This window comes from Lepisosteus oculatus, chromosome 5, assembly GCF_040954835.1.
Source record: "Lepisosteus oculatus isolate fLepOcu1 chromosome 5, fLepOcu1.hap2, whole genome shotgun sequence".
Taxonomy (NCBI): domain Eukaryota; kingdom Metazoa; phylum Chordata; class Actinopteri; order Semionotiformes; family Lepisosteidae; genus Lepisosteus; species Lepisosteus oculatus.
In genome coordinates this window covers 34,371,325-34,643,848 of record NC_090700.1, presented here as the reverse complement: position 1 = coordinate 34,643,848, position 272,524 = coordinate 34,371,325, and the positions used below count along the sequence as shown (strand labels likewise).

Here is a 272,524-nt window from a genome sequence, read left to right as displayed (position 1 = left end):
TTTAACATGTTGATTTATTTGCAGATAATTTGCACTAACAAAGATTGTAAAACGATGTCCAAATAAACAGGATCCAGGATTTAGACACAGGGTAGAGTACAAGGCTTTGTGTAGGTTCACAATTAAAATAACTTTTTGGATGTCTGCCAGGGTTGCCATTTTGTGTCATGTAATTATATTGTTTTCTGCTCTAGACATGTTCATTTCTCAGAGTTGAAAGTTATGTTCCCATCTTTATCTCGGATTCCATAACAAATATATTCATTCAGTGATATTTACAAACTAAAAAAAGGTTTAAATAATCTCTTCAATATCCACACCCTCTCCTGTAAAAACTCAATCCATGTTTATATGACTTTCCTTTGGCCCTGCTATGTGACAGATTTCCATATGTCAGTTCACAATCTTCAGTCTTCAAGAGCTGGCTGCAGCAGCTGTTCATTTACAATAAGACCCAAAATGACAAATTTAAAACCAGATAAATGATAAGCTTTGGTAAGATATGCACTGAAGTGCTTCTTGTGCCACTCAAAGGAAGAAATTCCATTTTAGAGTTAAAGACATGGGTGACAAGGCAGTAGTAATTCTTCTGACAATACACAATTATCAAATTAATGTCATCCGTGTAATACGATTAACCGAGCCTGTTGCTGCTTTCGCAGATCTGTCTTGTAAACAGGAAGAAGACTAACCAACCCAAATTGCATAAATAATTAACAGAATCCTAAAAAAAAACATGGTGTATTATGTAAAGAACCCATGCTGTGCTGTAGTTCTGAAGCATTTTCACTGTGTTCCTTCTCAAACAGAAGAGTAAATCACTAAGCCTTAAGACACATACAGTCTCATGTGCAACATGTTCAGAATCAAACAGTTGTTCTCTCTTTTCATTTCTGACAAAATAAGGAACATAAATACATTGCATCATGTGTCTTTTGCTCATTATTTGTTAATGTAAAAATATTATTATTAACAATAATCCATTGCATTTGAATTACGATCTTTTCACCCTGAAGTATCCCAATTTCCACAAGCATATGAACATGCCATTAGACATACATCTCTTACATATTGAAAGTATACTGAAAGCTTTATCCCCAAGAAATGATCTTCAGAAGAACAGTGAATAACACAAACCAGAAGATTATTATTATTAATTTAGAGAATGTTTCGTTCATTTCATCCTCCTTTTACGTCATAGCATGTAGCATATTAAGTTCTGCTGTTTTATAAGCTTATAAAGTTTCAGAATCTTTTTATCTCAAAAGAAACTATAGACTAATATACTGTATATTTCAGCATGCCAATACTATTTATATAATATATCTCCAGTATGTAGGCTATTTGATACATAGAGTGGCTGCTGAGGGTATACACATGCAACATCTGGAACTCTTGACTGGAGTAGGAGTTTCCCGGGCTACCCTGCTAAATGCCTGTTTAAACAACTGTACCAGATGAAGGCCGATTAAGCCAAGATGAGCATCTGGGTTTCTCTTAAATGTTTTTTTTTTGTAATGGCTAACCATATACACCACCCTATCCCCCCTCCCTTCCCCGGGGCAGCTCACTGTGTATCAGCAGTATTCAACGAAAGCGCCGGAAATCGGTGGTTGAAACACGCCTGTGGAGATCTCGGCCTGTGCCGGGTGACGCGGTGTGCTGCTCATTAAAACAAACCAGGGCTGGGGGAAGACCAAAGGGCCTGTGCACACAGACTGGCACTGGAGGTGGAAGAGAGGCCAGAACTGAAACAGCACACTTTACACATTGAAGTGTTCAAGCCTTCCAACAGACCCTTTCAGCACTTCATCGATGGGTATCAAATACCAGTCCCCAAAGACACAATTGAAACAGAACGTTTCCTGAAGCATTCATCCATCCCTGCTTCTTTCCTTTGCAATTTATTCAAAGTAGGTGACTGGGGGATCCGGGGTAAGGGAACAGACCAAATGCAGAGCTTTTTTTTATTCTGACACTGACTGATTCGTGTATTGTTTTGACCTGCAGTTGATAGCTGTTGGTATGCTAGAGATGGGTGATATTGTTTCAAGGGCTCTGTTGAACAGGCCCAGGCTTGGTCTCTCATAAGGCATTGATGTTATTGAACAGATGTGTTGCGCTGGTGCACTGGCATTGCAGGGACATTCTCTTCCCTTGCAAACAGACATCTGATTTTTTTTCCTGTTGTGTTTGACTACTGTTCGGCGCTTTCTGTCTGGGGCAGGACTGTTGTGTTGATGTGTTGCATTTTGTAATGCTTTAATTTTCTGAAAAGGAAGAAGTAGAAGCCTTGTATGGTGAGTAATGTTTGGGAAAAATTCTGATAAATGCATACTTTTATCAGACAGTGTTAGATAAGCACTGGATAAATCTCTTGTTGAATCTCTAGAATAGTTTCTTTGCAATTCCAAGTGAAGAGAGTCAAATGTCTGAAAAGTGTGGTATGATGCTTGGTGATTACAGGTACCACCAGATCAATTCGTAACAATTGTGGCATTGGAGCTCACTGCTATCCTAAAACCCTCTTTATTTCTGCTATTTCACTGGCTAACCAGGACTGCCATCACAGAAGAGCACATACTGTATCAAGAGTTTTTGTCCATCTTGCATTACTCTTAAAGACCAAATACACCACAGTTTTTTTTTCCAAAGCCTTTTGCAGGATTTCCTAGTAGAGATGCTTCATAGATAAAGAAGTTATATCAAGGAGATTGAGCTCTAGAAGATTTGGACATGCATTTTTCTGCACAAGACTGGTTTGGAAGTGCTTCACAATTCTGATGCATTCAAAAGAGGCATCATTCTTGTTAATTCCAGAGATTAAGCCAGGCCCGGCTCTACAGGACAGATGTGGCCAGTGCAGAGTGAAATGAGTCTCTTCTTGTTGGACAGCAGTGACCCATGGGACAGGTTGGGTACCTGAGAGTTGTTTGAGTGCACGAACATTTTTTTTTCTTCCATTCCCTCTGTGTGCTACAGGGCTTGTGGTGTTTGTATGTAAGCCACGTCAATAATTAATTAGTTAATTTTAAAAAATGGAGGCTGTACAGTATATAACAGAAAAATAACTGTCAATTCCACATGACATCAGAAATTTACTTGTTGCACAAGATTGTATTGAATACTGGATGGGACGCCACTACACCATAGAGCACACACAGAGGGAAAAGGTAGAGATGCCAATTCATCTAGTCAGCATGTCTTCAGAAGGTGGGAAGAAACTGAAGTACCAGATGAAAACGGAGAACATGTATGCTGACTTCCATGCCACTATACCACCCACTTAGCAATTCCAAAAGGGATTTAATTGTATACTTTTACCTGCATATTTGTGATATTTAGTAACATACTATGTAACTAAAATGGGTTTAGTTTTGAAGATCTCGATCAGCAGTAATCTGCACATATTTACGTAAATTAATACTAGTCAGTTAAGCATTAGTGGATTAAAAACAGTCTGGAATGTGCTTTCTATGCTAATGCTTAACAAGCTCAAGAACATAAGAATAGTCACAGATGAGAAGAAGCAATTGATCCATTAAGTAATTATTATCTAATTGGGTGAACAATCTTATTCAGCCATTTCGTGACATACACCACGGGTATTGGGAATCTTTACTCTTTGGGTAAAGAAGTGCTTCCTTTGCTCAGTTTTTAAAACCGCTCCTATTTGTAATCTTGGGTTTGTGTTTCGCTTTTGATCCCTAAACGTTTCACTGAGTTGATCTTTTTTTGAGAATTGTGAATTCTTAAATCAGGTCTTCTCTGCCCCAGATTACAAAGGTTCAACTCAGCTGGCCTGTAAACCTGTCCGTGTAGTTCGCAAGAAATCTAACATTAGAGGTACATTGTAGGCGGCTGGGCGGGGGCTGTGTCCCTGTCAGCCTGGTGCTTTGCAAAGCGGTCAAGATGCACGAAGAGTCTGCCTGCACAGGAAACATCAAGATCATTTTGGCAATTGCAGAAACTAATGTGTCCAATGAGGCGTGACTACAAGGGCGCAGTCACTCAGCGCAGGACATGGGATTGCTCAGCGGGTCACTGATTTGGCTTCTTACTCGTTGAGATACTCCACCCACTCCAAAACTCACTATAGTCCCATACCAGCGCCAGGTTAGATCCAAACTTAATCTTTCTTTTTCTGTTCTTGAACTTCAATTGGAAACAGCAACGACGCCTCACACACACACCTGGTTTTAATTTCCGATGAGAAAAGGATAATGATTTCTTTCTGTTTCTCTGCTCCCATCCCCCCCCCCTTCTTTTTCTACAAGTGGGTTTGGAATTGACTCACTTCAGAGGCGGTCTGTTATGGTTCTACACAAAACTGCACTGTTGAGAAAAAAGGGGGAAAAAAGTTGATTAGCTTGTCTTGACTCTGGACTTTTTTTTTCTGTTGGCTGTGCCTACAACTTTGAATGCTGGCATTCACCACAAAGATACTGTTTATTTATTGTTTGGGCTCTGAAATACATCACATGGGTATGGGGGTGGCAAGGAAGGTCCCCAACCCCCATGACCTTGTTTAGTTTTTGGATTTTCACTGTCACACAGCCAGCTGGCAGGGGGACAGCAGGGCATGACTGACACATGAGTCGCTGGGACGCAAAAATAATCTGTCTATTAATAGAGTAGCTTTTACTTTACTAACTTGCTACACTATATGCAACTCACTTAAGTTTGTTGGCACTCTGTATGAAGCAATGGATTAGAAAGCTTTTTCTTTTTGGTAACTTACAAAAATCAGTTTTTACAAGAGAAAAAACTTTAAGAACATCACAAAGTCTGCAAACGAGAGGAGGTCATCTCACTCATTTGGGTTGTAGGAGATAAGTGATCTGAGGATCTCCTCCAGCTGTTTTTCTGAAAGAGGAGCCAGAGTATCTACTACACTGTTGCTGCTATCATGTGTCTTCTATCCTTTAAATTTATTTTTTTTCCCCCACATAACAAAAAGGTTCACAGAATTTTCACAAAGAATAAAATATCAACCCCATCCCATTCTCTTTACTTGTGAAGACAAATTTTTACTATTAAAGTTTTTATTTATTTCTTCATAGTACTACACATCATTATAAATAAACAAAAATATTCTTTGTTCTCAGCTTTAGGAATCTGTGACTCTGAATACTGGATTGCTTTAGGGTTATCGCCTTCAACTGTGAATGTACAGCATACAATTGCCATACAAGTACAATTAGAAGTTCCCTACAGTCAGGAGACTGTGTGTGTGTTTGTGATCAAACTCTTCTCCTCATTATTTTTTAACTTGTATAGAAGGAACACAGCCTCATGCAATGCTTCTTGTTGACATTATAAATGCTTTCCTTGTTTTGAGAAATGTCAGACTCATTAAAAACATTATGATTTGCTAGATGTTTGCAATGAATGTCTGTAGATTACAACTATAAGGAAAGTACTATTGTTACTGCTATAAGGAAAGTGTCATTGTTGCTGTTCATTTTTAAGGGCAATTTCCATTAGCTACAGTCATTTTTACTATCACTGTGAATTGCTGCTTCTTATTAGTCACCTACCAGGTAAATTAATTTTTTCTCTTTGTTTACAATAGCACTGTTATTGCTCACGTGGCAGGGCAGCAGCAACTGAGATATTATACAGTATATCAAACTTCCTTTGCTCCATTTTAAATTCTAAGCTTTACTGATGTTTCCTGTACAGTGCTATGGTCAACAACCCTGAAAAACCTGGATAGTTGCCTCTCAACTATAAATCACAAAACAGCTACGCAAATAACATTAGTGTAATACAGATACATTAACTCTTTACCAATTCTGAAAGGACCACAGCTTTCAATCAGCAAACAAGCTAGCAAACCAGGACAAATTTACTCATGTGAAGGACTTGTTTAAGTGAAATTTGTTATTTTACTGTTTCTCTAGGATAGGTAACAAGGTGCTGCTGCTGTACTCTTGAGCACAGAGTGTCATCAGACTGGTCGTTAAATGCAATATAAATGGGTGCTAATGTAGGTCACTTTGGACAAGACAAGAAAAGTACAGCTAATTTAGCCTGTAAAACTATGATAACTTTATACTGAAAGCAAAAGTGAAAAGAGAGTTCTTTAAGTGAGTTTAGAAAATGTTGATAGCTGCAGTACTCACATAACAGGTCTTTAAGATAACCAGTGGCTAGACCATTCAGTGCCTTACTCATTAACAGGAGAACCTTAAGGTTCATAAGGAGCAAGGGCAATTCACAGAAGTGAAGATAGGGTGTTGAAGCAGAGCAGTTTTGAGATGCTTTTCAGCAGGAAAATTCTGAAAATAATTACATTTAAGTCTACAGTATCTACAGGAACAAGCATGCAGCTGCAGTAAAACTAAAAACTTATCATTCATTCCGAAAAATAAAATAAAATTACAACAAGCCTAGCATACTCATGTTGTGCAGAACAAAGTTTCTACACAGTGAAGTCATACAAACGCCCTGCAGGTATGTATTTTATGTTTAAAATTTTATGTCAGGCAACAAGGTAGAGAGGACAGGGCGAGATGGAGCCAGTTATCTTCATAAACATATTTATGGAATCTGATGGCTGTTGTGCTATTGGAAGCATTTGCATTGGTAGAGAGGTGCCTGAAATATATACAGGCTGGAGAAACCTGAAACCTAGATTCTACCGTTCCCTGCAAAGCTGCTCTGACTGGGTGTATTGAGATACGGGAGGGACATTAAAAATGAGCTGTATCCTTCCAGGCTGTAATCATGGTGTATTCTCATCATTTCAGACAAGGAGTGATGGATCCACCCTTCTTTGCTCTGGTGTTCATAGCTAGTTGCTGTGTTTATTTATCTCTAATTCAAGAATTCAAAGACTTCAACTGAGTTAAATGCACTTTCGCAATCTAATATATATATTCAGTGTGTGAAAAATGTATTTTATGATCACCCACAGGGTTTGATTTCTCACCAATTAGCACAGCCCTGTTGATTAATGAAAAATTATTAACCTTCCCACCTTAATTTATACAGGCAGTTCCATTCCATTGCAGCACCTACCATTAGCTGTATTTTTGGAATATTTCCACAGGGAAAAATTTTAAAGTACTGAAAAATATGTAAGCACAGTTGTTCAGATGTGGATCTAAAAAAGAATAGTGAAAACCTTCCCTGAACTTTAATCTGTTTTCCTTAAATGTTTACTTTACGTGTAAATCCAGAGGACTCAAAGACTACACTGGCAAAATTTCAAATGGGTAGTCTTGAGTCATTTTCCATTTGTGAGTCACTGAAATAGACTAGCTTTGATTTTCAGTTGTTTCCTGGGAATGGCAATTCCATTGATAAATTGGTCCAATAGGAGTAGGGCGGAGTTGTAAGATTTCCTGGAAGTCACAAACGCACAGGTTTTCCTGCTTTTACATGTGCTATTTCATTCAAGGAATGTGAGGAAGCACTTTAGATTACGCCATCTGTTTCGACATTGCTGATCAGTGAATGGAGTGCAGGTCACCCAGGGCTGGGCACACCGAGCACAGGAAACAATAGAGCAGACCCCAGCCCTCGGTGCTTGACTCCCTCCACAGGCTCTCTGCTTTCCTCTTGCTCTCTCATTCACATTCCCATAGCCTTCCTGCCTATGAGCCTCACATTTCCTGCCATTCTTCTGTCTGCTGCCGCCCCTGTGACACAGCTGAGTGACATGCCATTTCCCGTCCTGCCCCGGCCAAATCCATTGCATGAACCTAAATCTCTTATTGCCCTCGCTGGGGCACTGTCCTTCTCCAGGGAGAGAGATTGTCAATGGGAGGTCTTGGGCATGGAGATAAGATATCAGTCACAAGCCATCATGCATTCCTTCTCTAATGTCATCATTTCCATGTGATTTTCATGCTTTCTGTCGTGTTTGATACAGTATGTTTATTTGTTTTCTTGGTCAAATGTATCTATTAATATTAATCATAAATACTATAATAACCATTAGATATGTAGTCGATACTTGTATTGAAGAAAATTTACGGGGCCACTTCTTCAATTGACTTGGATTTAACATCTTACATAAAAGATCGCTAACAAACAAGAGGAAATCATTGACACTGATTTTGATCATTTGGTTTCTAAGAAGTTTATTGATCCAATAATTTAACAAAGTAATTTCTTTAAGCTTCCTTCAACCAAGTAGCTTAAGGAAATCAAAGATCCTCAGCTGAGATTGAGGTTCCAGTCACCTATAATCCCCTGTGCAAAGACACGTTTCCTGGTTTCTGTCTTTAACACTGACTTGTGTCCTAAGGTACTACTTTCATTACGGATAATTGAAGAAGTCCCCTGAGTTGAGTTGGTCGATGTCTTTCAAAATTCTGATTCACTTGATTCAAGTCTCTACTTAATCTTCTCTGTTTCAGGGCTCAAAAGATTCCACTTCATTTAGAACAGGAAATAGTCTAGTGACTCTATTGTGTGCTGCTTTTAGTAACCTGTCTAGAGTGACACATTTGGAATTAGAAGAAAAGCCAGGCCTCAGAAATCTTCTACCGGTATCCTTAAAAAATAGACCACCAAGCCCTTTTAAGGCTGTATTCAGTGCCTGTTCCAAAGGACTAGGGTTTATTTGCAAAGTGACTCATTTCAATTTCTTTTCCACACTGGAAGCATCAGAAGATATTTAAACATACTGAAGAAAATGCGACTACCAAGTGCCAAATACAAATTCAGCCTCCATTTGGTTCACTTACAAAGATTTGTATCTCCAACTACATGCTAGCATATGCCAATCCAAACTGAATCTGAGCAGGGAAGTCACACCAAGTGTGAACCAGTCCCCACAGGAAGTGTAGTGACTCTATTGTGACGCTCAAAGGCTTCCTGGTTCTTGTTTCAATCTGTCTGGGCTTTGCATGTACAGCACACTTATATACACATACCTACAGTATAAACATCCTCACCCTCCAGATGTGGACTTCCCCCATGAAGAATTGACACTTTTTGTATTTGACTGAAAAAAAAATCCCATAGTTTCATTATTTTTTTTGTTCTCTCTGTTCTGCTGGCTCAAGGCAGGATCTATAAGCTCAGTAACAAACTGTAACTGGCTGTGATTTGTTCGAATTGTGGACATCTTGAAGTGATTTATGGCAGGGATACAAATCTCTCTGAGTTTCTCATCGTTTCGCTCAGAGATGGATTTGAACTAGGGGTGAAATCCTAGAGTGAAGGAGCAGCTCATTAATCTTGGGGGTCGAGCTGTCTGACTGTGTAGTTACACAGCCGGAGAGAGGAGGGAGAGACCAGACTGACAGAGCCGCTTTCCAAGACAGAAACCTGGGAGTCTATCAGAATACTTATCTTCTGCTTTGTAAATTTGGCAGCATATTAAAAACCTTATACAGCTACAGTGCCCTCCCACTCTAAGGTATTAGATCCTTATATCCTGCAGTGCAATCAAGATGCTAGAAGTGAAACATTAATTTTTTTAATTTATTTACACCAATATTGGTTTTTCCTTGTTATGAAAAGTAAAATGTTATGACAAACATTAGGATTTTTAAAATATGTTTAAGAATGCTGCCTCTTATCTTGTTAATATCCTATGATCTATTTTATACGCTCTACTGTTATTATTATAGAGTCTGTATTCTCTGTCTAGTCTGTTCTCATGTACTATATATTTCTTCTTTCCTCCAGATAATTAGGTATAAGGGTGTCCAGACTCCACCCAAACAAAAGGTATCTTGCCTGCAAATTGATTGTAACTGTCGTTATTTGGATGGACCTGTTGAGTGTTCAGCTGCTGAAATCATGTCATTCACATCTAAAAGCACAATAGTTACAGACACCAAAAGCAACTTCTTTTACAGGAGACTCCCAATACTTGTGTATGTACTGTAGGTACTGTACCAGATATAAGTACCCACATACTTTGTGATGAAGAGGCTGAGGATTAGCCTTTACATGGTAGTAAAATGTACATTCTGGTAGTGGTGTGTACATTCTGTGTACACATCTATGGAAATGCTGGTATAGAGATGTGTACATTCTGTGAGAAGGTTTAAAATGGATTAACTGGGAAATGCAAAGCTTTCTGAGCAAGTTGAGTCCCAGACAGTAATGCAGTCAGGACTACCAACCAGCCTGTCAAATTCACTATACACAGATAAGACCTGAAGATTGCAGCTGTATGGAAATAAGGCGTGGCAGGGAAGTAAGATAATCTAAGGCACAAGATCTTGAGTTCGGCCAGTGTATTTCATATCCAGTGAGTCTACCAAAGTTATCAAATGGGTTTAAGTCGTATGGAACTGAGCCAGAAGTATCAGAGAAAAACAGTTGACCACAGAGTGAAATATGATGTTTGGACTCTTGTGTGTCAATGGGAGAAATACTGATATTTTCTCTAACTGCCTGTGCCAACTGCTCAACGAAAAACCCAACAACAATGGTGACATTGGGCAGCCCTGTCAAGCACTTGTGGGGCTTAACACAGGATCTCTGAAACATTCTAGAACAATCCATGAAAGGTTCCTTTCCTGGCAATCAAATGCCTTGTCTTCATTTAAAGGACACACTGCACAAGAGACTAGCCAATGAAGGACCAGGTTCAGAATGAGGAAGAGGTATAATATGTTACTCGAAGTAAATCTGCACCTAAGGATGTGTCTTATATGACCCACACCACTGTCAACAGCTAAGATGACTGCTATCTAAGCCAGGAGATTTCCACTTCTGTATAGACTGAGCAGATGTCTTTAATTCATACAAAATTATAGGAGCATTCATAAGATCTGCCAGGTTATGAGTTAACTGAGGCAATTTAACTGGGTTTAAAATGCATTGATCGAAAATGCATTGGTCACGTCTGTGCTAGCTTCACCAATGCGAATGCGAATAAAAGGGTCAGGGAACATTATTGACTTGCCTGGTGGTGGAAAGTACATTATTAATATCCTTGACTGCCTCACTAGAAACTATTTTTGTTTTAGTAATAGCTATACTGTAACTATAACTATTTAGTAATAGTTGGCATAGCACGGATTCAGCAGGTTCACAAATGGTACTTCAGTGGGATAAAATTATAAAGGCAGATCTGTCTTTATGTTTATTTTAGGAATTCTGCTCTAATGTTGGTGAGGTTTTTAAATTCACTTTTCGGAGTGGCATGTGTCTAGCCTTGCAGTCCAGGAAGTTTCATTTTTGTTCTTTTTCAAGCTGCAGAATTGCAGTTCCTAGATGAGAAATATAGCCATTGTGTCTTTTGATCAGAGACAAGTTTCATAAAATACTCTTGTGGCAGTGGGCATGGCTGTCACTACCTCACATGAGCCCCATAACACTTTTTGCAAGTGCTAATGCATGCAACCAGTAAAATGCAGCTATATAAATAGGTACAAATGTATGGGACTATGCTCATGTAATAAACCCTTAAAATCATTTTGCAGGTAGAGCATTCAGTAAGAAAAAAAAATAACCTTAAAGCCCACTCTAAATATCTGGGAACAAGTGCAGTTTAAGGAAGATGGGAGTTATATGATCTACTGATGCAGAGAAGTTAGTTCAACATGTACGTTGCAGAATTCTGGAGCTACTGAATTCTATTTAGTACCTTAGAAATTCCTTAGTAAGGAAGGTGTTACAGTAGTCTAATCTTGGTGAAATGAAGACATGCATCAATATTTCAACAACAGATTCAGGCAGTGCAAAGGTCTTGACACTGCAATGTTACACAGATGGAGCAAAAATACCCTTTCTGACATTCCTAATATGCACTTTAAATGGAAGCACAAGGTCAGAATTAACACCAAGACTTTTAACTTTCATCAAATGTTCAAATGAGTTCAGTATTGGCATCTACAAAAATGAAGTTACCAACTTTGCAAAGCTATGTTAGGAGCCCATAGAGCATCACTGAGATATGAATGTTTTACACATGGAAATTATCAACACTTTAACTGACTAGACAGCTCTTTTGATCATTGGACTCAAGTTGCACACATTTAAGCAGATAGCATAAATGTAAATTTAAGAGATTAAAGGTTATAGCAGTGAAGGAAAAAAAGAGTAAGAAGTCAGCATGTTCTGCTCTTAGGTCATGCAGAGGAAATATGATCTATTTGAAAATTACAAAAATAAAAAATGTTACATTTCCACACAATAATCTAACAGCAAGCTCAAAAATGTGTAAACACACAGTTGCAAAACACAGTTGAGCAATCTAAAAACATTAACAAATCCAGACCTACAGTACTGTATAGTGACAAGATGAGAGAAATATTGGCTCACAACTATCATGACCCTCCTGTGACTTAAAACAAACAAAAAGAAATGTTCAATTCTGTGAGTTTGAACTGGGATGCAAGTGACACACCCACATCTACAAAGTAATGCACTTCATTTAGGGAGTCCTACAGTAACTGTACTATAATTTACAATTTAAAAACAGCACTCAAGAAAATACAGCATAAGAGAACATAATAGTGCCCTTTCCCACCCAACCAACTCAGGGTTCTTTTTTCTGTCTTGCTCAATCAGATCATCTGCTTTACAAACATATCCAAGCAACAACTGGATTGTCTGGAGAACAAAGTAATAACAGTTGAAAAATACAACTTTTGTGTCAGGTATAGTCCATAAACGATACATTGCTTCTCTGCAACTGCATGACGAATTTCTTTCTGCTAACATATCAAACAGATTGGATTCACTTCCATAGAGGCCTAGCTGGACGAAGCAGGAAGCCCCACACTAAAACAATTTAAATTAAATTTGATTAGCTTTCTTCCAAGAGGGGAACAGTTTTCTAAACCTCCGTGAAGCTGAGGTGGTGCATCTGACTGCCTGAAGGATAAGCTGTCAGTCAGCATAGCAGAAAAGTAAAAAAAGATGCTAGACCTATCACTACAAGCCTGAATAAAAGCACTAGACCTATTGGTGTCTGGTAACTATTTGGATGAAAACAATTGTCATATGTTGATAAGATCATAAGTAAGAACCCCTTACAGAATATTTAATCTATTTATTGTCCATATCAACAAATCACACAGCAGCTGCAGTACTCTCCTCGAACTGCTGAAGTTGAGACTGATTGGTACACAGCAATATACAAACAACTTTAACATCAGCACGAAGATCCCGAACCAGCCCACATTAAAATTCTTCAATTAACAGAAGGGGGCATCAGAGAGACCCATTGAGTCTTCTTAGGAGAATGAGGTATCTACACTTTTGGTCTGTGGGTTAAGAAGCTGTTTTCAGCCTTTTTTGCTGGGTTTAATGAAGAGGATATCCTGCTCCACTGCCAACTAGTTGCACTTTCTGGGAGTATGCTTGGATTACAGTGGTGTGGCTCTCTTTAAACTGAAGGTTAATTTCATAAAACGAGGTAAAAAGGGAAAGTTTTCTAACTATGCTGCTATCTTAGCCAGGGTTTACCAGGAGCATGAATAGACTATGCGTGAATAATAATCGTTAGTGCAACAACTTGTATAAGTCTTTTGCATTGCATGATTAGTGGAACACTATATGAGTTAGTACTGTAGCCTTAGACATTTCTTCAGTCACCTACAGGTACAGTATATTTTAAATGTTCTTCTTCTTCTTTTTCACAGCCTTAGTCCCAGACTGTCCTGGGGTCAGCTGCTTTGGTTGCTCTTCTCCACTTGTCTCTGTCGAGCACATCTTCCTCACTCACTTCACATACTGTACCTCCATATCTTTTCTCACACAATCTATCCATCTCTTTCTAGGCCTGCCTCTTCCTCTGTTACCTTCCACCTCAAATTCCATTACCCTCTTTGTTACTTCCTCAACGTCCCTCCTCATGATATGTCCATACCACCGTAACCTCGCCTCTCGCATCTTCTCAACCACATTCACCACCCTACATCATCTACGGATTTCTTCATTTCTGATCTTATCCTTCATTGAAATCTGCAGAATCCATCTCAACATCCTCATTTCAGTTCTTCTCATCAAGTTCTCTTCCCTCTTTCCAACTGCCAAGCATTCAGCTCCATATCTGCTCCGTAGTACAGGTCTAATCACAGTCTTGTCCATTTTGCACTTTAACTTTCTAGGAATTTTCCTGTCACAGATTATTCCAGTTATTTCTCTCCACTTGTTCCACCCAGCTTTCACTCTTTGTTTTACTGCCTCCAGTGTTTCTCCTCCCTTTACCAGTTTTGATCCAAGGTATTTAAAGCCATCAACTTGTTTCAGTTTTCCTCCATTTGTCTCCTCAACATTGGTCATAGTATCTCCTCTTCTCTCCATTACCATTATTTCAGATTTTTCTGCATTCATTTTCAGTCCACCCTTTTCCAGACTCCTCTGCCATTTGAACACTTTCTCCTGTAGTTCTACTTCTGAATCTGCCTTCAGTGCCACATCATCAGCAAAGATGAGTTCCCAAGGCACTTCTGTTCTTACCTACTCTGTCAGTGTGTCAATAATGTTTATGAAAAGGAAAGGACTTAGTGCTGATCCTTGGTGTACTCCAACTGTGATTTCAAACTCTTTTGTCTCTCCCCGTTGTGTTATCATCTTCGTAGTTGCATCTCTATAGGTTGCTTGAACTAACTTCACCATGCTTTCTGGTCCTTCTTTCTTCCTCAAGCACCAATACACCACCTCTCTGGGCACACGGTCATATGCCTTCTCCAAGTCCAGAAAGGCCACATACAGCTTTTTCCCTTTCTCTAGTGTCTTCTCCTGTAACTGTCTCATCACAAAAATGGCATCTGTTGTGCTTATGTTTAAATGTTGTTGGATTTAAAATGTAAATAGTAGATATTCCTCAAAAGTTTGAAAGTCTAGTCTACCCACTTTCCTTGTAACAATGACTCAGATAAGTTGCATGTTATTGGCAGTGCTGTTGTTTAATTTACATGTATGTGGCACTACAACGTACTGTACAGTAGATGTATATTGAATGCTGTAATAAATATGTTTGCCACTAGATGGTAGCCTCAGACAGTGCTTAATGTTGCAAAACGACAAACTACTGACACAGTAATGCCTCCAAGTGGGGAATATACTGTACACCAAGACAGGACAGATGCCTCCTACACGTTCAGAAAGCTGAATTAATAAACCATTTACTTAAAACCTGAAATGATTAAAACTGTCTGTGGTTCTTTTTAATTAAAACCCCAGCCTTAAATGTTTCTTTTAAAAATAGTTTGCTTCTCATTTTATAAAAATAGACCATTGGCCTGGCAACAAGAAACTGGTGGTTATATCAGGCTCAAGGTGTGGTTTTCTACTGATTTGATGTAATGTAAATGTACTGTAAGAATAGTTACAAATGAGAACTGGCCATTTGGCCTACAGTACATTGCTCTTTTAGTTCATGGTAGCTTACAGTCCCACAAAGGCATTTCTATAAGGATTCCACAGACCAACCTTCAACCGTGTGGTTGGCTAGGATAATTATTTTGGTCTTGATCAATCCCTAAATTGAATTTCCTCTCTTGTCCCAGGCCTTAATTTTGAAGATGTCTCCTGTGGTTAATAATGGTGCTTTTTCTACAGTACAAGCCCAGAACTGAATCATAAATTATGCATCAACCAATCCAGGTACTCATAACTGACTAGACCTTAGGTGATTTAAATCCACAAGTACCGCCATTTTAAACCTCTGCTCTACCAAAGGGCACAAGTCAGATTATAAAGGTAAAAAAACACAGGAGGTAAAGGGCTGAAAATGTTCTGGATAAATGTGACCAGTTTGTAATTGTGCTGCTATTGAATTTCTAAAGGAGAAAATTAGTGACTTACTCTTTCCCAGTATACAACCTACAATATCATGTGTGAATACTCACCAAGTGCTTGTTCATCTGCCTCTTTTATTTTATCCTAGTAAACATAGTAGGCATATTGTAGGGAAAAGTGCATACTCAAAGGATACTGGTCCATAAGAAAATGCGATTTCTTTTTCCATTTCCCCAGCAAACAAACATCTGTCCATGTCATCCCACACAGTCCATGACAACTCTTACCACTAACGTGTAGCAGCGAAAAAAAACCAAGTTGGCAGACCTCAGGGATGTCACCCTCCTTAATGAAACAAGAGAAGCCCTGCCAATGAGAAAGCACCATCTGTAATTAAGGGGCACCAGAGCAATAATTAGAAAAAAGCAACACCCCCCCAGACACACACACTCTTCTACCTCACTCCCTCCACTACACACCCCAGGGGTAATTCTGCATGCTGTCTCTGGGAGAATAGGGGCAAGGTTGCGATCAGGCGTGTAGTGTAGGGAGAGACGTTTCAGCAGTGTCATATCAGTATGTTTTCTGCTAGGAGCTGTCGGGAACCTGGCCACTGCACTGCACAGTGATTTCTCTCCCTTCTCATTTTCCTGGTGGCTGGAAAAGAGGTAGCCAATGGACTGACCTGAACAATGAAGCACCGCTCCGAGCTCTCACCTGGTGAGCGTCAGTTCTAGCACTGGAACAGTCATTTCAGGTCCAAAACTGGAAAGGGAAATCCAGTGAGCAGGACTCCATGGATATTCAGCTCAACGAGGATGAAGGAAGTTATCATTTTGTGATACTTCAGATATTAACATACAACATCACGCCCGCTCTTACCATCGAGTAAAAAGAAAATACTAAGCTTAGTTATTTAGGGTTCCCGAGTGCCTTATATACAGTAGTAAAGGTGGTTGAAATAAGAAGGCTGAACTCTATACTACAGATAATTTAACACTATAGATTTGATGTGATACAGGGATTCCCCAAGAGATAATGCACTGTGTCTACAGAACTGGGTGAGCCTGAGTGTCCCCAGCAAGCTTGGCAGGAGTAATTTATCAGTGGACGAATCCAAATTAAGAAGGTGCAGAACAATAAAAGGCGTGGAAGGAGTGCAAAAATAAAAAGAAGAATGTGTTATCTGTGTCTGTACTGTTTGTGAAAAAATTTTAGACTACTCATACTGTATACTCGATATATGTTCTGTGTCCAGCAGGTGCTTGAACTATACTATAAGCAAGTGGTGAACTAAAGGAAAGTCTTATAGTGGTATACAGTATGTATTGGGGATGTGATATTCTTTATTTCCTTGTTTATTCTTGTTAGTGGGTCTGTATGTATTTTGAAATGGGTCTAATTACATATTTTTTATTACACTATAATTTTGATCATTGAAATGAATGCAAATTCTTGAATGCATTTGGAAAAAAATGAAAAAATCCAGGGTTTGGGCCTAATGAAAGGTGCGGGTTTGTGAGGAGGTGTGGGGGAAAACTCAAAGACTGTCACATTTCTCTAAACTATCTCATTCACATTTTAAAACCCAATTTCAAAAGTCTTATCTGTGGGGATTTAAATCTATATTTGAACTTGAGCTATACATATATTAATGTAGATCTCGACTAGAAACAACAATAAAAATATCCCTTCCCTAGTGCAAGAGATTCATATTTCTGAAGATTAGTGTTTGTAAAAGTTTAATAGGGAATAAATGAGTTGCATTGGCTTGCTTGTGACAGTGGAGCCACAACGTGCTGTCTGAGCTCCCTCTGATCTGTTGCACTGGGGTGAAAGGAGCACCAAGGTCTTCACTATGAAATATTAATTCCACAGGAACACTTCAGCTTTAAATAATTCTCAAAGATCTCGGCTACAACTACAGCCTTGTTACCCCAGGCACGTCGGTAGCTGGACATCTGATTCAAGAGAGCAAGAATTCAGACTGTATTGCAGAGAGAGGGAAATAGAGAAGAAAAGAACAAAAAACCCTTCTGCAGTCTTGGGTTACATTAACAAATGTCAATTTCAGCATACTCGGTTTGTCTTGATATTGAACATTCAGAAATTAACACCACTTAACACCAGATTTTATGCGTCGAAGACTTGGTCTACATCATTCAGACAAACTTGGGAACTAAATGATCTTAATCAAAGGAACTCGAAATATATGGTTATTTTCATTTACAGTTTATACTGTATATGTAGATGTCTATATTAGAGTTGTTCAAAGTCTTCTTTAGATGTTTACCTGTTAAGACTTGGTAAAAATTTGAAAATGGTTTACTTAGGGGAGTTATTACTTCAGTCACCTAATTAGGAACAATGAAGACTTTGTGACTCTCACTTAAAGAAAGCTGATCTATAATATAGATTGTCAGAAATGTGCTCTGGAGCTATGAAGATTCATGCTGACTTGTTGTAAAGGACACCGTTTAGCCAACGTGTTTAGCCAAGTTTCTTTCTAGTGTTTAAATGGTGTGATGACATGTAAAGTGAATGTGTACTCCCCAGGTTCATGCCAGGGTGACCTCTTGTCCATCAGTTATAAAAATAAACCTTATTCTCTTAATTCAGCTTACTTTTATGTGCACATTCTGCACATACAGGTACATTCAACTGCATAATAAAAATAAACATATTTTAATTATAAATGGCCCTTATAAAGATAGTTGGTCGACTGAAACTTGTATATGACTTGTTTGCAAGCGTGAAGTACACCAGTGTGCATTATGCTGATGCAATATGACCTCTATGCCCAATGTGTCGAGTGTCCATCCACAGGACATGAGTAATGTGAGTACCTTTGTATACAGACATTATTTCCATTATCCCATTTTTAGATATACTAATTCAACAATCAACTGGTTTACTGCCACTAAGTGCACAGGTTTAAAATGGTGACTTGAGAAAAGCCTAGAAACCCTAGTTGCAAATCTCTGAAATAATCTTTCTTCCTTTATGAAGTAAAGTACATTCTTTTATCTCTCATGTTTTACAGAGCATAAGAGCACAGCAGGATTCATTTGAGGAGAATGTGTTAGCCTTTTCTTATATTCACAAGAGAATAAAGCATGAAGGAAGTATTAAATGATTATTTCTTATATTAGTGAGAAAAATGATAGAAAAACTGTCATCAGAAGTGGTGCTAATTGTTGCAGAGGCCTGCTGATTGGCAAAATGAGACGCTGAACAATTGACAGCTGGAAATGCAAATTAGTCTACTGAGGCAGACGTGTACAAGGAAATTTGGCAAGTACTTCTCACTTAAGGCTAATCACTATGGGGCGCAGAATGTAAAAAAACACTAGTGTTTTCACATTTCAGAGTTCAGCAGCAGAACTGACAAAGTATACCAACAAATATGGCTGTCTGCATAAACCTAGGAGGTTGCTCTTTGCTTCCAGTAAAAAACAAATCACAGTAGACAAACCAATGCTCTCGTGCACAACTATGATGACTTTGCATCAGTGGGCAAACCTATAGTTTGAAAACACTTATCAGTAAGATCTTTTATTATTATATACACAACCAATTTGAAATGGCTTATTACTTCAGGAGTTCTCAAGCAGTGACCCCTGTAACGTCAGGCCTACCTGCAGAGCCCTTCATCATTTGACATGTTGTGTGCTCTGCAGAGTCTGACAGGAGAGGTAGATCTGAATGGTGGAGAAACATCTCGTGCTGACATCACTGCGAGCTCACAGGCGTCCTGCATGCAACAGAAGTTGCTGTTTATTGGAAAAGCCTCGCAGACCAATCCCGATGCTATCTTTGGCGGCTCTCAGCCAATAGAGTCTTGCGGTATCCTCGTCCTGGGTAGTAAGCAGAACGACAATCTAGATCACCTGCACCTTTGCCATTACTGGCCGAGCCTCTAGGTATTCACCCAGAGAGACCTTTTTCATAAGTGGGAACACACTGAAAATCATTCAGGGGAGAGGAGAGGAGCAAAGAAGGACTTGAAGGAGAGCTTCTTTTTAGCAGCGGCCCCCGGAAGACATGTTCAAACATGCAAGGAGCAGGTTATCATTGATTAAAAACTAGAGTTAACAAAGGAAAAAAGCACACCCCCCCCCCTCTCTCCACACATGCATATACCCATCCATCCCATTTCCCTGAAATGTTAAAATTTCAAAATGGCTCAGTGTTCAGTTCAGGGTAAATTATTCCTCAGAGCTATCTGGTTCTGCATGTGTAGCTCTGAGATGGCATGTAGCAAGGTTACAAGTAGTCAAGCGTGCATGGTGAGAGAGGAGACATGACCTGTAAAATATGCAAAGTGAAGTAGTAGAGCCCACAGAAATGTTCACCGTCTGTTTTTTGTGTTACACACAGCGGTTTTTGAATTAAAGATGCTGGTGGAGAAGGTTGTGGATGGGAAAGTAAGATAGCTTAAGCGTTAAGCATAAAGTAAAGTGGGTGGAAAATGAAGCATCTAAAAATAAATAGCCTCTGATGGATGACTAGGAAATGTTACAGACAGGAGACAGGTCAACATGTAGTGTTCTTAGAAAGCACATCTGTGTTGTGTCTCTAGTCATGGAAACCCAACAAGAGTCCTCAGATTCTACAGAATAAAACAAGCCCTCAGACAGAGGGCCTAAATTTATTTATACCATAAATTAATTCATTCCATGGAGATGTGATGGAATCAAGATGAGTTTCCAGGTAGGTTTTTAAAGGATTTGTTTGTGATTAGTCTTAGGTGAGAAGTATAATCCTGGGTACATCTGCCTCTTCAAAAAACCTTCTTAATTTAACCATAAAAGATGAAAAGCACAAATGAAAATATCAAGTAAAAAACAGAACTAGGAATGGAACTCAAACACAAAAATTAAGTTTAGTGCTGAAGCAGAAATCTTTTAAATCTACCCTTCTACTTTCTTAACACGGTTCCAGCAGTTTGTCAGCCGAATAGCCTGGTACAGCAGTCAAAGCTTAATGGACCTGCTGCACCAGATGTCTCAAGTCTTGAGGGGCACAGCTGAAAGGTTAAGACCATCTCACCCAGAATCTAACATTTCACATCTGCCAATAATAACCTCTATGTTAGATCAAGACTCTGTGGTTCCAGAAATTATTTTCTGGGTGAAGTTTTCTAGGTACTGTGCAGAACAGGATACACATATGAAATCATGCAGTCTTAATGCCCATCATTAGGAAGAACATTTGCACTGCGATCAGAAGTATTTGCCAGATGATATGATATATTTTCTACAGAAATGACAGCAGTAAAAACACTTTCCAGGTAATGTGCAGCACAGGATACACATATGAAATCATGCAGTCTTAATGCCCATCATTAGGAAGAACCTTGAACTGCGATCAGATATATCTGCTAGATAATATGACATACTGTATTTTCTACAGAAATGACAGCAGCAAACACAGTTATAGACCAAAGGATACTGGGTCACTTCTGTACAATATGTGCCTTCAATAAAAGACATGTCAGTGCCCCAGTGCTGCAAGGCAGCAAAGCTAACCACAGCTCCAGCATGTTATTCTGGATATCGGTGTCCTTCAGGCTCTGGACCTTTGCTCTTGAAGAACGATCACAGCATCATAAACCTGCTTTTCACCTGTGTAACTATGAAAGCAAGGTATGGGCCTTATATTTACAGAGGTTTTGTGAATTTTATGTACAGTACACATCATTAAACTTGTTACTTTCCAAAACATTTTCAAGCATTAGCAAATTCAGAATGATAAATTTACACATTTTCTATGTTATTCCAAGTCTATGTGTGATGCTTCTTTTAACGGTTTGTGAATATGGTTTTACATTACATACCCTTGTCTTGGGTTGGACGTGTTTGTAATCACGCTTGAATATTGTGTGAATGAGGCCTCTTGTCTTGAAACGTGTGTACATTTTCAAGCTCGTGCCATAACACTCTTTTAATCTGAAGTGCTGAAAGTACAGTCTTCTTCTCAAGCCACTGCCCATTCTCTTTGAATGGATGGATTTCAGCACAAAAATAATACATTCGCAATCCATGAGTACTTTACACAGATAACTGAAAATGATCTAAATATTAGATATGAATAGATATGTTAGATATGAGTATGCACAGTTGGATAAATTGGCAGATACTGTGGATTAATGTCAATTTGAAAAAAAACCAAATGTCATTGCAGACATTTCTTTAAAAGACAAGGAGCTCGAAGACCGTGGAATTTAATTGTATTACAGTACTTATTTCTCTCATTTAAAAGAGTTATCTGCCACCTAGAATATACACTTACAATCAATGGGTCAAGTATTTGAGTACTAATATCAGAACACACTCTTTCCAGTTTGCAAAAAGTGTAAAAGTTTGAGTAGCATATTCTTTCCTCACATCCTCAGATATCGAAGACTTCTGTACCAGTAAACATATATTGTATTTCCAATACCTGACAGCTCTGTCGTGTATTATTTTGAAGATCAAATTTAAGATCCGTTAATTTGTCACTACTTTTTGTGTCAAGTTACTTTTTAAAATAATAAAAGAAACATGATTGATGTGGATGTCTAACTACATGCATTAATATTTTTTTAATGCCATAGATAAGTTCACAAAGTTCTGCATCATATCATCTGTATGAACATGTTGCTTTTCTCTGTGGTGTATAATTTAGGATTCCAAAAGAATATCAGAGTGATTTTTAAAAAGCTTCTTATTTCAGAAAGCAATAAAGCAAAAAGTACAGGCATACAAAATAAATTACAGTACCTTAATATTTTTAATTTAAGCAGGAGCAAGTTTATTCAGAGTTTTATGGCAATTCTAAACACTAAATAAATTCTGCAACAAAAGATATCCAAAGGTTTCACATGCAGTTATGTGCTATTGATTACCATTTTGTTCCTTGAAAATAAGTGTATGTCTGCTGTTCTTCTGACATTCAAAATTCATGTGTATAATAAGCATAGATATGCCATGCAGTTAAATAACGTTCCAAGCCCAGGGTTATGAAGAAGACTTTATAGAACAACTTATCCCTTGCTATTTTTTTTTTCAAATTAAATGCAGTCTAAAAATGATTTCTTTTTGCCCTTGATCTACAGACATTCTACAAATATTGTCCCTGTCTTTGCCAAAGAATCAAGACCCATCTTTGTATTTTAATAGAGAACCCTGGCCAGCTGACAAAAGCTTGTGTTTTCTATTCCCACTTTACTCACTTCCCTGATTCCCTGCAGACTTTTGTGTGGCCACCTAAAGTAAAGAGCGACATCTAGTGTTCCCTGTTGGGTGTTCATTGTAGCCCTAGTAATTCAACAGCTTATGACAACAATTATTTTTGGAGTAGTTTCACTCCGGAAAAGGATTAGCAATCATTCACTGTGTCTCCTTGCTTCATTGACAGGGAGAAATGACTCTAAGGGCCGAAAATTAAAACATGCAAAGATGCACTGCAGGGTTGCAGGAGTGGAACAAGGTACCCCACCATGGTACTGAAGCCGATATCCTGGGATCTTTCTAGAAAGAGATCTATGCGATCCTAAGATCAATAGAATGCTACTAGAATGTCTTGACTTACATAAGGCACAGTGGACTCTTCCCTAGGCTGCTAGCAGTGAAAGAGTTGGAGCTCATGATGAGGTGATGTCTCACAAGCCTTGGGGTGTGTATTACCCTACACATTACTCTTGCTCTTCTTCCTCTTCCTGGGCACCTAAATGAAAAACAGATACAATAAGTATTATCCTTCAGTTTTGCTGTGATCTTAGTAATAAAAATAAGAAGCTTCTGGTGGGGGAATTTCTCTGGCTCAAGCACGGTCTAATACCTAACTCAAGCAGCGAGCTGGCCATGTGGCAGAGTCCCACTCCATGCCTTAGAGGTGGGAAGCACTTGGCTTCCTGGAGTGCTGCTCCTTGAACGGAGGGGAGGTCTCGAGGCCGAGGCCTTAATTTAAAGCGATCAACACTTCTGTGACCAATGAGCAGGGCTCCTGGGTTAGGTTACCACCAAAACGAGCAGTTCTCCCTCAAGTTCACAGCAAGGTTAAAAATGAAAAACCCCTTGTTGCAAACTAAGCATGTAAATGTGACACTTAATCAGATCAGCTAATTAAATGAATAACATAGAGTACATTTTAGTTGACTGTACAGAATCCTCAATAATGAAAAATCAAGCGAATAACCATCTGCTTGGAAATACAAGTTACTCAGCAGGTCTCGAAATGGTGGAATTTTTAAAAAGAGAGGAAAGAATTCTTAACAATAATTCATGGCATTCGCAAAAATGAGGATTTTTTTATTCATCCGACTATTATAAAACATTTATAATCAGAATCACTTTATTTGCCAAGTACTGTATGTTACATCGGCAAGGAATTTGATCTGGAGTATTGGAGCTAAAACATAGATAGGAACAATTCAATTGTACACTTCACACAGGTCCACAATTATATACTGTACATACAACTTAACATGAGAAGTAATAAGCATGTTTTAATCATGAAGTTAAAAAATTGAGGAAAACTTGAATCTTCAAAAAACGGTATCGCAGCAAAACAGCTCTTATTCAAAAGGGCATCACTGCGTGCAATAGCTGAGTCTACGTATAACATTATGTCATCAGTATAGATTGCTGTGCAACATTGATTTCTTCTCCCTGAAACAGAGGCAGAGCTTGAGCAGGTGATTCCAGAGACAAGCAAACACCAGAGAGAAGACTGGACTGCACATCTCTGATGAGAGTCCCCAGACACCGCAAGCTGAGAAAAAACATTTGTTGTCAGTTAAAACGATTATAAAAGGGTTGGCGCTTAACATTTTAACAATGTTAATGAAACCTGGTCCCAAGCCCATATACTCTAGATCTGACTACAGATATTCCCATCTGAGATAAAGGTGAAGAGCCTTCTTGATCTCCAGTGAAAGAAATGGACAGGGGGAGGCTATGATTATTGCTGTGTGTGTAAGACCTGTGTGTGATAAAACCTCTCTGAAGGCAATGTAGTACTACATTTATCTATATACTATAGGCCTTCCTTTAGACATGATAGCACCCTAGCATACAGCTTGGCATCAGAGAAAAGATTATGGCTTGTGTCAAGGTTGGCATCTTTGTCTTTTTTCGATTAATGGAGTTTACATCCTTATTAACAGATGTAAAATTAGTGAGGATTAGTTTTAATGAAAAATAATGTCATTTGCAGCTTCTATATTTTAAAGTATTTATTACGGACAGCCAAGGTATTTACACCATGCTACTTCTGATATCAAACACTAAAATACAATGAATGATAGAATGGTGGAATTTCTGAATGGCCAAACGTATTATTTAAAGCTGGTGGGGGGAGGTGGGCTAAATGGGGCCAAAATATAGTAATCAATTCTAAAATTCAGGAGGGATCTGGCATCAATGCTAGGAGACATCCTGAACCATATCCCCGCCTTGGCAATAGATACAGAAGTTTCAGGCACAACAGCCTTTTCAGGAGAAACATGATAACTATTACTATCATATTATTATTATTTATTAGATAAGCAGCTGCCCCCCATTAGGGTGATTTATAATATGTAAAAATTACATAAATACAAGGAAAAGGAACCGTGTGTGTAGACACATTATGAATGCAAAAATTTGATTTGTGCCATTTAGTATTTCTAATTCGAACACTAATTCACTAATTTCTAACAAGTATGATTTCCAATCCAAGAGCATGAGAAAAAGCGATTTGTTAAGTTCTAGTTCTAGAATGGCCACCTTGGTTTACAATTCAGTAATTTTACCAAGACTAGATTAATGCGGCAGCAAGGCAAAACCAGTAAAATTATATTTAATAAAGCATCTGACTGTATCCCTGAAAATGTGGAGGTCATTGACTGAGCTGCTGTTAAAATCAAGAACGTACTCCGATTTTCCTTGAAACTGAATCCGAAATGTCTCATTTTGTAAAAGTGTAGTATTACCATGCCAGTGGGAGACATGAAAATATCAGTACAAATCTGCAGAAATTGGCAGTGATCTGATAGCGATGTGGATTGTCTCTCAGCTTTGTGAACCACAGAATAACAGAGTTTAGGAGGCAAGAGTGCAGTCAGTTCTGAAATGTGATTTATGGCTAACCGAAAAACAATACTTTGAGGTTAAATAAATACCTTATATTTACCACACTTAGAACAAATATACAAATTTTCCTAGCTGTTGATGTCAGTCACTGGGTACTTGTCACCATTTCTTTTTGATCTACTGAATATATGATTCATGACAAGATTCAGATCTGCATGCCAAATGATCAAAATCAGTGATTTCCAATGTTGACTTAGACATGAGAAAATCAGGATGAAATATTGTAGGGAAATACTGTACTTTAAAAGAAAAGTACTTTTATTTATTCTTAAAATGTTATCACATATGTCAGTCTCAAGCCGGTTCTTTTCTCCCTGTAGCCAAATACAGAACTTTAATTAAGACATCCTTTGTTTTCTTCTTTCTTGCTGAAGAGGAAGCAGCCACACAGTAATACTTATTCGCAGCTAGGCAAAATGGCCTCCTCATGTCTTATGTTCTTGTGTTCAAATGGTTTCATATGTGAATCTTGTGTCTTATCACCATCCATTGTTATTCTTCATAGCAAATCCAGACAGCTCACACATTTGGTTGAAACACTGAGCCCACGTAAGTTCTAGGACAAAATAGAAACATTAGTCATGGGTATCAGAGACAAGTTCAGCATTCAGGGGGAATAAATTATGTCTTGAATAGATAAAGTCTTCACAGCAAATGCAAAGTGAGAACGAAGAGACAAAACAGCACTGATAGAAATTATACCCTTAACATTACTCCTAAAAATGGTATAGTACGAAAATAGATCTTCCCATCCAGGGAAAGATGGAAGACGCCCAGAACTCAGGTGTTTTAGGTAATTACACATTATTCTGTTGATTGTCACAATCACAAATACAGAACGCTCATTATGTGCAAGTCATTTTAATGCCTTCCTAGTGATTTAAGTATAACCCACTTAATTAGAATTAGAATAATGGTAGTTCAAAGGTTTACTACCTGCCACGGGTTTACTGTCTGAAAATAGTTCAGGCATTTTTAAAAATGTATGTTCACCAATGTGGAATAAGTACTGACCAACAGTACACCCTACTGTATTTCACTGTAATACGTTTTCCAGCAGAGAAAGATTAAGAACCTAATTGATGAGAAAATTCTCAAAGCTTCTTCATCTAATATAAAACTCTCTCATAACTGCTTAAAACTTACGACTTAACAACTGGAAATACAGTATGTGAGTCAAATGATTTAAAAAATCTAGAAGACAGTTTTTGACAGTTTTTGGGATCTTCGCAAAGCAGTATTTGGCAACAGACTATGAAATGTAAAACTTCTCACGGATTTTCTGTAAATGTGCACACCACCCACCATGTTTTACCTTGAAAAAATGGAATATTAACAATGAACTGCAATAATGTACATTGAGATGTGTGTCACTGGGGTGCACAGAGAGATAAGCACAAATGAATTCAGTGTATCTTATTACAACCAATGTATTTATGTAATTTTGAATGCATTTTATTTCACCACTCAAGTTTAAAAAGTTTGACTTATGGGAACCTTCACTCACTCAACCAAACAGTTCAAGCCCATAATTGATTCTGTCTCAGTTATTAATGGAGTTTTTTAAAGGATGTTTCAGGAGGCATGACAGCAGGCATGTGGTGAGGGTTTTCAATATGGTGTCAGTATGATTACAATGCTTGCATGAACAGTCATAGCGCCACCTAGTGGCACACCCAAGTTAGTCCTCCATTCCACACAAACAACAATTTTTTTGTTTGCATATCCATCACCTCTGCTATTCGAACTCATAATCCTCTATGAATTCCCTTCCCGAAAAGCTATAAAATCCACAGTGATCTCTCTCTTCCTTGCATCCCTCTCCTCCAGAACTTCTCCATGGGTATAGCTGCCCCCTGATTAACTGTATGGTGGCTCTAGCCTCCTAATTCTACAGCCAGGTGGTTGCCTCCCAGACAAAACTTTCCCCGCCAAGGTTCACAAAACACTTTCACAATAAACGCATCTTAAGTTGTTGGGTATTGTTAGTGCTTGCGAATGGTGATGTAGAAAATGTTATTGATAGTGCTGGCTGGAGAACTAACTCAGCAGTGCCACTGGAAGGTGTGTGATCACCATCCCAAAAACACAGCGCCACCTAGTGGCACACTGGAGTTACACTTCCCCCAACGCTTCCAACAGCATTTTCTGTTTGCATCATAATATATTGATAGTATATACTGTACCCCCTGTTGCTACAATTTCATTCTGTTTTTTGCTATCTGATAGTCCTAGGCAAGATTAAAAGGTGGAGTCTGCCTGATCAACATTTGGTTAACACATCCTCTCCCCGCCCGTGCCTGACAGGAGGCAGACGTGTGCAATGAAAGGAGAAAAAAGGGTCTTTTCTCCTTGGCTGACTTGCCTTGAACTATTTAGCAGTTTGCTAAGTAATCTGTCACCCAAATCCCACCCAGAACGAATGGGGTGTCAGCTCTATAAAACTTTATAATAAAAGCAGATGGCATTACAGGCCTCCAAATCTGCTGCTTATTTCAATTGGTCTCCAAACCTCGGGATTATCTGTTTGGAAGAGGATTATCCCTCCCAGCCCAGTAGGAGCCAGGGGGCGAAGGGGAGCCATGAGTATGTGTGCCTCATGTTGATCCCTCCTCCCTTCCACACTCTTCTATGCTGGATCCCTGCTTGTTTAACTCCCAGAGCCTTCAGTGGATGTTCGTAATAAAGCTGCTCTGATGAAGTTATCTCTTTTTACAATAGCCAGGCTTTTACAGACCATCAAGATTGCAATACTCAAAAGCACAGTCACTGGTTTTCTGGCAATGAATTTTAATTAAAATCTTTGCCTGTATAAATATTTACAGCTTATTGGTGCTTTAAAAAAATTCCCTCAGCTCATATCAGAATGAATTATTTATGTCATGTGTTGAGCCTTCTGATCACAAGATTCCCATTTGACAAAACACAATCGTTTTCTTTTTGGGGTTGCATGGCGGTCATCTGAAATGTTATGAGGACCTACGGATGCTATGATTAAATTAATTGTTACTGTATATATGTCTTAATGAAATCCATACTTTCTAGTTTGTGTCATGCACGCCCCCTTGTCCACTTCTGACAGGGTAATTGGATGATATAAAGCCTGTCCAGGGAGAAATCTATCAGTTCTTCCGTATCAGGAACCAAATGTTAAAATAAAATGTACAAAGCAATTGAAAAGCCTCATAGAATATCATTTTACCCACTACATTATACTGTATAAGAGATATTGGTGCTCTGGTATCAGTCCAGACAAGAGCAACTAAAGCATCCCAGGGCTTAAGCGAATGTCCGGTACTGAGCAGATGAAGGAATTGAATGACTATGAGTGGATCTGATTCAAGTATTCAAAAACCTCCAAGGCACTGACAAAGTCAACCCAGTGAACCTCAGAAAAAACAGTGAATAACGAATCAGAGGACACAAGTGGAAACTTTGGTAGAGTGAAGAAGAAGCAAAGATCAGAAGCCACCTTTGCCAAAAGGATTGTGGGAGTATGGAGCAAGCTGTATCCACCATGGTATTGAAGCTCATACCCTGACTTCCTTCAAGAAATATCTGGATGAGACCCTAACTACCAAAGAAGGTAGATGGGTCGAACAGTCTCGTTTGTGATCACTCTTACGCTATTATAAATGGCTTGCTCGGTGCAAGCAGTTTATCAATCTGAGAATCTCACTTATCTTAAAGAACCCCAGAGAGTCTGATTTAGATAGATAGATAATATTTTATTAATCCCGTAGGGAAAATAATTATAATTTAAGAGGTTCTGCCTGTTCCTTGTTTTCTTTATTTCCACTGATGTCAACAAGTCCTTTTTTTTTGCTCCTGCTTGTCGGAGTGGACACTGTTAATAGTACACATCTCCTCCATTCTTGGCTTTGCTGCTGACATATTGGCTCTTGATCTGGGATGAAAGTTGCGGTTTGGGAAAGTCTGGGACAAGACTGGAAAGAAGAGAATTGTATTGGCTGTCTTAGCCTAAACAAAAAGCCTCTACAACATGCATTGGTCTCTGCTGTACTTTAGCTGTTGCTTAGGGTTTATTCCTGATACATCCCTAACATTCGCAGCCTAACCTGCCATTGGCAGATATCCAGCCAAGCTTTTACTGGACACCATAGATTTCTATAAAACACACTTTTAAATATTTATAGTACGCCATTACAAGGCAGCCTCTTTAAATATTGATTGTGGAATGTAATAAAGTACAGCAGGCCTAACTGCGCTAGGTTAGCGTTCAATTCTCCTGGCTGGGCAATTCCTCATTAGAAATCACAATGAATGATTTCCAACTGCGGTCTATTGTGTGGGGCTGGCAGAGAGACTGATTTCCACAAGTTAGAAATAAAAAGCTACTTCAAAAACAGAAAATAAAAACTACAGCTTTACAGAGTACATTAATATTTTTCTTTTTTATATATAACAAGCAGTATTGCCTCTCAAGTATATAGTTTATGATTTATTAATGCAGACAGTCCTTTGTCAATACAATAACTACAAAGCCGCTAGTGTCAAACAGGAGTGTTTTCTCCTCAGGAGCAATAAGGGGTCTTCTGAAAGCAGACCCATAATCCACCTGTGTTTACAGCTGCTATTCTTAGATTTGATGCTTATTGCCAACACCTGGCAGAGTGCAAATGGCTTAATAAATATTTATGAAATCTGACTCGTACCACAAATAAAACAGGGACATCATTAAGTCCGTGGGGCTTTGACGTCTAATTTCAGAAAGGCTGTTTTTCAACTATAAATTGAAAACATTTGCAAAAAGAAATCCAAACTGAGAGGGTCAGAAAAACGGTATAATTTACCCGGAGAAGGTTTATGAATATGAAGCATATTAACTTCAAAATATCCATAGCCTGAAACAAAAAAGAAGCATACAGAGTACTGAGTCTGTACAGGGCTTCTACCTAACACTGTATGACAGGGGTCAAAACAGGCTTTCAGGACAGCAGGCACTGCATTGAACTAAAAATGAAAAAACTGTTGCTGGTTGTAACTGCAAAACTGTAGCAGTCTATCTTTCAACTAGCCAGGTTGTTTTATATGGCTGAAAGGTTACAAAAAAAGTGCAAACTACCTCAGTGAACACTGTTGTGTACTGAACTGTGGTTTGATTTGTAAATTTGTTTTTGCTCTAGACATAAGGCATTTATCGAAACAACAGTTTCACTCTTCATGCTATGCAGCTGTAACAAAGCCATACAGTATGTGCCAAAAATGGCTCCTTTGTTTCCATGCTTTTATTATTTTCCTTTTCTTCAGTTCTAGTTCTCAGCAAATGGAAAACAGGAGGTTTTGAACTTTGGACTAAGTCAACCCTCAAAGCGGGGAGAGGGTTCATTCAGAATTGGGGGGCGGAAGGAGAGACAGAAATCCAATGATGAAATGTCAAAAGCAGCAGTGAAACATGTGGAGACGTGTCCAAAAGCAGCTGTGCATTTTACGGGTGATGTCATGAAAGGTTACAGTACCCATTAGGTTGACATCATAATTCAAGTTAATATTGGCCGCGGGATTGATCCCTGGCACTAGAGGAGAGCTATATACAGTACTGTAGACTGAGCTGAGGTGTTGCAGTTGAGTTTTCTGCCTCTTTAATGTGTGATGGGCTTGATGTGTTGCTGTGAGAGTCTAGATGCTGCCTGCCGCAGTTGGTTTCCAGCGCACAGCAACTGCGTTTATTTGAAAGTGTTCAGCCTCTGGAGAGGAACATCCACTCTTTTAGTCTTGGCACCCCCACCTGTTGGAGGAATAAAATATCAGAAGGCACTCAGCTCTTGAAAGGATCCAGACTGGGTAGGTCGGTTTTTGATGTTCAAATATATGTTAACGTGATCAAGTCAAAAGGGAAAAACAACACATGCTTTTGTGTTTGTGATGATGAATGTTTGCATTTAGTCTGTGTGGAGCCCGTCATTTCCCATTGTTTCAATTTCCTTTGAAACTGTATATTTCCGACAGGTTTGGCAGACCTCCTATAACTCAGTCCTTTGATTTATCAACAGATCAATCTTTTATAAATGCTGAAAAATAAACCGCCATGAGTTTTATGTCTCAGTTGTCGGGGAAGGTCGCTGGGCACAAAATAATTAGAAAAAAAGAAAAGGAAGTCTGTGCATTTTACATAAGGTTCAAATGAGGTTTCAGACAAAGTTTTTCTGCTGGTGTTTTAAAAAAAGCTGTAGCCACAATGCAGTAAACTTGTTATTAAAAGCTTCTGTGCATGATGTTGTGATGATGACAGAACAGAATGTCAATTCCGAGAGGTTCCAAGTTCCCAGTATGGAGATCAATTTCCTTTCTTCTTTTTGTCTGGTGAAGAAATGTACACACAGGCGGTGGTCTTCAGCAGTTTGATTGTCCCTACTAAGTCTCTGGCAATTGGAAATGCTGGTATATTACTTTGAATGCTTCTTATACTGTATGTTCCACAAATATACAGGCCTACTGTATGTATCTGTCATAGAAGTGGTTCCTGCCTTTTGGACCCTTACTAAAGAGCAGCTTTTGTAGCACAAAGCCAGAAGATGATTTCTATATTATGCACAAGTCATACTTTTTAAATGCATGAGTTCTTTCTTGTTTCAGATATGCTTTGTTCAGGTATTCCCAGAAAAAGGGAAACTTGTTGACTACCACAGCCACCACTCGGTCCAAAAAGAGCTGGCGCTATCTCCCTGCAAACAGCAGCAGTTGCTCGTGTGAGGTGTAATAATATTAGAAAGATAAAAAGAACCACAACAGTCACTGCATGCTCTTTATCTAACTTTAAAACAGAAAAACTGCAAAGCCTTTAAGTTGCCTTCAGTCACAATACTTCCATTTTTTGTCAACACTGGATTCATTATCATATGAAAAGATACCCAGCACCATATACTTTAGCAGGAGAAACAAAATCTTATGGAAAATCAATGGACTATAAATCGACTAACTGCATTCACTTTTATTACATTTACAATCTGAAAGTCATTCTAGCTATTTTCAAGTCCTCTGCTGACTTTTTAATTACTTACTGTGAGTTCTGTAATTATTCTTTAATATATTCATTGTAAACCATTTATAATGAACCCATACCCTTTAAGCAGTGATCTTAATTTCATTGATATGAAAATTTAATCTGCAGCAGAGTACATGACATCAGTCACATCCACCTTTCCCCGATTAAGCATTTGCTATAACTTAATTGGTTTTTCCTGTCACAAAATACCGTGGAAATTACTCATCCGAGAAAAGAAGTAACATTTTTTACATCAAGAATATTTTTAATTTTTAGGTTTAATATGCACAAAACGAAGAAGACCAAGGGTCAACAACATCAAGCTTGATTTTTAAAGTGGATAGAAAAAATAATTTGTGACACTTAATAGAGAATTAGTATTCTGCAAACCACATAATCAGAATCCTTTTTTTTCTTGCTCTTTGACACCTTTTCCACTCTAAGCAAATTACAGACTTTCACTAGAACCTAGACAAAAAAAATGTTTGGCATCTGTCACTGCAAATGAACAATTTCGAAAACAATTGGTGGAAAATAAGACCCTTCTTATATGAATGTTTAAACTGCCTCTTTACACAATGTAAAAATGAAAGATTATCTGTGAAGTGGAGTAGGTGCTGATCGCATCTCTGTCACATTCCTCCTGAGGTCATAGTTTCCAGCTGAGCTCCACTGCACAGTAATGCAAACAAACAGCGCAGAGTTTTACTACAGATAAGGAAATGGAATGTTTAGCATTAATATTTCAAGTTTTATGACCTAGCACTCAATAGCCCTTTACGTTAAAAAAAAACAGCAGATGTCCTTTCACGCTCAGAAACGAAAGTCCTGCTGTAGGTGATCTGAATGACATTGGTTCCTCCCACTTTTATAAGAATCTGCATCAGATAATCTGACATAGATGCTACGATGTGAGTTCCATCACTTCTGCCACACAAGAACGGGCCCAGGAAGGACGCTGTGCATGTGACAGGGCTAATATATCAAATGTGCGTGGATATTACCCTACTGTAGCTCCGGAAGATTAGATGAGATCATCTATCATGTTCTTAAATTTGGGATTATCAAGAATTGGTGCAAAACTGCAAATGTAAACCTCGAAGGTACCAGTACTTGCAATATACTTACACTTGTTATATACATACCACACTAAATTGTATAGTGACACTAAATGTCACCTTGTGTTTTACATGCACCATATGAATGGCCGAGATATCAGTCGCACCGTTGTAAACCAAAAGCACAGAGCACCGAGGTCAAAGCAGAGTAAAATTAATTGCAGCTTATTCAGTATCACCACATACTGTGTCCGCTATTCAGATCAGTTAGTGCTTTCACTGTGATATTTTCACATGATATCTTTCTGGTTTTAGGACAGTGAATCTATTTGGACACAAAGAGAGAAGATGCGTTATAAGTATTTTAAATTCCTAAACATACTGATGGCGGGAAAGCAGAAGCCTCTTTCAGGATCTACAGTGTAAGAGACAGACTGGAGGCACAGGAAGGAACTGGGAGAAAGTTAGGTCGGAAAAAAGGAAATATTTCTTTAGACAAACTTGCTATGTCGATCCCTGGGATCCTTCAGGGGAAGGATGGATGAAATCATAGGTTACTGGAAGTCAGACAAGCTCAATTGGTTGAATGGCTTACCCTTGTTGGTAACTTTTCTTTTGTGATTAAACTGCAGCTACAGGCAGGTATTAACTGTACATAATAACAGAGTACTTTTTAAAATGCTATATATGGTATGGTAATAATGAAAGGCCTCTTTAAATGACCAATTCATTTCAGGAGTCAGAACAGCAGCCAGTTGTACTCCCCCTATAATACTGCCTGCGGTATCACTTGTATTTCCACTTTTTAAATTTTGTTCCATTCTCTGTGCCACAAAAACACCAGAGCAAACCTCTAGCTACCTCTTCCTCATTATCCTTGATGATGCACAAAGAGATTCAAACGAAAGCATAAGCTACAAAAAAATAATGACTAACAAGTGAACTACAACAAGCTCAAACCTGTTCCTGGACCTACAGTAATGAAAGTCTTTGGGGTTCCAAAGGAAATTATGGAGGTGCATATTAAAAAAAAGTGATTCAGAATATTTTTTTGTGCTATCACCTCTGTCTTTCAACTATACAATACCTGTTGTGTTTTATAAACATTTCGAGGCATTCTTCTATCTTACAAACATTCAGAATATTTGTAATCACTTGTGTTGTACATGTTTTACTTTTAACACAGCTGGTCAGGTAAATACTCCTGAGTCCTTGAAAAGTATGAAAAAACAAACAAAATATTGTAACCTTTATTCAGCTCCAGTAACTCTCTGCTTGCCTGTCCTTGTGTTTCCATAGCAACATCCCATTACCACCTAGCCTAAAATATTTGGTAAGCATTATAAATCCAATGCAATAGATTAAGACGGAACTCCTTTGAAAAATGATTTGGGGGTGCTTAATTCAGATTTATGATTTAGTTGATTTATTCCTCTTGAAGGCATTGCATTTATACATGCACCAAGTTCATTAGATTAAATGCTCTGGTTCGATCAGTGCTTAGCCTGCAAGAAAAAGCGGAATCAGCTGTTTTTCTTATCCCGAGCTCCAGGATTAAGCAAACCAAACAGAACAGACCAATTTTAGAGGACTGTTCAAGGCATCTATAAAATATTGAGTGTTTTACCCTAGTGGAAAACTGTCTTTCTGATTAAACCAACATTTAGAGCTAAGCACACTATGGATTCAGTTTTTGTTCACTTCCACCTGAGAGACTAGTGTCACTGCCAGTAACAACAACAATTCCTACCTTTGCAAACTGCAGAAATACAATTAATGTGCACGGTAGTTTCTCTAGGGCTACATTTACATTGTTTGGGTGCAAGCAACCTTATTTGTAGCTAAAGAAAAGTTGAGTTGATAAAGCAAGGGGACTACAATCAAACCCAGCACCTGAAATGTACAATAAACCCATCAAATTACCTCTATGCATTGACTGAAATTTAGCACTTTGATACATTATGCCTTTAACTAAATGCCTTATAATTAATGTTATTAAATAGCTTGATGTTTAATTGTAGTCATGCATTACTAACTATTGTATTGATAAAAAACTACATTACTAAAGGTAATCAATCAAATAAAAAGAAGATGTTTTACTTTCTCTCATGCACTACAGAATATGACTTTGTGAAATTCCTACCTACTGTATTTATACAGCTGGCTATTTTATGGCAGCAATTTGAGTGCAACGCCTTGCACAAAGTTACAACAGCAGTGCCCCACCAGGCCTTGAACACACAGCCGTTCAGTTGCAAGTCCAATACTGCCTTGAACAGTGAAAGATCAATTTCAGCCTCCTTTACAAGATACAAATCTCCATTTGCTTGTAGCACCTCTCTCCATTACTGGTTTGTACTTGTTTTCTAGTGTGCTGCAGGACCATTTACTTCTGCGTGATTGTGCAACGATGATGCATTGTACCCTTCGGGCCAATTCCAATTCTCGTAACGCAATTTAAATCCTATTAGTAGAGTATTGTGGTAAACTGTAAATTCTGGTCCATGAAGACCGATTAGCATATTTCTCAACAATAGTGAGATTACTTGAGCTGGTGGCAAGTGAGACCCAGAGACTGAAGCCAGGGCTTGGAACCTACTGTATACTAAGGTAAACAACTCAATGAGGAACAATGGCTGTCGCTGGCTCTCATAATGTAAGGGTGTCCAGCCTGAACATGAAGTAAATACCATGTTGATGTTGTTGTCGTCAACTTCATTGACAAGTCACCCATTCATCTGCTTCTCGTTTTTGTTTGAGATAGAACAAACATCGTTTACTAAAAACAAAGCTTCAATTATAAAGCACATAACATGCCACAGTGTTCAAGATGTTTCATAAAGAGTAACAATGGAACCACAAATATTTTCAAAACAATGTCTGAAAATTATGAAAATTAGACTCACTGTTATTCATAAATAAGAAAGCAAAATGGGTTGTAAAGCAGGTTAGGTCAGCATAACAACAGTATGAAATCATAAGGATAAATGATATCCATATATACTGTAGTTAATACTTGATTATGACGCCTACAGTACTTGTACTAAGTGTGTTTTGTTGTAGATAAGAAAAGTAGGATATAAGTTTCTGACATTTGTTTCATATTTGGGATGAATTTATGGCACATCCCATACACTTTGTTTTCCTGTGTTTCTCTGGCAATCCGGCCTGACCTGTGTTCTTTCTCTGAGGTCCTGTCCCTCAGGGACAGTGGTTATCCCACGGCAGAAAACAACCTCCACCCTTGGAAAGGCACTTACCTCCTTCCTTTGGATGTGCATCTGCAGAGCTCTGTCTTATTAAAACAAGGAGTCTTGGCTAAGAAGTAGTACAACTACCAAGCACAGAAAGAAGCAGGAACACAGGCAAAACTGTATCAGGTAGTCTGGCCTTCTGCGTCATGCAGGGCTGACAGATGATTGTGATGATGTGTTTTTCTGAGAATGGAATCACTGCACAATAAAAATGGACCACTATTTGAGGAGATGCTGCAATCAGTTTTTGAATTGAAATTTTGTTCTGCACACTTAAAAACCAGAGCGTTAGAGAGTTCGATGAAAATAAGGGTTCGTCTTGATGGAATAAATATAAGTTTATGATACTTCAATGTTACACTTTTTGGGGAGGAAAGGCAGATAAGATTGCAACAGAGAATGTTTTGCGCTAGAACACGAAAATGTAGAAGGAGAAAGGGAAAAGGATCTACCTTAATAAAGTCTTTGGCATACATACATTTTTGTGCAGTAATGTTTATTTCTTAATCCAATGTATTTAACCAATAAGCATAGAATCCGATTCAAAACAAGTTTAAAATTGCCGCCACCCTAATTTGAATCATGACGTCAGCTCAAGAGTTAAGAAAATCTGTTTTTTCGACCACGTAGGAGCAGAAGGAAGAAGTGTCGCTTACCTTAAATACAAATGCATGTTTTTTTTTTTCACGGCGTGTAACGTGATGGTTAAAAACTGATATACAGTACACTGGTAGAGGTGTTAAGCAAAGAAACTAAAAGACAGTTGAATGTTGAATAAACAAGTACTACGCAGCAGCTTTGCTCGATAAAACAACTTCACTACTACTGCAGCAGTCCGTCCTCTAAATATCGAGGTATTCCTGTTCACAGCGACCATGAAGTGTTGACATGCGCACTTTGGCACACACGAGGGTTTTAAACTATCCATTTACCATGTTGTATATTGACAAAAACGCGTTAGTGATGGCTTTCATTTACAGTATGTCATGCCTGTACAGTATATGGTTGGAGAATCATCGATCATTTTCTTTAAAATCTGTAGATAAACATTTAAATACAAACTGAGAAGCAATTGGATTTTTTTTTGTCATTGAAAGTGCAAAACACCACCACCTACCTGTATTTTTTTAACCAGTAAAGTTTAATATATAACAACAGTACAAAGTGAATTCTTGGCTTGCAAAATAGGTGTGCTTCATATTTACAATAGGTACACAATATATTATCATAACAAAACTAAAACAAAAAAATAAATAAAAACAAGTACAACTGTTTTTAAATACTTTGACTTTCTTACAATTTTCACAACACTTTATAAAACAACAAGAACAGACAGCCATTATCATCATCATCATCATCGTCATATCATCATAATTTGTATTTACTATATTACACAACTCCAGTGTTTATAATGAATGGGTAAGCTGGATATTTATTATACGTGATGTATTTATTAAGAGCTTGAGATAGGAAGCCTCCCCGGTTCTTCATTTTATATGGAAAAAGGAGAAAAAAGAAAGGATTTGACTATAGTTTTTTTCTATTCTGTCCTGTACTGCTTAGCAATAAAACAGAATATAGCCAAACTTATACCCAGAGCAGGAAATTATTGTGAGAGTTTGGAGCAAGATACTCAGCCATGTCGTTTGAAACATATCCTGGCTTCAAGAAATGACTCTTGAAATGAAATCTCTTTTACTGGCAACCAGGTGAGATAAATGTCCTCCTCTTTGTTTGTAACCATTTCCTTGTTCGTAAACCTAAAATAACCACTAGTGACCTGAATCATCCCGAAGTACCATACACATTCCTTGAATATACAGGGTAAAATTTGACCTCGCTAGTATTTTACCTGTTAAAGAGTTAAATGTACCTCCATCAACACATTTACTTGGCTCCAGAATGGTCAGTCCCCATTGTTTCAACAATGAGGAGTAAACAGCACTATCCACTTCCTCAAGGTCGTCACCAGTGATTTAAAAGCCCGGGAAACACTGCTACAATGCTCACATCCTCATTTTCACAAATGACACAAAATATTTTTTTTTAAAAACCAGGAGGAAACCCAGCCAGATCTCATGATTCTGAATTCTGAAGGGTTTCGCGTTATCCGGATAGAACAATGAATACCAGAGATCACTAAGGAAGTTTCTTCCTTCGGTGAGAGTGGCCCATCGCTGACTGAGACAATGCAGTGACTTCTGCCCGACCCTCAGAGATAGAGATGGGAGTGAGGAAGAGGGAAGGGAGGAACAACAAGAAAAAAGAGGAAGAAGCTTTCAACTTTCCCTGGAGCTTTGTCCAGATCAGTGTGGCAGCAGCATGCCCAGTTTCTTGGACTGATAGGGATCAGTGGGTATTAGGAGGAGCTCTGCTGAGCCCGACAACTAGGGAGTTAGTCCTGCTGCAGCCCCTGCAGGTGTAGAGACTAATCACATGTCAAGTTCCGTGCTCCGTGTCTCATGACTTTCTTTTTTTGATGTCGTTTTTTTATCTCCTGATCACACAACACACACGACTTGCAAGATCAAAGTCCCGCTTCAAAGCCAGAGCAGGAAACCAAAGCTAAAGGGTCTTTTTTTTTTTTTGAAATACTCTTCAAACACAACTGACAAGCCAGGGAGCGCAAGAGCCTGAAGGTACAGTACAAGTCTGTATCTACTTCACCTTTTTTTATTTTCTTTCTTTTTCTGCTTAATCAAATACATTTTAAAATGGACTTCCAGGGAAAAAAAAAAGAAGAAAGAAGGGAAAATGTCATACTTAACAAACCAGAGATGAAGGCAACATTTCTAATGCTATCTCCCTTGGTTTGCCTTTGCCCTCCATGAAGACACCATGAGAAGACAGATACGCATATGTCACCACTGCTGTCAGATGCCCAGTAGTGGGTCAAAGTGTCCATAAACTCAGAGGAATGGAAAGCACCTCTTACCTTTAATCTTCTTCTACAGTAACGCTAGCATCATAAAGAAAACTTCAATAAATAGCACAAATCCAGCTTATTAAAAGAATTTCTTTATTGTAAACTCTCTGCTGCGCTCACTGGCTGAAAGATTCGAAATCACATTCTGTCTCTGCAGGAAGCTGGAACAGCACGGGGTATGAATTTCCACAAGGTGTAGAAATGTGGCAACCCATACTTTCAAGCAGGAGCGCCTTCAGACGAGGTTGTGGCGAAGGTTAAGGTGTGTGGGGTGGAACGGCACCAGCCCCACTAGTCTTCAAGAGGATGGACATCTGGGGATTGTTCTGGCTGGAGAAGGCGGTGGAATCCAAAGCTCCTCAGGTTGACCAAAATGGTCTGCCACTAGGAGCCTTTCATTACACTCAGGAGTTTAACATTTGGGGCAGTAAAAATGAAGTTTGGAAGTCATCCGGCAAGACTGAAATATCTCTTTAATCTAGTTCTCTGACAGGAACACAACTCCGGTCTCATTCTAGCTTTCATATTACTGAGAATTTGCGTGACACGTGACTCTGTAGACCGAGCTCTGCCCTCAGTTCATTGGGGGTACCAGAGTCAAATACTCTGCTTAGAAAGGTTTATGTCCAATGTAACTTTGCAAAAAGAAGGGGGGGGGGAACTGAAAACAATTCCATGCAAATGTACAGTAACCCTTTACAGTCACACTTGCTCTGAAAAACACTTTTGCACGTGTACACTGTCATGCGGAGAGGCCTACAGAGAGACACAGTGCAAGTGAATGGCAGTGTTAGCTCCTACTCCATACTGTCTGACCTGGTGACAGGACTGTCTCCACAGTGTCTGCCAGGTGAAATCGAGCATCTATGTGCAAAACAGTGGTGGCCGTGGAAAACATTTAGACTCTAAGGGAATATTATTTGGAGCCTGGGCCTTATATTTCATGGCCCAACTACAAAACAATTCTTGTAAGAAAACCTCCCAGTTTTTACAAAAACTCAAGGCAGCTCTGTGTTCTTGAACTCTGGCATTTAGACATTTCTTTCCATTTTTCTTTTCTTCCTTGAAAAACCTGTGAATAGTCAAGGCACAGAGGGGACACAGAGACAAAAAGGCAGTTCTTTCTGCTGTGGAATCATCCTGTCACATGAGCGCTACGCAGTTACATCCTGGTCAGGCTGTGAGGAGTTTGGTCCATATCCAAAAAGCATTAACCATTTTTTTACATAGTTTATAAACTGTTTTTTTGGCACTAACTCAAAACCTCAGAAGTCTATGTAGGTCCATTGCTAATATATGTACAGTATATAGATTAGGTCATGGCACGACTAGTCCTTGTCCTCACCATACACAGTCTATTGCATTTGAAAGGACTTTTTTAAACCATCAACTTTATTACAACTGAGAAATGGTGTTTAGTTAAACCAAACCAGTAAATACAGACCCCAACATATGCTTCATCTGAGTTAGATGTGTGAAAATTTAAGCACCTGATCTGTCCTTAAAAGACAAGGGTAACCTGGCGATATAGACAAGGCTGTCAAAATTCTGCAAGTGAAAGAGTTTCCTCATTGGTTGTAGTGCCGCAGATCGGGAGCATTTGAGCTAGGAAAATCAGGTAGGTAGACTGAAGTCCTACATTCGTACCCTAGTGCAGGTGATTGCTGGGGGTGAGAATATTTTTCCCTCTGAAATTTAATTATGAAGTCTGTTCATGAGAGAAACCGGGCATTTATAAACTGAGCTAGAACCAAAAACTTGCAGACAGAACAGGCATTCAGAACCAGGATACTGTAGGACATCAATCAATGGTTTAGGTTGGATCAAGTAGGACCAAACTATTATATCACGTTGTGTCTTAGAATGACTATCACCTGATCTGTGGTATCTGTTGACATTAGGGGTAAAATGTAAGAGCCTGGATCTTTGGAAATGTCTTTGCTTTTTCTTCAGTGATTTAGAAAACGTTATCACACACAGTACCATACCAAATCTGGTCTATGATTTGAGGAGTTCCCCTATGTGTTAAGCAGTCACTTTACTGTAGTGTTCTCAGTTAGTCTCGACTGGGAGGATGACGGTTTACATTTAAGGAAAGTGACTGAGAAACACATTGTGTTCCCCAAACAACAAGAGACAGTGATGTCATCTGAGGCATGTGACATCAATTAGCTCCAGAACCATTAAGCTGTATTTTGGTAATGCAAAGTGGGGAATGATGGAAAGAGCTCAGAAATAAAACAAATTGAACAACTTTATCTGAAAACCAAATCACAAATGTGGGTCTCATGACTGCAGCACCCACCCTGCAGAAAGTGAAACTTTGAAGCCCACTGGACCTCTGAGCTCCTTCAAGAGCTCTGCGAAGGAAAAAATAAAGTAGAAACTTTTATATATATTTATATGTATATCTATATACATACTCACACCCACAATAATAATAAAAAAGAAAAGACAAACAGGAAAATGTTGGAAGTCGCACTTCTGAAGAGACAAGTCATTTTTTAAGGAGTCTGTAAAACCAGAAGGTCCCTGGTGTTCCAGCTTTACCCATGAGCACCCAGGACAGCCCTGGAGCAGAGCGTCTGTACAAACACTGTCTGTGAGGAGCTTGTGTGTGTGTGCGTAGAGAAAAGAAGGCATCACCTCCACCTGTCTACGAACATGTTTAATGTTTTGTTTCTACAGCTCTGGTTTTGGATTTTCTCCTCCCTCAAGGAGAAGTTTGGAGTTTGTTGTTTTTTTAAGTGCAAACTTGTGGTAGCAGCTCACAAGACGTCGTGTCCTTCGGAGCAAAACAGGAGAAGTACCAGTCCTTACTTTCCTTTAATAATAAAAGAAACTCACAATAAACCACATGATGAGGACTTAAAAAAATAGAAAAGCTGTCCTTGTCCAAAAGTGAAACCAAAATGTAACAAACACATAAAAAAATAAAGGATGATTCAAGAGCACATCCAGCTTCAGCATATACAACTCTGGGCTTCCATGCAAAACAAGCAGAGGGTGGAATTCCTCTCCTTTGTGCCTCCAGTTTCCTGGGACTCCACTCCTCTTCTAAGTGCCTGCAGATCCTCTCTCCACACAACAGAGTCCCATCATGGCTGCAGCACACTGCTTATCCCAGGTCTGCCATGGGACAACTGTCAATACAACGCAAGCAATCCAGAGAAGATGGGAAGTCATGACACCTCCTGAATTCTCCACTCTTATCCTCATATCTCCGTCCACAACATCCATGGCCCGTGGGAATCCTGGAGCAGTGTGGATTGGCATTTTACTTTCTTATTTTATTAGTAATTTCAAAATAAATTAAAAATTCAAACTGACAAACCAAATAAACAGCACACTTTTCTTTTCTGTGCAGTTCCTCCCAGCAGCGTGTCCCATGACTTCAGCAGTTCTGATCGGTGGGGGGAGAGCCTGGTGTCTTTCTGTCTCAGCTCTCCAGAGACATGGCACCTATCAGCTGCTCCACCTTAAAGGCCAGTCGCTGCTTCCGGGCTTGTTCATCCTGCTCCAGTGCGGCTGTGATCTGGGCAAAGGAAAAACAAAGGGCTAGGTGAGCAACGTTTGACGGTTGGAAACAACAATAACAATACACACCACATTCTCACTGTTTGCTTTTCGGCTCCCGAATAACTGTCCGGCATTGGCGGTTTTCATTTTACAACAGATGAATACGATAAAGCCTGAAAAGATAGATGCTCAAAACGAGAAGTGAGAGAAAAGGCAACAACAAGGCTATAGTGCTAACGGTGACCGTCACTGGCAGGGTGAGGAGATTTAAATGGCGATGGTGTGGAAAATGACTTGGCATCACTGGAGTAAAGGAACAGAATGGGGTCCCATTCATCCATGTGCTGCATCTGTCAGAGCCTATCCCATCAGGCATAGGGAGCAAGGTGGTACTACAAAGTGGATGGATGCCAGTCTATCTAAGGGCACACATGTTTACCCATTGACCCACATATGCATACTATGGGCAATTTAGAGATGAGAATTTGGAGTGTGGGGTACCCATGCTTACCCATTCACTCACACATCCATAAAAATAATAGGCTTCATACTGTACTAAAAATACAGATCTAATTAGGCAATATTCAGCAAAGGATCACCAGAGAACTGTATTTTTGTGTACAGAAAGAAAAACATTAAGTGAAAAGAGTAGAACAATTTGCAAATTGTGTAGTATTTTTGCACAGCAGTTTGGTAATTGTAACCTGTATGAGACATCTTCATGAGGAATAATAATAATTGTCACTTAATCTTGAAAGTTAATTAATCTGCAGTTTGACTGACTGATATGGTGCTTCGCAAGAACAGCTGATGTCTTCGAAGAACAGATGTTTTGCTTTTCTACTTCACAAGAATTTCTCCTTCACAGATGCTTGCGACTGAAAGTGAGTATTAATTATCAACATTTGAGTCACAAGTGGAAATCATTTATTCATATATATGTTTTTAATGCCACATTCGCCCAAACACTAGAAAGATGAACCAGAAAGTCGGGAGAAGGAGGCCGGAAAAAAAATCCAACTCCATTTTAAAGATAAAAATAAACTCTGGAGCAAAACTGTGTCAAAACAGTATTCATTATAAAAACCCCAAATTATGTTTAAATAAAAAACTATAATGTTAGTCTTTGTAACACTTATTTAGTCTCCTTCTTAATTGGTATCTCTGTTCTCTCATAATTACTTAATTATTTGTCTTTTAAGTTAAGAGCAAATTCTGCTGTGGAGCACAAACCTCCCCATAAGAGATTATCTTTGATTCACATTTAAACACGTTCAGCACCCATTATTCTGCAGGGTCTCACAATACCAGTAAGCGACACTGTGTTTTGTGTGCCTTCTGCGCAGCGCTTCTGCCAAAGACGTATCGGAGGATGTATGAGGGGATGTGTGGGAGTCAGGCTGTATTTCCCAGAATGTCATTTGCAGTTCTCTTCCCTTTCATCTGCTAAAGTGCTCTTAGCTACTGGCTGCAGCCAAGCCCCCCGTTTTTATCGTTTGCGCTCTATCTATTATTAATCTCCTCAGCCTATGCAGACACAGGACTTCGTGCCATTTCCAAAATCCGTTTAAGCGCGTTTCCTATATTTGAGTCAACAAGCGGTGTGCCCTCTGCGAAGGGCTGAGAGGGAACATGCAGAATGGAAAGAGGTGAGGCACGGGTTTAACTGCTTTGGTGCTGACTGCATTGAGCAGCCTGCAAAGTAAAAGGGAGCAGAGGAGAATAAAGACTGTCATTCCAGTGCACCCCGGAACGACACAGGAATGTAAGAAAGGTTGAAAAGTAGAGGAGGATACTCAGCTCATGCAGCTTGATTAACCACTGGAAGATGAAAGGTCTGAGAATCTCTTATAGCTATTACTGGGCGATTCAGAGAATCAGCTTCAACAACATGACCAGGTAGCTTCCAGACTTCCACAACCTTTCCAATAGTACTTACTGTAGCACTCTCTTTTACACGCAAAGAAACAGACTGTCTTTAGTCTGCATCTAGCTGCTGCAAAGGATGCATGATAACATGCCAAGACCAGGCATCAGACAGCAAAAACCTTTAAACCCAGCCTTGAGACTGAGCTCCAGACTGAAAGTGATCTGTTTAAGAACATAAGAAAGGTAACAAATGAGAGGAAACTGAAACTGTGTCATCATGGCTGGCATGGTCTGGCCAAGGATGGCCTTCAGTTCTCGTAAAAGGTTGCTCTTGTCTTTTCTTTTATTTGGTCCAATTTAATTTAATAGCAAAGACCTGGGAAGCAACACTGCATTGCATGCAGAACACTACCATTAAAAGTCTTAAACTGCCTGTTGATCTAGATGGGTTTCTCCATATCTTTTCATGATTATCCAGTCATTTGTGTGAATCTCCCTTATAATGCACATCTTTTACAAAGCAGTTTGCATTGACACAATTACAGTACACGTAAGGCCCTTGATGACTTGGGCCCAACACTTACATTTCAGTAAATCTGTACCTTCCATTTCCTACAAACAGCCGTCCCATTAAAATCATTTGGATTATAATTAGCTGAATCACTAATCACCAAGATCCCTAGAACTCTCCCACCAAAGAAATACCCTTTGTTCTTGCAACACTTCCTTGCCCATGGAATAAATCTTGATATTTTGCAGGAATATCATCCTTGTGTCAGCTAACTTTGTGCTTGGTGTTTTGCTTTTTACTCTCTATGTTCTCTCTGTGATAAGGCTGTTTATTTCCATACAGCAGGACTATGCACTCAGATATCAAATCTTTTGCTGCTGCTGGGCTGACCCTACCTCTTCGCTGTATTTGCTGACGTAGGAGTAGATTTCGTTGAGTGCACTTAGCATGTTGAACTCGTTGGAGTGCAGGCGTGCTTGCTCGGCCAGGTAGGCGTTCATGTCCTGATCACTGATGGCAGGGAGCCGGCTTATATCGGCATAGTACCTGAGGGGGAAACACAAAGCAGAGAACAAGAGAGGAAAGTTATGAGTTATGAGTATGAGTGATGTTCATCCATTCCCCATGCAAACTGAAACAATAATAACAGCACTAAAGCACTGTGTTTGCAGATAATCAGTGGCCTGTGCTGAACTATATATTATATTAGTGCTATATAATATATATATATAATAGAATCAAGAATTGCTTCCAGTTAACCCACTGAATCAGGAATCGCCAATTGCTTCCCTAACACCCTGCTGTCTGTGCTGACAAGGAGACTTAGGAGGCACAGACACATTTCCGCAATGTTTAATTTGAACACATCATCCCTTGGTTTAAATTCAGCACTTTTAATCATACAGTATATTCAACTGTTTGTGGGCAGCAGTTTGGAGCCTTGTTTGGAGTCTTGGAAGGCTGTGACTTCACTTTCTGTGAAGGGCACTGCTATTGTACCCTTGAAAAGGTACCGTCCAGATTGCTCCTGTGAAAATGGATGCAAACATTCTATAAAAGTTCAGCCATATTAGTAACAATGTTGTTGGTAATCTGTGTCGCTTCTCTGCACTGTCTAGGAAGTAAATTATGTGCCGAAGTAATCTGTTCTTCTGCTGGTAGAGGAGGTGAGTCAGTAAAGGAGGACAGAGGTAATAGCAACAGCCAGAAAAGGTTTACCTTTCCACCCAGCTTTTGTAGTTGGGGATGTCCTTGGCGTAGAGTAGCTTATTGGAAGGGGAGTCTTTGCCCAGCCGGTGCTCTGACGTGGAACAGGAGTCCATGAAGGTCTGTGCCACGACTGAGAGGCAGGCGTCCGTGATGCTGCTCTTGTGGATGTCGAAGACAAACTGCGGGTTCTTGATCACATTCACCCAGAACCTCAGGGGTAGGCTGTGAGGACAGATGCACAGAGGCAGAGGGAGTGAAGATGGCTTTTCTGTTTTTGAACACACTCATACCACTGAATCAATCTTGGCCTAGGTTGTTTAGTTCAGGTCTTTCATGTCCTACCACATGAATTATCATACAGGAGTGTAAGAAACAAGCCTGAAACAGCAGATAGGTGAGTATCCCCTCAGGATAGCTTAACAGGCGTACAGATATCAAAGTACCTTTATTTTGTCAATAAATGATAAACAATGTAACTCTAAAAAAGAAGAATACCAACAGAAATTGCACAAACCATGTGTGCAAAACACAGATAAACACAGACTCCCCTCACCTCATACCTATCTACCTAATAAATAAAATGTGATCCCATGTCTACAGTTAACATTTCAAAACTGCCAGACTAACCCTTGTAGTATTCTGTTTCTAGATATGCTGTGTTTTTTCCTGCACTTACCAGTTACTCTTCCATGTGTGCCTGACGTCTGTGTCATGAATGCTGTGCTTGTCTGCCTGCTCATCCAGGAAGTCGAACATATATTTGATGGCAAGGGGAAGGGCACTGCCTCGGTGCACTGTGCTGAACAGCGTCTCAAACAGATCGTCCACAAACTTCTGCAGCGTGCCCTGGGAAAAGAGACCACACACATCAGCGGGGCTGTCTGTGAGAACACAGCAAGCAACAGCAGCTATGCCTGTCAAGCGCGAGCCCTGCGTCTAAAAATAGACAGAGGATTATACAGGCAATGTCAATCAAGCGTACTACCGAGAGCAATGAAGGAGGATTTAAAATGAATAGGCCCGTACTATGCCACAGCAGTGAAACGGGAACAACTAGTGATTCCTGGATACAGATTAATGCCACTGTGACTGTGCTGCTCCAAGTCTGCTGTCTTTCCCCATGAAGAATTGGAGGCTGATGGGGAAACCTGCAGTGCTCAGGGGAATTGACGGAGGGATGCCACTACTGGGAGCACAGTCCCTACTGTGAGGTTAGGAGCTTCACAGTGAGAAGCCGAAGCTGTGATCAACCTATTCCTCACCCTCTCTCTCCCCTCTGTGCACCAGTCCCCCACTGCTCCCACTGCCAGAAGGGACTGCTCAATCCCACACACATAAAGGTGATTAATATAACTCAAAAGAATCATTTAGTTCACTTTCTGCTGCCATTAAAAGTGCAAGAATCATGCTCTGCATGATGATTACATTTTAAAATATTGGTCAAATACAGTATATACAGTATGTTGAAATCTGAAAATCAAATCCCTATGCTCATAAGAATTGTATTGCGAACAAGCAAAGAGAGGATTGTTTCTCTGTCACGTGGGAGGAATGTGTATTGATATGGGAGGTGTCTGTTATGCTCTGGTACCTTGGTGGCGAGCAGGCGTGTCAGGTAGATCTCAGAGACCATCTTGCTGCCCCGGTCGCCCTCTTTCTGGTCCCCGTGCTCATGATTCTTCACCAGGTGCCACACCTTCACCCCGCTCTCCAGGTCGGGGGTGATCATGGGTGCTCGGGAGCGCAGGCTGTCAGGGCTGCCCGTGTACCGGAAGGTGGAGTCTGGGAGGCGGGAGACACGCAGTGCAACAGCCAGTCAGACAGCAGGCCAGGGGCACTGACTGACTCAGTGCTGTGGATGGAGGTCTACACAATCACGCAGGCCTTTAGAGGGCAGTTTGTATTTCAAAACCCGAATTTGTCTTTGTGTGCTTCCAGAATAAAAAGGGGGATAATGTTCACAAATGAAAAGCCATATACTTTATGCTGTAAAGCCGATGCTTTAAAGCAGCTGTCAAAAGGATAGTGTTCCTATTTAATAATTCCCACATTAAGGCCTTTTGTGTTGAAGGATGAAAGCTATCCATTGGGTGCTACTGTACCTAGTAATTAAAGCTGGGGACACTCTGGACACCTAGTTGAGCCTTTTAGCATGCCTTCCCCTAGAAGGTACTGCTTTTCTGACCTTGCTTTTATCCAAGACAGAGAACCAGCCTGATGTAACCCACTCCTGAGACAAGAGACTGTTGGCAGTGCCCCAGGCAGCTCCAACAGAGCAGTTAGAGGGACAGCCTATCACTAAGCACAGACACGGGGCGCTTAGTGATTAGGCTAATTTTTCAGAAGCTCATTATAAAGCTAAAATTTCTGCCCTTTTTCTGCTCCGTGCCCTGTTGCAAATGGAATGATTCTAAATTAGTTCCACTACATAGGGAAATTTCAGAACTCAATAATTTGATATTAGGAAAGGAAAAAAACGAAAAAGTCCAATAGGTTTTTGTCGTCAGCTTGACACATGTGGCATGGTGCCCGAGTACTTTTTGAGAGAGAGAGATGAAAGCGACTGATGCAGTTTTCTAATATTTCATTAAGCAAAATTCTGCAGCTGCCAGGATCTTTTGGCTTTTAAGAATTCATATCATCCCTCATACAAAAGGAGCAGTGACGTTCGTGCATTCTCTCATTTTTTTACTGGATTAATAAATGTCTTTTTCCTCTACTACTGTGTGCCTGACACATAAAGTGTTCCTGTCACAAACCCAATCAATACATCAAAAGGTCTGTGATAAGTTAATTTCTTTTTTTTTTATTATTCCTTGAACGTTTAAATCACTTATAATGCCAAAGAGAACAGAACTCCTCTTCATAGTGATCCAATTAGTATTTTTCTCTGTACCCTAACAGCTCAAAGGGAGTGTGGATCACTGAGATGCAATCTCACCTGGCTTCAAAGGGGAGCAAGGAACACAAAGTCAGAAAGTGGCACCAAATTAGAGCTTTAGGTAAAATTTTCAAAGTAGATAGGTTAGAGGTTTAGTGTGTATGCTCCAGAGAAAAGGAGTTAGGGAAGTTACTGGGCTCAAATCCTAGGTAAGCTACCAAGTGGCTCCAATCATCTTAGCTCCTATCACTAACATACCCATTTGGCAGTAAACCGGCTGAACCTTTGATGTCTTTTTTTGTATTAAATCTAATTCTGATGCTTTTATTTCAGACATGCCAAGCATGAGTTCTCCTGTGTGCCCGGGAATAACAAGGCTATGGAGTACTACACTGAATTTATCTCAATTAATCAATTTATCAAAATAAGATGATCACAAGGACTTTTTGCAAAAGCAGACTGTGCCTCTTGTCTAATCCAACTGAATTCTGGGTTTCACCACCACAGCAGTACTGTAATATAATAATCTGCATAAAAACAGAATTCATATTTTTAGGGCTCCACTCAGTATAAGAGCCTTTTAACCATTGAAACTTATATACTGTAGTGTGAATTCTTCACACCCAAAGTTTTTTCCTTTTCACAAAAACACACATATGTGTTTACTTCCTACACACACACACACATATATATACATTCAACGGTGTTATACTTTCGTGAATGAGAATAATTTCTCACCCAGACCTAGAGTATTGTCTCAATATTTGCCAAAGGTATGTGCGAATGTCAGCAGAGCTGGGAACAAATAGGAAGCTTGCTCCAGCACAGACCCATTTGAGTTGTTCTGTTGATAAGACCAGCAGTCGTTTTTTGTTAGACAAAGATGCATTTTGTATTTTGCATAATAATTTACCTTGGTTTATTTTGGGCATTTTAACACTTGAGACAGGCTGCTGTAAAGCAGAGGTAGGCGCGTGCCATCTCTTGCCCCACTCATCTGTTGATGGCGGAGTTTGAAGCCCTGTTGTCATCCAATTTCAGACTTTGTAATTGGCTTTGCTCAGTTTTCAGTTTTCATTTCTATGAAGTATAATTCACGCTGAATAATTTGTAATCAGAGTTGCCTTCAGCGCGGCGTGTTTTATTACTTGGACCACTAGTGGACCAGATGTGAGCCCTGTACAATGTTAACTAAGTAGAGCCTGGGGAATACAGTAATGTGTTCAGTGTGTGTATTAGAGGATTACATCCTGGCTCTGAGCATTCTGTATGAATAATCATTATTATTCTTTAAAATAAAATAAAAAGCATTCCCAGCCTTGTCAATCTCCCTCTAGTCCTGCAGGCTGAAATCAGTGCTAATCACAAATGGAATCCCACTAAGAGAAACAGTCTGGTACCAGAAAAGAAAATAAGAACGAGAAACATTCCCAGACATTCTATGTGCATAAACATATACATGTGAAGTGAGTAGGTCTTGATCCATATACACAAAACACAGATGACTGCCACAAGCATGCATGACCAGAAACAGCAACAATCTCCATCTAAATGTATCAGAGTGGGTAAAGCATTCTTTAATGAAGGGGTCTTCATCAGCTACAAGGAAATGTTAGAGCAATGAGAGCGGTCTGGGAAGGCACTTTGAGAGCTAACTCACCGTATCGGCTGATGGAGGTCCGGGATATGCTTGCTGAGGGGGGGATGTTGTAAGATGATGTCTGTTTGGGGACCAGTGCCACCACGCAGCGGTCCGACACCTGGAGTAGAAAGTGAGACAAAGGTTAAACTGTTCTGTCTTCTGTCAGCCACATCCTGTGACGTCTCCCAAGTAGCCAGGCAGTCACTGCGTGCTGGAATTTCTACGGTTAACATTGACTGTTGTTCCTCCTCCACCACCACCGCCTTTCACTCTCAACCCTTAAGACACAGGAACGTAATAAAGGTTGTAAAGGTGAGGAGGGTACTCAGCTCATGTAGCTTGATTAACCGCTGGAAGATGACAGGTCTGAGAATCTCTTCTAGCTATTACTGGGCGATTCAGAGAATCAGCTTCAACAACATGACGAGGTAGCTTCCAGACTTCCACTACCTTTTCAATAGTACTTACTGTAGCACTCTCTTTTACACGCAAAGAAACAGACTGATCCTACCCAGACCTTGTCTTCAGTCTGCATCTAGCTGCTGCAAAGGATGCATGAAAACATGCCAAGACCAGACATCAGACAGCAACAACTTTTAAACCCAGCCTTCAGACTGAGCTCCAGACTGAAAGTGATCTCTTTAAGAACATTAGAAAAATAACAAATGAGAGGAGGCCATTAAGCCCATCTGGCCTATTTGGTAGCAGCTTATTGATCCTAGCATCTCGTCCCAGAACACTTCGGGTAAAGAAATGCCTTCTGTTCTATTATGTTCCTATTGAAGCATGTCTAGTGGGGTATAGCTAGCCTGAACAGAGGTTTATTTACAGCACTCTTACTAATGACCCGTTGAGGCAACATTTCAAAGCACCTCACCACTGCTCCCTAGTTTGCCTTTGCAAGCAATACTTCAACAAAATGGGTTGCAAGTTAAGTGAGAGGTGATATACTGTTTATCATAAAAGAGGAAGAGAAATGCAGTTGGTACTTTAGGGATGGATGGTTTGTAAATAATAAACCTCACCTTTGTAAATAAATACCACATACTTTTCCACCTAAAGAAACTAGCTTTAAAGGTCCAGCTCTTTGGATCAGCAAACACTCACTAGACCAAAGGGTTACTTTTCTCTATCTGTGACTTGAAGTGTAATCAGCCCATATAAAGCAAGCTGTATTTTTACCTCAGTCTACCAAAATTTATTTTTTTTTAAATACACCTGGTCTTGTTTTAGGGTCAATACAGTATTTTGCATTTGTGATGAACTTAACAGGGTTTGCTTACCTTTAAAATACACTTGGACTCACCCTTCAATTACAACATAAGACTAAACAGCTTGCAAAGTGAGCTGTTGGCAGACTAACATGCACTTAACTTTACACCGTTTTAACTCTAGAATTTTTTATTAACTTTGTGTTCCCAGATCATAACAGGATATACTGTAGCAATAAAGCTGAATCTTTTACTGAAGTCTATGTTTTATTAAAACTTGAGCTGATTGCAAATTAATTTCATTCTTAATTAGGCCTAGTTCTGGCTGTTTTAATGGCAGCGTGTAAAGTGCGACAAGGCAATATTTTATCTTTACATCCCACTGCCAACAGTGCTCTCAGAGCTTTAGCAGCTTTGCCCTTGAAGCAAAAGAAACTTATCTGAAATGCAGACACTCAGCTGTAATAATACTGGAGATGAGGAATGCAAAACGGAACTGCTACAAAAACAGCAGAACTGCCCAGTTTCTCAACTGTACTTCCTTTCCCATAGTATTGATCTCAAACTTCAGACATCTTTGGGAATGTTCTTACTTTTGCACTAATTCTTGTATACTTGTATATTAAATTTAAATGCTAAATATTTAGATTGGAGTTGCTCATTGCAATATGGTGGGGCACCATAACAACAATCACGAGAATGAGAATTAAAATGATTTCTGTCAGCATCCGTGTGGCAAAATACACATACCCCATTGAGGACTAATATATGCTGTACTGTTTGAACAGTATTCACAAAGAATTAGCTTCACAGGGAGAATGATTCAGGAACGCAGAAATATGTTATTGACATCCGGGTCCTCAGAGTTATTGACCCTACACTAATTGGGATGTCTAGTTTTCCCTTAGTGCTCAAAGAAAGCCAAAAGAAAGACTTCTAATAGTTTTTGGACTCATTCTCAATTATAGCTATAAGACTCACCCATTCTTGACAATTTCTGGGTTTTCTGACCTCCCTAATTGATCTTCTTCTCACCAAGAGACCAAATACCCCAACTCCTTCACATAAAACAAGCATCTTGTCCACCCACCTCTCTCCCCTTTGTTGCAGACAATGAGGAACAGTACCACGTGTCCTGGGGTTTCCAAAGTGACACACGAAAGGTATCGTTAATGTTATCAAAGGATTTCTTTTCTCTGTTTGCATTCAAACCCTCATAGCGCAATTGATTTTTCCAAGTGGAAAGAAGGCAGCTGAGGAGGTACAAAGCCCTTCAAATATTTCTTTATTAATACAGCTGCCTGGCATAATGTGCAAATTCTAATCCTACTTCTCTGAGGGGGCATTATCAGCACGGGTGTGAGTGTGCAAATCTGGAACTCCTCTGGAAAAAACAAAAATGACCATGGTATTTTTCCATCTTGCCACAGTTCAACTGACGGAATTACACTTGAGTTCCTCTGTTTGACTCTTATGCATGGACCTGGGGGTAACGCATGTCATGTGGGCATGAGCAAAGGGAGCCCACTTTGGTCCAACAGAGAGTTCAGGCTCATAAAAAAAAAAAATCTTATTTGCTTTATTCCACACCTGTCTTTAATCTCCTTACTTCTTAATCCTTGACACTCCTAATGCGCCCTAATGATTGATAATGCTTTACCCTGACTCCCGCAGCTCCTGCGGTATGATATAATATCGCCCCACTGCTCGTCCTCTCTCAGTCCGCCCCATGGGGGCAATGCTTACCTTTCCTGATAATCTCTCCCAGCCATTATCAAGGGCGCAGCTCGGGCTTGCCTCAGGAGTGTGAGTTTTAATAGCCTGGCTGGGGAGGCACTTCAAAAGGGGCTTGAAGAATCCTTTTTGAAAAGCTGCCACTCTGCTCTGCTCTCGGAGAGAATGGAAATCCATGTGTTTTTCTCCCCCCCCTCCCCAGGCTCGTGCCTATCTTCCTCCTGAACGGGTGGCGAGAGCAAATGGTGGCACAGCCAGACAGCAGGCCTTCTCCTAGCTCCCCACTCAACAGCTGCCTGTTGTTCTGCTTCTTCTTTCCCTAACTTTTTGTTCTAAAAAATAATAGCTTAAAGGGACTCTGCACAAGGGGGGGGGGGTATTCTTTGTAAAAAAAAGCTAAATAATCGCGATCGGTGCATTTGTCCTTCCTAGCACGTTCATGGTGTGGTGAGATGAGTCAGAAAGCCTTTAAGTTTCTGTAAGTTTCTGGTTTCATCAGACATCATAATAATGCACCCTTTAAATGACAGCCTGACCTTCTGCCAATCTTTGTACCTCCTGTTTCAGACTCAAGGTCACTGTCTGGATGGCATTGATATGTCTAATAGAGACTATTTCATCTTACCTTCAATTTATATAAGCAGAATTATCCAATGAAGTAAAATGATATTCAGTCCAGCAGATGTTGCTAATTTGTCTCATCCAAAGTCGTGTATATAACCAACAAAAAAAACAGTACCACTAACAATCCCAGTAAGCACCTAAACTCTCCGTAACAAAACTCTTCTCCTTTTCCTATTTTCCTGCCAAACTTTTTAATTGATATTCGATAGAACTGAGACTCAATCTTCTGTAAGATTTCATGTAGTAATTCTAGGTTTCACCTCCTGCCATCTTAGCTTGTAAAGGACTTTTTTATTCCCTTGCCGAGTGTGAAACTGCGGGCACAATCTGCCAGGCAGCTCCAGAGAGCTCTACAAAAAATGCAGCCTTGTAAAAAAAAAAATCTTTAAAACACCCTGAAATATACTGAAAACAGATACTGTTTAGTTCTTTAAAAACATCCCAGATGTGTACTGTATATCAATGGACATGGCTGATTGTCTTGATTTAAGTCCAACATTCGGGTAGTAGAGGGTGTATCACACATCACCAGCCGCTGCTACAGAGTTATTTGGAATAGAGTGGCAGCTGTACCTCCTATTTGTCTGAAACACATAACACAAGGACTGTGCAACAGCAAAGTCAAATACTTTGTCATATGAAGTGGATCACTTAATCTCTTAAATAAGTATAGTTCACATAACATGGTATTTTTAGCAGAACTACCTATCAAGATATTAGAGAATAACTGACCATTAATAGTCGGTTTCTCTCTCTGCATCTTCAGGTAAAGCTGCTATGCTTTGTGACATTACATGTTGTAATCGCAACAGCTGTCTGGAGAAGTGGGCTCAGCCATGTTCTACTATGGCTGATATCTGGCTCTTTGGTTCAATAGCATCCTGAGGCTTATCTGTAATCTCTACTTACTGTTGGTAATTTTGTATGTGAGCCACTGCCACTGTAAACCTCTAGCCACATTTGCCAGGTGTGCTGTTGTCTTCAGAAATGCACTAGAGGCATGTGAACCAAAATCCATGCCAGTTTTGAGGCCATATACTGTACAAAGCCTACTGAACACCATACTGAGGAAAAGGTCTGGTCTACTCCTACTTGACAGGATAGGTCACTCATATGGAACACAGCATTCTCTTTTGTTTACCTATTGCAATTTAACAGCAAATCATGTACTATAATTGGTGCTAACTACAGTCAGAAGTACTAGTTATTTTTCCTTTCAGCTCGACTGTTCTCTGAGCAACAAGCCAGCATTTCGTACCTTTCCCTTTTCTTTTTTGTGTCACTAAGATGGTACAAATTGCATCGAGTTTGACCTGTACTTCTTTGTCAATTGTATCGCAAGCTAAGTCATTTAAAAATGTACTCCTGTGACCTAACATAAATCTGCCCCTAAATGCATACAAAATCACCACAAAAAGAAACTGCCTTTCACAGAAAGCCCATACAATTTCTTGTGGCACAATACAAATGTTGTAACGCCCTTCACAAAACCCTTTCAGTGACACTGCTCTCAGTTTTCCGGGATGTTAACCGTGTTCCCTATTCAGAGTTATGCCTAGAAATGTACGAGGTCTAAAGACTGTCTAATGTTCTTGAATGCTAGTGACACTATTAAGACACTTATCAAATGTTATTTCTATAATTCACTATTACATCATTTCTTCCTGGCTTCTGAAATTGTGTGTGTAAGTAATACACATAAACAAATTTTGTAAAAATACTATGCTTTAGAAAGGATTCTTTCTAGATTTTTAAAAAGTTAGTCTATTCAGACAATAGCATAATGAAAACTTTGTACCATGGAACAACAATGTGTTTCATACATATACTGTATAAATAGCACCATAGGAAATATTCCCTCTTATATCAACAACATTCTCCAGAGATCTATCAAACACACCAATGGAGTTATAGTTCAGACCCATGTTATGTGCACATTGGCATGGACATTAACTCTGCTACTGTACCTCAAAACTCTAAGTTCAAGTCTTATGAGCAAAGTGTTCTTAAGAGCTCTCAAGAGGGTGTCTGGATTGCATGTTCTCTCCTTGTCTGCGTGTGTCTTCTACAGGTGGTTTCCTCTCACCTCCAAAGACATGCTGGCTGGTTTAATTGGTGTCTCTAGGTTGTCTTTGCATACTTTAATGTGTGTGCATTATAGTCAGTGTGAAGTCCAGCCTCGTCTCTATGATTGCAGGACAGGACAGGCCCTGGGCTGGGATTACCATAACTAGCAAGTAGTTACCTTCAGATAATCTAAGGATTGTAAACTCTGTTTCTGTCCATATGCTCCATCATGCACAGATTTGAATAGGATAGCTAATATTACAGGCAGCCTGAATGTGAAGCTGTTTAAGCAGGGATCTGCATCAGCCTGCATAGCCTGCAAAGGAACCTGAAGACCTGAAAAAGATCTGAAGAAGGTTCCATGGCTGAAATATTGTGTTTCCTTTCTTTACTTTTCAGCATGGAATGAAACTTTACCTGTTCCCAAAATGTGAAGCGGCTTACAATGGAAAGTCTAACTCAATGCAGCTCAAGAGAGCCTCAGTCCTGCAGGTTTAATGGGTATCATTATATCTAAAGACCAACAGGTGCTTTAGACAATGAAGCAAGTAATTGATCCAATAAAATCATTAAGAACTCAGTTGGAACAAAATTCAGAAAACCCTGAGACCCTGCAGTATCAGGTATCAGGACAGACCATTACTGCACTGTGACCAGTAGCTAAAAAATCCTTAAGCTTCTTGTATTGCTCAAAGCAGTTGAACATTTCTAAATCAATGTCTTAGTTAACAGAAACACATCTGTAATAAATACTTCATCTTTTTAATCTTAGGATGGGCAGAATGGCCTTTTCTCATTTGTACCTTTTTAAGGTGTTTTACCCGGTCCCATGACACACTTACTGTAACATATTCTCTCACTGTTCACAACCAGTGTAACACTGAGAGACACTAGACACATCCAGAGCCACAATTATGAGATCTAACACAAACTGCAAAGTTTTCTGTTGTTTATTGAGTGCTATAGGAATCTCCTCTGGGCCTCGCAAATTATTATTCTTAGCCCCCTGTCTGAACCCACCTCCCATCCTCTGTTTCTTTATTTAAATTTTTAATCTCCTTTGCCTATCTCATGCCACTCAAACCTTGAAATTGGAAATTCATTGAATTTAGGCCCCCGTTCTGCAGAAGCCCCATGAGATCTTTCAGATCTCTTTTTACATAATGCCATTCACCAGCTACAAGGTTAACGATTTCACCTCTGGAGAGGAAAAGGAGGGAGAGAGAACTAGATGGAAAAAACAGAATGGAAAAAGGAGACAAATGGTGTAAGGTTCTCTGGTTAGTCTAAGGATCAAAATGCCTAGCAAGATAAAATCAGCATTTGCCCCCTTCTTAATATTTCATTAGACATCCTTGTATAGCTAAGCTGACTTGATCCTTAGAGAGTATGACGCAATCTTAATTTTGTTTTTTTTTCTGAAAGGAGAGTGAATATTTTGTATTTGTGAATATTCAATCAATTATCTTCTCAGATGAGCTTAAACTTATTCTTTGGGGTACACTAATCCATGTTACATTCTCATATTTTGATAAGGTATGACTTATCATCTCCATATAACCCATCTCATCTCACATGTCACGTTCACCCATTTACTACTAATAACTAACATGAAGAGGAGACACGCAAACAGGATGTTTTTGGATTACAGAACCCAGCCAACGTGAAGATCATGAATTTTAATGTGCAATGGATGCTGCTTACCCTGTGCATCAAGCAATATCTGAGAATTAGCAAAGTCACTGAATACCTTTCAACATTTGCTATTAACTCTGCATATTTCACACGCCGATTCTTCCTCCTTTTTTTTTGCTTTCTTTCTGCTTCTTCACTTAATTCACTCATCGAGCAAATTGTCAGCAGGCTGATGTTTAATGAGGTGTGCTGCCAGTCGGTCTGTCACCGCGCTGTGCCAAACGCTGCAGAGTGGCGAGTAATGTCATAGCAGCAGCTGTAACTGCACAGACTTCTCCCTTCCTTAATCCTGCTGACAGGCAGGAAATCCTCAGATTTTTCTTTCACCTCCTCAGTGCTTAAATTGCCTTTCTCCCGGTTGTCTGCATATCGTTTCATGCATACTTTTTAAACCCTCAGAGCCATCCTCTGCAATTGTTACAAAAGAAACCCTTTTTTTTAGTGTAAAACATCACATGCAAATTCTCACGACTGAGATTCAGGGCATTTTAGATCCGTTTTAGATTTGCAGCGGGTATATTAATACTGCTTTATTGCGGATGCCCTCCAGCTTCCCCCTTTGGCTATCTCTGCTTCACATAGAACAACAACATTCGAAGCAACAATAAAAACTGTCACAGATAAACAAGAACACAATTTGTTATCTAGGAAAAATGTTTCTGACAGATTCTAAGATGCTGAAACTGGCGTTTCTTCAGGGTGTTGCTTGTTTTCTCTTTTGAGAGAAGAGGTGGGCATTAGGCGGGACAGGGAATATACACATCCACATGACCCTAAATGCACATGACTGGAGGTAAATTATTAATCCCAAGGAAAACCTTAGTCTGGGAAATTAAAGCAAGGAGAGCAGCACACACAAATCCACTTTCTGCCTCTTTCTTTTGTATCTTACTTCACATGCCACAGACTTGTCATTAACCTCCTTAAAGATGCGGCGATTCTGACACTGTTCTTGTTCCTGTTTACCCTCTTGTCTGCTGATTTCCTTTTCATTCACTGCAGTTCAGTTTTAAAAAGCCTGTCTGTCACCCATTTTCTCTGCACGCAGCTAGCAAGGCAGGCTGCCCTCCTGGTACGCTCAGAGCGAGGGCTCAAGTCCTCGCTCAGCCAGTCTCCCGACCCAGAGCTGGGAGATGGCGACCCTGGACTGGTTAAAAATTCATGCGGCTTGCAAACCGCAGAATCACTGCGGAGTCTCAACTCTTAGAGATGTGGAAATGTGAATAAACTTTCAACCTCTGTTTTTTTTTTTGTTGCTGGCTGTCTTAGGCATTACTTTGAACCAGCAGGATGAAATGCAAGCGTACTGTAGCTAAAAACACATCTTACCTGTGTTCAGATGGGAGTAAAGTGAAATAAAGGACAATTATAATAGATAGAGAGGTAAACTACCACACAGCATATAAGACAGTTGTGAGGAATGGCATACATGGAGACACACAGAGCTTTTTTTCTATAGCTTTAAAAGACATTTTTACCACTTTAAGTTTTATACTTGACAGACTAATTCAAAACTCTCTGAGAGCAGAGTAGTGGTGAAGGTTCTGGATTTATAATTGAAAACTTGTGCATTAAAATCTCAGGTGGGGCTCTGCGTTAATTGCCCCTGTAAAATGGGCAGTATGAAAGCATTCATATGAAGGACGCCAGTGATGTGAGATGAGATTGAGGGGGGGTGACTCCTCCTTACCTGATAGTGCATGAGGGTGTTGAGCCGTTTCCAGTCGTTCTCGATCTTGGTGGTGATATCTTCATCCTGAAGTACCACCCGCGCCATCCTGCCTTGACGCCATTCTGCCAGGGACAAAGCAGCCTATCAGACACTCACACAGACAGAGCCACAGATGCTGAAGATGAATGTGGTGGAGAGGTGTTGGATGGTGTAGCTGGAAGTAGGATTAAACGCTTGGTGTAGAAGCTCCTCAATAACTGGACTTGTTAGCTCTACAGAAAAAGTATGAATCAAAGTATATATTAAATCAGAACAAACCACATTACCAAGTAAGGCATGAAGCATAGTTCATATTATGAATACATAGTTTTTCATAAAGAATTTTGGGTTAGCTACAGTATCTAATTTATTTGTATACACTCATTCTGCCCTGTATTTAGACTGCAATTACATTCCCTGCACATTTTTTGAAGAACTACTGAATTTTAAAGGGTACAGAGTTTTTAAACACCATTAAGTAAATGAACTGCTGTTCATTTATTCACACTTCATATTAGTCTTGTTTCATTTCTCATTAGTATTATTTTCAATAAAAAAAATGTTTATGAGGAAACCTCTTCTGCAAGAGACTGTCGTGAACAAAATTTGAAAAGCTGTATAAATGTTTGGGTCTTTCCAAGAGGTTCAATCACTGCAGGCACTCCCTTGATTGATGTCTACGATCACAGATTCGAGCTTGGCTCTTGTCAATAGCTAACTGTAAGCAGAATTCCACAACAATGAGCAAAGGAGCAAAGAGTGGGGTGGGACTTGTCATCCAGAGCCTGAGCAATCTCTGTGGCCTATCACGCAATTGGAGGCAAGCAGTGAGGTCAGTGAGATACACGCCTCACCATAGTCAGTAATGAACCTCTGTACTGGGTGATGTTGTCCATGACGTGTTAAAATCCACGAGTCCGTACTCTTTTATTCTTCACTTTCTGTACCCACTAGAGTTCATAGTTGAGACATAAGAACCTGAAACCTGTATGATTCTTTTATGCACCTTAGACTCTTTACAATAGAACAAGAAAACTTCATGATGATCTAGAACTCGGTACTTTTGTTAGTTTCCAAAGCAAAAAAAATTCTTATGTCAAATTTCCTTGGTAAGTTCACCACAGGAAATTCATACTTTCTCACGAATTTTCTGTAGCTGCTGGTGGATTTCACTAAGCTTTACTGCATTGGCCTATGGGCATATGGTGTGGCACTATAAACATTCCTTAGCCACATTTATCATGCTGTCTTGAAAATACCATAGTCAAAGTGCAGTACAAATGTGAAAATAAGTGTGTAGTTAAACTATTGTAAAGCACCTGAAATGTGGTAGAGAGGCAGAAGCAACTGTATTAAATTGTCTATCTAAAATGTCTTACATTATATTTGTAATACAAGTTATAGGACAAAGGGAACTGAACTTAATTGTTTTCACAGATTTGGAAAATATGCAGAATTATACTACAATTGTCAGAGATTTGCTGTGACACACCTAAAGCGGCTCCACACAATTTTAACATTCTATTTGTTCCTTTATAGATGTACTGTGTTTTACCATATGCCATCTAATATTCTCATATTTAGCGTGAGCAGTTCTTTAAATACATTTTGCTACCTGTTTTAAGCTGTATAAATGTGGTAGGTCCTGCTTTCTCAAACAACACCTTCTGTGAATTGTTGTTAATGTGATTTTGCTGTATAAAACATTTTCAAATGTATTGTCTTCGAAGCCAGAAGGATGAGTTTGGGAGGAGTAAAGAAACAGTGTAAATCACCTTGAAAGAAAGTCATATTCCATTAAAAAAAAACAGCTGGGCAGCAGAATACCTGACAACTCATCAAATAGTGAAATGGTCTTAATAAAAAAATGGCGTGGGTCCGGTGGCAATCCTGCTGAGTGCAATCATTGATTTTCTCCTGTGTGTCTTCTGTGCTTTATTACCTTCTGTTATTGCTAATCACACAACCCCACACTTTCTGATTTCTGCTCCGGGCATGTGGCTGGGTGGAAATGATTTTTTAAAAAGAATTCTGTATCCAAAGAGTAATTACAGACAAGAATCACCAGTGCTCTTCTCTGGCTGGACGAGCACAAAGAGTTGACTTTTTTAAATTAAAGTGGTTCTTCCAGCACCACCACCTCCCTCCCCCCGTCCTTCTGTCCCTTTTTTCTTTCTTTTCTGAAGCAGACAATGAGAATGTTGGATTATTACACAAGTCTGTAGCACTTCAAATACCCGCCTCTCCATTGTGTGTCTGTTTAGTGCATGAAGTGTCTGTCAAGTTAATACCCTGCATGTCCTTCTGTCAATCTACTACCTTGTTGAGCTTCTACACTAAAAGTCAAGTTTATTTAAGGACTCTATGTGCTTTCTGCAGTTACTGCAATTGTCTTTCAGTGTCAATATGGAAGTGTGCCACATGGTGCCTGTATTTGTTGTCTCTTTCTATTTTCAGTGCTTCCAAGATCAGTTTGCTGGTGAATTAGCCTGGATGTTAGTTTGTGTGTTTTTCTGCAGTACGTTGGTCATTACATCAGTTGGTGATGGCCCATCTTCTCTCTGTTAGCATGTAAGCCAGTCAGTAGAAATTTTCACTATGTTGGTGTGGTGGTCATTTAGTGCATCAATCGAAAAGCATATCAACATGCATGTGTGTCAATCTCTCAGTCTGTTGGCCTGTCCACACTTACCGAGATCCATGTCCACAGCACGGGGCCTCTGTGAGTAAGGCATGTTCTTGTAGACAGCATCCAGGATCTTCTCCTTCACCTGCGTGATGGTATCGCAGTTCAGGACCTTCACTGGGATCTCGGGGCTGTTTTCATTGTCGGGGTTCACACAGTTCAGTATCTGGGAAACAGAGAACAGGAAGTGGTTGAGCCCACAGAGGGGAGTTTCCTGTCTCACTGGCCCGGCCCTGATGTTGGCGCCACTCTCCACAGGTGCCTCTTATTGGAGTTAGGACCCATCTTCACAGGAGCCCTGAAAGGCTATTTCCTTGCACACCGGCTTCAGAAATTTAATTTCACACATACGGTGGGAAACCAATTTCAGGCTCTGGCAGGGTATTAACAAGCCATAGACCAAATTCCCAGTCAGCGCAATCAGAGTGTTTTCATTTTTCCACTATATGATTTTTTGCTTTCGTTAACTCCCCCCAACTTCTTACAAATAGTGCTATGACTGCTACTAAATAAACACAGAAATCTAGTGCACATCCCACAGAGGACACAGCTGACAACACGGAAATTAAAAATTCTGCACAGACTCAGTTATTTTCAAAATTGCTTACTGTTACTCCAGCTCAGAAAACATATATAACTGTGACATACAATAATGTTTGACAGAGAAAGTAAAATATTTTCAGAAGTTTTTCATATATGTCAGGTGAACCTGATATTCTATAACTGGCCTGTTTGTACATTTTCTCTCCAAATACATATTTACAGTGAACTGTTATATTAAGTCCTAAATGTGCTACTAGCATTGTGTTATACTAATGGAAACTATCTGAATTAACAACAAAATGTAAATGAAAGTATTGAGAAGGAAATACAAAATGCGAACCATTATCCCCTCCGTATGCAGATAGCTGAATTAGACAGGGATAATGTAGACAATCAGGAAATGTTTTTTTAAGATGGATCAGGATCAGCTGGTAGCATTCACGCTCCCCTAAGCGAGCATCCTAAAAATGTCCAGTGTAAACATAGCATCAATGAGCTGTGAGGATGATAAGGCTGTACTCATGCCTGATACATAGTATGTACCCCATAAGTGATTAGTTTCAATTGCTGAGTCTGGGAAATATAGCAAACTTACAGTATGAACTGGATTTCCAGGTTACAGAGATAACAGTTTCATTCATAAGAACAAAGGAAAAGTTGCCAACAAAAAAAGCTTAAGCCTAAATCACTTAGCTAGGAAGCCTGCTCTGGATACCCACATTTTTTTTGTATAAAGAAATATTTTCTATTCTCCTTCTTAATTAATTCTATTTCAGTTTTATATTGTGACCCCTTGTCCTTTCATTAATGAGTGTGAAACAATCACCTGGATGGACCCTATCTATAACCTTTAGGATCTTGTATATACATACTCAGTATGTACTGTATATAAAGTTCTTGCAAATACAAATCTCCTCTTAAATCCCCATTGTTCTATACTGAAAAGACTTAGGTCTCTTAACCTGTTTGCTTCTAACCATGAATCACTCTTGTTTGTCTTCTTGGAGGTCTTTCAAAGCCTATATGGCAGAAACTACACTTTTTTGTGTGCTTGCAAGGCCACAGACAGATGGCAATTTGAAATTGCAGATGCTGAAATACATGGGTTACAGAAAGAAAAAAAAGTGATTCCAAATAAAAAAAAGCAAAATGTTTAATGGAAATAATAGATAAGTCCCCTAAAGATTGCTCACTGACCAGGGTCTTGTACTCAATCTGCTGGCGGATGAGCTTGTCCTCACTCAGAGAGTAGCGAGCCTCTCCAGTGATGGCGTCGATCGGCCCTTTCTCCATCTGCTGTTTGATGGCGCAGTACAGCATGAAGAGAGGCTCCCCGGCACACTCCTGGGAGAAACACACACAGGAGAAAGAGGGGTGAGAGGTCTAGAGCCTTTGAGTGTACTGATGGGGAACAAGCATACCAGACACAGAAACACACACACTTCTGTGGCTGCAAACCCAGGAAATTAGTCATACCTCTGCCCAAATGGGCCTGCAAGAGCAAAGAGAGACAGAAAGACATACACGTAGGCAGACTCACACATACAAGACCATTCAGCTCAAAGTACTGTACATGCCAACAAACTGACAATCTAATTCAGGTTTGTGAGGGCGTAGCTTCTTTGTCTACCTACTCTCTATCTCATCGATTCCGACTCTACAAATGAACACCACCTTGACATCTATTTTGAAGGCCTTGTCCATGTCTTGTGGAAAATCTGTCACGTACAAACCAGTCTCTCCACCCCCATTTTCATGCAGCGTGGAAGTTAGGGGTGAGGATGGCAAATGCAGAGGGAGAGATTTGCCGTGGTGACTAGAACTCCCCAGGCAGGTGAACCAGACTGCCAACATCCTGATACTGCGACCTGTCTAACCCCTCTTATACCACCAGGCATGTCTGTCCTCCCATAATGCACTGACAGCTCATTTTCCTTTCTTCCCTCCTTGCAGTAATGCAAAATGGCAACTGAGAAGGCTGTTTTATTCCAGAACAGCCAAGCAGGCTTCAACACTTACTGTACATGAAAATCTTAATTTTGTGTTTTTTAGGTTTTCCCTGGTATGTTGCATGTTATCCAGGATGACAATTAAAGAGTTTTCTGTGACATCGTATAGCTTTGAAATGACAGCTTCCAGCCAAAAGGAGCTCCGACCTTTTCAATTTTATACAGTATAATTTATTAGATATTTTAACAGTAGCAGCTGTTGGCCAAGAATTAATTGGGCTAAATTGTACTATCCCACAGTGGATTTTGGGTGGCATGTATATACTAAAGTACCATGGGGTCTTTAATGACCAAGTTATCAGGTTTCTGAACTAATATCCCATCAACAACACAGCATTATCCAAGGCACAGTGTCCCTGGTTACTGTACTACAGTGTTGGTTTGAAAAATCTGGTCTAAAGACAAAAGAACCATGTAAAGGTCCACAAAGAAAAGCAGGAATCTGGATTTCCTTGGAGATCTCCTATTCTTGTGCTGACCATGATCTCGTTAAAATGTGATAACACTTCTGCTAATATTAAGTGTACTGCAAATACAGTGGACAAACAATAAACACATTATACATTAGAAAGAGCTAAGTTAACAGATCTAACTGGATCAAATGGAAATACCTGATTTATTCTTAAAAATACAGTACTGAGTCAATGTATAGTAGCTATAAAAGTTTTTCAAGCCTGGATAGAAATGTTAACTGAATAAAGGTAATGAGGACTGGACTGACACTGTTTGGAATACCTAATCCAGAGCAATAGAAACAACTGGAAAGAGAAGAGAGACTTCAAATAAACAAGTCAACAAAAATGAGCCCCATGAACAGAGGAAAGGTCAAAAGTCTGAAGAGTTCAGGTTCAAGATTACCTTGAGGAATTTATGAAGCAAGAAGGCAAACCAATTGGTCAGCATCTTCTCAGCTACAGACTCCGTCCTACAACAAACAGATAAAAAAGTACTTAATAAAAGTTGAAAAACTTGGTTGGTTCATTACAAAGGCAAATGTTAGCCTTTTCATGCAAGTCATAATGTACAGTACATTAGCCAGTTTGTTTACATTTGAGGAGTTCTGGAAATTGTACCTGGAGGCTGAATGCATTTTTAAGCAAAATTATATTGTTATACAGTGCAAATTCTGGACTTTGGCTGTTGTTTGAACATTATTTCAGTTTTACAGACCTACATAAGGATATGAATGGCATGACCCAGACACGGCCCTTTTGAACAGGCCAGTTTAAGAAGAACACAGTGAATTTCTTTAGCCTTCACTGTGTAGTACAGTAGACGAGGAAGGATTTCTGCACAGTGAGATATTTTCCTTCACAGGTCAATAGAAACCTTGAACAGTCAATGCAATAATGTTTACACTTGCCAAAATACAGTTCCAAACAACAATAATGTTTTAAGCTGCTCAGCGTGAAATTCGTCGGAGCTCAGTGTGAAATTCACAGGGCTCTTCTTAAACACAGTTTCCACTTGCTTAGAATCACAAACTGTGTCTAGTTTATAGTCCCTAAGTTCACCCCGGAGTCACAGGGGTTTAATAAACACTGTCACTCCCCCCAACCTCACCCAACGGATCTAAAATGTTGAAGTTCACAGTCAGCTCAAGGCAGCCTTTACTAAAAAGCCTTTCTTTCCTTTTCAAGGCCTGTTTTGTCAAGGACAGACATAGCGGCACGTCTAAGAAGGGCTCTATGTTCAGTGAGGACCGTTCCCTCAGAAGACTGACTCAAGTATCTTCAAATACCCCAGAAAAGAAAAGAAGAAAATGTTCCATTTATTTAAGAAAGCGGAGAATTAAAAGCAAAGAAAAAAAGGAAAAATTCTAGACAGACCGGTTCACGAGGATGAAAAGACATGAAAGGGTTATTCTTTTTACTCGAGGACTATACGTGCTCCCAATGAATACAAATGTGCACTCCATTTATCTCATTGCTTCTCGAGCTCCGGAGAACACAGTCTAGCTTCATTCATTCGCTCAAAAAATATATTTTCCTTCTTCTGTCTAATAAACAGGACGTGCAGCTGTTGTAGGTCTGGGAATCTAGGTATTCAGGGGAACAGTTATTCGAATGTAAATTTATGAGGAGGGAGCATTCGCTCATGAGTCTCCATTATTACCACCTTCAGTCTCCCCTCCTGCCAGAGTATAACACATGTAAATTGCACATTTCCTTGAAATCCTACAGAAGCTTACAATACAAAGGCTTTGACACCCCGTCACCTGGACAATCCCCCCCACACTTCTGATTTTCTCCTTTATCCAGTCTCTCCCCATCACAGACACACAGACAACTCACTAAAAGTGCCTGCTGGCAATTCAGCCTCTAACATGTTGTGAAAATTACCCCCTTAATGCAGTAGAAATCACTGGTATTTCACAGCAATCATACAGCTAGCACTGTGATTATGGACCAGAAATTGCAGCCCATGCATTCCATTACCAGTTGCTGGTAATGTATGAAAGGCTATGGGCAGATCTGTAACACACTAATGATTGCAGGTATTAAAACAGCATCTCAGTTGCTCCAGATATTAAGAGTAGGATGCACAAATATTACCATTATTTCTATTAGTTCCACTAGAAGTAAAGCATTTCTGCATGATTATTATTATCAGTTTATGTAATAGTATGGTCTGATTATTATTATCAAGTGAGCTAATAGTAGTGGTGGCAGTATTAGTGGTATCAGTATTAAAATTATTTTTCAACTTGATAGTGACGCCAAGATCTCATTCTAATTGAGTATATTGGGGATGCTGGCCTGCCCTGTCCAGATCTCTGTAGGTTGCCAAGCACTTTGCTGTGACACAAGGCACCACAGTTGAGTCTCTATGTTCAATATAGCTGGGAGGTGGCATCCAAACATCCCTATCGATTTGAATGGACTTGTATTCACCTGACGTTGGGACCCTTTAATTAATTTAGATCAACCTGTACTTCCAGAGCTCTCCTTCCTCCAGAATAAGGGGATGGATTATTCCAGCAGACTTTATGAGCACTGGTTGGTTGCACTAAGATCTTCATTTTCAGCAAGCAGTTATAAAAAACACATTTTAAAACACAAGGGTTCTATTGTTTTGCTTTGATGATGCTGAACAAAAGCATGGTGCAATCTGAATCAATATGTTCCATTCAAACTTCAGTTTAATAAAAATAACAGTAGGCACTGTTTCTCATTATTTCCCATTGTGAGCTGAGAGGGAATGCATTAAAAGTAAATGGAAGCTATTAAACAGTTTAATAAGCTCATGCAAACCCTAAGAAGGGAACAAAATAAATCCTTTTGTATGGAGCTGTGTGGAGTGAATTTAATTTCTCAGTGTTTCAATTGCAGAAAAAATCCTTTCAGTCTGCTATCCCACCCCCGCTCTCCCATGTCCCCCTTCCCTCTGTTGCTTCTAATTGAGTTTCATTAATGAACATCAGGGTTTCATTATCCTATGCTGCATTAGGAAGGAGTTCTCTTAATTCTGGTAAATAGGCTCAAGTGCTTGATTAGAAAAGCTGGAACATCATATGTGAAAATGCATTCTAGTAATAAACCATTGCCTTGTTCTGGATGGATGGCAATCTTATTAGAAACATAAAGAAACAAATGAAATGTTATAAAAAGAGACGGGCATAGCTCAGAGCGATGGAGCTGTTCCTATTTTAGCACTCGTGCTGTGTAATAAAGAGAGAGAGGCTGGGAGAGTTTTTACTGTTCCTCTGCATCAGAATTCTGCACTGACTGCCCAGTTACCCTGCCTCTTTCTGAATGGTCTCCAGGGCCGTTACAGGGCTGGGACTCTCTGGCAGAACCCTATGCCTATGGCTCTCGCGCTGCCCCTCGATCACAGTGCAGGCACAGCTAACGAGAACAACTGCTAGCAGCAGAAGAACGCTGACAGAGCCACAAGAAAAAGAAAGCTTTACAAAACGAAAAGATCGGATTGTGTAACAGCCTCTAAACCACAATGTCTCTGCGGACCATTTATACGAATAAAATGAAAAAAAGTACTCCAAGCCTAGACCTGGTCCTCTATTTGAATAAAAAGCATTTTGGAATATATTATTTAAATGGGAACAGCAGTGTTCTGTTTGAATACGTTCCTGTGAAGGAAAAAAGACGCAACTGCCTGTGTTATAAAAGTACAGCAGCTTTGATGGCGTGTTTAGAAAGAGAAGACTACTGAATTCTGTGGAGAAACAGGCTTTCTGGGACCTACACTTTTTGTGTTTAAACCAAAGCCTAAAAGATGATTTTCAATAAGGGATAAAACCTGACTTCAAACTATAAAGGTCTTCAGGCACACGACATGTATACACAGCAGCCAAATCAAACCGATCACTAGTATTAAGATCCAAGTGTCTTTTTTTCCCTTTCTACACAAGTTTCTACACAATCTCACAGCACCAATCTTACATTTAAAGTAGAAAAATGGTATCTAGTTCTAGGTCTGGGGAGCTGGTGTATCTGCAGGGTTTTTTTAGGTTTCTCCAAAGCATCAGCATGTGCAGACCAAGGAGAAGCTGTTCATTTGGTTCAATTAAGCCAGTAATTAACCGATTTATCTCATGACACGCTGAGTTGGAATGAACACTTGCAGACACTCTGGCTCTCTTGGACCAGAATTGGATAACCCTGGTGCAGAGGAGGAATACTGAAGAAGCCAGCAATGGTAGCATGTAAAGTTAAATACCCCTTTTAGCCTTCATTGTGTTTCAGTATGTATAAAACAGTGTTTCTGGTAAACATCTGTACATAGGAGCCACTGCAATGACAAGTTAAAAACAGAAGAAACCTGTGAAAGAGAGCACAGAGAACAGGTATAACTCTGTTATGTAGGACTGTTATATTGAGCTCTGCACATAAGTAGCACACAGCATGCATGCTTCTATGCACATCACATTATTATTGAGAAACTATAATAACTTTCTCCTGCAAGTCGATCCCTGAAACACAGGCACTGTAATTGAATATGCAGAGACCAAAAGCAATACTGTCATTGCAGACATGCCTAACTTTAACAAAAAGATGGGTGCTTCTGCCTTCACATTTGGGCCCACTGGAGCGATCACAAAGGTAACTCTGCTAACAGTTATGACTGGTGTCACACCTTGAACAGTGCGCATCATACCCTAAATGAAGGCTGTCTTTTTGATAAGAGTTGGCACACAAATATCTACCTCTACACCTTGAGAAAACAGCAGACAAAAAAGGTACATCTTACAAAATGTGAAAATTAATTATAGAGTCTGTGTTCTCTGCTGTTAATAGAAGCTGATATTTATTGTAATAATTGTCCAGGCTGGCATTTTTCCCTTTTTTTCCTTATTTGATCATGCCCGACAGACTCTACTCTCTCTCCTCCCTACTGCTGTGCTGTAGGAATAGAAGTCTGTCCTGGCTGTCTATTGTCTGGGGCTGAATATTTTTTCTTTATCTTCTCTCTTTGCTTTTCAAGGCCCACATACAGTATTAAAGACAAGATGGGTTATATTCAGCTTTACTGCTATGCCTCTCCAAAACTCAGCTAGGGTGCTAATTGCTTGCTCAGTATGCTCGCCAGCACATGCATATTTGCCAGTCATTATTATTATGACTACTGTTAATTTTTTATCCCACAGGAACATTGCTAAAGGAAATTTGGGAAAGGATTTTGAATGCAAGCCCAAAGGTTATTGCATTACCTGCTGTATCAACCAGTCACCATGTAGAAATAACGTCTCACTCTCATCTCTAATTATAAGCAGATAAACGGTCATTGAAAAGGCTTAAGTACATTTCATATTTTGTTGTTGACATTTCACAAAATGTATCCTGCTTTCAAAATGTATTCAAAATCCCTTTCTTATTTTGATATTTGCATATGGCATAAGCCATTTTGATAGTTTGCCTTTTTATTATTGTGTTTTAAACTGAAATGTAATATGTGTCTAGAATCAAATATAAACTCCCCCCCTCTCAAGCCTCTGTCTCACTTCTCCTCTGCCTGTCTGTATTCGTTTTTCAAAAACATCCATAGAAATCTTATAAGAGATTCCTCCTAACTGGAAAATTGACCCTTCTTGTTCCAAGCAGTGGCTCTTCACCTTTATTTAACCGATTTAAATCAATGTCTTTGAATATGGAAGCAAAAGACAGGAGTGTGGAAAAATTGTTAATTACAGTGAGAGTGCCTGGCGCATAGCTAATGCACTGAGAACTGAGGAAAACAGCTAAAATATGCAGCTTCAACTGGCCAGTGTACAGTCCTGCTGTATTAAGGTGTGTAGCTTTGACTATCCTGAACCTAATAGCCTGGTTCATTCAAGTGTGTAGTTTTGACTGGCCAGGCCATTACGCAGTCCTATTGCATAAAAGTGTGTAGCCTTGATTGGTCTGGGCATTACAAATCTCTTTTGAATTAAAGAGCATAATCATGGCTGGTCTGAGTAATATACAGCCCTGCTGTATTACACAGTTTCTTGAAGGACCACAGGGAATTGGCTTCAAATTCATGGCTGGGTGGCTTGCTCCTGATGTCATCATCCCTTTTTGTATAGAAGCGCTTCCTGTTCTCTTCTCTTAAACGCACATTTCTTTACTCCACTCATGTTCATGCGTGTTTCATTCTTGACCCTCAGGAAATCCATTTCATTTTCTTCTCAAGATTTTGAATACTTCTGTAAAGTATCCTCATTAATTTTGCTGCTTATTATGAAAGTTTCTCTGTCTGGAGAATTCCTGAGCTGCTTGTTCTTGTTTGAACCAATTCCAGAGCAGCAACATTCGTCTTTGCAATTCGGCAACACCAAAATTGGACTGTTTCCAAAAGACGTCATACTAATGCAATATACAATTGTTACGTAACTTCCCAGGAATACTTGAAGCATTAATTGATTTAAAATTAAGCAGGTAATAATACTATGGGGTGAAATTCAACCACTTGCAAAAAAGAAAATGAAAATTAAGTTATACAAGGAACTTTCCTACACTGTTCTGATCTGAAGAAATATTGAGTGGTATCAAGCTTTTCACCATAGAATCGGGCTGAACAGTGTAACAAAAGTCATAATTTATAGCAAGCTGCTCGACTTCAATGGGGGTGTTGAGTAAGAAAGGTTTGTCAGATCCCAGGATTCTCTCTCACTTTTACCCGTCTCCTCTACGGACACAGATAATGTGACAGGAATGTCTGTTCACTCACTGTGGAGCTGCATTCCACACCTCTGCTAATTAGGCTCTGACCACTGCTGGGGACTTTGTAATCTTAATTTTGCCTTTTATGTTTATTATCGTTGCTGGGGAACAATCCATACGAACAAATACCAGTGGAATTCTACACAGTGCGGAGACTCTCCGAAGGAGATGCTTCCACAGGGAGAATTCCCGATGGAGACTGTAGAGAATTTCAAAGAGGGGGTAATGATTTTCTTATTTTTCTGCCTTGGCTCTCTCCCTCTCTCTCAGTCCATGAGCATAAGTCAATCAAGGAAATATTCACAGGTGCACTTGGCAGGTGAACAGAATCTGAGCAGTAAAATATACTGCCTTCCATCTGAACAGACCCTCTTGCCTTTTCCACGCCTGCAGTTGCAGAGCATGTTAGCCTGGGTTTGTGTGTGGAGAGGGTGTTGTACTTTCCTTCGCGCAGTCAAACAGAATAAATAAACGCGATGGAACATTTCCTTCCCAGACAGCTGCTTGTACTAGTGCATTACCCAGAAGCCTCAAGGTTACAATGTGGTTTCATTTTAGTTTACATCAAAATCCATCTCTATTAAATTTCTCTGTAAATGAAAGCAAAACAGTTGCTTTATTTCTGATTCAGTGTTCCACATTTTAACCAGCTTTTGGCAGCAAGAGTAATTTAAAAAAGCATTGCAAATCGATAATCCCTAATGCTTAAAAATGAATGTAATCTAAAACTATGGAACACTTAGCCTCAAGCTTCTTCAGGACAAGGCTTGGGAGACCTTGGGAGATTACAGTATTATGTTCCTACTAAAGAAAATAATGAAAAAATACTGGGCTGTAACTGTCCATCTGTCATAGAAGAGTAACAGTGTAATCTAACTTGATACACCTCAGTTGTTAGCTTGGAGACTTATTTATTTATTTACTTTTCCTCTTGGCACCCGGCATTACATTAAATAACACGAGAGGAAATCAGCACCAAGACTGAAATATCTTCCAGGGTGGATTTCTGACATCTCCCAAACATGAAAGAAATTAGCTTTTGTTCTGTCAGGCTAGGTTGAAGCGACAAATTCTAAATGGTGCATTTGAACTGTCAGGTTCTTCTCCAGTGGAGACACATATATTTTTTTTTTCATTTGGGGGTGTCTTTTATTAACAACACTGTTGAAGCAGCAATGGCTTTCGCTTAGCCTGTCCATATATTTAATGAGGCCCTGAACATGTCATCTCCCCCTTCCCCCCTCCTTAAAGATTTAACACACCTGTCTCTTCACACAGTCGCGGAAAAAAAACAAGATCTTAAATTCAAAGGAAAAAATACAAACTGGAGCTGCTATTAAATTTTTCATAGCCTGCACACAGTCTAAGTGAGGCTGACAACACTAATACAGACTCAGTAAGTCTGGGTGGTAGGAGTAAAGTGAAGGGATCTCTCACCCCTCAGAATGTGCTGAATATTACATTGCCTCGTCAAAAAAATATAAAAAATAGATAATTGGTTAAACAGGCCAGAATACATGGCAACAGGGATTTGACACACGCTGTCTCTCCACATCATCGGGGCACTGGGGTTATGAACTTCTCCACCATTTGCACAGGCTGACCCAGACAAAGAACGAATCAGACACCCTGCCTTCCAGCCCAGCGCCTCCCCATCCAGCCTCACAAGGAGACGTCCACAGGCTTCTGTAAATACAGAGGCTTTGTGTCTTACGGCTAAATGTACTGTACAGCCCTTGTTGTTATGTTCGAAACCTCAACCAATAAGAATTGGTGGTTGGTAAAATGACATTTTCCTCTCTTTCTGTTCACAAGACAACTCCAGCAGCAAACAACAGTCAAAGTCCAAGAGCGACATAAAAACAGTTGGGTCTAGAAAAGAAAACCCATTGAGGCTTGGCTCTTGTAGCACCTACAGTTAGATTTGCCACAGCAGTTTTGTGTCACTCTCTCCAGCTTGCAGCCACCATTTTGTTCTCCCTGCTTGGTACCGCTCCTGCCCTAACCCTGCCCTTCTGCCTCCTGTGTTCCCTCATTGCACTCATCCCTCCTCTTTGTGTCTCGGCAACGTGACACTGCGATCCTTCCCTCTCTTGCTTGCCCTGCCCTTCCTCCGACTACTTCTTCACGAAGCTGTCTGCTGCCTGTCCTCGTGTCTCCCTACATTCCTCCCGTGCCTCCCTGCCCCAGCCCAGGCGATGTGGCCCGACCTGCGCAGCAGCAGCTTGGGGTGGTTCTTGCTCTCCAGGTTCTTGTCGATGAGGTCCGAGAGCAGGTGCTTGAGGACGTCTGTGGCGTACTCCAGCTTGCCCTGCAGGGCGGTCATGATGAGCGAGGCCACGTTGCCGCGGTCCCGCATGGAGAAGCTGCGCTGCAACTCCAGCGTGCGGATGAAGGTCAGCAGGAAGACCTTGTTGTTGATGAGCTGGGCGAACATCTTCAGAGCTTTCTCCACGCTCAGCTGCCCATTCCCTGGGACCTGGGGCACCAGCAAGCAGAGGGTTACACGTTTCCACAGTCCTTCCTGGACAATTGTGTTCTGTGGCATTTTAACTGTTCTTCCCAGATGCCATTATTACCCTTTAATATCAAATATTTCTCATCGCTCTTGTTCATCTTGCTCAGTTTGCCACTTTCTAAAGCATGTATTATTTAAATTAAGAATTCATGTTTTTTTCCTCATATAAAAATAGAAACACTCTTAATGTATTCTCCAATCTTTCAGTTACAGCACAATTTAATAGTTTTTCATGTTTCCAGACCTTTTACGACATGCAGGTGTTCTGCAATTAGTACTGGCTTGATGCTGACCTTCACTTTACATAATGAACGCCAGGTTTGGTTACAGGTTAAACATACCAAGGACAGCGTAAGTCAACATTCCTCGGCTGAGCTATCTTTAACAATTCTGACCACATGTCAATGTGATATCATCACAAAGAGATAACTTAAACAAGAGAGGTGCTAAAAAAACACAAAGTGAAGCACACTGGAGCTTTGTAGTATGTTGCTCTGAATGAGCAGCCATTCAGAAAGATGTTAACTTAAATGATGACTGAACTAATACTGGGAAATTTGGACATTTCTACTATTTGTTTGTAAGGAGTTGCTAGTTTTAATTTGGCACGGCTGTGTACTGATGATGTGCCCTCACCTCAAGCTCTCTCAACACAGGGTGGTCTTCGATGCCAGGGAACAGTACACGCATGGCGTAGGTGCGGTAGTCCAGGTAGGGAATGCCTGCTCGGTCTAGGTCACTGGTCAGCTCATTGATGTCTGTCTGCAGCTCAGCAAAGGCTGTGGACAGACAGAGAAGAGGTAGGTGGTTAGGAGATTACACGAGGCACTGTCTAGTGCAGCCACTAGAGCTGGGAGCTTCTGAGACAACCATATGTTGGGAAAAAAAAACACTAACAAGGTAATGGTATTTCATCAAGCCAGTGCTGATATTTCATGAAAGGGATCCATGAACTTCAGCAATAGCTTTATTCCATATAGTACAGTCAGCTTCCATGATATGGCTTGGTAAGCTCTTCCAAACACAATCCAGGAACTACAGGAATGAGTCTGTTGCAAGAACATTTGAGAACCTGAGGAAAGCCTCAAAAACCTATTCAATTTAGTAAGTTCTGTGTGTGTTCATGTGTGTGTATGTGTGCTGGGAAGGAGCAGTACCATATCTTACAGAATTCAGTAATTTAGTAATGTCTTCAGAATGCATTGCAAACTCTTTTCTATCTGATTGGTTTTAAAGCTTTTTTTAAAGAACATTAAAATCTGCTGTACAAAAATAAAACCAAACAGATTAAACATTAAAGTAAATGAGTTTGCTCTTTGAAGTAATGTGGATTTTAAAATTCAATAAAACAAAAAAATGCAACTGAACTCTCCTCACTGCAGCAGAAATGCTCACTTAGCTGTGAGCTGATTCTATAGAAATCAACATCTAAGGGTGCTCTACTCTGACAAAGGTGGTGTAGATCTGCCCACAGGATCACACGATTAGACACACAGAGGGGACAGAATCTAGGTATCTCCCCAAATCCTCCCCACAGGCAACTCACCTGCTCACATCCCATGTTTTAAACATTGCCAGCCTCAAGCAGATACCCATAAGCTCTATCAGTCTCCAGTTTAACCATCGTCAGAAAACAAAAAAGCACAAAGAACAAAAATGAAAAGAAACAGACGCATGAGGCTATACCCATGGCCATACTAACTGGGGAGTGGTTCTGACTGCTCCATGTTTTGCTTGTTGTTGTGTTCCATACATTTGATCACATTCACATTCATTCAAATCTGATTATTATACAAAAGATATCTATCTACTCTATACTATACATTGCTCTGCTTTTTCAAGGTTCTTCTACGTGGTTTTTATTAAGCAGAGAAGCCAAGCAGGAACCTAGGAAGAAGGCCGACACAGTTTGATACATCTGCCAGAGCTCTAACTGAGTCCTAGGGGACCAAACCGGGATTAATATCCTCCTGTAAACACTGGCTGGTCGCTATGGATACCACTTCCAAGGCGCAGCGAAACGAGCTGCTCGGGAATCTGAGCGAAAAAAACCGAGGAGAAGACGGCACGGAAAAAAAAAGTTATTACAGGTGATACAAATAATCTAGCCCCACTTTTTTTTTGCAACGCATTAACATCACAACTCTCGCTTCAGGGGTTTTCTCACATTAACTCCCATCAGCTCTTCCAGGTTTTTTTCTAGTTTTTTTTAACTGGATGCTTCTCTTTGAGATGGGGGAATGCAATAGTGGTATTTGGAGACAAAAGCTCAATGATCAAAATACTGTACATGGGCAAAGGTCAAGATTTACGCAGCAAACATTAGAAAAAGTTATTTAAGCACTTGCACTCAAAAACAAGATCCAATGCACTTAACACGCCTACTGTATGTACTGCAGAACATAAAAAATATAGCAGTGAGGAGGTCTTACTGACCATCATGCTTGGCTAGCTGTGAATTGATGAAGAATATCATCAAGCCAATTCTTTGGATCACAGTGAACCAGTACTGAGAACAGAAAGGTGGAACAGAAAGGCAGGACATGCTAACTATCTATTGTGTCATATGAGGTGAAGCAAAAAGTATGTGCTTTCACAAACTGCAATAAGGGTTTGCAAAATGCATGTTATGAATCGACCCATCTAGACATCATGCAGAGGAGAAAAGAGCCAAATTGAAAACAGTTTAATCAGCGCAAATGAGTCATGTCTAATGATCCAACCACGCTGGTTCATAAGAATTCATAAGAAACAAACGGTCATGTACACCCTGCGCACTCAAGAGAAAACAAAACAAATTCATGCAAGGAAATCTTAATATTGCTAACCAGCACAGATTAACATGACATAATGCAGTCTGTGTGTGACAATAAAATCAAAATAAGATGTTCTGGCCATTGTTGAGCAGAGCTGTCTTAAATATTGCCTTCCTTTGGTGAAGACTTTCCACTGAGATCTCAAATTTTCTTGTTACATAATTCTAGCTCGTTAGCATAAAAATGAACATCTTTGCCTAGTATAAATTTAGCCCGGCGCACAGCATGGTTGTAAATGCTGTATAAAATTGGACCAGATTTCATTTGCATGCTGCAAAAATTATAACAATGATCCTGTGCACTTTTATATAACATTTTTACCTATTATTAAAAGGAAGCATGTTTAAGGAGGATTTTTATTTTGCAGTTTCGTCCTTTTCAGGTTTTAGAATTTCTATACTGTCTCATTTGTAAGCTGTAATTTGTAACCCTGTGATTGATATTTTATCATAATGAAATTTGTACAGACAGACATGGGGTTAAGGTACTATGAAAGTATTTTCTGCTGTTTTTTTTCTGCAAGACACTACAGTTTGTGCAATCTGATATGAATTAAACAACACTGAAGTGGGAGTGATCATCAGTGTACTGAAGATACTGATACGATATGCTTTAATTATTTACACAAAGGGTTATGGTTCTCTGGTACAAGATGGTCAGCCATTTTGTTGAAACAAACTGCCTGGGATTCTTTATGAAAATAAGAATATAACGAGGTTGTAAATAAAAGGAGGCCATTTGACCCATCATTCTTTTTGGGATGTTGGTAGAACATATTCCTCCAAGGATGTCATCTACAGTAAGTTGCTTCTTGGAGGTTCCCACAGAATCAGCTTCATCAACATGACATGTACCATCCGGCAAGTTGTTCCAGACATCTACCACATTTTTACACAAGTTTCTCCAGTTCTCTGTTCTGAGTACATATCTTGTAACATCTAGTTGTGCCTTTAAGTTCAATGCTGAGCAGTAAAGCTAGCCATTAGGCTGACTTTGCCATTTCCTTTCAGGAATAGCATATGGGATCAAGTAAAATCCAATAGCAGAATGGAATAATCATATAGATTATCATTGACAGCTCAATGAATAACTTTCCTAAAGTTAAATAGGTTAGAATGCTTCCTCTCTTGTCTTATGTTTTTATGTACCATGCTCTTGTCTCACCTTCTTTGCACTCCAGGGCCACACGGGACTCCAGGTTGTCCATCTGCATCTGCAGCCTCTTGAGGGTGAGGTCGTTCTCGCGGGACTTGCGTTTGTAGGCGATGAGGACAATGATGACGATGATGAGCAGCAGGCCCCCGCCAGCCGCGATGCTGACGATGGCGGGCAAGGTGAGAAGGCTGTCCGAGAGCACGTGCACGGAGCCGGGGGAGACGTGCAGGCCGCCCACCTGGACCTGCACAAAGACAGAAACAGCCCCCCCTGTAAATACGCTGGGGTCGGACTCCCCTCCACCAACAGCAGGCAACAAACTTTTCCTGTTAAATCAGACCTTGGCACTGCACAGCTCTACAGAACCACTGAACTGCCATTTCCCAGTGCTGCAGGAGTTCCAGAGTACACACAACATCATGAGTCCTGGTGGACCCACAGACCCACACTATCTGTTGGTTTTTGTTCCAGATGAGCCCTTAGTTACATGTTTTTTTGACAATTGTATTGCCATAATAACAATACAATGAATTTAAACTGTGCATTCACAGCTCTTAAGCATGTGAGAGCTTTAAGCTTTGTAGTTTGTAAGTGAAACAAAATCCCATACTTGTGACTCGAAATGAAATGCAAATATTCAATTGAAGCAACGTCTTACTGTACATCAAATAAAGCTTCAATTACCTAAACCAGCAGGTGTGTAGGTCACCTGGACCAGGATTGGGAGTGGAGGATTGGGAAAACAATTGGTAAAGGATCTGTGCTTGCAGAGCAACAGGAGACTAGGGTTGGCACAACGAGGACTGCCGCAGAGGTGGAAAAAATACAAAGGACCATGGAGTAGGTTCTTCAAGGACAGAGAAAAAGACTGAGGAACCAAGATGCCGAGGGAGAGAAGGATAGACAGGCAAATAAACTGACCAGCACTTTGTGCTGCCCCGTGAGGTTCGGCGGCTCACACAGGAGCTGTGTCTCGGAGACGGTGACAGAGCAGGGCGTCTCCCCGATCAGCACTGTGTAGTTCAGCTTGGCACCTCCTGAGGCTGGTGGCACCAGATTCCTGCCCTGGGGGAAGATAAGAATATACACAGAGGGCTGTTACACTGCAGGCATGTTCTGGCTCACCCACAGCACTGTAAAAATAACAAAAACTGGATATGAATACTTGATACTACTCGTATAAAAATTGTAGAGTAACACATTTTTAATCTGCAGTTGGCATCTTGTGTGTCTTGGAGACAGAAATCACATCCTTCAGGGTATTCCCAAAATATAATCAACTATCAATTTTACTAGTGTTAGAGATGTTTTAAAAAAACAACGTCACCCATAAAAGTATTTTTGCACTTAAATCCAAAAAGGACAAATGTGGTTTCACTATTTCCTTTTAATGCCATGGTTGTAACTGTGTTATGACACTTGAGGGCCACAATGTGTTTTTAAATTACTTTACATGATCATTGTGATGAGGGTGATAAAAACCCTATACGGTATATGTAAGCTGCTTTAATTACATATCATAGTGGATCTACATTAACCAACCTGCTTCTATTGTTCCAACAAATTCTAACCCTGTATAACCCAGTTAGGCGTCCTCTATTTACAGAGGCCATTAGGGGTACTGAAATGAACCAAGTACAAGACAGAGCGAAGATGGAGGTTAACAAACTGAAAGGATGCACTATTAAATTACCATTGTTTGGAATGTGAGAAGACAGACAGAAAGCCATGACTTAACCTAAGCAGATGAACCAGCTGTCCAGAAATCACAGGGGATGAACACAGCACAAAAACGTAAGGATGGATGTGCACGGGTTTCAGTGAATATCTCCTACCTTGAGGATGATGGGGGAGCCAGGCTTCTGCTCCAGGATGCCAGTGACACTGAGGGGCTCAAAGGAAGGGTTAGGGTAGTAGATGAAGTTAGTGTTATTGTAGATAAGGAGTGCCTGGACATTGTTGAAGATGAAGCCAAACTCGTCGGCTCGCTCCACTGCATCAAGACCTGGGCGATACTCTGTGGTGAGGGAGGGGGCCAGACAGGTCATGGTGGTGGAGTTCAGGACTTTACACACCTGGAACAGGAGCAGATGGGAGGAAAGAAGAGTGTCAGAAAGGCTACTGCATACTGGATCATAAATATCTTTGTTTTGGAATCACCAGTTGTTTATAACATTGGTTTTAAGCCTCCAACTTCCAAAGGAGGAACTGTGGACACACCCCCTCCGACATTACTAACTGTTACTGCTAACTATCATTTTACCACAGTACAAACTCCACAATGTGAGCAACCACAGCAGACTAAACCCAATTAAGGGTTGTCACAGGGGAATTCTGGTTCCAGTTATGGCCCAGGGATAAGATGTTTTTTATTGACTGTATTATCTTTGTGATCAGTTCCATTCTTTTTAATGTTGCCATTGGGTCAGACACTTTAACAGACAGTTTGTACTCAAATGACACTCAAATGTATGTTTTCAGTTGCCAGTTATCCTGACAACAGTCAGGCACCACTCTCTTGTTACACGGCTCAGATGATGTTAACTATTTTTTATCTTTTTTGGAACATTGATCATATCACCACGCATTTCCCAATGTGATGTAGAGACGCTAATGCCAGTGTTCTTCACAGACTTGATTTTTGTAATGTTGTGCTTGCAGGTGTATCCAAGCATGTTCTTAACAAGTTGCAGCATGTTCGGAACTCATCTGCCATGTTCTCAGTGAAAATTAAAGTGCATAAGAGTATATCACCTGTTTTCAATTCCTTTTACTGGCTCCCTGTAGATTTCAGAATAAAATTGAAAAGGCTGCTGTTCACTCCTAAGGACTTTATTTCTGACAACATCAGTGAACTGTCTTTCTATAAAAATGCCTGTCGTTTGCACTATCTGCCCCTTTTCCAAGAGCAGTGGTTCCCTGTCCCGCTCCTGGTGATCCATGCACCTGTTGGTTTTTGTTCCAGCAGAGTCCTCAGTGACACAATCATGCCCTTCATTGAGTTAATAATAATAAAAAGATTAATTTGAACTGTTCCCAGCTCTTAAGCATTATGGAGCTTTAACATTTGTATTTTGGTAGTGAAATAAAATCAAAAACTAGAAGCAAAATGCAAATATTCAATTGAAGCAACGTCTTAGGTCAAGTAATTGTTCAAATATCTAAAACCAGCAGGTGTGTGTGTCACAAGGGCCAGGATTGGAAACCACTGTCATACAGCCAGAAAATCAAGTCAGTCTCACTTACAAATATGGCCTTAAAAATTAACATTTAGCATGTAAAACGTAAATTTAGTGTAATTTATGGTATCAAATTGTATGTGCATGTGTACTAGATCCTAGATCTGACTTCCCAAGAAAATCATTATATAAAATAAAGTTGACTACATGGAATAATGTATTTGAAACTTGTCTTGTATACAATGAGATGTTGCTCACTTATATGTGAATGGATATACACTGTATTGAGAATTGAAAAGAGACACATTTGGTCATTTATATCTTCAGGTGATTGGTTTAACAGCAGAACCATATTCTTCTTTGTCAGACTTCAACTTAACTTCAGCCTCAATTTCTCACACCGGTCATTTAATCTTGGTAACAAAATAAATCCATTGAAGTTATAGAAAAAAAATACACATTTTGAATTAAGCACAAAATTGTGAACTTTGTGAAAGTACTGTATGATGCTGCATTGTTGCAAACTCGCATTCAAGAACCCATGAATTGCAATGCATTGTGACCCTTTCTGCTCACTAGTTACTGTAATGTCTAACATAATGTGGTGTACTGTAGGAGCGAACAACTTTGTGCAGCAGACATTTCACCTCAGAAATGTTCCAATGTGATCTGTACTGTATGCAGAGTTAACAAGTAAGTAGTGATTGTCGGCAAAACCATCTCAGAATCCAAAAACAATATTTCCATTGGATTAAAAGATATGTTATTTGCAAGACTGCTTGTTTACAATGTATAAGGCCACACTGTGTTACTGGAAGTTTTGTTGTCTCATTCTGAATCGCAGAATGTTGCACTGTGCATACCTGGAAATTAAGTCTATTTTGTGATGTAAATTGGAGGTTTTACAAGTTACTGTGTACATTTAATTTTTTGTGTGATTTCAAATGCACCAATCAGTGCTGATTCTTTCTAAACCCAAAATATAAAAATAGCATTGCAGTTCCCCTTTTAAAGCAGCGGAAAGAGGACAGACATTTTAGATAATCAAAATCAGGCAGGTCAACAGTCAGAGGCTGATGTTGATTATACACAGCCTGAAAGTCAGAAAAGTCATGATCTATAAGAAAAAGATAAATGTTTAAGTCAATGCAGAGTAAAAATTGGAAATCCAAATACTGTACATAAAATTGAAAGAACACCCAACCAAAACACAAAAATGCAAGTTATGCTTGAGCTGTACGTAGTCTTCTTGAATTTGAATCTCATTAACGTCTGTCACACAATGCATGGAGCGTGAAGACTGCTGTGTCCTCATCATTACCACAGCATGTAAATAAACTGTTTTTAATGTATGCAAAGAAAGACTCTTCTGCTTTCCACATGTACTCTAGCCACCCCCTCAGTGAATAAACACTCTTCAGACTATGAAGGAGCTTGACACATTCGAGTGGATCTCTTGCCTTCCACACAATCCTTGATAATCTTTATCCCCAAGTCATTCACTTCCACCCCAAATGGACAGCAATGCTGTGGATCTGACTGCTCAATTGCGAATGTGAAATAGGACATACAGTATACAAGCTTGAGAAGATCTTACAGCCAGAGCTCAGTGATTTTCTAAATAAAACGTTTTATGAATACAAGGCAAAATTTCCCCAAGGACCTCCTGACAGAGCAGTAATATCAGTGTAAAAATGAAATCGATCGCTCTAATGCACTCAAGTGCAGGGAGTTTTCATTTTTCCCCCTTCCCAGTTTCTCTGGGGAAAAACTTAATTAGAGCTAAATATCTTCAAAGCTCAATAGAGCCGACCTCACCCCTCCCTTCCTCCACATTCTGGTGAAGAGAAACAGAGGGAAGACAATCAATATGAACTCATTACACCCCAAAACAATGACAAAATTAAAAAGCACAATCACAATGCAGAAGTCATTCTTTGACAGAGTAATGCTCCTAAAAAACTAGGCACATACATGGAAGTTTAGAATAGAAACTGCAAAACATGTTTCTACTGGATTTATGGAGATGTTTCTCTGTGCTAATTCACTGTGCATAAATTAGGATTTAATTATTAGGAAGCTGTTGCAGCATCTTCCCACAGAGCGTACAGCAAGTTCAGATGAAAGTCATTTCATCCCACAACAAATTTCCATAGAGGTAATACTACAATCAGAGAGTAATTTCTGTGCTGGAAGACTTCAGTGTCAAACACTGGAGTACTAATAGAAAAATGCTAACAATCATGCACTGTAAATGTAGGCTGTAAGAAGTGGAATGGACAAGATGAATAAATGAGAATATGTAATAAATGACATACAATATGGACTTATATTGCAATATGGTAAAGCTTTATAGTCTTAAATTATATTTCCATTCTTATACACTGTTGTTTTTAATCTTTTAACTAGGTACTGTAGGTCATTTGACAGCAAGTTACATTTTACAGCGATGATCTGAAGAGCACTCATTTACTGTATACTGTATAACATTTTTCTGGAGCAATATGAGTGGAGAGCCTTGTTTTAATGTACAACCGCAACATTTCTCACAGGATTTGAATCCATCTGACTCTCCAGAGTCCAGAGCCCTAACCTTCATTGAAAAAACACACCTGTACTACCGTGCATCCTCTCACTCACTGCTGGAAGTTGTTCAACAAGATACTGCAGTGCCCAGGTTGCACTCTGACAGACTGGACTTGGAGACCTCTTCTGCTAGGAGCTTAGCTCTGGGGTTACGCACCTACGACTGTGTAAAAGACCTTACACACAAATAGGAGATAAAATAATTCTACGCAATTTTATTCATTAAACCCAACAGGTAGACACAAAGTTTTAATAAAAACTTGAGAGGTTGGGCTATATGATCCAGGTGTCACGGGTTCGAACCTGGGTTATGTGACTAGGCGACTGTGATTGGGATTCTCTAAGCAGTTGTGTGTAAGGAGCTGAGGGCAGGGTGGGATCAGTCAGCTGGGGATCTCTCGGACCTTGACAAACATGCAGAGCTGTCAGTGAGGAACTGGCTTCTCCTCTTAACAGTGCTAAACCTCCAATATGGGTGTTTGTGTCACTTGTAAGGTCTTGTAAGATGAGTGGCATGAAGGAGGGCAGGTCTACTATTACCACCGCTACTCCTACTACTAATAAAGATTTATTACCTCCCTTACTAGCAGAAATTGAAGAATTTCTATTGGACTAAAGGAGAATTTGAAAACTTTAAACCAGCCAGATTGAACAATGGAGCCGAGCCACGACATCAGGATTAACCCAGTTATTCTGACAAAAAACATCACAGAGGATCTTTAATGAGCAGCTAGTCAGGAACTTGATTTAAATTCCAGTCCAGACGAAAGAGCGCCACCTTCTGGCCAAGCAACAACCTGGCATGGCACACCCTGGAGTTCTCCAATCCCTCTGATCAGATACTGCCCTGCCTTTCTCTCATGTCTCTCCTATTCTCTCCTTCTTGTGGTGTTGGTGTGTCTTCTCTTTGAAGGTCTTTTAGTACTATTAAACTGAATAATAAAATAATATATATATATAACCTTCTCCAAAACAGCTTATTAAACTTTAGCTGTAAGTGTTTTTACTTGACTGAAATACTCCCATTGCCTAGTGTGTTAAAAAGTTCAATGAAGTGAGGAATGGAAGACCAGCACATAGGTTTCAGGTAGTTATTTCCAAAATATGGTATTTGGAATAAGTTCTTTAAAAATCCAAGCACAGATGCTTTCACAGTTATGCACCCTATGTTATTTGAAAACTCAATGCACTCCCAAGTTTTCCTAACCCACTCTACCATCTGCTTCGCCATAATTTGATGCTGTAATTTTTTTTAGCAACACACAGTCTTTGCACCAAGTTTTTCTGAGAGTTGTGCTCTGACAGCAGATGTCGGATCTGGAAGGCACGCTGCCCGCAAGCAAAGTGCGAACTCAACAGCGAAGATTAATGCTACGTATTTAAACCCAAATTTCAGCAAAAGGAAAACAGGTTGCTAAGTCAACAGCACAACTTGTCAGTGCCGAAACATCCTTGGGAGTGAGCACATAATATAGTTATGAATAAACTGACATCAAGGGAAAAGCAGAGAGAAGTAATGCCTAGCAATCAAGGTGTAATTCGGTGTTCATTACCGTGATCTATGTTGCCTGATACACTGGGCTGTGCAGAAAGAGTTCCTTTTATCACAAGGCACAGTCCTTGAACATGAATGTCTGCTGTAAACCTTGCAGACACTCCCCTGTGACGATGTCTTAAGGTTGATGGCAATAAAATGGCCTAATGAGCTTTCCCCTGACCCTCTCTAATTAAAAAAAAAACTCAAATTAACATTTGCATTTCTATCATGTTTTCAGATTTCTACTTGAAGGGAGAAGGGAGAAGAGAGAAATCCCAAACACTGAGCAGAGTTTCGCTGTAACAGAAGAAGACATCAGCACTGAGCTCTCTTTACTTAAAGTTCTTTGTTAGAAGTAACTTTTAAGAAAACATATAGATTAAATTAGAAAAAAAGCTTAGTTCAGCTGATGAACAGAAAGCCGAATGAACAGAAGTCATTTTAACACATTTCCTGCAACCTATAGCTGTTAAGGTATAGTTGTACTTCACTGTGTTATACTGAATAAGAATGGTACTGTGCTATAGTTACTTGGTAATGCACATTAGTAAAACAAAAGGTACTGTCCTGTGTTGCTGCCAATGAATAATGAACCCTACTGTGCTGCAGTCATTACATACTTGTAATAGGACTCTAGCCAAGGGCTGGTGTGAAGAACTACAAGTTAAATGGAGAAATGACAGGGTGAAAAACCACATGCTTTTCTTGAAGGAGTGAAAATAGTGAAAAACTGAGAAAACAAAATAAAAAACAAGGAAACACAACAAAAAAAAGCAAAATCCTTGAGTTAAAAAATGTTTTTGCTGAAGTAAGCAAATGAACTTTATCATGACTTTATCTCAAGCAATTTACAGGGATTACAAATACCTACACACTGGGATACCCAAATTCCTTGTTGTGTGAAGGAGCCTTGCTCAAGGGAGCAGTAACTGCATCCCTGAAATGCCCAGCCTGCAGGTGAAAAGGCCGGAGTTCTAACAATGCCTTTCGGCAGCTTTGAGAGATTGTCTTTATAGCTTTGGAAAATCCTGTTAAAAAAACTGATAATGCTGACACTGTTCACAGAGTTCAGATTATGGTCAGTTTTTCCATCACGCTATTGTTCTGCAGGCTGAGTAGGTAAGTGTATGAAAACACTTGAGGAAAAAAAAAACATGATCTCTTTGCAATCCTGTCTTTATAGCGCTGTCTCTAAGCGTATAATTTCTAAACTGATTGGGCATACATTTCAAGTAAAGTGCTACTGTGGAATAACTGAACTGAAATACAGCCTCATTCATCTCATTCATCCTAGCACTGCACCTCTAAAAATGATCCTACCAATTTCTTGTAGGACAATACAACTGAACAATTTTCCCTGGCAGAAAAAGAAGGCATTATGCTGAGAATTTAGTAATCATGATTAATGTATCATTACAGACATGTAATAAGTGAAGTGCACGTACAGAGGAATTGTCTCAGACTTTCTTTGTAAAACCCAGGGCGGTACATTTAAAAACAGAAATGCAATATATGAAAGGCAAACAATAAAGCCCAAGGATGATGAAAAAAGTCATTCCCAGACAATTGCAAGAGCTTCCATTAAGCAAGAATACTACTTGTCTATTTTCCTTTTATTTCAGGTGAGAAAAGAAAAATCGAATGAAGGGAATTATAATTGGAAGATCCTCTGTAATCAAATTTCCCGTTCTTCCCTCTGTGGCTCAGAGAGCCTCTGATGCTTCTGAGAAAACGGAGACATCTTTTGTCACAGGCTGGAGGAATAGCAGCTTCTTGTGTGGTGTGGCTTCACTAAAGCCCATTTTCTGTGTACTACAGAGCAAAACACCACAAAGAAAGCGGTCACAGTAATAAATTCACTTCCTTTCAAGCAAACCAGGCACAGCATGTGTGCAAATAGTCCCAGCATAACAGAAGAACAAAAACAAACCAGTAAATAACAAATAACAAACGAACAGACTTCTGTATGCTTCTTTTTAGTTCTCCTTTTGCAGAGTATATGAGTGAACTAAAAATAGGACCCTGTTTCAGCACCAAAGTCTAGCAACAGTGACTATTGAAAAAATTCTGGTGAGGGATTTGGGATGTGAATTTGACAAAACAGATCTTTGCACAAAGACTGCTGCAGAACCTCACAAAGACAAGTCAAGCCATTGACCAGGCTAGATTAATTCACAGTCAAACCAGGGACATATTTTAGTCTAGCATTATTGGGTCTTCTGTATTTTTAATGTGGTAACTGATTTGATTTACACAATCTACACTGGATGCAATATTTATATGCAATGCTAATGCAGTGCTAAATAATTTCCACATGTACTGTATATGAGGGTACAGTCCTTTGTGTTGGACTGAGAAGTGAGAGCAATGTGAGTCAAGCAGCACTGTTCTACTCTTTCTCTGGCTTGGCAAGTGAGACCTGACCTCTCAGGATCAACGTCAACCCCTATGATACAGATCAAAAAACTTGCTCATATCGGATTGAGGGGAACTAAACCATAACAGATTAAATAAAGTGGTCTCCTAGGTTTGTGCTCACACTAAGTATTATTAAAAGGACAAAGCAAAGACAGACTGTCTCAGGCATTATTAGTGCATCTGGTGAGTGTACTATATATTTGGTATCCAAAGCAATGAAATTGAATTATATTTGAAGTCGGGGGTAAGCAACTCCAGTCCTGGTGTGCTGCATTTGTTTCTGGTTTTCATTCAGAACGTAATAGCTTAATTGAACGAATTATGTGGATACAAACTCTAATCAGCTGTGTTTTCCAGGTCTTAATGAGGTGCCAATAGAAAGATGGTCTACCCAGTGTACAGGACAGCACTATTTAGAAAAGTGATCAAATTAATGCACACTCTAGGACAACTTTCTAACACAAAATGAAAGCCTCTGTTATCTTGTGGTGGCCCAAAGTTTTAGGTTGTGTTTGTTAGGAGAACTTAGTGACAGTAGAGATTACGGATCTATACTTCGCTTCATGTCATGTTTCTTAAACAACAACCAGAACTGTGCTGACAAACCAAACGATTCAGATCATATTACTGTTAACAACCATAATAATTAATCTTATTACATTAAAACCACAAAGGATCAGATAAAGACTTTGTTAAGCAATTTTTTGTATTTTTAAGCTGTGTTGGGAATCCAAGCACAGTTTGACTTCTCCAGCTATTATTATTATGTGTATGATGTTCTAATTTCAGAATGTTTTTGATCTATAGATTGGACTGTCACGTTGGTTGCTCTTTGCTCCTTTTTTGAGTTGCTCATTCAACTCTCTATTTAACATTTTGTGGTTGTTCATTTTAAATGGGTGCAGGGTTAGTTCTAAGGTCTACATTCTCTCATTTGTGTGCATTTACAGTATGTTTGTGTTTTTCCAAAAACTGTAGTGGTTGAGGGAAAAACATCACAACAAAGCAACATGATTAAGTACTAATATGAATGGCACCAGATTTTGAAGCTCATTTTAGTAGTCTAAACAATATGGAGAACACTGGAGAAGTACTGTACGGGCACAATGCTCCTACTACTTGTTTATGTTCAGCCAATTACTCACATGTTGCTATTTTAACCTGGAGCAGGATGGGGTCTGAAACACCAACTACATGAACACTAACAACATTCACAAACACTTCCGATATCACTGGTGAGAAAACAAAACATCGGCCATTCTACTTACAATATTTACAATGCACTGTTACAACACTTCCAAGTGTTTGTTTAAAATGCCTGCTAGTTTTGATTGCTGATTGTGTTTGCTGCTAATTATGCCCCATCTTCTTTATCCACATGCCTTGTCTGCCTCTGATGAACCAAGTGATGATGAAGAGGGAGTTGGGATTCTGGTTTTCTATGACTGTCTCTGGTGTCACACTAGCCTATGTCTTTTTGTTTATTTTTTTAATGTTTCCTAATAAAGATGTTCTATAGGGGTTCAAGACTTATGTATAGCGTTATGTGCCAAGAGCACATTCATGTTTCAGCCTAAAACTGGATGATGCTGGAGATACTATAATGTTAGCTAAAGTGGGGAAAAAAAAATAGGAAGCAAAGCAACAAGTCTCCTCCAATGTGTCAGTCACGACATCTCACAACAACTACATCATCGGGGCGAGGTGAATTCTCTCCTGCCAAACTAGACAGAATGCCATGCCAGCTACAAGAATAAATGTGAAATCTGGAGCAAATAAAAATTCAATTTGCGGAAGGATTTGTTTCTTGGAAAAAAGACCGTACAGTTCAGTTCAATTAACCGCGGCTTCTCGCCATCAGCAACGACCAGCAGAGGAAACCGGGAAGAATGTCTTTTAGAAAAGCTTTCAGATATTAATCAGTGTTAAAATAGAGGCAGGGTTGCCAGAGCAGCAATGGAGAGTGGCTGTAGGGAGGAGCTGAGAGGTGTAAGCCCAACACAAGGCAATCATTTACTAATACACTGCACCTGCAATTAGACAGCTCTCCCACAGGGCACGCTCCTGCCTTTATGCAATACACTTAGGCCACAAAACAAGAAAAACTTCATTTACTTAATTAAATGCAGACCCCAAATGCAAATCCAATCGGTATAGATTTTCTTCCTTCCTTACCCCTCTTGCTCTGCTACTCCTTATGCTGACGACGACTTTTGACCAAAGTTAATCTTCCATTAAAACCCATTATGGTATTTTTTCTTGAATTCCATTAAACTAGCCACAAGAGTGTTTTTTAATTTAAGTTGAGGAGAGGTGGAAAAAAAAAAACATTTAATGCCTAATGTCTTTATTTGTTCACCGCTACAACCTTCTGATTGGGATTTCATAAAATGCTTCCATTAAGCATGTGAAACGCTTTGATTGCACTTAATTATGAAAGCCGGGGTACTGCAGTTAGTTAAGTTTGGAAGTGGCTGGAATGTTCGCCTGTCTGGAGGAGCTATGCTGCATCTCGGCAGTGACGTCAAGCAAAGAGGTCTGCTCCGGGGTCATGTGACTCATGCAGTTATCAGTGTCTTCGTTTTTTATTCATGGCTCTGTGACGACCAGCGCTCTATTGTTGCTGCGATTTTCCATCAGAGTACTTTGAACATTTCATCTTTCCTCTGTCCCTCCTTTTTGTTTTTTTTTATTCTCTCTAGCCATGACCTAAATCTTACTCCGCAGCCTGAATGGAAGCTGTTCAATGACAGATAATTTACTGTGTGCACTGGCACAGGGCGCTGATGGACTGGAATAGCTGTGAATGATGCAGTGTCATGCTAAGCCTCATTCAGCAGTAATGCTTTTTTTTTTGTCTGTCCCTCTGTGGCATGGATTGCAATACTTTTGAAAAGACACACATTTCCATAAAACAACAACACAATTTGCTTCAAAAGACTGATGTATTTTTAAAGAAATGCTGAAAAACATGTTTTTTTTTTCTGTTCCATCCAGCTTTGACAACCACGCTTATGAAGCAGGACACCTCGTTTTACCTCATGAAGTCCACGGAAAAACAGCCCATCTCCGCAGCCAATAGGATCTGTTAATGTGTGATTGAGGGACGTAATTATATTTATGACTTCTTGTGCCTAATGTCACATTACTGCTTAACCCACCAAGCGGATGTCTTGGGGCCACTCTTGTGCCCCATCCTACAGTATGTCAGCTCAGTATGTCAGCAGGTCTTCGTTGATCAGGTGTCCACAGTAATGCTTCTTTAGCAGTTCTGCAGCTGTCCATTTTCATGTTGTGACCAAATTAAAATGAAAACTTTCCTTCTGAAAAGTTTTGCTGAATGGTGGCTGGTCTGTGATCTGGCATACAGTGCTGTTGTTGCCCTTGTTTTGACATTCTATACATAAGATGCAATGGAGATACAGTAGCAAGAGTTGAAGCCCCATACAGAAGTATGACCATGTATACCCAAGCTTCTGTACAGTCGCCTCTTGCTCTTCATTGATGTCTTTCTGCTTTTCCATATGTTGTACAGTCTGTTCCAAATTATTGCAGCTTTGTCAGCCCTTGCCTTGATTTCAGCTTCAGTGTTATCATCAGTGACAAGGCTGCCTAAGTAGGTGAAGCTGGGTTTGATTTCAACATCTTGACAATGTATCTTTACATGTGGATGTAGTGAGTAAGGAAAAGAGAACAATTCTGCAGCCTGGGTACAGTATGTGTCAGAGTCTTTATGATTATCTGCTGGGTTCCAGTCTGAACAACACTTCACAGTGCACTTTGCAATTAAAATACATACATCCCATTAAAACAAACCATGCCACAGAAAAAAGGACCAAGAAGACATGATGAATCAGGATACAAAAATAACTCCAAAAATCCAGGTTTTGACCAAAAGAGCTGCTGGGGTGACAGAACATTTCTAAAGCAGTTGAGAATGGATGGCTCTGGAGGGCATGCAGGTCTGCTCGCCCTCCCCCCCACTCTCCCATTACTCACGTTGACAGACTCCCGGCCGCTGTATTTCACTCGGATCCTGGGCTCCTGAACCACGTCCAGATTGGTCCCAATCACAGTCAGCGGAGTGTGACCACTGCACAGAGAATGAGAGGGAGCAGGTAGTGACTGCACTGCATGTCAGGACATTCCAACAGCACAATGTGATTTAGATACTTACTATCAGGCACATGCAAATAGTGCCATACATTGAGTTTTGACTGAAGCATGACATGCTGGACAGGAGGTGAAGGGAGTAGGAGCATTCCTACTCTCTGATATACACACACTGAAGAACCTAGTCGAGAGGCAACTGTGCTACTGTACCTTGAGGGCAGGTGATACCGCAGGTTTTCTAGGCTTCTTTAAATATCAGCACCTGAGGTTCTGGGGGAAGCTACTAAACTGGTGGAATTAAGCTAATATTGATCTGATTCAGGTCTATACAAGCCCAACTAGACTGAACATCACTTGACACAGGAGTAGGAATGGGGATCCCTGATGCGGACTACTAAAAGCTGGGAAGGAGGAGCTGAATTTGCACCCGGGCAGGAATTTAGGTCAATCTTGTGAGTTGTGGTTTACTATCTCTCCCTACCATTAGTTTCTGAAAGCTATTTTATTACATCTGGCTAATAACCCACATCTTAATGTGTCATACTGATTTATTGGTAGGTGTGTAAAAACATTTACAGGCATACTTCGGCTCTGACCTGTTTTTTCCATGTTTTTCTACTGATATTTTGTGAAAAAAGGCTACAAAACCAAACATAAGGGTTATTTTTTATAAAGAGCTGGCTTTTATTTTGCAATTAGGAAAGATGCAGTTTATGTTGCAGTTGCATTAAAAGCTCTGAGCAAATATCTGGGAACCTCGTTCTGTTTATCATGACTTTTAAGCACAATTTGCACAATTTTATTAGTCCATACATTGCATAAATCTACAGTGTTTGAACCACATTATTACAATCAGCCTCAACGCTGATTGTGCCTTTATTTCCCACTAAAAGCTCGTCCTTGGGCTGTGCAGAAGGTGGCCTCCAGCAATCAGTGACAGCGGCTCTGGGATTCTATTACACCACATTGTCCTGACAATTTCCTCCACTTATCTAACAAATCCAATCAGCTGGAGAGGGCTAACACACGGCAGACAGCCCACTACGGGTGGTGCTCACTAGTGCCGCAGAGAGACACAGAGAGGGGGACAGGGGGAGAGGGAGACATGGAAAGAGAGGACATGTGAGAGAGGGGGAGGGAAAGATGAAGATGTGAAGGAAGAGGAAAAGAGGGAAAGGAAGACGAAGACATGGAGGGAGCTGAAGAGAGAGTGAAGGAGAGGAGTGGAGAGAGAAGAAGAGGGAGTGAAGGGGGAGGACAAGAAAGGGAACAGAAGACACAGATTACAGTACGTTCAAAGATGAAAGAGTAAATGGGTGGGAGGAGACTGAGAACAGTGAGAAAGAAAAAGACAGAGAGAGTTGTCCAGCCTATATTTTAAACCCTGTTTCTGTCTTTTTACTGAATTTCCCTGTTCGTTGTCTAGCATTTCAGGCTGAAGTACTTGCCCCTAAGCAAATGCTAACACCACACTCATTGTACACACCGATGATTCAGGACCATGCAACACCTTCAAGGAACTTGACTATAATCGTAGTAGATGATTTCTTCAATTGATAGCTGTTTCGTTTTGTCTTCTTAAAAAAAAGAACACGCAAGCAGTATACCTGCTCACAAAATAAGTTTAATTAATAATCATCATTCCTCTCCTCTGTCTCCTCCTCCCCCTGAGGCGCCTCCACTCCACCAAATTTCATCTGATCACCATCTGTTTCCTCCAACACATGTTCTGGTGCTCAATAAAAAGTCTTAATTATAAAGTTAGTTAACCTTGCCTTTCTGAAGTAGTGGAATTTGCCTGTGAGACACCAATAAATCACAACTGAAGCTACCTTAATGGATGTTTCACATTAACAAACCAGCTAAACCTGATCTGCTGATTGCAGTATTTGCCATGCTGTTTGGACTGTTTACAATACATATTTTTAAAAAATAAATGACAAAATAAGTGTAAACAATGCACATCAAGATTTGTAATCATGGGCAATAATATTAATTAGTGTTGTGTGAATTTACTGGCACAGTTTATTAATTGTAACAGTAAATTGCACAAGCATTTGTTTTTCAAATGCAATATCTGGATTCAAAATACAAAACATACATTTATTGATACAAACAGTGTGTGCATTTAACCAAAAAAGTGATAATACCCAAAACACTCTGCTTAGATTGTAAATTCTAACCTGTTAAGCAGTCTCATGCAAAAAATCAACATCGACATATTCGTAGAGAAGTCAAAACTTATATGAATTAAACTGACATCAAACCATTTGTTTAAGATAACAGGTGAACCTTGAGATAGATTCTGTGGAATACTGATAATACTCATCCAACAACAGTGGAGAGAGATATAGCTGATGGGGTTCATCGCAGTGATGTCCAATCCATGTTCTGCATGGATTGTCACCCAGCCCTGGGGTGCAGCCTTGGGGACTCAAGGAGAGGTAGAGTCCTGCTGTAGCCAGAAGTGGATCCTGACCTCAATGAATCACTGCTGGGGAGAAACTTGGCTAGCTCCCTGTGTAATAGGCTATGTCTACATACTGGTATATTCAGGCGTGTCGATGAAAGTTCAACCGTATAGACTTACATTACAGTAGGTGATAGAGAAGACTCATGGAGGCTGGCTAGTCACAAGATCTCGCTGCAGGCAGCACCTGGAGCAGAATTCTATTTTATGTAGGCCTCTCTATTTAATTTAGGATCCTGAGCTACAGTTGATGTCCTTAGATTCAGACAACAGCAGTAGCAGTGCATGGCTGTCAGCTGGCCAGGTTTTGATTCAGTGGAGTGTAGCCAAGAGAGCAGCTGGGTAGTGCCTTTTAAACTGTACAATTACAGCTGGTGATTGGTCATGTTGTCATCAAGTGGAATGGGTTTCCATACCCTCCATGTACCTGAGTGGTTGGCCATGTTTTGGAATTTAGAATTTTGGAATTTTATCAATTTAGAATCATAGTCAAGATGTGCTTATCTCTGCCCTCTCTCTGTAGACATCAAAGCACCCATGGGTGGACATCTATCATTGGGACTACTGATGCTGATTTTGGGATGTGCTGCTTATTCAGAAGGCTCATCTTCCCTGTATTTTAGCGCTCTAGAATCCACAGAACTATTCTATAGCTGAGACTATTTGAAAGAGGCCTCATTAAAAATCCACAGCAATACTTAATTCTGTAGTTATTAATAAGCATTTATCATGCTACAATATCCTGACTGAATTTGGACTTCTAAAAACAAATACAGCAGGGTAGTGTGCAATTCTCATGCCAGAAACAGGCATCTGGAGAGCTGAAATGTAAGGTGACTGTTAGCCATAAGTGCTAGTTTGTGCTAATTAAAAGCTGTGCTTGATGGGTGTTGACGAATATTATCAATGAAGATTATCTCAATCTGGTAAACTGGGTGATTGCCAAGGCAATTAAAGAGACAGTTATTTAAGTTTGTGCCTGAACCCAAAGTTGTATCTAAACTTGAAAACTCGATGAAAACAATTCCCCCTCAATACTTCTGCAAAATCAGCCTCATGCTAGACTATCAGTATCCATTCATGCTCGATTCGGAGGTTCAAGATTTCAGGCTTGGAGCTCTCGTAAGGTTGTGTTATCAGTGTCAGTGCTTATCTGAACAAGGCAGGGCTCTGTGTAAAACATGCTGAGATATACGTGTTTCGAGGACTGGATACCTGGCAATGCTCCATTCTGGCTCTATGCGTTGTACAGTGGGGTCTTCAATGTACTCGAACTGCAAGCTCTCTCTGACTTGGGCTCGGTCCACACCCACTGTGATCTGCACTGGGCTCACGCCCGTCAGTGAGGGTGCAGAGTAGCAGACGATCTCTGTCATCGTCCGCCTGCAAGGAGGAAGAGGAGGTGGGGGGTGAAAGACAGTGAAAACCAGCTTCCACAATAGCCTGGTCACAAACACAGCTTGCCAGGCCCTCAAGACCATAGTCTACAGGAAGATCAGATTATTATCATAAAACTGAGAAGATTCACCATGCCTTCACCTAGCATGAAAATCCACAAACAGCACGTGTACAGGACCTATTGCACCCCCATGAAAATGTGTCACTGTGAATTCGACACAGTATTTTGGCACTTTTTATCAGCCATTTGCTCAGGGTTTTAACATCCCTTTGCTGTGCTCGAACACAAGAGACCATCTTGGATGTTCACAAGGCTCATTAAAAATCTAGCAAACTACAGCATTGCAAAAATTAGGTAACAGAACAGAAAAAAAAAACACTTCATAAATTCAAATTGGCAAACGTTCACAAGTTTGGTTTCTGTTTAATTTTTCATACCAAGTCAATGAGTTTGGGAGTCCAGAATAAATAATATGAATAAGTAATGATGTATACTATTACTGCGGTGACAAAAGTAATGTAATGACTGCATGGCAGTGCAACAGTGAGATGTGAATCAAGATCTGGCTTCGCTGCGCAGAGCTCCACAATGTGTGGTACTAGTGGTGCTTTTCGCCCAGGACAGTGTTCCTTCATGGTAAGGTTGGCAAAGGGCAGAGTACACCGCCCCAGTGCACTCCCCTCACTACATGCTGTCTGCTGTTCAGATGCCCAGCTGGCTGTAGCTTATCTTTCTTCTCTATTTTTAGCCCATCATAGCCAATCTGCATGGTACTCTAACCATCCACATGCCCCGCAAGTGCCCCACCCACCTGCACCTCGTGCAGTGCCCTGGCCAGAGACCCTAATGCAAATGGACAGTGGTAATTAGCTAATGTATCATTAAAATCGTTTTGTCTAATCGACCTCCCAGCATTACAATGAGAATGCGGCAGCTGGTCTTCAAGTAGAAAGAAAAATAAAGAAGGCCAAATTAACATTCTAGCTCAGACTGAAGGCTACCCCCTTGCGTGTTCTGTGAAGTGACAAGGGCATCTGAAGTTTTATTCTTCAGTATTAGAGAATTGATGTAGCAAGTCATCAAAGCCTTATTAAGATATACACTACTTATTGACACCAGAAGGTTGAAGAAAAATCAATGATGTCCTGAAGGGCTGCAGCTTCCTGGCAAGTCCTGCTTATTTAGAATGAAGATGAGAGAGTGAACCAGAAGTGGAGGCCTTTGTTGGAATTATCAATCCGCAACTTGCATGAAAGATGTAACTTGAGCTATTTTACTGGGTAAGAAAAATAATACAAGAATTCTGGCCAATTCAAGTATACTATTCAAGTATCCCTAATGATAACATGGCTAACAGGCCGAGCCATGCTTCAAATACTAAATTTAAGTGAATTTGGTTGTTTATACCAACTTGGACTCCTGTTAGTTTTTTTCCTGGAGTTTGATTGGAGCTCTGGAGCTCTAGGGTGCTTTATTGGCTTCAAGTTAGAACTGTCAATGAATGTGATATTTTAGTTTTGACACTGTATATTAAATCATTCTTATCCTGAAATGAAAACTGGTTTCAACATTTTTTAGTCACAGTAGGAGAGAAGAGCATCCTTTCAGCTCAGCTCAACGTTCTCCATTGTTGTATCAAATGGTGACATTTTCTGAACAAAATGAATTTGTGGGTTTGAACGCTCTGTGGCTGAGCTAGTCTTAACCGAGTCAGTGTTTCACTAAGGCGAGGTCACTGAAAACAGAAATCAGGGAAAGGGCATGAAAAGAGGGCAGCTCACCCATAGAACTCGCAGGTCTGGTTCCCGAAGAGCACAGTCACACTGCTGCCTGCGCCCAGGTTCTCTCCCATGATGGTCACCTTGGTGCCCCCAGACTCCGGCCCTCGGCTTGGCGACACCCCCTGCACCGACGGCATCTGTGAGGAAACAGGGCAGCCAGAATCAGGCTTGATGCTGGTGGGCATCACATTACCTTCACCCAGCCTGGGCACTGAGACAGCCCTGTTTCTTTCTGAAGGTCAACCCTGGAATAATTGTTGTGTTGTTTTTGTGACTTTTCCCAAATTATTACAGCACTCCTCCTGCCTATTTACTTTGCCATGGGTCTCCATAGTGCACATCATGCTGTACTTTGCATCCCTATCCTTTAGTCTCCTAGTCTGATTTTGCTGTGCCATCATACACTTTACTGTGCTTTTACCTGGGTTTGATAATCCTTGTATAAGGGGTATTCTCATTGTTTCAAAAAATCTTTTCTTGTACAAAATGTCAGCAGTTTTGGATTGGAATATGTAATGTCTGGGTCCTCTACATTTAGTTTCTGTCATTTGATTTGTTAAAAGCCTTGAGATTATTCTCGGCAAAGGCTGTTATATAATAATAAAATTATTGGCAATATCATTAAAAGCTTACAAAGACAAAACAATAAATACTTTCAGGATTCACTGCTGTAGGTGTCGCAGTTTTATGATAGTACTCTTTATTCAGTGGTTTGTGTATACCAGCCAAATATTCTTTGTCAGACCTTTCAAAAACCTCCTTAACTTAGCGAGGCTGCCTGGTGTTGGTAGAGGGGACACACATGGTATGTACAGTATGATTCAATAAAGTTAAAAAATAAAATGAAAACACAGAATTATGTATACAGATGAAAATGACAGATGAATGCAGACATTACAGCAGGAATATACACACCTTTCTTGGCAAGAAGGTCAACTGATCTTGCTATTAATTTTGTTTCTAAAGAGTTTTAGAATTTTTCAGTTTTGAATGAGAAGCACGTCCCTCAGAGGACACAGAGAGGTCTGACGATTCTGAATGGCTTAGTGATTAAGGTTTTTGTGCTGTAATGTGCAATCAAGGATTAAAGATTAAACAAAGCCTTAATTATTGTTCATCAGCTGTGTGCAATACAAATAGCATGGTCACCATATGCAATGCATCTACAGAGCATCAACATGCAGCTACTGCAGAAGAGCTGAAGGCAAGGTTAATGCACTTCTTGAAATCCAAAATTAGGCTTGTAAATTCCTGTTAATTGTAGAGTAAAAGCTAATTATTCCTGTATTGTGCTACTGATTACAGTTTCTCCCAGCCTTGGTGTTTGTGTAGAATGTATGATACGAGTTAATCACTGCTGAGAATATACTGGATGTATCCCTTGGGGTGAGCCAACTGCTAAGTGCACATGAGGTATCATGGCTTTTCTTTGAATAGCACAAGTATAGCTGATGACATCACTGCAATCCAATACTAAATCTGTTTAAATAATGCAGGCTTGAAGTGTGGATTAGCCTTCTGCAAATGTTTTTAATTCAGAAGTCGTCAAAACAGTACACTCTACTGCTTCCTTTCTAAGGAGAGATTACAGGAAAATGCGCATCTGTTTTTTTTGTAATTTAATTGTTTCACTGGTGTGCTGTTCAAGACACATCCTAATCAAATGACAAGATTATTCACTATATCAATCACATGGCAACCAAATAAAAGAGGCCCCTATTGTTCCTACAAAGTGATGAATATAAATGGCGATATTAGCTGTAAAAGCCATTTATTGCCATTGTACAGTAAAAAGGAGGACAAAAGAGCTATAGTACTTGAGAATACTTGAGAGGGCAGATGCTGGACTGAACAAGATGAGACTGGGACCAAATGAATATTAATAAAATAAAAATCACAAAAAGTGTAGCAGAGTACTAGCATCTCACATTAAAACTCTGAAGAAAACAATCACAGCTCAGTTTAGGTTTTCACTATAACAGTCTACTAATAACCTATGGTGATAAAGCAGAGAAAAAAAGAACAGTTTACAAGTTTTACATACTCCTAACACCAGGGTTAAATTTCAGGAGATAATGTCAGAATTATGTTCTTTTTACTGTCATATTTCCATTACTCTATTAATGTGTAAGAAATGTATTTAATTTCTAAAACATTTCATTATTTGAATGTGTAGTCTAAAGTGATACACAGAAAACTGCTTCCTGTAAATGCAGGGAAAAGTATAAGAAAGTATGAGCCTGATCATCAGGAACCTCAGTTCAGAGAGGAGCTGTTTCTCCTGCCTAGGGTTTACAGCACTGTAGGTCAGCCTGAGATACATAGTGGGAGAATGTGGTGGGTGAGAGATGCAGGACATACCACAAAGGAGTACAGCTGGGAGGACTTGGTCTTCAGCTCCGGCCTGCACTCGCCAATACACAGCTGGACCGGGCCGGGCTCAGTGTCAGGAGACGTCTGGTTCATCTCGCACACGATCCTGCCAGGGGACACAGACAGTGTGAGGGCTGACCCCAGGAGGCTTTCTCATCATCACAGAGTCAGTTTTCAAACTGAGCCATGGGTAAAAACCGACTGGGACATGGGACAATGGATTTATCTGGCATACACAGAGAAAGGCCTGAGGCAAAAGAACAGCTCAAAAATAATAAATAAACAGTATTTTGGAACTTCCATTCACATAGCCCCTTGAATTCATATAGTAGCTGCCATGACCAGTATTTTTGATGGTCTTATCTGTTGTGGTTTTGCAGTTTCTCTGTGATTGCGTATGTTTTTGTAATTCCATTGCAGAAAACAACAGACCCATTCGTGCCGAGGCACTAATGAGCATTACTGAGTTAGTTCCCTATGGAGCTGGTGTGTGGGGCCTGACTTCCCGTCATTTGTGGGTCAGCAGCATCCTGTGGGTATAGCAACGCAAGAAGTCCCCCTACCCACCCACTGCCCCTCTTCACGGCAAAAGCCAGCTCTCGCAGGGGATCGATAGAAGTCTCCCAATCATCAGGTGGCGAGATCAAATGATCTAATAAAATGAAGGCAGGGATCGATTAGCTCTTGTGGTGAGCAATAAAGTGCGCAAGCACTTAACTTCTGAATCCCCAATGAGCACATTCTCCAACGTTTCTGAGCCTTGACCTCCTCAAGCATGTGTAGTGGGGCCTCATGATGATCTACGATGAGTTTCAATTGTAAAAAAGTGTGATTTGATAAAACAGTCAGTTTAAAATCAGCTTAAGGGCCATCTCCCCCTTTCAGTGTTTACAATGCATGAGCATATAGGGGCATTTTTATTAATCTGACCATGACATACTGTCTGGCTTTACTGGGTGTAACTTTTTCCTGAACAAACTTTTTAGATATAAAATGAATCTGTGTGTAATCAGCGTTAGACCACTGTGCACCTCACAATGTCCTCGTTTTTATGATTTATCACAAACCCATCTTTCATTAACATTGAACAATTTCCATTCCAGGCCATCTTTTATAACAGCTTGTTTGTAGGGTTCTGGGATACCAACTTCAGAAGATATAACCTTCTGTTTTTTTTTTATAGCCTTGTGATAAAGTTTGAGAGAAGATCATGAAAGAGCTGTAAAAGAAATTAGTAGTCTAACATACATAGATTACTCAAAGGTCTCTGTAGATATGCCCTTACTGTACCTAAAAAAGGGTTACATTTCATTAAAATCCCAGAACTGGAGCTATGATCAGTTGTTCGTTTGCAAAAATAAAATAATCAAGAAAAAAGTAAATTGCTTATTTATTTGAGTTTTTTTTATCACTTTAACTAGTTAAGATTGTTAAGAAAACAGATATTAATGCCAAGATGTTAACTTGTGCTTCCCAAGATGGAGATTGATTTCATATTTCTTATGAATTGGGACTTTTTATTTATTCCTTTAAAGTGCAATTTCTAATTTAGTTTAATGAAATGTCCATTTAATTTGTTAACCATGGATATTAAACTCTTCAGGAATGCATATACTCAAAGCTTTATACTGATAGAATGCTACATTGTACCTGACATCATTCTTCATTCTGGTTGCTAGTTAAACACTGGCCCTACCAGGCAGTGCCTAGTAGGACTGGCTGCAAGTTAATGCCATCTTGTTGGATCGTGTCAGCTTGTTATACTGAGCCACAGTAACATGGGTAAACTAATAACATGCTCAGGACAATCTGTCTTGAACAGTTCGGGGAAGATTATACATAACTTTTCAATTAGTATCTGTGATTAATGCCACAATGATAATCTTGTCTCTCTCCAGAAAAAGTTTTTATGTAAGCAGCAGCTCTCACAAACATATACATACAGTACAGGTACAAACAGACACTCCAGTAGGACAGATGGTTGAACAGGAGGCAGAAGAAGTACTGAATCCACACAAAACTCAATTCTACAGTTGCTTGTTCTCTCAGGAGATCCATAAACACTGTGTATTACTATCTCCTACAAGTGGAAACAGCCCAAATATGAGGGCAGGCAGTACTGCCAACCAAATCACCCCCATCCACCAAAAGATCCCCTACTCCCATTTAGTTGCACTTCTGCCGTTCCAAGCCTCTTTTCTAATTTTCCTTTGACGTTTTTTTGCAGCAATATAAATGAATTCCCTCCAACAGAGGCCCATTCGGATTAAACTGTCAGAGCCACGAGCGACTAACAGATTGTCCCCTGCAGCCAGTGCAACGCTGCGCATTTCAATTAGAATGGCCCAGAGAGGGCCTGCAGAGTGGGAGGGGCCAAATGTCTGGCTGTGCTTGGCAACCAAAGGTGTAAAACAGGAAGTGAAATTATGAACCTGGGGAATAAATCCGTATTGTCCCCCTGCTCCAGGTCAAGCTGTACTAAGCTGAATGATTAAGAGTGAAACACTGCAAAGGGAACACACAGTGTCTTTGTAAATCCTGAAGTCTTTTGAACTGAATCAAAAGTTACTGTCATGCAGTTTCATATCAGCTCTGTTATTTTCATTTTTACACAGCTTTTCTTGATAAGGACTCACATTGCAAAGGCTAAGACGAAGTTGGACACAATCTGTGGCATTTCATCCAGCCCAGGAAAATCAAACCCTGAAGTGTCTAAAAACAATTACTCGGGCTATGGCAAACAGAGGAACTCTCCTATTAGAGATATGACAATGTCTCAGAGCCCTGGTGAACATACACTTGAGGACCTGTCATCGTGTTGCTCAATGATGGAGGTACTTGCTGTAGTAAGTAATGCTGTATTAAGAAACATACTGTGCATTGGTCTGCTAACTCAGGGCTTATCTGTGCAGCTGTGCCTGTGCACCGACCTAAGTAAAGACACATTAAAACTGGACACAGCTTGAAACTGATTTATGATGAGGAAATCGACAGCTCCTACATGAAGCCATTGCAGACCAATAAGCTGCTGTGGCTGTGGACAACAATTAAACTTTTACAGTATTTTCAGCATGAACTGAAAGAGAAAAGCAATTCCTCTCCACCCAGCCCACACTGTCGATCTTCCCAATTTTTTAACTGGATCCCTTTCCATATTTTTAATTTCACAAAACTCTGATTTACCTTTACAATGACTAAAGCAAGTAATTATACATGGATTTTCTGTTTTCACTGAACCGAGCTGCACGACCTTCATAAAGGCAAGCTGTTAACTCACATAATTAGCTGCATCACTATTTTTTATGGTGGGTTCTTGTGCTTTACTGCAGTCTCACTGTGTGTTTATTGAACTTTGCCCTGCTTTGAAAACTGCCACCTTACAGAATCATGAAAATGTTTTATGGGTGCAGGGGTGTTTCAACCATGATAACTGCCTATGCCTGGAGGAGTAATTGACTTTGTTGTAGATTATAGCAACAAAACACAAAATAATCAAAAAGCGTTTTACAAGCAACATGTAGCATACAAAGAAATAAGATTCTATTTCCCTAACAATGTAGAAAAACTAAAAAACGGTGACAGATGTTGAGGGATGGGGAGCTCTTCTCTACCTCAGACCCTAATACCCACTCTCACCGCAGGGAAACTGACAAATGTGAGCTAATTAGGCCAACCTGAAAGTTCCAGGCTGGGTCTGATTGTTGACACTACCAACTGGAGATGCAATTTTCTATCTAAATCCACAAGAAAGTGATTATTTATTGAGCAGCTCCTATTAGGTTCACATGTGGGGATGGTTCGCACTGCTGTGAAACAAACTGAAATGATTGAGATGGTTCAAGACTTCCCTCCCACACTTCCACCTCTGCATATTTCCATGAGTTGTAAATATTCATTAAATGACAAACAGCACAGTAATGCTATACGGAGAAGGCTGGGTAGTATATCAGTACAACAGTAATTAACAATTGCTGCCAGCACATGTCATAGAAGGATTCCACTCACTGAGCACGCTATGGGAAAGTGGTACAGGCCTGTCCTGTACCAGCTGAATTCCTTACAGCATCAGTCACACATCCAATGCAGAAAAATCACCTGGAACATTTCAGCACCCCTGGAAAGATTTCTTGCAAAATACTATCTGGACACTAGCCTGTCATCTTAACATCATCAAATGAGTACCCTCTTACCCCCCTTGAAAACCACAGAATTTGCCCAGTTTTAGCAAAGTATAAAAATATTGATATCTCCAAAACATTTCTATATAAATAGTATGGTTCATCTGTATAAGTTACTGAGCATCTGCTGGGTTACATACAATATATAACATGAGCACAGAAGTGCTGTTAATTTTAAGAAGGTAAGCTCGCATTTATATACAGTACCATGTATTGGCATTCTTATAAAAAACTGTTTTTGCTTTATGTTGCCAAATGAACTTCATATGAGCTAAATCACATAGCAGAACCTAGAGCAGAAAAAAACTGAGTTGTCTAATTCAAGTTCTTACTATTATGATCTTTGTATGAATGTCCAGCTGATGCACACCAAGAGGCACAAACATACTGTACATCCATGGACAGAAATGTGACAGACGTGAAACTCAAGCTGAATAACTGAACAACTGTGGCATTTTGTACAGCTTTCTTTGTTAACTCAAGCGGTTGTTCAATTGAAGCTCCGAATGCCTTCTCTTCAGGTTTGTGCATCTGTCATGAGTCGCAGGGGGTTTAAATATAAATGATTGCATGAATTCCTTGCAAAAGGGAAACGTGCTCAAGATGCAGACAGATGTGCCTGCCAGAGCTAGACTGACATCTCACGTGTACACGGTCCCAGAAGCACAGAGTCACCCCTAGCTTTTACCATGGAGGATCACTAGAGGAAACTGGCACCATGTGACAATTGCAGATCCCCTCACCTCTTCTGGGAGTTGAACCTGGTCACTTGCAGGCTCTGAGCATGCATGGATCCACTTCCTAGATTCTGAATAGCTTCTCCTCACCAAAAACCAAGGTGCTCCATCACAGGACAATTCTAATTCACTTAAATGTCAGAGAGGGGTGACATCACTCCTGCCACTTGGCACTGTCACACAGGGTTGCTGAAATCTGCCATCATCCATCCAGTCAGCAAGAGATGGTGCCTTCTTCCATCACTGCTCATACGGAGTCCCTCATTAATCAGCTGTTGTATAGCTTCAGGGATAAAGTTACAAGCCAGAGGACAGGAGTGACTCTGCCGCAGTGCTACACAACTATCACACGAGTTGCACGCTTTAGAAAAGGCTCATTGATCTGAGGATCTCCTTTGAAATATTCCGACAACTCACCATCCACGAAAATGGCAAGGTGATCTTGTTTCACACCTCCACTTCCCCCTGCTTCCATTTTCTCTCCGTGGCTTGCTGAGCATTTATTCACCTGTTTTGCCACCTTCAGCTTGCCTGTGTTTCATTTTCTTTTTATACTGCTAGTACACATTCTAGTATGTCAACACAGTGCTGTGGAGCACTAAACCATAAAGACCATAAGCGTCAATACAAGCCAGACCATTATTATCCTTCTTAGTAATGAGATCTCCTGCTGTTTCTTTGGCATTATTGTGAAATGGAATTCAATTTTTAATGATTAAGAAAAATACTGTATAAAACTGTGTGTGATGCTTGACTGAAAGCATTCACATTGCTCACAGCATGGCCTTAAGGCTCCTTGAATGACATCACACAGCTATACCTCTTTCTCTGGCTATACCTTCTATATAAGATACGTGGAATCTACTTCCTCATCCTAATAATAATAACAATATGGTACACAGTGTCCTGAAAGTCATGTTACTCATGGAGACCATTTAAGTATTTTTATATTTCTTAATTATTAAAAAGTGCCAGAAGTCGATCACCAATTAGTACTTATGCAACTAATACTAAAAAGTAGTATTCTACTTTTCTGGTGTTTCCAGCAAACACACCTCTCTTTAAAATGCAATTAGCTGTCACTGCATCTTTATTTAGTTGTGCAAAACGTAATCTTCACCCTCTGGGTGTAAAATGTTTTCTTTTACCATTATTAATTGTAATTATTAAGATTGTAGTTCCATCTTTTTTTGTAAACTCCATGCATTTCCAATAGTAGAAAACGATTAAACAGGCTGTGGAATTAGCGATCACTGTTACCCGTGAACTGTGCTTGAGATTTTGCGGTGGCAAAACCCTCAGAGGCTGAGATGTGAAGAGAAAAGTAGCTCAGGCCTTGAGTCGTAGTTTGCAGCTTTAAACCTTGTTAACTGGGAAACCGAATTGGCCAAAGTTAAGGTTAAATGGCCATGTAAAAAAATAAACACCAAAAATGCAGAAGACTCCTAATAAGGAAGGTAAAATGGACAGTGTGAGTATTTGAAGTACTGAGCTGTGATGCTTGGTGGCTCTTCAACATTTCCCTTGAGTAAATCACCTCAAATAGAAGGTACTTCTTTACCAAAGGGTTGCGGGAATATGGCACAAGTTACCTGGCCATGTGACTTCCTGTAAGAAATGGCTAAAAAATATGCTTGGATCAATAGGCTACTAACTACCAATTGGGCTAGAGCGCTGAATCGCCATCACTTATTTGCAACCTTTCTTAAGTTCCAAGGACAAAACAGGAACATGATTTGGATATGAATGCACTGATGCCTCTAAAAAACCATGAGACCACAAACGTCATCAACACTGCCCTTGACTAAATGCTCCAGTGATCTGAGGCAATTTACACTAATGGCTGCGCAGTTAAGTCCATGCTACGTTAAGTTCCAGTGGTCTGGAGGTGCCCTGATACTCACTGCTCAGCAATGATGTAGCCATCCTCTTGTGGAGTGCACGGCACCCCAGCCACCTGCACGTTCCCCTTGATCTCCGAGAAGGCCAGCCCCAGGTTCACCCCATGGATCGTCACGCGTGTCCCCCCTTCTGGAGGCCCAGCCACTGGGGTCACCTACATGCAGAAGAAGGACAAGGAGACAGGGGGAGAGACAGCATGAGTTCCAGGGGTCTGCATCACATGGTATCTGGTGCAATGCATTTTAGCTGTAGATCTTGGGTAACTTTGTGTGGAATTAAAATCTTCCACCGCCCATGCTTATACAGTACGTATCGTACTATACTGTGCTGCTTAACAGCTAATTTTGATTTTGAGAAAACATGCTTGTAATACACCACTACAACCAACATTAAAACAAATGAGTAATCTCTATAATAAGAGAATTTGATGACAAAATAGTTGACATTTACTTCATACCCAGGCGAGAGAATAGAGGGATCACAGAGAGCTTTACTATGAATATCCAGATTTCTGAAAGGCTGGAATACTGCTAGGGCTTGGTGTGTACATGCTGTGTATGTATTCATTAAGCTTAGTATAATGCACAGCACAGCCTTTGATTACACAGAGCAGCCCGATTACAAAATCAGTATTTTGTCTAGTGCTTCTGTGACCCACCCTTACTAGTGGTCTCTTGTCTCTGCTCTTGGTGCTACAAACAATAAATCTAACTAGAGGTTATATCACTGGCCACCTTCTAATAAAATACAATATGGCTTCACAGCATGGCCTTGGCTCTAAATAGCATCCTGGATTATAAACTATAAAATTCAGAAGTGGCTCACTCTTGGCAGGTCTCCAGTGTCTTATTTCCTAACTATGCACTGATGAATACACATACTCAGTGTGCAATACAGGCACTGATACACACAATCAATGGGCCATTTCTGGGTATGCATGCAAAAGTAGAATAAAAAATAAAACCAAAGAAGAAGTAAACACACCATTTTTTAGTCTTTTAAGAGTAAATCATTTTTAAGACATTATTTGAAGTCTTAGCCACCAACCTGGAGTTTAGGTTAAAGGTCCATAATGAAAGTAAAATGTTTCATGCTCCCCATGTTTTTCTTTTGTCAAATGGGAGTTCTATATTGTAGCCTAGATTTAGTGGACATTAATTAGTAGATGTGCCACTGAAAAGCCTCTGGGTTAGAATAAATGCACCCTTTTTAATGCTTGAAAATGCAAGATGCAAAAATATACAAAAAAGAAAACATTTACTGTATCTGAGATGGCACAAGACATGGAACAATTCTAGAATCAAACAGCAATTCTTCAAATGGTGGAAATGTTTTGTATTTATACAGTATAATCCATCACACCACATGTTAAGGAACATTGTGGATCCTGGGCTCCAAAATCCCTCTGAAGCCCCAGAGCAGTACAGGCACTCTGGGGATCTCCAGATGAAATAAACCCAGTGATGATGCACCTGGCCTCTTGTTGCGACAGAAGGGGGATTCTTCCAGGACACTGAGCAAGATGTCTTCGAGTTCTGTGTTGTTGTTTCATCCAGGACAATCTATAATCACATTTTATGTAACCTACAGTACCAAAGTGAAGAAAACTGTTCTTCCCCAATCAGAATCTGGCAGATTCTTTACTCTTCACTGTATCTAAAAATGTCAGATGACAGGAAAAGTTAACTGCATCATAACGGGGAATGTTCAACTCCCTACCCCTCTAGACCAAGGTTTCTGCAATAAGATCAACAGTTTATTTTAGTGAGGCACAACAATTCCAGGGAATTATTGAAATCAAAGCACAGTATAGTAGACCCCCTGTTTAAGCCTTCTCCTCATTGACTTTCCATGTAAAAGTGAGTATTCACAAGAAGACAACACCAGAAGGGCTATAATTCCCTATGTTTTGCAACACAGTGATGCCACCATGAAATATGACTTTAGAATCACTGCCCTAGGACCAGTCACATACAGTATGAAGAGGGAAGTGGAAATCTAACAAAACTGAGAGGCAGAAATAGGCCTGATGCAATACTTTGGTTCCATTATAAAGAGAGATATAAAGGAAGTGACAACACCGTCTAGTCTGCGTTTATCACATACCAGGAGGCTAGACCTGGCCAGTACTGGGATTGTAGAGCTCTATGGTAAGCCACATTGTTTCTGTAAGTGGTGTTGGAGAACCAGCAGGAGGCACTCTTCCCACTGGAGTAGAATTTACAAACCAATGCCCCAGGTACTGTGACCTGGGATGCTGTTCTGTGGAAGGTGCTGTCCGGTGGATATGACATCAAACTGAGATCCTGAATACTTTGTCATTAAAGATCCCATGGCACTGTCCAAAACAGCAGGGGAACTAACCAGGCTAAATTCCACTACAAGTTAGTACAATCTGGTCTACCTAAAGGGCTTTCTCACTTTTCCACCTGATCTGATGTGTAGAGGAGCTGCTGGTGAATAATGGCTGATGTCCGTCACCCAGGTGGAGATTGCACTTCAGAGATAAAAGTGGGCCCCCTCCTACTGTATATGTAAAGCACTTTTGATCCTTTGAGATGAAAGTTGTTATATAAATGCAAGGAATTCTTATATCTTAATTCTAAAACTGACCCCTGTAGATTCACCTAACTCTTGGTCAGGTGGACACATCTCATTAAAAAGGAGGCTTCAGTCTCAGGTTTTGGGCAAGTAGATTGAAGCAGTCTTGACAAGAAAGGTACACCCCAGTTTCTGTCCTAAGTGATGCTCAGCAGACCAGAACGCCTAGACTGTTGACTAGGAATAGAGAAAATCCATTTTTCCACAGGCTTCCATTGTCCTTCCGGAACTCTGAATCAGGAATGTAATCCTGTTTGTTAGGAAGGTGGCATGTTTCCGCTTGCATATGTTCAAGCCTGTCTGCTTCACTGTTTCATTTTTCAGTGAGACCTGTGGGATGAGGCTCTAATCCCTCTGCCTACTTCCACATACACCAAAACAGTCCAGGAGCAAGGCTGACAGTTTCAGGAGGTGGTGGATTGTTGGAAACAGAAAAAATAAATAAAAATAACCCTGACCTACATTAAGCACTCAAGAAGCACTCTCTATAAACTAATCGGTAGGAAACCTCAAAGAAATATCCTCCCTGGTGTAACTAATCCATACAGGCTTAAGACTGACACCCAGACTGTGGAGAAGCAAAGCAGCCAAGAATAACAGCCTGGAAATGCCAGCCACTGTTTATTTTATTTAGCTTACATAATGGTGGGAACATTTCTTTTTTCAACATCGCATGTGGCTACTTTCAGTAGTGGCAGCAGTTACACTGCTGAGACATCCAGAAAAAAAGCACAATTTCCCCGAGCTAAAAGACTAAAAACAAAAACCAAATTTCTTTGAATAATTGAAGGAACACAGCAATTACACACTCTTAGAAAGAACTCTCTATGACAGTCGTAGGCAACTGGCTACAAGGTCTTCAGTATTTTGTTTCACTCTAGCTCTTAATTAACTCCGCACCTCACTTAGTATTCACTCCTTGCTTTTCTCATGCCACCTCTCCTCTGAGCACAGATTTAAGATCCAACCAAACCTCATCCCTCCTGCTCCCTTCATCTTGTCTCATTATGTCTATAGGCTGTCATTGTTTCTGGTCCCCTCTCATCCTCACTGCTCTCTCAGGCCTACTTATTCCTATGCAGCCTATAGCCTTAGCCCTGCACTATCACTGACCAGATTCTGGCTTCTCAGGACCCACTTTAGTCTCTATCTTTAGGTTTATGCTGTATAATTAGAACTTCTTAATGATGCATTTCAATGTTTCAGGCTGTGTAGACTGTAATGTAGAGCCATGCATTTTATATAAGTTATTTGGTTATATATTTGGTCACTATAAAAAATATAGTGATTTAAAGATACCTATAAAATCTCATTACCTGTTTATGGTCTGCTGTACAGAACACAAATCACAGAGATCATTTCTACTACATAATAATAAGGCTTCAAAGACTTTTTGTAACGCCACTACTCCATGACTCACAACAGCTTTCCATCTCTGTTCAACAGTGGTCCAGTCTTTTGGCTTCTAGTCCGAGGTGTGGGAGGTCACAGTTGTGCCCGTAACTGTTTTTCCAATCCAGTGTCTGATCTTTACACAAAGGAGGAGACTTATGTAAACATGAATACTTAAAATGTACAATTCAACACTAACCTCCAAACATAACACTTAGTTAGAAGCTCTTATAATTAGCAAAAGTCCAGGACCTGATGTCTTTCTACTGAGTGAACTTAAGTAGATGAGATATGTAACAGACAAACCTCCAACAATCACTCAGGAGTGTTTAATTGATTAGGAAATTCTTAATGTGGGACCAATAAAAAGTGAGACACAAATGAACCATGCAATCATAGACCAATAAATCTAACTTTTATTACATATAAGGTAATTTCTAACAATAGCTATAAGTAAATTAGAAGATCACCTGTATGATACCTTATTTACTTCCTGTTATTGTCCCAGATGGGAAATATGCCTGGCAGGCAGGTAAAAGACAGAATACAATATACAAAAACATTTAACAGAAGATGAAATGAACCCATTAACAAAGAGACATACATGTATGATGAGACAGAAAAAATATATGAAGTAAAATATACTGAACAACCAATTGTCCACATTAAGTTAAAAGCTGTAGGAATAAAAGATAACTTAGTTCTAATGTTTTTAAATCTAGGAAGTGTAAATCAACACCCAGACAGAAGGAGTGCAAATTCACTGTGCAAGGGGTGGTCATGACCGTCAATGATTATATTGGCCTACCATACTATCAGGACATGAGGGAAATGTGCTACATGGATTCTAGCAGATCTGGCTTAATTAACTATTCTAATCAATTTATTAGGTAGACTTGACAATGTTCCACAAAGCAACAGCAATAATTTTCATCCCATTGGACTTCTTCAGAACCAACAGATACTCATGCACATGAGGACGCAACTGGAACATACAGGGAGGTGCAGTTAGAACTAACACCTGGGATGTAGCTCTGTACAGAAGGTGTTGTGGAAGTATGGCCTAAACTACCCAGCTGTGTTGTTAAAGCAGGAAATCTGGTTTCCTTGAAGAAATGACTGGTTGAGAAGAACCTCGAAACAATAAACCACTAAAAATCAAATGACTGTGTAAGCTTTAGTTTCTCTTTCTCCTTCTGTAGAATCTTCATTACTGTATAAGACTTCAGTTGGAAATTGGTACTCTTCCCTAGTTGATATTCTAGGCTTTAAGCACCCCTCCCTCCAACATCTTCAACAAAACACTATCAGAAAACAGAGTGCATAGACTACTGATAGAGTTCTGGAAGAATCAGATATATAATATATGTCTGTATGAGAGCCAAAGCCCAGGAAAGCTGTATCTTTTGCAGCTACATTGCAACTGAATAACCTAGCACCTAATCTGAGTGTTTTCTAGGAGCAGACATTTAATAAAACAAATCTCAGACATCTAGCTCTGCCGTCTTCATAAAAAGTGTAATACTGGGAGAGAAACAGGCAGAGGTTAGGAGACAGAGTGCCACTGGAATAACAGGTCTGAGTGGGACTGAGAAAATGAGTGGAACTGACAGGCACAGAGTGGAAGAGCTGGACAATGCAATGGGCATGAAGGGAAAGTGATGAGAAACAAGAGGAAGACAGAGAAAGAAGCTGGAAAAGTCTCACAGACACTTACAGTGTCCTGTACTTTAGAACAGTTACTACCAGACAGCAGAGCCCTACCTGAGCCTCCCACTTAGCTAGAAAGCAGAGTGACTGTCATTTTAATGTTGCATTTTAGGACTGCGACTGCAATTTTATCACTCTGCCATGATTTATTCATCAACATTTTCTTCTCAGGCCCTTTTCCTATATGGAAAGTGTGGAACTCTCTTTCTGTCAGTTTGCTTGGCTGAGCTTCAGCCCCATGATGGCAGCGGCTGGCACACAGGGGGCAAATAAAACTAGTACACCCATTAGTGAGAGGCTTTCATATATGGGACAGAGGGGAGGGCACGGATGTTCAACTCCCAGTCGCTTCAGCCCACACATCTCGGGGCCGGAAATGCAGGGAGAACCAAAGTTATACCCCTCACATTGACAAATGCGGTTGGAGGTGAAGCTGAGATCGGTTGGGCTAGGCCCCATCCTGAACAGTGATAACAGCAGCGATGGTAATCCAAAACTAAGATCTCTGTCTCTCTCTATTTAATTCTCTCCCCTTAAGTTGCTGACACATTGCTTTACCCAAACCTAATTGTTAAAGATGCCATAACTCTCTGCGACACCTGCTCCCTTCAGCTGTTAGTTCTGTCTAATGTTAAATTAATGAATCTCACAAACAAACATATCTAGGATCATACCACGCTGAGTTTTGATTGGCGTTTTCTCCTTCTCTTCCTACCATCTAACCTGATGATGCAGGGAAAAGCTGGACTCTCCTGACAGTCTTCCGCCTTGTTCATGGGGTGCCTGAGCTGCGTGTGGCTCGCCTCCTGCCAGGGTGTACCCACACAGCAGGGCACAGGCTGCCCTCGTCCCACTGATGAGGCACAGGACCAAGTGTCAGCAGAAGCTCTCTTGCCTTAATTAGAATTACTAATTGCAACCCCTGTTAGCAGGGCTTCCAGTATAGCTTCCAGAGCAGGCAGTCAGAACTGCAAGCCCTGCAAATTAAAATCTGTCATACGAAGCAAATTATACAATACTGTACAGCTTAGCGGGCCATTCTTTCTAGTCATGCTGGGTCTCACAATGACAGGTGCTGAAACTTCAGTTTAATCAACTAATCAATGCATTCATATAAAGTGTGTGTATGCAATTATAAATCTGTTCATACTATACATAAAGAAATGAAAAGAAGAATGGAAATAGGGCTAGAATGAGGTTGTAAGGTTTAATATGCCTTACTTCAAGGCTAGGAATCATAATCATCTGCTTGGGTGGATGAGTGTTCAATAAATAAAAATCAATTTCAGTAAAGTGATGTCACTGATAGAACAGTATACAGTAGTTCGACAAATAGCATGCATTACACCTAATACATTAGTGAAATGGACGGGTTTCAGCACAAACAAGATTACTTTATTCTATATACAAAGATCCCTCCTTCTCTCATGGAGAAGCTTATTGACAAACAGCAACTGACTTCAACTGCATCCAAACTAAAATGAAAATTTGATGCTGGCTTCCATCCATTAGCCTGATAAGCTGAAATCTGTCAGATGGAGTCAGGCACGCTGAGACATCTGCACAGGGCAGTTTTACAGTGTGTGCACCTGCCACACATTACTGGAAAATTAGAACAGCGTGCAAATGCTGACTCACTGCTGAACTCTTTTGCCTTAGGTTAGCTGAGTGAGAAAAGTTACGACCTATTCCCCCCAACTCTATAGAACATTTTGTGTTACATAAAAAATAAAAACCTGAGTTTAAGAGTGCTTCCAGACAAGCACACCCACACGCTGAACACACTCCAGCTGTTCAGAAGACCGAGAGATCTTATAGACTGCGTGCCTAGGCAAAGCAGATCCATATTGTATTGCCAGCTTCATTTGATGTGACTCCTTGCTCTTTTGGGGTTTATGGGTCTTTAATATTCATGTTTCTTTATGAAAAGTGGTATTTAATAGAAACATTAAATATTTAGTACAGTCATCGTTTTATAAATACATATCACACAAATGCAACAGCCATGTAGACAAATCGGCTTACGGTGACATAAAGGAGAAATGTAATAAATTATTTAGTTTCTTGTAGCATTTACTAATAAAAATAATTTCACTGTTTACATAACAAAAACATACAAACTGAGTTTTTAGTTTCCCCTGAGCCCTCAGGGGAAATTCTGTGCCGCTTTCAAGCGATGGGTTTTAAAAATAGATGCTGAAGAAAAACATGCGACCCAGGAAAGTAAAAGGAAAGTGTCACTCTTCTGCACCTAAATAAAACACTCCAGACATCGGTCTCTATCCTTTGATCTATAAGGTAGTATTTACAGAAAATAATGAAAATTCTTGTATTAGGTTTGTGGAATTGTGAACTCGACACCAATACACATTTTCAATACTGTTGCCAAACTGATGTACAAGGTTATTTTTAAGTCAAAGTTAATTTAAAAAATGTGCCCATGTCTGTCATGCCCTCTGTCTGCCGTGTTCTGGCCCTAACCCTTCCCTGCCCATCCCTGAAATGAACAGAGACAGGATTACAGGACTTTGCATCCCTCTGTCCTCGCTGTCTTACTGTCCCTGGAGGAGAGAAGTAACTCCTTAAGTCTTTATACATTTGTTTGTTTAGTGTGAATGTTGTGATAAATGTTTCAATGTTTTGCACTGTTTAAGATATGTCTCAGGAACCTCTCAACTCTGAAGTGAAGCAAAACACAGTTTAAATTTAAACTGAAATCAAACTATAGTTTGTAACCTAACTCATGCTTACATGCTCCACACAGATTTACAACTACAGTCATACCAGCAGCAGATATGGAAGGCTGTTTCTGTTTCAGGAGCACACAGAGGCACAGAGAAACAAGGCGCTTCCCACTCCGTGAAGAGGCTAACCCTCAGTGCCTGGCAAATGGCTGGTTTTCTTGCTATGGTGCCCATGAATGAGATTTCACACATCATAAACTCTCAGCGCTGATCACCGGCCCTGATAGGGAACAGTGAGGACCATTAGCGAGGGTGTCTCCTGGGAGCTCTGCAACAGCGCTGGCAAGCTCCAGCGCAGGGCAGCGGCAGGGCTGCAGCTGTGAAATTCTAATCCGGCTCCTCTGGAAAACCAAGGGATCCATGAAGTAGCTTCCCCGTGCCAAAGACATTAAGCAACAGGGATGAGCTACAGCCCTTGCCCACAGCTCTGTGCCAGCTCTGCTCTCTCATTCCCTCTACCATCTCCAGCCTCACCTTACCACTCTGCGGGAGGACCAGTGATCAGTGGCCAATGCCAGCTCTGTGCAGCTTTCGCACAGTGGAAACCATCTGAATATCAGTGCTAATGAGCACAAGGGTGGCTGCAAACTGTTTCAAAGGAACCTGTCAATGGCTGTGGCCTTTACATGGTTCTGTGCAGACGAACAGTTGTGTCCAACATTAAATAACAAGGAGAATGCAAATTGAATTATAGAATATACATTGTTGGGAATATCTAGCAAAGAAGCAAATATATATATAATCAAAAATTCTGATGTGGTTCAGATGGCAGTGTACATTAACTCTGTAGTGACAGAACAGTCAGCTTCTGTCATTAAATTAATTATCATGTGCTATTCTTACCACTGATCTTTCTTCATGTGGGAATTTGCTATATCTTCTAATGCGGTTTCTTTCGCTTTCATGGCTGGGGAGGGCAGTAATGTAAATTGACAAGACTCTGCCTGATAAACATTCTTAGTAGAATTAATCTGCAGGAAGAAACGGGACTGCAGAAATCTGCGTTGCACAGCCTTGCAGAACAGTAAGGCAGGTTTGAAGAAGGGCATGGGCCGGGACTGAGCTGATGGAGGGAATGCGGTAAGAACATGACACTGGAAAGGAGAGACAGACAGAGCCTCCTTCTCCCGAACCAGGCAGAATGACTCATGGTTTTTGGAAGAACAATGGAACACAAATAGCTGCAGGATCTGTGGCATCCAGCCATAGAAATATATACCTTGCAGGAAACTACTGCACCAGCACTGGCCTCTTTTTCTGCATGTGAAGGGTGCAATTTTTAGATCTACTGAAAAGTATTAAGAACACAACCAATGAGTATAAGAAGTAACGCCAATTGTGTGTTTTCAATCACTTTTACTGTATCTTTGGCAAAACTGTTCCACTTGTGGTGCCAGTGAAGAATGAGAAGAATGAGAACTTGAGGAAGAAACAAAGACGGAGGGAGATGGCGCAACAGAAGGAGGATGGACAGGTGAAGAGCTGCCTGGAGGGAGGGAGAGAGAGAAGGATGGAGTGGGAAGATGAGAGAAAAGGAAAATGATGGAGAGAGGGGGGTTGCAGGGAGAAGGAGTGGGAAGATGAGTAAGAGGTGAAAGTCTGGCTATTTATCTCAGGCTGCTTCACAAATTTGTCTTGCATGTCGGCCATTTTGTTGGGGGGTTTTAATTTTGTACTAGTCTGCATGACCCATGCTTGCGGTACAGACAAGCCTCTTGTCTGAAATTAACTGAACCCGACAGGAGGGCAGAGGAAGCGAGAGAGGGAAAGAGAGAAATGCTTCATTTAGTACTTTAACCTGGCTTTCTGCTTACACCAGAAAATCAATTAGGAACTCATTTGCTTCCGTTTTTAATTAGCATGTGTGCACCAGGGCTCATTCAGGGGCAGAAAGAGCCAAATGACCGGTGTTATTTATTCATGTTTTGAATGTATTTGTTTCTCTGCTGTCACAAATCAATCAATAGTTACGGGGTCTGGGGTTAAACACAGTGTAGCAGAGCGTTACGAAATAACTAAATAAGGTCTTAGGCAGGCTTGAGCACCTGAGAGAAACGAGCGAATGAGAAAACTTTTTTAGCACGAAGATGGGCGAGCCATGTCAGTTAGGAAGATTTCCTGTTGTGTGGCAGTGGCATTACTTTACTGTGTGGACGGTAGATGCCACTCAGAGAATGCTGAACGCGGATCCCGCTGCTGTACAAATCAATACAGACGACTCTTCTTTCCGAGACCGGAGTTAGGAATAGCAACATCAATAGAGGCTCTTGCAAGAGAGTAAGGGAGTGTGTAAAAACAGTTTTTACACTGGGATAACTGGGAGTGAATTGAAACTACGTGGAAAGACAAATTCAGACCTTTATGGTACACAAAAAGTTTGTCTTTGTTACTTATAAAACTTTTCCAACCCAGGAATCCATTGTAGTAGAGGGGCTCACAAATAAAAAAAAATCCTTTTAAATACAATACAACATTGTTGACAATTACACTTATAGGTCAATACCATGGTGTTTCTTTCAAACATTGTACTGTAATTGTATACAGTATGTCTATTATTTTTTGCCTATTAATCTGGGATCTTTCCAGGAGATAAAAACAATGCAAGTATATTTTTAACTCATGTTAACAAGCGCTTGTAGTTAATTCCTAAGATTATTTCAAATTTCTCTTTCTACTTACAAATATCATAACTAAAAGGCCACATCCATTGAAGCAATGTACATAAATATTCAGATGGGGCTCCTTTAAAGTTGCCTTCTAGAGACTGTGGGCGATATTAACAAGTCAATATTGAGAATGAGCCTCAAAGAGCAGGTCACATACTGTATGCAAAGCACTATCGGTCTTCATTGTCCAAGATCATCAGCTGCAAAATGGTAGAGAAAGGAACATTTTTCAAACATTCTTTCTGCTTTGAAGTGAATATTCAATCATATCACCAACTGACGAGCTCAGGCTTGCTGCCACGGGAAAGGAGGGGTGAGGCGAAATGAGAGAGAGACAGGAAGAGAACGGAGAAGGAAGGGGAGAGAATCGGGAAGGGGAAGGAGTGGAGAGGGAAGAGAGGGAAGAGAGGAGAGGGTAGAAGTGAGAGTGCAGGAAGAACAGAAGGGTGGAGGGGATGATTTAGGCTTTGCCCTAAAGCAGCAATCAAACCGGTGCCCTTGTAATCCTGCTAGAGGTGAATGCACGAATTACTCATCCACGTCCACCCACATGGATCCACTCCAGTATGAAAACAAACACCATATGCCTTATTTCCTTATTGATTTAAAACCCACAGAAACACAATCCACACTGATATTACTGTAGGCAGCTACAGGGCCACAACCCAGGGGACCCTCCCACAGCCTCATTAAAATGCCAACTAAAAGTAAAACAATCTGAGTGTCTGTAGATAAAAAGCTCTGCCTTTTAATACAAAACAGTGTAGCTTTTCTTAATGGAGAGGAATGCATTTTCTAACGTGGAGAGAGTTAATGGCCGATATTATCTTCAACGGATTTCTTCCATACTGCCAACTATGAATATACCACTTTGAGCTATGCTTTGGTTGGACTGTTCAAGCTTTTTGCCTGACACTAAGCAACTGGAAATACTATTACCGAAGCTTGAATAAGATACAACTCTCAGACATTGTGTTAAATTCTTGTCGTACGTGGATACCTGAGCGTCTTGGCTATGCTCACATGAACAGGAATCGTCTCCTGGAAACAGTTTAAAGAAGAGTTTCCTCTGTGGACCATCAGGATTGAAGTCTCTATTCATGCAGGCCAGCGGACATTGGCCTACACTATGTAGTGCACTGTGTACCCCTTTTACCAATCGCCACATCTTCTCCCTGGCTGGGATCCCCTGGTCCTCATGGTCCCTCCCTGCCCCCTGTTCTCCTAGCCCAGACCCTGCTGCCTACCTCAGTGATTCGGGGATTGGTGCACTTCACATTCTTGCTGGACAGGTCCAGCCACCGGTTGGCATGTGGCAGGCAGTGCTGGCGGAGGGTACAGCGGCCTTCTCCGCTACACCAGCCGCACTCAAACTTCCTCTCTGCCTTCAGACACATCCCGCAGCTGTCCCTCTGGGCGGCACACTTGTACAGGTGCACTGTGGGAGCGGAACAAGGTTAAAGGTCAGGAGAGAGCAGCAGGGCCTCCTCCCCATAAGCACCTTGTCCTTTAAGTGCAACTGTATATCCTTAATCTCCTGTAAAGCAGATCCTGTCTTTTGCCCTAACGTGATTATGTAGAAAAAGAAGGATAGGGCAGATGCTGACTTACTTCATAGAATGGGAACCACAAAAAAACTGCAAGAGACTACACAATTACTTACTGTAATTTTGTGAAACATTAAGAAACTCAACAAAGAGTACCACTACAGACCTAATTGTGGAAGGAGACTGAAATAGCAAGCAATATAAGGAGCAGTGGGGCTAGAGGACAAACTGCCAGCCATTTTTGGGAGCAGACTTCTTGGGGGTCCATCAAGAAGCAGCAGACAAGAATGACTTCTACTTATTTTCAATCTTGTTATGTGCTCATTGCTTCTGGTCTTTAAAACAGATTTTTAAATGCGTTCTGGATAACACAGGGCGTTGTGCAATTTTTATTTTGTCAATAGAATATATTGGACTTCCAGTCTTTTTCTCTCCATACAAATATACACAAATATATATTTATGCTTTTCTGTGTCCAGCTGTGGAATAAATTGTTGGATGGTCTTTTGTGAGAAAAGAACATGGTAATCCTCAAACAGCGCAATATCAATAAAACTGTATTAGTGCAAGCTGTGGCAATATCTCAATTAAACAGACTGTGGGACTTCTTTGAACACCCTGCAGCTGGGGAGCTGGGGATTGTAATGGAACAATTGAAAGTTTTAGGTTTTAAGCTGCCAAATTTATCAATTCTTAATGCATGCTACACAGCTACTGGGCTCTGCTTAAAGATATCAAAAGTACCTTTAATATTCTCGGGATTGTCAATGATAAAATTGCCATTCCAGACCACGGAGAAGTCCACCGCCAGGTCACTGATCTTCATCCCCTCGTAGATATACTGTGTGCAGACAGAACAGGGCAGTAATAACCTGCTGTCTCTATTACAACAGCACCATTCCTTATCATATTAATCACTCTCTCTGTTGTAGCCAAGGCTGCCTTTTCTGCTGCTGTCACTCTTGTTGAGCTGTCAGTGCCACTCAAGAGCCAGTCTGGAATAGCAAACTGCAGCCACTGAAGGAAGCAGTGACAACACTGAAAAACAGCTGTTGAATCTGTTCACAAAGGTTTTAATATGCTGAGTAGGCAGACACCAAACACACATGATTCTGGCAGTATGGAGAAATTTGCAAGAAGGAAATCCTGTATGTAAATTAAAAAATGAATATTAAATGCATGATAGCTTAATCCTCTCCCGTCTGGAGTGATATGCACTGAATTGGTTGGGGCTCATAAGCACAAGATCAACAAACTTTCTTAAGTTATGAAAATTAACCCTGAAGCCATTGTTAACAAGGAAACTGTCAAACTTTAGTGAAGTCTTGAACTGTTTAGGAGAAAGAAAGCACAGTGAAACCTTAAATAATGTGCTTCTTAAAATTCAGTCAGTTCATTGTCAGTTCTTTGAATTGAAATACTTGCATGCTATGTAAAGAATTTTGAATTGCTATATGCCTGTGCATGTGTAATAAATCTGCTTAGTATTATCTGTGTGCTGTTTAGTTTGAGAGCAAACTCTGTCCTGACAAGTGTAAGTTAATGAGAGCTGGGCTGACCAAGATAACCAGGCCAGCTCAAGGCTGGCTCACCGGAGACCACGTCACAGTCTCCCAGTCACTGAGGACTTGAAACAGCCTCGTCTGGACTAGAGAGACTGGTTTACTGGTTGAGCCACACAAAAGACCCTAAATTGGGGATTTTACTGGGCTAGCCAGCGACAGAGGGGTGAGGGTGTGTGTGTATGAGGGGGCATGTCTGACGTACCGAGCTGTTCTGGCACTGCACACTGGAGCTGTTGAACCGCAGCGCAGGCACGCGGTGGCTGGTGCCCTGGATGTGCAGCACACACTCGTACCCCCGTTGCCCCGACTGGGGCTGGGGCAGATTGCGTGCCTTCAGAGTGATGGGTTTCACCTCTCCGACTGGGATGAGAACCTCCTCCGACCGGACCAGCTGAGGGCAGTCCTGCAGAACCAACACAGAGGCGTATAAAGATACAAGCACATCAAAAACACTTTTTTGAGAAGGCAAAGTTTGCCTCGCTTGTGGAAAGGTGGGGGAAAATGAAACGCTACAAAATGTATAAGAAAAGATCCCCTTGAATTTAATAAAGGCAAATAATCACCTTAAAGCTAAGCACTGTACACAACCATTTACAACTTTAGGCAATAATTAGGAAATTATTATAAATAAAATAGGCCAGCACTCCATATGTTGGGTGTTGTTTTCACACAGCAGGCCACAGTGAGAGAAGCCCTTGCCATAGGCTGACTAAGATGGACAAAGCCGTGTGCAGAATCAAGCCTGACACACTCAACTCTACAGCTATTCACAGTGACACACACATAAACAGACAGTCGTCTGCACTGAGTAGATGGCACACAGGCAAACAGCCTGACACACACAGAGCCAAGAGCAGCTCCAATGCCGCATTGAGGATGTCTTGTCTTCATTAAACACTGAAGCTCATAACTCCTGCTTTACTTGTTCAGCTGCTCTGTGTTGTATAGAGCATGGGTCCTCTCCCCCAACACACACACAAGCCCTCCGGATGACCTCATTTAACCCTGTCACATCTCTTCAGTCCTCTTCAGGGGCTCACACTGATCAATGCACTGTATTAAAACTAGCCATGCGGTAAACTCACTCTGCTACTCCAGACTGATTATAAATCAGCGGCCCATTTGTGGACAGTCTCAAAAACACTTATAGACAGCACTGAGCACCGAAGGTATGGGGGGAGAATGTCTACTGATTGCAGAGAGAAAGTTGACAGTGGCGGACAATAAGAACTGACAGAGTTTCACTTTGTGTATAAACAAGTATTTGATCACTCAGAAATGCCACAGGTTTCAAGCCACCCCCTCAGGCCATTTTTACTGTCATCACCAGTCAGACAGGAGGAACATCAACTGTGGATGGAGACTGCTCATACACACAACTTCAGTGAACCTTCAACAGCCGCATACAGCTGTACACCACCGTCTTGCCACACACTGAAGATGGCACTGGCACAAGTGGCGGCCCACAGAGGAAATGCAGTGCCTTCTGGTTGTACTACTGTTCCATGGGTCCATTTTATTGCTGTACTGCTGTATGCACTGTGATTTTGTAAGCACCCCCACTTCATAAAAACATGGGAAAGTTATGTATGGGTAGGTGCTATTAAAAAAAAGAAATACGTCTTTCATTGACTGACATCTGCATGACATTCATCTATTGCCACATATGGAAAAACAGCTTTGTTTCATTTGTAGAAAGGCAGAAACCAAATCTGTAAACAATTCAAAAAAGAACCTTTCATGAATATTATCCTATTACAGAGGATACCGCTTATTTATAGAAGACAGAGCTGGTGAGGAAAATGATGGGCAGTCCCATCTAGAAGCATTGCTTCCAGCTCCAGCTCCACCAGCGCACAGACCCAACAAATGTGCTGCTGTATGTACCTCAGAGGCGTTGACTCGACCTTCTTGGAAAGAGCAGCTGGAGGGGTCGTGGGTGCACAGGTTGCGGTATTTACACCAGTGGCAGCGGAAGGCACTGTTCACACAGGACAGGCACCTGTAGAGACAACCAGAGCACAGCAGACGCTTAGCCCAGAGCATTGAAATAAATAATTCTTACATTTATAGAGCACTTTTTCTGGACACTCCACTCAAAGCACTTTACAGGTAATGGGAACTCCCCTCCACCAACACCAAATCGTAGCTCCACCCGGATGATACGACGGCAGCCAAAGTGCACCAGTACGCTCACCACACACCAGCTATTAGTGGGGGGGGGGGGGGGGGGACAGAGTGATGAAGCCAGTTCAGAGACAGAGATTATTAGGAGGCCAAAAATGGTAAATGCCAGGGAGAAATTTGGCCAGAAAACGGGTATATTCCTACTTTTTTCAAGAAACAACCTGGGATTTTTAATGACCACGGACAGTTGGGACCTTGGTTATATGTCTCAACCAAAAGACGGCACCTTTTTTACAGTACAGTGTCCCTGTCACTATACTGGGGCATAAGGACCCATACAATCGGCAAGGTGAGCGCCCTCTACTGGCCCCACCAACACATCTTCCAGCAGCAACCTTAGCTTTCCCAGGAGGTCTGCCATCCAGGTACTGACCAGGCTCACACCTGCTGAGGTTCAGTGGGTGGCCAGTTTTAATTTGAAGGGTGATAAAGTGCCTGGCAAAATGTCAGAAATGGCAAAAAACATATAGGAACAAAAGAGAGAAAACTTTAATTAATTTCTTGGCCCTTTAAAATCAAGGAATTACAAAGATGTACAGTGAGTCATTACAATAGATGAAACCTGAAAAGTGCATGCTGGAAGCTAAAACAATAAGCTGAATAAATACTGAAGTCCAGTGAACATCACCCATGCTCAAATCTTGCGATCTCTTGCAATGTCTACTGTTAGTCTACTGCTTGCCATTAGACTGAATGTGCTGTTAGTTGCAGTGCATGTGCGCATCAGTGCGCATGCCTGCCTATGCAATAGGCACTGAGATCTCCCCAGGGCAAAGTCGGGTTCTGGGCAGCAAGCTTCATTAATGAAGATTGACAAGTGAGTGCACCGATCCCCCAGGTCATACGCAGCTCCATCTATTCAGACCTGCTCCACCCTGGCACTGTTTGGAGATCGCTAGGGGGCTTGGAACTAGACGTCAGCCAATACAGTCCTAGAAGCTGCCTATCTGGAAAAGTGCTGAATCAGCTCGTTTTGTGTGCACTGCTGTGAGCAGGTCACAGCAAAAAAAAACGGTCACAGTTGAAAGATTATGATTAATTTACACTGATACAGGATTGAGAGTTTAAATATTGTTAAATACGTCATGAGTACACATTTACTTAACACTATGACAATATTAATTCAGCAGGAAATGACGTGCCTCTTTACAATTTATAATTACTTGGGAATGGCTGTCAATTGCAAAAAAGTGATATGGAATAAAATACACTTAGAGAAACCTGACACTAGATTGCTTCTTTATACTTTTACAATGTTTTACATCCTGAATAAATTATATATCAGTTTCTATACTGAAATATTAATACACAGAGAGCAGGGGGCTCCTTTTATACATTTGCACTGTCAAACAAAAACACAGATCTGCACAAGAATTTCTAACAAAGCAGGGACATATGTTAATATTCTCTGCTAGAACAGCATTGAGCTGAGTTTTGGGCTTGATTGTTTCTAACAGATTTACAACTGTGGATGCTTATCACTATGCCCCTTTTTAGAATGTTAACAGTTTTTAACAGGAATACGTGAGTCATTTAAGGGATTTAAAGCACCATGAGGTAAAGCTGCCAAATGCTTAACCAAGTTAAAGAGGGAAAATGACTTGTCAGTGTATTGGCAATCTACGGATAATCTTGGAAATTAGTCCATCCCACCAAGGGAGAGACATTCTGTTTTAAACAGCACTCTCTTCCTCTCATGCTTCAAGCTATCACTGCTCTGCTATAATAGACCAGGAGGTGTAAGCTTGGAGAGCTACAGTACTACTAGTCTTCATTATTGAAGCAGACGACATCAGAGAAATGGTGGCTTTTAGCACACATGAAGCCTCACACTATAACAATGCCACTAGGTGGCAGTGTTTCAATTTCAGCTCTGTAATTCCTGCAGGTATAGGCTAGGGTACAAATTATTCCGACACCTAAAGACTACCTCCGTCAAAAGTTGAATGTACAGATTCTAATGAAGCCAACCGATTCTAGCTGGTTATATGAAAGGGGAGGTTTTGGTTTGCAAATTCAACAAAAATAAAAGTTAGATTTGGTTCCTCATACCCTCCTTGTAATGAGAAGCATGTTCAGAGAAACATTTTTGATTGAAAATGATACATTCTATAGCTGGAAGTGCTTAAAATCAAAATAAGGCAAAACACATAAATAGAAAAGGAAAAATAAATAATTTGGTAATCTAAAGGCATAGAGAGAGAGATTTTTTTCAAGAAATCTTTTTAACCACTTCCTCTAGTCCCCACAACTGTACAGTGTGTCACCCTGGGCTAAAGAACCTATGCTCAAGAGCTATGGAGCACACACTGTCCATACTGCACCAAGCTGACATCTCAAATGTACAGTACTGATAGCAGATTTTTGCTCCCCAGACACCTCTTGGGATTTGCAACTGTAGAAGCGCAGGTTTCAGGTTTGCCACAGCCAGAAAGCAGTTTCCGTGTACCTACCCAGATACCACGTATGGAGTTTAAATGAAAAACAACAACACAGCAAAACATACATATGCTTGATGCTCTGTGGTACTGAGGCAAGGAAACAAAACCGACTGTAGTGAGAACTGGAGACTTGGCTCGCAAGCTGTATAAATGTGCCTGTGTGATCTCATGAGAGTCAAGACCGGTAAATGGTAACCAAAAAAGAGAATAATTCTGCTATTCAATTATACCCAAATCCAAAATTTTAATGTGGAAGAAAAATAATTAATAAAAAAAAACATTGAAAACGGGTCAAGACAGCCTTGCCTAATTACAGAGAGCTGTCTGCAGGTTAATCTAGGCCTTCTGCCTGTCTTGTTTGCACAAGACTCCTGTAATTAATTCTGTCCTATTTGGGGTTTTCATGCTGCAAAGTGCCCAGGGGAAACTTGTCCATAAAAGAAAGAAGAATTACCATTACAGATAGTTTCCTAATTGTATCACAGTGCAATTAGGGTGTTCACTGAGAATTGGCACTGGCAGCTGCACTGAGCTAGGGGCAGTGGAGGAGGGGAGGATCTCAGGAGACTCAGGACACTCACAGCTGGTGGACGCTGCAGTTGTAGAATTTGAACTCGGTGCTGGTCAACATCTGGCCCGTCTCTCGGGAATTCAAGCGCAGCTCAACTCCAAACCAGTCTGAAAGAAGGCACGAAAGAATGACTTGCACTGCTAAAAGCACGGATGCCAAAACACAGAGTGCATTCACCTGGGATAAAAGAGCAGGCATTTTCATCAAACGATACCTTTCAGTTCATGGGCTCCAAATGACTCTTTAGAAATGCATAACAGCCAAGCTATTAATAACAATTGTGAATTAATGGCGCATTTAAATATGAGAACAACCCTACTTGTGTTAATATGTAATTAATCATTCAAAAGAGGTCAGTTTCTACCAGGTTACCGACACGCTGCTGAGATACTGTATGATAAAGTGAAAAGAACGTACACATTGAATTTGCAAACCACTTGACTAAAGAGCTATCGTAAGAAAGCACCTGTATGCTTGAAGGACAATGAAAGACAGGACAATGGCGCAGAACGACAAGTCTGAGAGCATGAGGTCTTGAGGCCCAGCTCTCTCTGGGGCTATCGCCATTGTCCAGCTGGAAGTGTGGTGCGTACCTCAGGAGCTTCATTCGGCAGAGAAAGCCCAGAAACTTGACACTCTCCCAATCCCAGGCCTACCATTTGCTAGATATGTGAAAGAATGAAGAATTGTGGCATCACTTTACACCGGGAGTGAATCAGAAACAACCATATACTGTAATAAGCTTCTCTGTTTCTGCAACTGTCATCTCTGTGCTGCCCATTTGCTTATTCACTTGTCCCAAAGAAAGTGATTGAGAACAGCATACTTTGGCAATGCGTCTGTTGTTGATCAGATCTTCACACAGAATTATGAGAACATGTCTCCAGATAAGCTTGTATATCCATTCTTCATTCTTGCTGTAAACTGCTGTTTACTACAATATTAAGACAGATAATCCCTTGGGTCAATTCAGCTGCCCGTCGTAAATCGCTCTGTAATCTAGTATTTCTTTAGGCAGCCCAATTGTCTGCTCTGCTTTTACAATGATCTTTGTGTAAGCTGTGGTATCGTACCGCTGCGTATTCGGGAGACACCGTAACGCTTTGTCTCCGCACTTTGTGTCTGTAATCGAAGCATGTGAATGTCTCCAGCTATCTCACTGCAGCACTGTTCGCTGATGCACTATACAGGCCGTGACACTGTTTGTTCAGATGAATTTAGTTACGCTTTCGTGCATCGTCGCTGTGAGCTGTGGTTCGTGACAGTGTTTGATCAGACAGGCCTTCGATGTCATGCTCTGCAGACTCTTCTCAGACTGCCTCTGTCTCACTGGGAGAGGCTGGCCGCTCTCCTGCACCAGTAGTAAAGCTGAATCTGAGCAATCCTGCGCTCCGGGGTTACGGTAAGGAACGCTGCTGTGGACAAGAGCTGTGTCTGTACAATGCAGAAGGAACCCACTTTATCTATACAAATTACAGCAAGGGTTACTAATAATAAAATAGTTCCTCATACAGCACCTTTCACCCCATTGAGTCCAGGAGTGATTTACTGCATGTACAGGAGAGGACCCACTTTGCCCACCAATAATAATAATAATAATAATAATAATAATAATAATAATAATAATTATAATAATAATAATTGCTTACACTTATATAGAGCTTTTCTAGACACTCCACTCAAAGCGCTTTACAGGTCATGGGGACTCCCCTCCACCACCACCAATGTGCAGCATCCACCTGGATGATGCGTTGGCAGCCATAGTCCGCCAGAACGCTCACCACACATCAGCTATCAGTGGGGAGGAGAGCAGAGTAATGAAGCCAATTCATAGATGGGGATTATAAGGAAGCCATGATTGGTAAGGGCCAATGAGAAATTTGGCTAGGACGCTGGGGTTACACCCCTACTCTTTTCGAGAAACGCCCTGGGATTTTTAATGACCACAGAGAGTCAGAACCTCGTAACATACAGCCCACCTGGGTGAGGTACTGTATGGTAGGCATTCTGTGCCAGCAATCCTACTTCACAACAGATTAGAAGGAGTGGTCTCGCCAACTGAATTAAGGGAGAATTTAGGTAGGCCAGACTGCAGCCCCGTGGAATTTAGCTAGACCACCAGGGTTTACACCCTTACTCTTATTATCATTGTGGGATCTTTAATGCCCATGTTGTCACAATTTCAATTTCAGGTCTCATCCAAAGGACAGGTCCTCTTTTTTTCCGTTGTTATGTTATCTAGAACAATTGCTAAAAAAAGAGGGGGGTGGGCAAGTGGAGGCTGTAAACTTTAAATGTACTTCCGGCAGGTGCCAACCTGGCTAGCAATGCCTACACACTGCCAGTGTGAGCACACTGATCTTTTGTGCTCTGACATGTGCATGGAAAGCAGCTTGTAAACAAGTATGTCTTGTCGAACAGTTGTTTGTCTTGCTGTGCTGTTCCCTGCGGCTTCTAGAATCCTCCTGCTCTCAGTAAGTACATTAGCAACAATTCAGGATAGATTTTGGTTCAGAAACAAAAATGTATCTCACTGAGCTGAGCAAAGAGAGGAGAAAAAGGGAGACTCTTTTGTAATCACATTTTGTAATGTGACTCTTTGCCAGCTCAGGCCTGTGGGGTTGGTCAGTGTGATTGAATAGCTGTTTTCCTGGCTATAGTAGGAAGGCAGCAGTAGTCTTGCCTAGTTCAATCAGAGTCCTGCCCATAGTCACCCCCAAGGGAATGTAGAACTGCTTCTTTCCATCTCTAGCCCTGGGTTCCTGAAGAGCTGTCCAGCTGTCCAGTTCAGAGCACTCTAGGTTCTGAGGTCTAACACACACCACATTGTAGCCCAAACACTCACATCAGGGGAGACAGTACAGGTTTACTTTGTGAAAGTACGTAGTGTAGATCGTATTTCCATTTCTTTTATCAAGTAGGCAACTAAGTACAACCGCCACTGATTTCAGCCAGTCTCACAGGACCAGAGAGAAAGAGCTGAGGATTACAAAACACACCGGACTGACATTTCCCAGGGTGCCCCAGCAGCTGGTGAGCACTAATCGCACTGCCAACAACAGCTGTGGCTTTGAGATGATTTTTTGTGTAGAATTAACTTTCCTTTCCTTCACCTTCCTAAACATATTTTCAGAACAAATTTAGCCTATTTCTCTCCAGTGTGGTACATCTGTTCCAGTTGGTTGAGAAACCTCTCATTATGTGTTTTGGCTTTTCCTTATCTTTCCAGCCTTGTCTCGGTTGTCTCCCAGTTGGAGTTTTTGCTCCATCTAATGGGAAATTCATTTTTATTGCCTTTTTTGTGCTATGGTTTTAATATGATTTCACTGTACACTGCTATATTGTTCCAAGAGTAAAGCTTGGTGTACAGCAGTGAGTATTTCTCAGACACCTCAACAGCGCTACAGTTTCCAGGTACAACCACTACCACAGTATATCCACATGTACAGTATAGGGTGGCATGGTGGTGCAGTGGTTAGCATTGCTACCTTGCAGCGCTGGGCTCCCACTGTAGTTTCAATTTATGGTGTTTGTGCATGTTTAAGTTCATATCATTAACTCATTACCTGACTGTTGATTGAAGAATAACTTTAATGTATGTTTCTGCTAATTAATTGATTAGTGACATAAAGCCTCTGTCACATTAAATGTGTCTGTAAAACCTAATGAAGGCTTTTATGTGCCGAAACATTAATGCAGTTTAATGAATTGCAATAGAGTTTTGTGTGTGCATCCTGGTTTTTTAACAATTCTCACAAGTGACCATCTTAGAAAGAGGCTTTTCTGGGCTCCTCTCCCCCTTACCTTCTCACATCGCCTGCCCTGGTGAGCCACACTTTTCCCCATTATAACTTGGAAAGACTAGAATATGGGCTGCTAATACAGTCAGCAGGCTTGGAGCAGAAAAGGCAATTAAACTTAATAAGTGTCAGCTCAGCTCTCGGCATGCACACTGCACTGGCTGGGCCAAGGGCTGCCTGTGCTCATTAGGACACAAGCATGTGAAAAGGCTTTTCTTTCTTTTTCCAGGCAGGGCCGAGACTGCAGGAACATGTGACCCCAGCGCAACTGTTCTCACGGAAAACATTTCCTCGGAAAAGGTCTGTATAGGGCTTACAGATCCAGGAGGCCTATAAATACGTTCAGTAAATAAGACTGTTTTTCACATGTTGCAGGCAGGCTGTGCCATCTGGATGAAACTGACAAAAAAAAGACAATTAACTGGTACTAATGCAATAAAAGTCAGAGAAAGATGTCAGGTTGTGTGCTCCATAAATACCAGCAAGCACCGTCAAGTCCTGATTATCAAGATTTCACCTGGAACATCTGTGCTAGCCCTTCGGAAAGCTTACCAGAGAACATTTGCAAGGTCATTTAAACATTTACCATTATTTTATTTTGCATTTTACACCAATATAAATATATTTTTTTACATATTCTGATTATAATCTATTATGCCTCTATCTTGTCACTGTCTAATTCAATGCACTTGACAATATCACGATCATATAAACATTAACTGTAGAGAGTCATGGTTATAGTTAGATACGGAAGATCACAATGAAAATATGTTCACAATTAGAAGGAGAATACAAGCAGAAAAGGACAAAATTTAGTCAGACAAGAGCTCTGGAGACAGTTTCGCCATCGGGGGCAACCTTACCTTGGTCAGTGGGTATGAGGGGGACATCTTTGGAAGAGGGCGACACACATAGTATTTCATTCCCGATTACTTGACCTTCGACCTCCGTCAGGTTCCCAAAAGAGCAGGTGATGCCAGCTGAGAGATCAGGGACATCACTCACCCTCACAACCAGCTATGGGGAAGGCAGGGAGACGAAAGAAAGAGAAAATGATGCATTCTGGGGCCACTGTGTCACTTTTTATAGCTGACACTGTGAGAGGGCTTTGGTTTCCTAAAGGTGAATAAGGCCAAGTTTATCTGCAAGGCCTGGAGTTATGAGCTTCTTGATGTCTTGCAGCCTACACAGAACAGTAACTGACAGCAGATTAAGACATCAAAGAATTTCAAAGATGTCCAACGCTGATGTGTGATTGACGACAAGAGAGATTTTAATTGGAAAAACAACACCAGGATAGTGACAGATAGGACAAGATCTTTGCTAATCATGCTTATTTGGTTTTATGTCAGTCACTAAACCAGGGATATTCGGGACAAATCCTAACCCTAACCCCTGGTCATACTGGGCAATCTGAAGTACACAGTCAAACCTACCTGTTTGTCTTCAGAAGCTGGGAATGGGCTTGGGAATTCAGTGAAATGCAATCCCTGCAATCATGGAGAGGGCAAACACCCTCCACAGAGACAGGCAGCCATAATCGGAAAAGAAACCAGGGCCGTGAGCTATGAGGCAGAGGCTCTAACTTCCATTGAATGCACAGCAGCATAGCAGAAACAGACTTTTTCTGATCAAAAAAGGAAATTCTATCAAGAGCATGAACCTTTAGAATACCAGTACAGCTTCACACTGCAAGGCACCATTATTCCTATAAATATATTCCACAAATGAGAGTGTTTAATACATTTTCTAGCCAAGTGAAGTAGCCTGGGTAATTATCACTGTGGCATTTCAGAGCCCTATTCTGTTACAACTATTTTTATTGCAGTATGCGATGTTTCCGTTTGTTTTATCCTCCTTGCCTGAATGCTATAAGGGCCTGATGACAAGGAAACATGCTTTTTAAAAACTGCCGTCTTACACTAGCACGTCTTTATCAAAAGCTTTTCCATTTTTTGACGTTTCGTAACGTATTTAAAAAGTCTTTTAGTTGTAAAAATCACATCAATCTACAATCTTTTCCTCCAAGTTCTGACTTCATGGCATGCCCCTAACCCTCTTGTATGTGACAGCAATTAGCTTTCACTCTATCCTTGCCTCATTCCAGACAAAAAAAAAAACTCTGGAAAGAAAGGGAAGCACATCTTCTCCGTTTGCTGCTGGATGAGAATGTGTTGGGCTATAGAGCTCCAATACCACTGATATTGAAACTGACAATTTACAAAAGAGCTTAGGTGTTTGATTTATACGTTCAGAAAAGAATGCTTAATTAACAATATTAATAAAATGGCGGAATTTGTTTTGTGATTTTCAGGACTTCCCCACCATGACAGTGGTATGGCTTGTTGTCATGGTGATGTTTCCTCTACTTTGGTGTGGAGGGAGAATACAAGTGACCCTGTTGTTGTGTCACATTCATCTGTTATGATAAACTAACACGCTTCAGCTTTTACATGCTGGACAGTAGCACCATGCTGTTTCTTCGATTCACAGTCTTTAATCAAGCAGAGATGTGTGTTTGAGACCATTCTCCTTGAATGTAGTCATAAGATCCTCATTACTCTATCCTATGACACCCCTGCCTGTCTTGGCTCAATGCTTCCAATGCAAAACAAAACATAATAAGTAATCCAAATAGGTAGCTGCATCAACTTGTAGGCTGCAAAGGAACAGGTAAAGGCTGATAAAAGGATAGACAAGACAAAGTCTGAACAAGGCTCTAAAGCCAAAACGTTGTGTCTCTTTTCTTTTCATTTCAGCATGGGATAAACCTTTATCTGTTCCTTTGCATAAAAAGTAATACGTTTTTTCACACACAGTTTTACATTCTTACACTAGTTTATAATTACCATTAAATCCAAATGTCTAAAAACCATGCTGCAAAATGTTGGTTTGGTTGATGATCACAGGATGTGGTGTAAGTAAGAGGAACAAGTCTGGAGTCTGTAGATCTCAAACTCAGATCCTGAATGGCCTTCCGGATTTTATTTTTTGATTCCATCCAAGCTCTCTGGTACATAACTGGTCTAATTATTTACTAATTCATTATACTTCTGTTTAAAGGTATTTCATAGGTAGCTGTACCGTTAATCAAGTAAATGTTTTGAGCAATGAACCCAATAAGAACTTAAGAAAAATCCTATACATGTCTAACTAAGTAAATAATTAGGTTAACCGATTAATTGACTATTGAGGTTGGGGAAAAAAAGCAGACGGCCCTCAAGTAAGTGAGCATGAGACCTCTGTTACGGACTCTCCTGCATTCCATTTAGTATAGGCAGGAAACAGTCCTGAGAGCACAGGTCCAGTACTGTAGTCCAGGAGGCTGGAGCTTGGGATGTGTCATTAGCTAACTGACAAGCGGTTTCCACTAGAGGTGAGGCACAGCAGGCCAACAGCTGGGTGTTGAAGTGGGCTGGGGAAGAAAGTACTTGCCATATTCATATTAGAAAAAGAAAATCCCCCCAAAAAAGAAGCCTGTGTAGACCCATGTGTTCTTAAACCTTACTGAAAGTGCTAGGGCAGACAGAAGACGGAAGTCCAAGTTCTCTAACCACTAACATTTCTGTATGCAGGCACCCTGCCTGCGAGCTTGCCCATGAGTGTGTTTTTCTTTTTTATGCCACATAAAATGGAGACACAACTACTGTAAGTCCATCAAAGTCATTTCACACCCAGTGCAGAAGGGGATAACAGCCCCGCAGGAGGTCTTCTTGCAGGGACAGTTTCTGAAAGGCTGGTGAATCTTCCTATTTTAACACCTATTGTACTCATCCCCTGCCCTTCCCCTGTCACAGTGTTGAAACTAATGCTCTGTGATCTTGTGCTGCTCTGCGTACAATATACAGTACATGTCACACCACAGCACTCTGCCAAAAAACAAAATTTTCACCCTACAATATGATAGTGACCATCGACCATCTGCATCTTTAAAGGTAATCTGGACTAATATCTTTCAGTAGTACCAGGATAACAAAAAGTGCGAAAATGTTGACAAATGTCCATCTCAGAATGCTCCATTACCAACTACGTTTTCTGTAACACTTTACTTGAATTAGACTTAAACAGAGTCAGAACTCCATTATAAAACTACACGGTATGATAAAACAGTATGCATAAACCTTTACAATAATTTATGCAAATTGCATTACAGCCTCACAAATGTTTCTAAAGGTTTTTAACAAAATGCATTTTCAGCTGAACGCTAAGATCAGAACTCCAGGTAGAGAGAAAACAGATGATGGCAGACATCATGGAGGATTTGAGCACTGACCAGAAAATTCTGGGTCACTATCAGTAGTCCCGGTATACACAGTAATGTATATATAAAATGTCATTTTGCTATATGATTTCAATGTGTATTTTTAACATTTTTCAGTTTACATGAAGGAGTTATGATGGTTTTTTAAGTCTCATTCAAGTAAGGTTTTTTTCTTACTAACTGCATAAGGGCCGCATGGTGAGGCAGGAGGAAACTTAGACTGCCAGTCTGGTCTGGCAGCGCAGAGTGAAAACTAGGGCCAGAAGTAGAGTGCACTTCTTCATTTCATGACACTACCACACACAAAAAATGAAAGTGATTTCTTTAGGAAATCCTATTCTCAAGTCATTTCAGAGTGTAAAGACTGAAAATGGCTGTGGAGCAGGAGAAAAGACAGGAAAATTACACCTTTTCGAAATTCCGATGATGGAAAACGATTACCCTGGCTGAGGTAAAGAAACAGGAGATGCGACTGTGTGATAGAGATAAGCAGCCGGAGGAGGAGGAAAGAGACAAAGTGACAAAGGACGAGGAATGATCTTCTCCGAGTTGAAAAATGGAAAACAGAAATAAATAATAAAAATGAAAACATGGTGGTCTAAAGAGGGAGAGAAGAGGCGATGAGAGAGAGCCCTCACAAGACCACAGTGCAACTGAGTGTTAGTGGGGCCTTACCGGCACGCTGTGCTCGGAGACGGCAATGCTGTCGGGGTGCACTGTGACTTTTACACACTGGCTGATGGTGGCGGCAAAGCGAAAGGGCTCCTCAGCACGTTCACAACGATCCTTCCTTGAGCACCTGGGGAAAAGACAGGAAAGGGAATGATCACCAGCACGTCGTTAGTCGATTCCTCAACAGCTCACAGCAGGATCATTGACACATCACACCCGTGATACTGAATTATTGGCCATTATTGCACAGATTATTTGGAAAAGTCTGCTTTTATCGGAGTCTGGAACATGAAGGATAAGAAGTATGGATGAAAGTATTACTGCCCATATGTACCCCCTCTCATTATACCCCCCCTGCTATAAAATCCTTCTTAATACTACATAATGGCAGCTAGTCTAATTGGGCTCCAATTATGATTAAAATCCTTTAGCAAAATCTCAGCTATAGCCGCGTCCCCTGACAGTGCTCCGTGCCTCCATGGGAGGCTCCGAAATGAATGGGTTGGTGCTCCCCAGCTGCGAGGGAGCAGGGATATTGATTTGGCGCTCCACCCTCTCTCTCGTTATCTGCCATGGAGATCCTTCTGCCTCTGATCCCTGCCGCTGACTTGTGCACAATTAAACTGTCAGAGCCTCATAAGAGGAGCTCGCTATACATAAGCATCCCTCCTGAACCACCAGCGGAGAGGAAACCAGGGTGTATGCTTCAAGCCTCCTCCAGAAGAAGAAATGCCTTTGTTGACTGTGCACCTTTCACAGCAGGGGAGGGGACAGAGTATGTAAACTACACATGCACAGGCACAGATATTTATGAACCCATCACAGGCCGTGTGCCATAAAATCCATCTTCAAGGCGATGTTTTCCAGTCTATAGGTATCCCTATACTATGCAGAGATTTTAATTTGATGAAATTGAAATTAAGAATTCTGCATTTCCCATAAGGATGATTTAATGCACAAAGTAAGTTCTAAGCTTTTTTGATGGGTTTAAACTGACAGCTCTAAATCCTTTTCATTGCTTTTAACACAGTATTTAAAAAAATAGTTTTTTTCCACCCTCAAGAAGGAAAGACAGGCTGTTCTAAATCACTGATGACACAAAATCATCTGCAGTAGGAGCACAGTTTTTTTCAAGTGTTTCCACACTCTTTGCATGCAGCCTCTAGACTGTGTCTGTCTTACTGGCTTCTCTTCAAGGCCTGCCTTAGTTAAAGTGGATGCTGCAGATCCCAGAGGTTTCTGAGTTAGCAGGTTGTCAGTCATGGCCTTTCAACTGGCCCTTTTTGTGCTCCAAGCCCTTGGTTTACAGCTATGGCCTTCAGTGCGCTCTCTTGGGTGGGGAAGGGGGTCAAGCCATTATGCCTTTCCCAAAGGAGTAAAGACTGCCCTTCCCCCCACCCCTGTCAATCTCACACCTCGAGCGTGTATTCATCCTGGACTTAAGGCCAGTTTACTGTCCTCTCTGGCCCTGTATCCAATTATCCAGATTGTGAGGAGCTGTCCTCCACTAAGTGGGGGCCTTTAAACTCTGAAAGGCAGTTAAATATTTCCTCTAGCCATTTAACCCCTGGCCTACTTCACTCCATCCCAGAGCCTTTGCCCAGGCCGTGCAGGAGAGCGCACTGTGGACTCCCGAGCCTTTCTGACACACACATCCCCTCCGGAGAACATAAAAGGCTTCTAGTCAAACACATCTCAAATATTTAAAGGGGATATACAGCAATAACCTGCAATGCCAACAGCCCAGGGTAAATGTTACATTACATTGTAATAATAAAACACATGTGGGTTTCCTAAAGAAGTACAGTAGCCTTGGAACTGAAAACACAAAGGTTTCTTTCCGAAGAAAGAGACCATTTGGGCTATCTCTTGTTACACCCCAAAATAAGCAAAACTCCATGTTTTGGAGTTTTTTTCCCCAGCCGTTCCCATTTAATAAGAGCATAAGAAGGGCTACAAATGAGAAGAGATCATGTGGCCCCATTTTGGTTGTTTGTAGCTAATAACCCACAGTCCACGTGTAAGAACCTGTGCTCGCCATTGATTCAACGTACTGAATACACCGTAAAGAAATGTCACTCCTTTTTTAGTTTGCTGTACATCCTGTACTTGTCAGTCTGCCCTGAGCTGACGGGAGGAATTTCACCCCAGTAATTGTCGCTGCATTGTCGACCCCTGGGTCCTGTGCCACTGACTTCTTTTCAACCTCCACACAGATAAGCAATTATGCTGTCGGAAAGCAGGATCCTAATTCCAGCCCATTTCAGAAACAACGCTCTTACGGTGAATGGTGCAGACTGCACTTGACTGGGAGACTGCTGAGAGACGACCCAGGAAAACGTTTGCCTAATTCACGTCGGGATCACCCCTGGGGCTTCCTCTTATTCAAGCCAGGGCTAAATTAGCGTGCAAAAAGCCTGCTGATTGCAGCTCGAACATGGAGCAATCACTTTTTTTAGGGGATCTTAAGTCTTCATGCCATTTTCCCAAATTGCAGGGCGCGCCTGTGCACTTTCCCCATTGTTTGCAGGCAGGCGCAGAACACTGCCATCGGATCCGGATCTGCTTATGAAAGGACACAGCTCAGAATGACAGAGGCAAACGGGCAGAGAGGGAAACATCCCTGTGCATTTAACGCCGCTTAACACAGATCAGCAAATTACCGCTGCCTGTTACTTTCTGTCATTCCGCCGCAATCGCATGCAAATCGTCTTGTCAAGTGACCCTACATTTCAATTTGCTGGCCTGTTTCAATAAATCTAGATGTATTTAAATAAATATTGGATTTATCCAGCCTGGCCAGAACAGAGGCTCTCCATTACAAACGTCTGTCAGAATCCTAAATAACCCTGTGCTGGGTCTTCAAATATATGCCAAGCTATGTTGTCCCAAATATCAACTAATAGCCTTTTTTACACTGCATGATTCAGTATTTCAAATGATTTACTGAGGGCTGTTTCCTAAAAAGTGCATGAGCATTTATTCAAATGTGATGCGTGGGGGAATGAGGCACAGCTTTGATTGAACAGCAATGGTTTGTGTTGGGAAAAAAAAACAACTACTGGCACTAATCTCAGTTCAGTTAACAACAGCTCCAAGAAACATGGTTTGTCTTCTTTTTTTTTTCTACCAGCCATGTAGAATCCTGTCCTTATACATTTTTAAAACCAATCTCAGGTAATTCTCACTATGTTATCTGTCTTAATGTGCCATTTGACACCATTTCATACTGTATGTGAATCTTAAACCTTCGTGTGAGAAATTTGTTTCAAAATGAGAGGATGATGGGGATCGTAATGTGGCAGTAGCAGTACACTGCTTGTAGGCTGTGCAGGTTATACTTAATGGTCCGGATGTTACTAGTTCAAGGCTGGGTCATGTCACTAGGTGACTGTAACTGGGATTTCTAAAATGGATTAATCGGCCAGGGCCCTTGTGGCTGATTTATCAATGTAATTGTAATTGCTTACTCCTGTAACTGGGTGGGCAACAACAGAGAGAGAGAAGCTGCTATTTGAGTTGGCTCAAACTCACCTTTTAGGTGGTGTGGAGCCTGAAGTGTGTTAAATGATGAATGGCTTTGCAGGTGGAAATGTTGGAGGAGCATGGTCATGTCTCTTTCTTTCCCAGGCAGATTAAAGCTGCAGCTGTACGAAACTGCTTGTCTTCGGTATACAGCAAACTGGGAATGCATCCATGGCAAACCAATACCTCTACTGGGCAGTACAGTGCCAACTGCTTGGTTTGTGCTTTTATTTTTTGTTGAGAAGTCCACCTATTTCCAACAATCCAAAAACCCTGCTATCAGTAATAACTAAATATGACTGGGCAAGAGATTAGATCTCTCAACTGCCGAAGCCATAACAACAGCTTTTAAATCAGGAACTATATCATTTTGTTGTTGGATGCAATGTAAAAAACATACTTACAGCTGCAATTCTCCTCCTGTAGCAGTCCATTAAAATCCAATAATGTTTCCTGCTCACCTGTGTCACTCTCCAGAAATCTCATGCTGAACTAATAATTCAGCATGGGGTGACAATATAAAACAAAAACAAAAAATAGTGTGTAAAAAAAAAGTAAAATCAAACCAAAATGCACAGTCTTTATATTAATCCCAGCTCATTTTTATTCTGAGTCCGGGGATGGATTTGATATGTTTTTCAGGAAATGTCTTCCAAAATAGCTGATAAATGCAGCTGGCATATTTTTATTTTTCCAGCTTTCAAGAAAGAGGCAACAAATAAACTTTACAAATCCCCAATTCATGAGAATCTCTGCCTGCTACCCAATAGTGAGAATAAGTTGAAAAGACCTCTGTCAGCCTGTAATATTAACTTGAGCAGCCAGGGTGATAACTGTAAGACACTCTTAATTCTCTCTAACACTATGGGAAAGAAGTAGATAAGAACTTCCATCTCATTTCCTGAGACAAAGGTACAGTACATGGAGCACCTGGTGCATTTCTTAGTCTGACCACAGAGTGGCAGTGTTTGCTACTCAGAAGAGAGGAGAATGTAACAGTTTTTCATAATTCTTACTAGAACAGGATTTATGAAGAACAGGGAGCAATATGACACACACCACAAGCTCCTTTCTGCTGCCTGGTTGGTTCTGTGAAGTCCTGGTGGTATGTTCACAAAGCATGGCACCATGGAGTGTTCACTGACTTTTACTGCATGGCACCACATGGCACCACATGGACAGCAGATCACAGAACATTATATTACAGGCACAAGGATTCAGGAAAGACTGTAGACTTGACCATGTTAGCAAAAATATAGAATATACTGTACATGTTTATATGGGGTAGTTTAAAATGAGATTATAGAGGAGTTTAAGAGCTTTGAAGGCTTTGTTAAAACAGAAGGCAGGTCAGCAGACCTATCGCATCTCTTCTCTCACAGACACTCTCCTTAGGCTGTTAACTAGCTGTCATGAAGTAGTCTCAGCCATCAGAGCGTTCAGTTGAAAATGTTACACAATATCCTACAGAATTCACTCTTCCCTCTCTTCCCTTCCCTCTCTCTCTGTAACTGAAACCGGTGCGGTGGTTGCTGCAGTCTGTAGAATACATAATAATAAAACTAAAGTTTGTCATTGGACTGCTGATAACTAATTTTATTTTATTTTGTGGTGAGTTTAACAGCAGTTTTCTAATTTTATTGCTCATCTCGCCTCTGTTCCTGCAGGTGTTTTTTCCAGCAAATCAGGGCGCTCTTTTCAGTGGCCCGATTAAAGTTTACTGTATTTTGAAGTATTACTAGTTCATGTGAAAAGACAGAGTAACATACCTTGTGTATGACGAATCAGAAATCATATAATATAATGGCTAGTGTCTTCTTGGCTTACAAGCTGCTGTTGACATGTGGCTTCAGTTAAAAGGTGTTAGTTTTGACTCCAATGGCAAAGGAAAAAAAAGACATAAGCAGGAGCCTGGCACAAGCACAGTTTCCACTGATTCAACAACCACTGCAAGCTCTAGAGAAGGCCATGACTGACAATTTCAAACTGGCGAGTAAGCAGGACAAGGAAAACTGCAAATACAGTAAAAGCTTCACTGAATTTGGATTTACATGGACTAGGGACTCTGGGTATCCTCAGCTATGGTGTGTCCTATGTTGTGAAGTTTTATCTCAATGCAGCCCTATACCATTCCTTGTTCTCCAGCATCTAGAGGATGAACACCATTAACCTGGAGACATGGGAGCCACACAAGCCCTAGTGTTAAGAACTGCTGCCCGTTTTCAGTTTTAAACCCACTTCCACATATTATTTGTTTGTGTCCTCTGGTTTATGTTTCTCTGGTGAATCTGAAGAAGTCTGCTGGGCTGATTTTGTCAGTGCCTTTGAGGAATATGAATACTCGAACCCGGTCCCTTTGTACTGTAGTTTTCTCTGTTAAACGCCCAGTTCTTTTAGCATAAGACATTCCTTTAAGCCAAAAAATGTATCTGATGGCCCTTTTCTGAGCTGATCCCAGAGCAGCAGTACAGGTCTGTTTCTTTCTATCTCTGTATCTTGGTAAAAATTGTACAAACGATGATTTACATGATGTACACAAAATAAAAATATTTGAGAGGGAGCTGTGTCACTGTGTGTTGCCCGCAAAAGGAAGGACTAAAGATGAATTCCACACTGAAAGGCAGAAAGAAGAAATGCAATGTGTGGTCTTTTCAACAGCCCAAACTTTGTGTTTCTTCTCTCTATTTTCCAGAAAGGAATCAATATGTACTTGTCCCTAAATGAAAATATGCACGCAGTATACGATCCTATATCACATATGGGCCCAAAATAGACTCCCTTCTTTGGAAAAGGGTACCCTGAAACTACTGCTGTAAATAATATCAGTTATTATTACACATTCAGCCTTCATTATGATTGGGAAACATACAGTATGTGAACTATAGAGCAAACAGTATTTCTATAGCCTTTCAGCATGGCCTCTTCAACACTGCCGCTTTATAGACAAACCCACGAATTTGTGAAATCTAGCACCTGGAGGAAGCAGCTCAATACTGCAGACATGTGTGGGCTACAGTGGTGTGAAGGAGCTGGAGACAGCTTAACAGGATTCTTTTAATAAGGAGCTAAATTGGTTTAATAATAAGAGGCTTACGAGTAATGCAATAACTGGATCAAAACCTGACCCGTCTCAGATCTATAGCATGAATTAAACAATGCTGAGGAATTGCTCTACTGAAGATCTACCTTCTTTCTTTCTGCAATTTGAAAATGTATGGGGGGGGATTTAAAAAAATGCAGAATTATCCAGTTTACATAACGGAACATGTAAAGAATTATACATACATTGTAACAAAAATGATTGATTTTATTATACAATACCTTGAACTAATGAGAGTCTGAACACTTCTATGTGTGATCATTAATCTGTTAGAACTCAATCAGACGAAGTGAGACTCTTCTTTGCACTGTTTTGTAGAGAGGGTTTAGATTTTGTACATGTTGATGACACAAGATCCCCAGTGGACCGCTGACGTCACCCTGTCCCGCTGTTTCAATGCACACGTTATCAATAGGTGGCACCCCTGAAGCCAGTGTTACTGCCCTGATGCTCTTGCTTATATGCTAATGACTGCTGTCACATTAGGACATGTGGGTATATGAGTATTGTCAATATGGGCCACAGAACAAACTCCCAAATGGATTTGTACTCAACAAACCCATCAGTGAATGTACACCACTCCACCCTGTCTGAAATATAATGCATGCTATTGTCTACATTTTCTACTGATAACTCAGAGGCATTATATTTGACAGCAAAGTAGCCTTAAATGGAGTGCAGATGTTTGTCAAAGGGGTAAAGAAAAGAGATGCTGACAAATGATTCTCTTAAATTCATCTGCACATTTCTTTAAAATACCTCCCAAGTGAGATTGGTAAATGTAATCCTGAAGGGTAATAGGATCACTTAAGAAGGACTGCCAGCAGAATGGACAAATTATTTCACTGCATTTAAACTAATTACATTGATTTGTTGATGTAGTTGTGACTAAGAAATTGGCTGCTCTTTAAATGTCGCTTTGCTCTATTTCCTCTTGAAACAAGAGAGCTAATAACCCTATACAGTGAGTAAAAAAGAGGCTTCTTATTTTTAATTTCAGATTTTTTTTTATTTACACTACAGTATTACTGTATGTTTTACTTTTTAAAAGAATTCGCAAGAGCACTGCCCAAACCTGCTCAAAGCTAAGTATTTCATATCAAGAAAATATTTCTTTTTCCTAAGGATGGAAGCCTAAAGCATGACTCATACCTTACAGGTACCTGAGACCATCTGAGATTCCGACAAATTTCAATATACACAGTACCTGGAGGCAATGTTCAGTACAAATTACCAAATTACTTTGCAACTCCAAACATTTGCTGGACTGATAGCTCCTTAGGGTTACGTTCTTCAAAAGTACAGTATATATTAGATTTTTAGTATGTATTAGATGCAGTCTGTTATATTTTTTTTTCTTCAAAGCCTATTTTCCCCATATTAAAAATCAAATTGCAAATGAAAGCAAAGCGTGACCTACTCCTACATCAGACTCTTTTCTCACTCCAGTCAGCTGACAAAGCTGAATTACCAGCCCCCCAACAGTTTCTACGTCTTTGCTGTGGAACAGTAGGGCAGGCCACAAATTCAGTTCATTTCCAGGGAATTTCTCTTCTTTTTTACGCTTTAGCAACAAAGCATTCTACAAGGCAGAGATTTTTTTTTCATTCAAACCAAGCCCAATTAATTAATTGGTCTTTTTGTTATTTGGCCATTCTTTGATTTTTCGCTTTACTTCCTCATGATTTTTAAATTTACTCCCCTCTTGAATCAAGGGTGTCTTTTCAATCACAGACTGAATTTTCAGGATGAAAACTTTAAATGTAATAAATACATCTAGCAATAAAAGTATTCAAACCTAAGAAATTGGACCTTCGAGAGACTTGGAGACAGAAACACTGTCTGAAGATACCACAGACTTTGCAGTTTATCTTTATAAACCTGATAGGAACCTTTTTGAAAACGTACTGGAGACCATTGTACAGTTTTCATCTTTAGGATTTAACCTCCACCATATAATTTGGAAAAAAAGATGCTGTACTGTATCTATCCTGACAACACTAGCAATAGCCTAAGAAGGAGAATTGCATTGCAGTATAATTTCCTGTGGCACAGCAGTACAGACTCTATGCCAGTGTGATTTAAGTACACTTACAATATAGTTCTTTTGAACCACAATCAAACCAGAGACTGCCTTTGTTTGACTAAGTATGTGGCATCAAGGAGTGCTTTCTCCCTGTCTTGAGGCTTTCACGAAATGAACGCCAGCTGCTGGTAATTAAAGGAGTTTAAAATCACGCAGTCCTGAAAAGGAAAGACACTACATCTCCAAACTATCCGTCAATTCTGATCGCTGAGAATGTCTAATAAGCTGTCATGTTACTAATTACCCACCTTGCGCGAAACGTTTCAATTGCACTCCAACAAAAAAGGTTGTTTAGGGAAAAAAAAAATCTCAATCATGTTTCTCGGCAAGAGATGGTGATCAAAGAAGTTGTGTTTATGTGTGGCAACTGAACCATCTCAAGTGTCTGTGAATGTTGATTCTGCAAAGAATAAGTCTTAATAAGAAGGGCCCCGACTGTTTTTGAGAAAATGAGCAAACAGAAAAAAAGAAAAGAAAATCATATCATTAAGTCATCATTGATATGGGTAGCATGCTCCTGTAGCATTCTAAAATACAGACTGCAGCTGTTCTGAACACAATCTCCAGAGCACTTCGGCACAAGATGCAGAACAGCATGGGTGCAGAAGCTTAGTGAAGGTGTTCTAAGTAAAGGTGTCAGGATACTGGACAGTGTTGTTACAGATTTAAATGTGAGCATGTGCTTTTTAAACTCTAACCTCATTTTACCTCTTTTGTGTAAACACAACAAAAGATTTCATTCAAAACAACTAAATTCATATATGCAGTTTGATGCTTGACTGTACACAATACCAGAGCCAGTTGTTGCTGCTGAAATGCCAGAGATTCCCTGCCAGGGGGCGCTCTGTCTCTTAGTGCTCACTGTGTTTTGATCCTGTTCGAGAGTGTCACGGAGAGCACAGTGAGGGAGTCCTGCTCTTATTGCTGTGATAGTGCTACATGCTATTCTAATAACTGCCACTTCACACAGACAGAAGACACTTCTCCCAGACGAGACCTGTCTTAGGTTCTGCACAGTTCTTGTTCTAGACAGAGTCCTGTGTTGCTCAGTCCTGCTTTCTGCTCTAGAGCTCTGCTCATGTTGCATTACAGTTAGTAGGAGGCAACACACCCTGTCTCCATCCTAGGCATGGTGTGTAATAAAGCAACAGAACTGTGCCCTCAGGATATCTTTATTTTTAGGTGTAGGGTTTTATTCTATCACCTCAAGGCACTTTACAGTCATGCCTTTACAGTCATTATGTCATAATCTGAGATATTTAGGATGGTCATCTCTTCCATGATTAGTTCACAGCCAAAATCTAGGCCATCTTTCCCAGCTGCTAATCTCATGACCTGGATATGGTGAAAGGTGCTTCTTTGCAACAGAGTTAACAAAGGGGTGTCGAATCCTAGTCCTGGGTGGACAGTGTGTCTTCAGGGTTTTATTCCAACTCAGCTCATAATTAGATAATCCAGGTGACAACTGACTTAAATGGACCATTTTAACAGCTTCTTCCAGTCTTTCAGGCACTGCTGCTTCAAAGACACCATGAAAACCTGCAGAGTCACTAGCCTTCCAGGTCCAGGACTGGACACTCCTAGTCTAGATGAAAAGCTAGATATGTAGTCACTCTAAAGACAATGTTAAAGCCACAGCAGCTCATGAGGCCAGAGCTCTTCCTGGGGTCTGCAGCATTGAGGGGAGCAAAGAACTCTCCCACAGATGGGACACGTCCATCATAGGCATCAGCCCCCAGCAGTACTGATTCTCACTCATACAGCTGGATGGACTGGAGCCACTGGGGTAAAGGACCTTGCTCAGGGGTATGCCAGCAGTGTCTGTAGAAGGGACTCCACCCCATAACCTGTCAGATATGAAACCAAGAGCTTCCACTACACTATGCAACCCCAACACAGTGAAGAAGTCACATGCAAAAACTAAATCCAGACCAACTCATTTCAGTGCCAACCAAACAGCTCCTAGAATATTCTGATCACTGACCCCTTTGCCTGCTAAACAGAGTAGAGAGAGTAAAGATGGTATCTAAAAAGTAAAAAAAGTAAAGACACGGAAGTATAAAGAGCATAGAGTCGTAGAATATAAAAAGCAAGTAGAAAAAGTCTTAGGTGTATAAAGAGAGTAGAGTCAGTAACGACACTAGCATATAAAGAGAGAGGAGGGAGTACAGACTTTGAGTATAAAGAGAGTAAAGACAGCAGAGCATTAACAGTCAGGATAGAAGATAGAGGCTGAAAGAAAGCCAAGCCAGTAAAAGCAATAAACAGTGGACTCACATGTTGTGCAGCACACACCAGCCGCAGTGGGGATCCCCAGAGCTCAGGCACTCTCCACAGGTGGAGTACTGTTCACATGACTCGATCGGGACCCGTGTCACCTGGAACACACAATCCACACAAATATTACAACACACGAGTCAGACTGCACTTTACTACAGGCTCACTGAGCCAGCACTCACTCACAGAAGATGCTTTAAAGCACACTTCACAGCACACAATCACTGCCAGCACACTCTACAACACACACTCACAGCCAGCACACTCTACAACACACACTCACAGCCAGCACACTCAGCACACACTCACAGTCAATACACTTTATAACACACACACACGGTCTGCACACATTACAACACCCTCACATACTAACACACTTTACAACACACACTCACAATCAATGCACTTCACACACACACACATGGCCACGGTTCACCTGGACTTTCTGTTAGGCCACAGGCCAGATCCCACCCCAGAAGCCAAGCTGTCACATTCAGAGCAGTTACCTTTATACAGTAGCTGTATCAGGTTATGTTCTGCTCTTTTTATTCTTAAAAATGTTGGCAAACATGAAATTTCACTGCTTCATTGGAATGTTGATTTAACTTTAGATTAGATTAACAGTCAGGTTAATATTAGATATTCAGGTTGAAAGATTCCATAACCAATGATAAGAAACTGTTCAGGCAGGTGATTAAAGACTGATTTGTTGAATGATGCTTGATGGTGGACACTCTGATAACACAATACAACTGTCATTATTCCATACATACTGTATACAGGACATACACCTAATCTGCAATTACAAATAGCAAATAATTTGGTGAAAAGCATCAAAGAGTCTAAAAACAATTAACAAATGTGTACATATTATTAGATATGATTGCATTAGAAACTGTTGGGTTTTCAAGATCCAAAAGGAATGTTGATGCACTATTTGTGAAAGTTGTGCAAACATTTGCAAAAGACATTAGAACAACTGCATGCATAATCCTAACAGCAGCTCCACCCTACTTGCTGCAGTTCAAACAACTGTTCCCAATAAACTACGGATTTGTGCTCCATCACAGAATGCGAAAGTTTCTCGTTGCTTGTAAAAACGGTGTGAATGACAGATGCAAGTGCTAGTGAAACTCAACAACTGCCAGACTTTCACCGCCTTATATCTTTCTAACCCCAACAGGGGTGTCAGCAGCTGAGGCACAGTTGGTCAATGGAGCTCTCCACCATGACAGCTCCTTTGTGAGTCAGGTACAGTGCACATGCTCACAAGCAAACAGGGGGACTGTACAGACGCTGCCACAAAGCAAGCACCCTGTAAGTGCAGGGTGCCATCATTGGCCTTTCGCGACAACAGACACATTTGAATCAAATGCATCTAAGAAAGTGAATGGTTTTGAAAGTCAAAGGACACCATGTTGAAAACTCTTGGTAGGGTCTTAACATCAATAGGTATTTATCCGTGGTATCTTAATATGCTGTGCCGGTTTAAAATACATTTCATTAAAGCAAGAGGAATATACAACATCTCGTATCAAAAATCAATTTTCTGTTTAAACTCTGTAATTATATACCAGAGCAAAACCATTTTTAAAGATCTTAAAGTTCAGCAAGCTCCTAATCCATTAGTTCAATTTGCCTATGTAATTTTATATTATAATATGCATTAAAAGAACCATTTTCTGCTTTTCCAGTAAAATTAAAATCTCTATACTAATTACACTGCTGTGAAACAATTTTATAGCGTGATTGTTTTTACAAACTTGCAGAGGAAACTTCAAAGATATCAGGAATTAAAAGAGAAGGAATCATTTGCACCACAGGCAGAGGATAAAATATTTTCAAACCATCATTATCATTATTGATTACTGTTGTTGTCTGACTTGCCTGAAGTAATTTCGTTGTGTTCTTGTACTGATGTGCCTGGATGATTTGGCCAGTTTGCTGTTTGTGATTCTCCCTACCATCTTTTAGGGTTCACCTGTAAATGCACTTTTGGAGTTGCTTTACGCGATAAAACAGAGCTAAATGATAACCTGTGCTAATCAATCTCCTGCACACGTACTGTGCTGAAAGCCGATTAAAAGCAGATGCTTGCTGTACCCTAAGTCTCCTGGTTTTGTGCTTGCGTTTCAGTGTGTTTGTGTCTGTGTGCGGTTGCAGCTTTTGTTTTTTAATCATTTGTTGTCAAGCAGAGGAATTACAATGGTGAGGAACAAAGCAAAAACACACGCTTTCAAACGGCTGTGTCTGGCAGTCTGGAACTATTTTTTGAGCCCTTTTATTCCTCCACCTTTGCAGGACAACTGATCCGTCAGTCTAATGACAGGCAGTGCGGAAACCGCAGAGCCGTAAGTGTGCTCTGAGAGCAGGCTGGGTACGATGTCCTCCACACAGGCCCAGTGGTGTCACTCGAACTGCTGTGGCTGCCCATCGCGAGGACTCTAGTGAAGATGACAGGCAATGTTATCATCTAGAGAAGATAACATTCTTGGCCATCACTGTGAAACAGTAATGGCACCATAAAAAGGCCACAGAAAAATGCCCAAACTCACTGCTCGCAAACTGATAACACTTCTGCCACTATGACAATTTCAACATATCCAGCAGCCACAAACTATTTACAAATGGAGACTCTCTGATCACTTATCCAGTAAAGGCACTTGCTTGGAGCACAGGTTGAGCTCTGAGATTCAGATGTTGGAAGTCTGAGCCTGGATCATATCACTAGGCTGACTGCGATGGGATTCTCCATACGGCTGCGCAACACTGGCACTGAACCACAGAGGGTAAGGCTGGGATTAGTTAGCCAGGCCTCTTGCAGTGAAGGATGTCATGCGTCTACAGCTGGCACCAAATCTCTTGCATGGAATTTGGAGAGCTTGCAGTGTCTCAAAAGATGAATGGATGGGCATTTGGAGCATACACACACAAAGTATTAGGACAAATAAGAAGACAAGAAAGGTTGCCAACAAGTGGAGGACATCCAACCAGTTTGGTAGATAGTAGCTAATTGATCCAGGGATCTAGTCCAGGTGTCTCACAAAAGAAATGAGCAAATATGGATTAGTATCTTGTTTAAAACGGTGCATGGATCCCATCTGAAAAGAGGTGAGTATACAGTAGGTGTATTGTAAACCAGGTCAGCTCTACAGGTCAACGTAAATATTAGGAGGAACATAAATATTATTCACAAAGTGCTGATGTTGACATTCTTGTCGCTCTCGGATATACAGTATAACAGCCCTGGGAAGCTGATGACATAATGAGAGATATATCAGCTACTACAGTACGTCAGGACAAAAAAATGAATGGGAGATGCATGTCCTCACAGGATGAATGCACATGTACGTTTCATTCATATTCCCAGACGTACATGAAATGAAAGAAGAACTGTACAAGGCAAAACTAAATTGACCTAAATCTGCTTAAAAAAGCTGCAAGTTGGTCTTGGGGAAGGGAGCAATTTTCCTCATACTTTTAACATTCTTTATCTTATTCCGTGAATCTACAATGTAATTGAACAAACAAAAGGTTCATTCAGAGGGGTGTGTTCAAAAGACAATGGTGTTGATTGGAGATGGAAAGGCACAGACGATTTTCAATCAGTGCCTAAGAAGAACTCTTAGCTCCTTTGTAATCTCCACCACTCGGCAAACAGAGGGATCATTAAAGCCTTGCCTTTACTGATACTGCTCCCTCTGAGACTACCAGCTCTCTGAAAGTCATGTCTGAGTGCCTGGTGTGAGCCTGCCCTGAATGATTTTGGAAGCTCTTCTTTCTTTTATCATCACTATCATCACCATGTGTAAACTGCGACAATCCTATAGCAATCAACACTGATGCCTGCATTTCTTTGATATGCTCAAAGCACCTGTTCTGTTTTCTCAGGCACTGGTTTTGGAAATATATACAGCAGCCCAGCAAACTAAGAAAGCCTAGGAAGCACATCTCAAAAAAACTTAAATAAAAAGTTGTTATTTAGATGCCACAATTAAGTATTTTGCTCAGTAGTACTGTTTGGAATATTATGTTACTGGTATCAGAAATATAAGAATTTTATTGGATTTTTAAAATCAATTAACTCAGTGAGAGGGCTGGGGATTTTTTCTTGACGACTGATCACTGGAAAAAGGTTCTCTTAGCCACTCAAATTTGGCATCCTTTATTAAAGCTTACCATCTTTCCCAAAATTCAGTTACAACACAGTTGCAATATAGACCACCATCAAGCGCCATTTTTAACTCCAGTACAATACGGTACAGACAATTGTCATTCTTCGGTTACAACCACTATATACAGTAACATAGGCCCACGTCATTTCTGTAGTACATTATAATGTGTCACAACATTAGAAATTGCTACAATTATTACTTAATTACAGTACAATGCACTATTCATAACTGATCAACAGATCAATTGAATTACAACTTCAACACAGAACACTGCAGACCTCTATCATTCATAATCCTAGCGATTACTTGTGAATATGCTTGAGATGACATTAGGAACAAATGCGGTCAAGTAGTACTGCTCTTATAGCAATTGTAAAAAAAAGATTATTTTTTAAAAGGAATATATTATGTCCTTTAAAGGTGAAAGGAAAGGGAGGAATATTATGTGAAAACAGAAACTAATGACAAGAAACATGAATAGCTAGATATGGCATTCTCCAGTACCTTTAATACAGCAACCCAGAAGACAGAAAAGGTTATGTACTGTACATTCAGTACATTAACCCCAGCTATTCTAAAACACCACAGCAAAGTCACACATCACTATCACTGGTAATATTTATTCTGACCCCACCTTCAGTCAGCCTGTGAGATTGGACTCTCTAAACAAAGAGAAACATTGAGGGAGTTATATTTAGTTGTGAGGGAGCAGGCAGAAGAGGTCACAATTGATTTTGTTACGTGAGTGAGCCAGGTGTCTCAGGTCATTACCTTCCAAATGCCCCTGGAAAGAGAAAGGGACTTTGGAGGGAGGGGATGAGCCCAGGCAATGGGACAGCACTTGTTAGAGTTTCAGCTAAACAGGCTAAACCTCAGCACAATTGTAGTTGGAAGAGACACCACTCCGTACAATAGCAAAGATCTGATATTTTCACAAAAGCAAGCCAAACATGCCCCCCATTCAGAAAGCAATTAAACAGTTTTCTGGAAATTATAAACCGGTGATACTTATGCGTGGGAGATGGATTGTGGTGTAAATTCTTTCGCTAAGCTAAAGATATTTACGGTAACGGTAAGAAACATATTAAGCGACATACTGTAAATACACTGACAGATAGATGCACGAAACTCATACTGTGTATAGATACTGGGAGCTCAGGAGACGTGTGCACTGTTGAGCAAGGTAAATACAGGTCATGATCTCTGACATGGATTTCATCCAAGGTTCCATTTCTACTGTATACTGTATGTAACGTTGTATTGCTCAATAGGACACAACATATACAATGCAGTTGTTTTAATGGGGCAACTTACTTTGCAAGTAACCAGATAGATACAGAGATGAGAAATACAGTACATTGATAAGAAAGTTAAGATAAAATGACAGCACCATGATCTTGAAGAAAGAGCAGACTATGCAATTTTTTTGCATGTGGTGCGAGCTGTGAGGGTGCATTGCGATCGTCAGCAGTGCCGTGCTGCATCTCTCTGGCTTTGGGACAATACAGCTGTCGGCCAGCACGCTCTACAGTCAATCAGGGCAGATGAAGCTGTGGTCTGCCACACAATGGGGGCTGTTCTCAAAGGGACAGTGTATGTTTATGTGCATCATGGGGGTCTTGACAGAGTTAACTGTGAATGCTGGGCCAGTTGTTACAGTATTGAAATCAGGAAAAAGTGAAGCGAATGGGGGAGGGCAGCAGACCTAGACAACAAGCGTGACAAACTGAAACAGGAACAGAGCAGAGTCAACAGCCTGCTGTATCAACAGTGACTGACAGTGTCAGAGCAAGGCAGGGCCCTTCCAGGTTAATTACTAGTTTTCTGCTTCATGCCTAATGTATACAGTATTCCAGTAAAAAAATAATGCAATGAAATAAAAAAAATGAGAATGTGCTCTGCCAATAAGAGCAAAAGCACAGATTTTTTTTGTTGTTGGTGTTTTAATAAGAGCAGCTCTCTCCAGCACATCCCGGAATCATTAACATAGCACAGTTCGCCCCAGGCACTGCTGTATCAGCTCAGGGTGACTGAGGCGCCCTCTGGCACAGTGTGCCTCATCCCACACACACACACTGTGTCAGCCTGGGTCAGGAAGAACTGACATAACACTGGGAAGAGAGGGGTGGGACATAAAGGCAATCCCAACAAAACAAAAACACAGCCACCTTAGACAGAATGTTACCTTTACCACGCACACAGAACACAGAAATAAAAAGTAAACAGGTGGGTGAAAAAACACAGATGGATGGATTAGAATGAAATGTATTGAAAAATCCATTTCTAAATTTGGAAAACTGCCAGCAGATGCGCAATATTACAATGTTTGTATTTTGTATATTTAGAAAGAAGCGCTCTCTAAGGTACATACTTGTTCAAGCAACAAAACAGAATTGCAATTCAAGGGACTAAAATGATTATAGTACAATGTGAGTGTCAAAAGACAGAAGTTGGCACTACTACAAAAGACGTTTTTTCCGCAGCTTTCTAGACAGCTTTTCCACACAGAAATATACAGTAGAGGAAAGTAACTGCAGCAAAAACATAACGTGAACACATTTTTCCGTTGCCATGGTGACAGGGGAGTGCTGACCCCCCAGGCTGACCCTGGGAATGGGCCATAAACAGCTGGCACCACTGGGAGAGGCAGTGGCTCTGCAGTTCAGCTGTACAATCTATTTTTAATGTGAGTGGGGAGGACTGGGAAGATCTTGGCCACGTCACTGGAATTAAACACATCGATCATCTACCAGTTCACACTTAGATTCTCTGCTCCATAGCCAGAAAGTTCCACTTGCCACAATGTCACATCTCCTCCTTTCTCTGTCTCTAACAGGCCTCATAAACTTTTCTGACTGAGAATATACTTGAATCAGTCCTATACACTGACAGTCCTTAAAATTACATTTTAAGAAATTAAATAAAAAGCACAGGTTGTACTTTCCATAAAAAAACTCAGAGGAAAATGACTATTTCTTTATCTGTTGTCCTCCTGTTTCAAAGAAACCAGGTTTCTTTTCCAGAAATGAGAGTTGAACAAAGAGAACAAAATATTCAGCACAAACACTACAGCATTTCCCACTTATTGACATGACCTTTAAAATGTGAAGTAAATGCAATTACAGAAAATCAGGGCCTGAAAGATGATGTGCTTTCATTGCAATGAAATCAAATAACATTTGATTAAAAAATGAAACTTGCCAGTAGGGCGTCTATGTGCTGATTTTGGAATGTAATTGATTGAGGAAAGTGGAATTAAATATTGTGGCAGAGCAACGTACATAATTTACTATGCTACAGTGCATTTCAATGTAATTTTACCAGTCACTACTAGAACAGCCGCCTTGTTTCATTTTTATGTCACTGACCTCTCTTAATGTCTGCAATAAAGCATACATTCAGTATTTGCTTTTGTAATGGATACCATTTTCCAGTGCACAATGCAAACTCCCACACAAACAGTATAGCTTCACTTTGGAGCCAGTATCTCCTTATTAAGAGATCTCCTACTGCTATCCGTTAATAAGAAGATACTATAAATATAGGGATATACAGTATACTGTACAGTATATACAGTATATGTCTATCACCTACTGCAGCAGATACCTACATACTGTGGGTGTTTCTTCATGTTTTAACTGTTTGTAAGACAACTCTTCAAAGAAATAAGAACTCTTTCCAGTCTGTGATGGACGTATTAAGCCCTTAGTGAGAAGAAAAGATATTCAGATAACTGTAAGGGCCCTTTATATCTGAAAAGAGGACAGAAAATATTTAAAGACGCATAGTATTGCTTTAGAACTTGTAGCTTCATCCACGGGAACTGAGTTTTGAATCTGAGAAGCTTCACCTTTCCTCAGGTGTGACTGCCGGGGCTCATATTAAGACTGTGTGATGGCACAGAATCTCCCATAGGAAGGTTTTTGTGTTGACTCTGCTTTTTCCTAGACGAGCAGATTTAACGATGCAAAACTGCTCAGTCCAAACCGCCAGAAGCCCTTTTTATGAAGCTAAAAAAAGAGCACAATACAGTCCACCCCCTACCCTTGCCACAAAAACACACACACTTGCCAACACATTTCTGAGTTCAGCAGGGAGATCATGCCCCCTGGCACAAAACGACCTAGTGGCATCACAGCAGAAACTAGGCCGCTACCAACACTCTGCCCTGTGCTGTGGTCCTGCTAGTGACGGCACACTGAAGTGCTTCTTTTCATGCTCTTGTATCTCAGTGTACCCTGTCACAGTGCCCACAGCGTGCCCATTCATTAATGCCAGAGGCTTGAGAGTTTCCATTAAAACGTAATCTCTCCCTTTTTGCCCATTCACACAGAAGTAATATTCAGGTTCATTATTTCAAAAACCAAATCAGCATTTTTAATTCAAAAAGGTCTCTGATAACACACATCACCACAGTTTTGGCTATTTTAATCAGCTGATGTAATAAGGAGTCAATAGACACTGCTGTTCTAGGAAGTCATCTCACTGGCTTGCTGTGTGGCAGGAGATCTGCACAAGAGCCTCGGTGCTATTTTGGTGCTGATGAAGAAGACAGGGCTGCAAGCTTAGTCACTCCAGGCCTTATTCCCAGTAAAGAAGCTCCAGCAGAGGCAGCCCCAGGCTGTCTCTGAGTCCTGATGGACAGATGCACACATCCGCAAAAAGCAAGAAGAAATGCATTACACTTGCAAAGAGGAAGTGGAAGTGGGGCAGAGAAAAAGAAAGATGACAGAGAAAGAGAAAGAGAGGCAGGAAAAAAAAACAGAAGGACTTGGTGGTGGAGGAGACAGGTCTCAGAATTAAGGGTACTGTGATTTTGATACTGACACTGCAGACAAAAGAGGTTATTTTGTCAATAGTGGGTAGCTCAGCAATTGTAAGGGTGAGTTTATTAATGATTCAGATTTCTAAAGTAGAATATCCAAAACTGTTACATAGTTTGCTCACCAGGTGGCACTGCTATTTTGGCAAGTAAATAGCTGTTAATAAGCGTTTGTATTTTTGTCTTCCCCTTAGATTTGATTTGTGTCCTCATCATATTTTACTGATGATTTTGAAGACATCCACAAGAATAACTTATTATGCTTATTGTTTTAATATTTGCTTACCTAAATCACTCTTTTTCTAAATCGTATTATTTATTTCCGTATCAGATATGAGAAGGTCAACAAAGCTTACAGCCCCCCTGGACAGTTTGAAACAAAAAGCACATCACTTGTTAGAAGCTGACTTTGTGTGCATTTAAAAGGACCACAAAAAAGCTCCACAGAGTTTCTTCCATTCCACACTTGCTTTCGGGGCTCACCTGAACGAATAGCCACAGCCCTGTCTATTTTCACTTCAAAATGCGGCTCCTGCTCCCTTGGTCTTCTGCATCTGTAATCAGGATTACTCTGCCAGTCTTATGACAGGATGTCTGCAATGATAGATGCTGCCACACTTTAACAAGCCTCACTGCCTCTCAGAGTGCCTATACGGCACCACTGGGCCCGCACTGGCACCTGATTTAGCACTGGTGCTGATTTAATCCCCCTTCTTCCTCCACCACTTAGCTTGCTCCTTGCTCAAAGAGCAGAGCAGCAATAATACATAAAAAGCCCCAAAACAAAAGCTAGACAACAAAACATTTAGAAAACAAGATATGGAAACACAAATCAAAACATATAATCTCGAGCGCGGCACCTGTCTTCTCGCGCACTTCAAAGGGGAACAAGTGACGCTCATCAAAGGCTCCATTTTCTACGGTACTTAGGAGTGCTGTCACTGTCTTAAACAGGCTCATGATGTGAAGGCTGGCTTTTGTAGTCGTTGAAGAGGAACTGGGAGGAAGGAAGGCACTCCGAAACGATCCTGACAGCTCACTTTGCCTGGCAAGAGGAAGAGTGCCGCAAATCATAGCGGACGCCCCCGAACCCCAGACCCTCGTCCCAGGAAAAGGGCGATGGCGGACAGGGGGATCTTTTGGTGGGACGACACCAGAGATAAGAAATGAACAAAGCCCCACAAGCTGCTGGATTGTGCATCACAGCAAATGGGGAAAAATGAAAATGAAATGATAAAAAAAATCAATAAAAAACACATTAATAGAGAACAAATACCCCAGTAATAAAGCGCACCGTGAAGGAACCGCATATCAGCACAGCTTATTCTTTCCTTTCACCCTGTTTTGCTTTTGAAAATCCAAAAAGTCTTTGACGTTTAAAAGGTTAAGTGCCTGAAATTACACATCAACTGAGTCACCGCAATGCCATTCAGTTTTGCAAGCCCGCACTCTTTAGGTTTAATATTGAAAAAGCCGCAGTGACATTTAGCAGGTGTATAGAGGCGCTTTGGAGAATAAAGCCCTTATCCTGGCTGCCTTTTAACTCTCCCACAGTGAGCCCAGAGTACAGCAGGCAACAGCATACCAGGACAGTCCTTGAAGACACTTCACTGTTGGGTAGTTGACTACGGCCCCATCACTACATTAAAGCAAACTGGAATTAATTAATTCTCCGGCCCAGCCTTCAGAGCTCTCAACTAGATACTCACAGCCACTCGAAAATGTCAATTTTGTAGCTTGCAATTTGACAGCAAATATTTCTGTTTCCTCACAGAAACCTAATTACTAGGTTCAGTGCCAAGTATTATATTTCTCTTTTGTTGTGAACAAAAATGGAGACACACGTTTTTTACAGGACACACGGCACAAGTACTTCTGTATTTCTTTCCGCAATGCATAGAGCTGTGGAATATGATTATGTCGATTTCATTTGCACAAATGCTGTTCGTTCTCTGTTGGGAAAAGATGAATTATAATCTGACACACCTCTAGGAGAACTTTCCAGTTGTTCAGCTCCAGCACAAAACATGCTCGAGTGTTTCTACTTCCAATAAAAATCACTTAAGTGAAAAAATAATGTATAATTTTCATTTTTTTCATTAATTTGAATTTTTACCTTATTAATAATAATGAGCATATCTTTAGTGTCATCTGTAGTCATGTGGCCAGTCTGAAGTCCTTTGTTGAGTTTACAATGTATTACATTATTTACACTGTAACATAGTACATGATAGTTAATTAAAAGTCCACTATAGTTAGGCATAGTGTGATCAGGAAAGCCATGGTAAAAAATGACAGAGACACTGAAAACCTAAGCACCAATGCACTTGGAAAGGATATATTTACCTGTTCTAAACTGCATCCATTACACAGAGCTTATATGAATGCAGGGCTTTCCTATATACAGTGCATAGAGTAGATCAGTGTTTTTCAATAGGCACAGCACTATGCCTTCAGAAATTAACATCTGCAAAGGAGCTCGGGAAAAGTCACTTAAGAGAAAAATAAAAACTGAATAAATCAAATGTTGTTTACATATTTGGTTTGTGAAATAACCAAAGCATACACACAAGACAGAAGAATGTTTATGTGGGGTGAAGATTCACATTTTCAGGTTTGAAGGAAATTAAAAACCAACAGCAGAGAAAGTCTAAAGCTGAGCAAGAGCATTATCAAATCTTGCCAGGATGAGTCAACTGTGAACTTTGAGGGAACCTCAGATTAAATGTTTTCTTTTGTTTAGAATATTCACAAATGAAAAATAAAATAATCAATTAGATGTGCTTGGGCTGATGTGTATGTGTGTGTGATTCCAGATTTTGATGTTTATGTTAGTGTGTCCTGGGATGGAAACATGTTGAGAAACACTGAAGTACAGAATTTAAATTCTACCTGTTTGATGCTCAGTAGTGTTTGAAATGTGCAGGACCGGTCAGAATGCCACTAGAAGACATTTTGGTCAAGAACTGCATTTACTCTCCCCAGTTCAGACTCCTGTTAACTGAACGGACAGACAGACAGAAGGGGAGGGGTGGAGATTCCTCCCAAGACTGATGGTTCGATTCACAAACCAGCATGTGAGGAGTTAATAATGTAAAAGAACAGGCAATAATCCACAGGCCTGTCTATTCAGGGGGCTTCTAATTGCTTTTCTCGCCTCTGAGTCCTCAACAGGGGTCCTGGGAGAGCAGCAGGGAATCTGAAGGGGTATTGATTGAGAACTCAGGACAGACAGGGGCATTTTAACCCGGAGATGTACTGTAATAACCCCCAAGCATGCTTGCTGTCTGCAGTGTGTCTCGACGATGCTAGGTAGCTTCATGCTCCCACAACAGACACACAGAAACAGAGAAACAGGTACACTGTAGAGTGCCAAGGTTTTAACTTGTATATGTAGTACACACTAAACACCAAGATAAAAGGGAGAATCCCCACAGCAAGGAGAACATGGATCACTTTAGGTCTGCAAAGACACAGCAAATTCTTTCTAACACACCATTAGAAAACACTTTTCAAAGTCTCATACAGTATATCTTTGTTTATGGGGTCAGCTTAGCAAACACCTATGATTGTTCCCAATGGATTTTCATTCTACTCGCACCCACTAAACCGTGTGCATTTCAGGTCCAAATCTAACTCTGCTCACTCAAGAACAATAACGAAGAACCCAAAAGCAGAGCAGATGGGATTTCTCTGTGTCTTGGTGACAAATGACTGTGACAGAGCCACCATTAATCCTTCTCAAGTCACCTTTAGAAGGAGGCCACATTTTCACTTGCGTGATCTAAAAAAATGGTTAGTCCAGTACTGCCACAAATACTGTATCCTGTTTGACAGTGCCCTCAGTTAATATTTTATGCACACTATGTAAAGTACAGTATATGAATGCATTGTTACTTATGTCTTTCTTTTCTGATCCTTTCTGTGCATACATCTTCTCATTTCTTAGGGCAGATCAGTGTGTTGCCAGCTTAGCCCTCAACAGTGCAAATACTACCATTCATCACACAGCAGTCTTTTTCAATATCACCCTGGAAGGCAATAATCTACATTACTATAACTATAGCTATTAGTGTCGTTATTATTACTACTACTGCTTCCAATGTTTATAACAATAATTGAAACAGAGAGACAGGCAGACAGTTATGAATTATGGGGATGTGAATATTAATTAGCTGTTGCATTTCCACAAGACAACAGAACCATGCAAGCAGCCTCTTAATTCTGCCTACATAAAGTTAAACTTTTCAGCTATGACAGCTGTTTCATTTTAATTAGGGAACATCAGAGTTAAAAAGCTAACTTTGGCCAATAAAATGCAATGCATCTTACTGTACATGGAAAACCTTTCAGGGTCACTGTGTCTCCTTTAAGTGTTAGCAGTCATTATAGATCAGTTCTGCTTCCTGGTGTTGTGAAACAGTCAGAGATCATTCATATTCACATTCCGAGTGCAACTTCCAAATGGATCCACTAGAAAATAGCAACTGCTTTCAAATGCTCTCTATTGGTGTTTATTGGTATGAACTGGTTTAAACTGTTTACCAGTTAATTTAAAACTACAGTTAAATACAAACTGTAGATGTAATGCTGTAATAAAGTGGTTTCTGCTACAGTAGGTCTGCAAATGGGCTGAACTAGAAGAAATTGGTTACCAATAGTAACCAGTTGAACCTTTTCTACTGGGATTTCCACAAGGGATCCCTATAATTCATAACAACTCCTTGAACATACAATATAAAACACATTTACCAAGAAGAATGCTCCTTCTATGATCATTTGGTTATTTTGTTTTTAGTTTATTCACATTTTGCAACAACAATTCTGCCCATAACTCCTTGATACTAAAACGTGGTACGTTGAAAGAATTCATTTGTATTGCCAACAGGGCTTTGCAATTGTGTTGCTGAGAAGAAACAAATTAACCGATACATCAAAAAAGTTAACAAGACCTCAGAGAGCAATTGCAGGAAACAAATGCTGGACAATGTGTTTTTCCGACTTCCGCAGAACATTTTCTTACTGAAATTACTTCTTTCGATCAGGAGAAAATAGAAGCTGCTTAATTTACAGTTTTCTTTTTATGGCTCTATATTATTGTATTTGCTTTCTGTCAAGGGAGAAAGGTGTGTGAGGGGGAGCTTTTGTATCACTTGCTGTAATCCTGCATCGCCTCTGGTGACGTCAGGGAAGGCGCAATAGTTGTAGAGACAAATGAGTGAAAGAACGACTAAATGAAAAAAAAGCAGCAAAGAGGCATTACCGTACAAACAATTGCGTCTCGCAGGAAATTGTTTACAAGTGCAGCTGTGATGCATTTATAGCTCAGACAAAGAACATATGCAGTGCTGGCAACTCGTCAGGCTCTGCAGAACGCGACACCAGACCCTGCGCTTCACTGCCAAATGAGACCAGCTGAACTTCAGAGCGCAGACTACAGCCTCGGCGCTGTAATTTAACACACACATAGGGGCATTCTTCATTCTCCAAACTCCGCAGACAAAGTTAATGGTGCTCTAAAACGGCTCATCTGTTTTTAGGGAACCTTCAAGTCAAAAACCGCCAGACAGACAGAGGCAGAGACAGACAGACACAGTGCTGCTGAAAACTGGAGTGAAATTGACGCCGTTGCTCTTTGAAAAGACAGCTGAGCAGGGTGAGAGTGGGACACACAGAGAGACATTGACACAGCTCACCCGTTGTAACAGATAACATTAGGATGCAGCTGCAGTCAATGCCATCTTTATAATACCTTAGGCATGTAGGAGGAAGTATTATGTGCTGGGAATGTATTTTGTTACGGATTCAGAATCTTCTTGGCCCAATTCACAGCCAAGCAAAGCAACAGCAAATATCTGCAGATTTAAAACCAATGGGCCGATGGCTTTGACTCCCAGTATTCCCAGTTGAAAAGATGAAGAGGCTGGGAGCCAGGAAAGGGTTAAATGTAAATTCTGCAATGGGGGAGGACAACCAGGTAAAGACTCCCATTAATGAAACAGCACCCTGGAACTGACAGATGATGACAGATTTATTCATTTGTCTCCAGTGCTGTTGTGGGTAGTGAACTGAGCAGATTTGGAGGCAGGCTGTGCCGATGCTGGGGTGTTTGAAGTTTGGGGACTAAGTTTAGGGGGTGAGAGGTGAATCTCTAAGGGCAGAAAGATGGATCTGTGGATTCAGCTTCCAAAAAGGAAAAAAAATAACAAGCTCTGTGGTGTGACCTCCTCAGAATGGTACAGCTGGCGATGTTTAGTCTGCGCTCTGCGTTCCAAAGCTTGTGGAGTAAATATGTGTCCAGCAGAGTGTCAGAGTCAGTGCTCCAGCACCGTCGCAGTGAGACAGGAGAAACACACACTGGGTTCAGACAAACTTCACAGTTCTGGATCTTTTCAGAGGATCTTGTTTTCAGGCTATGCGGTTTCTCTATTTTTGTAGGGAGGATTAATGAACAATTTTCCTTTGCTACTCGAGATAAGTGAGTGTCTTGCACTTACATAAATATGTGCAGTAAATGAATTGCATCTTTCATTTTTTAGCTCCATTTCATAACCAGTCTAACTGGTGATGGGACTCAAACATGAGGAATTGCTTACAAGAATGAAAATTAAGCAGGCACCAAAACGTCTCTTTTTAATGTAATACTTTAAAACACCAGGCAAACAAATCATAGCATTTTATTCAAAACAAACATTCTTAGGGAAAGTTAAAAAAAGGCTATAATCCCCATTTATTAAATCCTGTGAATATGTTTTAGCTGAAATAGAAAAACAACGAACACTCCAAGCAGTGAGTCTCCCGTCTGTTGTGAAGTGAGGCTCTACAGGGGTCCACTGTACTTTGCCCTTGTCTGACAGGCAGAAACCTGATTCCCTGAACTGGCTGTCAGATCTCAAAGTAATGTTTCTTATTTAATTGGGCTGGTAAATAATTGTTGCAATTAAAGCCTGCAATTAGAAGAGTAAGGCAGGATTATTAATTCTGAGATGGATGTCAGTAAATTCTTTAGGTGCCGACACACATACAGTGTGCCATTTTAGATATTCAGGGTCGCACAGCAGACTGAGAAATTATCAGAGCCATTTGACAGGTGAGAACATTTTAACAATGTTTTGTTATTATTTTACACGCATGTTTTTAAAGCCTCTGATTGCTGAGGTGATAAAGATGTCTGAGGATGAATCAGATCCAGTCAAAGAGTATTTTTAGTTTTAGTTTTAATTTTTCCAACGTACAAGGCAAAAGGAAGATTCTCAGTATTAGCAATAACCTTAGATGTATCTGATGGAACATGAGGTCACCTAAGGCTGGAGATAATAATAAACTGTGAAATTCACAAGTATTAGTTGTAAAATGACAATTTTCGATCCTCCTTTGCAATTTCATGTTATGTCAAATTTTGCTGCACCCTATTTGATGAATCTGCGTTATTGGCCACTTTCAGTATTTACAATCACACTGTACAGTAGATGAAAAGACTCTAGTGGACTCTAGACTCTAGAGTCTATGAAGCCTGATGAATTCTGATGAAGCCTGATTTGGGGAAACATTCTGTTACATGTCAGGCAGATGCAGACTTCACCTAATTACTGGATATTCAGTCTTCAGTATTTGGAGCTAGTTAGTGCGCTGCTGGACAAATACAGTAGCTGGGAGCAGGTGAAGCCCGTTGCTGTAGGGACTGGGAGTTAAGGAACAGTTTCGCCCTCATTAATAACGCTCTTTGTCACTAGGCCGTTTTGTTTTACAGGAGATAAATCTAAAACCTGAGAGGGTTCAGAGGGCACATACAGTAGGCATTCAGACTGTGTACTAACAGCAGCAGGGACCTTTAACGTCAAAAATTCAAAACATTGTGTTAAAACAAAGTCCACCTAATGGAGGAATTCTTCAAGTCCAGACCCGTACATACGCAAAGGTTGTGTTTCTATTTCCATATCTTAACTGGAGAAATCTTTTGCAAAACCAGATCCATAAAAAACTTTGTAAAACCTGTGATTTCTCTGCCAACTAAATGAAATGTGATCATTTACTCATTTTGATTTTTCTGGACTGGCAGAACCCATGCCCCAGATCTCCCTGATGAAGAAATCCTTGGTTAATTGTGTTACATAGTGGCTGTTATATTCTAGTACATTCTAGCTCAGATCAACAGGTTTTTACTCTGCAGCACCTGCATTGAGCTTCTCTTGGAAGGTGCTGTATGTGTTACAGACTTGAGTCACAGACTTCTCTCCTGGTTTACAGGTGAATAGAAAGTCCTTAACACATTTGTAATACACACACTCCATGAACCAGGCTATCTTTCCTGAACACAACCTTACGTCACTGGTGCTAGATCGAACCCACAGTGTGCAAATCTGTTCCTGACATAACAGATGGCCTTACCAGCTTTATTTACTGAGCCGGTTAACCTGTGACCCCTGACCTCTGAGCAAAAGCCCAGAAGAAGAAAGAGTGATGGGCCAAAGTGGGAGTCAATGTCGAGTAAGAAGTGGGGGAGGGGAGAGGGCGTGTTTCATTGGAGTGAAAAGTTAAATAGCTTCATCAATAACCGTCGACAGCAGTATCGACAGTGGCATTTATCCTTATTTGTCCAGGTGTCAATAATAAGTGAAAGTGCCAGAGATACACTTCAGCAGGAGTCAGGGAAACTAAAGAGGAAATATTACCTCCCTGTAATGCCAGCTCCTGTGCTGTGCAGTCATGCTAGATAAAGGATGTGCTGCAATCTATAGGTTAAACCGCAATATAGATGTTTGTAGCATTCAAAGCCCTTTAGGGGGTTTTATTAATTCCTGTCCCCAGGGAGGGGTAACTGTGGTTAGTGTATGTTTGCATGAACCTTGAAAATCCATCATTCTAGGGAGCTAAAGAAGCTGTATTCTTTGCATGCCCTTTTACATGAAAATACTAATTTTATGTGTCCCTGGCGTATCAGTTACAGGCAGCACTATCCAATGTGGCATTTGACACGTGACAAAAATATACGCTACTATTTTTCTGCAGCTTTCCATCGGTAGACTGTGGTGGTGCAAATTGGCTAAAGGCCAGTCTAATCTGTGTCAGGGCTCTGATATGAAGAATTACTAAACTGTTTAACAGTGAACATCACACAGTAGCTGCAAAAATTAGGAAAACAACTTCCAAGAATGTTTCGTAGTAGGAGTTAACATGTCATTCTGGGAAGTATGAGCAAAGAGTAAGAAACTTTAAGCTGTAAACCTTAACCATATACACCTGCTACAGTATATCATTATATCGGCCTTTACATACTGTACTGTAGATGCGTAATTACAGAACATAGGAAAGCATTCACACTAGCTGTTTAAGAAGCAGATCTACACTATTACATTATCTTATAACATATATAGTTACAATATAGTGTATATAATAACAAAAATGATCATTTCATTTTTTGGAATTCTTGTGTATTGAAGGCTGCAGACACGTGTAAATGTACAAATAAGATCCTGTAGGTGGTCAGTTCTTCTGAATGTGTTGCACAGTAACTGCTGCACTGCTACAGCGCGCGTCTGTACCAGCAGCCTGTCGTCAGTGTCTCTTCCTATTCTTGACTGTGTCTGCTGTACAGTATGTCTATCCTCTGTGTCTGTGCTGCGTACGGGTCTGTCTGTGTTGTGTGCTTGAGTGTTGCGTGCTGGCTGGAGCGAAGTGTGAACAAATCCCATTTCCCTCGGCTCGATACCCCCAGAACTCATTTTCTCGTGATTCTTGAATGTTAGCCAAACAAGAAAGAAAGAAGCAAGCAAAAAAAAAAGCAAAGCAGAGATCTGGGGTGAATGAAAAAAAGGAATTCATGCATTGATTTTAAATTTCACAGCTGAGCACTTTCAGAAATTGGCAACCTGAAATTTTAGAGGCTTTTTTTCTTCTTTTTGTAATTAGCTCCAACTGGTGATGGGTTTTCATTGGGGGAAACTAATAACCCTTGAACCCTTCAGGTCTGAATATTTAGAATCTCCTGGACAACAGAATTAGTAGTGAGGGGCTTGTCATTTCTTTTAGGAAGAACTCAGAACCACACTGAATTTCAGACTGAGGATCCATTTATATGAGTCCTTTGAGTCCTGATATTTTCATCCTTCTCTCTTTGAGATATTGTAATTAAGCAGCAATTATATAGAACCTTAGGAATTCAGACCAATTTCACAAATTGCTTGGAAAACCATTTTTACAACAGACAAAAGCACCCTGTCGAATTTTATTGTGATCCGTGTTTTTGAGAGGATCCTAATTAATGCACAAATAGTATTTCCATTATTTCTAATAGCATTTCACTGGAAAAAAATAACTACTTGTCTTAGTTCTCAAGGATACAAGTGCCACATAACACTTATAGTGTACAAAGCCTGTCGTTTAAAACTTATTTGCCATGAGCCATAAATAATTATATTAGCCATAATACAACTGTGAAAAGAAACACCTAGCACAAAATCAAGCAGACACCAACATGTCTATGTTTGGCAATTCGGCCTTGTACATCATGTATGCTGTCTGCTGATATTTACAACAAGGGCATGAGAATAATGTGGAAAATCAGTTGATGACACCAGTGTTGCTCATTGTAATACAGCATGCCTTTGCATCTAAGATCATTATAATCTGACAAAGAAGACAGTGATAATTTATTAAAACATCTAAACAGCCTTTGAAATAGCTGATATACAGCAATCACTCATAAAAACTGTCAAGGGACTTTTACCTGAGTAGGATCTGCCAACTTCAGCAGAATTTTAAATTACAAAAGAACAAGATTTTTATTTAACATTACACCTTGTGTCTAAATGTGTAGATTAGCTGAAAAGAAAAATCTTTGCTCAATCCTCTGGAATTAAACACACTGATTTCACTCCAGGGAGTTCTTTTTTAGTGAGGAGACTTAACAACACTGCATTGAACTGCAAGAAAGACTTAAAATCCACATTTGAATTTTATTCAAAACTATCTCCAGCAAACATTTTTGTGTTTGCAGAGCTTGAGTGTGGGAGGGAAGTGAACTGCTTGTTTTCCATCACCTGTAACAGTGCGCCCGCAGTAAAATCTCAACACAGTTTTCTTCCATTCAGACTAAGAGCACCTACAGTATTCCTCTACCGCAAGGCACCTGGCTGACTGACTGACTATCACCAGCCAGAACTGAAATAACAACTAACTTTTGGAAAATTCTTTCTCTCTAATTTTAATTCTTCCAAATTTTCACAGCAGCCTATAACACAAATCAAAGTCAAGGAAGAACAAACAGAGAGGTCAAACAGCAGGCACGGGCCATGATTTGCATGAGCCCCATATTATACACAAATAAGAGGATCAGGCACATGGCTTGTCAAATGAAACGTTGTCAGTGTGTGTTCTTATCCTACTGAAAGCAAAGGTCACAGACCACAGTGAGTCCCCCCATAGCATCTCCTTATGACACACAGCCCAACACAGATACTATACCTTCACTTGATCACTCCGTCAGCCCTGCATGATGCATGGGAACAAAGAAAGAGTTTGTGTCTGCTCCTATTTTTGCTTTGTGTTTTGTCACACTTACATTACTTTGTCTTGAAGGCTACTTATTTTAATATGCTCTGTGGTATAAAAGGCAGAATGCAATTTGGTCTTTGTTTATTAATTTATTAATAACATCGGACAGCTCAGAAAAGACAGTGACTTGGTCCTGAACTCACAACACCTGTGCCATTCAGTCCTGAATCATGACCTTTGACCTCATCGCCATTGTGTGAGGGATTTTAAAATTCAGTCCCCTGGTGGTCTGATGCCACGACGAATGCAGGTCATTGAAGAAGGAGCACTAGCAAAGGTCAAGGATTTTACCAACAGCTAGATCTAGACCCACTTGTGTCTAAAATCTTTTACTCATTGCTTAGCTCCCAAGTGAATACAATGCTATGCACCACATTAAATGTGTTGTGGTGGATTGCAAAATAAGCAATGTAAGAATGAATGAGTTTCTCATTTTTTTTCTTAAGGTGAACCATGCTGGCCAGAAACAGATATGTGGAGACCTGTGATCATGAAGGTTAATTTTACACTTTGAGCTTCAAACGTCAGGCAAAGCCATCTCTAGGATTTCATCCTATTTTACTATACTTGTCCCTCCAGGACATTTTAACCTAAGTGACAAATAAGTTCTAATCTCCATGCATGTTTTCTAAATCTGTAGGAGTAGATCTTTATTTACATGTAATTCTTCATGACACAGACTATTGATAGTGTTAAATGTGTTCTTCCCTCATGTGGGTATAAACTACTCAGCATCTTTCTGATGTTGACTTTAGTTCCTGACAGATTCATATTAATTTCAACTACCTGCAGTGTGAAAAGGAGCTGATGAAATGTTTGTCAAGAACTGTGTGCTTGAGGCAGCACTGTGAACTCCACTCCCAGACTCCCACAATGAATCCTCACACCTTCCTCAGCCTCTCTTCCTGATCCCTAGGCTCCGCAGGCGACAGGGACACACTGCAAATATATAGCACCTTTCATCAAAGCCAGAGCCCTTCAAAAGAAGCACTGAGGAATCCACGCAGGAAAATAAATGCTTAAGACACACTGAAGCAAAAAGCGCCAAGAGGAGCTGAAGAGATGAAAATCACAGCCTATGTGTGGAAAAAATTAAATACAAAATTTCATTTGTGGCGAGTAAAAAGCATTCTGAGCTCAACAAATCCTGTTTTTAGAAATGCATTTTAACGAGCGATGGTATGAAGTTCTTAAATCCAGGTTCTGTTTCTGTGTGTATGACTGTGTGAGTGTCGTGGGATTGTTTGTGCTCTATTATTTCTATCAATGTGGGAATAATAATGGAAGAAATATATCCACAAAGACAGCTCCTCCTGACAAACAAAGGTAGTAAGGATGCACCTGCAATGCAAATGGCTTTTATTTATCAACCAGATTGTCATGTTTCTATTTTCTTACCTCTTTATCCAATACAGTGTCATGTGGAAACCAGAGCCTACTGTATCTCGGCAAGCAAAGGCAGGATACACCATGGAGGAGACACCAGCCCATTGCAGGGCAGACAATATAACCAGGGCCAATTTTCCCAGAAGCCAATTAACCAAGCAGTATGTCTTTGGACTGTGGGAGGAAACCAGAACACATGGAGCAAATCCACACAAGTACAAGGAGAACATACAAACTCCATTCAGATTCTATAGCACCCCGGATCTAGAATCAAACCCAGGGCCCCAGGGGCTGCAAGGCAGCAATGCTAACCACTGCTCCACCATGCCACCCTCAACCAGACAGCACTGTCTTTTAAATCTAAAAGTATACAAAATGTATTCCAGATCCCATCACAGGTTTCATTTTGGTTGAATATGGAATAGCAAATAAAAATATAATGAGAGTCAATAGGAAGCCCCATCAGAGACAGGAATACAAACACATATATTACTATAAATGTAAGGACAAAATCTGACAAAGTGTCTTCACAATGATAGCATCTCCTTACAAAGAGACAACATGGAAACACTTGCCATCACTTTTTATATTTAGGAGTGCCAAAATATTCTTTGAACCGGTTTTCACCTTATGTGAAGTTTTATGTCTGTGGAGCACAGAATAGTAAATAAATAATCAGAGTCAACAGGAAGGCCTCACAAAGGGAGAGGAATACAAATGTGTGGGCTTGTGTGTAAGTGAGTGAGAGTTCCTGGCTTGCGTGGGTGTCTCAATGTGTGTTTGTGTGTGTGTAAGCGATATGCGTGTGTCTGTTTTGCTTATTCCCCTGTGTGTGCCTGTGAAGACTATGAAAGTGTCACATCACTCCAAGTCATTAGGCATCCACTAACGTCTTTTGCAGTTTAGAGTTTAGAAGATTCCTTCCTGAAGCAGGTTTACTGTTCTTCAAATACAACAATTTCTCCTCCACGTTTCCCCTTTGTACTAACCGTGCGCGTTCTGTAAGTGATTTACTGCAAGAGAGCTTCATTGTTATTCAGAGGAGGCACAATTGAAGCCAAATCTGTCCTTGCTGTTTTCTTAATTCGCCGTGATTTTCCCTTTGTTCGTCTCCTAAACTCACATCCACAGCCCTGCCTGCAAATGAAGGGATCCATGCAATCTGCCTTAATGAAGCCCTTCGTTTTTAATTCAAGAGCATGTTAATTGAAATTTGAGGTGGGTTTGGGAGGAAAGAAAGCAAAATTATTATTAGCAAGTCTGGAGGGTGGGGTAACATCCCAATTAAAATGTTTGAGACCGCTTCAAATTCTCTCCTCTTTCTCAGTGAGTCGGCCTCTCACTTGACAGGGAGGGAGTCAGATGCTTAGCACCATGTTCGTTTCGAGATGCAGTCCTTATAAAGATGAAATTTCAAACCCAAATAAATCACCCCAATTTCATCTCATAAAGTGCAAAAGAGACTTGAGTAACGGCAGGATTATACTATTGGCTATAAAAACAGGATTTGATGCTGGATATAGATTCTTACGGATTGAACAGATGCACTGTACAACAAGAGGCTTCATTGTGCAACGCTTTAAATGGATAATTAATTTTCCTCAGTGCCTGCAAAATATCTTTTGATGCGAATTATATGACGCTGCTGCACTAGCGCTAGAGTTCTACAATGTCCTCCTTTCCCCCAACTAATAAAATTGACTTTTTCCTACTTATAATTTTAAAATCAATATAGATTTAGTACTGTTGTCATAACATATAGGTGGACAGTCTAGCCCTGACCTGTCAAGACACTTTGAAGCTTTAAGATCCTATTTGTAGGCATCCATCCATTGTCTGAAAGACATTAACTCCTGTTAAAAGCTGCAGACCCTGAGTCTATTTGGGAAGCACAAGGCACAGATTGGAACTATGCCCTGGCAGGGACTATGCCCCAGCACAGGGCACAAACACACCTATTTGAAGGTGTAAAGAAGATGAAAGTTGGTTTCTTTAATATGTTCCCTTTCCTTCTATTAGACCGCAGTTAAAAAGCTTTGCAGAAATGAAAGAGTGACGGCATGATTTCAGATGTACTGAATTCTAATCCCATTATATAGCGATGTTGCGCTGCGCTAGAGCCTTGTCTAACACGCTCGGTAATGATTAGATTGAGATACGATGTGTTTATCGCAGTCCACAAGATTTGTGAAGTGCCTGGAGGCAAATGCATAAGACGGCACTTATAAATATTAATGTTAATAACAGTGAATGTGTCTGTATTGTTACCAGTATATATTGTGGGTCGCGTGGAAAGAGAAAGGAACCAAAATGGTTTAGTTAGCTCTACAAAAGATACTGGATTAATGGATTAATGATAATTAAAGCTCTTCTGCTTTGCCGTTATTTTATCTTCTGATGAGACTGCAGGCATGCTTGTAAGTAAAGCAAACTTGCATTTAAATAAAGGAATTTGCTCTTTGATGGAAGACACTGCTTAAACTACATGCCACAACTTGATTCATCTACATCGGCAAAAACATGTATAAATAAGTAAACCTTTGGTAATACAGAAAAACGAATGCATTCTCCACGGAGAATATCTTTGAAAGCACACACTCTGAGCTGTGTAGAATGATATGTGCTCTGGTGGCATTTTGAGCCCCACTGTACTAATCAATACTTTCTGAGCCTCAATGCAACATAAACATACAATATAAACCAGTATACGCTCTGAATGCATGCTATCAAAAGTCCAGATGCAGAGCTCTGTTAAGGATGTCTGAAAGCAATGACATATGAACAGGCCTGGACTGTATAGGACCTTGACTTGTCTTGTCTCTGTGCTAGACAGCTTCAAATCTCACTGCGAGGATGCACAGCTTCGCACCAAGGCCATGTTGCTGAGAATTTAACTTTGTATACACACTTGCAGGGACCTCAATTAGCCCTTGCTGGTTGGTACCGTCACTCCTTGCCAGAGCATTAGAATTGAACAAGCACAGCGAAACAAAATGCTGTCAAAATCAACTGACCTCTGCCTATGTCAAAAAAAGAATAGCACAAATAAAGACATCAAATGGCAGTTAGGGCCTGGAAGTGCAATTTTTATATTTTTGCTCTAAAAGTGAAATAAATACAATGATCAGAGACCTCGCTTTGCAGTACTTCACCAGAGAGAGGCGTACTGTACTTATTCATCTGGGCACTACATGGTGTTATGAATAAATCGCAGTCTCCCCTCCTTGACTAAAACCCCAAATCTCTCCACTGTTGGCCCCTGTGACCCCGACAGCATGGAGGGTAGATGCCTCCGGGCGTTGGAAATAAAGACCCTCATTTATCACTTTTCCAGACAACTTTCAGAATGGGGTCTCCCTGTCTCCTGCCTACTCCTCACCGTTGTTTAATTTGAATGTGACAAAGCCCACGCGCTGCAATTAATCTGCTTCGCTTTCAGGACTCTCTCAGCTGCAGCCAGACAGGAGTGTCTGTCGGTGTCACTCATACTGCACCGTGTCCGCAGAAACCCACCCTTCTCCTTTACTGTTCACCCATCTTCAAACCATCCTTCTCCATCCCTTCTCACTTTCCACCTTTCTTTCTCCACTGTTAATAATTTACCTCTTTCTCCCACATCTTTCTCATTTTCTCATCATGGCCTCTACTGTCTTCTCTCCGACCCAGTCTCCCCTTTCCTTTCTGCCACTTGACATCTCACAAAATGAGATAAGCAACACAGAGAGAGGCAACCTCCCTTGAACAGACTTTTGCTTCTTTTCCTTCATTTCTGTATTATGCCCAACGAATGTGCTCCGTGATATTCCTATGAGACATTAAACTAAGCACCAGACAGAGCAAATAGAAATACAGCAATAGCTGGAGTGGAGCTGAAATACCTCGTGACCTTGTTAAAAAGAAGACACCCTGTCTCCTTGCTACTCACATAAAGAACTCATGTGCCTTGGACCTTGAAGCCGTGTGCAAAAACGGGCAAATTTCACAATGTTTATTGATGTTTTTTTCACAAGACAGGCTTCTGGATAAGTGTGTGTCTGAGCTGTTAGGGCCCTGCAACGCTGTCTTCACTCACCTGCCTCTCTGACATGACGTAAAGGTAATTCCGGTCCATTGAGAAGGCCATGTCCCGCAGGATGGGGCTCCCATCCTTGATCACGGACACGGTCTCGTACTGCACCCCGCCATGTGGAGGACCGTCCACTCGGATCTGAGGAACACAAAGAGAGAAAAGCAGGGTTAGATCAGCTGTTACACTGCAGAAGGAACATTACGTCAAGGCTACCCTGTCTCCGTTCTGAATTGTATTTGCTTTTCACTTCATTTCCTGAATGTCTGTATTTCTTAAATTATGTGCACTTTATTGTCGTGCAATGTATACAGAGAGGTAAATCTGAAGCACTGTGTATGAAGGATGGAAGCAACTTTCCAGCTCATGTTATTACCAGTGAATATACTGTAGATTCACCAGATTACAAAGTTCTGACATCAAATCAAGAAAAATATCATATATAAATGTTATTAGATTTTAAATCGTCTCATATACAACTTAAAAATAGTTATTTTGACATATATGTTTGTTCTGCTGCATCCCCCACTTAAGTGCTGTTGAAATACCTTTTGATTTGCTAAAAAGGAGCAGCCCTGTCTCCTGGATCTGTCTGCTGGAGTCTCGTTATGCACTTTGATTTAGTTGCCCCTCATTAGCTTGTGCGTCAGTTATTGCCACCCTAATTAGTTTGGTATTACTCAATTTATTTTAATCTCTTCCAGCAGAAGTCACTCCGATTTCATTTCTGTTTTTTCCTCTCCTCTCTCAGTCTTTTCTCTTTTGATTCCCACAGTCGGAGCAGTTACTTGCCAACAAGGAGCTGGAAGCTTTAGATATTTGCTTTGTGTTCCTGGCTTTCCCCAGAGCTCCATGTGCTCACACGCTGCAATGCAACTGCACAATGCAGCTAAGGGTCATTAAGGCTGATGAGGGGTTGATTCGAGGTCACATGTCTGGCTGCAAGAAAACGGGAGAGCCAACATCCCACAGAACAAACCTTTGGCCTGAGCTGTCATCTCAACCAAAGACAATGTACTATGGCCAAACACATCACAGATGATAGTGCAGAATCAGGGAGCTGCAGATCCTATTGATGTGCAAGGAAAACTGCTCAGAACTACTGAAACCAAAATCTTTGCAAAGCAAGAACATGTCAATAAATGATCCACCACTCACAAGTTAATGTAAAACAACCAGGCTAGTATTACATGAATATCAAACATGCCTGAAAAAACACGTACTCAAATTAAGAAGTCAGCTAGGACATGACAGTACGCACGCCCACGGAGAGCCCTGGCTGCGTACTGATTTCAATTTCTTCTCCAGAACAGCCACTTTACACAGGATTACAACACTACAAAATTTCTGGTTTAGCCATTAAAGCTAACACAGGACCGCCCGCCCTGATTCCAAAAATAAAGCACACATACTCCAGGACCCCTAGGGAGCGTTTCAAGTGCTTCGCCACTCCCCACTCCTGCTCCCCGTACAACAGGGCCCTGCTGCCTTGCGCTCAGATTATTTTCTTTGGCTGTGACCCTGGGGATGGTTAAAAGTCACCTTTAACCTCTTTCTTTCTGAAAGCGTTTGGTGGTTTAGCACCATCCAGGAATGCTAGAAAGTCCCGTAAAGACCCTTTTAAGGTTAATTTAGCCCTCGAGAAGCCAACACACACTAAAATAAAAATTAATCACCTCTTTCTTTCTGTCTACACTAAGCCTGCCCAGAATAATGGAATCTGCATTAGCGGTGAGCCCCATTAAACAGCCATTACAGACCCAGCTGGCTTTTGAATTAAAGAAAAGTGCATGCAGGGCCGCTATTTGGGAGCTTGTCATAAACTAAACGGCAGGCAGGGCCATGACTGTTTGTCCTCGGCAAAGAAACTACTTGGCTCAAAGCTCTGCAAAGGAAATGGTGTGTTACAGCTTTCTTTGAGCATAGGTAACCTCCAGAACACCTTGCAACAATCACTGTAGGGCTGTTACCTTACTGAACCTGTGGTTTCATTTGCAGTGGGGGCTCGGACAGAAAAGAACTGTGACTGGAATTTGCTGATCTAATTTACATGAAAAATAAAACTGGTTGACATGGGAGTTAGTGCTATAGCGTCACAAGTCTGGGGTCCCGGGTTTGATCCTGGGATGACTTTTCATGTGAAGTTTGCACATTTTCACCAATACATTTTATTTTCAGTCCTCCAGTTTGCTCTCACATTTCAAAGCCATGCTGGATAGGTTAGACAGTGACTCAGAATTATTGCTGTGTCAAACTAGTCTCCTATACAGTGTGTAGTCCCACCTGGTGCCCTAAACATGCTGTAGCCTTCACTAAGAATAATGGGCTTTCTGAAAACAGATGGATGGAACCTGTATGCTATTGATACACTACTCCTCTGTTGTTGCTCTCTGTCTCTAACACCATTATAGTGTTGTAGTTGTTTTTCTAATTCCTGCAGTACTGAAAACACTCCAGCAACTCTTTCAATAGCTCTTACTAAAATTGCAAAGCTGCACCTGTAGGTTGTAATAGCTTTTGCTCACAACAGCTAACTGTAATCTCACTCACTGAAGCCTGAACAGTTTGGATTGCTAGACAAAAGCAAAACCCTTTAAGCTTTTAACTGCACATAGCATAGGACCTGAAACTGAATTTAAAACACAATGAATAGGATCAATGTTTGAATGTAAAATGTAGTGTTCTCTGTGGTCCTCAGACAATGCTATCTTAAAATCTGAGCAAAAATGACCACTTGATAATTTTGGGATTAAGAAGGAAAGCATTTTTATTCTACAAAAGCAAAACGATCCTCAATATTCCCAAACTCAATATTGAGCTGGATCATTGAATTTCTCTACTGCAGAGCTCTGTGTTGCTCTGTAGTACTCTCCGTGCACAGATACATTAAAGCTTAGTGTCAAGACAGTGTTCTAAGTATAGCAAACCTCAGTCTCTGGAGACACTTTGAACACCTTACAGTATGTCCTTTTTCGCTGCCTATCTCAGCTCTCCCACATTCAAACTCTAAGTGACAAACTAATTTAGGCTCACCTTTGCAAATGTGAAAGCTTAAAGCCTTTTTGATCCTCTGACCCCAAATGATTTATCTGATTGGCGAGGATGCAAAGACGCTTTGTTTTTTCCTCTGGAGAATTTCAGGACATAGTTCTTCCATTAAGCCATGCAAGGCTGAAGGCAACAATATTTACTGATGTTCAACAGCTCTATTTAAGAATCACAAAGGGCTGTTGCACCTATCAACATATTGTACATGGGGAGTGGGAAAGCTTTCATGCTTTTTTTTTTGTTTTTAATGCTAGTTAGATGACTGTGAAGGTTTATGAATTACAACATTGGGACCCTTTATCTGAAACAAGCCCCACGCTAATTATTAATATTATACATCCAGTTTGTCCAGCTTCACTGTTTTATATGTATTATTTAAAAGTATTATTTTTTCCCCTCAGTAAACAGTGGTAGAAGTGTTCTAGTGAATATCACAAGGAAATGTATGAATGAATTCTGGTTAATTAAAAAAAAACAGGAATTTCGTTTTTAAATAGAGGGTGTTATGAATTCACAATGCTCCAGAATTCTTAGAAATTCATGGAGCTCCCATCACCCTGGAAAAGGACAAATTATTTTTATCCAAAGCTGTTGTCCCTGCTCTTAATTCACACACTCGCTGACCTTCATGAAGAAAAGAACACCGCTTTGTACTTTGCTGGAGTTTTTGAGAGTTAAAATAATGTTGGTGCTATGACTAATCTAGGACAAAGGAGACAAAAAAGATTAGTTTACAGTTTCAGAAAGACTAACAAACTCCTTCGCTTCTGGGATTTCGACATCACATTTAATATTACAAGGGTCTGTCGAATGGTGAAGGGATTTTCTTGTTGTCAGGGTTATTGCTGAAATGTGTTTCTCACGCTCAGGCAAAAGGATACTTGAAATTGTTGTTTTAGCTGAAATGTCTGCTTTTAGAGTCACAATAATTTCTCAACTGTTAACTGTTTCATTGATTGATACAATAAACACACATGAATATGACAAACCCAAACATATGCAAAAAGAAAGCAAGCTGACCTAATTTGAGGCATGTTATGGGCTGTGTGAAAATGTCAAGGCTGAATGTTACAGTAAACTTTAAATAAAATCACTCAAGGATGGCCTTCCATCAAGCTTAATCTTCAGCAGTGTATGGAATGTTTTATATGGCCTTCTCCACGTTTGATTCGGTGCATTCAATTGTGAAGAGTAACCCAAATAACTGTGGGGATGTTTGATTTGGGGCAGAATGGGCTCCATACACAGTACTGTAGTTCTAGGTTCAACATCTCGTAGGCCAGTGAGTGAGAGACAGGCTGAGAGGGACTGCATAAGCACAGGTTGGACTCCGTCCGTCTACTGCTGTGGACGACCTGGATTTCCACACTGGAAGTCTCTCTCTGCAGTAACCATAATGGCAGGAATTCTGGATGCTGTGTCTGAAGGCAGCCGCCAGCTGTCCATTCTCATTCCCAGGCGCCGGCAAGGATCCCAGGGCGTTAGTGTGAACTTAGGTGCTCTGCCGAAGAGTACTTTAGACACTGAAGTTGAAGGCTTATATACTGTATGACCAGTTTATAGGTGAGAATAGAATAGCTTCAGAACATAACCTATTACCTAAAACTCAGTTTATACACAAAAGGTTGTGGGGATCCGGGCAAAACTGCTCAGCGATGTTGTTCAAGCAGATTCCTTGGGTTCTTTCAAGAAAAGGTTTTATGAGGATCAAAAATTGACTAGCAAACAAAAGAGGCTGAAAGGGCTCCTTTGATTTGTTTTCATGTTCTGTGTTCTCCTGCTCCCTGAAGGCCGTGCCATACAGAAAGACTACACCTGGAGAGCTGCTTCATTTTGTGTATAAGAGCAAGGCTGGAGGATTTCTCCCAGAGAACATGCTGAAGGCACCCACACTCCTGACCTGCAGCAGTGAACCACAGTGTGACCTCCACTGTCTGGCAACCTCACTAACTTCAACAGCTTTTCTGGCATTACAAAACAGTGCCCAAAACTTCCAACTTTTGATTCAAGGCTTAACACAGTTTCAGGTCTTTCCTTCCATTTGTCTTTCACCTGAACCTTGCAATCTTCTCTTTCCTTTTAGAGGCATATCACCCACCAATAAAACATACGCTTGGAATTGTGTTGGGGCATTGGCATGGGATAACATATGGGATATAAGAATAAGAATAAGAAGGCCACTCATGTGTCCTGGAATTTGAAGTTTACCGGAATATATAACACAGATGGCCACAGCAAAGCCCCACCTTCTCTGTGGGCTTCTCCAGGTACATACTGCCACCCTGGTTGTAAACCTGTGTGTGTAAGCAAACATTATGCAGTCTAGATTCCCACATCTGTGGAAATCACACAGGGGCCAGCACAGCTGGAGTGCCAAGGCTCAACCTCACCCTCAGCCACCTGCTTGATCATGGTGTCGGCCTGTCAGGTAATCTTCTGGGAGTTTCTTCTAAGGCTTCTTAAACTTAAATTTGTGTTTACTTATTTGGAACAGACTGTAATCAAGTAGTTAGAGCATTAAGTGTACTGATTTGTACCTGAAAAAAGGTTGGTGAATATGTAAATTGCTGATTGTGTATTCAGATGACTTGCCTGAACCTCCCACCTCTCTTTAAACCCCCCCCCCCCAAAGTTCTTACTAATTACAGATGTATGCAACTGCATAATTACTTTAACTGATTTACATAGATACACTGGGAGCAGAGATTACTGTACATAAATCTTTTTGTTAAAGCAAAATGGTGCAGGCAGAATTCATGCTTAAAAACACTGAACAAAGGGGAACAATGATGATTTTATCAGGCTAATTTTCATTTGATTTTTCTAGTGTTGCAGTACATGTTTTTTATCTGTCTCCAGCATTATGGAATATCCTTAGGCTTACAAAGCAAATGATTTGCATTCATTTTACTTCCCTGCCTATTGGAGGGAAGGACAGCCTATGGAACCTGACATTTTCCTTACTTTTGGTAAAAAAAAAGAAAAAAAGATAAACAAAGACATAAACACTATTAATCCTTGTGGCTAAATGTTGTTAGAAAAAAGAAAATGCTGTTCTAGGTTTCATTATTTATTTACTACTCAGTCTAGTCAACAATTCAGCACTTGAAACAGCCTTGAGTGCCCTGATTTGAGTTCAAGAGCACCTTTGTTGCTTCAACAACAGTGTTTCACAATGTAACATTAAAGGTAATCCATTAATATGTATCAATGAATTGTCTGAATATGTACAGTATTAGTGAATGAGGCTTAGTATTTCCTGTGAGAAAGAAATGTCTTGGAGAGGTGCCCTTTGACCCCAGAAACCCCAGGTGTACAGTTTGCCTGGAAAAAGGATACAGCAAGAGCACCAGCACAGAAAAAAAGAGACTCAAATTCAATCTTAGCAGAATAGGATTAACCAAATCAAAATAAATCTGTTACCAGGTTCTGATACATAGGGAGGTGTTCCACACTAGGCTGGGAGACCTTTTCGACTCTGCCACAATCCTGAAGTTGAGGAAATAATAGTCACCAGACACAGGTAGGTGTATCAGAGTCAAAATCCCAAGAGTGACAGAGTAATCTGGTCTCTTTTATCTTCAGTCTGCAGTAATCCATTTTAACTATGTTCATTGTTTAAGTGATATTCAATCTGTCTTTTATCTCACTCCTTCTTAAACTGGATTAGATGCTATAACAGCAGGTCCTTTCATTCAGAGCCTACTTCAAGTCACTCGCCCGTGATCCTTGGGTGAGAACCAGCGAAGATCAAGTTTAACAAGTCATCCAAGAAGGCCTCATTGCTATGAATAGGGAAAAGCAAAACAGTTGTGCCAAGTCTGATACTGTTTCCCTATGGGGATTTAATAACAGCTGTGTGTAATTCTGATCTGTTCAACATTGTGTGCCAGTGATTGTACACTGTTACAGGACATCACTACATTTCCACATTCCCATGACAAACTGCCTTTTTTTGTTATCAGTGCACACTTTGCTGCCATATTGTTTGGAATGGGTGCACTTATCTTCGCAGCATCTTCTCAAAGACAAGAGTCAACACTTCAGATTGGAACGATGATGATGAGCATTCCTGCTCAGTGCTCCCTGCAAACGGGAGGGCACAGAGCTTTGGTGTGCCGGTGTCTGAGTTCCGGCAGTGTTTCTGCAGTAAATGAGAAGGCCTCAAGCAAGCTTTGATGGCTCCATCAGCCTCCCCCTCCGTTAAAGATAGATGAGGTACAAGCTGCAGATAAATAAAGACCCTTTGCAAACATGGAGAGTGAAACAGGCTGCTCAAAATGTGAAAAGCACACGCTTCAGGGTCAGTCTCTGGCTGGCTTCATCTCTCAGATAATCGTGCCGTTGAGATAGAAAATTCATCACTGCCGAGAGAGGATGAAGCAATTCGTCGCCTCTGCCAAATTCTGCTGTTGGTAATGATGGCACTCTATTCCTTCTTCCCCACAGAGCACTCAATTTACCCACTACAAAAAAGGCACAGTAAACTATTTTCCTAAATAGCTGAGCTATGTTTGTGTGCCTGAGTTGTAGCCGGCTATTCTGTCCTGTAATATATTTTTCTTTGCAAGACAGCCTAAGTGAACTCACGTGCCACCTCCAAAGTTTAACTTTGTTCCTGTAAAAGCCATGCTATTGCCCTAATATACAGTCCTTTCCATCAGCTAGAGAAAATGAGTTTGAGCAGTTTCTATTTCAGCTGTGTTCACAGACTTATTGGCTCTGTCAATCCATTCTTGTCAGCGCAGTGCAAACCAGCATGTTCTCGTTGCCTCTGAGTCATTTAATGTGGTGTACCTCACTAGACTACTGTGCACTGTGTCATTCCTATACCATCAAAAACCAAAGCCAAGAGGTTATTCCCTGAAGCCTGACGCACCAGGCACCTGAGTGCAAATAGCCACCATAATGTAGGAAAGGCTCAAAGGAGTAAACTTAATTTTTTTTGGCTTTGGTTCCTGCTGACAATAGATTTCTAAATTAACACAACCCTGTTTCACTGTACAGAAGACTTCCGATTAATATATTGCATGATGTTAACGTTTACCTGTGGATAAGTGGAGTTGCTTTATGTTGAAGTAAAGAGCACATTTCAATATCAAACTGGAGAATTAGAAAAAAACAAACCCCACAACAGACTGTGCAATCACTACTTTAGCAATAAAACACATATTACAGTGCTAAATCTGAATTTATGGAGGTACGTGGTGTGTGCATTCAGGATAGTCATTGCAGCTTCTTTTAAGGAAAATTTCTTTATTTCTCCAATCTCTCCACCCTCAAAGCCAGCTTCTTCCACCGGCCATGTTTCAGATTGAGAGTGTCCCCCTCGCTCCTGCCGTTGCTGAACCTGGTGTGCACATTCAATTAAAATCCTGGATCTCTAATTAAAGCTGTTACCTGCAGGCCATCTTTTTCTATTTTCAACCTGTCACTTCCAATTCTACACTAGAGCACAGAATCCTTTTTTAACCGTTTACAGACACCAAGCTCTATGGACTGCTGCCCCATGGTCCCACCACTGTACTGAGCCCATCCTCCTTCTGCACAACGCGAGACCACATGAAAATATCTGCAGACATAGAAGTTAAGCTCTGTGATGGAAGGCAAACTGAAACTGAAACAGCTGTGGAGGTGTTGATACCTTCAAATACCTTCAAATTCCCATCTGAAATCATGGACCTGTGAGATTTGAAATCTCCCTTCTGTTTTAATGTGGTTGTTTGAAGCAATCTGCACACTAGTACACTTTTATCAGCAGAAGACATCAATGTCTTTACATCAAGATGTAAAGTAGCTACATCATATCTTTAGCTGGGCTCAGAAATATCTATTGATTGTCCTTTTAGTCTCTGCATTAACCCTTCCTTTGTAAAGTAGTGACTTAAAGCCTTAGCTCAGAAGGCTCGTTTAAATATTTATGACTGCTCTTTTAGGACCAAAGGATCAATTCTAAACATTTTTCCTCATGGGAACCAATAAAAATAGAAAATGACAGGTTTCCTAACTAGACAGAATCAAAAACTCCCATGTGACACAGCAGGGTGACATCTAAGTAACACCATATCACAGCACTGCACAATGTTAGGAAAATTACTATGCTAGCCTATATTGAGGCAGAACCCAATATCTTATCATACTTTTTTAAGAAGACAACAGGTACGGTAACTAGAGGAAAAACACAGTGTTAGATTTTGAAAGCTACTGCATTGCATTGATTGAGAAGGCAGAGGGCTGATTGTTCCCCCCCAAACTCTTCACATAGCCATGTCAATTAAAGCTGTCTCCCATGGTGCAGACTATTTGAGGCGAGCCATAATTTAGTGAACTCCTGCCCACGTGAGATTCCCCCACTCTGTGAAGAAAGTGTTAATCCTACCTGTGCAGGCTTCTATTAAAGCCCGCTGAGACTGCTGTTAGACTTTTTAAATAGAAACCTGAGTCTAGGATTAGGAATAACAGTGAAATCAGACCAGGAATAACCCTAATTACCCAAAACACCCACACTCGGTCTAGCAGCACAGTGTGGCTGCTAAAATTAGAACTACATTAAATATCTGAAATGTGGCCAATTCAGTGGATAGCATCCAAGCAAGTTCAGAGACTGGAGAGACAGGGGAGGGGGGAGGGGACAATGAACTTGCCTATTTGTCAATTTTTTCCCTGTTCTATTAATACACAGAATGAAAATGTAGTAAACCAGATTTCTAAGGAATGTTTAATAGTTTGCAATTTCAGAAATTGGAAATCACGAGTTGATTTTAACAGAAAGGCGTATGCAACACATTCCTATAGGCCACCCATCTCGCATCACTGGATGTGAAGAACTGCACACAGAAAGTGCCCCAGCCTGGAGTCAAACTCGGGACGGTCACTTGAAATCACTGGGTTGAACACAAAGTAAGTTTTTGTTCTAGTACGATACAATGTATGCATGGAATTACCCAAAAACAAAATGTAGATTATATGGTACATATCATTCATATTACTTTCATAATCACAGCTTGACTGTAAAACCATTTTGACTTTGTCCCAAAACTTTCAGAGGGCACTGTGCCTCCTTGGCACTAGGATCAACAGCTACACCACAGAAACACAAAGCTATAATTTCCAGTTCAACCAGTTTCCTCTTCTGTCCGTATAATGCACACATTCTGCTCTCAGTTCTTTCAGCTGAACCAGTCGGTAAGTGAACATACTGTACAGCAAGGAGAAAGCACCAGATACAGACTAGAGAGCTTTAGAGCAAAGACAGAAGTGTGTCAAAGACGAGAGTTACAGTGACTTCTGCCCAGATGGTTTCTCAGTGTTATTCCTGGAAAATGCAGCACTCTTGAGTGAGCAAAGGAAGGAGAATAAGAACATAAAAAAAGCGTAAGGTGCAGCTCTCTTCATACCTGAAGAGCCGCTTGCTGAAGGCACAGGAATCCAGCTGCAATTATTTAATGGCTCTTTCCAAAGATAATCACAGGAAACAATGCCCTGTGGACCTGGCACTTCTCCCACAACCCTACACAATAGAGACAAACACAGTAACCGCAGAGTCCATTACTGCTTAAAAAAAACTATCTGACAGTGCATATTCAATAAAGCACGCATCCAGGCTTTCCTTTTAATTAGGCTGTCATCCATTCTATTCAGGCCTTTACAAACAGTTTCAAGTTTGCTCCCCTTTCTCTGCTGTTCAATATAATGAAAAGCTGTAATGTTTGCCTTTATCTTTTTGCACAACTGAAGCCATCGCAAGTCACATCTGAAGAGATAATGAACAGCACTGCAGTGGGCATGGCATAGATGGAAGTGACAAAGTTGTTACACAAAAAATGAGTTATGAGCTGCAATTTGTAGACAAAAATTGTTCCACTGACATGCAATGACCTGGGTTTTGCTTCTAATGTTTCATGCTGCTAGAAACCATAGCAGAGGACATTAAGACTGGATAATCAGAGTAGGAGTACGGAAAAGTATGAAATATGTAGTGGTAGTTAATAATTGGATTTAAGGAACCCAAAGATAATATTAATGGACCATTAACAAACTCAAATTACAGTCACTCAAGACAGGGGCAATATCTAGTACTGGAGAACTACTATTGTATCACCATATACTATATAATACATATATATATATAATACTATATATACAACCAAAGTCTTACCTCTTTTATATATCAGAAACATGTGGAAACAATCATTATAACTACATTCATTTTGGGCATGTTCTGCATGACAATAGGATTCCAGGGGATAGTCATCTTGGTTTTAGAAAAGGTAGAACTTGATTAGCAAACATAAGAGATCTTTAAACAAGCAACAAACAAGAAGATAAAAACTGCATAAAAGGCACCGAATGGATCTGTATTAGGAACACTCCCTTTTCTAATCTGTATTAATGCTCTAGTCTCTCATATAGTTAGTACAGTTGTCACGTTAACAGACAAAATCAAAATAAGTGGATCAATGTTTTAGAAGCCGCAAATAAAATAAAAAACAAAAACAAATTCAGGACTGAGACAGGACCTGACAGATAATGTACAGTATGTGGTTTTAAAGAATTATATGCAGGTAGCAAAATCAAGCTATGAATATAAAAAAAGAAAACTCAGCTTTGCAATATGAAAACCACATAACGATTCACATTAACACCTCATTTTCATCTTTAAGATAATGTGGAAATGCAATAAAAAGGTAAGCAGATTACTAAGATATGCTTTTAAAAGTATAGAATGTTAAATCCAGGGATGTTACATTAAAATTGTAGCATATATTAGGAAGACCAAATTTAGGATATTTTGTATAATCATGGTCATCACTATACAAAAATAATGCTGTGCTAGACCCAGTCAAGAGAAAAGTAACCGAATGGATTGCCAGGTTTAAAATGAATGTTCCACACTGACAGGACAATAGACATATTCAAATTTGTCCAAGACATTGACAAACTCAACCTGCTGGACTTTTCAGAATCGCCCATTAAACACAAGCCAGAGGAGACAGGTGGAAATTAAAGGGAAGTACACAAAACAGAAAACAGGAGGCACTTCTTTACACAAACTACATGGCCACGTGTTTTGAAATCCATACCCTGAATTCTTCCAAGAAACAGCTGTGATCTTTGTATGAATCTGGGCCTCCGGTAGTTTGTAACCTTTCTTACTTTCTTACAACCTAATCCTTTCTTTCATTAATGCTCATTAAGAGGTCTTATAACACAGTGCAAAACAGCGGGAGCGTTCACAAATGACATTTCCGACAGGATTTAAAATCAGTTTACAAGTCTTGATTTACTACTGCATAACAGACTGTTATGTACTGTTTCAATAGATTTTTACCAGGTGAAACCAGAACTGAAATATACTGTATAGAACTTAGGTGTTTTCGCAGAGTTTCAGGTGACCTGAAGGGAAACAGCAGACTGTAGGACAAACTTAAGGACCCAAGAGCTGTCATTTCTTCTTGGGAAAAGGGAAAAAGAAGCTAATTTCAGGATTAAAACCCCTGTTAGCCATCGGTCAATGCAGAAGGATTATTGAGTCAAAGATCCACAGTAATCAAAGAAAGAGATTGTGGGATTTAACCTCACATTACTCTATAGCCTGCCCCGGCCACGTGTGGCCAATCCTGGCACAGAGACCAAGCCTCTTATAGGCTCATTGTCTTCCACAGGCTGTGGAAATGGAGAAGACTTGCTCCCTTTCAAAAACAAGACTCCCACCTTTCCCTGCCTGCCCTTAGTCATCTAGTGCAAGGTGTGAGTGTGGAGAGACTCGTTAGGAGCAAAGGAAATCAATCCCCTTTTTGCATTAGCAGCGTGCCAAGCTAATCTCAGTCCAGTCACGGAGCTCCTGGATCTCATTCCCCGAGTGGCCCACAGTGTTAATGGAGGGTAACAGGAGACCCCAAGCCGCATCGATCTACATGCCTTTTGCGCACAGGAAAAGTAAATAAAATTTAAATGCACCGTAAGAATAAAGTGGACACTGAGCACACAAACTGTTTCTCAACTGGAATGAATGAGTGAGTGAATGGATGAATAAATAAATCAAGCTTGGTAACTCAGGAAAAGCCGGCGGTCAGCACAGTCGTGGTGGGCTCTATGGAGGAACAGCTGGTTGAAAGAAAGCCAAGCTTCCAAACAAGACATACAAGTCCTTCAAACAGATGGCACGCATGTTGAAAAAGAAAAACACTCAGAATCGTGTACATTATGAAAGTTAAACAAAAGATGTACGCTGCACTTTTTTGGTAATAAACATTAGATAAAAAATAAAATTTTGTAGAATACTGTATGTAAAATCCTCTCATGGAAACATTGTATATTTCCATCATTTATGGGCATGAATATTAATTATCTCTCATGGTTTCCACAGCACTGAAAAAAACACAATTTGAAGAGACTTCTTACTGCATTTCACATAAATAATGTCAAAGTTCACAGCCATAAACAACTGTTTTCCCTTATTAGGGCTCATACTGTACATGAGAAACCCTGTGAAGTGGAATGTACGAATGTATATTAGCCTGGCAACAAACCATGTGGTGTGTTCGATGAGCATTACAAAACAGTACAACATAATAACTATTTATTCCACTAATTCATTGAGACTGAATGCTCTTAAAAATCACCAAAACACAGAAGACACACATAAACATACAGTACACAGAAAGACATTACACTTGATGTGGTTGTTTACCTCCATTTAGAATGTCATTTAAACTTCCACTCCCTCTCTTCTACAGATGTACAGTCAGAACAAAAGCCCACAAGAAAACAAAACACACTTGTTTTTTGCACAGCCACTGACATTTTATAACAAGCAAAGCCTTCACCTGACCACGCAGATTTGTTTTCCGAGAAGAATAAAAACAAAAAGTTGCACTAAGACAAAGGGAATCGGAGCTTTGGGATTTTTCTATTTGCTTTTTTATTTCTTCCTCTCAAGCTCCTCCGCATATTACAAAGCAAAAAAAAATCTTAGGGACTGAATACATTAATACCGTCTGGTAGTTGTGTCCTTGTCTCTACGAGCCACTGAATTGCATAATATGTCTTCTGGGTTCCGAATTTATATTCTTTCTTCTTTGAAATTCTTGCTTTCATTTTAAATCAATACAACTTTTAAGCTGCCAGACAACACCTAGTGAGGTTCACTGTTCACGGGAGGTAGCCTTAACGGACCTCGTTATGTAAATGAAGGTCTTATTAATTAAACATTTTTCTTTAGAGGGAAGGATTCATTTCTAATTTGGCTCTGGGTGGGATTACAACAATTCATGCTGTCCCTGCTCAGCCAGCTCTGAAAGGCTTCAATGTGTGTGCAATAGAAAAGAAAAAGACATTAACTCGATGGGTCACAAAGTTACACGCACCCACTACTCTTCTGACAAAGGATTTGCTCTCTGTCGCTGAATGAGTATCTCCGTTTGTTTAAACACTCTGTATTCAATGGCACTTGTTGGTCTGGATTTTACAATTTAAGAGCTGTTGTGGCAGTTACTACAGTAAACTATTTTGATTTACAAACAATGGTGAACACTTGGCTGCAACTCCATGTGATCTGAACTCACCCTGACTCATGAGTGCTGAGTCTGAGTTTCAGTCTGCTGTTGTAATGGACCACTGTTTCTTTAATGGTCAGTGCAGAGCATGCTGGGATTTCCTGGCAGGTGGCCAAAATAAATCCATTAAACTTCCAGGGCATCACATCTGTCTCCCTCCTGCACACTGACAGAGGTGTCAACTTGTTGGTGACCATTTTTTTCCCTCTTCTACATATTTATAGGGGCCCTGGAAATCAATGAGCGCCTGTCTGTATTTGGTCTATGAGCACAGTGGGGGACGTGAAGACGAGAGCTTGCTAGTCTCTCACTGCTGCAAGTCAGCGTGTGCGGAGACACGGAGTGTCACTCCCACTAACTGGAGGACACATGCTGCCTCGTGCCAACCTGCGTGTCCACACAGTGCACGTATCTGTGTGTATCTGTACATGTATTGTACTTCACCTGTAATATTACACAAGTCTTTAAACATTCTGATTTTTGATTAGTAAAACCACAGGAATGTGTGTAATGCTCATTTGCCAAAAAATGATCAGACACCACGTTTCATTAGATGCATTGTCTGATTCAGTTGCACTCCTTTACCTAATATATTCAGATCCCCGAATTTCATAATGTGTACAGCACACATGCACACAATGTGCACAATCATCACAAATGGGCAGTGACTCTGTAGGATTGATACAATATACCCATAGATTTAATCTATAAGCACGCTGTTCGCCTTTAATTTTATGGTGCATTGTGCAAGCGAACGGTGGAATGCCTGCTCATTTTTACTGTTCACACTTGAGCTACGACACAATGCCATCTCCAGCTCAAGCCAGAGGTGCTCAGGGTACAAAGACAGATGCCCTAAAACAGCAATATTTCTGAGAATGAATAACCCCCCCTCACATAACCCCTCCCTGCACACAGACTCATAATTCAAGCGCAGGTCCTGAAACCTCACATTGGGAAACTTGAAAAGCTTAAGTATGCAGAATACACAAGCAGTATTCTCGGTAGTCAGGGAGGATGGATGGCTGTGAGTATGTAAGTGTGTGTTTGCATGTGTGTGTGTGAGTGATTATGTGCATTCACAGATGTTAGTCTCCTGAATCTAGCTCTGCAGGCATTACCCCGCTCGGGGACGGTGCCTAATGCTTGCTTACAGATGAGAGGTTTCGAAAGAGAGACTGCTCAAGCATGGCATCAATCTTATTACAGGATTTAATGCTTCTCTTTTTTTTTCTGAAACACGTATTACATCCCTATAAGGCACGCCGATACAATGACACAAGAGCATGTCGTATTAAATGCAGGACGCACATTATCAGCTCCACTTGTTTGTTTCCCGTTTGAATACACACAGAATGTGCACATTTACACACACATTAATAAATCCCAATAAGAAATGAACATTTATAGATCTTGAGATCGCTGGGGAAGAGGCAATTAAACACAACAAGGGGCATTCGTTTCATACGGATCTGGCGATGATGTAAAAAAGAGGTTCATTGCACTTTTTGATGCTGTTGCTGTAAGTGTGTGATAATCATTAAACAAATAATAAGAATTATCTTCTTAATAATAATAATAATAATAATAATAATAATAATAATAATACCCTGCTTTTAGAGAGTGTCTTTCACTCCGAACGGATCACGGAGAACACATATAGGAGGGGCACCCACATCATCCATCACTAAAGTGCAGCCCCACCCTAGGCAGCACACAGTAGGACAGGTAGAGAAGCATAAAATTACTTCACCATTTACATTAAGGGGGAACATTGGAGTGTCAACATTATGAAACCATAGAGCTCAATTCAGACGGGACATGGAATTTAGCATCGTGACGTTTACCGTGTTGTACAGTAAGATTGCTGCAAACAGGGATCTTTTGTGAGGATATCCTTCTCAAATAGTGATGATATCAGTTTAACATCTCACATGAAATATCCCCCAACAGAAGCACAGCACCTAGGAGTGACAAGACACTAAATTAAATAAACAAGATTTGCATTTTCCTCTTTCACTAGGCCTATATGTTCAGGATATATAATACCAAACTACTAGCAAGCAAGATATTCCATTCATTCACTGATTTTCTAACCAATTCTTCCCATTTGGGCTCATGGAAGAGGCGCCTATCCCAGCAAGCAACAGATGCAAGGCAGGTGACACCCCGGAACGTCTGTCTCATTCACAGCTAAAATCTAGACTGGGATTACAGAGCTGCACTTGCGGTGTTGCAGACGCTTACCAGGACACCCCGAACGCTCACACGATGTCTAACAGTGAGAGACGCTGTCGTTCGGAAAGCTCCAACAAAAAGACAGAGGGAGGGATCAGTTGGAATAAAAAGGGAGTCCGGCACATATTTCTTTCATCACCTATTTAAAGCAAAAAAAAAACTGGTGGAAGGGGAAATCAGGCTTCAGCACTGTAGCAGGAAGGAAATTCCTGGACCGTGAGAGTGAGTAGGTCAGAGGGCTAGTTGCCAGAGCCGGGAGGGCTGAGCTCCTGATCGCAGAGCACGCTTCTGCATCATCTCCCATGGACTGATGGCGCACGTGGCATCACATTAACCCAGACCCAGCCTGCTGCGGCCTGCCTGCGCTTGCCTTGTTTTCATTTAGGGACTTTTCTTCTGTTTTGGCGTGGATGGACAGTGCCCGCTACCCCAACATGAGCACGCTCACCCCGGCTTCAGTGCCTCATCCCTTGTCGTCCTCACTGCTAGGAAAAGGATCCAATCGCCCTCAACGCACTATAAATTGTCTGCGTGCCTGATCAACGTGCCTTAAAAAATCTGCCAGTATTTCACATCAGTGCCACTGATCTGACATGGCTGTGTTCAGTCTCTAGGGAGCATTCATCAATCCAGTAATGCCCTTCTTGATATTCTAGTTTGTAGCAATGCAACAATGAAAGTAGCTCTAGGCCTCATTAATATTGCAAAATATTAAAGTCCACGTGTTGCCAATAAAAAAAAAACAATTAACATAGCCTCCTGTGAATAGAGACCCAGCATTCATCTACTGAATTCTTTTGTGGGGCAAGTACAAAGCGGGCAAAAGAGGTTGGACATGCATATCTCCTCTTTGCTAATTACTTGGTCAGGATATCCTGTATGGTATTTACCGTCAGAAGCACCGGAGCACTTGCACTCCTCTGAAGTTAATTTGCCATTCACGCAAAGCTTATGTTTACACTTGCTGTTCGGCATTTTAAAAAATGACTTTCTAAAGGGGTTTACTTCAATACGATTCTTCTTCCTCGTTTTTTTCTCCCTCGTTATGTCAAGTAACTGGAATGAGAGAAGAGGAGAGCACAGGCTGAAGGACACAAAGCAGGAGAGGAAGAGGAGAGCAGAAAGAGGGAGGGGGGTGGCCAACAAGAGGAGAGACGTCAGAGCAGATGAAGGGGTGTAAGAGGAGACGAAAATTCCAAAACCGCTCCATGTGTTCTCCAGCAGCTCCCTCGTTTCTTGCTTCCATCTTTTTTCCCCCCTTTATTCCTGTCCCGTTCCAGATATTAAGGTTGACCGCGGTGAGGCTCTTACAGTCAGACACTTCTGCACCAGATATCTAGGGCAGCGCCATTAGGATATTAGTGCCGGTCAGTGCGCTGGAGTGTGCACAGTTCTAACGCAGGCACTGCAGTGCGAGGGAACTCCCGCTGTGAGCCTGATTGGTGCGCGCTCGGCGGATCAGAAAGCAAGTAGGAAACGCGGCGTCACTAACTTCGTCTGTCACAACCCTTGAGGGCAGAGGGGTGCAGTCGGTCTCAAGAGGGTGGGAGGTTGTTCGTGGGGGTACCGCCTCAAAGGACAGGCCAGCTGTACCCCATCAAGGAAGGTCTTATATAACAATTAACTAATACTGTACAACAAACAGGGTGAACAGCAGCTCTAGCTTTGCGTCTCCATTTTGCTTTTCTTCCAACCGGTCTTGTGTACTTTCACTGTAGGACTGTGACGTTTCACCTTCAGCACCCAGGCAAGCTGTCTCGTTTCTGTGTTTTCCTTGGTTTCCCACCTCCAAATGTTACTGTCTGCTTAAGAGGGCCTGTGCACAAGCTTCATAAAAGAAAGGAAAGGCAATACAATGCATTATGCGATAAACTCCTGTCAACTGATTAAGACGCTGAAAGAAATAATGTCCTTACAGATGTCAATATAAAGTCTTCCTTTTGTATGTTTCTGTCGCCCTTAAAAAAAAAACCAACTGCAAGATAATAAGATGCCTGAGGAATCTCATTCAGTACAGTTTTCGTTTTTAGAATGAAAACAAAATCTTGACCACCATGAAATAAAATGACAGGAAATATTAAGAAATAATATTATAGTCCTGTACTCCACCTCTTCCTTAATAGAAGTGAACAAAAGCACATTTCATATGTAGGTGCTCTTCATTGTTTTAATGGCTGAGAAACCACACTAGCGAGAAGACATTGCATGCAAAATACGTGTGTTTGTTGCCAGCATCCATTCCCCGTTTCACAAGAAAACCACAGACTGTTCAAAAGTGCCTGAAGTTTTTATTTGAGCCGCACACTGCGATCAGGATTTCTGCCTTTCCCTTCTTTTCATACACTGCTTCTTTTTTCCCTTTTCTTATAATGGCCACACAGGTCTCGGGGCCAAAACAAACCCTGAGAAAGACTTTGGAATGACAGGGGAATGATTCACAAGGAACTGGTCTAATCTGTCTGCTCTTAATTTTCCAAACCACAGCTTGCTGGTTAAACTCTTTTGTTCTCAAACAATAAGCCTTAAATAGCCGAATCCTTATGTGGGACACGCGTGCTAGCTAACGGTTTCAACAGAACCATCACCGAATTCACGGGTGGCATTTAATTTCTGCCTGTGTTGTGTGAGCAAGAAAGGAACAGGGTATAGCTGGTGAGATTTGGACTCGAAAGAGCTAAAAATCCTGTACCCACACCCCTCCCCCAGACATTATAAAAAGATTCAAACAGGAAAACAGGCTGAATAGCTGAAACACGGAATGATTTGATTTGAGCATAAACACTAAGGCGACAGCAGCTTAGCACTACTTCCAAAGTACCTATTATAACAAAGTCATTCCTCCCAAGACTTACAATAAATCAACCACAATGCGTCTGAGTAGGAAAATCCTGGAAGTTCTCAAAATGCAATCATTCCAAGTGCTGGGGGGAAGCAAATATTGTTGCACTAGTTTTGGAAACCGCCAACCCGATGGTGGTGTTGTTCTTTGTGTGAAGAAAAAAAAGAAACAGGCTGTAGATCAATGCAGTGCAGAAAAATCCCATGTGGTCTGGTATTAGAAAAACAAAGCAGTGACTCTGAAGCGTTAACTGTAACTCAATCTCACTGATCCACTTTATACAAGTGAGAGTCTGTTGCATGGGGCTTCCACAGCAGAGCTACTGGACTGTAGTACCACAGCTGTACAAGCGAATGCTGGAAATATGCACTTATACAGTGCCTTGCGAAAGTATTCGGCCCCCTTGAACTTTTCAACCTTTTGCCACATTTCAGGCTTCAAACATAAAGATATAAATTTTTTATTTTATGTGAAGAATCACCAACAAGTGGGACACAATTGTGAAGTGGAACGAAATCTATTGGATTTTTGAAACTTTTTTAACTAATAAAAAAATGAAAAGTGGGGCGTGCAAAATTATTCGGCCCCCTTGCGTTAATACTTTGTAGAGCCACCTTTTGCTGCGATTACAGCTGCAAGTCGCTTGGGGTATGTCTCTATCAGTTTTGCACATCGAGAGACTGAAATTCTTGCCCATTCTTCCTTGCAAAACAGCTCGAGCTCAGTGAGGTTGGATGGAGAGCGTTTGTGAACAGCAGTTTTCAGCTCTTTCCACAGATTCTCGATTGGATTCAGGTCTGGACTTTGACTTGGCCATTCAAACACCTGGATACGTTTATTTGTGAACCATTCCTTTGTAGATTTTGCTGTATGTTTGGGATCATTGTCTTGTTGGAAGATAAATCTCCGTCCCAGTTTCAGGTCTTTTGCAGACTCCAACAGGTTTTCATCCAGAATGGTCCTGTATTTGGCTGCATCCATCTTCCCCTCAATTTTAACCATCTTCCCTGTCCCTGCTGAAGAAAAGCAGGCCCAAACCATGATGCTGCCACCACCATGTTTGACAGTGGGGATGGTGTGTTGAGGGTGATGAGCTGTGTTGCTTTTACGCCAAACATATCGTTTTGCATTGTGGCCAAAAAGTTCAATTTTGTTTTCATCTGACCAGAGCACCTTCTTCCACATGTTTGGGGTGTCTCCCAGGTGGCTTGTGGCAAACTTTAGACGAGACTTTTTATGGATGTCTTTGAGAAATGGCTTTCTTCTTGCCACTCTTCCATAAAGGCCAGATTTGTGCAGTGTAAGACTGATTGTTGTCCTATGGACAGACTCTCCCACCTCAGCTGTAGTTCTCTGCAGTTCATCCAGAGTGATCATGGGCCTCTTGGCTGCATCTCTGATCAGTCTTCTCCTTGTCTGAGCTGAAAGTTTTAGAGGGACGGCCAGGTCTTGGTAGATTTGCAGTGGTCTGATACTCCTTCCATTTCAAGATGATCGCTTGCACAGTGCTCCTTGGGATGTTTGAAGCTTGGGAAATCTTTTTGTATCCAAATCCGGCTTTAAACTTCTCCACAACAGTATTACGGACCTGCCTGGTGTGTTCCTTGGTCTTCATGATGCTCTCTGCGCTTTCAACAGAACCTTGAGACTATCACAGAGCAGGTGCATTTATACAGAGACTTGATTACACACAGGTGGATTCTATTTATCACCATCAGTCATTTAGGACAACATTGGATCATTCAGAGATCCTCGCTGAACTTCTGGAGTGAGTTTGCTGCACTGAAAGTAAAGGGGCCGAATAATTTTGCACGCCCCACTTTTCATTTTTTTATTAGTTAAAAAAGTTTCAAAAATCCAATAGATTTCGTTCCACTTCACAATTGTGTCCCACTTGTTGGTGATTCTTCACATAAAATAAAAAATTTATATCTTTATGTTTGAAGCCTGAAATGTGGCAAAAGGTTGAAAAGTTCAAGGGGGCCGAATACTTTCGCAAGGCACTGTACCTGCCTGACATGCATTTTTCTGACAACCTGCTACATGTCCAGTGTGTCTCCCGTGTGACATTCTGCTGTAACGTTCTCACAGTTCAGTCAGATAAGGCCCAGGTGATCTTATCAATAATCTGATTCTAAAGGTCTGAATGAAACAACCGTCCTCCTTTATTTTTGGGGAGGGAGAAAACAAACCAGAAAAGGCAGAGAGTGGAATGAGAGAGGAAGCCAAAACAGGATTACTGCACTCTCTGGGTATAAGCTAGAGCAATTGACTAAAAGCTGTATTGTGTGCTGTAAGGCTCTTCTATTGCAGTAGAGAAAAAGACAGGTCACTGAAACACTTACTCTACCATCTTACTTTAATGCCAAAGGTTTTCTTTTTCTTTCTCTGTGAAGAAACTTGAAGTACAAGGAGTCTTGAGCAGTCTCCTGTTGCTCTTTGTAACATGTCTTTCCTATAAAACTGGGGTATAGCCATGTGACATCACATCCTGTCACACTTGTCCTGGAAGTTTCCAGTTTCCTCCCATTCCTTAATACCTTCTAACCTGAACACTGGGACTGGAAAAAAACACAATGTCCAGGAAATCATGAGATTTCATTTCATCCAAATTACTCAACAAGTGACTGGACTTACTAATCAGGGAACTTGAATACAATACATGAAGAATGTGGAATTAAAATGACAAATAGAAGTGAATTCAAAAGACCTTTTAACTCAACAGCGGAAGTATTTTGTCCTTATTGGTAACCAGAACAGAAATAAAAGTGCTGTGTACTTTTTGTGAAACAAATATCCTTTTTCCCTCTCTCCTTTAGCTACAGTACTCGTTGGATGTATAAGATATATAAGCCTGACAACATGGTCAGATGGGCTCTGGCAGAGAGGTACGCACTGAAAATAATTCCTGCGCCAAGGGAGTGCGCCTACACGCAGAAGTGAGGAATCAGCAGAGAAATCGGCAGGATGCAATAGCTGTGATACATTCCCTGCTGTGCGCAAGCTGCCTACTGATGTCTGCGTGTGGCTGAAGCCAGTACGACGTTCTGAGAGAAAGCCTGTGAATGACTAGTCGATCCTCCTGGGATGGCGAACAGTTTTCATGCCCCACAGTGTGCCAAAGGGCTTCACTGGACAGTCAGTACAATCCTCACACTGGCAGCATCTGCCACTCTCCAACATCAGAAAGAAAAGAGCATTTCAAACAACTCTGCACCAACCAGAGTTTTATGACCAGAGAACATTATTTTTTGGCTAAAGCTCACATAACAGCAAGGGCCTAGCTGTTCTACCAGGCAACACCCATCTGTGTCTAATATAACCACCTCATTTAAGGTTTATTGTAAACATGTATTCAGAGAAACATGACTTGAAAAGATGTTTGATATTTCCTTTCAAAGGCCACAACTGTATACATGCTGACTTGCAGAGATGACTGACAATCCTAATAAAATAAAAGAAGTAAGCACTGTACAGCATGATTGCAAAGAAAATGACAGCAATCCCTTTCCAATCCTTCAGTGAATTGTGTGCTGGCGATGTGACTGAATTGCCTTTCCTGGGGGCAGGATCGTTTCTCCAGCGTTGTCTGGTTTATTTATGTCCCCCAGACTGTGAACTAGGTGTGTGCGGGGGGTGTTATTAATGGGGGTCGGTGGGGTAGTCTGGCTGGAAGATGTGGTTTTAATTGGGAGTGTTACATCTGTGAGCTTCTTGGAGGCCCAAACCCTGCTGGGTAAGGATGCAGATCACTGACTGAAGCCTACAGACCGAGCTCAGGCTCTGTCCCCTGCACTCCCCCGACGCAGGCAGAGCGAAACAGGAGCCCTGGATTCACAACACCGAGACTCGCAGAACCGACAGAGCCAGAGCTCACCTCACAGCACTGCTGCTCATGTTTTTATTGCTGTACTCATATATTCCCTTGAAACCTTTCGGGATGCAAAAAGCAACAGAATTTCTCCAATCAGTTAAATGAGCCATTAACGATTTTTTTATTACTGAGACTGTCATAATAAAGGTTGTGACTTCAATGCAGAACATGTTGGACCTACAGGGTTGGAAGGAAGGACAATACATTTGAAAATCCCATAAAATTCAGTGCGAGGCTGAATAAAAAAATAATAATCAGACAGATTCATTTCCTAATCAGGTTAGAAAAAAATAGCTAGTTTGTAAGTTGTTATCAAATGAAGCAATAAAGTAATAAACTGTACCATTCAAAGCAGCATATTTTACCAGTGTTTCAACACAAGCACGTCTCTCATTACCGTGTGTTTTGCATTACTTTCCCAAGAGTACAATGTCATACAATTAAGGTGGCACTCTTGTGCACAGGCCCTGTTAATTCTGGCTTGTCGCGATGTGTTATTCCAGTCCGTACCAATGGGAGTACCAGGCGCCAACAAACCGGCTCCTGGTTCCTATTTTCTAGGGCTGAGTTTGCACACAGGCAGGGAGTGAGAAGGCCAGACAGGCAAGGAGACAAACAGCCACTGGGTTGGAAATCGAGCCGGCTGCTCTCACAGGCCCCGCTCCCTGACCCCTGCCCCCGACACATCATGCGTTCAATGCTTTGCCCCTTCTCTTAGGGTCAAAGTAATCGGACCAGAGGCCAGGGTGATTGTCCCGCCCCTCCTGGCATTCTGACATTACCAGGCCAGGGGGACAGATCTGTCTCATCTATTCCTGGCGCACATTGCTTGTATCTTTCATAGGCTTCCTTCTCTTTTCAACAGCTCTTGAAACAGTTCCAGCAAGTCACCTAGGCTGAAGATTTAGTTAAATAATAATGTGTTCAAGAAAAAAAATAATTTTCAAGGTGCAACACTCACTGTACAGTATATCAAAAGGGATGTCATTTTGCTCAAATGTCTTACTGTATGTCAGACATACAATCCTAAGCGATGTTTCCCTTCCTCTGCATAGTATCAGGGCAATACTGTATGTTTATGACATGTCAAACAGCTGAAACAAAAATAATGTGGCTAAAAAATGCAAAATCCACTCAGTTGCTTTGATGGCAGTCAGGCTTCAGTTAAACACAGCACACAAAAGGCCGTTCCTTCCATAATTCAATAACACTAATCCAGACTGAAGGGGTAATGAACCAGCCTCCGTCTGAGCGGAACTAACTGGAGTCGCAACCTCGTGGTGACTGGGGAATGGGCCCAGCTGACATCCTGCCTGGAGCGTGTATATCAATGGTTAGGCACAGTCAAGGGGGCTTCAATGGGAGAGGGACCCAGTGAGTCCAGCTGGCCCATCACCCTGGTGAATTACTGTCCTCACTGTGGCGTAACCACAAAGACACCGTCCGGCACGTTTTCACAGCTCCATGGCCCAGCCGTGATACAACCTGACGCAGGGGGCATAGATCAATCAGCACATTGCCGAATCTATCACCTGCCTGGATAATGCACTGTGACATGAGACCTAAGAATGTATTGCTGTGACAATAAATAAAACACACACCGCTCCACATCTTATATCCTGTATGTGTAATGATCCAGTAAGATAATATGCATCGGCTCTTACTGAATTAAGAGTTTTAGAGTTTCTAACTGAATCAAGAGTGAAAATCTGATGTTTCCTCTTCCAGATCCTCTCCACTTTGACACGCCTGCTCTAATTACTGATGTCTAATTACCACCAAGCTTTGTAAAACAACTGAACTGACTTATGCTCCATTTTATGATGTTGATTTTTTGTAATATACATATGGCTTGAACAGAAACCATCAGCTATTGTCTGTGTCTATCCCTACAAGTATACATTAAGGCAGAATCTACCTGCTTTGAAATTCAAGAAGCCACCGTCTTTTGGTCTGTTTGATGGAATACCGTACATATCCATTCTCACAGCATGGTTTTCAGGATAAGAGATGCTCTGCTATAAAAAGTTTTAGAAGCAAAGGCTGTTACTTTGTCAACACTAAGCTGCCAGGATATGAGGAAATAAAAAAGCTAAACATATTCCTGTCTAATGGGAGTAGTTGAGCAGCAGATCAGGAATATGAGTGTGAAGTTTGCATTTGAATATTTTTCTTCTAATGATTCGAGACATGTATGGTATTCTTAAGAGAAGCATGGAGCTTTATAGTGCAGTTAATCAAAAACAAAACGAGTAACCTTCACAGTGAAGAGACAAAGAGAGCCTTGAATTATGACCGCTGAGGTCAGAGAGGGTTCAGTCCAGGCCTTGACAACAACAGGGAGAGTTCGTTCCGAGAAGCTACTGAAGAAGCATGCTTTAAAGCTCCCATTGTTGGGAAATAAAAGGCGCTCCTGCGATTCCTGGTTCCCCTGTTGACTCAACACCTGACATCTTGTTCAGCTCAGTTTCAGTGCCTGCTGGGACATGTGCCGGGGGTGCAGAGCTGAGGTGGGGCAGGGAGCTGTGCTCACATCCTTGTGGAAAAATAACGAGCACAGGACTTGGCAGGTGGTGAAGACAAAAAAGAGGGACATGCATTTTAAATAATGTCACCACCTCCCCAGTCTCCACAGCCAGTTTGTAATAGTGAGTCAGTTGCCAAGCTAGAGGAGATCATACAAAGCTAAGGTAATGTGCACCAGAGGAATCAGGAGAAGAAAGATCTTAATCCGCATGAAAAAATACAGAAATATATCTAAAACAAGCTAAGAATTAATTGGATAAGTGGGGAATGCAGTCTCCTTTTTCACTTTTCTAACTGCTTTGATAATAACCAAGGGCCATGTACAAATAAGTCATCTCACTCATCCAAAGAATAGAAAAACTGTGATAATACCAAAATATGCACATTTATACTAATTTCCTTTCTATAGAGTATTGGAGTAAATGAAATGAAAAACAGGAGGAAAAGGAGAAGAACTAAGAAAAAGACTGAAGAAAGATAAGCAAAGTTTGATTTCATCCTGAAGATTCAGTTTTATTGGATATTTTTTCTCTCAGAGAGACATTACAGCACAGCCAAAACCCACATATTTGTGTCATTAGTGTGTTTCCTATCTGGCATGGGTTAAACGGAGCCCGAGGAAGTTGCTAATCACAAGCCATGGCCAGGCTTGGTTTTCATCCCAGTTATTCTGGTGGGCTGGCGCTCTTCAAGGTGAAAGAGTGATGCTGTCCTCATACAGGGATCCTGACATCAAGCGAAGTGACATTTCAGGCAGGGAAGTCTCTCTATTTCACTACAGCACAATAACACTCACACGTTTTCAAGGCACAGTTAATGTCCATTTACCACAGGCATCACCAGCATGCCTACTACTCAGCAGATGATTAATAAACAATAACAACAACTAAGGACAAAGGACGTCCCCTCCAACAATCACTCCTGCTGTAGCAGACTTTGTCCTGCCAGCCCTCTTTTCACCTGCTGTTTTGGCTATGTGTGAAAGGGGATGAATGGGAGCTCTCTGCTTTCCTGCCTAAGGCTTGCCAGTGTTCAGAGACAAAGCATCAGTGTGCTCATTGGAGGGCATGTCGAGCTCCAATGATGCAATGTAATATGTGATGTCTAAGAAATAACTCATCGCACAAGTTTTCCCGATTCAGTCTTTGCCTTGGTCAGGAGTAGGGCACGCTCTTCCTACTATCATAGCACAGACAGGGAATCTCATGAATGAACAATGGAATTATTTAGTTCCCGAGGTTTTCAACCATATGCAGTATAGCCATAAAAGGAACTCATGACTGAACGGAGCATATGACTGTTTCATGCAAATTCTTCCTAAACTTATCCCTTGCTCCTTGCTGACACTTTGCACTCTCATGTTTTAAGTTGTAGTACATGCATAAATCAGGTGCCTGGGTTTTAAAAACCTCTTTTAGCATTACTGTACTTGTTCCCTGTGTAACACGGAAGCTCCCAGTTACACTAAAAACACTGAAGGGTTCACGTCCAGCTTAATGTGGGATCTGCTGTTATTTCACCTTTGGCGGTTAAGCCTGGTACCCTTGGTCTTTGATTTTCTAGTTATTCCCAAATCCAAATATTGAGGCCCATTTACAGCTGTACAAAATGAGTTTCTGCAAAATACACTAAAATGAGATGTACTAAAGCTACAGGCAATTGCAGTACTTGCACTTGTGTCCACGTTAAGGAACCCGGGAAGAACATTTTAAACTAGCAAAGTCAGCAATCATTTAAAAGGCCACGCTGGAACGGTCCCATGCTCTTGCCCCAACCACATAATTGCAGCAAGGATGAGACATCGCCTTTAGCAACAACGAGTGATAGAATGAGAAAAGAAAGGGCATTATGCATTTGTACCACCTTCTTATAATTATATTGAGATCAAACTAAGAATAGGTATGGGATGACCTGGGGATCTAAGAGATGACCTGGAGCCTCTCACACCGAGAATCCAAGACATGCCTGCGGTGACAAAACTATTAAAACACCTCAGTGTTTCACCTCTGGCTCTTTTCAAGTGCTGACTCTGACAGCATTTTCTGTTATCTTTGATTTACTACTTACTACTAAACCATTACTACTAATGTTTTAATGAAGCTAAACTCTGTTTTCCCCTAATAGCAAATCTGACCTATAAGCAAACTACCAATTTTTCTAAATACTTGAGGTTCTGGCTTCAATCCAATTCTTACTCCCCCTCACACACAGTTGAGTGTTTTTACTTACTTTGTAGTTTCCATAACATTTTCCTATTTTATACTGCAAATAGACAGGAGACTGATAACTGTTCTCATATCATTGTTTTGGGAAAAAATTACATACGAGAGAAAATCACAAAATCTGAATAGCCTAGAGATGAAAAATAGAGTATCTCACTTTGATCTCCATAATTTCAGGAGGAAACGCAATTGTGTGCATGTGATAGTTTTCTTGCTTTTTATGCATTTTGCTCGGTACATTAAATTGTAAGAGATCATCAACAAGCCAAGCAACATACAGCATGATTGTCAGATTACATTTTCAAGAAGGTTTACCTTATGATATATTTCGTATACTGTATGTTGCTATTGCGTTAAGCAACAGGATAAAATGGTATGATCTTGAAAAACTATAAAAATATTACTTAATTAATGATGTGCATCATACCCTACAGATGATTGGATACCTGTACATACAGTGGGCTGACATTATTTGCATTTCTCATTGTTAATTTCTGGCATTCAGCTCAAAAGACCAATTTTGCTTCTGTTGTGGCTAATCACTGCACTACTCACTAACCTACTCTGGATATTTTGGGGGGCAATAAGAACTGGTAAGGACAGCTTCTGCAGTTTAAAAGCTATGGTTACTGTGTTGTTCCGTGTGACTTTCAAGCAAATGCACAAGACAGGATGACAGCTGTAGCATATATTTCAAATTAGATTAGCTCGCAAGATCACAAAAGGGGCATGAGCAGCACCCACGGAGCTGGCGCCAGGGACTGCAATTACTTAAAAAAGTTATTTGACATTTCTGCTCCATGTTTTGAAAGCGAGGGTGTACACATCTGCTGCAAATACCTCCAACCCATTCATAGCATGTGCATAGAGACAGGAAATCTACCTATTCTATGAATGTGAAGGTGGTAGGGAATTCAAAGGTAATAGTTACAAATGTTAGGTTAGTTCACATCTCTTTAATTCTTTTTAGCAAGCCGGAGGATGACTTCTTTCCTGCTTCTCCTCAGAAAAAAACAAACTTTTCTTTTCCTGTCTCCTCCCTCCTTCGCGTCTAGTGCCAGGTTGCAGTGCGGGTGAGGCACACATTAGCTTCTGCCTGGAGACAGAGGCTGGAGCAGTGGAGCAGGCTGTGGACTAAAGTAGATGATTATAGATGATGTCCCACCAGCTGCCTGCCGCCGACACCTGTGGCAAAACCCCTGCAAGGCAACTAAAGCACCACAGCAGACAACTACGTCAGCATGATGCGGCTCATCCCATTAACGCCCTGCTTAGTACAAAGGACTCAGTGTTGACTTTGGAATTTGACACAACTCAAAGTCCAGCATGCTTGCGCCTTGACTGGTCTTTCTTAGCACCTTTGGGCCCAAACCTCTGCTGGCCACTGATGCTGTTGAAGTGATCTTCCTAGGGACTGCGATTCTGTCAGTACTCACAACTCCATTTAAAGACATACTATATTGCCACATAGCTGCTCCTTTTGTTAGATTTGTACATAGCTCTTCTATATAATATTCTTGTATTGCAATTCTTTGATTGCTTTTCATCTTTTAAAGCGAAGGACTTTAAAGATGACCTTTAGATGAAAGGCACGTTATGGGGTATGTTCAATATTAATTCACTAAACGATTTGACTATGGCACAGTGGCAATTCTTCTCATTTCCTTAATGGTCCATCTTTTTTGACTGCCTCTTGTTTTTACTGACGTATAATTATACATACAGTAGCTAGTGTGCTACAGACAATGCTTAAGTAAGATGGAGGGTCAGTGTTAGGGCAACGTTAGAGATATATTGCAGCATGCCTGCATCCTATCAGGTTTTTAAGAGAGTGAGATTATTATACACCATTACCCTATGTATTAATTCATCTTATACAATAGATTTAATAAAAAAGAGGCTACTGTCAAAGTCAGGTCTTATTGCTGCTTCCAAGTGGCTGAAGGTCAGGTTAGGGACGAGGTTCAAAGCCATTTATTGTAATGTAGAAACCCTGAGGTCATAGGGAAGACAAGCATTTCAAACTATACCATTTTAAACAATCCCATATTGTGGACTAGCCAAAAAAAACCCTTTAGATAAAAATATCATCGCTCAATTTCCTTGTAGAATCAAGATGCAGCCTGCTACCTGGTATGAAAGAAAAACGGTTCTGTTGTACAGTCACAGTTTTAAAAGAAGTAAATCTGTGAATCAGACAGTGACTTTGCTGGCACATTAGCAGGGTAAACATGATTTGCTATTGACCTGGGTCGACAGCACTAAACCAGGAGCGGGGGGGTGGGGAGTGGGGGGGTTGAGCGGGGGGTGCAACCAAATACAACCCCAGGGCACAGGAGCTTGACAAAAATGTACCAGTGTTCACCATTGCTGAGTTGTTTCTCATCACAGGAAGACAGAAAAAATAATCACAATGACCTCTTTGCCTCTCCTGACAACTGCAAAAATTTAATTGCCAATAAGTGAACACTAAAGCCTGTGGTTGCTGAGATTCCTCTATTCAGAACCTAATTAGGCTTTAAGGCATTCGGGTACTAGTCCTGGCTTGTGTGACGGGGCAAACACAGCAGATCCGAGACATTTTCTGAGAGCCTTATAAAAAAAAACAGAAAAGGCCTTGAAAGAAGGCAGAGATCTGTGAATGTGTCTGACCGTAGAGGAATTCAAACAGCCTGAATGGAAGAAAAATGCATGCAAGAGCAGAGTTTGGTTAAACCTTCTGAACAAAACTAACTTCATACGGCAGATCACTGCTGATGAGATCTTATTTCTGATCAGCCTCCCGGTACCCCTTTCTCTTAAAAAAAATGGTTTAGAGCTTTTCCAGCCATGAAAGCTCTTGGAAAACCACACTGCAGCCCAGCAAAACCACTGATCTGCTCATAACCTCTATACTTTGAAAACAACAACTGTCCTAGATGTGTTGTTTTTAACTATTTATGGAGACATCTCCCGCTTTGTCAGGAGGCGAGGTGCATGATTGCAGTAAGAATGCAGGTGGCCGTAGTGGAGTTTAATGGAAGCATGCTTGTGGAGAATTGTACAGAAAAAAGGATATCAAAGCCAGAACTAACACACTATGAGGTACAGAGCAGACAATGTGGTGTACTGAGATTCGTGTTTGAGCTCGTAAGAGCTAGGTGATTCATCCTAACCAGAAAATGTTATCTTAACACTTTATTCACATGCAGATTAGTACTCTGTACGTACATCTTACAAAAAACAATATGGCAGACAGCAGACCCTTCTTTTGGGAAAAGATCCAGGTAAAGGACCTCTTATTATTAAAGACCTATAATGTGAAATCAGTCCCTGGGGTTTAAATCAGACAGGTTTTCCCTCGTGTTGAAGTACTCCAGATTCTCAGTCCCATCCAACTGTGCCCTGTTGCACATATGGTTCCCTTCTTGGATTAAGAGGCTGAGACGCGTAATGGGGAAACGGGGATTATTACAACCCCATTAATTGTGAAGTAAGTCTGTTGTGGCAGCGACATGCTAATCCAATAAAGCGTGGAGGAGAAGGAAAGGGAGAAAGAAATAAAGCCAGAGAGAAAAACAGAGGGCCAGAGACAAGAGAGCGGGAGAAAGCTCTTCATATGCTTTCTGGTCTCAGCCCCCCTCTGTACTGTACAGAGCAACCCCAGGTCCCTGTGTCTTTCCAGACCCTCTCTCTGACTGATCTCCACTGGGAAAAAGCCCCAGGCAGGAAATAACAAAAGATGTAGTGTTCTGTAAAACATCAAGTCTGAAATTAAAGTAATGCGTTGCAACTTTATTTTAAAACAAGTAACACTGGTGGAAACAAGACAAAAAAATATCGTCATACTCTTTCATTTCCAAACGTAAAGCGTTTTACATCCTCTGCAAAGTGTCTTACAGTCTTTGCTTATCAGTTTTTTTCTTGCTATCAGAGGGGGCAGGGGGTGAAGAAGGCATTAAGACATGCAGATACGATAGATGGTGTCAAAGCGAAATAGTCATTTGTTCTGCTTTCAAATGAATGAGGTTTATTTATCTGTTTTTCGCTTACAAGAACTCTCGTTTAAAATATTTTCCCCAAGAAAAGTCACAAGTACTGCTCATTAGTGATGCAGTTTTGACATATTACATTTATATTTCAGCACGTATTTTCACTTTGTAATTTCACTTTATACCCTCTCAGATTTTGGAAAACTCCCCAGAAGAATTAGCACTGATTGCACAACACTGAAAGCTGATAGAAACCAGGACACCCTGATCAAGTCCAGTCCAGCCTGCCCCGGGGGTGTGTCAGGGCAGTGCTTAGGGAAATCGCTGGCCTGGTAAGCTCGTGCAACAGCCCAGCTGTAGACAGGTCATTTTGGACATGCAGGGCATAACCTGGACTTCAAAACAAAGCCATAGATGGCAGAGCTGCTCAGAAGCTCTTATTCTGTTAGGAAAACTAATCTATTTCACATTAACATTTTATCTGAATTTCAGCACAGACCTGGATCTCATTTTTAACACACATGAAACACATCCTGTTACATTTTTTATCTGAAACTATATACAGTACTGCATTATAAATGATAATAAATGCTAAAAATGATACATTTCTTTAGCATCCTAATAGGTACAGACCCTAAAAGACCAGCACACAGTGAAAACCTGAGTAGACATGAATGAACCCCAATAGCTGCAAACCCTGAAACCAACACACAGTAGAACTCTGAGTAAATATGAATGGATCACTTGTAAGCTACAACACGGTGGCAGGAAAATTAAATGAAGAAACAGTGAGAAAGAAGAAGCTAAGTGATAAAGTACAATACAAAATCAAAGAAAACTATTTATTAAAGCCTTTGATGTGTAGAGTTATAAGCAAGGTAAAAGCAAATCAAATTTGCCTGGAGCTCTGGGTGAGGTTAAATTTTATACTTGGCTTTCCATTCCTGCTATTGTATGGGCAGCAGGTTTCTCTTTTACAGATATGAAGTGTGACAGGTAAATGGTTTGTTGTGGCCCCACAGGGCTGCTTTTCAAATATGCTCTTTTTTCAGGAACATTCTTGCTAGTCCCTAGGAGGGAGAGAGCTCTGCCCAGGACTGATAGGCTCTTGAAACAATTAGGCCTGGATTGGAGGTATTTTGGGGAGTCTGTGTGAGTTCAGAAATGTTGCAATAAGGGAAAGCAGAGCTCCAGACCTAATCAGAAACAGACTCACAGGGATAAGAAACTAAACCACACACACACAGGAGAGAGAGAAAAATAATGACACTTTACATATTTGGTTGAAAAGCTCTTCAAAAGCATTAAATATAATAAAGAACAGCCTATGCCTGGAGGACAACGTATGTGCAAAAGCCAACAAGAATGAATTAAGTGAAGCTAGTGAAACCACCAAAAAGATCCTTTTTACCATTCCTTTACTCTTTTTTAAATACCAGAAATAGCCAAGCCTTTGTTTTCTATCTACAAAAAAGGTGGTAGCTGAGTGAGGAAGCAAGTACTCTTCTTAATGGGCTTGTCTAATTTGAATGCACAACCTGGTTGTTTTCTATTCCTGGTGCAGGAGAGACGCTCTAGGTCTGCGATCTGTCCATTCATAAAAATATATATCCATCTACCTCTGGGAGCTCTGATATAGATATATAAGTTTAGTTCTGCTTCAATTGCCTCTAGATGAGCCTGAAGTGGTCTCTGGCAGGAGAACAGGCACAGAGTAACACATTTTTTGAATGTGCTGTTTTTTCCTCTCATATATATTTTTTGGATGAGTCTTAGGTTCTGTGAGGAAAGAAAGCTCCTTTCCGTGATGTTGCAAAACCCCCAAAAAAAAATTTCCTGTACATTGCCCAACAGGAGAAGCATATTTGATGCAAATTTCCTAGCAAAACCCAGTGTTTTCTTTCTAAAGTCCAGAAGTGTTGGTCATCTGTTTGCTGTCAGGTTTTGAACAATGGCCTGGCCTGATTGAACTTATTTATGTAACACACAGTCTGACTCCTACTTGAGAGAGAATCATTGACTTCAGTTACACAGTCTGGGGTTATTCATGAAAACTACCAACCATTTTACCACAGCAGAAAAGGCTGTTATCATCTCCTTCTGTCTTTCCATGGTTCAACAGTTTACTGGTGTGGTTATGGCAATACTGTGAGAGAAACCATATTGTCAAAACACCTGTTTTTTCCAACAAACACTGAAGGTGATTCATAAAAAAAATCATTATGGTAAATGGCTTATAAAGGCAAGGAAAATACACATCCTATAATATATAATATTAAAATATAGGCATTTACAACCTGATTTTGTTACCATGTTTTTGTTTCTGATCAAGATGCAAAATCAACACACAGGAGCATGTTTGAAAGGAGCTGGATATCTAAACAGAGCTTAACCTTATGCAGGAATTATGCAGTTCCCATGCTTACAAAACGACCCTTTACTTCCTTGCTACTGGGTCATTATTGTAAGGTGTGGGATTATATTCAAGGATAAGCCAATACTCAATGATTATAAACTATTCTGTTTTTCTGAACCCTTTCCATCCCTTCACTCTCTAAATCTGTTATTGATTAGGTGATTAGCTACAATTACCGCCTTTCCATATTATCGATCAGTTTTGGAATATTTCGTAGAATCGGATCTTGAGAATACTCTCTAATTGAAATATTGAACATTTGGAAACAACTCCCTGCCTTTTATTTACTCTTCTTTACAAAACACCAAAAATTTGAGTCTATGGTAAAAAATCAAAGTCATTTTCACAATGACACAATAATCTATCTGCATGCAGTTCTGCATTTCTACTGTACAAGTATCTTGATCAGGTTGATCAGGTATCTTTATCAGGTAGTTTCTCAGTTATGACCATTTCTGCATTGATTGTGCCCAATGCGCATTCTCCTTTACGGACACTTTTACAGAATCTTTTCCATAAAACACCTCTCCTAGAATAAAAAGGTACTGAGTAGAGAATCTCGGCTTCCTTTGAATTTCTGCCATATACAGTAAATGTAAATCCAGCATCAGCTCAGCAGACTGACAAGACCACTCAGCTGCATGCTGATGGTTATGAATTCAATACTTGCCGGTAATTTTCTGTAACTTTTAATTTGCATTTACAACAAGACCTTCGTCTTATTTATCCTGATGGTGGTTTTATGAATGTGGTAAAAAGCTGGCCTTTAAAAGGCTGATATGTACTGTATATACCAATTATTTTTATCAGTCACCCCCTAATACATTATAACTAGAAAATATGGATTAAGAAGTTTTGAACAATGTTGACAAATTTTATTAAAACCACCAGTATACAATTGCTACTGCATTTAACATCCTTTAAAGAATACCAATAATTTATAAAGAGCAAATAAAAACATATGGACCAGAGAGCTATACCCAGCTGTGTATAGTAGCACAGATATAGGAGATCCAAGATGATCAAAGACATGCTTGATGCCAGCCAGTTTGTAGATTCATACAGTACCACCATGCTTTATGAAGAAATTCCAGGGAAGTTAAACAGGAATATTGGAAGACAGGGAACAGTTAGTGAGGAAGAGGTTAACACAGCCCAAGCAAACCCTAAGCAGGCAGCTCAAGGCTGAGCATGAAACTCTAGCTACTGCTTGTCCTGTTAATCTTATCAGCGGTGCTTTGTAACCCTGTATCTATTTGAATGGACAGCACTTCAGGACAAGTGCAGCTCAAACACAGACGCTATCTGGTTTCAGAGGGAGATCTGGAACAAGGAAGCAGGGGAGAGAGGAGGCTAGGGACAGCTATACGATCCTCCTGGCTCCTCTTGGCACATCTATCTGGTCTAAGAAACCTGGAATTTTCAAGCGGGACTCCTGCTCCTGGATTTGTAGAGCCTTCTCTTTCAGTCTGCATTCAGGAAGGCTTTAGATAATCTCCATTTTTTTAAAATGGCAATTTAAGCAGGCGATCTCTCTTAGATTCAAAGATGAAGAAGAATATTTTTCGCCTTTTCAGTTACTGTTTAAACAGGTGGGCAAATGAGATATTGAGCTTTGTTTCCTCTTCCTTGGTCCTATGATTAACTATCAAACATAAGTTAAATGTTCAAATGTTAAAGCGGTCCCCTCTCATCAAGTCGGATTATTATTTTGCTGGCTTTCTGATCGAGCTGGAAGAAGAAATTCTGTTGGCTGCCAAGCAATGAGACCTTAATCTCTCCTCAGAGCCTGACGGCTGAGGGGGAACAGAGATGGTGCGACAGAATAGTGTGGCAGAAAGTGAGCTGCCAGTGGCCAGCGCTGTGGTACACCAGAGGCGGGTACGGAGGCGGTGTGTGGCGTCTGCTGTTTCTTTTTCAGTGCTCAAGGTTGAACAGTTTGACTCAGTCCTGACATTAATAAGAGCTGAGACCGGGGAGACACAGAGGGGTCACTGGTCACCTGGCCACAGGGCAGGTAAGCGCAAAAACACCACAGAGAGAAGGGAAAGCACAGCCTGAGGAGACTCACGAGCCAGCTGCTCTATCTCCCCTGCCCTCATCTGTTTAATTTTATTTGTCTTTTCATCAAAGAAACAAACAACAAACAAGCAAAGTAAATAAATAAAACACCAACTCCCTCCAGGCAATGAGGCATTTCTCCCTGCTGAGACAGCAAGCAGCGTTGTGCAAACCTGGCGCACGAAGCATTTTCAAAGTGCAATCTGTTTTAATTGAAAATTACAAGATCCTGAGATCCTTGAGAGAGCAACATAAGAAATTCAAGAGTCCTCTGCAATTGCGCAGTGGTTTTGCCCAAAAAATGAAAAGAGATGGAAAGAAAGCAATTCTGTGTAACCATCACATAACAATACGGAAATAATTTCAACCTTGATGTCTGTCAAGATAAATAACACATTGCAGCCACAAGAGGCTTCAGTTAGAAGGAAAACAAAAAAGAAACACCTGGTTTAGCACAGACCACTCATTTACTCTCTGGTCTAATTTATTCATGTAATTAAAGAGGGCTGGGTAATTTCCCCATGGTTTTGCAGTGTTTAAGAGGGTCAGTGCTGATTTGACAAAGGGCTTTAAAATGCACATACTTCTGAGTGTGATGGATTGTCAAGAGAGATGTGCATGTACAGAGACTGAAAGAGAAGAGAGGCAATGGGTTATTGGGATTGTAACAGGGTTTCAATAGCCTCGGAAACATTTAACCAGAACTCACACAGGAGCCCACAAGAATATCACCTTATCATTCTTGGGTTTACCAATGTGGCTATAAGAAGGAATTAATTTCACACCGCGTGCATTCTATACACAAAAAAATATATATAAGAGGAGGTTTTAAAGCGTGCATTGTAGTGCCTGACAACTTTACAACCAGGATTTCAAGAAAGAGAAAAAAGAAAACATCTGTTGTGATACTTTTCTTGACATTGGCTCTTTGTTGTTCAGCAGCACTGCCAATACAAAGGATTTTCAAACTCTCCTTGGGCTCCACTGGCAGAAATAGAGGACAAGTCTGCATCTCTTTATCAGAACAGGTTGATGGAAGCAAAACGGTATTTGGCTGAGTATCATAGGAATGAGAAATTGCCATAAACTGATAGCAATTATTTTGACTTGGGGCACTGCAGCAAGGCTGACACTGTAGAAAAAACAAACCACTGTAGACACAAGCAGCACTGAAATGCAGCACATTCAGCCTGCTCCTCAACAAGGTTGCGATCTTCTTAGGAGTTTTACTGGCATGTTGTGTTCAGGAATTTGCTCTCCCTGATTATATAATACTATAACATGCACTTGACCTTGTTTGCCAGTGTTAAAGCCTTCAGTGCCCTCTGGAAACTGAGTCACACACGGCACATAACAAAGCTGCCAGGAGACTGCAGAAAGAGGAACCCAGCATCTACATTAGATGGCTTCTCATGTGCCCTGCACAACCTCCTGGGACAAGCTTGTAACGGCATGTTTTGTTTCCTGCAAGGAAAAGTTAGCAGAGCAGAGGTCTTGCGTGACACAGCAAGCATTTTGATATTTCTGGAGACAAAGCAGGACAAGGCACTGGATCAGGATGCTTGTATAGTAAGTCACAGGAAGACAAATATGGTATTTGGAAGCTTCTGAACCGCAAATTGCACCAACCATTATTTCTTATTAATTTAACTGGTAACTGGCTTTGCTGAAGCAAACCTACCCTGCTCAGGGGCACAGCACCTCCTACATGGGGTATGAACCCACAACACTCTGCGCAGGAGTACAGATCCATCACTGGTGCTCTGCACTGTTGTGAGTGAATTCTGCTTTGAGCATAGTTTCTAATTAATGCCAGAACAACCTCTACCCTTATTACAGCCCAGGTAATCTCTTCCTTTGCCCCTGTTATCCCAGATCACAGAATTAGCTTCAGCCCCAGATATTACAAACTCAAACTTACTGGCGCCAAGTTCTCATGTTCACACCACCAGCAATGAATGGATGTGTTATGCCATAACTTAAGCTTTTCTGAAAATATGTGTTGCCATTGCTAACAAGGGGACTGCTTAGCTAAATCCTTGGGGAGGCAATGGCAATAATAACCTTGTAGAACGCATGCAGTCCTTGCACCAAGCACTGCAGTACAAGCTACAAGCAGCAATACAAACTCTTATCGCAGCCTATTAAAACTACAGAGACACAGCTTCATTCATCCATGAGACAGCGGGGCAGGAGTGAGAGAAGCCCCCTGACACCTCTCTGTCACAGCCTCGGCACTGCGAAGGTAAGCACAGCGGGCCAACCTCAAAGAAGGCAAAAGAAAGGAAAAAATTAAAACTGAAAAGTGAGTAATGGCTTTCCGTGGAAGCTGTTATTACCAGGTGTTTGAAATATTATCATAATCTATTAGAACGCATCAGCATTCATTAGAGTGATGTCTCTGGAGACGGCGTCTTTTTTTGCCTTTCGGCTCTTTGCCGCCTCTAATGCACGACGCTCTCCCCCCTCCCGCTATTATTTTCCAGCCTCCCCCTTCCCACACTCCCCACACACACTGCAGGAGTACACACATCTGTGCTCCACACTACCCATCTCCTCCACTCCTCCAGTCCACAGAGACACAAGCCAGGAGTTTCCAGAAAACCACCGCTCTCAGTCCTCCAGACTCCCCTCGACAAACAGGTCAGGGAATCTCTTTCTTCTGCAGCCCCCAACCATTCAGCAAGGACACCTTTCATCTCTCTCCTTCTTTCACTCGACTCCTTTACTTTACCAGCATCACAGAACCACCGCAAGGCCTGACCTGGTAAGAAATCAGGCTTTATCCATTCCTATTCCTTTCGCCTTTGGTTACCCCAGAAACTTGCATTTGGAGTTTGGTCATCAACTTAGCTTTAACTTACAGCATGATCTCAGCTGTATTTAATTCACATGCATTCGACATTTGCATTCTGCGCAGTGCAGCCAGGGCTAATGCAAATCATAAACTTACTGTGCAGTAACACCTGTTCCAAATTATTAGATCCCTCAAAACCCCCAATGAAGCAGCACTTCAAGAGAAATTTGTGTTCTCCATTTACTAGCACGGGTGTACAAAATGGGCTTTTGTGAAGCAAAGCTTAGGCCTTATACGTATCTCCAGTTGGCCACTTGTTGGCTTGCATGAATGATGGCTTGGATAGTGTGACGCGACCAAGGAGAAAAAAGGGCTAAGTTTGCAGGCATGGAAATCAAGCAGTGGAATGCTTAAAATTAAAAAAAAAAAATCATTCTTGTTATTTGAGCATTTGAGACTAGAAAGAAAAAAGTAAAAAATCAAAAAGAATAAGTCTTTGATCTGAACTCAGCAAACCTCGCCCTGTACCACATCTGTGCTCATTAAATACACAAATTGGTCTCATTAGCAGTTGTGTGTGATTAAAGCGTGTCCACATGCTAAGTGAAGATCTTTGACCCAGCTTTTACTGCCATCGGTCCTTCATCTTGGCCCTGGTTTTTCTTTACAGAAGCCAGAGTACCTCAGCGAGAGGCAGAGAGGGGGGACATGAGCTGTGAGCCAAATCATTTGGTCTGAAGCCGCAGAAAGTGACCATGACCAAGCAGAGCACAGCTGGGGCATGGCATCATTGAGGATGCTAATCGAAGAGCTCGGTTACAGGAGACCCCGGCACGCTTTTCAATTTCTGATGTTTAATATGGATTTGAATCGGATGCCCAGGATGATTCTTTTGACATTGAAAATAAAGTGTGTGCCAGGAAAGCAAAAATAACTGCAAATTAGTTTGACTTCAAGATTTAATGGACAAGATCTAATCATGTAAACATACATGAGGATCCAATGATTTCATTGAAGACAAATCTTTTTTCATGCAGTTTGCTATTTCTACCATTAAGGATCCCGTGAGTCTTGGAATTATTACATTCTTGAAGAATATATGTAATTTAGCCTGACAAGAAACATTTCAGAGTGCACTTTCTTCCTCTGTACAGGAAAGATGATACTGTTAATAAAGTTGATGCAATGTTTTGTAGAGCTTCCACCCGGCTGTCAGAGGAAACAAAATCGACGCGCCAGTCTAAGAGAGCACCTTTCATGTTTTTTATTTCAAGAGACAGTCATGAAAATCAGGCTGATTTGTTCTGGAAAACCACACCAAGATAAAACAAGATAAAACTAATGACGGGGGAAAGGAAAAATCAAGTGAATGTTTTGAATTCTGCCACAGAAGTTCTGAATTGACAAGGAAGCAGGGAGCAGGAGTGAGTGAAGACTGAGCAAGTGTGTGCTGTCAATGTGACTGCTCGGAACATCCAAGCTGGAGGCAAACCCTCTCACCCGGATAGACGTTTCGAGGTGCGTCTTCCCGAAAAAGAACATTAATGATCCTTTCAGAAATTGCGGGATGACATCCTCAGACCTAGATTGTAAACATGAATGGTTACCGTGTACGCCTCGTTAAAAACTTTTTTTTGTATTCCTGAGACAAGACCAGGGGATGTTAACCTACTGTATACAGTATTGCAGCCTGTACCCTTTTGTTTCTCAAAATATGGTCTCGCAACCCTTATCATAAATTGTTGAAGCAGGGCAGTTCTTTAAACCTAACAGATATCATAACTATAAAATGAAAGAGGTAGAATTATTTATTTTAATTTTGCAGTAAAATTAAGAACACATGAAAAATTACACACTTTTTTTTACATTTACATTAAAATACCTAGATGTACATTACATTAAATACCTGGATGAAACAAAGTAATTGAATTTTAAAAATCTGGCTTGTCTGGCACCCCCAGGAGGTGTGTGGAACCCCTGGATCAGAAGACGACTGAACTACAAGGATCGTGTTTTTGTCTTTGATACCAGCCATTACATTTCCTTATAGATCATTCCCACCTCTCTACCTTTCTTATTCCCCTGCAAAAGTTCTCAGGCTACAGAGAAAAAGTTCCTTAGATCAGGCTGTGGATTGCTTATTAGTCCTGTAGCTTACGACATTTCTAGCTCAGACTCTTGCATGCCCAGTTCTCCACATACTGACCAGCAACAGCTGACTTCTTGTCATGCTGGCTTTTAGCTCTTCCTAAAAGTCAGCAAAAATTAATTGAATAACCGCTCTATCTAGGCTGGTGGAGAGCATTCTTACTAAATCAATTGTCTATGGCTATAGTCCAGCTCTTCACTTAAAAGTGCAAGCTATATGTTGAACATTTTCCTCAGGGAGTTTTTATTATTAGTTTCTGCTAATGCTCAGGTCAGTACATTAAGGCAAAATTTAGAAACACAATTTGACAAATGTTTTTATCAGAAAAGGTAATGTGCAATGGAAGTCAAGCAACAGAGGTCAGTCAGTATGAGGAAAAAAAATATTTCAAATAAAATTAAACTTTAAGGGAATGAATGTGCCACTGCATGTAAGCAGGAGGTTGTTTTTACAAGTTTGTTTTCCCTTTGTGAAGGGGTTTTGCTCCACCATGGTTAGTGTTGATTCAAAGGGCTGTAGGAAAATTGGGTGTCTTGTATTTAATAAAAAAACATGCTCTTGTTCTTGGTAGAGTGCTGTAACCCGAGAAACAAATCAATAAAAACAACATGTGAACTGATAAGAATTTCTATGAATTTCCAGTCCTCTCTGTCCTCTAGGGCTTTGCACTGTGGGGTGAGTGTGTGGAAGAGAAGGGCTGAATATTGATAACTGGAGCAGTCGGGCTCTGCTCATTTATCTTACATGGGATGCAGGACCCTAAGCAAGTTGTAGACTCACCTTTTTTCAAGCCCAGGCCTATTTTGCTATTTATGTGATAAGTGCCAAAGTAAAAAGAAACAAAAAAAGGCAGAACTTTAAAACAGAACAGAAGGAGGAAGTGTTTGATTTACACTTTATAATTTATAATTGTTTTTAATTAATAAAATATTTTACTAGAAAGATGCACACCAAGATCAAATCTAGCTTGGAACAGTTCAAGGCATTTACAAACAAGTAAATACATTCAGCTCCGTTTAAAAACAGTTAGGCGTGAAAGAAGAAAAGAGCTAATGCTAAAAAATATTTTTTTTATTTATAATAACAATGGCAAAGAACAGAAAGAATAGTGCCGTGGTTCACTAGGATGACCAAGCTGGATGGCCTTTTTTTCCATCTGAACCGAAGCGGAACTCTAGCCAGTCATACCAATGGCACAGAAAGGAGTTGTCACTTCCTTCCTAAACTGCGAAATGTAATTTTCTTTCTCTGTCAAACTCGCCCCAAAAACCCAGAAGGATCCAAATATAAAAGAAAATAGACCTCACTGATACAGGACAGTAGCAACCAGTCGTCAGTATCAGGAATCCATAAATTATAATCATTATTATCATTAGCAGCATCAGGGATATCCTTACATCAGTGTAAGGATTACATAGCAAATGCCTGCTTCACATTAACATTCTATTCGTACAAGCTGAACACAAAGCACAGGCTGAACGAACAATCCCACGGCTCAGTGTGTCCAAAGCCTTTCGAAAGAGAGCTAAAGCACTTTCTGTAATTCTTGCCTTTCAACGAAAGGTGAACCCCAAAGGCAAAGCTTATGAGATTAGGCCACCACAGACAATAATTTAACAGCTTTTCTGCACTATATAACTTTACACAGCTATAACTTCTACCGGTGCCCATCATATCCTCCAGTGACTCAAGCCAGAGTCAGGAGAGGCTTGACTGCAACTGCAGTTACAAAGTCTCCATCATTTCATTTTGTTCTGTCAGGGCCAGCAGTAAAATACAAGCACCTTTGCAAGCAGCTAGCTGGTATTCACATTTTCCTTTTGCTTTATATTTGAAAAGCGTGGCGTTTCTGCCTTCTTAAAGGCTGACAACGCATTGATAACATGTCTGAAAAAGCTTCTTACACAAACATTAGGTTTGGTGCACCTACAGTACCACGACTTGTGTCAACTTGCTTTGAATACACACTGTTGGACAATTCAGGATTATGTGAAGAACATTAGCCAAAACTAGACTTTTCATTTTTCAATTTTACAGTGCAAAGCATCCATGGGGTGAACAATAAACACTTTGGCTAATGCACTTTTGTATGCATTTTTGACAACGATACAAACATGTTAATGAGTGGTTCACTAGGATGTCCGTGCTGGTCGGCCTTTTCTTCCCCGAGAACCTAAGAGGAACTCTAGCCAGTCATAGCAATAGTGCAGAAGAGAGCTACTGTATCACTTCCTTTCTAAACTGTGAAATGTTATTTTTTTTCTCTCTCAAACTCCACAAAACCCCAGAAGAATCCAAATATAAAGAAAACAGATCTCACCCTTTACAGGCCTGGGTGTGCCTAGTAATGGAGTTCTTATTATTATTTATAAGATCTTACTAGCAGGACTGCTTATCAAAAGCCTCTCGGTACAGATGCCAAAGAAGCTCTAACAATGTACTGTATGTAATCACAGGAATGTTGGGGTAACTAAGTCCTACTTACCTGGTCAGCACTTTTCATTTTCTACCAGGAAATACAGGAGCCCTGTATGGGAACCCAAGGTGTAGTCTGTGTCCTGGCAAATCTAATCAACAGGTAGAAATGCAAAGCTTGGTTTCCTCTAACAGCACCAGGCTGATGGAGAGAGAGAGAAAGGGAATGCAGCAAACTGCCAAACCTGGGCCGGCAGTAATCAATTTTAAAGTGATGGGCTAATTTATTTACATTATAAAGTTAGTATAATTACAGTATTTACCCAACAGTGTAATTGGATCTTTGATCCGTTACATTTAAAAAAAAAGGAGTGTGGTTTTCCTTGGCTGTAGCCTTGACAAAGAGTCTAAGAGGCTTATCGCTGTAAGACAGCAACAGGACGGGCAAATAATAATACATCCCAAAGGCACTGTGGAATTGTAAGAAAACTCAAAAAGGCAGATTGCAGAACAGGTCTAGAGAAAAGACCAGCAGGAGATATAGCCAGGATGCTACAGTATATTTTAAATCTGACATCACTTCAATTGCTATTGGTCTTTTTTGCCACTACAGTCAGCTGATTCACTGAACAGAAATGAACTGTAGTGTATAGAGTATTAACTGCAAGTGGGGTATGGTTTTACACGTGTCCAGGTGATTGCATACATAGACAATTGTTCAAATTTCCCTTCTCAGGTCACTGCAGGGTAGGTGGTATAATATTTCTCTACAGCCTTATTGAGGGAAAAGGGTGTAGTGAACCAGACAGAAGACAAGTGACCTTTGGCAACCTAGGATTTCTGGAAAAAAGATTCCTGGAAAGGGACACATACCTGTAGCTGCTGGTGAATAAAGAGAGGAATGGAGACTGTGGGGTGGGTGCTCTAAGGAAACAAAAGCTGAACAGCTGAACAGAGACGGGATGGTGGGGCAGAAGTGGGGGTGAACTCTGAAAAGCACAGCGGGGGGGATTCTGTCTCCTGTTCCGGACACTCAATCAGCAAATGTGAGGGTCTGAGACACCAGCCCCACATTTCTGAAGCTAGGGGCCCTGCCCCACAAATCACCACCCTACCAAGCCCCCCTCCCTCTCCCTGCCCAGAAGAAAAACAGGCAACTTTAAAGTCTGCTTTCTTTGTCAGTTACAGGAGGTTAAATAGTAAGCAGAGCAGGTCGTGAAAAGGTCACTGCAGAAAAGGTCAGAGCAGCCTCCTGCCGAGCCGGTGAAAGCTGTCAGCGGGTACTACAGATTATTATATACAGGAAGACCCTCTTATCACCCACATCATCAACAGCAGCAACTGGCCACTGAGATCAATCTGACACCCTGGCTTCTTTCAAGAAACAGCAGGATGACAACCTGGGATCACTTGGCTAGCAGCAAGCAACCAAGCATGGGCAAATGGTCTCCCCTTCTTTGTAACTTTTCATGAGTTCTTACGTTGTTACTGTACATTCTTATGCCCGTCATCAGCTCCTCCTTGCCATGTGGCTCATTCAGAAGTACCGTTTCCTAACGGGAGTTCTTCTTTTTGAAGTAATAGGCATTCGAGATGTCCTCTCATTTTTTTATTTAGAGTTGCCAGTTATTTTCGTAATACACATCCAGTCTGAAATAATTAATTGTGTGTTTTCACTTGTGAGCTGTTTGGGGTTTAATGAACTGTTAATGAACTGTAAACCCCAAAACCGCACACAGGAGAATGGGGACACATGGGCAGACCCACCTTTGTACCAGAGGTTCAGGGTTGGTTGAACTCTTGAACTGTAGCCCTGACACTGGCTCACACTGCTTGCCTGAGTATTTTTTCAGTTGTATGTTACTTAACTTCTTGTAGTTGCTACTGCTTTCCTGTGTTTATGTTTTTGGTATTTCCTTTAATGTCTTTGTATTGGGGCATACATGCAAATAAATATTTCATTGCACTTGTGCATATGACAATGAACTGAACTGGTTGGAGAAGAGAAGCGTCCCTCACCAGCAGCACTGTAAACCCACAAGAGACCAGACTCCCACAGGGATCATTGTGTTACTACAAGTTGAGAAAGCCCTATATCCCCATCCTACCATCACTGATACCCAGCAGGGATTTGGCATCACAGAAGACAGCTTGTGCTTTACTGGTTGTCTTTATACATAAGAATACCTTCTTAATAAGGGTGGTACAATCTTACCTACACCAGAACATCCCAGATTTGCTCCTCATGACTGCAGTGTCTGCTGTGTTTTGTTTTTATCCAGGTAGACTCTCAGTTATGTTAATGAAACGTGGCCAGTAGAGATTTGAGATTGTCAAAGTTTTGAAGACACATTAAAAACAGCTCAGTAAAAGTGTACTGGTACTGAAGTGACAAAATTATGGTTGTGAAGGAGAAACACACTGTCGCCAGCTGGTTTGGATCAACTGTGGTATGGAGCTGCACATTAATAGAATAGAAGACATATGAGCCACATAAAAGCATTATGTTCAATATAGAGAGATGGCCTTCCAGAATTATACATTATAATTTATGAGATAACAAATAGCCTCCATTAAAAGTCCATGCATGTGCTACTACTTAATAAAGAGATTAAAAACGCATTTTTAACAGAATGCTAGCAATATACACTGCATGAATTGTCTAATCCTACTGTATATCTAGTTAATCTTTCTGGCTTTTCCAAGAGCTTACTGTTCTTAGAGTTTACCGTACAATGAAACGACTCTGTTATAGTGTGTGTCCAGATGCTCTGCACAAAAGCTGCACAGACTGGGCCAGACATAAATGTTCTCTCTCTCTCATTTACTCTCCGCTTTCTCTTTCTTCCTTTGCAGCCCTAGTGGTGCTTTAAATCAGTCAAAATCTCTGTTTGGTCCAGTGGCTCTGGCACTGGTCCCCAGATCTCAGTTGAGACGCACATGTTTTCTTGTGCTATGGCTCTTTATTTGACAACAGAACACAATTTAAGATGGTATACTTTCGAAAATCTTACTACAGGCGCAATCAAGAATTCCACACACTTCCTATTTAGTACTATATAAGAGGGAATGGAAGAGCTCGATCTTTATATGTCCCTGCCTTTAGCTACAAGGACTGGAAAAAGCATAAGGACATGGTGGGATATTTTGACTTCTGTTTTCAATTAAAGAGATAAACTGACCCATAAAAGCCCGGTTCGGAAATGGACAACTGGGTTGGACTGCTAAGCACCTTAGGATGCGTGCCCGATGCATGAAGAGCATTAGCAACACAAAGAAACAGTGTATAAATAACTCTGAAATTATGAAGCACTTCCTGCCCAGCTAGTTTCTCACAGTAAACTCCACAGTTCATGATTGACTGTTTGAAATTGCGAGAAAGAAAAGGAAATTTACATGGCATTTCTAGTAGAAATCAAATCAGAATGAGATCTCAGATGTTGAAGGTCAGCGCCTTTCCCCTAGTAAGTATCCAATGGTCATGTACAGGAGCAGGACATTTAACAGCAGGTTTAATTCACTAAGCCAGTAGGACCCTCGGTATTACTGTTTAGTCTTTAGGATAATTCCTTTAATCAGCTCAGGAGAAAGACTGGAGCAGGAGACTAACTTTTGTTCAGACGGTAATGATTAAACCTCTAGACATCCAGGCCTGAGATCTCATGGAAACAGACAGTTCCCTTGGTGCAGGAAAAGTGACTATAGTCTGCCAGTAAGACACTGGGTTGGGGCGGGATGCTGAAGAGGCAGGGATAGGAATGAAGCTTTAAAAGCAACCTGTCTCACGGCAATGGGCTCTGCAGTAAAGCCTGCTCCTCTGTCTCTCAGACAGGAACAGTTTGTTATAAAAGAAAGCAATTAGATTAAATCCCAGTGGTAAAATTTGAAAAGGACAGACTGAATAGATCTAAATTGTACTGAGCTGGTTCTAACAATCTAACACAGAGGGATCTGCAGTACTAGACACTACAGCCCCATCCTTCACAATAATGAGAAGGTTCAGAAAGTCCATAATCCTTTATTCTTTGTCACAAGAAAAGAAATTTATAATGCATTTTCTTGGCATCTAAAACAGGTCTCTGCTGAGAAAAATCTCATGTGACTGTTTATAGATAAAAATATGAAATACTTAGAGAAATGCATGCAAATCTTGATAGAATTTACATTTTAAATACATTTGAATAGAATTGATCACCAGTGTTGTTCATTTTAAAAATAAGGTCTGCAGTGCTCCGAATCACACATATGGAGAAGCATTAAAAATGTGACAAATGAGTGTTTGAACCAATAGTATTTGTTGCCTTTTTAATGCCTTTCAGTTTTCAACTCGTAAAAGTAACATATTATCCAAATGTAGACATGTTTCCAGCTAAAATAAGACCGAATAAAGAAGGAAAACAAGGAACTGACATGACATGTTCCAGACGTAACCAAAGAAAATGTTTGCATGCAATACAAAGCACCCAAACAAACTTCTGTATAATGCCTGGTTCAATAGTGTCAGTGGCTTTCTGTGCAACAACGTAGTCACAGTAAATAGCTCAGCCCTGTGCATGAGTGAATTCTGGAGAGCAACGTTGTTGAAGATTAACAGTGACCAGCTCAGACTGACAATTTAAACCCAGCAAGTCTTCCCCTGGGACATCCTGGGACACAACCTGGAGCCGTGATTGGACAGCACTTTAAAAGCGCCCCGAGCTAGAAAATAGGCTGAGAGAAAAACAGGAACACAGTGCACCTGCTGTCCGTCAAGCTCTGCTGTTAGTGGGTGTCAAGGAAAGGAGTCGGCTGTGCTTTCTAACGTTCGTTTCTCTGGGCTGCTAGATGAAAAATGGAAAGATCCCTTTTGAACTGGAATGTTTTTACCTTTAGCACTTTTCTAGCGTTGGATGACCCTTTGACAAAGAAAAAAAGGAAAAATAGCTTTTTTTTTACCTTTTGAAAATACTTTTTTTACACTTTGGTAACAACGGACAACGTTCATCCTCAGAAAATAAATCAGTGTGCAAAGCGCTGCCCTTCTCCTAACCAGACCTACGCAATGCATTCATGTGCTGGAACTTCTCGATGTTTTTCCTTTTACTCCAGTTTTTCACGGCTCTTTATGAATAAACTTAAATTTGCCACAAACATGTCTACATTTCTGAAGTTCGTGAAAAAAATAGCGGGTAAATGCCCCCCAACTTCGTATGCAGTCGGTGCGCTCTCCCCGACGAGCCACACATGTGGTCCGAGCGGATTTGGCTCGGCTGTGCGCGGACATCCCTTGGGACATTCTCCTCTCTTTTCAAATGCTGCCATGAGCCTCAGCTGTTGCTAAGGACACCAGCCTCCAAGCTGGTTAGACTGCCGTTCCTGGCAAGCCTGAGAGGGAATTTAAATTGGACATCCTCCCTTTCTTCTCTTACCTATTCTTACAAATAAATGTTTTCCTTTGTTTTGGGTGCTTATTAAGGTGAGAGGCTGGGGTCCTGGGGAGGCTGAAGTGGAAGTCGTTTAAGGTCAGTGGCAGGAGGAGACTGATGGCACTGTGCGCCTACCAATCGCAACACTTGAGCCTCGAAGAACACTCACCCCCCCCTCCCCGTCCCCGTCCCCATCCCCCTGTGTTCCTCACTTCATATTTACTACTTTACACGTGGGTTAAGCCCGGGTTTGGGAAATCTCCATTTTGAATGTACTGTAGGCCCTGCAATCACACTGGAGTGAAATTGTGATTTGGCTGCAGCTGGGTAGGGGCTTGGGAATTAGCATGCTTGCTCCCGGAGAGGCAGGGATTGAAAAATCAAGATTCTAGGGAAAATGAGACATGTGGCAAATTAGCAACCAGAGCAGCTGTCTGCAATATCCTTTCAAGTACCCCGTACTAGTGTGTCAGAATCATCTGTGTCCACCACTGAGCCACCCTGAGTCAGCGGAACGGATTGATTCCAGCGGCCAGGTATGAGAGAACGTTTGAGCAGTGCAGCCTTTTTAAAAAGCGCTGTGTTCATAAAGAGAGCAAATAAAATGTTGATCCTGTTAAATCTGTCAGCACCAAAGATGAATGGATTCGGCTTAACAACATTAATTCTTAAATGTGGGTTTTGGTGGTCATGATCCATTGGCAAACCACACACCCAGGCTGCAATTAAATTGATCGTTGTGCACTAGTGGGTAATGAGAAGAAAATAAATTTTACAGTAGTCGCAATCTAGATTCTAATATGTTTTTCAATATCTCTGATCCCTCCCAGTGCCACGAGTCACACTGCAAGACACCACTTTTTTAAGGGGGTTGGACTTTTTCTACAAAGAAAAAAATGTGATGCCACCAAACAGGTGCAGAGGAGTACAAATGGCCTCCTTCTAGCATGACCTTTGACCCTGATCCTACCACATACCGGGATCTCAGGTTTCCCTGTTCTCCGTCTGACTGCTGGCTCCTCCATCACCTTACAGTATATCAGCTCCACACTTCAAAAACAGTTTCTTTTCACCCTGATTTTAAACCTATTTTATTAGTATACACAGTATGACATGGATTGGCTCTGTCTCATCTAGTGGATACATGGACACCATACTCTCCTTTGTGCTTTACATTCTGGGCACCCTGGGCTACTAGATATCCCTAAGGTTTAACTGAAAACAGTGGGTTGTAGGATTTTCACTTATTAGGGTCCTTATCCCCATAATTTTGTCTGTGTCCATTTTTAAAACAAAGAACTATTTTTATTTGTCATAGCTTCCGAATCTCTGTGATTGAAGTCCGTTCCTTAATAAAGCCGCTATACTGTACAGCATTGTACAGTATGTCCACAGGCATGTGTCAGTGTGCTTGAGGGGAAAGATCCCTTAGGTTAATGTAAAGATGTTTAGCTCTCTTCTCCACACTGTCCCACACTGAATTTGGTCCCGAAAGACCAAAGAAGAAGATGGCCCCCTACACACACCTTTGGTTTCACATCTACATCATTCCACATAAAGAGGTACCCTTTCAGCTGCAACCCGAATAAAGCTGAGCCCAGTAAACCAGCTACAGCCGAGTTAAAAGTTGGGATGGTGGAATTAGCCATTTTATAACACATAAGAACTGGAAAAAGAATCTTGACTCATTTCAGTTCGACCAGAACTAAAAATGAAATACTTTGAAAACGCAAAGTCTTGCAATTCAGTCCGCTGCATCCCACAGCCTCCTACAAAGAAGGTTTTCTGTTGAGACGTTCACACATTCGTCCTTGCAATCAATCACTGCACTCTGCCGTACCCCACAAGAAAGGCCAGAGCCTTTTTTCCACTGTAAACTCATGAACTTTGACTGATGCAGCCCGATACAATGCTGTGACAGCAGGTTCCCCATACGGTGCAGTCCTGTCACCCTAAAGGTTAAGCGCTCTAGTAAATGACACTCATAAGGAGAGAAAGCAATTACTCCCTCCCAGCACAACACCGTGTCTGCCAGGCAAATAGTATTGGAGAATTCCAACCCTCCATTTGTTCAGTTCTTTTCAAACCAATTAATTTATTGTTATTCTCCTCATCTGCGTTTCTTTTTTTCCTATTGTCCCTATAAGCTATTCTCTCCCCCCACCGCAAAACCTCTCACTACAAGTCTGCCTTTCTACCCTGTGCCAGAGTCCATAAAATAACAACAGAAACAGCATGAGCAGCCCTGTCAGGAAGAATTTTTTTTTGGGGGGGGGGGGGGGGGCATGTTGGAAGGGGTGGGGGTAGTTCAGGAATTGAGCCAATCCAATTACAGGCAGCACAGCCCTGGGTTCTCTTGCTGCATTAAATTCACATCTCAACAGTCGCTCCTTCTCTCCTTCGGTTTGGCTGGCTGGGGGAAGGGAAGTGAGCGCGCTGTTAAGGGCTTTGCCCTCGTGCGATGTCATCTAAGGCGCATCAAACCTTTACAAAGCAGGCCCCTGTCACGCACTTACATGTCCTGTCAAAAAACAGGCTTTTCTCCACGGATGCCCAGGCTGCAGTTTATTGATGGCATTCAGCTGGGGGAGGCCGAAACAGAAGCTAGCTGCTGTCCTCCAGCACAACCGAGGAGAAGAAGCCTCTAAGGTCAACATGACATCACCATATATCCTTACAGTGACTCCTGTAAATGTCACAAAAGCACAAGCTCAACACTGTTCATATTATTTAATACTATAACAACTTCATGGGAAATTGGCCCCAAAGGGGACATATCACAATCCTATCTCTGTGATTTGTAACATTATTCACATAAAAATTGCAAACAAAGGTAAAATGTAATGTAAACACCACTGATGGTAGAAGAGTGCATTAGGTTTCCTGGCTAAAATTAGTGAGGCAATACAGACAGAAAAAAAACACAGTATGTACTGTAAGGCTTCTGTTGAAAACCTAAAGAAGCCTTTATAAAACATGTAACAACAGCAGAGCCAGGATTAATCTTTATCTGTTTTTTTAGCAGGATTCAATTTAACCATGTAGCAACAGCAACAAAAAAGAAGTATAAATAATTAAAGTAATCCTGATTCAAATAAGAGGATTATGCAGTCCGGATTATTTTTTTCCCCCTGATTACTCTTCTTATTCAGAAAAAAAAGAGAGGCAAGCCCCAGGCCCATGTGTAAGTGTGTGCACGTACAGTATGCGTGTTTCTGTACTGTGCACAGGATTTTAAAAGCTATTTGTTTGGTTAACAAATGGCAAACTACAGCAGGTCAGTAGTATGGAAACAGCTTGCTTCCATCTCTCACCTCCCCTTTCTCTCTCATTCATTTGCTCATCTTATACAACCTTCCCTGGAGACCTCTGTCAGATTTCACAAACGCTGCAGCTGTTGATTCAGGGTGCTTGAAAGACTTTTTACACCTCAGAGTTAGGAGAACTCGCCCTCTCATTCCTGAAATAAACCCAGTGTGTCAGAAACCTGGGTCTCAGGGGGGAAGTAAGACAAATTCCTCAATCCTCTGTCATGCACACTCAGCCAAGGGTTCCTCTGACATTTACCGTACCGGTTTCAGAAAGTAAAAAATATTGGTTTTATTAATCTTTGTCAAGCTCATCAGAAAACTTTTGCTGCTACATTACATAGCTGTGACAGTCTGGTTATTATGCATATCTAAGCAACAGCAGCTGTTACCACCTTGTGTAGCCTGATCTCACCAGATCTCAGCAGCTAGGCAAAACTGCACCTAGTCAGGACTGGATGGGAGACCTCCCAGGTAAACCAGGTTACTGCTGGTGTAAGTGATGTTAGTAAACCTGTAGGAGACACTCTTTTGTCTAAACAAGAATTGCAAAAACCAAAACCCCATGGGAAACGGTGGCAAAGGAGGTGCTAATCTTGGGATGAGACATTAAAATGAGATTTTTGTCCTTAAGGACTGCATGGCACTGTTAATAAGAGTAGAGGTGTTAATGCTGGTGACATTTCCCCTCAACTCATCTAGTTAAGCACCTTCTCACTTCTCCTGCACAAGTGCTGTGTTGTTGGACTGTTGGTAGATAATGGCTGCTGTACAGTATGTCAGCCAGGTGGGTGCTGCACTTCAGTAGTAATCCACTCATATAAGCTAAGGCATGCTCTATATAAATGCAATTAACTAATCATCACAACACCTGGCTCCAAAGCAACTTATTCCTTGGCTGCTAGTTAACATGAAGTGTGGATTAAAATAGCGTGGCCTGCAACAAAAAATATTAAATTAAAACAACCATGATTCTCCTATTGCTTACTTTCTATTCAGAAATATGTACTATTGGCAGCTGTGTACACTCTCCAAGACAAAATAAAATTATTCTGAATTTTGCATTGAAATTTTGCATTTGACACAAAAACACAAAAAATTGACAGGGCACATTTCATAAATGCATCTCTAGGTAATGTAAAATGTCATCATTTTGCAAAATTCATGCCTTCACGACAGTCCCTGACTTTAATGCTAAAACTTATATATTCCAGCCAGAGATCTAGCTCTTCAGATCTGGCTCTTTTCCAAACTGCAACTATTACAGCTAATGGGCAGATCAAGGTTATATGAGGCTACAGTCAAGCCTTCCTTAAAATACGACCACTACAATGAATGGATCTCATGTTCTGGGATGGCTTGCATTAAAAATTTAGGATAAGTATAAATTAATTTTTTACTTGTAAGATCCATAAATTTGAAGTCATTATCATCGGATTTCGATCATAATGAGCCCACATGAATATTTTAATTGTTACACCTTCACAAACTGGTAATGTAGAAGATTTTCTGAAATGCTTCAGACTAAGTTAATGCTGTCACTCCTCAATAATTGTTCTCAAAGCTCAGTGGAAAAATGGAGTCTAATCCTCTTTGTGCATAAGTCAAAACAAACACCAGAAAAGGCACAAAAGGCACTGGAGCAAGATGTAGTTTTGTTCTTTCTTCAGATTTCTGCTTTCTAATAAAGCTTGTCTTGTGATTCTCGGTTTCTGATTTGAACAGCAGGGAAAAGAGAAGCCTGTGTTTTCTGTATTAAAGTTTGAAGACAGTAATCTCTGGCTAAACCCAGATCGTAAAGCACACGCTGGTAGGTACACTAGAGTTAAACCTATTCTTTCGACTCAAATGATCTAGCAGCTCAGCATTTTAATACATCCAATACATCAACCCCAGCCTAGCGTCATAGAGCCAATAGCCTCCCACTCCTCCAGAAAAAACACTCTAGTGTCAGCCTTCCACCAGCCAATCATCAGACATCGCCATCTCACTGGTTGTGTAGCTCAATACAGTGATGAAAACCCCAGTGAACCAGTCTATCAGGAGACCCACTTCCTCCTCATCCTGGCACCAATCCTGAATACACAGGGTCCGAGGTAGGATTCCTCAACAGTGAATCACATTTGCTTACACAAGATCTTAATACAACAAAGATACATTAAACTTTGACAAAAAAATTGGAATAAAGATTACACTAAAAAACGATTTAATGACATTTTAAAAAATATTTGCCATTTATATTGTCAAGCTAGTGTCTTGTACAGTAGCTCCCTTGCGATGCCTTAAGATGACTGATTCATTAATTAGATTATAAATTAACTACATCTGCTGGTCTTAGCAATGTACTGTGAGAAAAGCATAATGAAGGTAAAATGTTGCATGGAACTTACCAAGAAACAGACTGATACCGAGGAAAGGGAATTTATGCAGGTGTGAGGCTGTGAAAACATCCATTTCATTGTTGTCGTTTTTTCTTTATCCCGGACACAACAGTGCCTTACTGCACTCCTGAAATGGCTCATGATGAACACCCTTGACATTCTCAGGGAGGTTGCGCTCAGGCCCCTTCTTGCCAGCCAGGCGCATTAGGCTCTACCTTCAGAGCAGGATCAATCCCAGGCTGCCCAGGCCACTGTGCCACTCCAGACTTACCTTCTTCAGTCGTCCACTCTTGGTGCCCACGAAGGCCACGCAGTAGCCGTTGTAGACATAGGAGGCCACCGAGGTCATGCGGTCACGGCTCTCGGTGAAGAGCGTGAGGCCGGACACCAGGCGAGACCCTCCAAGCGGCTGGTTGATGTCCAGGCCACAGAAAGTGTCGTCAATGGGAACAGGCTGGAGAGAGAGACATGAATAGGGCTCTGTTTACACAGAACTAAAAAAGGACCAGGTTTTTATTTTGTACACCCAGGGAAATTTATTCAGAGTTATGGTTACATAATATAAGAGCAAATGCCTCTGAATGAAGAAAGGAAAAACGCTCCAATTTCCTCAAGTTGGACTGGAAGCCAAATTTAATTTTTGACAACTTTATTCCAATTTTTTCAACAAGACATGTTTCAGATCAAGGATGACGGCCCAGTGTTTTTAATGAGCTGCAGGATGTCTGCCTCGTTTTCGAAGCACCAAGTCAGAGGTAAAGCTCGTTAAAAGTAAAGATGCAGTGTTTTTCCATTAGAATTTCACTTAAATTTAGATTTTACAAATACACAGGTATGAATATAGATCATCTTTAGTTAGTTTGGTTGACAAAGACACAGGTTTTATGAGGCTTTTAAATTGACTGTAGTATTTCCATCCACTCAGTATCCACAGATGCTTTATTCTGTCCTGTCCTATGCAGAGTTACAGTGAGCTGGACACAGGAAACAAGGCAGGAGGCTGGATACCCCTGGATTCCACACACACAAGGACACAGGGACAATTAAGAAACACCAGTGAACCAAGCACATCACTGAAGGGTGGGAAGAAACTGGAGTACCTGGAAAAAACCCACACAAACATGGGGAGAACATACAAAACTCCACACAAAAGGTGCCTCAGACAGGATTTAAACCCAGGACTCAAGAGTTGTAGGGCAGAAGCACTAACCACCACATCACCATGCATCACCGTCTGTGATATTTCAACAATAATAATTCACCAGCAATAGTCCTAGAGATGATCTCACTAGCATTTCCTGTTGGCTACAGTATATACTTTTTGAAATTAGATAGCCAAAGAGAGATGGATTTGGACAAAGACAGGTTGATAGCAGGGGAGCAATGCTTCACAAAGCCATATGCATGAGAATAGTGCAATGAATCTAGTAGGGATCCCAAGCCAGTCCTGTTTGGACAGATCGTGGATCACAGAAACATTGTTCGATCCAGCAGCGGCACATGGGCTGTTCACTGGGGGAACATTTAACCATTATCCTTTCGAGCTAGTCACCTCAAATAACTCACAGTTGATAAGAACTGTATTGATATGTGTTCAATGGTTTCAGCACAGATCATGAGCACTAGCCATTGTACCACAGCCCCAGTCATCTCCAGCTCTTTCAGAACAAAGAAAAAGCCCAACACTATAGGAAGCAGTGTTTACTAATGTAAAGAATGTTATTCCCAAATAGGAAAGGGATGGCTGCCTTGTACTGGTGTAACATCACACTCTCCCTGTAGCAAGATCCACTGCTTTGCATGCAGTTTTGTAAACAGAAATGATATATTGCTTCATATTTGCACTTTTGAATAATAAAGACAACAACTGCGCAATGCAAACTCCCCAAATCAAGGCAGGTACAGAGTTAGATTTTCTCTGCATTTTAAACCAGGCACTATTTTCTCAACTATGGTAAATGTGACTGGTTGTCCTCCTCTGAAACTCTTCTCTAAAGATTTAAATGATCTAAACAAACAAAATAGCTAAAACAGAATATAAAATATACTCCTGAAAGATTCTTTTTCCTCACCCAGATCATATTTCCTTGATTACATTTATATTAGGGAACCAGAGAACATATGTACTGCAGTATACACTGCACACATTTGGTAGCAAATCATAGACAATAGATATGTCCTTTTTAATTACTTGTGCGCTATATCCTTAAGGAATTAGAGTGGGTGCTTGAATTTAACTGCCACTTACGCTTCCTATCTACAAGGAATTCTGCACTGGTGCATTTATGGAACACTTCATTATTTAGGAAGTAAAAATTGATCTGTCTCAGCAATTTCAAAATTATTGCCTTCCTTGATCCGGTGCTAATTCCTATTATAATAGAGTAATCCATCAGTTTTCTCTTTTTCTGTCTGAATATTCACAGGAATAACTTAATAAATTAAACATATTTATCTCCCTATTATAAAAGAGAATCCCAGACACAAGGACGGCTGGTCTCAGAAAAACATACCCACACTTCACAAACACAGTTTTTCCATAGAAATGGCACAAAGAATACTCACACTTTGAAGCCCTCCCACTACTGGATGACATTTACTGTTGCTGCTTAAACAAACACAGCAGTGATGTGTTTTCGAGAGATGTTTAGTGTATGAATTGTTCTTTCTTTGATTTAGATAGACCTGTCAGACATTTCTGTAATGCACTGCCTGGCACACACAAATACTGGGGCAATTTGGATTTACCAATGAATGCAAAGTTACAGTCAAATAACACAGAAAACATTTTCACATTTTCAGATCCACTTTGTGAAGTGAGAATGTTATTTTTTTTCATTAGCTATATGTACATTTTTGTATGACCTGTATGTTCTGTTATACTATTATTGGATAGATGCTCTAACTTATATATCTATATGGTAAAACAGCTTTTTTTAGTAAGCAAGCGTCACAAGTGTTTAACTACCATCTCAAAAAACATTTACATGAGATACTAGTGACATATGAATACAGTATTATTACTTTTCTGTATTAAGGTGACACACACATTTTTTACTCTTGTTTCCCTTCTATTTTGGCACACTAACCACTTAGATCGTATTTATATAAGAGAGCTAATAATTGATCACACTAAAACAGAGCTCTATGAACAAATCTAGGCCCTTACCATGACCCTCATGGCTGTGTGACAGAGGCCACTTTGCATAAGATTACATAGAACAAACAGAGTCAAGGGTTCAGGTCTTTCCATGGCGATGCACAGAAAAGATCCATAAACAAAGCATAACAAGATCTTATGCATGGTGGCTTAGTGTCTCTGTCTGGGTTCTGAGTTATAAATAAATAGAAGCAGGCTCTGAAAAAATTACAGTACCTGAACTTTTGAATAATTTCATAACCTTATCTTGAACCAATCGGGAGACAGAAATCCTATGACCTGCAAGGCACCTTCTTGAAACAGTACCCCTCTGCAAATCCTGTTGACTGTACCTTCTCTGCTGTGCATTAGACTTTGAGATCTGTTCTTCACATCTGAGGAATGTGCCGACTTACACAGGAATGTTTTTTCGGAATACTGGGCTTCTGACCAATGGCAATAGTTGACATAAAAATAAGGAGAACAAGTCTGTTCAGCAATGTAAACCCTGTATTCTGCTTCTTAGCATATGAATTTAATGAGCAAAGGCAGAAATTACTAGAACTTAACTTTTGATTCTAAAGTGTTTATATCTGTCTGGAAATGAAAATCATTGGTGGTAAATACACCAGTGCTTGTGTCTGTTGTTTCTAGGGAATTAATATTAGTATATTGCTTCTTAGGGAGGAGTGATTATCTCTGAAAACAAATTTATAAACTTACTAACAAAAATGAAAATAAGCAAGAAACCTGGAAGCTATACACTCTGAACAAACACTATCTCATGCACAAAGAATTTCAGAACTATTTTAGGTAATATTTACATTTCAGAATTACTTTTAGGTTATGAAGATCATAGGTGTTTCAAGAGTGATTATAATGTGTAGGATGAAGAGATAATGGGAGCTTGAAAGATTACAATCAAACTTTGTAAACTGACATATGATGAGTGGGAATTACTGATGGTTGCAAATTTACCACAGTGAAAACAAAATCTGTCCTTGACAGGTACAGCCACCAAACTATGACATCCAAAATAAACAAACAAACATCATACTGTATTATCTTCTTATTTTGCTAAAATAAAGGCAAGTAGAGACTAAAGTAGTTGTCGGCTGTTCACAAATGATAGAATGGGATGAAGCCTTTTACCATAATCTGTGAGAAACCAAATGGAATAATCTGTCAAATGTTAATGACCAGGCTGCAGAACACTGACAGGCACTAAAAAGACAGAACCTTTACAGGCGGTGAACAGACATAACATTAAAAAAATGTGATGAAGACAAAACAACAAAGGAAGGGATGCTATTGGAAATAACCCTGTACAATAAGAGGTATTAAAATCTCTGGACATAAAATATCCCTCTGGTTATGGTTGCATAGATATAGTAATTTTTACAGCATGCAAACTGCAGATGTTGTATAACCCAGTGAATGTTAGACCACAATATGACCTTAAAGGATAAGAGCCACAAATAGAGAGTCAGTCTTAATGATACTAATAGTGTCAGTTCTGCATACCGTCTCTCTCAATCTGAGAAACACCTCTAACAATGCAGTATTAGTGCATTTACTGATGTTAATAAAAGGGGTCAATAACAAGCCCATGGGGGATCAAAGAAAAGGCAAGCCGTTTTTTTTTATCTTGCTGTTTAAATCATTAAAACCATGAACACACACAAACATTCAAACACACACACAAACAAACAAATACACAAATACACATCCTACGCCAGTACATACGGTAGCACAATACTTTGGGCTCCCTTTTAATTTCTATGTACAATTAAAAAAGAAATAAACAAAGACTTTAGTCACCCAAGACAGACTTGAAAAGGACAAGATAATTGTGCCTCACAAGATGCTGATCCAGAATCTTGCCTTATTAAGAGGAAAGCTTTTATGTTCTGATGGAAAGAGCCATGCACTTTAGTGCAAGAACATTATATCTGCTCCTTCAGCACAAAAGAGTACTGTTTGTTTGAATTGCACTGCAGCATGTTAACAGTTCATTTGGTGCCAAACAAAATAAATTCTACTTCTAATTTGTGAATATCTTTTCATTCCATCAGAATTGATGTGTGTATAGCATCAGAACTGCAAAACCAATTAGCAATATTTGTTTATAGTGCGAGGACAACCTACAAAGTAAGTGTTCGCTATGTAACTTTTATAATTGCGTTAAGAGTTTGTCCACCCTGATTCTTATTGCAGTCATTCATAATTGAATAGTTCTAGTAGCAGTTCAATGGCGTATTATTCTGAACCATGCTGTATATTATTACTTGATGTTGTAATTCTCAATTTAAAAAAACAGAAAAAGTTGAAAGAAAGAATAAGCATTAAAAAATGAGAAATTGACATTAAATTCCAGTTTTAGATCTAAACAGCATGCTACCCTATTAGATTATTGTAAAACAAACATTGAATAAACATGCTACAAAGCTATTAAAAGTATATGTACATTCTGAATTTACAGAAAAGCAGATTTCTGGCTCTGTCTATACCATGCAGTAAATTTGTATTCATTTCCAGTTGTAAGTGGCTTGTATTGTGTGTAAACCTCACATGTCTCACAATTGTTGGACTGTTTAATACTGAGGAACTGCAAATACACATGAAAAGAGCTGCATTGGATTGCATTTCTAAGTCACAAATAGGCACAATTTGGGATAAACCTAGGACATTAATAGCTCGATTAAAAATAAGCCACAGCCACTCACTGTATGCTGTCTTCTAGTCAGAGACAAAGCAGTATTGAGCCCTGCATGCACATTTAATTCAGATACTTAATGAGCAGAGCATTTTCACAGTCTCTTTATAAGTGGAATACACAATGCTGCAAGAGAACTAAATGCTTATTTTTCATATTCATGCCAAGAAGCATTGTTTTCTCCTGGCATGGGCTCTTCATCTACATGTTTGTAAAAGTGCATGGTGAGTATCTCTAACGGAACTACTTTTATGTAATGTACCCATTACTACAAATGTATTTGGCTGACACTTTAATCCAAAGTGTCTTAAAATTGCACCTATTGATACAGCTGATTTTGTTTCTTACTGGAGCAATTTGGGTCACGTAACTTACTCAAGGTACAATATTTATGTTTCCCATGCAATCTGAACCTTCAATCTTTTAGTCCAGAGTCCAGAACCCTGAACACTGCAGCCCCAAGTGTGTAGCTGGTGATGTCTTATTCCCCACTAAACAGGAACTGAACCTACAGTGTGCATGCACTGAGTCAGACTAAGGCTAATTCTCAAGATTGGTTAAGTAGTGTAGACAGGACTTGGATCTGGGTGCATACTTGGCGGCATGACTCCATTTTGGCAAATGAACATTCAGTCTTACCGCCTTGGTGCACTGCACATCCTTGCCCAGCAGCCAGTTAAGCTCCAAGTTTCCCTCCCCCTGGTAGCAGGACTGAAGGCGCTCTTTGATGCGGGCATTGATGTCCATGATAGTGAAGACACAGAGTGCGGAGTCATCCGGCGGTCGACGATACTGCTTTTGCCCCTTGGAGAAGACGGCAAAAAGCACATCATCCTGTGCGGAGATGTTGAGGGAGGCCGCCAAGACCTCCCCAGGCTTTGAGAGGTAGGCAGCCTGCAGGAGGCGGTACTCCACCCCATTACGGACGCAGCCCATAGGAAGTGAGACGTAAGAGTGGAACTTGTGGTCGTCCTTGCAGAGGCGTACGATGCGCGAGGTGTAGAAGAGGTCGCTGGAGGAACCCCCCGAGGAGATGCTGTTTTCGGGGGTCTCGGGTTGGACAGTGAGGAAGTAGACAAAGTTGCCACTGGCGAATCCATACACGTAGTAAATGTCAAAGTGGGAGACAAGTGCCAAGGTATCAGAAGGGATCTTGATGAGGGAAGACACAAAGTCGCTGTGCAGCTCATAGTCCAGCATGGCTGATGACTCAGGATCCTTGGGCAGCTTGCGGCTGGAGATGGTGGGGAAGTAGTCTTGCTTCCCATCTACGGCTGTGCCAATGAAGAGCGTGCCGTCCTCGCCCTGCGATGGTACGATCACCCCATACATGGTGCCGGTCTCGTTCACACTGGAGAGGTAGTGCTCCTTCTTGTGCGAGGGCTCCACCAGGATGAAGAGGTCGTCCAGGCGCAGTAGCTTACACACTCCTTGGTAGAGGCTCCCACAGGCCAGCAGTCGGTTCTGGGAGTAGTCGATGAGGAGCAGCTTGTTGACATTGTTGGTAGGCGTCAGAGGCTCGGTGCAGGGCTGCACGATCAACGGAGGGTAGCAGGACTTGTTGTCATCTTCTGGCCCCGTGTTGTGGGATACGAGAAGGGTCAGGTTGCCCGAGAGCTTGTAAACCCGGTTCACAGCACCAATATACAGCGAGCCTGTTTTCTGGTGCACTGTTAGGTGGTTGAATGCCCAGTCCCTATTTTCTGAATGGAAGCTAATGAAGTTGGATTGGCTGCTACAACACTTCGACGAGAGCATTAACGAAACAAGCAAGTAGACCCTCAGGGGCCACACCCTGGTTTTTGGGAAACATAGGAAAGTCCTTTGCATGTAAGAGTGGTTCTCCATGCCTTGAGAGGCCCACACAAAAGCAACAAAAACAAAAAAATTTAAAGAAACAGAAAGAAACGTTCCACAAATTACTCAAAGGCTGCTGCTGGTCCCAAACCCAAGGTTTTCACATGATTCTGAAAGAGAAAAGAAAGACGTATCAGGTGATTAATCCACTTGCTTAACTCTGACTCTTTGTCAAAGGTTACATTTCTCACCTCCTGATCCCAGGGGAATCTAGGCAAGAGGCATGGTATGGCAGAGACAATGCCAGGAAACACTAAGCACATGTTTATCTACATGTTCCGGAGGAAATGATGGGCATGACACAACCAAGTGGGAAAGGAGAGAAATGAAAACACATGCTGGGGTGGAAATGAGGCACGAGAAGTAATTCTCTATGCATGAATGCCAGATAGAGCAATTCTAAGAACTATATAATGGGAGAAGGGAGGTGGTGGTAAAAACTGAAATAGTTCAATGACACACAAATTCACTCCTGGTCCTGGAGGGCCGCCATGTCTTCTGGTTCTCCCTCCTTCCATCCTTAGTGACTTGATTGTTCACTTAATTGGTCTTTATCACCACTGCTTCCAGGTCTTTACTCATTCACAATATTAAGCTACCAAGACATTCTGCTGTCCCTCCAGGACCAGGAGTAAATATTACTGTGCTATGCCCTGAAATTACAGTACATTATTTGAATGTTTTTCATGTGGCTAGCTACATTCCGGCCTTATACTGTATATCACTGATTGAAAACAAGTAAGAAGGCGTAGATATTATTGGCATGCGCTACATTTTTAATGTATTTTTTAGTTTTGGTTTTTCTCTCTTCAATAAGGGACAAAGCAGAAAATGTGAATATAAAACACTTAAAAAGCCAATAAAATGAATGTGATGCTTGGACATGACAAAAAAATAAACAGGAAAAAATGAAAATGCATATTAGGAAAGTGACAGATAGGAAGAAAACCAACAGCCAAAGGATAGTGAGACAATGACTTCAAAGAGTAATACAGGGAGCGCACCAGATACAAACTGGAGGACTGCAGTGGAAGTAAAACTACAACTTCAGATTCTAGGATACAGAGCAAAAAAAAAAACCCTAATTAAAAACATGCAGAAATCAGTTTCTGTCAAATCTCATCCCCATCAAGACCACTTTTTCTTTTCCCTCTCCCCCTCTCTGTCTATCTGCAAAGACATACACCAAGGAAATTATATAATTTATGTAATTCCACTTTGCAAGAGTGCATAGATCTTTCCCCACGTGCAATAAATCAAGGAGACAAAAATAGGTAAGGCCCCCTTCTCCCGAATGTATTCTCTGAGTTAATTATCTGAACCAGTGCTGAGGAGGTCTGGGGTCTTATTAATAGAACACAGCGGGAACAAACAGAAAAGGTGTTATTTTGCAGCCTCTGTTTAAGGGCATTAAAACATGATCTCCATCTATTAATTAGCTTTTCCAATTTCACTTCACCCTCCCTTGTCTTTTTTCCCACCCTAAATGATCGAATCCTGAAGGAATTATTCATTTGCAGCAGAGCAATCATTCTAAAATTAATCAGCTTGTCATTAGGGATGCAGATTCCTAAGTCAAACTGCATCAACAGCAATCCATTCTTTATTTCTAATTTTATTAGCATATTTTATGCAGATTTCATTTGAGAACCAAACAATTCTTGGCTAACAAGCATAGATAACTGAAAAGCATTTTAAGAATCAAATATGATTAGGCAGTGAGATCCAACAAGGGCAATTATCAACGAACGGAAGAAGGTGAACAGTGCACTAAGTCAAACAACAGTAAGAAGTCAGCAGGGCTAATAATAGCACATTCCTTACAGCTTTGATTTTTTTAATGCATTTTCCTAATCGGATAAAGACCTAGTAATGTTTTACAGTGATCAGACAATTGGAATGCAGTAGCAATTCCAGGAAAACACTTGAAAAAAGTAGGAGTTCCTCAGCTTTTATGGTCAGTCTGCAACATGTTAACCTGTAGTCCAAGCTGCTGTTCTCATTCAGGTTTTTACTTTTTTTCATTTCACCTTTTATTTAAATGAATTTATCTTCTTAAAACGTGGAGAAGGGGTCAAATGAGTGCTGACCTGAAGTCACATTAATATCTGTTCTTATTAAACTGCAGTAAGAAATATTGATCTGACAATAAAAGGAATGGCTCACTACATGCAGTAACTGTTTCCCTTTGTGCTGTCAAGCAGGCGGGTTTCTGGCAGAAGCACTGCATTAAGACAGTCGTTAAGGCCCCTTACAGGAGGAAAGGATCATAAAACATGACTGGAACCTCAGCCTGCTTTTTAATTCCCTTTGTTTCATTTGCCACATGCTCTGGGTACTCAAAGGAGCCTTCTTGAGGTGTAATACATTTGCTGAGCTAGCTTTTTCTCTCAGGCTGTAAACCTTGTTGAGCTCAGGGCAGTAAGCCCTTTGAGTGTATTTCCTTTGTCTCTTTGACTGCAGCTGCACAAATTTTCTCTCCTGGTTACAGAAACTTTGAAACACCAAAACAGGGACAATGAAAACCCAATTTGCAGGTTTACAAAACTTCTGGGCTCAGGAGAAGGGCTTTAGGTACTGTACATGGTGATTTTTTTGGTGGCCAGCTGTAAGAGTCCCTTGCTTCCACTTACTCTGGAGGACTTGAAGATTATAATCTGCATTAGAATCTAATTAGAATCTCATCTGAAGTTTGCCTTAGCCTAGCATCAAAACAAGAGTAAGGTTACGATGTTGAAGTGGCCATCTGGCTTATCTATTGCAGCTCATTTGGGTGCTCACAGCTAATTGATCCAAGGACTCTTTCAGCTTCTTCTTCAAGGAGGCCAGGCTTCAGGTAAGCAGGGGAAATTTGTCAGCATTACGGTCATGCTTATACAAAGTTCCTCTGCACCACTCCAAAACTCTGGGAGTGAATGACAGCTACTCACAGAACTGTATTACGTGCAAACAAGGTAGAAGTTTAATGAAAAATGCTTCTAAGCTGCATGTTCATGCATGTTGTGCATCAATTGGTACCAACACAGAAAAACAACAGCCTCAGGCCATTTCTGGTTTATCTTTACACTTACAGTAATGTAATGGAAAGTCTTTATGTACAGTACAATGGAAGAGTTTTTTTTAGTTGTCTTAACAAATGCTTTCAATATGTCAACACTGAAGCACAAAGTAGCCTGATATTTCCTTGGGTCTTTCTTACTAATCCAAACAAGTGTGTAGTGTAAGTACATGTAATCTGCTTTGCTAAATGGGGGAACGATTAGGTCTCTAAGCCCTAAAATGAAATGGCCTTTTACACAGTAACAAGAAGCTTACGCTGAAGCAACTGTGTGTATACAATTTCAAGTTCTTTGCTTCAGGTGACTTAGAGATGGCTTGACATTTTCAAATGGTTGATAATCATGTTAAACAGTGTTGGATTGTCTAATGTTTGTAAAGAAACCAACTTGTCCTAACAGGATATCCATTTCCCCATTCTAATTGTCTTTCTTTCTCCAGTTTTCACAGAAGAGTGAGGGTGGACAGTTGCTGCTTATCTTTGAAATCTACTTCAGGGTGGCTTGACCTCATTATTCAACAGCAACGTACAACTGTTACCTTCCTATCATGTTTATTAAAAAATGGGAAATATCTGGCCAAACTTAATTCCCTACCTCTAATTGTAACTCCTGTTGAGCTGTTGGTAGACCTAAGGCAGAGTATAAATATTCTTGTTGTAAAGACAAGAGCAGATCCCTGAGGCTCCTGCTTAATAGCTTTCCACCTCCGTTCGGTATATTGCTGGTGCAGGAACAGGACCAAATTACAATCAATTTAACGACTGTTTTGTTTTCATTCACACTTCATTGTGGTTCAGGAAAAAAAGGGCCAGAGAAAGAAGTGGTTAAGATTCTCCTACAGAAAGGCCATTTACTTGCAGAATTCCATCATACACACACTGGCCACATTATTAGGATCAGCCACAATGATAGACATTTTTTTCACTTTTGGTTGGATTGAGGATGATAAGACTTCCTTCTATCACCTTTCCCAGCCAAAACAGATAGAAACAGATTCACAGCAACAGAATCATGTTCAGAAAGCTGGTGGAACAGGTGGAAATAGCAGTTTAATCCCTCATGTCATTATCATTACCATTATCACAACCTCATCTAAAGGCCATGTTTCTGAATGAATGGAGGGACTTTGTGCAACACATGCCAGAACCCTTCAGGCTGTTCTTGTTGCACACTAAGGCTCAGCACATTATTCTGTGGGAGGACCTAATATTTTGTCTGGTGAGTGTTCATCTTGTTTTAAGTAAATGTAAATAAATTATAATAATGTGCAAAGTTATGTACACATTATAGTTCTGTCAGAGGACTGCACCTGTGCATTTGGTGTATTTATTGATTTGTAACAGTATGAACTGGTCTTTGTTTTTCCTACAAAGCTAACAGGTGCAAAGAAAGAAATAATGTACTGTATGCTTTGATGAAAATACAATGGCAATGAAAAGCAATTGTTTAACCCAAAGGACTAAATAAAGTATGCTACTCATATGTCGATTAGCACATCTGGATGGTAGCAAAATCCACTTGTATAGTAACACAATCCTAGCTGTGTGCCACTGTCAATATACTGTATAGCAAGTTGCAAACAGCAGAAGGTGATGACAACAAATAAAAGGTTCTGATGTCTACGCCTGTGTCTGAATGGAGATTATGCTAGGGAAAACAGCTTGACTTTCTGGATGGGGCTCTGCTCATACCCTTTATCAGTCCAGGTGCCACTCTGCAGTGTTTGAAGAGTGATATCATCTTGATGTTAAATGCAAACACAGAAGTCACAATGGGAGAAGCAACTGTAGCAACTTTATTCCCGTCAGCTTTTGTGATAAATATACAAAATAGCAAATTAGCCACACATTTGTCTTTCCACTCCTCATTTGCCAGAGTTACACTTTTTCAACATAGAACCTTCACTACCAAAACCTATTCTTCCGGATACCCGTGTCACATTTCAGCTCATCCATTCTTACTGTAAGTGCAGACACCCATTGCTCCATGGAGCTTGGCAACTGTGGTGTCTGGCTCTTGAAGCTGAATTGTAAGAGCTAATCTCCCTACGTAAGGCCTGGCACACCACTGAATGCCAAAGAAAAAAAGAGGAGGAGATCTGTGTCACAATAACGTAAGCCATGAGCTTTCCAAAAGGTACAGGGATTTAAATGGAAAACAGCAATAAGGCATGTTCATTTTCCAAGGGTGTTTACTTAAATTCTTCTTTTCAAGTCATCCAAACACAAGGTACTTCTGTAAACTTGGTCTTTATTGATGTTGGCACAGTTTTGGACAGTTTTTCACTAATGTGGCATTTTTAAGTGCTGCATTACATAAAATCATAAGATACATCCTGCACCAGGCACAGAAGGTTAAAAAATACTGAAGGAAGATTGTCACAATCTACACCCTTAAACATCAAAACAAAACCCAAGGCACTATAATAAAATATCATCTAATACATTGAGAGAGCACCTACTACAAAGTTTTTTCACCCTTTACATTCACCATGTTTTGTGTTGTTGTTCGTGCATCAAAACTAGAAAAAACAGTGTTCCATAAAGACTGAGAGAGAAAAAACGATTAGTACATAGGAGGGAAGTCAATTAGTCTTTATTCCTTTCACTGACATTCCCTCTGGAGATAATGAAAGGCTTTCCACATCTTCCGTCATCTTATAGTGATATTTATAATATCTTTTGTCTCAGCGTGAACACTGAATGCTAAAGTAATAGCCCATTCTTTTCCCATCAGACCTCAATCTGTTATTTAACAGACAAGCCATCAGCTTTTCTGTGGCAAATGTACACATTCTAAAAAAGGCACAGGAGTTTAAAATATAAAAAATGTTCAGGCTACCTTTCACACTATCTTTATTTTTTTCCTGTTCTGGAGCATTTGATCAGGGAGGCTTTTATGTTTGTCTCAGCATCTGCACAATTAAAAGGGCCAGAAGCATGAGCAATGAACCCTGTTACAGTATGTCAACGGCAGTTCAGTTCTCAGGGAGAATGGACCGAGGTTTTCGTATATATTCTCTAACACTTCCATTGTGTTAAAAAACAGGAAATCAACATGCTAGATGACTAATTCTAGACCTCTGGTCACTGTTCACTGCAGTCGTCATCAAGGACGATTACAAACAAGATCAGAGCTGGTCTTTCATTTTCACTGCATTTTAAAAACAACTTGAACCTGGGATGACCACAAGGGAATTTGCTAAGCATATTTTAACAAGGATCCTCTGCTCTTCCAGCTCTCTGAGTAAAATAAAACAAACATTAAGACTGCAAACTAGTCAAGAAAGTATTCAACAGGAGACAGTAGGATCATCATCAGCGGAAATCCTTAAGTGTTCTTTCATTTTCATCTCACTGATGAGAGAAAGGCAGTCATTTCCATTTTTATGAAGCGCTACAGGAGGTCATTCTTGCCTTCTGCCATAAGACTGTACAACGCATCCACCTTGCGTCTGGGCAGAGGCAACATTGACAGTGACCTGTTTCTGGACCAAACAGTATACTGATACATCTGTTCTTTTTCTTTTTCCCGTTTACAACCATTTTTGTGCAATATATGCCAGGGACCTGTGCAATACATTTATATTTATATTCATATTGTGCAATACGACTTTTTTGTGTACTGTTTTGTTCTGGTTTGTTCTTTGTATGTTCTGGACTGTGAGTAACTCTTCTTAGTGCACTTCTCACTGTACTGATTATATTGTATGTATTGTATTATTATTATTGTATAATTCGTTACACGGTGGCTGTGTTGTCTGTGTTAAGCTGCTGTTGCACTGAAATTTCCCTCACGGGATCAATAAAGTATCTATCTATCTAAAAGGGCTCTGCAGTTCCCCTCAAAAATCCAACCAAACTGGATCAATGTCTAATCTGACCATACCAGCTACACCAACATACACGTCTGCATTTAACACCCATAACACTTAAGTCTGAACTTTGTCTTACAGATGAAGAGCGAGAATGATATGGGCAGCTATTGTCATGCAGTGGCGGGAGGCCAGCTATTAAACCAGGGTAGATCTGTGCCTCATATGATTCCACATGACACCACAAAAAGTGAGACGTCAACATAGTCATGTACAGATTCCTCCCAACTGGCATGGGAAAATCCTGAGAAATTTCCACTAGCATGTTTTCAAACCATTTTTCTACAGTAATTTCCATTCACCACACTGTGGATACAATGGATGCACTTTCACTAAAAGATCTTTTTTGCTCAGCTCCAACAGTATAAGCTGTCGGTTAGAGTAATTATAATATGTAACTTAAACATGCCTGCACCTGGCAAGGTACATGTTTAAATGTTCTGTGTTTCTTTACAGTTGTAGAACAGGTTAATCAAGTCTTTTTTTCATCTTTCAGGGAATTTCAATTTATTTTTTTTTAATTGGAATAACCTTCACAGATATAAACCACTTTTCTATTAAAATATAATTATACAATAATGTAATCTTTCAAAACTGATCATTATATTATTATGTAGATATATTAAGGTCCTCGGTTTTCTTAGGATTAACTCTCAATCTCACTACCAGTGAGACGTCTGAGGGATCAGAGCTTCTCTGTACAAGACCACTGTGTTAAACTGTAATTCTCAAACTTCCGACATCAAAGCCTAGTTCATTTTTTTAAAGCACAACCACGTCATTTATTCTATTAATTTGCCTTTTTTTAAGTATGCTACACTTAAAAAAAAGAATAGTCTGGGAGCAGCTATGAAAAGAATTCTATGCTCTTGTCCAAGCGTGTGGCCATGGGTGTGTCTGTAAACCATTTCTTCAACCCAAGGTGAAATACAGAAAGCTGTCAGCAAGGAAGATTTACAGTAAGTGGTTCACTATAATTATTCCAATTTGCTGTCCGATGCTAACCCTGAAGAGATATGAAAATCACTGTAACTCTCTCTGCCACCCCACCACCCCACTCCCTCAACATCCAAACACAAATCCACTTCTTCTTTTTGCTCATTTAGTCAGTCAATACAGTGACAAGCTTGTCACAGTCAGACTGTTTGTCTCTTCTCATTTTAGTTGTCTGTCATGCAGAGAGAACATTGCTATTAGTGTTATTTCAGAAACCTGCATTATAGAGGAGAGACAGCAGGGGAGAAAAAGAAATTTGAAATGACCAAGAAAAAAAAATCTATGCAAAGCTATTATAATAATTCGTATGGCTTCCATATATTTATTTTCTACACACACAAACCAAATTCCATTAATATTGGGAATAAGCAAATGGATTGTTACTAATCATCTTTATCTACATCTACAAAACTAGCCAATTTCAGACTACAGTTGAAGATGCATACACAGCACTTTGGCTTCTGAAAGTCAACAAGCTTTTCCACATGGGCATGTGTGCATCCTCATATAACAAAAACCTCTTTTTGCCTCCAAGCCAGTAGTTCATGACTTCACATTTATAAAATGAAATAGCACATCCATGATTTCTGACTCAGTCATAAACTCTTCATGGGAATATAAACAACCAGATTGGAGTATGACATAGACTGAAGCCTGGCTCATTCAGACAATCAGGATGTTCTTGTACAGTGCTTTTTGTGCATGAAATTGTGGGGACTGATGTTTATCTACAGTATTTCTAAATCAATAAGGAAAGACGGAAGGCTGTTTTTGAACTAAGGCAAGAAAAGCCGAATACAGAACATGGCCATCTACAATGTTCAATCAGAATGTCTTTCTTCTCATCTTAGCTTAGCAGTTCAATTTCAGCAATGTTTGAGATCCTGTCTTCTTCTCCATCATGCTGGACAAAGACCACAAGCCAAAGACTTATTACCTGGCCTTGGTATTTTTCTTGATCTTGAGGATGTTCCCCGGTATTTTTCTTGCTCTTGAAGACGTTCTCTGGATTGATTTTGTCAACACTTATACAGTACATGTGTGTGTTCAAGAAATGTATAATTCCCCTTGTAAGATTAAACTTATTTAGTTCCATTAATTTCTGAGCTTCAAATTCCTTTCAGGTCGGGACTTAGTCAGGTTGCTTCTAAGGCACCAAGAATGTGGTAACCCAAACCAAACACTGTCCCCAATGAGGTTTAATTAGTACACTCTATAATTTTAACAACTTTAGATTTACATAGAGGAAGCGTTCAGTAGGAAGAACCCGCTCCCAATAAATGCTTTCTGAAACCAAGTGTTTCGCCACAGCTGCCAAAAAGCCAAGCCCTGAAGTGTGGAGGGAGAGCTATGCTTTTTCTTCTGGTTTCAAGAACCAAACTGCAGGCGTATCCAATCTGCTTTGACCTCAGCCTTTTGCTGCCTCCCAAGCTGAACTAAACCTTCTGTCAAATAATCAGCCAGAGAAAATCCAAAGCACCAGCAGAGTGATCGAAGCAGCTTGTTTGTCAGAACATTTGCCTAAACCAAGGCAAAGCGTTTACTTTGGTGTGCTGGAGAAGGCGAAGGTTTTCAAAAATACACCACTAAATACCCCTGAACCCCACAAAAAAGCCCACCAAGACTATGGTGGGGAACAGGGAGTGTGACATCGTGATCCACACATCCTGATCTTTATCACATTATGATTAGAGCAAGTATCTAGTCAAAGCTTTGCTGCTTGGAGGGGACTGTAAACTGCTCACCAGAGCAGTTGGCCACGCAACAGAGGGAGTGTTGGGGGAGGTGGTGGGGGGGGAGAGATTTTGATTTGGAGAAGAGAAACTCTGTGGTCCGCCAGTCCAGCTGGAGAGATAAGCCCATCAGAACAAAACCCCCCAATGCAGCAAACCTTCTCCTCCTAAACTGGCACATGAACACTCACATAATTATTTGGATTTGCATGTCAGGCAGAGAGAAAGAGAGTGTGTGTGTGTCTGTGTGTGTGTGAGAAAGAGTGTGAGTTTGAGATTTTTCTGACAATTAAGCCAACACAGCCAAATGTTACTTAATTGTGCCAATGCAAAAGGATGGTATCCAAATCCAATACCATTGCATAACAAAGAGTCACAAGAGGACCACAGCAGAGAATCACTCAGACTAGATCCTTCATTTTTTTAAAAACATTCGCAACATCACCACTTTTCTTTTGCTTTATACTTTCACAATTTGCAACTGCTAATTGTTTTTTAAGACCTGGCTTACAGCTGCCAAATTCTTTTCTTTCTTTTTTTTGGTTACATTATTGAGCTTCTTTGATTAAAAAGGACTCCTGAAGAGATAAGCTTGAACATTGCATTATAATTAAGGCCTTTTGTGAAAAGCTGGCTTTCTGTTATTTAGATCACACACAGGCTTGTTGGCAACTACGGCAGTGCTTGAACGTCCAGTGGTCGCTTGCACTACCCTTGAGCCCCGGCCCGTGCCCCGCGCACCGAGATCTCTGTGCCAATTTCCATTTCTCCTAGCTGTTGAGGTTTGCTCTTCGCTTCCCCCGCCACCCTTCCTTGAGACAGGAAAAGCCTGTCCTGAACAGCAGCCATCGCCGAGAAACTATTTCCCACTCACATGCTGGGCCAGCAACGGCTCGCTCATCATGTAAAAATCAATTAGACACCAATCCAATTAATCTAGCAGGCTCTCCATCCGCTGTTATCTGCAGAATGTTTTCTGTAAACAAAACTGACAAAAGTGACAGGCTGCTGCATCAGCAGTGGCTAAGGAGCCGCGGTACTGTGCTAAAAGTAAAGTACATTGACGGACATTATAGCTGAAATGACCTTCTAAAGGAGATCCTGTACTGTGCCATACTGTATCATCATTGCATATGCCATACTGTAAAGTTCTTTTCCATTTTACCGTTATGCTTGCCCTATAAATACTGTGCATATACACTTTACTGCACTTCATCATATACTTTATATTGTATATATTATTAATAGCAAGTCTGATCTTGTTTTACTAATGCATGTCCCTTAAGATGATACTCCAACACCTTCATACAATACACACAACCTAAAGGGAACTTAAAAATTTGATTAGATTGCCATATAATCTTGCAAATTTAAATGTAACTTGCTTTGTTTTACTTTTTTTCTTGTTTTTTGGTCTTGCTTTAATCAAACACCTCTAGGCTTTACAGCAATGCTTATAGCTGTTTATCTAGGATTACAATTGCAAATATTCACGCTGAACGCTCACGCCTGGTTCTAATAGACTTGCTGGAGCTGGGAATATGCCTTCTCAGAATGAGTCATGCACAGCGGGGATTACAAAATTTCGCAGAAGGGCTTCTGTAAATACCTTCTGCAAAAGGCCAACATTTGTCAACAAAAAAGGGACCCAAACAGCCGTTCTGTAGCTGTCACTTTTCCTCCCTCTTAACTACACTAAACACATGGTTTACACTAAAGCAACCAGTTTCCATCAGTGTCTGCCACACTACGTATATTAATAAGATTCATAGCAGGGGAGGCAGGGACAGGGAGATACGCCAACTAGCCCGGATGACCCTTCTCCTATATGTCACAGCCTACTCATAAATTACTCCTTGCTCTTTTTTAATTCTTTTTTTTTTTTAAACAGGTCACTCTGAAGCCTTGCTTTACGTCACACTGTGGAGAGTTTCTGACAATGCAAGGTGAAATCCATTCGAAATATCACCAGGCTGCAAGTCGGTGTTTTGAGCACACTGTATGACCAGAGTTATTATTATTTATTACCAGCTGGCTTTGAACTTCAAGTAACCAGTGTGAGGGTGTGGCAAATTAATTCCGAGAATGATTATTATCGATTCTCATCATTGGAGTCCTTAAAACATGAGCTGATAATATTGTAAGTAAACCATACATTTTAATATCTTAAGAAAAATACATAAGAAAAGTGTATTTTTTTACAGGTTAATATGCATAAATGGATAGCCTTTGGCATGGGCAGAATCTGTGCAATGGTGACTGTATGTATGAAGTTTACGCATTTTTAGCATTTGCTTCTATTCAGACATATCCAGTCCCTCCTAGAAAAAGTCAGTTGAGTAACAAGTAAAAAGGACACAAGTACGAGGAGCTGAGTGCAAGAAGCATAGATAATGTTTGAGTCAAGCAGGGGAGGAAAACAGTGTAATAGGGAAAGTGAGCTTTCAACAAGTGTAAAAAAGGTAATCAAAAAGTAGAAAGTATTATTATGAATAAGATGTGGCAGAATACAATAGCAAAATGGAATAATGATAGCCAGGCTTTTAGCCACTATTAACTAAGAAGCTGTCAGAGAGTCATTAACTTTGCTCAGAAAAAGACCTAAAATTGATGTGCTCCCAGACGGCCATTCATCCCCAGGAGCTCAACTGTCTCTGAAAGTTGTTTAAATTTCCTCCTTTCCATCTGATGCTTTTAAACAGCCCCCTTGAGATGTTCAGCAAAATAAAAAAAAGAAAATGATGCTGACAATGTAAGTACAGTATATGAGCGGGATGAAAAAAAACAGCCTTACACTGCAAGGATTTAAAAGTCAGATTAATGCAGGAGAAGGAACAAAAAGAGCAAAACAATCTTCACAGTGGAGGTTCAGAAACACCCTGTAATGACAGGCCATTCTCTGCAGAGCGGCATCTAAAAGGTGAGGCTGCACATACTAAATTTCTACAATCTGTACAGATCAAAGTAATAGAGTCATTAATGACATGAAGGTGGTAAACTGGCACTTAAGAGAAGAGTCAGGAGCTTTTCATGAAACTATACATTAATTGCCTGCCCAAACCACAAGGGAATTCCAACAAAATCTGTTTCAATGCACCATATCCTCATTATTTTGTTCTTCTTTCTAATGCTATCTCTACGGCACTGGCCTGTGTAGTATCCAACCCCTAGCTGGATTAAAAGCATACTTAAAGACCTGTTTACCAATATTCAACTCCCTTACGTCAGACAGAACACCCTGCTCCCGAAGAATGGTATGAAAATAAAGCTCTTTTTCCAGAAAAGGGAGAAGTCCACAATAGCCAAGTCGTTTCATGAGAGGTGATAAAACAGAACAGAATCTCCAGCTTGTTTCTTAGTTCAATATTCGGCTATGAGAGAAGGTAATGACACTGTAGGGGATTAGTTGCATTAGTCACACTAGAATTAAAGATCTGCTGTTTGGCAGGGGTTGAACTCTCTCGTTTACCAGTTAAAGTACAGTATAGCACAGCTCATAGCTGGCAGATTCAGCAGCCAGCGAAAATGCACTTGAAGGCACAGACACCCCTTGCTGAGCATACTGTAGCACATGTATAATCAACACAGCAAATGAATTGCATCCAGTGCTATGATTTATACAGTGTATAGCATGCACCGATATTAGCTTGTATACATTGTTGCGCAAAAGCCTGAGACATTGCATTGTATTTTATATAGCTCTTCTCCTGAAATTACTGCAATTTTGTTTAAAGTTAATACTGATAATATTCCGTGATTTGTAGTACATGAGGTAGCTTGTTAACTTATGGAGAACAAATGATGTTAATGACAAGAAACACCTGACAATGAGCCGATTAGGTTTGATTGGTAAATGTGATGGATTAGCTACTACTACTGCACTTCATGCAGGCTGTTTATGTATATTTTACATTAAGTTTTCATGATTGGGATCTGAAGTTTCTGATGAGTGTAACTTAAGGATTGCTACAGGATAAGCTTGGTTTCTTCTCATGCAAACAAAGCTGTATTAATAACAATAGTCAAAGTTGTTATAGTAGAATAAAAAAAACCAGAGGAGGCTCTGTGTTAGTTGTTGATGCTACAACATACACACTAATGTCTAAGATGTCTAAGAATGTTCCACAAGAGTGTGAGATTTCCAAGTAAAATACAAATCAAAATAAAATGAAAATGTGTCACAAATGTCTGGAAACAAGGACCAAATAAATGTATTATGGAATTGGTGTCTTGAAAGAACTGTATAAGGACAAACAGAAAATGACTAAAACCAAAACACTGATTCTTCTGAGCTGACATTTGTATCATATAAGATACCACATACTGTAAACACACAGTGCAAAGCATTTTAATCAGAGTCTTTAAAACTAACCTTGTTTTTCATTGAAGAAATATGTTAAGTTACTTTGCTGAATTCTCTCTAGTAGTTTGATTTAAAGAGTCAGATCTTGCCACTATGGCTGCCATTATTCCAAGTACACCTGACTTAGTGAGCGATGAAGAGGTCAGACGCAGTTCAGAGAAACAGTTCCAGCCAGGAACACACATTCATGGTTTCCTGACTGCACTGTATGAAACATTTACAGGATGAAAAAGTTGGACTAGGATGGAAAAATGCCTTCCTGTAAGTATCCACAACACAGACAGCCTCCCGATTGCAGGGAAAGAGATTTATTGCTCTTGCAGTGAAGAATATATAGCCTACTGTGAGCTGTTTGAATACGAGAATATTGTTCTTGTAAAAATTCTGATTTTACAAGGCCACATCTGCAAAAGAAATAAAGATAAAATGTTCTTCATTAACCCCCTAAAGATCTGTTTTAGGAGATGTCAGTAAGATTAATAGCATCACACTGAGAATTAACCTCAAACAGCAACTTTTACACATACAGATATACTGCATAGCTACACTACATATTAAGTTAGTTATTGCCATGTACCCAATGTTAATCTTCCTGGATTTTATAAAGACATGAGATCAGAAACACACTTCTCACACTTCTATATTGTGTCCAGAGGCTTTGTCTGGGTATTGTACTTGTCAATAAGACTTAGTAGAGGTGACATACAGGGAATCTTCATGTTCAAGCCCATGCAGAATTACAAAGGACTCATACTGTAAAAAGTGAATGACTACTACACATCACAAAGCAAGCTGAGGTTTAGTGCAAGTTAGAAAAAAAAACACATTATACAGCATCTGTATGTGCATGGCTGTTTTGTTCCCCCGAAGCCTGAATCTTTAGGAAAGTCAAAGTGACCTAGAGTGTGTTAATGAAAGCCTTGGGAATATTGTATTGTCTGTTGCAAATGCAGTCATGTGTTATTCACTGCTCATTGCAGGTGGAATACAGTGCACTGCTGAAGGCTCAACCTCCGCATGTGAGACCAGCAGAATAAATGGATGGAAAGCAACAAGCTTGAAGTGTTCCACCTATGTGTCAGACCAGGAGATCATAAGAAGCTGACAACCTGCACAAAAGCACAGCAGAATGGACAACGTAAGTGCTCTGTATAAAAGTGTGCTAAAAAAACATGTATTGAAGTGATATTACTTTATAGTGCCGCGTTAAGTACAAAAGGTCACTGTGGATTAACATGTTAAAAGCAGTATACTAAACATTAATTAAATTGTGATAAAGTATAGGAAGATGTGGAAAAGTAAGATACGACCCTGGATAACCCAAGGCGAAATCAAATATTTTCTTACTCAGTTACTATATATTTCCTACAATTCAGCCTTGTTTCTCCTACCTTTTCCGGTGGGTACTGTTATCACTGTCAGTACGACACTCACTGTACCTGCAAAGACCTCTGCTCTTGAAAAATAATATGAGCACAATCAATTCTAGTTCCCGTACAGGTCACTAGGGCCCAACTGTACATAAAATATCAAAGGTGATATATTGCATCTGGCTGCCAAGAGTGCTGTGTATCAGTTGAAAGTAAATTAAAGGCTGTGCAGTTACCAAAGAACACTACAGTATAACACAGATCTATACAGAACAAAACGAGACTCTGTAGCTTCATGCAAACTAATGGAACTTCTTGTCTAATCAGCAGCATCAATGACATGTGCAGTAGACTGATCCTTTCCGATCTCAGAAACTAAGTGAGGTGGGCTTGGTCAGCACTGGGCAGAAGACCTCCAGGGGAAACCAGTTTGCTGCTATAAGTCATGCTGGTGAAATTTTTCAAACCAATGCCCTAGTGACTGTGGTGGACAAGGTGCTATAGCAAGTGCCATCTTTTGGTTAAGATGTTAAAACAAGGTCCTAACTACTAACTACTTGGTCATCAAGATCATCATGGTACTCTCATAAATGTCTTGGCTCAATCCCACTCTCGATTTGTACAGTCTGACCTCCCCGATTTTCCCCTTTAATTCATTTGTTGAAGCAGTTTCTCATTTCTGTATTTGATTTGTTGTGTAATTGGGTTGCTGGTGCAGAGGATAATTCATATATTGTATGCAAAACAGTCATGGACCCATTAGGGTGAAAGCCAATAAGTAACAACAACAGGAACAACATACTGTATTATTATTATTAATAATAAAACCTGAAGAACTGTTAAAAAAATAGCATCACATGCTTTTGTGATGTCACTTAGGTTTAAAGTTCCCTTTGGACCTTGAGATTTCTTTTCTTTTTGAGCATTATTGCAGCTGTTAGAAAATGGCCTTTGGAAACTATAGCCTTGATACATGGAAAGGGCTGGTTCTCAATTACTGAAACAACTGATGATGGGAGATGGTTCCTCTTCCCCCTTCTCTTCCTTTTATTGCATGGAAGATCAGATTGTGACAGCAATGCTTCCTATTTTCAAGCCTTCAGCGCTGAGTAAGGATCCATCATTGTAAGGTTAAAATTCTAGCGGAGAGGCTGATTCTAAATCGTAATCCATGCAACAGAACTGTACCTGTTGTTCTGTACAAACGAAAGCATGAGAATTCGGCGTTCTCAGTTTCCAACAGGGCAGCACTGTCTGACAGCATTAAAATCATCCCTCCGTTCAAACGCCTTCCGGTGCCCGGCTTCGCAGTATTCTGAGCAGATGAAAAGCGCAGGGTTTTGGTATGCAGCCGACACTCTCCCTACATTAAGTCTGATCAAAGACAAATCTGTGCATGTAGATTTCTAGTGTGTGAAAAGATTAAAATTAGCATCTGCTTAAAAAAAAAGGGGCAGTTGATCTTTTTTTAATACAGGGAGCCATCTGGGACTCGGAAACACCATCCACAACTTCATCAGGTCCATCGCCACTGGTGAGTGTGGTTAGGTTTGCCACCACACACAGACCTCACTCATACTCACTGAAGGGTTTACACCACTGGGATTTCTCATTAGCTTGATGTATAGAAGAAAAACTGCAGTAAAAGCCTTCCTTTATTTTTTATGATTCTGTTCACTGGCAATCTAAAAGCAATGAATAAATACTAGCTGATTCAACGGTGCTTGTGGCATCGAATCTACTGAAATTATAGGACTTGTAAAAGATGAAACGTACTGAACAGGCAAAATAAAGGGCCTGATAGGCTGTGTACTTAAAAACAAAGGAATCAGCTGATTTCATAATAGGGTAAGGGAGAGATGCTGTGTCAAATTCTCTACTCAGAGGCACTGAAAGAAGGAACCTACTGTAAACTTCTTCCACCAAAGTCATTATAAATATTCAATAACACTTCTCAATAATATTGGACCACATTTAGGGCTAAAAATGTGGGCTAAAGACATCAAACAGGCTTTCAATATGTACCATGAATGAGGCTATGTAAAATAAAGGTTATTCTTAATAAATATGGAATAGCCATTTAGGTTTTCACAAGCGCAGCTTATTGTCACAACCCCTGTAGAAGGGAATGAGTGTCTGTTGCACTCCAACACACCTACTTTCTAAATCATCCACTTGATACACACTTACAGTAGCTCCACATTGCCTGACAGGTTTGTGTCAATCCCAGCAAGCTCCTACTCATTGAGCCACCCAGGAGCCCAAGACAGATTCCAATCAAATTCCTTGTCCAGGAATTAGAGGCGATGCTGTGGCACATCCTGACATCCTGACTTGAGTAGATTCATGTAGAAATAAACAAGTGTTTCAGTGTTGACCAACAGCCTCTGCCTAAGATTACTGATAGTGGATTTTCTTAAACCTGTCTGGGCTCCACATGTACATGCGGTTTCAGCTTGGAGAATCGCATTATACAGTTGATTACTGACAAAACTCAGATCTGAACTGAAAACATCTGGATTCTAGGGGTCATCTGCTTACAACGAATCCTTGACAGTAAAAAAGGTGTTTTGACAGGGACACACTAACACATTTCCCACTTCACTGCTTAAAAATTGGTCTTTTTTGTTTTAGTTTTGCAGGAAGAGCTAGTCAATGGGAAAAATACAATTCCACACAGAAATATCACTAGCGAGCCAAACAACCCAAATTTTACAGGATTTATGACACGCACAATCTGCAATAACAGGAAGGGGCAGTTGATATAATCTGCCACTTTAATGCCCAACCCCCCTTACCCTTCAAATTTGTATTTCATCACTTATACAGATATCTAATACTAAGGAAGCAAATGAATAGGACTTTGTATATTACAAGCAACGAATCTCACAAAGCACAGACTCATTGTGGCCTGTTTGATTACTGTAGTCATTGTACAGGGGAAATCATGCCCTGTGTCACTGGTCCCTATGGTGGCCACCTTCCTTCCCTCAGCACGGAGCAGGGACACTGGGCTTACAGTGCCTACAGCTGTGGCGTGATGTCCGCTCTCACTCTGCAGCGTGAGAATCCCACTCAGCCCTGGGACAAAATACAGCACGGCCTGCACTCAGCCTGCCCCCTCGCATATCGTTTCAATATAATAATACTTCGTTTCCTTCCTCCAGAAATCAAAGTCACCCAGACAGAACAATCAGAAACCTTTCTTAGCAGCTTCACGTGACATTCTTCTTTTTCGCTCTTTCTTTCCAGTTCAAAGTTTTTGTTTCCTTCTGCCTGCTCCCGGATGCTGTCTTTCAACAGGGTTTGTGGGTAACCCTCCCCCCTCTCTCCACACACCACCTCCTTTTCTCTGTCCTGCAGCCAGTGGACAGGCATACAGAGTAAACAAGTCTGATGAGCAGCTCCTGTTTTCTCAGAAAAGTCCACTAAGGCCAGGCCTGAGCACAGACAGCACCTTTCACTGTGACAGCTGAGACTGAGGTCAGCTGCTCGAACATTTGGCAAAGGGAAGAGATACAATAACCCCGTTGAAGTTCAATAAACATACAATGAACAGTCATAAAGCAGGCAGCACCAATTTCAAAGGCATAACAGTGTTGGGCTCTAAATGCACCTGAGTTGATCAAGGCTATTCCATGCTTTGTGAAATTTCACCATGTGCGGCAAAAGGCTATAGCTACACATCAAATAACAATCATCCAGTATAGTTTATTTTATAGTGAAACAGAACCCCTTAAAACTGGCACATTCTCAGCTTCTTGTGAGCCCATATCCCTGTTTGAGTGGTGCCATGCTCTGCTGTTGTGTGTTGGTCACTTCCAATCACATCTTTACAGCTTTTCATTTACGCAAGATAGAAACCGTCCGGAGGCCACAACCAACTAACAACTTTCCACCAACTAACTCCACAACTGCAGACGATGGCCTTTCCTTAGAGAAGGCTGCAGGTAAGCTAACGCACAAGCAAACACGGGAAACAAAAATCCTGTTGGACATCATGAAAAAGACAAAAAGAAATCCACTGAGTCATAAAAACTCACCAGCTTTTTATCCTGTAATGAAACCTATTACTTTCTGATTTCCTAGTGCATGTAAGCTGAAATCTCTTACCTCAAGTCTTAGTTCTCGTTTCAGCCACAGTGATGGGGCACATGTGTTGCCGACCACACTTCTTCAGGTGTGTCACAGATGTGGCTGGCTTCAGTTACTGTACGCGTCTCTTCACCCAGATACAGTAATAGTGGAGGAAAGAAAAGCAAGATGTTCTTTACACGTGCTTTTCTATAGCTGACGGGATGGGCCGCCTGCTGCTCTAACTGCAGAGCGGTTCCTATTGTATGGTGCGGAGCAGGTGTGTGTGCGCCTCACACCTTTTCACGCTCCAGCCATTGAGACCAGCCACGGGCTGCGCTGCACCATTTGTGAGAAGACTCACAATGACACCATGGGAGGCACTGTACAGTGCGTCGGCTCGGCACGGAACTAACTGACAGGTGAATACGAACAAACAAATGTGGGCCATGCTGTTACCTGCTCCCCCTCTCTCCGCCCACTTCACTTTCCCACTCCGTTTCTCCTCCACCCTCCTGAACAAACAGTTCACACCATGGAATGGAGATGGGTGTGTGTGTGTGTGAGGGGTTGGTGGGACTGGTCTTTTCACCACTGAGCTGTACTGAGCTTTCCTCTTTCAGTTACACAGAATTTCTTGTATCCGAGACTCATGTTTCTGGTTTCTGGTCTGATTTTATTCGTAGCAAGAAAGGAGACAATTTTAGCTTGCGTGTGAAATTTGAAGTGTGTGAAGTCGCATTTGAAGGCATGACTTGTCTATATGACGTATACTGTACATATTCAAAACTAAAACAGTCTGGATAAAGCAAACAGGCAATGGGAATTTTCACTTTAGAATTCTTCCAGCCACTGTTTGCCATTTGATGTAAGCTTTTCAGAACACTGTTTGCAAAGTATTGTTCTGCCAATGTAGCAGTGGTCACTGAGGAAAAGGCTATTCTTACACTGTCAATTAGTCTGCGTCTCTCTGGTATACAGCAATTAATTAAGCTAAAACTAAAAATTAAATACTATCAGGGCAAGAAACCTCAGTGCTTTGTCTGAATCACACAGGCAGTTCTTCCCCCAGTTACAATGTACCCATATCTTGGGAAAATAAAATCAAAACAATGACCTGAAACTCATTATGTATCAGCCCACAGTTTAATGATGAACAGCATTTTTGCTCCATTAATACGGAGAACTATCACCAATCTGTTGATCCACACAACAAGTGTGGCTTTAAGCCATGCTGGCGGCTGATGTGGCTGTCACAGTTCCTGGGAAACGAGGGAGACAGCTGAACAGGAATCCCAGGTAGTTTAACGTTCCCTAAATGGCAAATATAAACATACATTATAAATGTTTGAGGTATTTTTGTTTGTGGGGCGGGGAGTACAAAAGACTTGAATTCTGAAGGAGTTTTAGGGTTCCTGTTAGGGGGACACTGCAGCTACGTTCTGATCATTTTGATTCACAAGATGCTGGAGAATGTGAGGATAAGGTATGGTAGTCTGCTACCCATCAATGTTGTTGAAGCCGACACTTTGTCTGCTTTCAAGAAATGGCTGGATGACATCCTTGAATCAATTAACTACAAGCCACCAACCAGGCTAGATGGGTCAAATGGCCTCCTCATGTTTGTAACCTTTCTGATGTTCTGACGTTATCTGGATGCTTATTGACAGTTTCAGTAGCCTGCAGCCACACTAGGACCAACAGATCATTGCAGCAATACAGCTTTGTAAATCAAAACAGGCAAATCGCAATTTCTCTGCATTTGCCAAAACAACACGCTGAGTCCACTCTGTGCTCACCAGTCACTGTGATAAGCAGCAAAAAACCAGCTCATTTGAAAAAGAAAATGAATAACAGACATTTGCTCAAATTCAATCTTAAGCACCCCAGGTGTTGGTAAACTACAGTGTTTCACCATCTTTACTGTCGTGTATGTTGCAGATAAACACACGAGCTGACAGATTCTTTCCTTTTCACAAGCACAAACCTGCTCCTCCATCCCTTTCCAACCCCTGAGCAGGAACTTCAGCGCAGTCATGTTTAATCAACATCTTCTCGGACAACACAGGGATTTCCATTCCTCAGCTGCAAGATGCCAAGCTGTCACACATCAGATAAGTGTCTAAGATACTGTAATTCACAAGTCATTCTACGTAAACAGAAAAGGCAAAAAAAAACCCACAACAACACTGTTGACCTATATTTGCGTTGTTCTCTGAATTATGTATGAAATTGCTTTTTAGATAATTTATTTAACCAGTGTAAATCCAGGTATGCAATCTGACACTTGAGGGTGCACCGAAGAGCTCTGTTAGATGTTCTTACACTTTGACAGCCTTACCTTCAATTACAGACATACTATAAATCTCAGAGTAGGTAAAGCTGAACTAGACTGTCCATTGTCATTTGGGAACCTATCAATCCCTTTCATTATGTACCTATATATATTTTTGCTTTCTGAACTAAAAGCAGACAGTTCTGATTTAAAAGACAGGGGGGTGTTACTTAGGAAACGTGTGCAGCAAAGCTTTGCAATCATGCCCTCTCTCACTGGCTGCTGGTACACTCCCCGTCTCCTCCAGCCTGCGATTCAAGCAGCTAATCAACTTTTTAATGATGCACTAATGGAATAATTCTGATATCGCTCCTCTGAGCACCAGCCTCCCATCAGCGCCGTGACGCTCCACTCTGCAAAGGACAAGGTTACATTACAGCACCCAATGGGCTCACCAGGGAACAGTAATTCTCTCAAAAATATGACCTTCCTCTTAGATAGCAAATGAAAGAGAGAACACAAAAAACCTAGCATGCGCACACAGACACACATATATCTTGTATATGACACCATTTCAGGGACAATATTTTTTTCTTCTTTGCATGAACTGCCAAGAGCAGTGCTTCAAGGGCCGACTGCAAGGAAAGGGGCGGTAGCTGGAGATTTAGGGGGCAGCAGGAGGAGAGAGGGGTTTTATTTATGCAACCATCTTGTCGTTTGTAATGTGGAAAAAAGCATTTCATTAAACATTTATGCTCGTCTAACTTAGAATCGCCTATTGTATATGACTCTGCCTGCTGCCTGCTTCTCCAGCACCGCTGAGGAGAGAAAGAGGTACGTCCGCAGACAAGCTCCTCTGACAAGCCCACCTGCACAGGTGCTGGCCGACGTGAGATTGTTGCAATCTTCACAACATCCGTTAGAGGAGCATTAGGGGTCTCCGCAAGCTGGTATCTGTTTAACCAGTAACAGGAATCACTGTGTGCAGGAAAAAGGAGAGAACACTGGCCAGCCAATCCCAATCCATCCCTGGTGTCACTCAGCCAATGAGAGCAAAGTTGCTTGGAGACCTGTTGACGTTGGCGAGTGCCATCGGCTGGACTCAAATTCATAACAGGTCTTTGTTATCTTTGTCTAACCCCAGTGTTAAAATGCAAACTCTGATTGTGTTTGTTTATGTAAATAACAAATTCAGTCAAAATTAAAAAGCACACTAGATGCTGTGTTGATCCCCCAGGTCTGAACTAAACAAGGGGCTTAGAGCTGAGCCCCCTTCTAACATTTTCTCAAAGTGACTCACTGACCTTGTTATCTCCCTCTCACCTTTTCATTGTATCAGTTTCCCATGTTTCCTACAGGCTTCCACTCAGGAACTGACCACTTTTTATTCAGTTTCGCTGCTGGTTTAAAGTTGCTTTCATGCCTTTCATCAGGCTTTAGTTCAATTGGTTATGGTCTACGCTACAGAAACTGTTTATCAGGGTGTGTGTGTGTAATAATGCCAGTTCTAAAAGCTTGTCTGAGGTCTCTTTGTACGTTATCTTTCTCAGGAATGAATTTGGGCTCTTATCTCTGGTTTTCTCAGCTGAAGGTAGAATATTTGTGTTAAGACTGCTCCCTCCTGACAGGAAAGGCAGCTATCTTTGAAGTAAAGTGCACGGCTGACTTGAAAACTGTAGCAAAAATTTAAAGTTCAAATGCTGGTGGGTACATGTTACTATACGTATACTAGACCTGTGGGTTTCTCATCTACAACTGCAATCAGGATCTTGGGAACAATCTTAATTTAGTGAACCAAAGATGTGCAGAGGGATTTGTAGACTGTGCTTACAGTTACATTGGAGCTATGTGTATAGTAAAGGAAATTATTGTAGACCTCAATTCATTTTAATGGCCAAAATGAAGGCACGTTGTTCCAGAAATTCAATTTCAGAAGGTTTATCCTAATAAATTCTGCATACATTTCTTTTTGTATTTCACCATAAGGTGAAGCCAAAGAAAAAAATGGGAAAATACACAATTGTGAATATGCCAAGGTAGAATTTCAAAAGGTTCAAGGGCTAAAGCCATGAAATCCAGCTTTTTCATTACAATTCTGAAATGCTTATCTAGGTGAACAGTTTTCTAAAACCAAAATATCTATTAGGCATTTTTTTAGAAAAAATAAAAGCACTTAAGGCTTAAGAACTTAAGGCTAAGCCCATAGACTGCATAGCGGATTTCGTCCCCTATTGATTGTCGCTCGCTGAAGACTACAGGAGGGCACTGTTAAACTTAAACTTCCGTTTGCCATAGTCTCTCCTTGCAGCTCTTGTGAGGAGACAAGGCCTTTCTTCACCAGCATGGTAACCATGGCGACTGTGGCAGGAAAGGTGTCTGGACACACCAGGGGGCGCTGTGGTGCAACACTGGCAAGGGACACAGAGGCATGTGGCACACCGGTGTCACTTGCCCTGCCACCCCGGTGGTCACCCCCCCTCCTCCTGCGCTCGTCTGCTGCACACAGCTGCCCCTGTCTCTTTGTGGAGCCCTAGTCTGCGCCAGCTCTCTTTTGTTGCTCATTTATTGTTAACTTCCACACTAGACAAAAACGCACATCCTCCCATGACACAAGCTAATTGATTATTGATGCCTGTGTTAACCGTCTTTAATTCCAAGCAGAAAGTGTTAAAGCATTCATGGAGAGGAGGAGAAAAAGGGGAGGAGTCTATTTATGAGGCAGTTTCTTTCAAAAGTTTGAATTAAGGTACTTACATAGAGTTAAGTATATGGAGTGTCAAGACTTGTTAGTCTGCTTGTTTCTTAGTCCACGAAATGGCTACATGAAGGGGTCAAGTCACAATGCTGAGAAAAGTGCCAGGGCTGCTTTTGTATGTAATATAAAATACACTGAAATCAAATTATTTAGATCTTTGTTTTCCACGATTTAGAGCTGAGGGCAAGCAGCACACCCCTTCACCCGGGTTTAGTGATAACTTTTCTTTTCACTTCGGCAGTAGTATACAGTAATTGTATTAGGAGCTTCAAGTCTGGGCAAGATTCCGATTGGAAGTATCAGATAAAGAGCAAGTCTCGCTGCAGCAGTATAGAACACTGACAGATCAGAGACGAGAAAGCACTGTTGTGCAAAAAAGACATTTGCCGCAGATCTATAGAGCTTGGCAGGTGGATTGAGGAACAGGAGAATGGGAGCAAGAATCCTGGGCTACGGAAATGTGTCATGAAGGCATTCTATTAACATCTTAATAAAGCCAGCATGGGCTGACCGGGTACTGAGATTAACTGCACTGAATTCTTAAAGGCAGGGAACAGAGCTTCCCTCCACACTGCCAGGGCTTGCTTTCCAGTGGAACAGCGAAAAGCAGATGTACTGTACTGTAAATACACAAATCTAAACTCCCTCTCTGTATTTTCTTTTTTATTTTGCGTTTCTTCAGCAGTTTTATTAATAGCTACAGCTCCTCTATGGCTCTGTTTTTACTTCTATGTGGCTGGATGGCATTCAAAAAAGCAAAAAATAACATGGGTTTGTTACATTAACATTAGGAGAATGTGCTCTGAGGTCTTTAAACTGTTCTCCTGGCACAGGCACTACGCTAAGCATTCCCCCTTTCCCACTCTGTAGACTGACTGGAGCCTGCTGAAGTCTTCTGTCTGCAAAGCCATCCTTCAATATCTGGAAGGGGCTCTTGAGCCCGCCGAATGCCACAGACATGTCAATCCTGACAGATTGAAGAATTAGGAAAACATTTCAGAAAACTGCCGCTTAAAATATACAGAGGCAAGCATAAATCCACACAACACCCTCTTGTTCTGGATGGTACTGAGCAGTATTCCACAATGATACACCAACTGGTCCTTACTGACCTACAGTATATTGTAATACTATACTGTATATGTTCTGCAGAAAACAACAGGCACTGCCACTTAAAATGACGTCCACAAAAAAAACGAAAATAAGCACTGTGCCTTCAAACTGTTCGTTAGGTTTCTGCTTTGCCCGCAGTGGCCTGCACAGACACAGCTGTGATTTGTTTTGTTTACCAGGAGAGATGCTCTCCACTGACAAAAGCTTAAAAGCAATTTTACTTAAAATAATGTAATGCAGAATAAGTAATGAATGCCTGACAGTCTGCTGCAAAAAAACAGATGGTTTTTCTGAACTAAGTGAAAATCCTGAGCAAACCTAAGCTTCTTATACCAATTTCTACTATCATACCCTTTATAATAAGGGACCTATCATGCCAAGAAGGGCATATCTGACTATATGAAGTTTGTTTAATCAACAACAATATCTCTGCAGTACCGTATGTATAGGAACAGTCTGACATGGAAAGTATATGTTTTTGCAACAGCACAAGACAGCTCATCACAAGCCATACTCAAAGTTTAAGCTAAACATAGTCTTGAAGCAGCCCACTCAACCTTAACCTGGCTCTTTTTCCAAGAACCAAAACACCCACATCATCATTATTGCAACACCGGGGCTGCGCATAGGAGAATACATGTTATCCTGCTCCGATCTCACTGCACTGCCTGGATAATTGCAACAACCTGAAAACAACTTCTAGAGTGTGTTAAGCGGCAGGGAGCGAAGACACTTCTTTAAACCTAATCATACCAGAAAGAAAAGTGGCTATATATTCACAACCAATTATTTCTCACTTTTCCTGGGTTAAAACCCAGGTGTTATAGAAGTGCAGATCAGAGAGACCCAGGAAAGCAACAATAAAAACACACCCTTGAGGGATTTTCATTTAAGTGCACTGGCACTGCTGAACAGCACATTTGCAGCATGAACAAATGTGTTTGCCTGTCCAGGTCAGACTTCATCCATCTCCCATAAACTTTGCTTGACATCCTACTGGCCCGCTTTGCAGAGCCACCCACACTTCTGGGTTAATCAAATCTGCCTCTTCTTTGTGGAGTTTAATAAGCCATCCAATGCAGAACAGACAGCGTGCTCTATATACAGATAGACGCAGGCCGGCTGGAGACGAACAGATAGTGATCTCTGCTGTGACAGCTCCAAAGTTAGGAGAGGCACTCAGGCACAGAGGCAAAACTCACGCATAAAAAAGAAGACAAACGGGGAAGTGCACTTTGACACGGTGGATATGCAAAGCTACGTCTGCAAGGCCCACGAGCTGGTGAACAGAGCAGACCCTGCAAGGCGTGCTGCAAGTGGGTGCTCTGAGGAGATGGAGCGACCGATGGCTTTTGTACCACAGTCTCGTTCAAAAATAGGTCAAGGATTCTGCCTGCACGCATAGCAACTTGTCAGAATTTCTCAAGCTAAAGCAGGGCTGAGCCTTGCTGCTGCTTGAACAAGGGACCTCCAAGGAGCAGCAGTCAAGGATACAGTCAACAGTGGTGACAATACACAACCAATACACAACCAAAGCAGCCCCCCTCCCTTCCACACCTATCTATTGAAAAACAGACTTCACATTTTCATACTACTGTCCACTGCCAGGCAGCACTGTTCTTTTTTCATAAATGTTAATACTGTGAGATCTCAGAAACCAGTGAGAAATCAGGAACCCAGGATCGAAGATCGCAATGTAATAGCACTGGGGACTCAGTAGGGGGCAGACATGCCCCATCTGTGGTCACGGCTCTTACAATGCATCTTTGCACAAACAAGGGAGTAGTGTGCAACTGCGTTGACCGCCCTCTGGATAACTCCTCAAGTCTGTTGTTTTTGGCTTTCTGATTTAATGTCCAGCTGCTCCAATGGTCAAACGATTCAACAACAAAATGAATTTAGATTACTGGACAAAGAAGCACAGGGGGTGACTGCAGCCTGAGGTACAGGGGCTGACAGAAGTACAGAGGTATGACCTAGAGCTGCAGCTGTCAGACCAAGGATTTTGCTGGTGCACTTAACAGGGAAAAATGCATGCAAACACTGAACTGCAAGAAATACTTCAGTTGTGTACTGTGCTAACTCTGGCTGGTTTTCTGATCTTTGCCTATATTTTTCCTGAATTATTTTGTCTATTTGTTGCTTCCTGGAGACTACAAATTTTAAATAATGAACAACACACATAAAACAAAGATGATGGCCAAATCTAGTAATAGTTTACAAAACAGGCTATTCAAATAACGGTTATATTTCCCTACTGGATTCAGACAGCAAGACTACTGCAAAAGTTGACAAACCAGAATGTCTTTCCATTCAAAATTCAAATACATCAACAGCATGAAACTACAAAAACTTGAGATATCCATAAAAATTTTAAAAATCAGCATCCATAGTCCAGAGTATGTTATTTATGTAAGATAGGTTAGCATGTGATAGGTAATTCACTTAAATCAAGCAGTCAGTTGAGGAAAAATCTTAAGATTCTTCTATATATGGAGGAGGAAATACTCTGGTAGTTCAAATTTATGGTTTATGCCTGGGGGAAAGAGGTTTTGTAAATTTGCTAAAGCACCACCCCCCAAAACAAAAAATACACATGCCACTGGAAATCAGGAAAGTGGACAGACAAATACCACAATATAACACAGCTAAATTACCCAGCTGGAAACAGTTAATGTAATGAACTGCCATAAGCAAATCAATAGATTAAGATCAAGGCACTGTAGGCAAAATCCTTTTAACCAGGGGCGACCATCTGAACAGAAACCAAAGCAACTGGTCGACACGATAAGGATGTAACTGCTCAAAAGAGTAGGTAGGAACTCATTTGGTTTGCATGAGTTTAAGTACCAAATAATACAGAAAAATGGCTACAGGACGGAGTAGCTGTATGCTTATAGTCTCTATTGTCTCAATTTTCTTCAGCTTTGTATCATTAACCGTATTGATTAAACAGTCTGCAGTCTTAAGATCCAGAACTGCTCCTGATCCAGCCTATTTTCTTCTCTCTTCTAAGAACTGATCCTTTAAAGAAACAACTTCCAGCAGAATGGCAGACTGATATCATTGTTGAGGGCTGGGCTATGAAGCATTTAAGGAACCACACAGACAATTTATTGCACAGTACACAAGGATGTACAGTAAGCGTGCTAAACACAGCACTGATCCGCACTTTCTAGCACTTGCTGAGGGGAACAAGCGAAAACCCGAAGAATTATAAATGTCAAGTAATGGCTGTCGAGCAACTGAACTTAAAATATTTTTTTTAATGATACTTTTGAATAGAAGGATTCCAGTAAAGAAAATTAGATTCAGTTGCTTTGGTTTACTAGATACCATACCCCTTTTACTGTATCATTTGTGGCCGTCTTGAGTCAACATATAAAAAAGAGGATGTTTGTTTTGCAGTGCTGTGGTTTGTGCCCATAAAGAGCTCACATAGTACTGCAACATACAGAGCCTTCTAATTTACAGCTCCTTTAAAAAGTGCAGAAGTCAGTCTGTGACACCAATAAACTGAGAGTCTACATGAAGAGTGAATCAATTTATTAACTCTCCTAGGCATTACTGGCGAGGTGAGAAAACACAGCCATACTGTACCTTCAAAGAAAAAAAGTCATAAAAAATGAATAAAAGTAAAGAAAACTCAGGATAAGATTAAATTTTAATCTGCGTTTGCCTTGTGTACACTCAGAAATACGAGGGCAAAAGTGCACTAAGAATTAGGAAAAAAGAGAGTAAAATATAAAAATGATTTATTCCTTAAATTAGTGATCTTCTTTAACAAGCTACAAACTTCAATTGCACAGTGCGCTGTTCAGAGCGTGTGCTTCGCGTGCACATACTGTACTATGCAGTAAAGTAACACATAATACAGTACAACAATATAAATTTAAGGCAAGCAGATCAATTTTAAATATATTTTTTATTCCGTGTCCAAATCTGAGTGATATGGTTTCTGCAATAATGTCATGTTCAATATTCAAACACAGCAGTGTCATGTATGATGCACTGCGGAGTCAAAAGCTTTCTTTGATATTTACTCCTGTAAGATCTAAAGCTCAAAGAAGTGTCCCACCGATGTTCTGATAAGTCTATGTTATCTGGCTTAGACTTTAGAGCTTTTTTAAAATGGAATAAAGTGGAGTTTTTTCTAGAGATTTTGGACTAAAGAAGTTTCAGACTTCAAAGTTTTTGTGTGTCTGTGATAAAATATGCTATTGGCATGTGGTTTGCCCATTCTTGTAACCCAGCAATTTTCACTCAATTTTTGTGAGTCAATGGTCGAAGGTCAAAATGTTGTTTAACGATGCAAATGGATATTTAAATAATTATGTGCAGAGGTCATGCATTGTATAAAAAATTATCTTAGTAAATCTTTGTTAAGATAAAGGGGTTTATTATACAAACTGCACACTTATTGTGCACTCTTCTAATCACAGCAGATGGAAGTTGTTTTAATGCAAATGCCAAGCAATTTTCTCCTTAAACTGCATTTATTATCTACAGAGCTTGTGTCAAACACGACTTGCAACCTAACTACTCCATACAGGAAAATGAAGATTTGTGGGTACATCTGCTATTTCACTGTCACCGACAGATGAGATGAACGGTCCTGAAACAGAGGAGCTGGAACTCTGAATGATTCCAGTTGGCAACAATACATCAGATTCCATTTGCAAAAAGGGAATCACATCATACCCTACAGAGTCTGGGACCAAAAGACAACACACAGGACTTTGTTTATCGCTGGGATCAGGTGTAAGGGGGAAACATAATCAATTCATAGAAGAACCAAAGATAAATTATATCAGCTCTTTTGACGGTGATTATGTGTCCTTGTTATGCAGTGTTGCCTTCATCTTTAACCACAAAATATCCAGGGAATCTAATTTGGGGTCTTAATTCAAAGAATCAAGATGATTACATCTCCAGTTGATTCACTGGAACCAATAGCCAAAATCAAATCTTGTGTTTACAGTATACAACAGATAGGCATTATTTCAGGTTGTGTTAAAAAATAGCCGGACCGCTCCTTTCACGATTTCAGAAATTGGTTGTACAACAGGCAGAACTATCCTATCTCAGAAAACAATCCGAATCCTAAACCTTTCTACACCAAATAACGTGAACAGTTCAGCCAGGTACTTCACTGCCTCGAAGCACCTTACTGGTTTGAAGAGCAGATTCTCAGTCAAGGTTATATTAATGCCTCGTGGTATTACATTACTTCCGACAGAGTCTTAATATTTAGCAGAAAATAAATATCATGTTAACAAAATAGCATGTAATGTTACTAACTCAGCCAATAAATAATTGAGTGAAATATTTCCACAGTACAACGCGAATCCTTAATTCGCGCAGACAGGCATTTCTAAGAAAGAACAATGCCATCTGAAAACCGTGTTACTGTACAGGCAGATAAGCGAGTATACACTCACGTGTAAAATGTAAAATGTAACGAATAATAAATAAGAGTTGGTCTTTAAAACATTGGGGTTTCCTTCTTGTCAAAACCATGAACATGATCACATGTGGGTATCTACACTACATTCTGAATAAATTCTTAATTACATTCTGTATTCCGGACAGTTTTAAAGAAAATGTATTATAAAGAAAAAATAAAATTTGCCACAGCATCATACTAAGTATAAAGACTACAAAGCGTTGAGAAAATGACAAAAAAAATAAGACACAATCCCGTTAACAGAGAGTTTTAGAAAATCATTTCAACTGGAATGCCAAAATGTTACTGTAAGTGCTTAAAATATTTCAAAAGCTCCCCCTGTTCTTGGTATAATAAACTCCATGCACCATCAACATGTCACATCGGAGGAATTTAGTTTGTTGCCGTATTGTTAGTAAAAATATTAAGTCAAAATGTGGGTTTTGGAACAGTTATTTACCGTACAGTAAGTGAAGCACGATAATATTTAACATGACTAAACCAAAATGCTTAAGTACTAGAGGCTAAATTCATTCTTGTTTTATACTACCGGCACATGCGATGTGTCCACTGGTTCAAAACACTCACCATTCAGCATCAAGATGGGCTTGCGTTTCTTTCTTAAATCAGTCAATTTACGTTGTGCGGCTTTCTTCCTCTCCTCCAAAAAATGCCCGTTTCCTAGTTAATTCCACACCGAAGTGCTCAGAATCCCACGGTAAGTCAGCTAGCTGTCAGGTATGGACGGAACACGGCACGTTCGTGCACAATGTATTCCTTCAGAATTCGTGGAAAATCTTGGCAAAGCAACGCTGGTTCATTCATTCAGCTCCAGCACACCAATAACTGTGCCTCGCGCTTGCTTGCTCGCTTTAGGATTATATATTGATATTGGCATTTAAGCATGTTCCTTATTGTCAATTGTCATTCAAAAGACTTGTAATGGTTATTTGCAGGAGGCGGGCTGTGAGGTTGAACATTCCTTCAGTTTAGAAGACAGTCCCTTCTAATTTCGCCTTTATTTTGCCTTGCCATCGTACGTTTTCCTTGGTATGGGTTACAACCTCCCTGCAGAAATTCACACACACATATTCCCCCCTCTCCGCCGAGCTTTAATGCTAGACTGGCACAGTGCTAGCCGAACCACGGGCAGCACACAGTACTCTACTCACAGCACAGCGTCAGACCCAACCCCCTGTCTTCTCTTAGCATACGGACTCATTTGCATGCAGTCTATTAACCGTTTCGGGGACCAGCGCCGCTGCTATCCTTTTCATTTGATATTATTAATTCCCAGTTTTTTTTTTCCCAAAAGCGGCACCACATCAAAAACTAGTAGTAAGGCGTTTTTCTCGCCTGCTAATGCAACTGTTAACCGGGGTATCTCGGCATTACCGCTGCTTCTAATATAACTTCCGAAATGTACCATTAGTTTAAGGATAATTTCACTGATTTCGCTTCGCAAAGGACAGCTAACGGCTCAGCCGACGCATGGGCATGTTCATGCTGTTTCACACATTCATCTCTGCGTTTCAGGGTTATCTCACCCCTAGCGAAATTACATCCACTGTAGCCTAAAATTTACCCTTTTCATAAAGCTTTAAAGTTTCGGCTGTCATACTGCTACCTTAACCCCAGAGCTAACAGCGAACATTCTGAAAAGGTATTGGATTCTCAGGGCTGAAACTCCATTATTATTATTATTATTATTATTATTATTATTATTATTATTATTATTATTATTATTATTATTACAGCTGTAGGAAGCAGTTCTCCTGTGCTTATTGCTTCTCACAGTAAACTAACTCGACTCCTTTAGCTTCTTTTTTCTTGCTGTTCACCGATCAAGATAAAAGAAATGTATAGCCTGGAGCCTGCCCGTTCTTCACTAGTAGCCTATAGCGTTCTTCGCGATGTGGACCACTGATGTCGCTGCGAAGGGTGAAAAAGGAATGATAGAATGTGTATTTTAAAAGGTCTCCTGTCTAAGATACTTAAAATAAACTCGAATCATTCTCTGGCTCCATTGACGCTAGTAAGAGGCAAAGAAATGAGTTTAACCCCATTACAAGATAACTTTCTGACAGGCAGTTTGCAGGAATTTTAACTGCAACGCCAACCAGTATATTCTTTACTATCTCTATTATTCAATCTGTCTTGAGTAAAGAGTAAGAAATAAGTTGTGCTACATAATTTCATGACGCTTTTTATTTCTGATAAGAAAATAACATACAGTGTAATTCCAACTTAATGCACATGTAAGAGTGGTCCTCTAAAAATAGCACAACTGCTTTTCCGCAAACAACGAATCAGACACTCAGAGAACATTAATATACAGTAATATATGTCAGATTAATTTCCACTTCCTGTCATAATTCACTTTTCTTATATCATTAATGTGATGTGTTTAGACAGTAAGAATATACAGTACTTTCGTACAAATAATTTGGACCCCCATCACCAACAATTTCACAAATTTGCGGTATATGTAATATAATAATAGTACTGTATGTGAATTCGATCGTCCAATCAAGTCGTGTCCGTTAGGATTTACGGTGAATTTACGAATGTAATGCAAATGTTTCTATAGATTCTAGAGTAGCTACAGAAACGTATTCACATTCATACAGTATATACTGTACATATCTGTGTATGGTCATATGCAAAACACCCCCAGATGTAAAGGTACTGTGTAATATATTGGATCTTTCACCTATATTCACTGAAGAACTTTAATAGTAAAGATTTTAACTGAAATTTAAAGTATGTTCTTTGATGACATGACTTTAAACTTTGAGGAAAAAAAAACATATAAAATAGGCTACCAATGCTTCAGTTGCTTGTAAGAGACCAGTAACAATGGAATGCACATTTCAAGATTTTGAAGACGCGTGGAATCGAGTGATGATTTAAAAATAAATGTTCCTTTGATTAGATTATCTAGCAAAACACAATTCTACTACATAATTCTAAAAAGCGACTTTAGCAACGAGTTTATCATAAAGGAACAGCGTTTAAAGGTGCTTGTATTAGCATACATTACCCAACAACTGGATGCGCTCTTTGTCGCCAGTACTGCGCTGTATTCTCTGTGCCTAAGAGCTGAGCCTCATCTGAAAACTATCGAAATGGTGCCACCTATGGGCGGAATGTAAGAATTGCACGTTTGTTAATCGTAAATCGTACTACTATTGTGGTCCTTATGAGGAGAACGGGATTATTATAGGAAAGAAGGTCTCTCTCTCTATCCATCTACGTTTGTCTGCTGCACTGTAGATGGATACTAATAAACATAACTGTATGTGAACTTCTAGACTAATATCTACAAAATAACTAAAGTGAAGGTGGAATTATAAACATGAGAAAATATAACTAAACAAAAGGTATATTACTTGATCATAACTGCATGGTGCTTTTCAAAGACCCCAAAAGGATTTACATAAGGATGGTGATCCGCTGAAGTGCACGTGGCTGGTGCACAACAATCCCACTACACAACAGATATGGTCAAGAACCGAGAAATTATGTCACTAATAGGGAGGTCAGATTATTTAACTCCAAATTGGAGTTTAGTCAAGACACCGCAGTTAACACCCATACTCGTACAGAAATGGTATTGGCTCTTTAATAATTAATTTATGGAAGTCAGGAGCTCAATTTAACATCTCATCCAATGGGGAAGAGTAAGGAATGAATAACGTACCTGAAGAAGGCTCCACTGCCTGAAACGTTGTGTTTTCTTTCCTCTCATTTCAGCATGGAATAAACCTATTACTTGTTCCTTTGCAGCTTACGCATGCTGATGCAGCTACCCACCTGAACTACTTCTACCTATAGTGTGTTGTACTCCATTATGTTCCAAAACATTAGGCATTCAATTCAACTAAATTATCAAAATATGGTCTGAAAAGCATTTAATCCACTTCTCTTTCCCAATTTTATAGATAAATTTAGGAAGCAGTGGTAAGGGTTCTGAGCCTAAGAGCTGGTAGGTTATCTGTTCAAATCCCAGGTGAGACACTGTTGTTGTACTGTTCAGCGAGGCGCTTTACCAGACTTGCTCCATTAAAATACACATCTGTAAAAATGGGTGCAAATATAAATTGCTAAAGATTAAAGTATCAGCCAAATAAATTAATAATCATAATTAGTGATAATGAAGTTGTACTGTAAGAATCTTCCACACATTCCTGGCTGTTCAGACACACCTGTCTGCACACAGAGGCTTAATGATCTAACTGCTGCTAATGAGTAATTTGATCTTACCTAGATTAAAGAGTCTTCTGAAACACAGTTTAAATTTTGTGATCTGGTGTAATGTGAGCTTTTCCTGTTTTAAGATTAGGGCAATGAGTCATGAAAGAATTTTGAAGTTGTTCAAAACTTGGAGACTTAACATCCTGAGTGAACTGAGGCACCGAAGTGGTTAAAACTGTACACACTTTGTAGATTAAACAGACAGTAATGTAATATCGCATTTGAAACGGATCGCAATGGGTACTATCAAGCCCTGCTCAGATTTAATGAGATTTTTTTAAAACATGGCTACAGTCCATATTTCCTGTGAGATAATAATAAAGGTCCAAACAAATACCACATAAAAACGAAACATCTATCTCATTTCTTTCACTGAAAATATTGGTTTCTGTCACTCATTAAGTGTAGCCTGCCACTGTAGTTCCAAACCACAGTTATATTAAACTGGGAATACTGTCTCTTGTTAGGAACAACTCCAGTTTAAAATTAAATGTATGCTGAGAACAAAGGGGAACTGGTTTTGTTGTTTGCTTTACAAATCCTAACCCAGACAATGCAAATGCATTTAACAGAAAATTAGTTTTTTTTCAATTGACAGGACAGTTAAAACCCATCACAATCTCCAAGAGCCAGTCCTACCCCAAAAGTGTACAGAACTGTTAGAATCAGGGCATGCAGAGAGGCCTGATTCTTTTAGTACATTTAGCACTGCAAGAGATTTAGACACAGCATTGTTTCTGACAATGTGCTGGGTTTGTTGCATGAGAACTCAAACAACGAAGGCTTGTACTTCTTAATGTAAATTGAGAAATTTGTAAGAATTGTAATTGCAAGAATTAGGAGAATGTTCTTGTCAGTTCTATAAATGTGAC

General features: G+C 40.6%; 1 protein-coding gene across 1 annotated transcript; it reads right to left on the bottom strand.

Annotated features, from left to right (window-relative positions):
- Positions 1-42,272: 42,272 nt before the first annotated feature.
- On the bottom strand, positions 42,273-268,539 carry plxna2 (plexin A2). Its single transcript, XM_015342690.2, has 32 exons — positions 267,984-268,539; positions 235,120-236,447; positions 228,897-229,079; positions 173,424-173,558; positions 147,416-147,516; positions 136,431-136,554; positions 132,358-132,511; positions 127,705-127,801; positions 124,383-124,497; positions 122,698-122,898; positions 121,675-121,771; positions 120,631-120,821; positions 108,273-108,424; positions 101,442-101,559; positions 99,081-99,217; positions 97,116-97,283; positions 93,317-93,410; positions 81,433-81,672; positions 80,519-80,662; positions 79,607-79,841; positions 76,263-76,405; positions 75,319-75,587; positions 66,804-66,870; positions 65,134-65,280; positions 63,400-63,559; positions 60,687-60,790; positions 51,684-51,783; positions 48,734-48,924; positions 47,819-47,988; positions 47,152-47,364; positions 46,329-46,479; positions 42,273-43,569 (listed from the first exon to the last, which is right to left on the bottom strand). Exons 2-32 carry the CDS (start codon positions 236,326-236,328, stop codon positions 43,474-43,476), a joined length of 5,706 nt encoding a protein of 1,901 aa, XP_015198176.1. The 5' UTR covers positions 236,329-236,447; positions 267,984-268,539; the 3' UTR covers positions 42,273-43,473.
- Between the last annotated feature and the right edge of the window lie 3,985 nt (positions 268,540-272,524).

What these genes read in the sequence shown, in the direction of transcription:
- plxna2 (XM_015342690.2), bottom strand. Translation starts at nt 236,328, where the DNA reads ATGGAGAACCACTCTTACATGCAAAGGACTTTCCTATGTTTCCCAAAA. An exon ending in GGCTACATCATTGCTGAGCA is followed by an intron (nt 101,560 to 108,272) that starts GTGAGTATCAGG and finishes GTCCCCTGGCAG; the next exon opens with GATCGTGTGCGAGATGAACC. An exon ending in CGGGGCAGCACAAAGTGCTG is followed by an intron (nt 79,842 to 80,518) that starts GTCAGTTTATTT and finishes GTCTTTGTGCAG; the next exon opens with GTCCAGGTGGGCGGCCTGCA.